Source organism: Taudactylus pleione, unplaced genomic scaffold (genome assembly GCF_031769625.1).
Source record: "Taudactylus pleione unplaced genomic scaffold, aTauple2 ptg000186l, whole genome shotgun sequence".
Taxonomy (NCBI): Eukaryota; Metazoa; Chordata; class Amphibia; order Anura; family Myobatrachidae; genus Taudactylus; species Taudactylus pleione.
This window is the reverse complement of record NW_028284588.1, coordinates 12,187,670-12,476,027: the sequence shown is the minus strand read 5'-3', so window position 1 is coordinate 12,476,027 and position 288,358 is coordinate 12,187,670. Positions and strand designations below refer to the sequence as shown.

Genomic DNA, 288,358 nt, shown 5'->3' with positions numbered 1-288,358 from the left:
TTGCAGCATCAAGTGATCAGTTAGGGTTATTGGGCATTGTGATTGAACCGCACAGCTGTGGCATATTGTAATTGTGAACTGAGTACTGGTGGATGAAATCACTGAAAAGGGTAAGTGTTATTGGAATGCTTAAATTCTAGCAGTGCAAAGTACTCAAAAGGGCTTAGGTGCGTGGAAGCAGCCTGGTTATTCTTCCATAGGTGTGTGGGCGCATACTGTTAATATCATCCACAGGTAAGTGAAAGTAGCCTTGACATACTTTCGCCGATTTAAATTTCAATTAAAAAGTTTAGTGGTATTTTCCCAAGATGGGAGTCAAGCAAACGGTAGAGATGTTAGATGATGTGCTGCTCTTGGAAGCACTGATTGGCTCGGCACGGCATATTATGCATACTAAGGGCCTGATTCAGAGCCGGACGCTATTTGCGCTCGCTCGTCCAGAAAAAGGGGCTGGCTATTTAAATTAACCGCTCTTTGCGGTCTGTTGACGCCTCTATGTCTGAACGAGCGAACAAAACATGCGGACGTTTTTTTGTAAAAAACGCCCCCTGGCCGCTCACACCATACGTCATCTCCGCTATTTATTAGATTAATCGAGTACATCGAAAGGCGAATGAACTGCTCGCAGTGCTTGTGGTTGGTTTTTCCTACCGCAATCATGCGAACAGTTCTGGCTAAGAAACAACCAAGTGACGTGGTCGATGACGCTGCTTTGTTAATTATGCACACCCTTAAAACGTCTGTTTTGACCTTTTGGCACGCCTGCGTTCGGATCTCCACTCCCCGTTTTCAAGCACCTTCCCCTGTTACCACCCACTAACGCCTCATCCTGTCACTCAAATTAGCAGGCATTCGCTATTTTGCGAGCACACGATTTTCGGCCGCACTGATTGGTTCGCGCATGCGTACTAAAACCCATACACATGCGCAGTTGTGCGAACATCGCTCGGAGCGAACGAGCGGCCACTTACGAGCGGCTCTGAATCAGTAAGGTGCATATGCAACTATGTACTGTGATATATGGTTTAAAATTACGAGAATGAGTGTAAAATCGTTTCCCAGAATTGGCAGCTTTGATAAGGAGGTATTGAACAATGTCCGAGATAGCATCTGTATGATGCACTCTCGAAAGAAAAATATAAAGTATAAAGATTGTTTAAAGTTATGGCAGCACAAGGAGGATACGTGGCTTAAGGGTGTGCACGTGACGCAAACCAGCATCGCATGCACGATGCAAGGGAGTGCGCACACAGCACTAAACAGTGTTGCGTATGCGCCGCAAAGTAGCACGCATGCACCCCAAGGTAGCGTTGCGTAAGGTAATGTCAGGGGTTCACGCACACCACCACCGCCCTATGCGGATGGGGGTGGAGGTACAGTCGATGTAAAAACCCATAAAAATGTAACATGTAATCTGTACCCTCTCTTGAGTAATTACAAGGAAAATGTTTATGATGCAGATGATGAACCTGTTGTTATGTCTGCCATTTCCCATGCCATACAAATATTAGAAGTTCCATTACAACAAGCACGGGAGGTGGCCCCATCCTCATCAGTGGTAGTACAGGAAGTATTAACATCCACTGTACCCATAGAGGAAGTTGTTAATCCTATACTTAGCAGTAATAGACTGAATCTCCAGACAGGTAACAAAGCCAAAGGTAGCAGTGTGGCCAGTCTCCTTCCCATCCGGACAATAACTGTTCCCAAAGGGAATCCTGATGCGAATGGTGTGGTGCCCACAAGGAATGTAGCAATGCATTGTCCTTGGACAAGAGCTGAGATAAATTCCATAATGACTGACTTCCCTGACCCTAAGAAGGAATTAGCAAAATGCCAAACATTTGTGAAAAATTTGGGTAATGCTCACGAGCCAACCAATAAAGATTGGCAAGTGGTGTTAACGGAGTGTCTTCCACACAATACTGATGTGAAAAAGTTTATCACGGATTGCGTATTGTAAGGAGATGGTCCCTTAATAGACGAGGATAACCAAGATAACATTACCTGCATAATAACTCAATTGGGTGTATATTTTCCGGTCGTAGTTAACTGGAGTAAAATTTTCACCATAAAACAAGAGGATTACTGTTCCTGAGCTCTTCAGGCTATCACCCAGTACACTGGGATATAAGATATTAAAGATAGCACTCATTACAGGGAAATGGTCATCACGGTACTTTATGGATGGTCTTAAAGACAATCTAAAGTCCAGATCTCTCTACCTGGCTGGAGGGGAGTCACTGTAGACACACTCAGGGAGTCCGCTATTGAGCACGATTAAAACATCCTCCAGAAGAGAGAGACCCAGAGTGAGAAGCAAATGGTTGTTAGCATCCAAGCTCTAGAAGGAATGAATATAACATCACAGCCACCAGACACATACACACCTGCACAGCTAAACGCCCTCACAAATCCTGCTCAGCCACAAACACAGCCCTACCCCACTTATCACACACAGCCACAAAACCCATACTGCACACAGCCACCATATTACCCTCAAAATCACTATCCACACTCACAATCTTTTTCTACTGCCCAACCCACACAACACGAAGGTGCTTTAACTGCAACCAAGTGGGACATGTAAGTAGGAACTGTAAGGTGAAGAAGGTAGGACACCCGAACCAGTGAGCACCTAGATTTCCACATAAGGGATATACACAGAATGCAGGAAATTTCCCACAGTCACCTGCTCCAACTGTGGCCTTAAATGCTGTATTGGAGAGTGAGAGTCAACGCTAGGGGTCAGGTCATACTTGTAGTCTAGAGCTAGTCAGGTTAACTGGAAGTACTAGGGAAGAACCGGTGATGATGGTTGATGTAGCTGGTACTAAACATCCTTTTCTTGTAGACACAGGGGCGACCAGATCAGTGATAAAATCTCCAGCAAATTTACAGGTTACCAGCGAGACAGTACCAGCAATGGGTGTAATGGGTAAAGTGCAACATTATCCTTTAACCAAATCCACAGAGGTTACTATCGGGCCATTGCATAGCAGGCATTCTTTTCTCCTGGCAGCAGCAGCTCCTACTAACCTACTGGGAAGAGATTTGTTATGTAACATGGGATGTGTCATATATTGTACCCCTGATGGTATATTCTTACATATCCCAGAGAGAGTGGCACACGAGGTGAGGGATATATTGGACACTCCCCAAAGGTTAATGTATCACTCTACCGGTTCAGGTAAAAATCCATCTCAGGTAGATCAAATCTTATCCCAAATACCAGGTTCACTTTGGACCAAGGATGGACAGAACACTGGATTGATGGCAAACGTAGTTCCCGTAATGGTAACTCTAAAAAGAGGTAGGCAAGCTCCAAAAATTCCCCAGTACCCGTTAAAACAGGAGGTAGAGAAGGGGGTTTATCCCATAATTAAGCGATTATTACAACAGGAAATTTTAGTCGGTACAGCAAGTGTAGCCAACAGTCCCAACTTTCCTGTGAAGGAAAGTGGTGGGAGGGGTTATAGGCTGGTACAAAACCTTAGAGGGGTTAATAAGGTAGTAGAGAGCCAATTTCCCATAGTGCCAAATCCAGCTGTCATTCTTAGACAGAGCCCATCAAATGCAACCCATTTTACCGTCATTGACCTCTGTTCTGCTTTCTCCTCTGTACCTCTTCATCCTGACTGTCAGTACCTATTCGCTTTTACATACAGGGGTGTACAATACACATGGACGCGATTGCCCCAGGGCTTCATAGACAGCCCCAGTATCTTCTCCCAGGCCTTAGACGACTGTTTACAATCTTTTCAACCTGCCAATGGATCTGTTCTAATACAATATGTGGACGATTTAATGTTGTGTTCTGATTTGTTTATGTCATTTTTAAATGATACTAAACTTTTATTGCTTCATGGACACAAGTTTGCTAAGGACAAACTACAGCCATGCCAGTCCAGGGTTAAATACTTGGGACATTGCCTAACCCAGAGGTTATGACATCTGACAACTGACAGAATCCAAGCCATACAGACCATGACACTGCCGCAGAACCAACAGCAAATCCATACCTTCTTGGGAATATGTGGATACTGCAGAATGTGGATCCCAGGATTTTCTATTTTGGCCTTGCCATTACAGGACTTAGTCTCTTCGTCAAAGCCCGATCGTGTCATACACACAGAGGAAACAGAGCAGGCTTTCCTTAACCTTAAGGATAGTCTGACAAGACCACCTGCATTGGGAATATCTGATTATGAAAAACCTTTTGATTTGTACTGTACGGAAGCTAATGGTTGCGCAGCAGGTGTCCTCACACAAAAACATGGTGATGCCAGTAGGCCCATAGCATACTACAGTGCACAATTGGACACTGTTGGAAGATCACTCCCAACGTGTTTAAGAAGTGTAGCAGCAACTGCTCTATTGGTCAGTAAGAGTGAGGATGTAGTATTAGGCCATGATATGATTGTCTATACTCCCCATGTTGTATCTGCTTTGCTAAATTCTGCCCAAACCAGACATGTCTCCTCAGCTAGGTTCACAAAATGGGAACTAGCCCTAATAGCACCTAGAAACATTACCATCAAATGGAGCAGTACGTTAAATCCAGCAACGTATTTACCATATGTGCAACAGGATGCACAAGTGGTGGAGAGAGGTGAGTCGCTGGTGTAAGGTGAGTTCTGCCGGTATATAGATGCACATGATTGTATGGAATATCTGAATCAGACCTTTACTGCAAGACCTAACATACGGGATACACCTTTAGAAAATGTAGATGTGACATTTTACACGGATGGGAGTTGTCATAGACAAACTGACACTGGAGAATTATGTACAGGTTATGCTGTGGTAAATGATGAAGACATCATGGAGGCCGAACCTCTAGGTCCACCTCACTCGGCCCAAGTGGCTGAGCTGGTGGCACTAAGAAGAGCGTGTGAATTAGCAGAAGGCAAATCTGCAAATATCTACACTGACTCTAGGGTGGATCATTTTTTTTGTTGCTCTATGGCGTCTGAGAAATTTTATGACAGCAGCAGGCACACCAATTGCACATTCCAGACATATAAAATGACTATTGACAGCGATCCAATTGCCAAAGGCAGTGGCGGTAATTAGATGTAAAGTCCATACATGTGAGGATTATCCGGTGTCACTGGGCAACAACAGAGCAGACGAAGCTGCCAAATGGGCAGCAGGGTTAAAAGTGAACGTGCCAATTAACCAAATGATGTTTCAACGATTGACGTGCTGAAATTAATTGAGATGCAAAATTTGTGTTCCATTCAGGAAAAGGCAGTCTGGAGGTCCAAAGGATGTGGGCAAGAGTCCTCTGGACACTGGAGAGATGGACAAGGTAAGCCAGTGGCCCCCAAGGCATACTACCAAAGCCTGGCTGAGGCAGTGCACGGTCTGACTCACTTGGGAAAGCAAGGTATGTGCAAATTGGTGAGAGCATACTGGTGTGCACCAGGTTTTTCTTCCCAAGCGGAAAAGAGAGCAATGTCCTGTCTGACCTGCTTGAGGAAAAACATTGGGAAAACAATCCCTACTGAACCATCCCACATTCCTCCAACCGACAGACCTTTTCAGGTAATACAAATTGATTTTATCCAGTTACCACCCTGCAGGAATCTGAAGTATGTATTGGTGTGCACTGATGTGTTTTCTAATTGGGTTGAGGCATACCCAGCTGCCATTAATACTGCTGCGTTTACTTATAAGAAAATAGTTCAGGCGTTTGTATGCAGATACAGTATCCATAGAATTATTGAAAGTGATAGGGGTACTCATTTCACAGGTGATGTCTTCCAAAACATGTGTAAGTTGATGGGTATTAATAGTAGACTTCACACCCCCCTACCGACCGCAAGCCAGTGCCAAGGTGGAGAGGATGAACGGGACTATTAAAAATAAATTAAGTAAAATCATGGTGGAAACTGGACTGTGGTGGCCAGAAGCACTACCACTTGTCCTTCATAGTATCAGGACAACTCCTAGACCCCCTCTCAATCTGTCCCCCTTTGAAATACTGTTTGGTAGACAACCTCATTTGATTATCAGTCCGCAGGAAGATTTGAAAAGTAACGAGGTAACTGTAAGGTATCTTATAACAATGAGTAAACAGTTACAACAGCAGAAACTGAAATTTTCAGTTGTCACATGATATGCCTGAAACAAACTGTCATGATGTTGAACCTGGAAAATTTGTTATGATCAGAAATTTCTTGTGTTCAGGTTGTCTGACAGATCAGTGGGAAGGTCCATATCAGGTGTTGTTGACGAGTACAACTTCATTGAAAGAGGCGGAGAGAGATACCTAGGTCCATTCCACTCACTGTAAGAAGGTCAACCAACCAGTGGAGAGACAAGGCAGAATTGAGGTAGATAACGTAGAACTGTCAAGTGCGAGTCTGTTCCGGGAAGGTTAAAGGTTACAGTGAGATATGTTAGCTAAAGACATTTGTAGATCATTGTTTTCAGAAATGGTTTGGTCTGCTGTGGTTATCTTTGTGTTTTCTCCCAGAGTTTGCATTATCTTGGGTTGTTTCGGGATCTCTGGTTTCTGAGACGGAGGACAGAGGACGGAGAGGGGAGCTGATTGTGACATGAATGGAGTGGAGTTGGAAGAAGGAGTGCTAAACCAACTGGGGGAGTATCTGACCAAACCCAGTACAGTAATTGTTAAGAGCTCTGCTATGTTGGAAAATCAGAGACAGCGTGAAGGTCTATTGTCTGAGGATTATTGTAATTGTGAGTTTTGTGGGTCCTTAGTTGATGAGAATTGCATCCAGCAGTGCCAACCTAAGTATAACCAGTATTGTGGTGGGTATCCTTTAGAGGATTATCATACTATGGTGGGCAAAGTTTTAAATCAAACTGACTGTTGGGTGTGTTCTCATGTGCCCCAAGGACAGCATAATGTAGGGTTAGTGCCATTCCCATTAAATGTCTGTGAGGTTTTAGAACTGCAACAAGGGAAGATGCTGGATGGAAAATTTCTAAACACCAAACCACCTCATTTTAAACTCCACCAGTGCCAAGTAGATAAATCACTTTTATGTTTGAATATCACCAACTTCAATAAACCAGGAAGTTGTGGGGTGATTGGGAATAACCAGACGATGACCTTCTCACTAAGAGCTGATTATGAGCCTATAAATTTTCAACTGTTACGCACAATTAGGCTAAATGGAAGACACTTCCGGTATCGGTATACATTAAGTAACATCAAAGAAATGGTTGGCAGAGTGCCGGAAGGGAACTGTGCCAGGGTTATACAACCAGAAACGTGTGTTAGCCAGATGGGAGAACCTGAGATAGGATCATATGTTAGGGAAATGTGTTGGATGATCATGATTCATTCTATGCATCATGATGCATTCTATTCCTTATGTTCTCCCCAATGATGTATTTTTTATATGTGGAAGGAAAGCGTACAAGTGGCTCTCTCCGAGTTTCAAAGGTTTGTGTTATCTGGGAAGAGTGCTCCCAGAGGTTATGACCCTTACACATGGTGAAATGCTTGGCATTTATAAAAACACACCATCACCATATCATCACACACAGTATGAACACAGAGACAAAAGGAATATGATACCTGGTGATGTACATAAAGCCACACAGTTAATTAGTGAGACAACTGGCTTTCAAGTTTTAGTCGCATTGGATCCCACCAGGATCACTCGGAGTACACTAAATTTCAGATATATTCAAGACCTTGCTAAATTAATAGATAATATCTCAAAGATGTATTAACAGCTGTCACTGGAGGGTACTGCGTGACCTTAGCCACCCAGTTTGGTGTAAAGTGTTGCACATACATTACAAACGATACCAGTGACCCCAAGGGTGTGATAGACCGGAAGATGGATGAAATTCTGCAGTTAAAATGGGAGTTTCGAAAGAACCTAAATGCTTCAGTGGCTGAAGTAGAGGAGAAGGTAGAGGAATGGGTTTCTTGGTTGAACCCAGTGAAATGGTTCTCCGTTCTAGGAGAGTGGGTCCAGGAAATGGTTGCTAGCATAGGTAAACTCCTGATCCTTATATTGGTTGTCATCTTAGTAATTGGCGTATGTGTCAGGTGTGTTCCTACTGTGTTGAAATGTGGAAAATGTAAAGATAAGGTAAATCGAAGGAATGAGATTATGATGATGGTTAGAAGTAACAATATGAATACCGAGGTAAATGTAGGACTGCATTACAACCCTGAACTAGAGTGTACCATCAGATGATATATAGATTTAGACATGCATGAAATGTATTATGAAATGTTAGTTTTAAACATCTTAAATAATGTAAGCCCCTTTTCCCCTTCAAGACTTCCTTTATAGGATTGGTGCATCCCCACATCTTTCCCATGATCTCCCAAGATCCGTGGTGTGCGTATAAGGGTAGTTTTATGTCCCCTCCTAGAGACACATTATTGATGGTTTAAGAACCACCTTGTGCCATCCCATAATACAACAATAAATAATATGTCATAATGTAAGCCTAAATTAATTGTAAAATCAGAGTGTGATAGCATGTTGTTTGCTATGAAAGGGTGGACTGTCGAAGCTGGATAATTGGCTGAGACAGAATCTGTTAAAATTAAAATCTGCACGATTTGCGAATGGCAACAAAACGCCATTTTAGCGAATCTACGCCATTTTAACATAAGTACATAAGAACATACAGCGATGCTATTATTTAGCGTCATGCGATTCCCATGCAATAGAACAATGCAATAGAACAATGTTAAAAGTACTCATTCTATAAATACATACATGTACTAAAACATATAATATGACCAACCCCGCAAAACACGTACCACGGTAAACTTCACAAACACATAGACGCACAACACTAACTAGCGTCCTTTCTTAATATCCCTACACTTACACACTAACACAATTACACTAAAAGGTTCCATAGCATTTAAGGTTAATATCTAAGGTTTTATTCATTATCAGTAATGTTGTGAAATACATGTTATTTGAAATCTAAGGTTTAGTACATGATAAGCAGACCGTGTTTGGTGTCATTCTAAACCACTGTGTATTTGCAGATTTCCGGTTCCATCAGCAAGGAAATCGCAACATGCATCTGCATGTTATAAATTATGGAGAATTAAGTGATAGAATGTACTTTGTATGTAGTGTCCATTCATTAATTATTCAGCGGGAAGATACACACAAAGAGCCGTTGGAGGGATGAACTACCGCTGTACAAATGGACCAATGAACTGAATCATAACAGAAGACCCACGAGGAAGAACCAATGGGATTATGCCAGCTCATGTCTATTGTATTGCCTATCTCTGTAAGGGTATATATGCAAGCTCTCTGTATATAGCTGGTCAGTCATCTTCTTCTTCTTTGTGACGGAGGTTTCATCTTTGATGCCGGGATCTGGATCCAGAGCGTATGCGTATGTAACGACTGTACCTTGTGACTGTTTGCTCTAATTGTATTTAGATCACAGCATGTAACTATCTGCTTTTATGGTGAATAATATCTTTTTGTGCATTGGAACCACAATCAATTATTTCTTGTGTGACTTATTACGCTAAATAGCAACAATTTAGAGTGTATAGATAGGTAGGAATCAATAGGGGATAGAGAGTTAAAATGATCACCTGTCTCAAAGGTGTTGTCAGGTTATGGAATTTCTGATTGCTTATTATTTCAAACCTGATTCCATTTGGGTCACATGTTCTGAACTTCCTATGGATCACAGACCTCTAGTATAAAGTCTGTTACTGTCTCAGTGTCTGTGCAACGTTACTTTCAGGTCTTTCTTGGACTCCTGCCAGATACCTGCTGTGCCTGTGGTTTGCTGTGGACTTTGCTATAACTCTGCCTGTGTTCCGGTTAAACTTCTGATACTGGTTACCAGCCACACTACAGAACTCAGCATTGCCATTTCCTAAGTATTGTTATTTTGCTCCATTGCTGTGGTTGCATCCCCTGCTGGATTATTTACTCTACCTGTTGTCTTCTACTTCTGTGGACATTGAACTCACCTTTACTACAGTTGTCAACTGCACAGTTACAGTTATCGTCGCCGGACCCTTAGTGCATCGTGGGGCTTAACCCTGCTCTGGATCCCAGTCACGCCACAGGGCTCAACCCTGCTCCGGACCCTCACTACATTGTGGGGCTCAACCCTGCTCTGGATCCTCGTCATGTTGCAGGGCTCAACCCTGCTCCAGACCTTCACTGCATCGCAGGGCTCAACCCTGTCCCTGATCTTCACTGCATCACAGGGCTCAACCCTGCTCCGACTTTTAGTACATCACAGGGCTCAACCCTATTCCAGATTTTCACCATGTCTCAGGGCTCAACCCTGTTCAGGATCTTCACTACATTGCAGGGCTCAACCTTGTTCTGGATTTTCATCATGCTACAGGGCTCAACCCTAGTAGGTCCATTATACCATCCTGAGGTCTTGCCTCATATTGGACTCGGGGTTCCCTACCACATTTGTGTCAGAGACTTTATTTACAAATAGGGGTTTACTCCTATATTGATTATTGCTTATCTGAACTTCTGTGTTGTTGAAACTTTATGTGAAATGTTGCTATAATATCCTGCCTGTGAATAAATTCTATTTACTTTTATTCCGTGTTGCTGAGATTTCATGAAAAGGTCATTCCTAAAATCACCTCAGTTTATAGTGCCCAGTAGGCCTGACTCCTTCCAGGAGTCTCAAGTGTCGGCAGCTGTGACAGGTGGAGGGTACTTTTTTTTGCAACATGCTGACTCTGTGATAATCTATTGTGTTAATTCTGATGATATATACTTTTCTTTAATAATTTAGTTTTAAGAATAACTGATTACTAGTAGAAACCCATTGAAATTGATGGTTATGAGTTTATTCTTTTAAAAAAACCCTATCAACTAATGTAAACTTTATTTGATTGACAAAAAAGTTGAAATTCATTCAAAGACTTCAGTAAAGACAATATTTTGAGTCCATCCATTTGCGGTTGGTAATCCAGGTGACTACGCAGACCCATCGCAGAGCAATTGACAGGAAGTGAGCATTTAGGGGTGGTGGTGATGAGGGAGTGGTCGGCGAAACGCAGGCGTGCCAGTGCATTTGAACAACGTTACAGGGGAGTGCAGAAATTAGCCATTGAGTTGCCATATGCAGCTTGGGCTTTCACTGCATGCGATGAGGTTAGCAATTTCTGAGTAGGGTCAGGCCCTGTGCAAGTGTGTGTAAGGCCCCGATTGTACTCGATGTTGCCGATGGTTTCGAAGACCTGCAAAGTATTATGGATTTGTGTAAGGTAAAGTGGACGTCCTTATGTTTGGCTGCGACAGCACTGCGATTGCAACCATTAGCATATTTTTGCAGTGAGACTGCGTGCGTAATCGCAGTTGCGATCGTAATAGCGATCCGTAATGAATCAAGCCCAAAGATCGCTTTTTGTTTCACATTAATTTTGGGAATCATAGTGTCAGCAATCGCTTTTTTGTTTTCTACTTCAAATACAGTTTGTGGCATGGCTTCTAGTGAGACTTGTGACAGACCTAAATCTCTGAGGCTTAATGAATGTGACAAAAGTATTGTACCAATTTCAAAAAGTGTCTTGTTGCGACTAATCTCTAGTGAAAGAGTTCTATGGAAGTCTTCAGTTAAAGTTATCTCAAATTTCAAGAAAAGTGAAAAGGTAAGCAACCATTGCTCTGAACTGTTTGGGCATCTGGTTAGAGGAAGCTTCTTCGAGCACAATTTCATATTATGTGTCAGATTCAAAATGATTTCATTCAATAGCAGCTTGCTTGAAAGTTTCATGGACTGTTCCATTAAAGGTCTTCAGGTCATCAAAAGATGTTGGACCGAGGATACTGACCAATAGAAGACGAAGTGCGAAGGTTTCCTCATGTTTCGGGCTGATGGTGTAAACACGGCTAATAGATAAATGATTCCTTTACCATCTTTTCCAACGTTTGATGTAAAATAAATACTCTATCAGGATGTCCTGGTACAAAATTGTTAGGTTTCAGGGTCATTGTGATTGAGTTCGAAATCCTGTCAAAGTTAGCTTGGCATGTTCTTGTCGGACAAAGTCAGCAAAGTCTGTGTCCTCTAAGATGTAGATATTGTAATGCCCTGGCAGATGAATAGCTAACTTCTGTACAGTGTGCAATTTTGCTTGCATTGGGAACTCAAGTAACCTCCAACATGACTCAGGTGCACTCACGTAGCGCATGTTGACAAATTTTATCATCATAATCAGCTCATTCAACATTCACAGTCATGTACTATTGTAGCCTTTGTAGATATATTTGTATAGGTACTTTACTGCTTTAACTGTCGAACATACTTCTACGTTGACATGAGTCCCACCCACTCATTTCTGATTTTGAGAAAGTGACCATTAACTTTGGTTAGAAAGGTTCTGCCATTGTATCTTCACTTGTAGATGGCATGACAGTTGTAGTTTTCCTTTGTCACAGCTGCTTAAGGTTTTGGGAAATTCTTTGTACATTTGCCATTTTTTATACATGGCGACATTTTATTGAGAGCTCCGCAAGGGCCATGGATCATGCAAGACTTCTCAACTTCAAACAGTACAGTCCTGTCAGATTGTGGAAGTTCTGCTGAGACGACTATATCATTGTGCTCAATCTCACGTATCGCATCTTCTTTTGCCAGGGTGAGAAGCATGTGACATTGAGGCAGTCCTCATTTCTGGAATTTGATGATGTATATGGGGCGTAGTAGGTATTACCGCCGGCCGCATGGTCCCGACTGCTAATTAGGTGAGTATCGCTAACCTAATTCCCCCCTAACCCTCCTTTAGGGGTGCCTAACTCTAATCTCCCCCCCAGTGCCTAACCCTAACCCCCCTCTAAGTGCCTAAACCTAACCCCCCCTTCCCCACAGCTTAAACCTAAGTCTCCAGGGGGGGTGCCTAACCCTAACCTCCCCCCAGGTGTGCCTAACCCTTCCCCTAGCATAAACCTAACCCTCCCAGGGGGTGCCCAGCCCTGAATCCCCTGGGAGCCCTAAAACCTAACCCTCCCCCCGCGACGGTCCGCACCCGGCTTACCTTCGTTTGGTATGCCGGGCGTCGGTCTCCCAGCATAGGTCTAATGACAGGCGTCGGGATTTCAATGCCTGTCATTAGTACTTTGTCGGGATTAGACAGTCGGGAAGCCGGCGGTCAGTATTTAGACCATCGGCTTCCTGACTACATCCCTGTATAGGTAATAGATCACCTTTCCAAAGACTTCTTTCTTGGTCAAATCAGAGACGAGCTCATTGTCATGCTTGTATTTGTCTATGGAATCGGGGTCTGAGATAAGTCAAAATAGGTGTCTGGAGGAATGTATGTGAAGCTGGCTGGCCTGAGGTGGCCACGTGAGAATAGGTAGTGCTCGATGTGCTCCCCTCACTGGGAATCGAACCTGGGTCGCGGCTGTGAGAGTGCCGTATCCTAAAGACTGGACCACCAGGGACACAATGTTGGTAACAGTGTGGAATAAATTGACAGAGGAGATAATGACAGTAAATTTATCTGGCTAAATACTGGGTTATACTGCAGATGATGAATGGAATACTCTTTATAGATGTCTGTGATCTGGAATACTGGAGCGACAGAACTTGGCAGTGTATTGACCAGGCTTGTACTGGGCTGTCACTGTGATCCAGGAACTGGAAACACTCAGATGGACAGCAGGAGCGGAATTGACCATATACTGGAATGGATGGTGCCAATTAGCTGTCTAGAACGGATCCACTAAGCAGGAACAAACTGGAACAGACTGTGCAGCCTAAGGTATGGTTTGCACAGGAGACAGACTGGTTCAGGAGTCTGTAGAGCAGTTAACAGCAAAATTGCACCATAAGAATATAAAAGGTAAAGCTTAGCTTCACCCAGTTGTGATTCGGCTAGACATTGTACTGGCAATTACTGAGAGAAAGTCACTGGGATTTATACCCCTGGGTCGGCTGGGATAGGCTAAGGCAATTTCTTTGAAAGTCACCTTACTTTCTATTGCGGAAGTTTAACAGATTTCAGGCTTGTATGCATGGAGCCATAAGAATCTCTGCCCATACATTTAGCACCTATAACCACAGCTGCTAATTTAGGTGTATATGGTGATCCAGATTTATATGTCACTAGTTATCATTTATTACAGTGTTTATTGGCTCTTTTTTGATGTATAGTGTTTTTAGTAGGGGTGTGCACCGGCCACTTTTCGTGTTTTGTGTTTTGGTTTTGGATCTGGATCTTTCTTCGTGTTTTGGATCTGGATTGGTTTTGCCAAAACCACCCTTCCGTGTTTTGGGTTCTGGGTTTTGTGTTTTGGATCTGTATTTTTTTGAAAAAAAGCATAAAAACAGCTAAAATCACAGAATTTGTAGGTTTTTCTGCTCCTATGCTATTATTAACCTCAATAACCTTAATTTCCACTCATTTCCAGTCTATTCTGAACACCTCACACCTCACAATAGTGTTTTTATGTCCAAAAGGTTGCACCGAGGTAGCTGGATGACTATGCTAAGCGACACGAGTGGGCGGCACAAACACGTGACCCATCTAGGAGTGACACTGCAGAGGCAGGCAGGATGGCAGTTAGAAAAACTAGGCCCCAAACTGTACATAATGCAAAGAAAAAAAGAGGTGCAAGATGGAATTGTCCTTGGGCCCTCCCACCCACCCTTATGTTGTATAAACAGGACATGCACACTTTAACAAATCAATCATTTCAGCGCCAGGGTCTGCCACACAACTGTGGCTGAAATGATTGGTTCGTTTGGGCCCCCACAAAACAAGCTGGCAATTAATGTGTCCCTGCACAAACTGGCTCTACGGAGGCAAGATGTCATCCTCATCCTCCTCATCCACCGATTCCTCACCCTCTTCAGTGTGTACATCCTCATCCTCACAAAGTATTAACTCGTCCCCACTTGAATCCACCACCACAGGTCCCTCTGTACCTTCTGGAGGCTGGTCTCCCTGGAAGAGCTGATAATTCATTTTGATGAACATCATCTTCTCCACATTCTGTGGAAGCAACCTCCTACGCCTTTCGCTGACAAGGTTCCCGGCTGCACTAAACACTCTTTCGGAGTACACACTGGAGGGGGGGCAACTCAGGTAAAATAGAGCCAGTTTGTACAGGGGCCTCCAAATTGCCTCTTTTTCCTGCCAGTACAGGTATGGACTGTCTGACATGCCTACTTGGATGCTGTCACCGATGTAATCCTCCACCATTCTGTCAATGGTGACAGTATCATATGCAGTGACAGTAGACATGTCAGAAATTGTTGCCAGGTCCTTCAGTCCGGACCAGATGTCCAAACTTGGTCCTGCCTGCCCTGCATCACCGCCAGCGGGTTGCTTAGGATACCTAAGTTTTTTCCTGGCAGCCCCAGTTGCGGGAGAAAATGAAGAAGGAGCCGTTGACGTGTCACGTTCCGCTTCAGCTGACAGTGTGTTCACCAGCAGGTCTTTGCACCTCTGCAGGCTTGTGTCGGCCGGAAAGAGAGACACCACATAGGCTTTAAACCTAGGATCGAGCACGGTGGCCAAAATGTAGTGGTCTGATTTCAACAGATTGACCACCCTGGAATCCTGGCAAAGCGAATGAAGGGCTTCATCCACAAGTCCCACATGCCGAGCGGAATCGCTCCATCTTAGCTCCTCCTTCACTTTCTCCAGCTGCTTCTGCAAAAGCCTGATGAGGGGAATGACCTGACTCAAGCTGGCAGTGTCTGAACTGACTTCACGTGTGGCAAGTTCGAAGGGCTGAAGAACCTTGCACAACACGGAAATCATTCTCCACTGCGCTTGAGTCAGGTGCATACCCCCTCCTTTGCCTATGTCATAGGTGGATGTATAGGCTTGTATGGCCTTTTGCTGCTCCTCCATCCTCTGAAGCATATAGAGGGTTGAGTTCCACCGCGTCACAACCTCTTGCTTCAGGTGATGGCGGGGCAGGTTCAAGAGTGTTTGCTGGCGCTCCAGTCTTCGGCACGCAGTCGCTGAATGGCGAAAGTGGCCAGAAATTTTTCGGGCCACCCAAAGCGTCTCCTGCACGCCCCTGTCGCTTTTCAGAAAATTCTGCACCACCAAGTTTATTGTGTGAGCAAAACATGGGACGTGCTGGAATTTGCCCAGATGTAATGCCCGCACAATATTGGTGGCGTTGTCAGATATCACAAATCCCCAGGAGAGTCTAAGTGGGGTAAGCCACTGGGCGATGATTTTCCTCAGTTTCTCTAAGAGGTTGTCGGCGTTGTGCCTCTTACTGAAACCGGTGATACACAGCGTAGCCTGCCTTGTAACGAGCTGGCGTTTCTGAGATGCTGCTACTGGTGACGCTGCTGCTGTTGCTGCGTAAGGTGATACATCTACCCAGTGGGCTGTCACAGTCATATAGTCCTTAGTCTGCCCTGTTCCACTTGTCCACATGTCCGTGGTTAAGTGGACATTGTGTACAACGGCATTTTTCAGGACACTGAGGACACTTTTTCTGACGTTTCTGTACAGTCTCGGTATCGCCTGCCTAGTGAAGTGGAATCTAGACGGGATTTGGAACCGGGGACACACTACCTCCATCAATTGTCTATATCCCACTGCACTAATGGCGGATACCGGACGCACGTCTAACACCAACATAGCAGTCAAGGCCTCAGTTATACGTTTTGCTTCAGGATGACTGCTGTCGTACTTCATCCTCCTCGCTAAGGACTGTTGGAGGGTCAATTGTTTAGTAAAAGTAGTGGTGTTCCTACTTCCTCTCTGGGATGATGAACGACTCCCAGCAGCAGCAGCAACAGCAGCAGCGGCAGCAGTAGGCGTAGCAATGCAGGATCCTACTTCCGATCCTGACTAAGGAGGAAATTGACGAGGAGGGAGTTGACGGTGTGGTTTGCAGGCGCTTGGATACAACAGGACAACGGGATTTAGGTGTCCCTGGACTGCTTACGGTCTGAGCCAAAGTTTCTGAACTTGACAGTAACTTTTTATGAACGCGCTGCAGGTGCCGTATAAGGGAGGATGTTCCTAGGTGGTTGACGTCCCTACCCCTACTTATTTCACCTTTACATATGGTACATATGGCAAGACAGTTGTTGTCCGGATTTGGATAGAAATATTGCCAGACCAAAGAGGTGGAATGTTTGGTCTTCTGCCCAGGCATGACCGTGATGGGCTTTTTCATCCCACGGACAACAACTGTCTCCCCCGGAGCCTGATTTAAACAAACCACATCACCATCAGAATCCTCCTCGCCAACTTCCTCCTCAGCGCCAGCTACACCAGTATCCTCATCCTGTTGTACTTCAACAGTGACATCTTCAATTTGCATATCAGCAAGTGGACTGTGGGTGCTCCTTTCAGCACTTGCAGGGGGCGTGCAAATGGTGGAAAGAGCCACCTCTTCCCGTCCAGTGCTGGGAAGGTCAGGCATCGCAACCACCACCACACTTGGACTCTCTTTGGGGATTTGTGATATCTTCTTAGAAAGCACAGTTCTTCGCTGTGCTTTTGCCAGCTTAACTCTTTTGATTTTTTTAGTGGGAGGAGTGCTTCCATCGTCATGTGAAGCTGAACCACTAGTCATGAACATACTAGGGATCGACCTTAGCCGTTCCTTGCCACTCCGTGTCGTAAATGGCATATTGGCAAGTTTACGTTTCTCTTCAGCTGATTTAAATGTCTTTTTCAAGGTCATTTTCCTGAACTTTGCCATTTGGGATTGTATGCGCCCTCTACTATGACATTGGGCATCGGCCTTGGCAGACGACGTTGATGGCATGTTATCGTCTATGTCATGACTAGTGGCAGCAGCTTCAGCACTAGGAGGAAGTGGTTCTTGATCTTTCTCTATTTTATTTTTATCGGAGAAAGTTTGGTCCTCCATTTATGTTATATCGATTTGATATATACGTGCGGCTAAACACAGAAAATAAATTTTTTTTTGGTTCGGACTGGAGTGTACTTTGTGGGTTACAGCACCCTTTAACGGTCAAGCCAGCCGGCCCTTTACTTATGACACAGGCGCACTCTTGGCACTACTTTGTTGATGCACGTGCGGCTACTGCGCACACAATTCACAAACACAGAAAATAATTTTTTTTTGGTTTGGACTGGAGTGTACTTTGGGGGTTACAGCACCCTTTAACGGTCAAGCCAGCCGGCCCTTTACTTATGACACAGGCGCACGCTTGGCACTACTTTGTTGATGCACGTGCGGCTACTGCGCACACAATTCACAAACACAGAAAATAATTTTTTTTTGGTTTGGACTGGAGTGTACTTTCGGGGGTTACAGCACCCTTAACGGTCAAGCCAGCCGGCCCTTTACTTATGACACAGGCGCACGCTTGGCACTACTTTGTTGATGCACGTGCGGCTACTGCGCACACAATTCACAAACACAGAAAATAATTTTTTTTTGGTTTGGACTGGAGTGTACTTTCGGGGGTTACAGCACCCTTTAACGGTCAAGCCAGCCGGCCCTTTACTTATGACACAGGCGCACGCTTGGCACTACTTTGTTGATGCACGTGCGGCTACTGCGCACACAATTCACAAACACAGAAAATAATTTTTTTTTAGGTTTGGACTGGAGTGTACTTTCGGGGGTTACAGCACCCTTAACGGTCAAGCCAGCCGGCCCTTTACTTATGACACAGGCGCACGCTTGGCACTACTTTGTTGATGCACGTGCGGCTACTGCGCACACAATTCACAAACACAGAAAATAATTTTTTTTTTGGTTTGGACTGGAGTGTACTTTCGGGGGTTACAGCACCCTTAACGGTCAAGCCAGCCGGCCCTTTACTTATGACACAGGCGCACGCTTGGCACTACTTTGTTGATGCACGTGCGGCTACTGCGCACACAATTCACAAACACAGAAAATAATTTTTTTTTTGGTTTGGACTGGAGTGTACTTTCGGGGGTTACAGCACCCTTAACGGTCAAGCCAGCCGGCCCTTTACTTATGACACAGGCGCACGCTTGACACTACTTTGTTGATGCACGTGCGGCTACTGCGCACACAATTCACAAACACAGAAAATAATTTTTTTTTGGTTTGGACTGGAGTGTACTTTCAGGGGTTACAGCACCCTTTAACGGTCAAGCCAGCCGGCCCTTTACTTATGACACAGGCGCACGCTTGGCACTACTTTGTTGATGCACGTGCGGCTACTGCGCACACAATTCACAAACACAGAAAATAATTTTTTTTTGGTTTGGACTGGAGTGTACTTTCGGGGGTTACAGCACCCTTTAACGGTCAAGCCAGCCGGCCCTTTACTTATGACACAGGGGCACTCTTGGCACTACTTTGTTGATGCACGTGCGGCTACTGCGCACACAATTCACAAACACAGAAAATAATTTTTTTTTAGGTTTGGACTGGAGTGTACTTTCGGGGGTTACAGCACCCTTAACGGTCAAGCCAGCCGGCCCTTTACTTATGACACAGGCGCACGCTTGGCACTACTTTGTTGATGCACGTGCGGCTACTGCGCACACAATTCACAAACACAGAAAATAATTTTTTTTTGGTTTGGACTGGAGTGTACTTTCGGGGGTTACAGCACCCTTTAACGGTCAAGCCAGCCGGCCCTTTACTTATGACACAGGCGCACGCTTGGCACTACTTTGTTGATGCACGTGCGGCTACTGCGCACACAATTCACAAACACAGAAAATAATTTTTTTTTAGGTTTGGACTGGAGTGTACTTTCGGGGGTTACAGCACCCTTAACGGTCAAGCCAGCCGGCCCTTTACTTATGACACAGGCGCACGCTTGGCACTACTTTGTTGATGCACGTGCGGCTACTGCGCACACAATTCACAAACACAGAAAATAATTTTTTTTTTGGTTTGGACTGGAGTGTACTTTCGGGGGTTACAGCACCCTTAACGGTCAAGCCAGCCGGCCCTTTACTTATGACACAGGCGCACGCTTGGCACTACTTTGTTGATGCACGTGCGGCTACTGCGCACACAATTCACAAACACAGAAAATAATTTTTTTTTTGGTTTGGACTGGAGTGTACTTTCGGGGGTTACAGCACCCTTAACGGTCAAGCCAGCCGGCCCTTTACTTATGACACAGGCGAACGCTTGACACTACTTTGTTGATGCACGTGCGGCTACTGCGCACACAATTCACAAACACAGAAAATAATTTTTTTTTGGTTTGGACTGGAGTGTACTTTCAGGGGTTACAGCACCCTTTAACGGTCAAGCCAGCCGGCCCTTTACTTATGACACAGGCGCACGCTTGGCACTACTTTGTTGATGCACGTGCGGCTACTGCGCACACAATTCACAAACACAGAAAATAATTTTTTTTTGGTTTGGACTGGAGTGTACTTTCGGGGGTTACAGCACCCTTTAACGGTCAAGCCAGCCGGCCCTTTACTTATGACACAGGGGCACTCTTGGCACTACTTTGTTGATGCACGTGCGGCTACTGCGCACACAATTCACAAACACAGAAAATAATTTTTTTTTAGGTTTGGACTGGAGTGTACTTTCGGGGGTTACAGCACCCTTAACGGTCAAGCCAGCCGGCCCTTTACTTATGACACAGGCGCACGCTTGGCACTACTTTGTTGATGCACGTGCGGCTACTGCGCACACAATTCACAAACACAGAAAATAATTTTTTTTTGGTTTGGACTGGAGTGTACTTTCGGGGGTTACAGCACCCTTTAACGGTCAAGCCAGCCGGCCCTTTACTTATGACACAGGCGCACGCTTGGCACTACTTTGTTGATGCACGTGCGGCTACTGCGCACACAATTCACAAACACAGAAAATAATTTTTTTTTAGGTTTGGACTGGAGTGTACTTTCGGGGGTTACAGCACCCTTAACGGTCAAGCCAGCCGGCCCTTTACTTATGACACAGGCGCACGCTTGGCACTACTTTGTTGATGCACGTGCGGCTACTGTGCACACAATTCACAAACACAGAAAATAATTTTTTTTTTGGTTTGGACTGGAGTGTACTTTCGGGGGTTACAGCACCCTTAACGGTCAAGCCAGCCGGCCCTTTACTTATGACACAGGCGCACGCTTGGCACTACTTTGTTGATGCACGTGCGGCTACTGCGCACACAATTCACAAACACAGAAAATAATTTTTTTTTTGGTTTGGACTGGAGTGTACTTTCGGGGGTTACAGCACCCTTAACGGTCAAGCCAGCCGGCCCTTTACTTATGACACAGGCGCACGCTTGGCACTACTTTGTTGATGCACGTGCGGCTACTGCGCACACAATTCACAAACACAGAAAATATATTATTTTTTTAGCACTTGGGGGGAGCACCCCTGATGGACAGAGCACCCCCTGGACAACACTACAGCACCCCTTTAGGACTGGGACACTGCACAGGACTTTGGAGTGGACACAGCCCCTATGGAGAACTGACTGCACAACACAGTCCAGCCAGCCCCTATGGACTTTGAAGTAGTGGACACAGCCCCTATTAACAACAGCAGCACAGCACAACACAGCCAGCCCCTATGGACTTTGAAGTAGTGGACAACAGCAGCACTACACTACACTACACTACACAGCACTAACTCCCACCCTCCCTCTTCACTGTCCACAGCCGAGTGAGAAAATGGCGCCGACGCGGGTACCTTATATAGGATCCAAAACCCGCGAGACTCGGAAGGCGGGATGATGACGTTTTGCCTCGATGTCAGATCCGAGTCAGGCGGGAAAAGTCGAGCCTGACTCGGATCGGACTCGGATCGGGGGGGCTCGGGGGGGTTCGGATTTCAGAAATCCGAACCCGCTCACCCCTAGTTTTTAGACACATTTTTGATATGTATATGTACATTTGTTACATTGGCCAATGATGTCTGTTTCATATTATTAAATTTGTATTTTTATTCAAGTATCTTTCATGATGTATTATTTAACATTAATATTTTTTATTTCTGGCACACTTTTTGTATTGCATTCTATTTTCCATTTTTATTTTTAATGTAGACTATAGGTGGTACACAGCGCTGTTGTTTACTGTTTTTTCATGTGACATTGTGGGCCTATCATGATGCGTCAGGTGATCTCTCCAGCCACTCATGCTCTGCTACTGGGTACCTAATGGGGTTTGGGGTCCCTGTAGTTGCCAGTGCAACCGTATGTTTCAGCATCAGCTATGAGAGAGTTCCTGCGCTCCTGCAAACCTGCACCATTCTACCCTGCCTTGCTTTCTGCTGTGGATCAAGTCCTGCTCCTTCTACCTACCCACTCCTCCCTGAACCTGAAGTTCCCAAACCTACCCAATCCTTCCTGAACCTGTTGTTCCCAATTACCTACTCCAGCCTGCACCTGAGTTTTCAGCAACTATTACAGCATTTCCGGATTACCCTGCACAGTCAACTCTCAGCATTTTTGGATTTCCCTTCAGCCATTATCACGGCATTTCCAGATTACCCTGTTTAGCCATCATCTCAGCATTACCTGCTATCTCTTTCAGCAACTATTACAGTATTTCTGGATAACCTTGTTCAGCCATCGTCTCAGCATTATCTGATTTTCCTTTCAGCTTTTATCAGAGTATTCCCGGATTCCCTACCCTGCTATTACCACTGACTTTCTGGACCTTTCCTTCAGCTCCACAGTTTCCTCAGTAATCAAGACTTTATTTTAGTTTGTCACTGATCTGGACATTCATTCATTGCATCACTATTGTTCCTTCAGTCATAGATGTTAATCAGTATTATTCTTGTGCTTGTCTACTAGTATTTACATTAAACAACCCACCTTTCAGTTTAAATCTATTCCGGTGTCTGTTCTTGTTTCCACCCCGAGTCCACAACAAACACAGATCCTAACAATTTCATTCACGAAGTGCCTAATTTTGTAAATATGGTTGACCCTTTCACCATGTCAAAGAGTTCTGTGATAAGAGGCAAAGAATATTGATTCTCTACTGTGATCTCATTGAGCCCCCTGTAGTCAATACAGGAGCGTAGTCCGCCATCTTTTTTTTTTCACAAAGAAGAATCCTGCACCAGCATGATGGATGGATGCATCCTTTCTACAGATTTTCCTGAATGTACTCTGTCATAGACTTAGTTTCAGGCTCAGATAACAGATAGGTGCATCCTCTGGGAGGTGATTTGCCAGGGACTAAATCTATGGGACAATTCCTTTCTCTGTGAGGAGGCAGAGTATCTTACTGAAAACATCAAAAAATGAGCAATACTGTACTGATATGGTAGTTTCTCGGCAATAGCAGAGTCAGATTATCGGATTGGTTATTCTTCAAACAGGTATCAGGACAGTTCATGCCCCAGGTTAGAATGTGCATAAAGACGAATCAATCTGGGGGTTATGTTTCCACGGCCTGGGAAATCAGATCACAACGAAGGATATTTCCTCTGAATGTAACATCCCTACTTGAAGTTTGACTGCTGAGGTACACAGGGTGATGGAGCCATGTGGGATAAAACTGCCATCCACAGCTGACAGAGAGACTGGATGGATTAAAGCAGGGGTGGAGAAACTTTTTTCAGCTGTGGGACATTTTGATAAATATAACATTATTTGCGGGCCTGGTGCAGGCCACGCCCCCTTCATGTGGCATCATATGGGGGCAAAGCCACAATCGCTGGTGATTACAGCAATGCCCGGAGCATCCTGAGGATGCAGAAAGGGTGTAATGTTTATCGGAAACAACAAGAGTCACAGATAACACAGAGTCAGGTTGCTTTGGAGAAAGAGGCATTACTCCTAATCTCTTCCCTCTCTGAACGAACGTTTCTCGGTCATTTCATACAGAGGGTAATCATATGCCCAGCTTCACCACAATATAAATTGGAGTGACATCACAGTATAGAGATTGGCGTGACATCGCCTCGGTTGTTCTTCTGGAGAAAGGCGTTATCTTCCGATTTGCATATGTTCTTCATCAGCTGGACATTTAATAAGTGCAGATGAAGCAACCCTATTTTTCTCATAGGAACGCTCTCAGAGACGTAAATCCATTTTATTACAAAGAGATGAGATCTACCAACTTGGAGGGATGGTCACGAGACTAAAATTCGTCTTTGCTTTTTCAGAGAGTCCATGCCAAAATTTTGCCACAAATGCTTCTTCATTTTATTGTAAATCAGATGCTAAAGTCTGGAATTGGACAACATACTGTCCCACAGTTTTGCTACCCTGGAGTACCCGGAGTATGTATATCCATGGATGATAATGTAGACCTTCTGGGTTCATCAAAAATCCTGTGGAATGTGGCAATAACATCAGTATAGACAGACAGTAGCAGATCCGATCCTGTCTGGCCATTGATCTTGACAGTATATGGGCCATGTCATAAAGATAAGAAAGCTTAATTTGCAACAAATGAACAATTCCACACCTCCACTGCTAATGCAGAACACACAGGTTTCACTCCAGCCTCCCTTGAAGGAAGCCGATTCTACCAGAATGTGGGCAATTCAGGTGAGAGACAACCCCTTTCACCACACATCCCCCCCTTTCGCTTTTCCAAGCTTGGGGAAGCGCACATATTCTTTTGCATCGGCCAACAACATTTAGCCTTCCAAACCACCTTTCCAGGCGTGTCTCCTACATGCCCCCTGAACATGGTGTTCTCTGGCAGAGAAGCAACTATCCTTCTTTTCTTGCGGACACCGGGTTCTGCTCTTTTCCGCTGCCATGCAGATAAAGTATTCCTCAAAGAGCCAGTGCGACATCCGAGCGGTCTAGCAAGAAGTACAGGAACCGGACCTTCTTCTTGCCGGATAGCTTGTCGCCGTGCCTCAGGAATGCAATACAGTCACCGCTTTACGCCCACTCCTTCAGGTGTATTTATCCCATGCTCTATTAAGGCAGTGCGCCCTGGCAGGGAAGAAAACACATCCTGATTATTGCGAACTAAGGGCCTGATTCAGACCCGCTCACAAGCACTATGCACTAGCGAGCAGGTCGATGTTAGGCCACTGCACATGGGTTCACCGGAGCCGGCTCCGGCGTGCGCATGCGCGAGACCTGGCTAGCGACGGGCGCTCCGTCACTCCGGGTCTCGCACCAAAAGGGGGCGGCTGTTGATTTTCATCAACTGCTCGCACCGTTTTGGATGCGTGGCATGGTGGTGACTTCACAAACGGAGGCGTTCCCATGCGAACGCTTGCCGTTTGCAGGCGGCCCCATTGACATCACCAGTGATGTCAGTGGGAGAGCTTCCGGCTCTATTAGAGCCAGAAGCTCTCTGGGGCTTGCAGCCACGAGACCCTACCACAAGGGTCTCGTCGCAAGCCCGATGGTCTTGACCATCGCGACCATCATCCTGGCTGTTTGCAATAGCTGTGGGTGGTCACCCACAGCTATGCGAGCGGCCAGGAGGTCACTCCAAAAAAAAAAAAAAAATGCCCTGATTCAGAGCGAGCACCCTTTCAGAGCGTCCGGCTCTGAATCAGGGCCTAAGGCTTCCACTTCTTTCCACTGTTTTGCTGACAAGTTGTCCACCAGTGGAACTTCTGTAGGTGAAAGTGAAACAGAGCGACCCCCAGGAACCCGAGGTGTGGTAGTTTCCAGCACATCCATGGCAACATTTGTATTGGGTGTGACACCTCTGCAAAGATTTTTGTCTGGTCATAACCAGGCAAAGTGTTGCGGATTTCTTTCCTCAGACATTAATTGCGCAGAGGTTCGCTCTCTAAAGAGGGCTTGCCATGCTTTTCCACTCTTCTCTCTTTTTGGAGGTGGGGCCTTGGAGACTTTACATTGGCATTGTCTCTGTGGTTCCTTTAAGGGCTCAACAAATCCTTGGAAATTATGTCCCAATATGATAGGATAGGGGAGCTTAAGATCAACTGTGGCGACCACCTCATAAGCGCGCCCCTTTATGATGAGGCTCACTCGCGAAAAGTTTTCTGTGGATCCATCAATGCAGAGTGCTTCCACTCTCTTGTGCCAGTGGTGCGTCTTGGTCCACAGTGAGCCTCATCCATTTCTCTCCAGTATATAATTCGTAGAAGTTATTCTGTGCCAATACAGAACCAGCAGGGTACAGAGTTCTCTAGTGCTTCACCCTGAAGTACATTCTCCTGGGCCTCCTCAGTGTTAAGTTCCCACATGTTTCGTATACCTGACCAAAGGGCCATGACCTGCTTGCTGGCTGCAGCTTAAACCCATATCCCACTTGGAGGGGTCACTGGTGAACACCTCTCAGCAAGTTAGACTCCGTGCCTTTGGTCAGGTCTTGTCAACATCCGGTACTCGTGGACGAGGACATACATCCAGGCCCTTTGCCTCTGATTCTTTCCTCAACCCGGAAACTCAGCTTTCAGCTCCTCAGTAGGAGCTCCTCCTGAGCAGATGGTGACAGCTTCCTTGAGGAGGGATGACAGTCGGGGATACAGGCCAATGGGGTGCCATCTTAATGGGTCGCTCATTCCCTGGTTTCTTTTCTGGCATTTTTCTCATATTTCCTGCAGTCTCATACTGCTCCAATACTGTAATTAATTCCTCTAAATTCTGAGGATCAGCATGCATGACCCAGAGCTGCATATTCCGCCCTGGGGTCCTTATACACTGGTCAACAACCACTGTCTCTACAATCTGAGCGGCAGTGCAGTCTTCTGGCTGGGGTCAACTCTGCCCCTGTCTGGCGAGATCTGCAACCTGCTTCTGATTAGGGAACCCTGGTATTAGGGCCCATTCATGGAAGCGCTGCACTTTTCCAGAAGGAAACTAGACTTGACCTAGTTCGAATGACACTTTTGACTAGGTCATATTTCTCTGCATCAGTAGAGGACAAATCAGCATAGGGTTTCTGAGCCTCACCAGTGAGATAGGGGGCAAGTCAATCAGTCTATCCTAGTGCCACCCTCTTAAATATCAGCAAATATGCCTCTGGGTCATCTGAGGCAGACATTTTCTTCAGATGTCCAGCACAGGTTGTGCCCACTGACTAGGTCAGCAACTGCAACATTTGTTCCTCTGTCTTTTGGTGAGAGGCCAACAAATTCACTACAGTGCAAAAAACTTCCTCCATTTTTATAATGGGAGGTGTATGTTTAAGTGTGGGTGCGTTTATATAAGAGCAATGACAAGCCAGTTTACACGAATAAATATATCTCTCTCTTCAGCAAAGCAATTGTAATTTAGGTTTAACCATAGAATAAATATATCTATTTTTTTCAGCAATTCAGGGGTTAAACAGAACACAGAAAAAAATGGCTTTTTCTTTTCCAGCACTGCAGTGCTTAATTAGACCTCAGTAATATGTGTGTTTTGCTCTTGTTCAGTCAACAGGTGAACTTAATAAGACAGCATACTAGCTGGTGAAGATACTAATTAACATTTGTTATATCTCAAGCACCTTAGTAAAACAAAGCAAAGTAACTTTCTTTTTTTCTCAGTACACATAAACAGCTTTTGCACAATGCATAGCAAGTTACAGTGTCCTTCACCAACCATACTCACGTATACCGAACATTCTGCCTTGTCAGTTCCTATGTCATGCTGGAAGCGGCTGGCATATGCACTGCGACAAAGCAGTGCAGAGGTCCCTGTACGGGCCACCATATGTAACATGGGTATAGAAATGAGGAATCCAGACAGGCAGGTACTCGGTAAATCAGTGGCTTTTTAATAGCAGCAAACACTGCACCTTAGCATACATGAGTTTAGGCATGCACACATACAGGCACATAACATAAAATAAACAAACATAAAAGTCCTTGTACTAATCAGTCAGCAGTGGCTTTCAGCCACAATTTGGGCATGCTCTCCCAGCATAGCCCTTGGACCCTGGCACTACAACACTGGGTCCCTACATCATGGCTGCTACTCAACATCAGGACAACAAGCATCAGGTGTGTGAGTTTTAAACCCTTCCTGTGCTCCAGTGATTATTCCAGCTGGGTCTGTGTAAATGTGAAAACCTGGAATTCCACACCTCCACTGCTAATGCAGAACATGCAGGTTTCACTCCTGCCTCCCTGCTGATTCCACAAGAATGTGGGCAATTCAGGTGAGAGACAACCCCTCTCACCACATATTGTACCATTTTATAAGGTAGTTCGTGTCTCTCTGTGATATAAGAGGCTACTGTGTATTGTAGAATAGTGCCAATACATACCTCTTGCAGGCTCTTCCAGATCTAGCACCTCTACCATAGGCCTGTGTCATATTTGTCTTTCTGTATAAAAAGTAGATGTTGTACTGTATGTGGGCCTCAATAACAATGCCAAGTTTAATGCCATGTTTAATCTGTTTAGTACCTACTGTATACTATGTATGGCACTTCAGGAGTTTGTGGAACCTTATTTTCAAATACTAATACTACTGTTGCTACTACTACTACTACTAATAACATACTTACCGCCTTTGTATAAATGCTTTCCGGGAGCAGCCAGGAGAGCTGCTGCAGGCCGGTTCGGATGGCGGGTCCAGACTGTATGAGTAATTAGGCCCCGCCCTTTCATGTAAAAGTCCATGAATCGAGGGCCCGTGAGAAGGGGCGGGGCTAAATGACGCAAATCGTGTATTTTAGCTCCGCCCCCTCATTGCGGTCCCGCAAATTCCCTATTAAATCTCCCCATCCTACCCGCTTCAAGGAAGTGGGCAAGGATGCGGAAGATCTGCCTACACTTCCTGGGAGTGTAGGCAAGTATGACTAATATTAATAATAAAAAAGTACAATACATACCATTTTCTGGTCTCTCATGAAGCATATGTTGTACTGTGTAAAAAATACACACTGTATTATTGGTGGGTCTCAACACAATTCAAAACAAAAACACTGTACCCTAGTCATCCTAAACCTCAATACCAATGTAAACAAATACTGTACAGAACTGTAACAGAGAAATAATATGAGAAACTATGGAAAATATTCTGTAAGACATGCATACTGTACCAGTATGTAAGTGACCACAAGAATTAATTTTCCACTGTTTTTACTTGTAACCTAAAATACAACAAGCCTACAGTAAATAATACAGAACACTACAAAAATGCTATTACAGAGGAATAAAAAATTATATATACAGTATACTATGCATACCATGTACATACCTCTTTGCACATTTCATTTGAGCTTCCGGAAGAGGATGGGCTCCTCCGCACCAGGTCGCTCCACACAAGGTAAAGTGAACTGATGCTCCTGTGGCTTCCCACTGTCCCAGCTATCTCATCCCAGGTAGGCCATCTACTTCTGGTGGTTGTTAGCCATGGGTCTATCCCTCCAGAGCACAAGGATGAGAAGCTAAGACTCAGAGTAAGACCTTTGTTTTGGATGTAGTTTAAATCCCAGCTTTCGGGATGCCTGTGCTCAGAATGCCGGTGCCGGTATCCCAACACCAGTCAGAATCCTAGCACCAGCATCCCGACCACCGGCATCCTGCCTGCTGGCATCCCAACGGTAATTAGTAGGGTTAGAGGATAGGATTAGGCACTAGGGGAGGATTAGGCACTAGGCACTAGGGGAGCATAAGGGTTAGGCACTGGGGGGGAGGGTTAGTCACTGTGGGGGAGGGTTAGGTTTAGGCTGCAGGGGGGAGGTTAGGCTTATGCTGTGTGGGGAGGGTTAGGTTTAGAGTCAGGATCTTGATCACCAGCATCCCGTAACCAACCCTCTGTGTTTCACCATTATAGTTGCAGATATAATGACATAATAAACTATAATGGAGCGGGTGCATGCACACATTTGCACCCTGGCCACAAGGCTGTGTCGCAAGGAATCCATTTGTTCTAGTACTGTACTTAGAGTCTGCCAGGCATACTTCAATATACCAAAATTGTAGCATACTGCTTAGAGAAAATGTTGCAGATCATTACGGAAATTGTCGCACATGCAATAAATTTATTTAGCTGTTGTACAATGTATACAGTATATAAATTAATTAATTAAAAATAAATAAGTTTAACAAGCCCGACCACTTATTGTACATGTGTCAGGATGTGGCCTGGGATTGGCCTTTACTCACCACTGTACTGGTGTCTCTAGTCTCTGAGGCGTGCAGACGCCAGTTGTAGTGGATGGTTAGGGCCGAGGATTCTCCCCGGGGTCCGCTAGGACTTCCATGTGTGCGTCTGACTCCTGTGTTAGCAGGCATGGGCGCAGGCATGTTGGTTAATCTCACCTGGTCAGTCTCCTCCAATGGCAGCCTGGCAGTCTCCCAGCTGATCTATGATCCAATGGCCAGCTGCCTAGGGCTATTTAGGTCCGACTTCTGAGACAGGAAGTTGCTGATCAACATCGCTGTATAACTGCATATTGTCAGGACTGTGACTATTCATACGTAAAGATAAACTACATTTTCCAAAGTTCCATTGTGGTCGATGGAGGAGCTATCCTGGTTGCTGGCGTTCTCCACATACAGGGGATAGAGAGTTAAAATGATCATCTGTCTCAAAGGTGTTGTCAGGTTGTGGGATTTCTGATTGCTTATTATTTCAAACCTGATTCCATTTGGGTCACATGTTCTGAACTTCCTATGGATCACAGGCTCTAGTATAAAGCCTGTTACTAACTGTCTCAGTATCTGTGCAACGTTACTTTCAGGTCTTTCTTGGACTCCTGCCAGATCCCTGCTATGCCTGTGGTTTGCTGTGGACTTTGCTATATCTCTGCCCGTGTTCCAGTTAAACTTGTGATACTGGTTACCAGCCGCACTACAGAGCTCAGCATTGCCATTGCCTAAGTATTGCTATTCTGCCCCATTGGTGTGGTTGCATCCCCTGCTGGATTATTTACTCTGCCTGTTGTCTTCTACTTCCGTGGACATTGAACTCACCTTTACTACTACTAGTTGTCAACTGCACCGTTACAGTTATCGTCGCCGGACCCTTAGTGCATTGCGGGGCTCAACTCCGCTTCGGATCCCTGTTACGCCACAGGGCTCAACCCTGTTCCGGACCCTCATTACATCACGGGGCTCAACGCTGCTTCGGCTCCTCGTCACGTTGCAGGGCTCAACCCTGCTCCGGACCTTCAACGCATCGCAGTGCTCAACCCTGTCCCGGATCTTCACTACATCACAGGGCGCAACCCTGCTCTGGATCTTCACTACATCACAGGGCTCAACCATGCTCCGGATCTTCACTGCATTGCAGGGCTCAACCCTGTCACGGATCTTTACTGCATCACAGGGCTCAACCCTGCTCCGACTTTTAGTACATCACAGGGCTCAACCCTATTCCAGATTTTCACCACGTCTCAGGGTTCAACCCTGTTCCGGATCTTCACTATATCGCAGGGCTCAATCCTGTTCCGGATTTTCATCATGCTACAGGGCTCAACCCTAGTAAGGTCCATTATACCATCCTGAGGTCTTGCCTCATATTGGACTCGGGGTTCCTTACCACATTTGTATCAGAGACTTTATTTACATATAGGGGTTTACTCCTATATTGATTATTGCCTATCTGAACTTCTGTGTTGTTGAGACTTTATGTGAAACGTTGCTATAATATTCTGCCTGTGAATAAATTCTATTTACTTTTATTCCGTGTTACTGAGATTTCATGAAAAGGTCATTCCTAAAACCACCTCAGTTTATAGTGCCCAGAAGGCCTGACTCCTTCCAGGAGTCTCAAGTGTCGGCAGCCGTGACACATATGTTTTGGTGACAACCGTCCTATGTTCCAGAGGCCGTATTGCTTTCCTCAGTGTTCCTGGTTTCCTGTGTGTCTCCAATCGCATCTCTGGGTATTCAGTCCCTGTGTTCTGTACAAGTCCCTGGCTTCCTGGGTGTCTCCAATCGCACCTCTGTGTATTCAGTCCCCGTTTTCTGTGTTCCTGGCTTCCTGTGTGTCTCCAATTGCACTTCTGTGTAATCAGTCCCCGTTTTCTGTTCAAGTTTATCCTGTATGTCTCAAGTCGCCCCACTGTGTAATCTTTAAAGTCCTCTGCCGATGCATCCGGAGCCGCACCTTTGTGTACAAAATACACACCATCGTGTAAAAAGTACACACCACCTTGTACACTTTCAAAGTCATCTACAGGTGCATCTGGAGTCGCACCTTTGTGTACAACATACACATCTTCAGGTACTATTCCAAGGTCATCTGCTGGTGCATCCGGAATCGCACCTCTGTGCACAAAATACACACCATTGAGTACAAAATACAAACCATCTAGTACAAAGTACGCACCATTGTGTACAACTTCCTATCACTTCCAGTGCATCCTAAGTGGCATCCTTGTGTACTTTGTCCCCCAGCTTCAGTACAAGTCCTGTATACACCTCCAGTGCATCCCAAGTGGCATCCTTGTGTACTTCATTCCTGTGCTTCAGTACAAGTTCCATCTACATCTCCAGTGTGCCCCAAGTGTCATCCTTGTGTACCTGGTTCCTGTGTGTCAGTACAAGTTTGGTCTACACCTCCAGTGTGCCCCAAGTGGTATCTTTATGTATTAGTTCCTGTGTCTTAATATAACTTAATTTCTGCACCTCGAGTACATCCCCGGAGCATCTTGCGTATTCTGTCCCTGTGTCTCAGTACAAACCATTCCTCTGTGCTAATTCTAGTGTTCCGGTGTTAGCCATTTCCTGTATATTTTTTCAGTCTTCTGCCACTCCCAGGTACATGTCCAGAGGGCCACAACCTGCTCACTTAGTGCGGCGAAAACCAAATCCCGTTTGGAGGGGTCACTGGAGAAAATCACCAAGTGAGTTAGACTCCGCACCTTTGGGCAGGTCTAGCCAAACCTGCTACCCCCATTATTTCCATACAATCATTCTAAACCCCCCAGTTCTTAATCTCATCAGAGGTAGTCCTAGTGCCCGGTTGCGACAGCGTGGTCCCCTCTGAGTTTTTCTTTACCAGCACAATGTTTGACCATCCTGGACTAGTGGAACCACAGGGGGGAGACCCGCAGTATGGTGGGGGTCCCCCACTATCATTCTACCAGCCCTAGCCAGGTGGCACCAGAGCTAGATACTCCAGGAGAGAGAGGCCCACAAAAAAATTGTATGCCCCCTTTCTGTGTAGTGCCAACTGCACACAGGCTCTTCTCTTAGATTAACTATTGGTCCACCAAGCTTGCCAGGGCAGGATGGCACCTGCCAAACCACAAGTACCAGCATGCCAGGGCATCAAGAGCCCGCTGGAACCTGTAAAAAATATTATACAAATGACACACACCATAGAGAAAAAAAGTTTTGGAAATAAAGACTCCTCAGACACCCTCGTTGACACCTCCACTGATTGACCAGAGCGTGATAGCTTCCGACACTGATCAATCAGCGTGTCCCATTTCATTCCCATGGAGTGTCCAACACTCAGAAATTGTCGTATACAGTTATGTAAATTGTCACAGGTCCCAAGTTCATTTCTAAAGAGAATGTTGTAGTGTGTTCAACCTTCACTCAGAAATTGTCACACACCGCTTTGAAAACTAACACATATCATTGCGCAAATTGTTGCACACGTAATACATGTATTTAGTCACTATACAGTGTACTGTACATAAGAAAGAAAATGAAATAATAATTACTAATTAAAAAAAACTAAAATAAATAATAGTAATAACTATATTATTCACAAAAAAAAAAGAGTAGGTTCCCTCCCCCTCTAAGCAACACACCGCTTTGAAAACTAACACATCATTTAGCAAACTGTTGCACACGGAATACATGTATTTAGTCACTATACAGTGTACTGTACATAAGAAAGAAAATTAAATAATAATTACTAATTAAAAAAAACTAAAATACATAATAGTAATAAGTATATTATTCACAGAAAAAAAAGAGTAGGTTCCCTCCCCCTCTAAGCAACAAAAGTAAATTGTCGCACATTGTATTGTGAGCATGTGTCACAGGACTACCGTTCATTTCTATGAAGTGTTGGTAGGGAGTACTCCACCTCTCTGAAATTGTCGGAACTACTTCAAAAATTTTTTAATATTGTGCACATTGTCAAACACACAGTATATGTATTTAGCAGGATGCGGTCAATATCCCGACCGCGGGGATTCCGGCGCTCAGAATGCCGGCACCAGGATCCCGACACTTTCTGGCATCCGAACAGTTGGAATCCCCAAAGGTAAGCAACAGGGTTAGTGTTAGGCACTAAGCGGGTAGGGTTAGGTTTAGGGTGCGGGGAAGGGTAGGTTAAGTTCAGGCACTAGGTGGGATGTTAGGTTCAGGCACCGGAGATGGAGGGTTAGGGAGAGGGTTAGGATAGCTACCGACAGGTGTCGGTATCCTAACACTGTCGGGATCCTGACTGCCAGAATTCTGGGTGCTGGCATCCCGTACCATCCCGTATTTAGCAGCTGTACACATGCTTGGACTGGGCTGCCGGGGATTCAGTGAAATCCCCAGTCGGCCCCGGTGATTTTTAGCCACTCCTTTTATCTCAGGAGAGCATGGTCTATGGCGCCATTCATTAATAGCAGACTGCAGTGCAGCTGCTTCCTGGGCAGTCAACAGGGCTGTGACTGACCCGGCCGGCAGCTACATGCAAGGGCCGGAGCACAGTGCTGTCAGATTCAGCAATGTAGTGCAGTGCACTACTGGGTAAAAAATTTGAGTAGTCACTGCAAAGGTGTCAGAGCAGCATTTGCTGGGCTCTGATTGTAGGAGCCCATCACATGCTGCTCTGACCCATGAAGATAAGAAGCAGCACAGCCTCATGGGCATGACACATTGTGAGGTTGTGACTGCTGCTATGCTGGGGCTGGTGTTGGTGTAGCATACTGGTGTATGCTATGGGACTGGTGTTGGTTCTTGTGAGTACACGGTGGGCAGTACAGTGTGGCATAATGTCTGGGCACTACAGGTGGCATAATGTGTGGGCACTACAGTGCGGCATAATGTGAATGCACAACACAGTAGCATAAAGTGTGGGCACTACAGGTGGCATAATGTGTGGGCAGAATGTGTACGCACTGGGGTGTGGCATAATGTGGAGGCACTACAGTGTGGTATAATGTGGGGTTAATGTGGATTACTACAGTGTAACTTAATGTGTGGGCACTAAAGGTGGCTTAATGTGTGGGCACTACAATGTGGCATAATGTATGGGCACTACAGTGTGGTATAATGCGGGTGTGCTATAGTGTCATAAAGTATGGGCACTACAGTGTGGTATAATGTCGATGCACTACAGTGTAGCATAATGTGTGGGCACTACATGTGGCATAATGTGTGGGCAGTGAGGTGAGGCATAATGTGGAGGGCACAACAGTGTGGTATAAAGTGGGGGCACTAGTGTGGCATAATATGTGGGCACTGGGGTGTGGCATAATGTGTGGGGCACTATAGTGTGGTACAGTGTAGGTGTACTACACTGTGGTATAATATGGGAAGCACTACAGTCTGACCCCTCCTTAACAAACACTATTACTCTGCACTACGTCCCTGACCCCTCCATATTCACCACTACCTATCTGCACTATTCCGTTGACTCTTATTACTAATAATAATAATAGCAAAAAAACTCCTCTTGTCTAAAACTTAATTGTAAATTGTCATGTACTGCATGCAGTGATCACAAATATGCGTATTTTACCCAACTTTGTGGACCAGTAAATTGTCGCACATTGTATTGTGAGCATGTGTCACAGGACTACCGTTCATTTCTATGAAGTGTTGGTAGGGAGTACTCCACCTCTCTGAAATTGTCGGAACTACTTCAAAAAATTTTTAATAATGTGCACATTGTCAAACACACAGTATATGTATTTAGCAGGATGCGGTCAATATTCCGACCGCGGGGATTCCGGCGCTCAGAATGCCGGCACCAGGATCCCGACACTTTCTGGCATCCGAACAGTTGGAATCCCCAAAGGTAAGCAACAGGGTTAGTGTTAGGCACTAAGCGGGTAGGGTTAGGTTTAGGGTGCGGGGAAGGGTAGGTTAAGTTCAGGCACTAGGTGGGATGTTAGGTTCAGGCACCGGAGATGGAGGGTTAGGGAGAGGGTTAGGATACCTACCGACAGGTGTCGGTATCCTAACACTGTCGGGATCCTGACTGCCAGAATTCTGGGTGCTGGCATCCCGTACCATCCCGTATTTAGCAGCTGTACACATGCTTGGACTGGGCTGCCGGGGATTCAGTGAAATCCCCAGTCGGCCCCGGTGATTTTTAGCCACTCCTTTTATCTCAGGAGAGCATGGTCTATGGCGCCATTCATTAATAGCAGACTGCAGTGCAGCTGCTTCCTGGGCAGTCAACAGGGCTGTGACTGACCCGGCCGGCAGCTACATGCAAGGGCCGGAGCACAGTGCTGTCAGATTCAGCAATGTAGTGCAGTGCACTACTGGGTAAAAAATTTGAGTAGTCACTGCAAAGGTGTCAGAGCAGCATTTGCTGGGCTCTGATTGTAGGAGCCCATCACATGCTGCTCTGACCCATGAAGATAAGAAGCAGCACAGCCTCATGGGCATGACACATTGTGAGGTTGTGACTGCTGCTTGCTGGGGCTGGTGTTGGTGTAGCATACTGGTGTATGCTATGGGACTGGTGTTGGTTCTTGTGAGTACACGGTGGGCAGTACAGTGTGGCATAATGTCTGGGCACTACAGGTGGCATAATGTGTGGGCACTACAGTGCGGCATAATGTGAATGCACAACACAGTAGCATAAAGTGTGGGCACTACAGGTGGCATAATGTGTGGGCAGAATGTGTACGCACTGGGGTGTGGCATAATGTGGAGGCACTACAGTGTGGTATAATGTGGGGTTAATGTGGATTACTACAGTGTAACTTAATGTGTGGGCACTAAAGGTGGCTTAATGTGTGGGCACTACAATGTGGCATAATGTATGGGCACTACAGTGTGGTATAATGCGGGTGTGCTATAGTGTGTCATAAAGTATGGGCACTACAGTGTGGTATAATGTCGATGCACTACAGTGTAGCATAATGTGTGGGCACTACATGTGGCATAATGTGTGGGCAGTGAGGTGAGGCATAATGTGGAGGGCACAACAGTGTGGTATAAAGTGGGGGCACTAGTGTGGCATAATATGTGGGCACTGGGGTGTGGCATAATGTGTGGGGCACTATAGTGTGGTACAGTGTAGGTGTACTACACTGTGGTATAATATGGGAAGCACTACAGTCTGACCCCTCCTTAACAAACACTATTACTCTGCACTACGTCCCTGACCCCTCCATATTCACCACTACCTATCTGCACTATTCCGTTGACTCTTATTACTAATAATAATAATAGCAAAAAAACTCCTCTTGTCTAAAACTTAATTGTAAATTGTCATGTACTGCATGCAGTGATCACAAATATGCGTATTTTACCCAACTTTGTGGACCAGGGACTCACTTTTCCAATACGGTTGGGTCCCGGGAATGTGCTCTGCTGCTGCGGGAGGCTGCAAAAAAATTATCTCTGGCGTGGTTGCTCTGGGGGATTCCAGTTACAGGGGGTAGCGGGTTGGGGTTTCACAACCGGGTATATAGCTTATATACCGATTCCCTGAACATTGACAGCAGTGGAGCCAATACGACAAGCCTCACCCCCATATCCTCCGCAAATTGTGCCATTACAGTGATATAAGATCACTGTAGTGAAGTATGCCCTTATGCATTCCAGCCGTGCAAGGCATTCTGGGAAAATGGGCGACGATAAGCAATTAGAGCTGTTAAAGGAGATTTAAAGTAGTAAGTTCTCTGCTCGTATTCAGGTACTTTTATATTGAAGATTAATTTGTGCATTTAATTACCCACCATTACCCTCATTAATTTGTGCACCATTACCCTCATTTATGGATCACCACCGGCCACATATATTTAAATATAAGTAATTCTATATACTATATACTAATGTAGCCATATGTAAAATACATATTGGTCTCTTTATATTATTATTATTTAAAGCATCTAAGTGCCCTAAAGACCCATTTTATACATTAGACTACGATGTCTGATAATTAATTTGGTTGGTTTAAAGATGGGCAATTTTTTAGATAACAACATTATTCTCTATATTAGGCTCCATCTGGTTCTTCTATCCGTTGGGATCATATGATGCACCTTCATAATGGAATTGTTGTAAAGGAACTTCTGTTATGTATTTTTAAAAGAAAGCATTTTAGTATATGAATAATCTAATGATATTAATTATCCAAATGAGCACCCCTAAGAGTCCAGTTACAGATATATTATTATTTTTCACATATTAGGTTCTACTGGTTTATCTACCCGGAGTATTTGATATACCTTCGTAGTTGAATTGTTAAGAAGAATCATTTGGTATGTACTTTACTTCATCTATTAAAAATCCTAAAATTCTAAAAATGTAATGTATGAAGTAGAATTAATATTCTGCATTCCGAATTAGGCCTCTAAGAGTCGATTTACAAATTCCATCTGATTAAGTAATAAACAATAGGTCTACATTGTTGACTGCATAAGCTATAATCAATAAAGTGTTGAAACAGTCTTATATGGCACAGTACACACCAAATATGCAGCAGGTTCAATTCAACATAGTGAGTAAAACACATATACTCAAATGCAATAGTAAAAAAAAAGGTAATTGATAAAACACAGCGCTCCTTGATCTTAGATGTGGATTATAAATCATTATAACCCAATAGGTTTAGCAATGAATGTGGGAGCACACAGATAAATAAATAACAATAATGTAAGCCAAAATTTAAAAAATTTATTAAAAAATGACACTCCTCATATGATCAGTGAATGGCTGCTGTTTAAAAATATGTGCTGATGTACACACACAGAAATCAAACATACATAGTGAAGTGTAAAATAAGTGCCTAAATGTGTTCGATAAATGAAAAAGAATAAATTCATGCAATACAAAGAGAAAATCGACACTACTTATCTGGCAGTATAAACTTCAGTCACATGTCCGCCATTGGAATTATGGCATGTGAAATAAAAAGAAGATAAATGCAACATAGTGTGTACCATTTTCAACAACGCAAAGGAATGGCTGTAAAAAGCCTTATTAGGAACATATCTGTCCCAAAATTAACCCACATCACAAGTAATGAAGGGTAAAAAATAAACAAATTTATTTCAGCAGGTAACGAACAATGGCTAAAAAACACACGTACAAGATGTCTAACATAAAAGAGCTTATCTGTCCATATGAGGACTACAGGTACTGTAGTTCCAAAGCGTTTCGTCTTTTATTTGTCAGACTTCATCAAGTAATCCAAAATTAAAATAATAAAAAAAAATGACATTCCTCATATGATCAGTGTGTGGCTGCTGTTTACACAATAAAAATATGTGCTGGTGTACACACAAAGAAATCAAACATACATAATCAAGGTGATGAAGTCTGACAAGTCAAAGACGAAAAGCGTTGGGCCTACAGTACCTGTACACCTCTTATGGACAGATTAGCTTTTTTATGTTATACATCTTGAACGTGTGCTTTTTAGCCATTGTTTTTTACCTGATGAATTAAATTTGTTTAATTCAAAATGACAATGTGTAAAAAGTTTTTTTGACATTTTTGCAAATTTAATTAAAAAAAAACACTAAGAAATCACATGTACATAAATATTCATGGCCTTTGCCATGAAGCTCAAAATTGAGCTCAGGTGCATCCTGTTTCCACTGATCATCCTTGAGATGTTCCTACAGCTTAATTGGAGTCCACCTATGGTAAATTCAGTTGATTGGACATGATTTTGAAAGGCATACACCTGTCTATACAGGTATAAGGTCCCACACTTGACAGTGCATGTCAGAGCACAAACCAAGCATAAAGTCCAAGGAATTGTCTGTAGACCTCCGAGACAGGATTGTCTCGAGGCACAAATCTGGGGAAGGGTACAGAAAAATATCTGCTGCTTTGAAGGTCCCAATGTGCACAGTGGCCTCCATCACCCGTAAATGGAAGAATTTCGGAACCACCAAGACGCTTCCTATAGTTGGCCCACCATCTAAACTGAGTGATCGGGGCAGAAGGGCCCTAGTCAGGGAGGTGATCAAGAACCCAATGGTCACTCTGTCAGAGCTACAGCATTCCTCTGTGGAGAGAGGAGAACCTTCCAGAAGGACAACCATCTTTGCAGCAATCCACCAATCAGGCCTGTATGGTAGAGTGGCCAGATGGAAGCCAATCCTTAATAAAAAGCACATGACAGCCCACCTGGAGACTGCCAAAATGCACCTGAAGGACTCTCAGACTATGAGAGACAAAGATTGAACTCTTTGGCGTGAATGCCAGGCATTATGTTTGGAGGAAACCAGGCACCGCTCAGCACCAGGCCAATACCATCCCTACAGTGAAGCATGGTGGTGGCAGCATCATGCTGTGGGGATATTTTTCAGCGGCAGGAACTGGGAGACTAGTCAGGATAGAGGGAAAGATGAATGCAGCAATGTACAGAGACATGGATGAAAACCTGCTCCAGAGCGCTCTTGACCTCAGACTGGGGCGACGGTTCATCTTTCAGCAGGACAACGACCCTAAGCACACAGCCAAGATATCAAAGGAGTGGCTTTAGGACAACTCTGTGGATGTCCTTGAGTGGCCCAGCCAGAGCCCAGACTTGAATCCAATTGAACATCTCTGGAGATATCTAAAATGACTGTGCACCGACGCTTCCCATCCAACCTGATGGAACTTGAGAGGTCCTGCAAAGAGGAATGGACGAAGCTGCCCAAAGATAGGTGTGCCAAGCTTGTGGCATCATATTCAAAAATACTTGAGGCTGCAATTGCAAAGGTGCATCAACAAAGTATTTAGCAAAGGTTGTGAATACTTATGTACATGTATTTCTTAGTTTTTTTTTTAATTAAATTTGCAAAAATAACTTTTTATATGTTGTCATTATGGGGTATTGTGTGTAGAATTTTGAGGACTTAAATTAATTTATTCCATTTTGGAATAAGGCGGTAACATAACAAAATGTGGAAAAAGTGAAGCTTTTTGGATGTACTGTATGCCATAATTCCAATGGTGGTCATGTACCAGATAAGTAGTGTCAATTTTCTCTTTGTATTGCACAAATTTATTCTTTTTCATTTATCGAACACGTAGAGGCGCATATTTTACACTTCACTATGTATGTTTGATAAACCAATAGGTATTCAATTTACTGAAATGAGGCCAAATGATCCATAAACTAATCACATTTATATAAAAGCACAGGCAAGCATATAAATTGGATATTACCAATTGACCATACACAAGGTCCAGAAAGGATATCAGATAGAATAAACATATATAGTGGGATCTTTCAGTTCATTCCATATTGAGCCCGTGGTGTGTGTAAACTGTTGCACAACACACCACAAAGCACTTTAGCCCTTTAAAGAATGGTAGGTCCAGAGTCCCAAATTAGAATATCATGGCAGAAGCATGATGCATTTCCGACTGGTGTCCTTCCTCAAGTGCAGATGTCATGACAGTGAAAGTGCCGCCTTATAAATGGTGCAAGGTCCCGCCAATTCCGCTAAACGGAAGTAACGTCTTAGATATCAGAAACATCGACTATATAGTATAGGGCGCAACACCTGCTGCCTCCGACCTAACACAAAAAGAGGGAGACTCACAAAATCCCAATATATACAAAATGACCAAAAAGAAAATTATTTGTGTAGCCGGATGGCGCTGGATACTCAAATATAGAACAATAAATATAGTACTTAGTCCTTATTGTAGATGGAAGATCCTGACGTGTATCCCTTTTTATACGGAATTCTCGAGGTATCCCAATGTTGTTCGTTTGATACATGAAAAAGAATAAATACAGAAAAAACTATCTTAAGAAAGCTGATATAAAGTGTCTATATGTAATGAATGTGAAGAAATAGTCTAATTCTTATTAGTTGGTCAGGTATAATGGGAGCGTACCCCGACTCACGTTCAAATAAATGAGTGTTATCCTAAAAAGGTTTCTTTATCCTTTCTATTCGTTAAGAGCTGGTTCTCTGTGTGTATATTGTATTTACAAAGAGAGGGTTGGGTCATGCGTACCCTACTCATGTGGTAGGTATCTTGTATCCTGCCTATAAAGGTTTCTTTTGGTTTTCAACAGAATTCCCTTTGTAGTTTAGCTCCATATAGTAGATCCTCAAAGAAAGAGGAATGGTGCCATATATAATATAATGTCTTTATTGATAAACAAACTGACATGAAACACATAATCCAAAAAGTATGAAAAGTAATGACCTGTTAGTTTGATAGATAATGCCAGGTCTCCCGTTTTGTTGTCCAGCAAGTTCCTTATAACCAACACGTTTCAACCTGTCACCGCAGGTCTTTTTCAAGGTATAAGGATTGGTACACACTTGGTTACTTAAATACCCAATGTGGCTAATTAATTAGACATAGGAACTTGACTGGTGTGTATTAAAAAGCATGTGCATAAAAAACCTGAATACAACTAATTACAATTCATGTTCCTGGGCTGAGGATAAGCCCGGTTGTTATCACTTAACCATTTAATTACACCGGATTTACTTCCGGGTGTGACGATGTGTGTGTTCTCATAAACACTCCCTGGCCACCCGGCTCCAGCCTCCCACGCGTGCGCCATCCAAACTTCTCCTATCCAAAGCACATGTTATCCACGCACATCGACCGGCGGTAAAACCGGAAGGCGCGTCACTATCTAGTGATGCTCTTCCGGTGACGGACAAAGATGAAGCAGAAACATAAGGGGTGAATTGGTCTCCTTTTAGCGGAGTGTCCATGTTGAAGTCCAAAGTGGTACGGGCTACAACATGTCAATTCGTTGGCAGCATCCACCTCAATCTAAGGCATGTAGTATAAAAACTAGCAGCACGCGGATAGGACATCATACAAGGAAAAAGCCTGAAATGTTTAGTATATTTAAACTACTGGTCAATATTAAAAAGGGATCCGGTTTTGGGAAAAGTCATTCCCAAGAAACCAGTACACATTTATATTCACCCCTTATGTTTCCGCTTCATCTTTGTCCGTCACCGGAAGAGCATCACTAGATAGTGACGCGCCTTCTGGTTTTACTGACGGTCCATGCGGGCGGCATTCTGTTGCTGCGCCCGCCGGTCGATGTGCGTGGATAACATGTGCTTTTTAATACACACCAGTCTAGTTCCTATGTCTAATTAATTGGCCACATTGGGTATTTAAGTAACCAAGTGTGTACCAATCCTTATACCTTGAAAAAGACCTGCGGTGACAGGTTGAAACGCGTTGGTTATAAGGAACTTGCTGGACAACAAAACGGGAGACCTGGCATTATCTATCAAACTAACAGGTCATTACTTTTCATACTTTTTGAATTATGTGTTTTGTGTCAGTTTGTTTATCAATAAAGACATTATATTATATATGGCACCATTCCTCTTTCTTTGAGGATCTACTATATGGAGCTAAACTACAAAGGGAATTCTGTTGAAAACCAAAAGAAACCTTTATAGGCAGGATACAAGATACCTACCACGTGAGTAGGGTACGCATGACCCAACCCTCTCTTTGTAAATACAATATACACACAGAGAACCAGCTCTTAACGAATAGAAAGGATAAAGAACCCTTTTTAGGATAACATTCATTTATTTGAACGTGAGTCGGGGTACGCTCCCATTATACCTGACCAACTACCAAGTGACATAATCAACAAGGGTTTGAACTTCTTTAGATTTATAATCCAAAATGATGAACAAGGAATATATACAAATAGAATCTACACCTTAGTGTATTACTTCATTCCTACACAGTCCAACCCTACCTGAAGGAAGGTGTATTATCGGCATAAAGTGCATGGTGCTTAAAATATCCCCGATTTTCAATTAAGACATGAAAGATTAAAAAAAAAAAAGCTAAAAAAAAAATCATGCATATCAAACAATATGTAATTTGGACTAAAAACTATTTTAACTCAAAATCAGCGTTAAGACCTATGGGGGTAAGACTATCTAGGGGATATATCCACTGCATTTCTTTTTTTATCTTCAATAATATTTATTGAAAATAGAATTTTATTGGGGAAGGGATACAGAAAAGAAAAAAGGAGGGGAAAGGGGGAGCAGGACAAGGGACATAGTAATAGCAATCATAAAATTGTACAATACAATATGGAACAATGCATTATACAATAACAAAAATTAATAACATATAAAGAAAAATTGAATAAAATTATGCTAAGGAGAAACAGCTTTATTTAAGCTAAATTGAAGAGGATCAGACTTAGATGATCGGAATATGAATTGTGCACCATCCCCTTCTGTCACATATTCATGCCATAACATCCATTTAATAATGGGAGAGGAAGCTGAAAGAGAGTATGGCATATATTCAGACTCCGTGGTAAAATGGAATTGAATCTTATGAAAAACCTTAAGAATAGAAGGGGGGAGAGGTTGTTTCCAAAATTGAGCTAGCACGGCACGTGCCACAATACAAATATGGCAGAGTATGTATCTTTGATTAGACTGAACCTCATCAGGGTAGATGTGTAACAAAGCCAGTGAAGGAGATGGGGTTAAAGATAAATGTAACACCTTATTAATCAATAAAAAAACTTCATTCCAGTAACCTTAGAGGACGGGACATGACCAAAAGATATGGAACATATGACCTATCTCTCCACAATTTTGCCAACAATATTTAGAACAGGAGGGCCAAAACATATGAAGTCTATCATGTGTAAGATATACCCTATGTAATAATTTGATATGCATTTCTGAGTGGTGTGAACAGCAGGACATATGATATGAAGATATAAAGATTTTCTCTCACTGAGCTTCAGAAATTGAGAGATTTAAGTCTACCTTCCACCTGGTTTGTGCATTCGATTTGGAACTAGGTAAAAGGTCTAAAAGAATTTTAAACCAAAACGAAATATCACCTGTAGTTCCACTGTTTAATAAACGGGCCACAACTACTTGAGAAATGGGAGAGGGAGTCCCATGAGGACGAGACAAACCTTTATACCAATGGCAAATCTGGAGATAATTGAATAGTTCTGTATGAGGAAGAGAAAATCTCTCCTGTAATAAGGAGAAAGGAACAAAACAGTACCATCTAAAAGGTCTCCTAGGGTCCGTAATCCACAAAGATTCCAACGAGAAAGATTAAATTTAGGGATTAATTTAGTAATAGCCGTAATGAAATCGCAGAGAATGGAGGGGAGTAAGCTGAAATTTGCAAAACTAACTTGTCCCATACATGTACAGAGGCCACAGTAGATGGAAGGAGTACTAAGGTTGTGAGGCGCATATGTTTAGGGGTCCATAAAAGAACCGTTAGTGGGTAACCCAAACAGCCTACTGATTCAATAGAGACCCAACAGGAGGTAGAAGGTACAGTAAGCCAATTTTTTAACTGAGCTAGTAAACACGCTTTGTGATATAATACTAGATTCGGGAGAGCCAAGCCACCACAAAATCATTTTATAATCATTTTAGATCTAGATATTTTCAGGGGGTGGGATTTCCACACATATTGAATGAGAACAGATCTACATTTATCCAAATATTTTTTAGGAGAACTAAAAGGGGATTGTGCAAAATAAATAGTTTAGGTAAAAGTGAAATTTTAAATACTGCTAATCTGCCGAGCCACGAAATTTCATAAGAAAGCCAAGATGTAGTCAAATCTGACAGTCGTTGAATATGAGGGGGTAGATTTACCTCAAAGATAGAGGAAGTAGAAGGAGGTATCTGAATATCCAAGTACTGGATAGAAAGAGTTACCCAATTATATGGATATAGAGATCGTAAGGTAGAAACATCGAAATCAGAAAGGTGAATAGGAAGTGCATCAGATTTAGTCGTGTTCAGTTTGCAATAAGAAACTGCACTATAGCTGTCCAATAAGTTGTGAAGGTGAGAAAGTGAGGAAATAGGATCAGTAACAAAGACAAGGATGTTGTCCGCAAATAAACAAAGCTTATGCAGTCTATCACTGCTTAAAACAGCAGAAAAATTTACATCCATACGAATCTTAGCGGCTAAAGGTTCGATAGCCAATACAAAAATCAGGGGTGAAAAAGGACATCCTTGGCGGGTGCCATTAGAGATTGAGAATGCGTCCGACAGAAAGCCATTGATGAACACCCGTGCAGCTGGAAAACTATATAAAGCTAAAATGGATGATAATATTTGGTCATGGAAACCAAATCTAGAAAGGCCTGTATGCATATACATCCAATTAAGTCTATCAAATGCTTTTTCAGCATCTAGCGAAAGAAGAAGGCCCTGGGCAGCTGGGAGAGAGTCAATTAAGTTAAAAACCCTACGGGTGTTGTTTGATGCCTGCCTGCCGGGCACAAACCCAACCTGATCAGGGTAAATAAATATTAAGATGAGTAGCAATCATTTTGGCATATAATTTAATATCTCCATTAAGCAATGCGATGGGCCAATAATTTTGACAATAAGCCGGGTCTTTCCCAGGTTTGGGCAAAGTTACAACTTGAGCTTCCAGCATTTCTTTTGGAAAAGTACCTAAATTAGTCACTTCATTAAATAAAGAATGCAGAGAAGATGTTAAATGGTCCTGAAAAACAATATAAAAATCATTAACAAAACCGTCAGGGTCTGGGGCTTTACCCTTGAGGACTTAATAGCCATTTCTACTTTTATGGAAGTCCAGGGGACATTTAATCCGACTAAATGTTCATCAGTTAAAGAGGGCAGACCCACATTGGACATGAATGATTGAATTGACGCGGTATAAGGTTGGGAAACAGAAAAATCAGATGAAAGATTATAGAGCTTGGTATAATAACTGGTGAATTGATTTGCTATATCCGATAGATTTGCAATCTTGGCACCTGTTGGGGAAATAATATATTTAACCCTATTCTTGGCCTGTTGAGTATGCAATTTACGAGCTAACATCTTTCCAGGTCTATTACCGACTAAGTACCTCTGACATAATCTCTGACATAATCTAGTAAGGGCCATTTGGGTACGAGCCATGAGTAATTTCTGCAATTGGCTTCAAATGGTGGACAGTTCTTTGTGTAGGGCCTTAGATGGATGTAATTTGTTTCTGTCTTCTGTATCTTTAAGTTGGCGTTCTAGATCAAGTTGCTGTTGTAAAGCTTGTCTTTTAAGCCTAGAACCAGCCTGTGTGGCAGAGCCTCTAACAACAGCTTTAAAGGCACGCCAAAAAGTTGTGATCGAAGTATCCGAGGGAGTTAGTGGCCATATAAGATATAATACTATCAAAAATAGATTTTTTTAAAATTGGATCTAGTAAAAGGTGAGGAGACAAATGCCAAGGGCGTGGGAGCATAAATTGTTTGAGAATATGCCAGGACCATAACATCGGAGCATGATTTGACCATATGGTAGGCAATTTATCAACCGACCCAGAATATATCAACCGACCAGAATTTCTCACATAAAATGAGATCTATACGAGAATAGGAGTTGTGTACCAGGGAATAATATGTGTAATCACGTCCAGATGGAATTTGGATACTCCATATATCATATAGGTCAAACTCCGCTAGTAAATTACGGAAGGCTTAAGATGTGCCTTTTTGAGAACTAATAATAGCCTGGCGGGTTAGATTAGATTTATCCAGTTTAGGATCTAACACCAAGTTAAAATCTACCATAATAATAAGGGAGCCTTGTCGAATTTTATGGATAGCTAAACATACTTTTTGGAGAAAGGGGACCTGATTAGAATTAGGAGCGTAAAGAGAGACAATGGTAATCAACTTATCATTAAGTAAACCAGTAAGGATAACATAACAACCATTATTGTCCATTAGTTGGGAATATAATACAAAGGTGACAGAATTTCGGAAAATAATGGCCACTCCATTGCGTTTAAAAGGGCCATTTGCAAAATAATCAATAGGATATCTTTGATCTTTCAATAAAGGGGGGGCAGAGCTGAGGAATGAGTTTCCTGGAGGGCTACTATATCTGCTCTATGTTTTTGAAAAGTGGACAAAGCTAATCTATGTTTATGGGAGCAATTTAACCCCCTTAACATTTAGTGAAAAAACATGGACTATTTAACCAAAATAGGAGCACACCACATAAATCCAAATATATGAATAATCCATAGAAATATACATAAAATCAAAACTGTATTGTATATATCAAAGAGCAACCCGAATAAGAAGGGGAAAAATTAAAAAAGAAACAAAAAAGAAACAAAACAGGGAATGTGAGAAAAGAAAACAGAAAAGAAAAACAAAATGATCCGGTATGCTGGGTCTGCATAACTACTGCAAGGGGAAGGGAGTGCAGTAGAATTAACATTAGCATATCTAAAATTTTCACTGTAAAAATAGAAACATTACAATATAAACTTATAAAGTTGAAAATGCAAAGAAAAAAAAAAGCACATGTATACATATAGAACCAACACAATAACTCACAAATCTTAACTCCTGAAGGAGATCGTTGTTATAACTAGGGACCAAACCTAATATCTAAGTTAAGTAAAGTACTGTCCAGAAAATTGTAATCCAGAATGGCCCAACAGATATACTCAGGCAGTGGACCATTCTGATTGGGGAGGAGGATGTTTCCTGGAAGAAAATGAAAACGACGACATAACTGAAATGTCCCAATCTGACAGCAGCTTAATTCCGGTATCCAAAGTGGAGACAACAAAGGAGGAACTTTCGTGATTAGTGATCAATTTCCCCTGGAATCCCCAGCAATATGAAATATCTTGAGCTCGAAGAGCTGACGTAATGGGAGCCAACGATCTACGTTTAGAAATAGTCAACGCAGAAAAGTCTGGAAAAAGTTGCAGGCCTCCAAGGACATCAGAAGGATACGCTCCTTAATTGTGAAGAAGTGAACACAAAGTAGAGTTTCTCTAGGAAGAGATGTGGAAACTGATCGTGGCCTAGGGAGACAATGGATTCGGTCTATAAGTAGGTCTTTAACCTCAGCATCAGGCAGCAGTTTCCAGAATAAAGAAATTGCGTAATCCAACAATTCGGAGTTAGCAACGGAATCAGGGATCCCCCTAATTTTAATATTATTTCACCGGGAGCGATCTTCCATATCGGCCATTTTGTCTTTGAATGACTCTAACTCATTTCTTTGGTGATCATAAGCTGAGATGAGCTCATTTTGGGATGCCACCAATTCTTCCATTTTGCATTATAAATTGTCCGTGCGGTCTCCAATAGCAATCCCCAATTGATGGGTAAGGTCTGTCTTGAAGGCTGCCAAAACTTGACATAAAGTTTTGACGCTGAGAGAATCAGCAGTTAGGGTCCACGGCAGACATAGACATCAAACCCGAAGATCCATCCGCAGCAGGACCGCTCGTAGTGGCTGAAGAGGTTGCCCCTTGAGAAGAGGATGAGGTCCGAGCCACATTCTGGCTAGGAAAAGACACTGGTGGAGGTAACGCATTTTAAAACAGGTATAGGTATAAAGAGGGCCCAAGAGGCACTTTCGTCACACTTCAATAAAGGAGTTTCTGCATAGAAAATGAATTATGTTGGTTCAAAAAATTAATTTAAGAGATATGCATATAGAGCCCGGGTGGTGGGGTATAAGGGAAAGGAATCACATCAGCATCATTGCATCACATGGTAGCACTCTGAGACCCCAAGTAGTGAGAACTCCACACTAAGGAAATTGCAGCCACAGCTCAGAACAATAGGGAAGCTTCACTATATTGTATACCAACTTGTATAAACAGTACACACAGCAGCTGACAAACTGACTGCTGCTGGAGAAAATACAAGATGGCAGCCGGATACAGTACTGGAGCTCTGTTGTCAGGTCTCACTAAGCCACTATCCCCGTTTTCTAAGGGCACCAGGTGGTAGCCGGCAGTGGCACTAGCTCTATCCAGTGGGGAGCAGCCAGTAGCGGTAACGGTAGCGGGCTGGTGGTAGCAGCCGCAGAATGTACAGCTAATTGAGGCCATGGCTTCTCTCTATGAGTAGGCCGCGACCGTGCAGAATGCTGCCGGAGCTTCCCGGAACTCACGGGTAAGTGCTGACGGGGAGAGCAGGTTGTAATGGGCACCAGTGCAGGGACTGATGGTGGGTAACCCCTGAGAGATGCTCTCATTACAAATAGCACACGGAAGCTGAGGTGAAGCGCATCTTCTCAGCTTGCCAGTCAGGCCACGCCCCCCATCCACTGCAATTCTTTACTCGCTGGTTTATTTTCTATATTTCTACACCTCCAGTTTTCTTTGATTTGGTCAATCCCCAGAAATCTATTAATGCAAGTTTCTGATTTATTATGATTACTTTTAAAATGCTTGGCTAGTGGAGGACTCATATGTCCTTTTTTAATGTTATAGATATGCTCTGATAAGTGAGTTTTTAAATTCCCTTTAGTTTTACCTACTGACATGTTCTGAAACTGTTTATATTAAACATTTTGCCTTTAACCTGAAAAGTTGTCGTTTTTAAAGAAGGAGTATTTGCTATTGTACAGCGGCACATCAAACATGTTCCGCATCTAAGGAAGCCTTTTGTTCTTCCACTTTAATTCTATTAGGCTCCTTTTTACCAACTTATCTTTCAGAGAATTCGATTTTCTATAACTTAATCTAGGTTTGGTAGGTACAGTAAGTGATCTTTAAGAATCAGAACCTCACACAAAATTCTCCAGTTCTTTTTAATACTCCTTTCTATTTTTTTATAATGGAAGCCATACTTTGTGATAAATGCCCATTCAAAGTTGGACTTATTCTGTTTGTTGGTCCTATCCTTCAAGAGTTCTTCCCTTGGGCTATTGTCCACTATTTGTTTGGCTTTCTCAAGGATATTTACAGTGAAACCTTTATTTTTGAACCTCTGTTCCATCATTTTAATTTCTGTCTCTGTGCAATTACGCTTTTAACCTTTTGTACTGGCTTACTGGGATATTTGTTAGCCATCTACTATGGTGCTCACTTGAAATTTTTATGTATGAATTGGAATCTGTATTTTTCCTATGGATTTTGGTAAAATTTTTATTGTTGGTAATGCATATAACCAAATCCAAAAAGGTCAGTTCCGATTTACTAATGTTAAATAATAATTTAATATTAAAATCATTAGTATTTAATTTAATTGTTCACACAATTGATTTATATCCTCCATTTCACCATTCCAGATAAAAAATATGTCATTTATAAAACGGTACCAGGACACCAGGTTTGACCCCGTGATCTTATATGCATCAATCGTAAGGTACTCCCAGTAGGCCATAAAAAGATTGGCATAGCTAGGCAAAAACTTGGTGTCCATTGCAGTACCTAAAATTTGCAAATAAAAACATCCATTGAAATAAAAATAATTATTGTTTAAAATGAATAAAATTGATTCAATAAAAAAATCTTTGAGTTCCTTTGCATAATCACTTTTATCCAAATGAAAAGTGATTGCTTCACGTCCAATTTTCCAGTCTATGATGGTATATAGAGTGCTAACATCTGCGGTCACTAATGTGCATTCCTAACTCCATATAATGCCCTCCAATTTTCTCAAAATGTCCCCGGTATCTTTCAGATAGGAGCTGGTTTGAACTACCAGCAGTTGAAGGTAATGGTCTATAACAGCTGATAAGTTTAACGTCATACTATTAGACCCAGAGATGATGGGTCTCCAAGGTGCTTTTCAGCATGTTTATGAACCTTCGAGAGCACATACATAGTTGGTTTGGCGGGATTTGGTATATTAATGAAATTTCTCTCATTATTACTAACACCCGATTCAAATGCTTTATCGGTCATCTCCTTTAATTCTTTCACAATCCTATTTGTTGGGTCGCTCTTTAGCTTTTTGTAGGTGGTGGTATCATTTATTTGTCTGTTGATTTCATCAATATAATCCTTTTTATCCATGATCACCACTGCCCCACCTTTGTTTACTTGTTTAATGATTATTGCCTAATTTTTTTGATAGAGATTCAATTGCTAAAAATTGTTTTTTAGTTATATTTTTCTTTTTAATTGGCTTCCGATTTTTAATATCTCTTTCAACCATTGAGCTGAAATTTTCAATATGATTGCCATTTGTATGCTTAGGAAAAAAAAATAGATTTTGGTTTCAATGGAGTATTTGAGGTAGTTTGGATGTTTCCATCTCCTCCTTCCTTAGAAAGAATGTTTTAATACATAATGTTCTAATATATTTTTGTAAGCCAATATAAGTTTCAAAACTATTAATGGTAGATGTAGGGGCAAATTTTAATCCATTTTGTAGGACTCTTAGTTCATCAGTCGTTAGTTCATATGAACTGTCGAAGCTGGATAATTGGCTAAGACAGAATCTGTTAAAATTAAAATCTGCACAACGCCATTTTGCAAAAGGCAACAAGACGCCATTTTGCAAATTGCAACAAGACGCATTTTGCGAATAGGCCGCTCAGCGCCAATTTAGCGAATCTCACACATAAGTAGATATAGCGATGCTATTATTTAGCGTCGTGCAATTCCCACGCAATAGAACATTGTTAAAAGTCCCATTATATAAATGCATACATTGATATAAACATATAATATGATCAACCCTGCAAAACACGTACCACGGTGTACTTCACAAACATGTAGACGCACAATGCTAACTAGCATCTTTTCTTAATATCCTTACACTTACACACTGCACACTTACATAAAAAGGTTCCCTAACATTAAGGTTAATATTTAAGGTTTTATTCATTATCAGTAATGTTGTGAAATACATGTTATTTGATATCTAAGGTTTAGTACATGATAAGCAGACCGTGATTGGTGTCATTCTAAATTACTGTGTATTTGCAGATTTCCGGTTCCATCGATGAGGACATTGCAACATGTGCCTGCAAATTATGGATCATGGAGAGGCATTAAAATGTACTCTGTGATGCAGCCAGTTTAGACTTGATATTCAGCGGGAAAATGGACACAAAGAGCTGTTGGAGGCTGGACTGTGATCATACGAACTGAGCTATGAACTGTACTGTAACAGTAGAACCAGGAAGAAGAACGAATGGAATTATGCCAACTTGTTCTATTGTATCGCCTATCTCTGTAAGGGTATATATGCAAGCTTTCTGAATCTAGCTAGTAGTCATCTTTTCTTTGCTGTTGACGGAGGTTTCATCTTTGATGCTGGGATCTGGATCCAGAGCGCATGCGTATGTAATGACTGAACCTTGTGACTGTATAATTTGTTTGCGCTAATTGTATTTAGATCACAGCGTGTAACTATCTGCTTTTTGGTGAATAATATTTTTTTGTGCTTTGGAATCACAATCAAAGTCTGAAAGCAATTATTTCTTGTGAGACTTATAACGCTAAATAGCAACATTTTAGAGTGTATAGATAGGCAGGAATCGATAGTTTTGGGCTCATAGAGTGAAATCATGCTACCGGTCACACGGTAACACACGGTCATCGATCTCACAGCAAAAGGGTGAAGGCGCCATACGCAGGAAAGAAAGCATCGTGCCTTCGAATACCTGCTACCTCTTTGTTGCTGAGAGGCCGCTACCCATTATTGTGTGAGTTCAAGGAGCGCTGATTAGAATTCAGGGACAAGGAAGGAAAAAGTTTGTTTTCCTTCGTTGATAGAATTTCATGTTAAAAGGGGAAGTCGCACAATAGCGTAAGGGTAATAATACGTTTTGTTTAGCGGTTGCATTATTGTGTATGTAACTAGTCACACAATAGCGTATACGTGTTTCCTGTATTGCTGCCGCATGTTTAAACAAAGCCGTTGAGATTGCATTGTGATATTGATAGCATTGTTGTAAATACCTTAGTCGGTGTTGCCATAATCTGGGAAAACGTTTATTTTTCTGTGCAGGAAAAGGGTGTGTAACAGTGAACGTGTGTTGGTAGGGGTAACATGTTCCCTAGCTAGGGGTATCGTAGGACCCTTAAATGCTAGGCGCCTGGTGTCGGCCTAGTGGCTCATTAGTAGATACCGAAGTCTATACACATAGCAGGTGTAGTTGTTGTCTTGTTGTAGGTATCGGCTCTCAGTGTGATTGCAGCATCCAGTGATCAGTTAGGGTTATTGGGCATTGTGATTGAACCGCAAAGTTGTATATCGTCCACAGGTAAGTGAAAGTAGCCTTGACATTCTTTCACCAATTGAAATCTCTATTGAAAAGTTTAGTGTTATTTTCCCAAGATGGGAGCCAAGCAAACGGTAGAGATGTTAGATGATGTGCTGCTTTTGGAAGCACCGCTTGGGTCGGCACGGCATATTATGCATACTAGGTACGGTGCTTATGCAACTAGGTACTGTGATGTATGGTTTAAAATGACGAGAAAGTTTGTGAAACCGTTTCTCAGAAATGGCAGCTTTGATAAGGAAGTATTGAACAATGTCCGTGATAGCATCTGTATGGTGCACTCTCGAATGAAAAAGATAAAGTATAATGATTGTTTAAAGTTGTGGCAGCACGAGGGGGATACGTGGCTTAAGGGTGTGCACGCGATGCAAACTAGCGTCACAAGCACGATGCAGGAGTCCACACACAGCGCTAAACAGCGTTGCATGCACGCCGCAAGGTAGCGCGCACGCACGTACAGCAAGGCAGCATTGTGGAAGGTAATGTCAGTGGTTCACACGCACCACCACCGCCCTATGCGGATGGGGCTGGAGGTACAGTCGATGTAAAAACTCATAAAAATGTAACATGTAACCTGTACCCTCTCTGAGGAATTAAAAGGAAAAATTTTTTGATACGGATGATGAACCTGTTGTTATGTCTGCCATTTCCCATGCCATACAAATATTAGATGTTCCATCACAACGAGCACGGGTGGTGGCCCCATCTTCATCAGTGGTAATACAGGAAGTGTCAACATCCACTGCACCCATAGAGGAAGTTGTTAACCCTATACGTAGCAGTAATAGACTAAATCCCCAGCCAGGTAACAAAGTCAAAGGTAACAGTGTGGCTGGTCTCCATCCCATTCGGACAATAACTGTTCTCAACGGGAATCCGGATGCGAATGGTGTGGTGCCCACAAGGGATTTAGCAATGTAGCAATGCATTGTCCTTGGACAAGAGCTGAGCTAAATTCCATAATGACTGACTTCCCTGACCCTAAGAAGGAATTAGCAAAATGCCAAAGATTTGTGAAAAATGTGGGTAATGCTCACGAGCCAACCAATAAAGATTGGCGAGTGGTGTTAAGGGCGTGTCTTCCACACAATACCGATGTGAAAAAGTTTATCACGGATTTGCATATTGGAGGGAGATGGTCCCTTAACAGACGAGGATAACCAAGATAATATTACCCGCATAATAACTCAATTGGGTGTATATTTTCCAATAGTAGTTAACTGGAGTAAAATTTTCACCATAAAACAAAAAGAGAGTGAATCTTCAGAGGATTACTGTACCTGAGCTCTGCAGGCTATCACCCATTACACTGGGATAGAAGATATTAAAGATAGCACCTATTACAGGGAAATGGTCATCACGGTACTTATGGATGGTCTTAAAGACAATCTAAAGACCCGAGTCCAGACCTCTCTACCTGGCTGGAGGGGAGTTACTGTAGACACACTCAGGGAGTCTGCTATTGAGCATGATAAAAACATCATCAAGAAGAGAGAGACCCAGAGCAAGAAGCTAATGGCTGTTAGCATTCAAGCTCTAGAAGGAATGAATATAACATCACAGCCACCAGACACATATACACCTGCACAGCTAAATGTCCTCACAAATCCTGCTCAGCCACAAACACAGCCCTACCCCACTTATCACACAGAGCCACAAAACCCATAGTATCCACAGCCACCATATTACCCTCAAAATCCCTATCCACAATCACAATCTTTCTCTACCGCCCAACCCACACAGCAACCTTTTCACCCACCCCACTCACGAAGGTGCTTTAACTGCAACCAAGTGGGACATGTAAGTAGGAACTGTAAGGTGAAGAAGGTAGGACCCCCTAACCAGGGAGTACCTAGATATCCACATAAGGGATATACACAGAATGCAGGAATTTTCCCACAGTCACCTGCTCCAATTGTGGCCTTAAATTCTGTATTGGAGAGTGAGAGTCAACGCTAGGGGTCAGGTCATACTTGTAGTCTACAGCTAGTCAGGTTAACTGGAAGTACTAGGGAAGAACCGGTGATGATGGTTGATGTAGCTGGTACTAAACATCCTTTTCTTGTAGACACAGGGGCGACCAGATCAGTGATAAAATCTCCAGCTAATTTACAGGTTACCAGCGAGACAGTACCAGCAATGGGTGTAACGGGTAAAGTGCAACATTATCCTTTAACCAAATCCACAGAGGTTACTATCGGGCCATTGCATAGCAGGCATTCTTTTCTCCTGGCAGCAGCAGCTCCTACTAACCTACTGGGAAGAGATTTGTTATGTAACATGGGATGTGTCATATATTGTACCCCTGATGGTATATTCTTACATATCCCAGAGAGAGTGGCACACGAGGTGAGGGATATATTGGACACTTCCCAAAGGTTAATGTATCACTCTACCGGTTCAGGTAAAAATCCATCTCAGGTAGATCAAATGTTATCCCAAATACCAGATTCACTTTGGACCAAGGATGGACAGGACACTGGATTAATGGCAAAAGTAGCTCCTGTAATGGTAAATCTAAAAAGCTGTAGGCAAACTTCAAAAATTCCCCAGTACCCATTAAAACAGGAGGTAGAGACAGGGGTTTATCCCATAATTGAGCAGTTATTACAACAGGGAATTTTAGTCCGTATAGCGAGTGTAACAAACAGTTCCATCTTCCCTGTGAAGAAAGTGGTGGGAGGGGTTATAGGCTGGTACAAGACCTTAGAGGGGTTAATAAGGTAGTAGAGAGACAATTTTCCGTAGTGCCAAATCCAGCTGTCATTCTTATGCAGATCCCACCAAATGAAACCCTTTTCACTGTCATTGACCTCTGTTCTGCTTTCTTCTCTGTACCTCTTCATCCTGACTGTCAGTACCTATTTGCTTTTACATACAGGAGTATACAATACACATGGACACGATTGCCCCAGGGCTTCATAGACAGCCCCAGTGTCTTCTCCCAGGCCCACATGACTGTTTACAATATTTTCAACCTGCCAATGGATCTGTTCTAATACAATATGTGGACGATTTATTGTTATGTTCTGATTCATTTATGTCATGTTTAAATGATACTAAACTTTTATTTTAACTTCATCTCTCGCAAACAAGACACAAGGTTGCTAAGGACAAACTACAGCCATGCCAGTCCAGGGTAAAATACTTGGGACATTGCCTAACCCAGGGGTTATGACATCTGACAAATGACAGAATCTAAGCCATACAGACCATGACACTGCCACAGAACCAACAGCAAATCTGTACCTTCTTGGGAATGTGTGGATACTGCAGAATGTGGATCCCAGGTTTTTCTATTCTGGCCTTGCCATTACAGGACTTAGTCTCTTCATCAAAGCCCGATCGTGTCATACACACAGAGGAAACAGAGCAGGCTTTCCTTAACCTTAAGGATAGTCTGACAAGAGCACCTGCATTAGGAATACCTGATTATGAAAAACCTTTTGATTTGTACTGTATGGAAAGCTAATGGTTGTGCCGCAGGTGTCTTCACACAAAAACATGGTGATGCCAGTAGGCCCATAGCATACTACAGTGCACAATTGGACACTGTGGCAAGATCACTCCCAACGTGTTTAAGAAGTGTAGCAGCAACTGCTCTATTGGTCAGTAAGAGTGAGGACGTAGTATTAGGCCATGATATGATTGTCTATACTCCCCATGCTGTATCTGCTTTGCTAAACTCTGCCCAAACCAGACATGTCTCCTCAGCTAGGTTAAAAAAATGGGAACTAGTCCTAATAGCACCTGCAAACATCACCATCAAACGGTGCAGTACATTAAATCCAGAAACGTATTTACCACAAAGGGAGGAGAGAGGTGAGCCGCTGGCAACAGGTGAGTTCTGCAGGTATATTGATGCACATGATTTTATGGAATATCTGAATCAGACCTTTACTGCAAGACCTGACATACGGGATACACCTTTAGAACATGCAGATGTGACATTTTACATGGATGGGAGTTGTCATAGACAAACTGACACTGGAGAGTTATGTACAGGTTATGCTGTGGTAAATGACGAAGACATCATAGAGGCCGAACCTTTAGGACCACCTTAAGCTGGTGGCATTAAGGAGAGCGTGTGAATTAGCAGAAGGTAAATCTGCTAATATCTACACTGACTCTAGGTATGCCTTCGGAGTGGTACATGATTATGGTGCTCTATGGCGTCTGAGAAATTTTATGACAGCAGCAGGCACACCAATCACACATTCCAGACATATAAAAGGACTACTGACAGCGATCCAATTGCCAAAGGCAGTGGCGGTAATTAAGTGTAAAGCCCATACATGTGAGGATGATCCGGTGTCACTGGGCAACAATAGGGCAGACGAAGCTGCCAAATGGGCAGCAGGGTTAAAAATAAACGTGCAAATTAATCAAATGATGTTTCAAACAATTGACGTGCTGAAATTAATTGAGATGCAAAATTTGTGTTCCATTCAGGAAAAGGCAGACTGGAGGTCCAAATGATGTGGGCAAGAGTCCTCTGGACTCTGGAAAGATGGACAAGGTAAGCCAGTGGCCCGCAAGGCGTACTACCCAAGCCTGCTCACTTGGGAAAGCAAGGTATGTGCAAATTGGTGAGAGTATACTGGTGTGCACCGGGTTTTTCTTCTCAAGCGGAAAAGTGAGCAATGTCCTGTCTGACCTGCTTGAGGAAAAACATTGGGAAAATGATCCCTACCGAACCATCCCACATTCCTCCGACCGACCGATACTGTTTGGTAGACAACCTCATTTGATTATAAGCCCACAGGAGGATTTGAAAAGTAACAACAAGGTAACTGTAAGGTATCTTATAACAATGAGTAAAAAGTTAAAACAGCAACAGCAGAAACTGAAATTGTTGTCACATGATATGCCTGAAACAAACTCATGATGTTGAACCTGGAGAATTTGTTATGATCAGATATTTATTGCGTTCAGGTTGTTTGACAGATCACTGTAAGAAGGTCAACCAACCAGTGGAAAGACAAGGCAGAATAGAGGCAGATAACCTAGACCTGTCAATTGCGAGTCTGTTCCGGGAAGGTCAAAGGTTACAGTGAGATACGTGAGCTAAAGAAATTTGTAGATCATTGTTTTCAGCAATGGATTGGTCTGCTGTGGTTATCTTTGTGTTTTCTCCCAGAGTTCTCATTATCTTGGGTTGTTTCGGGATCTCTGGTTTCTGTGACGGAGGACAGAGGATGGAGAGGAAAGCTGATGGTGACATCAATGGAATGGAGTTGGGAGAAGGAGTGCTAAACCAACCGGGGGAGTATCTGACCAAACCCAGTACAGTAATTGTTAAGAGATCTGCTGTGTTGGAAACTCAGGGTCTATTGTCTGAGGATTATTGTATTTGTGAGCTTTGTGGATCCTTAATTGATGAGAGATGCATCCAATGGTGCCAGCCTAAGTATAACCAGTATTGGGGTGGGTATCCTTTAGTGGATTATCATACTATGGTGGGCACAGTTTTAAACCAGACTGACTGTTGGGTGTGTTCTCATGTGCCTCAGGGACAGCATAATGTAGGGTTAGTGCCATTCCCATTAAATGTATCTGAGGTTTTAGAATTGCAAAAAGGGGATGCACTGTATGGAAAATGTCTCAAGTCCAAACCACCTCATTTAAACTCCACCAGTACCAGGTAGATAAATCACTTTTATGTTTGAACATCACCAACTCCAATAAACTAGGAAGTTGGGAGGTGGTGGGGAACAACCAGACGATGACCTTCTCACTAAGAGCTGATCATGAGCCTATAAATCTTAAACTTTTACGCACAATTAGTCTAGGTGGAAGACACTTCCGGTATAAATATACACTAAGTTCTACCAAAGAAATGGTTGGTAGGGTGCCAGAAGGGTATTGTGCCAAGGTATTACAACCAGAAACTTGTATGAGTCAAATGGGAGAACCTGAAATAGGATCACTTGCTAGGGTAATGTGTGTGATGATAATGAGGTTTACTATTCCTTATATTTTCCCCGATGATGTGTATTTTATATGTGGAAGGAAAGCGTACAAGTGGCTCTCTCCGAGTTCCGAAGGTTTGTGTTATCTGGGAAGAGTACTTCCAGAGGATATGACCCTTACACATGGTGAAATGCTTGGTATTTATAAAAACACACCATCACCATATCTTCACACACAGAATGAACACAGAGACAAAAGAAATATGATACCTGGTGACATACATAAAGCCACACAGTTAATTAGTGAGACAACTGGCTTTCAAGTTTTAGTCAAATTGGATCCCACCAGGATCGCTCGGGGTACACTAAATTTCATATATATTCAAGAGCTTGCTAAATTAATAGATAATATCACCGAGATGTATGATGACACATTTAGGTACACAGGTAAGGAGTTACAGGCCTACAAGAAAGAACTGGTGCAACACAGATTAGTTTTAAATTATTTAACAGCTGTCACTGGAGGGTACTGTGTGACCTTAGCCACCCAATTGGAGTAAAGTGTTGCACATACATTACAAAAGAAAAAGAGATAATTATTTATATATATATATATATATATATATATATATACATATATATATATTAGGGGTGAGCGGGTTCGGTTTTACTCGGATCTTTAAACTGCATTTTATTGGCTACCGCCTATCATGTGTTTTGGATAGCCAATATAATAAATCCGAATTTGCGGTAAAGTGGCGATAAGAACCGAGTAAATCCGAGTAAAACCGAACCCGCTCACCTCTAATATATATATATATATATATATATATATATAAAAAAGGTAAAAAAACAACAAATAAATGCTGTCAGAAGAATATACTGTATATATATAATATATACTGTAGAGCTGTCCTTCGGGGATACTCACCTGGAGCCGGGCCTTCTCCCTACACCTGGGAACGGTAGGATCCGTGGTGCTCCCCCCCACAATTGGAGCCTGACACGGAGACATACCCCGCAGCTTTGTGCATTAACACAGACCGGAGTCTGCCAGTGGATGCTAACGGAGTGAGTACTTTGAGCTCATGATCGCTCATATTTTCACTATTGAGCATTCCATTTCAACTACGGACTTATTTGTCAGTGTGGAGACATACATCTCCAACGGAACATCACTCATCTTACTGGCTTATATGATTTTCAGTCTCTCATGTTCAGCCATAAGGAATAACACCCTTGACTTTTAAGTCATTTTTTTGACATTTTATATATATTCTTCTGACAGCATTTATTTGTTGTTTTTTTGCCATATATATATATATATATATATATATATATATATATATATATATATAATTATCTATTTTTCTTTTTTTCTTCCTATTTTTATGACACATATGTGATTTATTTACACTCCCGGGAGCAATTGTTATTAATTCATGGTACCAATTTATGTTTAATAAATAAATATTGTGTTATTTTAAACGTGTTTGTCATTATACTCTAAGTGGTCTAGTGCCTTGCAGTATTCTTTCTATTACTGTTTTTGTATTGGAGGTAGGCATTCTCCAATTCTCCTGAGTGGCAGCAAGACCACTTGAGTTTGCTTAGATACAGGTCTATAGGGGCGCTCAGATGTTTTCTTTGTTAAGATAGACCGGAAGATGGATGAAATTCTGCAGTTAAAATAGGAATTTCGAAAGAACCATAATGCTTCAGTGGCTGAAGTAGAGGAGAAGGTAGAGGAATGGGTTTCTTGGTTGAACCCAGTGAAATGGTTCTCCGGTCTAGGAGAGTGGGTCCAGGAAATGATTGCTAGGTAAACTCCTGATCCTTATATTGGTTGTCATCTTAGTAATTGGCGTATGTGTCAGGTGTGTTGAAATGTGAAAAATGTAAAGATAAGGTAAACCGAAAGAATTAAATTTTGATGGTGGTTAGAAGTAACAATATGAATACTGAGGTAAATGTAGAACTGCATTACAACCCTGAACTAGAAGGTACCATCAGATGATGTATAAGATTTAGACATGCATGAAATGTATTATGAAATGTTAGTTTTAAACACCTTAAATAATGTAAGTCCCTATTCCCCTTCAAGACTTCCTTTATAGGATTGGTGCATCCCACGTCTCTCCCATGATCTCCCAAGATCCGCGGTGTGCGTATAAGGGTAGTTTTATGTCCTCCAGAGACACATTATTGATGGTTTAAGAACCACCTTGTGCCATCCCATAATATAACATTAAATAATATGTCATACTGTAAGCCTAAATTAAATTTTTAAAATCAGAGTGTGACAGCATGTTGTTTGCTATCAAAGGGTGGTCTGTCGAAGCTGGATAATTGGCTGAGACAGAATCTGTTAAAATTAAAATCTTGCATGATGCCATTTTGTGAATGGCAACAAAATGCCATTTTGCGAATGGCCACCAAGCGTCATTTTAGCGAATCTCACACATAAGTACATACAGCGATGCTATTATATAGCGTCGTGCGATTCCCACGCAATAGACCATTGTTAAAAGTCCCCATTATATAAATGCATACATTGATATAAACATATAATATGATCAACCCTGCAAAACACGTACCACGGTGTACTTTACAAACATGTAGACGCACAACGCTAACTAGCATCTTTTCTTAATATCCTTACACTTACACACTGCACACTTACATAAAAAGGTTCCCTAGCATTAAGGTTAATATTTAAGGTTTTATTCATTATCAGTAATGTTGTGAAATACATGTTATTTGATATCTAAGGTTTAGTACATGATAAGCAGACCGTGATTGGTGTCATTCCAAATTACTGTGTATTTGCAGATTTCTGGTTCCATCGGTGAGGAAATCGCAACATGTGTCTGCAAATTATGGATCATAGAGAGTTAGGCATTAAAATGTACTCTGTAATGCAGCCAGTTTAGACTTGTTATTCAGCGGGAAAATGGACACAGAGAGCTGTTGGAGGCTGGACTGTGATCATACAAACTGACCTATGAACTGTACTGTAACAGAAGAACCAGGAAGAAGAAACAATGGAATTATGCCAACTTGTTCTATTGTATCGCCTATCTCTGTAAGGGTATATATGTAAGCTTTCTGAATCTAGCTAGTAGTCATCTTTTCTCTGCTGTTGACGGAGGTTTCATCTTTGATGCCGGGATTTGGATCCAGAGCGCATGCGTGTGTAGCGACTGTACCTTCTGACTGTATCATTTGTTTGCGCTAATTGTATTTAGATCACAGCATTTAACTATCTGCTTTTTGGTGAATAATATCTTTTTGTGCTTTGGAATCACAATCAATGTCTGAAAGCAATTATTTCTTGTACGACTTATAACGCTAAATAGCGACATTTTAAAGTGTATAGATAGGCAGGAATCGATAGAACTTAGATTAAACACCTTTCCTACATCTTCTAAAGGAGTGGGTACGTTTATGGTTTGTGGTTTGATTTTTTTTCCTTTTGTTTGTATCCCCCGCCTTTTTACCCTGGTGGTTTTAATTAATACTTTTTTCTTCTCCTTGTCCAAAGGTCCTGTTCCAATAAAGAGGACTTATCCAGCGGACTTCTCAGGGGTTCGAATATATTTTTTAATGGTAAAGGGTTTTGTCTACAGTAATTCTTGCATAATCATGCAGATTAGATGAAATACTAAAAGCTGAATCCTTTTTCTATTTGTTTTGAGGTCTGGATTGATACTTTTGTTTGTAGGACCTGATTGGAATGGGGTTTAATTCTTTGCTAGGGTTGTACATAATGGTTTTTTTTGCCTATTTTGGCTAGAAATTATGTCCTTGTATGTCATTCTATCTGACTTACTAAAGACTAATTGATTTGATGAATAGCTATCATATACCGGGGATTTTATTGGTTCTTTCAGGGATCTAATATCTCTCTGATATTTTATTCGCTTTTAATTATTTTGTATTTATTTCTAATTTTTGTACAATTATTCTCTCCTTGTTTTCTACATCTTCCAAATCTAGGAAGGGTTCTAGTAAAATATTTAATGTGTTACTCTCTTCATTTAGGGTGATGAGGTATTTTCTGCATTCATTTAATATCAAGTTAATTAATGCATACGAACAATTATCTAAAATCTTTTGCCAGTCTGTTTTGAAATCTTGTCTGGCTGATTCAAATTAAGAATTTTTTCAAAATTTTTACTCCCTTAGGAATTAAATGGTTTGCCTGGTATTGCTCTAATGTGATGACTTCCCACCACACCGTTTTCTTTGAGCATATACTTCCCAATTTTGTTAAGAGCCGTGCTTAGGTCCTCATCACTCACGTCTGGGTTAGTGATTAAATTGATATTAAGAATATCTTTAGCTGACTCATTTCTATTGTCTCTAAATGTAAACATCTCTGCAGCCTGAAAGATATTTCTAGGTGTATATGGGTAATACAATAAGTGTTGATACAGTCTTATATGGCGCAGTTCACACCAAATATGCAGCAGGTTCAATTCAATATAGTGAGTAAAAAACATATACTCAAATGCAATAGTAAAAAAAAATGGTAACTGAATAAAACACATGGAATTGGTATGTATTACCGGCGGACTTCAGCCCAGCGGATGAAATACCGACGCCAGAAGGCCGGCAGATGAAGATCCCGACAGGGAGGTAAGTAGGCTATACCTAACCCTATCCCCCCCTAACCCTCCCTTAGGTGTGCCTAACTCTAACCTCCCACCTTAGTACCTAACCCTAACCTCCCCCCCCAGGGGTGCCTAAACCTAAACCCCCCTCTCCGCACCATAATCCTAACCCTCCCAGGGGGGGTGCCTAACCCTAACCCTCCCACCGGGGTGCCTGATCCTAACCCCCCTTCCCTTAGCCTAACTATCCTGGGGGGGTGCCTAACCCTAAATCCCCCCAGGATACACTAAACCCAACCCTCCCCCCATGGCTATTCGCTCCCGACTTACCTACGATCGGTATGCCGGTTGTAAGGGATTTCGGCATGGGGCTAATGATAGGCGTCGGCATTTTGACCGCCAGCTTCCTGACTACATACCAAACACAGCGCTCCTTGATCTTAGATGTGGATTATAAATCAATATAAACATATAGGTACTCAATTTACTGAAAATAAGACTAAATGATCCATAAAATAATCACATTTATTATAAAAGCACAGACAAGCATATAAATTGGATATTAGCAATTGACCATACACATGGCCCAGAATGTACTGTATATCAGACAGAATAAACATATGAGGCCAAATGTAATAGGGTGAGAGTTTAGAAAATGTGAGAGAACTATCACATTTTTAAACTCAACCAATGTATTAAAGTCGCAGAACATGCAAACTTGCATGTTTTCCAGACTCAAAAAACTCTCAAGATTGAAACTCTCATCCAGGTGTTTCCTGTACTGAAAATGCAACTCGATCAATGTATTAGTGTGAGAGTTTTACTGCTAAACTCTCACATTTTCTAAACTCTCACCCTATTACATTTGGCCAATATAGTGGGATCTTTCAGTTCATACCATACTGAGCCCGTGGTGTGTGTAAACTGTTGTTATGGAGCCGCCATCCCCCGTTACTACTGGCCTGCCTCTGTTACCACCCACAACGGCCTCTCCTGTCACTCACTCCACTGGGCTGTCTTTGCAGGGCGAGCGAGCACATTCCGATTGCTCGTTCTAGTTTGCGCACGCGCACTGCGAACATCGTCTGCAACGAGCGGCCGCTTGCTAGCGAGCGGGTCTGAATCAGGCCCACAATACGATGTAGTTAAGAACATCTATTGTATAATGAGGTACGGCATTTGTCTAGCACAACTCAAGTAGATCCAGCCCCCTTCTTTCCCTCAGCTTTCACTGGAAGCCCACACACAGCCTCTCCACTTCCCTAGGGGAACCGGCAATCACACAATGTGGCTCCAACCGGTTCTTCACTGTAATTTCAGCAAGAACAGTGGAGAGAAGGGAGGAATAGTTGGAAGAATAGGGAGAGATGGGAGGAAAGGGGGAAGGTGGGGGGGATGGGTGGAAAAGAGGGGAAGAACAGGGAGATATGGGAGAAACAGGTGAAGATGGGAGGAAAGGGGAAATAAGGGGGATATAGATGAAAAGGGGGAAGGAAGGGGGAGACTGGTAAAACAGGGGAAGAACAAGGAGAAAATGTGAGGAATAGACCAAGGGCACTATGAGGAGGGAGGGCGCATGTTGGTGGGGCCAGGGTCAGCCGTTGAGGAGGGCATTGTTACCCTTTGCAGCGCTGCTGTGAGGGACAAATTTCCCACTTTGCAGTGCGTCGTATAGTATTTTTAAGGGCGTGGCCACCTCTCCCTGGTTTGGACACGACCTCTCCCCAAGTAGTGAGGCCCATGTCAGATCTTGACAGCTCTGGAGATGAAAGGAAAGGGGGAGACAGAGGAACAGGTTGAAGAACAATGATAGATGGGAGGAAAAGGGAGAGATGAGAAAGGAAAAACATCTCTGCACAATAGTCGGCTAACTGGAAAAGGACGTGTGCAAATTACTAGTTTACAGATATTTCCATGTATATGGAGCCCATTTATCAAAGATCACATACTCTGGGAGCGATAATAGCACCCTTGATCACATTGCAGTATGCGATCATACCGGCTAAATGTATTAAAGAGCACCCGGCAAATATGAATAAGATGCATTTCTAATGATATTAATGGGATGCGAAAGGAACCCATCCCTGCCAAGGGTGAAGAGTGAATGTGCCAAGAGTGAAGTGATCGCGTTAGTTTTGCAATGTGTAGCATACAGGTTTCTGAGTACCCGCCGATCAGTGGTGTATCGCCGTCGGTTTCAGTAAGTGTAGTGTGGACAGCAGTGAGTGTGGTCTGCACTACACAGTAACAAACACATCGCTGCCGGCGGCAGTGTGTTTGTTTTAGCAGCCAATGAAAGTCATACAGACTCTCATTGGCTGCTGCATCCATGGAGGGAGCCGGGCTGAAGCTCACTCATAAGCTCCGGCTTCGGCCTCCCACAAGTGGGTGATGACGTCTCTCCCATAGTGCCAAGCGAGTGGACAGAGGAGCGGACGGTGGCGGGCATAGGAGAGGGGATTCGGGTAAGTATATTGTGTGTCTTGTGTTATATATGTAAGGGGCACTGCATAGGGCGGACTACTACTGGGGCCACTGTATAAGGGGTACTACTGGGGGCACTGCATAGGGAGATCACTACTGGGTGCACTGCATAGGGGAACCACTACTGGGGGCACTGTATAAGAGGCACTACAGGGGGCACTGTGTAAGGGACACTGCATAAGAGGACCACTACTAGGCGCACTGTATAAGGGGCACTACTGATTTAATACATCATGCTGGCTGTATTTATTTGCCTGCTGCATTCATGTTTATAAGTGATAGAGGTGTGTGTCTGTCTGTGTCAGTCAGTGTGTGTGTACCCCGTCATAGGCTGAGTGGTATACTTTACTGTAGTGGTCCTAAATCCTGTGTAAGCTGTTTCTATCTATCTATCTATCTATCTATCTATCTATCTATCTATCTATCTATCTATCTATTTGTGGCTAGATGTTTTTTCATTGGTTCGGTAACCAAGGATTTGGATACCCCCCTTTCAAAATCCTGCGTTTGTTACTGTGTAGCTCAGGCATGTCAAACATGTGGCCCGCGGGCCGAATGCGGCCCATATAAAAATTTTATGCGGCCTGACAATGTGGGCCCAAATACAAATATCCTGTGGCCCAAACCCCTGCCACGATCGGAGCTCAACTCTGATCGGGCAATGTTTACTGTATTTAAAACTGGGAAAGCTAAAGAAGCCTCCGATCGCTTCAGAGGCCAGCGTTCCCAGTGATGCAGATGAGAGGAGCCTGCACCTGCTGGATCTAGTTAGATCCAGTCAGCGGCAGCGTATACGCGGGAATGGTGCCAGCGGCCAGCGTGAAGCGAGATAAGTAAGAGAGAGGAACAGGTTGAAGAACAATGATAGATGGGAGGAAAAGGGAGAGATGAGAAAGGAAAAACATCTCTGCACAATAGTCGGCTAACTGGAAAAGGACGTGTGCAAATTACTAGTTTACAGATATTTCCATGTATATGGAGCCCATTTATCAAAGATCACATACTCTGGGAGCGATAATAGCACCCTTGATCACATTGCAGTATGCGATCATACCGGCTAAATGTATTAAAGAGCACCCGGCAAATATGAATAAGATGCATTTCTAATGATATTAATGGAATGCGAAAGGAACCCATCCCTGCCAAGGGTGAAGAGTGAATGTGCCAAGAGTGAAGTGATCGCGTTAGTTTTGCAATGTGTAGCATACAGGTTTCTGAGTACCCGCCGATCAGTGGTGTATCGCCGTCGGTTTCAGTAAGTGTAGTGTGGACAGCAGTGAGTGTGGTCTGCACTACACAGTAACAAACACATCGCTGCCGGCGGCAGTGTGTTTGTTTTAGCAGCCATTGAAAGTCATACAGACTCTCATTGGCTGCTGCATCCATGGAGGGAGCCGGGCTGAAGCTCACTCATAAGCTCCGGCCTCCCACAAGTGGGTGATGACGTCTCTCCCATAGTGCCAAGCGAGTGGACAGAGGAGCGGACGGTGGCGGGCATAGGAGAGGGGATTCGGGTAAGTATATTGTGTGTCTTGTGTTATATATGTAAGGGGCACTGCATAGGGCGGACCACTACTGGGGCCACTGTATAAGGGGTACTTCTGGGGGCACTGCATAGGGAGATCACTACTGGGTGCACTGCATAGGGGAACCACTACTGGGGGCACTGTATAAGAGGCACTACAGGGGGCACTGTGTAAGGGACACTGCATAAGAGGACCACTACTAGGCGCACTGTATAAGGGGCACTACTGATTTAATACATCATGCTGGCTGTATTTATTTGCCTGCTGCATTCATGTTTATAAGTGATAGAGGTGTGTGTCTGTCTGTGTCAGTCAGTGTGTGTGTACCCGTCATAGGCTGAGTGGTATATTTTACTGTAGTGGTCCTAAATCCTGTGTAAGCTGTTTCTATCTATCTATCTATCTATCTATCTATCTATCTATCTATCTATCTATCTATCTAACTATCTATTTGTGGCTAGATGTTTTTTCATTGGTTCGGTAACCAAGGATTTGGATACCCCCCTTTCAAAATCCTGCGTTTGTTACTGTGTAGCTCAGGCATGTCAAACATGTGGCCCACGGGCCGAATGCGACCCATATAAAAATTTTATGCGGCCTGACAATGTGGGCCCAAATACAAATATCCTGTGGCCCAAACCCCTGCCACGATCGGAGCTCAACTCTGATCGGGCAATGTTTACTGTATTTAAAACTGGGAAAGCTAAAGAAGCCTCCGATCGCTTCAGAGGCCAGCGTTCCCAGTGATGCAGATGAGAGGAGACTGCACCTGCTGGATCTAGTTAGATCCAGTCAGCGGCAGCGTATACGCGGGAATGGTGCCAGCGGCCAGCGTGAAGAGAGATAAGTAAGAGAGAGGTAAGTACTACAGTGGGGCCTGTTCTACACTGGGAAGAGGCACAGCATAAGGGGTACTATTATGGGCATTACTGGGGGCACAACATAGGGCACTACATAATGGGCACTACTAGGGGCATTACGGGGGACACTGCATAAGGGGCACTATTGGAGGCACTGCATAATGGGAACTACTGGAGGCACTGCATAAGGGGCTCTAATACAGGGGACATTGCATAAGGGGCTCTTATACAGGGGGCATTACATAATGGGCACAACTACAGTGGCATTGCATAAGGTGCTCTAATACAGGGGGCATTGCATAATGGGCACAACTACAGTAACATTGCAAAAGGAGCTCTAATACAGGGGGCATTGCATAATAGGCACAACTACAGTATCATTGAATAAGGGGCTCTAATACAGGGGGCATTGCATAATGGGCACAACTACAGTGGTATTGCATAAGGAGCTCTTATACAGGGGGCATTGCATAATGGGCTTTAATACAGGGGGCATTGCATAATGGGCACAACTTCTGGGAACATTGCATAAGGGGATCTAATACAGGGGGGCATTGCATAAGGGGCACTGCATTCATTTTTATTAATAAAAACAAACAAAATTGCATATAAGACTTATTTTTTTTCTTGCAGCCCACACACTCTATGACCTTGAATATACGGCCTGGTTGGTATTTTGTGTTGCACATGCCTGGTGTAGCCCATAGGTTACAGCAGCACAACATGATTGCTGGGGGCCAATCTCGAATCCGACATTTGTGGCACATGTCAGAAATTGAGAGACTACAGCAGATATCGGAGATATCTGCTTCGGCCCCTTCATATTACAACTGGGGGATACTTAGTATTCACGGCTTTTCCCTGAAAAGGGGTATATGCTACAAAAACTCCAACATGACCCGTTCCATTAGGTACAAAAAACTCTACTCCTGGACTTCCTTATTCATATATGATTGCAGCCACCTGTGGTGAAACACCTGTCTCGTCAATTAACTAGATCAACACAGGCAACTGCAATCATAAATTAGGTGGAACAGGCCCAGTGACAGGGAGTACAAGGGGTACACCTGTGCCGGGCCCCGAGGGCTATGGGGCACAAGTCGCCTCTCGGTCCGCGGCTAATAGTAAATAATAACTGCCCATTGGCCGCCCGTCCGGCTCCCCCCCCAAAGGGTATCCACGTCACCCCTGCCGGTCCCGTCACTACTCATTTGTGTGCGGCCTGGGGTCCGACAGGCGCTTTCGCATATCACGTTATGACGCTGCGACGGACCTCCTCCCTGTATCCCTGGCCTCCAGCTGCGACATCCATCCGAGGAGCATGGAGGCCAGGAAAGGTGCAACTGACTGCCGCCCGCCGCCTGGCACACAGAGTGAGGCCGCCTGTGTGCCTGCAGCTCTGCATCTCGACTGTCTGTCCCAGCGGATGTCTGTAGGGGTAAGTGAAAGTGACATCCATGACAGACCGTGTTTATTTGTTGCTTGATAGTTCACCTATTCATAATTATACATATAGGCATCTCCAGGTGTACTTACAATGTGTCCAAATTTAGTCAGTTGTATCAAATCAAGTGCAGCTGCATCCCGATCTCCAGCCACGGAGAAAAAGATTCCAGAAATATGCAAACAAAGGGAGAGCGCACTCGTAAGTAATAAGTAACAAACGTTTTACTGCACAACATATGCTCACATACATTAAGGTTTAAAAAGTTGATCTTAGCTGCAAATCAGTGTGATTCCACCATCTCTCAGGATACAGCTCCATCAGAAGCCCGCTCCGGTACACAGCGGGTAATGTTAGCACGTCCACGTCACAGGCCCCTCCCAGCGCGTTTCGTCACTATCGACTTCGTCAGGCTGACGAAGTTGATAGTGACGAAACGTGTTGGGCGTGCATCTCACGCTGTGTGCTGGACTGCTGTGAGGGGGGGAGCAGCGCCGGACCCCTCAGGATGCCCGGGTAATCTGTACCCGCTCCCCCCCCCCTCTCGGCGCCCCTGGTTATATGTATTGGGAGGAGTGTGTGTGTTGTGTGGAGGAGGGGTTGAGGGGGGTCCCAAGATTTCTGTTGCCGGCCCTGGGAGGGAAGTCCAGGAGCAGAGCATTTTGTGCCTGATGGAACGGATCATGTTGGAGAGTAGGAAATAATGATAAATGGGCCTCAATGCATTTTATTTGATAACAAGATAACAACTTGGTTTATCAAACTAGTTTATAATACACATATAGAACACAGTTGTAAACGCCACTAAATGTATAAACACAATGCAGTTTATATGCATTTGTTATTTTCGAGCATTTAAATATACATTAATAAATTACATTACAAACGACGGAGTACGTAATGTTCATTCATCCTCTAAAGGGGCATATCCATTACCAGATGTATTTCTGAGTGATGAAAGACAACAGACATCCCTTGAAAATTCTGGTGGCTGTGCTGAACGATATCTGTCATGTACATGACAGATTTTGGCAAACGACAAACGATGAACGATATCGCATGACATCATTCAGGGAGTGGATTTCTTTCTCTGCAGCGCTCTGTAGCTGCTGCTAATATCGTTCGTCATTTACTGCATATGGGGGGAGATGTACGAAGCCCAGGAACGGTATCAGCGCACGTTATGTGCGCTGATACCGCTTCTCCCCGATGTATGATCGGGAGTCTGGGCGGTAAATAACAGGGGCGCTGTGCGCCCCAATCATTATCGGCGCTGCTATCTATAAGATAGCAGCGCCGACGGCAGGGCCACGTACGAACGGTCATAACGCATGACCGTTCGGCCGGCTGTAGCTGTCGTTATCGATAGCGACAGCCTGGCATTAGCCTATCCCCACAGCAGGGACAGCGCTGTCCCTGCTGCCGGCTCCACACGGGGATCTCGCGATACTTGCGAGATCCTGCGCATGCTCAGTGGAACCGGCCCGGAGAGAGACACAGCGCATCAGCACTAGGCTGATGCGCTGCTGTCTCTAGCGGGTAGCGCCGGAGGGGGGAGTTAACCCTCCCCCTCTCCGGCCGATGAGATGTTTATACATCTCATCGGTAGTGCTTCCTGCTTCGCCTCGGTAAAGAGGCGAAGCGGGAAGTATTATAGCGGTACGTTAAGTGCCGCTATAATACATCTACCCCATTAACTGCACAATATTGCTAATATCGTACAGTTATATGCGATAATTGACCAACATGTTGGAGAGATGATAGATGCGATTTATCGGCCGTGGGAGTGCGCACCTATCATCGTTCAGGGTCTATCCATTAGCAGATATAATGAACGTTTGAACAATATATTGTTCATTTTATCTGCTAATGGATAGGCTCCTTAAATGGCACGTCAGTCATTTCTCTTTTGGTATTATTTTTATGCAAAGATCTCCTTTGCTTCCTGTATGTAACTGACAGTACCAGGGCATTGTAAAGTGTTTCGGGCAATTTGATTTGCGAATGACCTTTATTGGTCCATTTTTAAAAACTGTCCCTCAAAGTCAGGGCCGGATTGAGGGCCACATGGGCCTGGAGCTGAATTTGATTAAGGGCCTATTGTGAAAAGCAGATGAGGTGTGACCAGTGCTGTGTGGTGTGGCCAGAGCCACATGGGCATATATACCCGCTATAATCTCAACACCAATGTCTCCGTAGATATGTAAAAGAAAAAAAAATCTATTTTGTGAGGTAACTAGAAATACAATTTTACTACTTATGATTTATGGCTGACCTTGTGGACAGCAGAGGGTCAGTCAACATCATGCTGTCATGATGATGGGCCTATTTTTATTTGGAGGCCTGGAGCTGTAGCTCCATCCGCCCCGTTGTTAATCTGGCCCTGCATGTACAAATTTCTCTCACACACCGGGGACATTTTCCAAGTGACGGTGTCTGAAGCAGCAGAACACGGCGCATTGCATTATGACCAGCCGGGCACTGGATGGCAGCGCGGATAGTGAGGGGATACTGTACGGAGCAGCACAACACGGACCATCTTGTTGCAACTTGCTATTGGTGCGCTGCACAGCTACTGACGCCATTTCCGTCGGCATCATGTCAGGTTCCTGTAATTGGGGCGGTAGCAACGTCAGCTGTAAACATATCTGTAACCCGGCTGAGTTCCAGCACTAGTGCCAGGCTCATGGATGCAGCAGACAGCGCGTTTAGATCTCGCTGACATTACATGGGAAGATCGGGGACAGCCGCCCAGCTGCTAAGCGTCCTCCGCCTGCAGAGCTCCCTGTTAGCGCTGGCCGCGGTGTGCAGCCTCCGGCATGTCTGCGTTCTCAGAGGCCGTGCTGGAGAAGAAGCTGTCGGAACTGAGTAACTCCCAGCAGAGTGTGCAGACCCTGTCTCTCTGGCTCATTCACCATAGGAAGCATTCCCGGGTCATTGTCTCCGTGTGGGATAGCGAGCTGCGGAAAGGTAAGGCAGGAGGTATGGAGTAGCCACCCAGACACGCACACACACACATAGGGTAACGGAGCCGCACACTTGTACATGGGAAACCGTGTTTACTGGCTGCATTCACTACAGACATCACTGATTTACCTCAAAGGTCATCTTTGGTTACAATGTCCGAGTGCTGGGAGGTGTAACCATCATCCATCTAGTTTTGCAGCCTGACCATTCATTGTTAATAGAATGTGTCTCATAGTTCATCTTATGGACTGCTGTCACATCTCAAATATATAAAGTATTTAGGTAGGCAGTGCTGCATAGTATGTAACCTCCCCATATGTCACATTTAAAGATTTATGCTGGGTGAACACTGGGCAATATATTGTTTGTACAGCCTATAAACAATGTATCATTCAGTGCATCGGCTCACAATACACTGAAGGTTTTCCCCGTGACCAATTAGTGGCAAAAATTCCAGCGGCACGGGGAAAGGCTATTCAATTAGACTTTTTCCCGTGCAGAAAAATCGGGATTCGGGGATAGAAATCCACTGTTTCTCCATAAACTGCGGAATTAATGGGTTTTCCCCCCGCGCGCGAACCTGATTTTGTGGTTTTTCCATGGACTTTACCTCGCACCTCCATGAGCTGCAATGTTTAGTCCGATTGCGGGGGCTCACACGCTGGGTAATCCCCGCTAATTGAATTTCTTTGGTGTGGCAATTAGCAGCACAGCAGATGCAATATATCTGAAATATATGCACATGTGCTTGTGTGTACGGACAACCGACCCATATTCTGACCACAGGAACCTGCGACAATGACATCACAGCTGGTCGGATACACATAAAAGCGCTCCCACTTGTGATGTCTGGCCAGATATACAGTATCGTACTTATAATGTATATACTTACCAAAACAGTCTGTCTGTTTTGCTATAGGCCAAAGTGTGTCCCCCCACATTAGTATTATCCACTGATTGCTACAAGAAAATGCTCCTGATTATTACTTAATCAAACAACTTGCTATGTCACTTTGTAACGCGAGTTACCATGTAATGACCATAAAGATAAAAAAAAAAATTAAAATTAACCTTATTGTACCACAAAGTACACTCTCCCAGCGGTTGTCTATATACTAATCACTCAATTTCTTCCCCGTTCTCTTTAACCATTGTACACTATGTAGCCAAAAGTGATTGGACACTGACAGCAAATAGATCAACAAGATTTTGACGTCTGTTCTTTGTAGGTCCACCACGTGCAGTGATTACTCCAGACCAGGGCCGCAACTAGGGAGTGGGGCTAGAGGTGCACGTGCCGCCAGTGTCCTCCGGCGGACGCCCGCCTCCTTCCCTGCAGCACCGTGGTAGCTGGAGGCTGGAGTTCTCTCCTGAACTCCAGCTTCCGGCTCTCCCCACAGGCACTATGGGAGAGATGTCATGACTTCTCTCCCATAATTCCGAGGAGCAGCCTGGCTTAACGGACGTCGGAGCGGGGTTTAAGGTAAGTATTATTATTTTTTTTTTCTTCTGTAAGCGGCATTAACATATGAGGACACTACTACCTGGGCATTACTATAGGGGCACTGCTGCAGGGGGCATTACTATGGGGGAATTACCAGGGGGCGCCAAATTACTGTCTTGCTCCGGGTGACAAAAATCCTAGTTTTGGCCCTGCTGCAGACACCCTTCTTGGTAAACTGTCAACAAGTTCCTGGTCAACAGCAGACTGTATGTATGGCCATTCCGCCTTAAGTACAGTGGCCAACTGTGACACTGAAGAAGGTCGAGTAGGCCTAGAACGCACCAGTCGCTCCAATTCTTCCCAGAGGTTCTCAATGGGGTTAAGATCTGGACTGAGCTGGCTAGTCCATCCGAGTTACCAAATTTTCTGTATACCAGACCAGCATCGCCCTGGAAACATGACAGGTGTCATTGTTGTCCTGATAAAAACATTTGTTGTTTCCATAGAACTGCTAGTGCATGGGCCTCCCTACAAAGTGTTTTTGTTGAAACTGCCACATTAGTGTCGATTTGTAACTCGTGTTCAGTGGTATGCATTTCGCTTGCGCGGGGATGACCAATCGCTTTTGTCTAGAACGTGTAATTATATTTGCTTACCTTTAGGAATTCTTTCCTCTTTATTTACACACGATATCGTTCAACAATAAATTGTTCATTTTTATACAGTGAACTACCAACGATGCGCGTTCCCGCATGGACGATAGCGATATCTATGGTCGTCCGTACATGCAGGCCAACTTGGACGATTTAATCAAGATTTGCATGTTCAGAGATGTGGCAGGATGACTTCACTGAAAGATATCGATCATAGATCTTTCAGTGTGTACACCCAATATCGTTTGTCCTGCACTACAGAAAGTTCAAGGGAAATCGTTCAGTGATATTGTTGGTTGTATAGATCGTACCGTGTATGCAGCTTAAGTCTCCCGTCCTACTGAGTCTGCGGCTGCCTGCTCCTGGCTCCTCTTCATGACAGATGTCCTGATGCTGAGAAGTCTGCACTGCTGCGGCTGCCTGCCTGCTCCCGGCTTCTGTTTGAGGCTGCAGAAAGCCAGGGGATGGTTGGGACTTTAACAAGCCTGCACAGTATCTAGTGCAGCAGGGGGGGAGAGTGGGAAAGCACACTCTCCTCCCCTTGCTCTGTTGATTGGTTGGAGTGTGTCCTGCGATACTTTTTTTTTTTTTTTTCTCACCCCTAGAGTATGTTAGTGCAATAAATACTTACATCAGTGTTTCCCAACTCCAGTCCACAGTGTCCCCTAATAGTGTGTGTTTTGTTTTATAGATCTCCTAGTTGGTGCACAGGTGTATTCATTGTTGGCTTACACATTTTAAAAGATCTACAGGCAGAGCTAATTATTTCAAATGTGATACTGAGGAGATCTGTAAAACATGCACTGTTAAAGGTCCCTGAGAACTGGAGTTGGGGAAACACCGGGGCGATTCAAATGTTTTTTTGGGCATGATAATTAATGAGCGCCCAGTTTGCTATTCAATTGTTCTGGGCGCTCATTAATTATCGCCCTCTTCGCCGAGTATCTGATGAGGTTTAGCCGTGTAAAACGGCTAAACCAGTCTTAATTTCTGGATAGGGGGCGCTATCTGCGGTTAGCGTGCCCTAAATAGGGTGTTTCAGACACATTTCTGCTCGTACCCTCCTGAGTGCTTGCAGAAATGCCGGCGCCGGTGGCTATCGCGCCCTAACAGAGCAACAATTGAATTGCTCTTGCGGGCGTCTTAAAAAAGCCACCGGCAGAACATTTGAATATTTCCCACTGACTCAAGTGCCCCATACTTAAGACAGTCGTTTAACCTCAGATCTGGTTGGAAATGCCAACTGGCTGCCATCGGTGATTGCCGATCCATCAGAGAATCTGTGAAATTCTTCATGTTAAAAATCCCCGATATGCTGATCCCAAACTTTTTTGGTCGGAATCGGCAAATCATGCTGGATTACATTGATGCCCCAGCATCTGGATATCGGGGAATTGGCCCAATACTTTGCTGATGAATGGGTTTTTTTTTTTGTAATTCGGGGAACCTCAAAAAAGAAACATTTTAGTTTTTGGTGGAATAAGTTCCCCTTAATTAAAATAAAAATTTTTACTTAAATTTTGGTGGTCCCTTGATATGTCTAATGCTGATTACAAACTTGGCGATATATAGCTCATTCTATTGACGAGCGATCTATCTCAAGTGCATTGATGGGTGTTGACACCCGATATGTCGGTGAATTATGTAGTTTACAGACATATCAGGTCGGCCCTGCAGCACTTCTGATATATCTAAAAGATATATTGGTGTATCTGGCTGTGTGTAGGGGCGACCTGTACTTGCTGCAGGGACCGCAACACTGAAATCTCAACTGGGTGGGTAAATTTAAATGCCCGCCCAGTTGGGCTGTCAGGCCCGACACATCGGGCGGACGATTGGTAAGTTACCAATCGACCCGTCGACCTAGAATATACCCTGCATAAGGCAGTGTACACACCTTAACAATTTATTTGCAGATTGACTGATCTCACGATCTGATGATAGAACACATACACTAAATATACATCGTTGCTACCAAAATATCTGTTCTGAGAATCTTGGCCAACTAAATCTTTACTCTGTAACCCTGTTGCATGGGTGGCCGGTTGTCCATATACACTGCCAGGTGTACAAATATAGCTCTTAGATTTATTGTGATCAGCTGTGCAGCAGGGCGGATATATGTCATGTCTGTGAATGAGTCGTTCAGACATATCTTCTGTACACACTGGTAGATGCACTATGCCATATGTTATTTGTTGGCTGATTGAACGACATATCGCGTAGTGTGTACCCAGTTTAAGTGTCTGAACAGCCCCTTTGTGAACTTGCCTTTTTATATGAACATCTTCCCATATGTGAGACAGTCCCTGGGAAAGAGGAGAAAATCTCGAATGCAGAATTTTGCATACAAATAATCTGTTTCATTTTCTGTGCTTTCTCCTGAGTCAGCACCATGTAAAATAAGTATTATCTACAATGTTTCTCTTTTATGCACAAGCTACAGCTTAATAAATCTCTCTGGGTTTAATTACTTGAACCTTTATAAAATGTTTAGCATAATTATGTAATTAGTGTAATTTATGTGATTGTCATAATTGTCCAAACCACTAAGGAAAACCTGGAGTTACATAGAGATACTGGCATAACCTCAGGGAAAATGTGCAGCTTTATAATGCAGAATTCAGTTTCTGTATATTAGTATTTATAGGAAGTTCTAAAATTAGAGCACAGGTGGGGGGTACATGGCCAGTAGCAGTGGTGGGTGGGGCAAACTGTGGTGTCCTGGCATATGTTGGGTCTCTTTACTAGAACTTAATACCACAGGTATTCCCTTATTTATTTGTCCATCGAGGTCTAGCGGTCCTCTCCTAACAGGCATTTAATGTCAAATTCTTATGTGTGGTTGTGCATAGCGTTTCAACAAAGCCAGAAAATCTTGGCTGGGTTACCATTGCAGGCAATGGGGATCTTATTGGTAACCTCTTTCTGCTTCATAAATACAGATACAGTAAGGCGCCATCCCTGTATGGTATTTGGTCTGGTGGTAATTGATGGTAAGTGGGTTAAGACTATTTCTCCAGCATTAGCCTATGATAAATAGCCCAGAGCAGTGAAAAGCCTTTTTTTTCTGACAATTTCCACAAAAAATTGACTTTTTACTGCTTTATAATAGGAAAACTAATAAATTCTAGTAAACCAGCTCTTGCATTCTCCTGGTTAAATACAAAACTAAAAATGTCATGAGTAACTACTGTACTTCTTGTCTCTAGATTCTTCAGTGGAGTCAAATCTTGAATTGAATACTCACATTTGATATCCCTATCCTGATTAGTCAGTTAATTTAAAATGTGTCTATATAATATTTTGAAGACTAAATGTTTTAATCTTGTTAGATTGTATTTTCTTTTCTGAATAAATAAAATTAATAAAATGGAAATAGAATTCTAAGGTAGGTATCTGAGTCACAAAAGAAGGGGTAGTGGGGCTAGTCCTGATCATTCTATTATAGTGGATTTGCTGGTATTGGACACAACAGTTCAGAAGTAGTAATGCTCAATCTGGGTTCTTCCACTAGCAATGACAGGAATGACTGCTTTAGTGAGGTTTATTATTATTATTATTATTATTATTACTACCACCTTATTTGTAGAACGCTTACATATTATGCAACACCTAAGTGAATTTTTTCTCATTCACATCAGTACCTACTCCAATGGAACTTGAAATCTACTGTATGTTGTCTAAAATATACACACTAGCTAATTTAACCTTCAAGTACATCTTTGGAGTGTAAACCCATGCAAGCACAGGTAGAACATACAGACTTTATTCTGATAAGGTTCCTGATTAGAATCAAAACTCTTAGACAGCAGTGAGGATTCAATGAGGAGGACAGATGGAGAAGTCTATCTCCAGGACTGTAATTGTCTTTTGGATCAATTGATTGTTGTGAGGGGCTATTGAGTGATTATATACAAACTTATGGTAGATAGACATTACTCAAAAATGATTTCTGTGATTTAAGCTGTAAATCTGCAGCAAATGACTCAAAATACTACCTTTTCTCATATGCTGTACATAAAAACAGAAAGAGCTTAAAGATGCACTACCACCAAGTCACTGAACATTTATGTTTGAAACTTTTAAATAGTGTAAGAAGGAGGGTAGGTGTGAGCCAGTGAACCAATCGGAAGGCACAATCGCTGTAATAGAGGCTTCTTCCTACTCAGACACCACATCCACAGCATGAAGCCCAGGTTTCATCCTGAATTACAAGATTAATTGAAATAAAGCCTCTCTCCCAGGTAATTCCACCCATGTGTACAAAAATAACTAACTTCAGTAATTGATGGACTACTATTTGTTATTTATGGATTCCTTTATAACTTTGGCAGTGCACAAAATTGGTGGTAAGAAGATTAAAAATGGAAGCAAAACTGAGAAATAAGCAACATCTCTAATATCAGGACCTTTTTCACTTGTGATGCCACCAAAACCAATATTCATGCACTTGTCATCGCTCACCTTTAAACTTCTCTTTGACCTCCCGCTTTACACACTTGAATCTATCATGAACTCTGCCACCCATTTCTTTATTTCCTTTCTGCAATGGCCTGTCCATTCTGAACACTTCTTCACTGTCTCTGCTCTCTACTCTGGTGCTCAGTAGCTTGCCAAGTCATACTTTCTGCCAGTCTTGCCAGTTTCAAATGTTTAACTAAACTAATCTTCATCGACACTTATGATTCCTCCTCCTAAATCTTTTCTTTTTTCCTACCCTGACCTTCGCTTCATCATTGTTTGTCCACCATCTAACTATTCATCCATCCCTTCATCCCTCCTCTCGTGTTTAAGGTCTCAGGGACAGGCCTTCCTTCCACATGTCTGTCCCTAGCACTGGCCTTGCTTCCAGTGCTTCTTGTCCCCTTCAGAGACTTTGATGTGTGCTCACACAGGATCATTGAGTGCTTAACTACCTTCCCCTACCTATAACTTTCACTTGCCTGTCAAGATAGTGAGTTACACAACCTTCACCCTTTGTCTTACCCTTTGATAGTCTTACTTAGTTGGTTTATTGTTCTGTGTTCCAAAGATATGTCAACTTACATTTAATGTTTAAATGATCTGTTAAGTTTCACTATTACTTTGTATAATCCCTATACAGTGCTGCAGAGACTGTATTAAAAATAAAAGATATTATTAGCAGCAGTAAATGAGAGGAAAGCAGTGTGTCAGAATTTCTATTACTGCAGTATTATTGTTACTCTGAGAGTGGGGCCTACTTGTTTTACTGGTGATGTCACCAGCGCTCTGTGCACCCTTCTCCACATGGGGCTGGAAGACTGACTAAATGCTAAGGACATCCCCCTGACCCTCTCCTCCACCAGACAACAAATCAAGGTAAGTTATGGGGTTGGAGAACTTTTTTCCTAGCCAATCAAGATGCTACTATGGAGATACGACAACGCTACCACGTTGGAGAGTAAGACTGCCTTTGCAAGGAAACTGAGGGGTTACATCATACTTTTTTGTAAAATGAATCCCACTTCTGTGTTTCTTTCCTTTTTGTTTTCCACCACTGCCTATGTACTCATCCACTCTATTTGTTGTGTTTTCTACCAATCATACATTTATTGCAGTATATCTCAATACATTTCTTAAAACATTCCTTCATGATAGCAGTATTACCCTATACTTTGTGGGAAGGGGAGGTTTTTGGGAGGAACATTAACAAGTTGACTGCCAATTTTTTTTCTTCCAAAAACTGTGTAGAAATTGTTTTATTTAATAAAGTTTAAAAAGTATTAATACTATAAATTTTTAAAAAAAATATCTAGGGGGTATTTTGCAGCCTTATCCCCTCATGTCCGTAGGCCCATTATAAATTAACTGCCCATCCCTTTATTGGTAATAGACCTCCCCCCCCCCCCCCCCAGTGGTCATAAATCCTAATAATAGGCCCTGCCCCTGTAAAAAGCCAGTTTTTTGCACCCCTCCCCACCCCTCCTCGTACCCTGTGACCAGGGGCTTAAGAGGTTAAAAAGCGACAATAACATATGTTGTGGGTTCTCATTATTCCTCTAGCTCACACTACGGTTATGCATCCGTTTTAAATTTTAAATATAAAACTTATACTTTTCAGGTGGTAATACAACTTTAACACAACATAGAGTATTTACTTGCTACAAGTACATTTAGATAAAATCATAGCCTGTGGTTTGGAATGTAATTTTGCTGTAGTTATGCACCTAGGCCACAGATGTGTTAAATGGAATTTGTCAAAAATGGGATAGAGCAAGACTTTAAATGCTAGTTGACAAAGTAATAGCCATAATGTTCCCGCTAGACTGCTGGAAGGAGCGCAGGGTGCGGAGGATCTGAGTGGGCTGAAGGCGTGTGCTCCTGATAGTGGGCGTAGCTGAGTGGGGGAGGGTCATGTCCTTGTGATGCCCCTAAATCATCAAACTCGGGGGCGTACCCAGCACTTACAGAGCTCTCCACTCATGGTGAAAGGTCACTGCAGCTTTTCCCACCCTCCTGACACTGTGGCCCACGGGTGGAAAAGGAACAGGGCAGGCTGTTTTAACGGGGCGCATTTTGCCCCTTTAAAATTAGACTGGGCGCCGTGCCCTGCTAGAACAGCCTATTTAAAAAGGGCATATGCAGACAGAGTCCCAGGAAGTCCATAAAATCTGTTATGGCTGTAACAAGAGTCATGTAGCAGAAAACAGAATTCTGGGCAGGAGGATCACACGGTCTGCACAGTGTGAAGGTTATTAACTGCAGCAGTACTGATTAATTGTTGCTCTACTGGATGGCAGGAATAAACCGCAATCCTGGTGGTGGAAGTTGTTACAGCATCTTGAAAGTCCAGAAAAACAGAAGTTAGGACATCGTCAACAGTGTGGTCCGAAAGAATTGCTCCCTGTTAGAATAATTTGGTAACTGTCACATTCAGGGTTTATTTTGCTATCTTCTTGATCAAAACAATTATAGTTTGACATTTGGAACTTGAAAGACTTGTCTTTTTTTGCCCCCAATGATATAATGTAAATCCACATAGTGCACCCGGAAAAGGGGCGTGGTCATGAAAAGGGGCGTGTCTATAAGGTGTGTCCCCTTTTTGCCATACTTGGGGGCGTGCCCGGCACTGACGGACACGCCGGGCAGCCCCCAAGCGCTGCAGACAGTGAGAATAGATGCCGGGCGCATGCGCCCGGCGTCTATTCTCCGGCGGTGACCGGGTCACTGCACAATTCTCCACCCGTGGGACACTGTGACCCGCGGGTGAAGACGGCACCCGCAGGCTGTGAGGGCAGGGCGCTTTTTGCCCTCCTTCTGGAGGGCAGGGTGCCGCGCCCCGCTAAAACAGCCTAGCGGGAACGCTACATGTAAGAAGGTTGACAGGTACAAAAGGTCGACATGAAAATTGTTGACACACGATTTTTTTTGTTGGTTAGGGTGAAGATTAAGGCTAATAAAAAGGTGTTGACCATTGTTGTTGACATTTTGACCATGTCGACCATTTGTCTAACATCTGGTGTCTATCTAAACACTGTCAACCTTTTTACTGTCTATCTGTTAATCCACACCTGTGAAATGTGGTTTGATGACAATGGTATAAAATACTACTTTGTCAAGACGGGACTAAGCTCCTAATAAAGTTTGGGTGCTCCAAACTTCTATAGATGTGTGCTAAATTCTAATAATTAAATGCTAGATCATATTCTGTGAGCAAATCCTCCATTTACACCATCTAAAGAATATTGGTGGAATGAATGCATATAATACAACAATATCTTACACCCCTGAGCCATACTTTTGAAAACAGATTAAGTACACACAAGTTTTGGCAAGAGCATCAACCATTTGTTTACTTCAGTGAATGCTTCTTACTTTCTGTAGCAATGGAAGACGAGTGCACTCCTGCAAACTCCTCTGGATTTTGCCCACTCATCTATCACTGCTTCAATCCATCTTGAATGTTGCAGCAAGACTGATCTTCTCTTGCCGCTCAATATCTGCCACACTGCTTTGCAAATAACTATATCGTCCATTCAGCAACAACCATCATTACTATACATCTCAAATTATTCTCCCTCTTAGGCCTATCTATGTCATGTATCTCTGGTAACCACCTCTTCCTCCCTACATGATTGCTCCCATGCTGCTACCCACTTGTGGAATTTCCCACATACCGATCAGACTCTCCCACAGCCTTTAAGTCTTTAAGCATCGCAAATCCATCTCTTTTAGAGTGTACCCTACTCACACCTAAACTACCCGCACTAATACTCCTTTCACATCGAAATGCTGGGTCGTACCCGGGATTTTGTACACTAGTTCAACCTGGCTTATTGCTGGGTCGATGACGTCATCGCCATCACGTGCTGAGCCGACATTTGAAGATGACATCATGCTGTGAGTGGAACCCGGGTCGCATTAACAAGGGTTACCCGTTCACACTGCATCGTGAACCGGGTTTAACCTGTGTTTAGCCCTGCTAGTTACCAGGGTTGAAAGGCCGGGTCCCGGGTTATTTCAACCTGGCCCTTTCATACTGCACAGTATCCCAGATTGCTGCGCGTCCACGTGCAATAACCTGGGTTTGTTGCTGGCAGTGTGAAAGGCGTATAATACACCTTCATAGCTGTTCTAATCTCCACCCTGAGCCACACTCCTTTAATATCAGCTGTGCCTTTTTCTAATAAGAATGTAAGCATAAATGGCCGGTTTTCCCCACTGTCCAGCATTGTGGTGCCTAACAAATTAATACTGCTACTACTACATTGTTTTCTACAGGAACATTCCATCTCGCACCCAAGTAACTATTTAAATATTCTCTATTAACATTTCGTTATAAGTTCATTATAATTGGTACATACTGTCACACATCCGGCTTCCAAGCCCCGTTGCCTGATGTGGTGCTTTCCGTTGCCTTGGATATCTCCGTGGGCCACTGAAGACATCCCTGAGTTTGGTGCATGCCAATAAGCTGGGTGGTTGGTATATCTCCTGGATCAACTCTCACATCAACTGTGCATGGGCGTCTTCATCTTGATTCTTGTCAGGTGACTTTCTGCTCACCAATCAGGAGCCACTCTATGATCAGCTGATGTAAGGAGCCCATAAAGTCCATGGGTGCCCTTTTTAAGTAAATCCTGGTGAGCAGACCAGTGCCTGAACAAGTTCACTCCTGTGACCTTTTACTGGCTCCCGGCTGCTATTCCTGGTGTGTTCCAAGTTCTGTACCTTGATCTATTCCTGCGCTTCAGCCTGCAAAGACCAGCATTCGTTATTTTCCTGTACTTCAGTCTGCAAATATCAGCATCCATTCTACGCAGTGCACTTCATCCAGCAAGCCCAGTGTGATGCAATCCCCTCAGAAAGACTTTTATGAACTGAGCAGTGCACTCACTGCAAGTGTTTACATCCCCCTGCATTTATACACCTAAACCAGTTCCAGCATCCATCTTGGACTGTGTGCAGGCACTGTAGCACTACAACCCTCGACAGATGGCACACCTGGTCCACTGCCATCACACTCTACTTTTGGCAGCTCTCATCAATCAGCTCTGTGCTCCCTGGCTTGGCATGACGCCTACTGCTGTCAGTTCCGAACCAGCTTACTGACAAGCTAATCTAACTGTAACTGCCATTCAGTTTAACACTGCTATTCAGCTATTTTTCACATGACAAAGTAAAATACCAGCGATAGGAAATCATTAATTAAAAGATGGACGGTTTAAAATTATATTACACATTTATTAACTGTTAATATCTAACAAATAGGCTGCTTTGTCATCGGTAATGGAATTAGTACTTTCTGTGTTTTATGAGAATAAATTAAGCAGCAAGGTATTACCATACCATGGACCAGTGTATCCAAAGCAGTCTCTTTAGCATCCAATTGTGCAGTCCACCAGATGTCCTTAAATGCTGCAGATGGTTCCAGGGAGAGGTATAATGTGCCAGTACAAGTCCATAGATCACAGGAGTCCAAATTCATAAGCTCAATGCGTTTCACTGGTCTATCATCACACAGCTTCCTTTAGCATCCAATTTAATTGGATGCTAAAGGGACTGCTTTGGATACACAGGTATTGGATAATTAAGACACAAGAGGAGAGAGTCCTAATTCCATTACTGATGACACAGGAGCCTATTTGTTAGATATTATCAATATTCTTATATCTTTAAACCTGTGGGGATTGATTTATTGCAACTTTTTTTTATTTGATTATGTTTATATTAAGAATTTTAATGTGTAATTTTTTTTTTTTTAAACCGTCCTTTAAATTACGTATTTCCTAGCGCTGGTATTTTACTTTGTCTCTGGATTTTTGCAGGGGTTGAGAACCTCTTTATCAGCTGCTTTATGACAGCGTGTTTATATATATATATATATATATATATATATATATATAATGTATTTTATGTTCTGCTTTATTTACGGTTTGTGCGAGTGAGACATTCCAATGCAAAGTACAGATTTCAACTTTTTTTTACTAATCCAGAAAACTTTTTAGTTGTTTTTTTTTTTTTAAGATGTGTGTAGTAAATAAAATAAAAACAAAGTAAACTTTTTTGTTTATACTTATTTTTTGGCTGTGTAATGTTAGATTGGATCAACCATTCAGCCTTTCAATTCAATGGTGTACCTAGAGAAAAATTTTAACATTATTTATATTAAGTGAAAATTGTAAAATTGTATGTCAACATAAAAACACAAATGTAGAAATGCAACTGCACAAACTTTTTTTTTTTTTTAAGTTGTATGCATCAGAAAAAATGGCAACTATAAAAATGCAGTCTGAGCATAGATTTTCCAATCCTCCATAATTATTATGAACTTTAATTTAAAAATCACCAATATGTTACACTGCATAGTACAAATAATAAAACAAGTTAGATAAATGGTGTGACAGAAGGTAAAGATGACCATGACCAATTGATCTTATAATTGAAGATTTGGGGAACAATTGATACATATAGTAATGGAATACCAATTGTAGCTGTTGGTGGGGAAAGTGCATGTGTCTAATGGAAGAAGCATAACACTGGGGTACAGTCAATCTGTTGCCAGGGATTTAAGAATCGATTTCGATTAATTGTGTACTCCTGATCATGACTATGCCATGCTTATTTTTCAATTGGCTCTAGTTATTGAGATATGCATATGTCTTTAATATTTATGAAAAATAGTTAAAAAGGTATTTTTTTTTATTCTGATTAAATTTGATACGTTAAATGTTATAAAAAGACACAGGATAATTACATACATAAGTGTTAGGAAGCTATGAGAACTGTTTTTTGTAGGAATTTCCTTTTGTATTCTTGTTGCGTGCAGTCCCTCTGCAGACTCCAACAGTAATCGGCAATCATGTGACGATCCCACCTTCCTTGATATCTGTCTTACATTACCTGAATATCCTGGTGGAACCGATTACCCTCTTCGCTTAAATCTCCTAGATTGGACGGGAAGTGATGTAAATGGCTGTACAAAGAATGTACTTTAATACTCATGTTGGCACCTACTTTCTCGAAACATTTTAGCATGTTGTGGACTAATTCATGATAGTTGTCTGCCATGCGATTGCCTAAAAATTTTTGATTGACAGACACAACTTAGCCATGCTTCAGGTTTGGTTTCAGTCATAGATGTGGTAAAATTTGGATCCTTCACCAGTTTCCGTCTCTGTGGGCCGTCGAAATTTCCTGCCTTTAATTTTTTAATACTAAGAGATGCAATTGTTCGACAAATATACATGAAACAATCGCCTGACTTGTCCAATGCTTTTACAAATTGTTTCATTAAACCCAGTTTGATATGGAGAGGCGGCAGTATGATTTTTTTTTCCTGTCAATTAAGGGCTCATGAATGATGTTGGCTTCTCCTACAGTTATAACTTCTCTTGGAGACCATACGGTTTGCTGCCAGTGCTTTTGTTTTGCATGACTATCCCATAAGCATATGTGACGAGGATACTTAGTATTTCCACTTTGCAGCCCAAGAAGAAAGTTTACCATTTGTAAATCGACACAAACAGACCACTGATGCTGAGAATAAGCAATTTTTTATAAGGTACACACTTAACGGTTTTTTTTAACAATTTGTCATTAACGACGTTATCGTTAAATCGTTCAAAAAATCGTTCAGTTTGAGTTATAACGATGAACAATAATCATTGAAGCGCGCTCCCGTTTGTAGTAATTGTTCATTGTCCATTTTAGACTGTCCAACTTAACGATTTTCATTAAGGGAAGGAACATTTTTCGTTCATCGTTGCAAAAATCGTTCATTACGCTTCAAAAATCGTTCACTTTTTCAAGGGAAAATCTGACAGAAAATCGTTGGTTACAAAATCGTTACGTGTGTATGCACCTTAACTTGATATTTTCATACTGTTCTTTAAGTTTTGTTGAATGACCGATAGGAATCGACGCAAATGTATTCCCATAGTGCAGTAATACGCATTTTAAGATCCAAAAAGAGCCGCCAGACTTCTGCTCAATATTCTGGTAAACCCATCATCTGGAGAAGTTACGGAATATTGTTGCAATACACAAGATTGTTATCTTGGCTAAAGAACAGCAGTGTGGCTTGCTCTCTATTTCGATACGACGTTATAGTAACATCTGGCTCAAGACGGTGCTTTTCTTGAAGTCTGGATGCTAAAAGCTCAGTTCCTTTTCTTTGATAGATTCAAGTCACAAATTAAATCATTTAGTTCCTTTTGAGAAAATTTGTTTGGAGTAGAGGAACTTTCTTCAAACTCACTTTCATCTTTGTCACTTGCGCTGGATGAAATTAACATTTCCACATCATCACATTCAACTTCACACAAAGAACTGAATGACGGTACAGGTAAATCTTCGCTATGTGGCATTGGATGTTTTGTGCAGAAGTCATACTTGGGTTTGCGTTTCTTAAATCGATTCATACCCTTCACATTTACAGCACAAAAATAGCAGTCACTCAAGTGATCTTTTGGCTCACACCACATCCATAGGTATGCCGAAATTAAGTCCTTTTCGATTACCTTTAGTCCAATTGCAGAGTGATTCCATGCAGGTTTTACAAACTTTGTAAGGCACCCAAATCTTGTCTTGCTGGCTTATGTGACATCCAAAATAAGCCCGATATGCTAGTTTTATAATTAGTTATATTTTTTCCTTCTTTTGCAACACTATATATGCCACAAATATAACACAAAACATCAGGGTTGTTAGTCCACCGTTTCCGAGTAGAACTAATTTTTACGGCGAAAATGTTTTGATTCACACATTTTGATTCTAACTCCCAACAAAAGCTGAGGACGTACTGAACAAAACAAGCCCAAACGGCGGGAAATTGGTTGTGGTGGGACAGAGAGAGGGCCGAACAAAGGAACAGGAAGTGTGCTAACTGTGTCACTTGGTCCTCTCTGCTGCTCCTCTCTGTATGCTGGGAGGAGGCGTGGCTGTGGTCTGAGGATGTCCCAGCAGGCTTAGCAGTGCACTGCCACGCCTCCTCCCAGCATTCGTGAGGAGATTTGAATGTGTTATGTGTCTCAAACGTGACTACCAACTACGTTTTATCACAAATAAAACAAATATTTGTTATTGTTGAAAGAGGATAGTTGTTATAAAAGCAAAACTAAGTCGATTCTGTTAATTAAAGCAGGCCTAGACTTAGGTACTTAAAATGGAGAAAATAATTGAATTTTATAGTTTTTCATTAATTTGAAAACTGGAGCCAATTCAGCTATAGCGAAGATTTAATACGAAAATAGGACCTGCTAGTACTCTCAAAACGATCTTGAATCCTTGGCAAGAAAAAAATATATATATTTTTTTTATTCCCAAGTGTAATAAGTCACTATTGGTAACTGGCTTTTTAATTTGGTTACCAATGTAATAGATCATAATGATGACAGCTGTATTTGACATATATAATACAGATTCCCTCAACATGCTAAAATACTTATACACTAAATTAGTGTTAAATCATATATAATACAATTAATACTTTGTCTAACTGGCTGTGTCCCCAAAGATGGTCATTTGCCAGCTATGGACCAAAATACAATAAATGCTACAGGGTCCTTGGATGTGCCAGGTACTATTCCTTTATATACAGATTAGCCACACTCATCTAACCCGCAATGCGTGCGCATCGCGGCATGGATGGTACGACTAGTGTGCCCGTGTATATGGCGTACGCATGCACATGCCATAGACTTAAATGGAGAAATGCCGGCTGCGATGAGTCGCAGCCTAGTGAGTGCTGTGCTATGCCGCGATGCGTTCGCACGGGCTATGATGAGCGTGGCTACATCTGTATGTCTAATTACTTCAATAATACCTCTTTCTTAATATTCCTTTTAGTAATATACCCAATGAAGAAGATTTGTGATTAAGTCTTCTTGATTTTACACATATACCTTTTATACCAGAGTTCAACCAATTACACAATCACTATAAACTTCCTTTAAGCATTTTAATATTTTAAAACCTCAATAAAATCCATAAATAAGCCTTATAAAAAGTGAATTTGGCCTTATGCGGTTGGATCTTATAGACTTGCTATCCTCCCCTTTAGGGGTATGAGCTCATGGACACCAAGTCCTCAACCTTTGGGTCACAGTAGCCATGTCCACCCAACGTGTTTTCGTCTCTAGCAACTTCTTCAGTGATGTATTTTATAGTTGCTCCTGATTCACTACCTGACAGGAGAGCAGAGCACATGTGAAGAGGTCTATTTGAGTCTGCTCTGGTTGATTTGGGATATTATGATCAGAAGCCTGCAATAAACTCTGGAGGCATTGCTGTGAGGAAAAATGTGGAAAACACATGGAGCAAACTTAAATTAACTGATAAGCCACTATAAAATACACCGCTGCGGAAATCACTAGAGATGGTGGGACAAGGCTACTGTGACTCATAGGTTGATGACTTGGTGTCATGCTCATACCCCTAGGGGGAGGATAGCAAGTCTATAACATCCAACCGCAGAAGGCCACATTTGCTTTTTATAAGGCTGATTTATGGATTTTATTGATGTTTTAAAATATTAAAGTGTGTGTGTATAGATAGATAGATAGATATATATATATATATATATATATATATATATATATATATATATAGTTGCATGTAGACGGGCACTCAATATGGATGTAGAACGCCGTGGTGCCTGCTAAAAGTTTGCATATACCATGTCTCCTGCTCGATAGAGCAAAAATAAGCGGCACTCCTCCGGACTTAGTGAAAAAAATATAGATGGTTTTAATCCAGCATGAACCAACGTTTCAAGGCCCCAACGGCCTTTTTCTCAAGGTGTGATTAACAAACAATGCTACAGTGCTTCCTTAAGACAAGTGAACCACAAATGAAATCGCCTGTCCAGCAGCACGCCTCCGCGCGGCGAGTGTCGCCCACCATGTGACGTCATCAAGCGGCGTTGTAAGGAGAATAGAGGGAGGCAGGGTAGAAGCTGTCTCCATAGTAACAAACCAAAACAATCCAGCAGGGTGGGCGGATCCAACCGCGCACGGAGAGCCAGCGCTGAAGGACAAAGACGGAAACAACAATTAGTGACTAAAAACATGACATACTTAAACAAAAGCATGCCACAACTCAACCATATTGACATATGATGCATCTGAAAATTTTAAAAACAGCACATAGATGATCCTACAAAATATATATATATATATATATATATATATATATATATATATATATATATATATACACAGGATCCTGCATCAGGACTGCTGATCTATGCTGATCCTGCGCACCATTAACTGGTAAACGCAGGAACAACAAAGCTCATAAGAAGTCCCCATAGATGATGAGCGGGTGTACTGTATCCAATAGAGTAATCCATTTAGTTTCCAAACGAAGCAATAATTTAGCTGGGTCGCCTCCTAGTTTTAAAGGAGCCACATGATCGATGATCTTGTAAGTGGGTGACCGGCTGTTTTGAAATGATGAGCCACCGTTTGATCGGAGTCCCTTCCCTGGATAGCTAGTTTGATTGAAGAACGATGAATGGCCATTCTCTCTTTGAACATACGTATGGTTTGACCAAAGTAGTTCAAGCCGCAAGGGCTTGTGAGTATATATCTGGACGTACAGGTTAAAACATGCTGAATGAAGTACTTCTTTCCAGTATGCGGATGGCAAAAGAAATGGGAAGGGGCCATATAGCTGCAAGTTACGCAAGAAGTGCACAGATAGCAGCCAGGTTTTTTGTACGTCGTTCCACTTTGGATAAGTGTAGGGGAATGTGGGGTGATGTCTGCTTTCACCAAGATGTCCTTTAGATTTCTACCTCTCTTGTAACTAATAAGAGGGGAAGTTTTGGACAGTGTGACAAGTTCTTTGTCCGTACTGACTATCGGCCATAATGCTTTAGCAGCTTTGGAGACCACTGGACTACTTAGAGTAAACTCAGTGACAAATGGGATACTATTCTGCATAATGGGTTTGACTATAGGGTGTAGCAGTTGGTCTCTAGTCATCTTTAGAACTTCCTGCTTATTTTTTGAGAGAGTATCTTTATTGAATCCCCTAGCTAGGAACTTGTGTATGATTTTATACACTTCTATCTCCACCTGTGTGGAAGTGTTGGTGATGCTGGCCACACTCATCATCTGAGATTTGGCTAGACCATTTTTAAGTGCTGGTGGGTGAAAACTGTTGGAAACCAGAAGGGTATTTCTATCCGTTTCTTTAGAGTATACCGAAGTAACGATGTTGCCTTGGCAGAAAGTGATACATACATCAAGGAAGTGTACTGACATGGGGCTATAATTAAAGGTGAATTTGATCGGAGTGTTGTCTTGGTTAATCCTGTCAATAACATCAGTCAGCTGTTTCTCACTGCCACTCCAAATCCAAAAAAGGTCATCTATGTACCGTGTGTATGTAAAAATGTATTTTGAAATTTCAGGATCCGAGAAGAAAAATTTATGTTCTTTTTCGAACATGTAGATGTTCGCGAACGATGGCGCTATGTTCGATCCCATCACGCATCCCCTCTTCTGTCAAAAATATGATCCATTGAAATAAAAATAATTACGCGTCAGTGTCAGTTCTAGTAGTTTGTAGGGATGTGCAGGCTCGGTTCGAGTTTGCACGTGGAGCTCGGATTTTTCCCTCCAAAAAAACGGAACTCAGAACGAGGCAAAACGTCATCTTACATGGACGAACATCATCATTCCTGGACAAAAGACCAGGAATGATGATGTTCGTCCATGTAAGATGACGTTTTGCCTCGTTCTGAGTTCCGTTTTTTTGGAGGGAAAAATCCGAACTCCACGTGCAAACTCGAACCTATCCGAGCCTGCACATCCCTAGTAGTTTGATATATAAGTCAATGCTGCATTGATCAAAAGCATGTTTGAGTAAAAACCGTTCTACTGCTTGCAGACCCTCTGTTTGGGGGATGACGGTATAAAGACTCTTTACGTCTAATGTGCATAAGAGTGCATTTTGAGGTATGGCCGTAAGTTCCCTTAATTTAATCAAAAATGAAGTAGTGTCCTTGAGATAGGTCTTTTGTTGAGTCACCAGGGGCTGTATAAACCAATCTAAATATTGTGCGATAGGCTGGTATAAGGAACCGCGGGCCGAGATGATAGACCTACCCGGCGGTTTTTATTGGTCCTTGTGTAATTTTGGGACTGTATAAATTAAGGGAACCTTTGGATGATCTGTAGTCAGAGATTTGACAATTTTAGAGGTTAATATCTTGTTTAATTCCGCATCAGCTAATAGAGAGTCCAATTCCCTTTTATAATCGCTTGTAGGATCTCCCAATAATTTGTCGTATGTTGTGGGGTCCGATAATTGACCATCTAGTTCGTGGATGTAATCTGTAAGGTCCTGGACTACCACTCCCCCGCCCTTGTCTGCCGGGCGGATGGTTATATCAGTTCTTTTAGATAGGTTTTTTTAATGCCTGTTGTTCCACTGGTGTCATATTGTGAAATATTTTTTTTTGAGCAGTACTGTACTTTTGTACTGCATCGTCCATTAACCTGGAAAAAGTTTTTATAGATGCATTTGATGAATGGGGATCAAAGGTGGAAGGCGGACCAATGCGTGTTGGTAAAGACTTTATCGTCGTAGTGTCTTGCATAATAGCAGGTTGGTTTTGAAAGAACTCTTTAAGTCTTAGTGAGCGATTAAATTTATAATTGTCAAGCTTCCTTTTGAAATCCCTATGTTTGTTGGTGGGAATAAAAAATAATCCCTTGTTTAAGACAGAGGTTTCTACAGCCGTGAGTGGTTTGGAACTCAATTTAAACACTAGGTTTTCTTTCTGCTGTTCTTTGCGGATCCTTTTGTTTTGCCCACCACGTCTTGTGGGTTTAATGGAGGGAGATCTGCGCGGGCCCTGGTGGCTACTCCTAAAGGGACAGATCTGTCTAAAGAGGCATCATCCGATTCATTGATTTGAAAATCACTGTCGCTGTTAGAGGTGGATTCATTTCTGGGGGCACGATGTTTTTTGTTTCTCCATGCGGGCTGGTAAGGTCTTGAACTTGGAATATTGCGACCGTCTGATCCCCGGAGCCATCGATAGACCATGTTGTCCTCATAGTCACTGGTGACTTTTTGTAACTTATTTTTTTTGAATTTGAGAAGATCTTTCTTGTATATATCGCATTGTGATGCTAATTTGGGCCAGTATTGCTGATATGCAATATCTTGTTCATTTTATGTAGTTCAGTATAAAGGTCTATTTTCGCTCTGGTGCTATGTAGTTCCTTACCGGCTTCCTCAATTACGAGAATCATGAGATCAAGACTACATTTATTAAGAATGGCGATCCAGCGCCTGCAGAATTCTGCGTTGTTTCTCCCTATTGTGGGACAGTTTTTAACTGGAAACCCACGGGGGATCATCTTAGCTCTGAAATAGTCAGATAGCGTACTGCCATGAAGTAAGTAGTCGATCTCTTTCTTTTTTAATTTAATTAGATTATTGTAAATATCCTCAGCAGAGTTTGCACCTAAGTTGGTATCAGGTGTGTCTGAAAATAAAATAGCTGATATTTGAGCCTCTGAAAAGGACAAGGTTTCACCTTTTGGGTAAGTCCAGATTTAAAAAGACAGAGGGTCTTTCCGACTAGATCCTGGTTTCATATTGTTAAAGATTGCTCTGATTGATGATATGAAAAAATACTTGACTAAATGGATGCAAATGAAAACTAAAAATTCCATGCAAAAGAGCTACAGTAAAGTGTCCAGTGCAAATGAAGAGAAGAGTGAGTCCTAATTAGATAACACACTGATTTCTAATCCAATGCAAACAAAGTGTCTGGGACTTGTGGTGCCACGACTCTAAAGGAGTGTTTCCCGTGGTGCCTGCTAAAATTTTGTATATACCATGTCTCCTGCTCGATAGAGCAAAAATAAGCGGCACTCCTCCGGACTTAGTGAAAAAAATATAGATGGTTTTAATCCAGCATGAACCAACGTTTCAAGGCCCCAACGGCCTTTTTATCAAGGTGTGATTAACAAACAATAAAATCATACACAAGTTCCTAGCTAGGGGATACAATAAAGATACTCTCTTAAAAAATAAGCAGGAAGTTCTAAAGATGACTAGAGACCAACTGCTACACCCTATAGTCAAACCCATTATGCAGAATAGTATCCCATTTGTCACTGAGTTTACTCTCAGTAGTCCGGTGGTCTCCAAAGCTGCTAAAGCATTATGGTCGATAGTCAGTACGGACAAAGAACTTGTCACACTGTCCAAAACTTCCCTTCTCTTATTAGTTACAAGAGAGGTAGAAATCTAAAGGACATCTTGGTGAAAGCAGACATCACCCCACATTCCCCTACACTTATCCAAAGTGGAACGACGTACAAAAAACCTGGCTGCTATCTGTGCGCTTCTTGCGTAACTTGCAGCTATATGGCCCCTTCCCATTTCTTTTGCCATCCGCATACTGGAAAGAAGTACTTCATTCAGCATGTTTTAACCTGTACGTCCAGATATGTGATATACCTACTCACATGCCCTTGCGGCTTGAACTACGTTGGTCAAACCATACGTATGTTCAAAGAGAGAATGGCCATTCATCGTTCTTCAATCAAACTAGCTATCCAGGGAAGGGACTCCGATCAAACGGTGACTCGCCATTCCAAAACAGCCGGTCACCCACTTAAAAGTTTACGATACAAGATCATCGATCATGTGGCTCCTTAAAAACTAGGAGGCGACCGAGCTAAATTATTGCTTCGTTTGGAAACTAAATGGATTACTCTATTGGATACAGTACACCCGCGAGGCTTAAATGAGAAGATTTCTTGGGCATCATGTGTTTAAAGACCCCTTATAACATGTTCTATTGCCTTTTCTGTGGAACTATCATCGTCTATTTGTTTCAGGAACTATTATATTGACATCATCATGGGGACTTCTTATGAGCTGCTTTGTTCCTGCGTTTACCAGTTAATGGTGCGCAGGATCGGCATAGATCAGCAGTCCTGATGCAGGATCCTGTATGTATGTATGTATGTATGTGTATATGTGTGTGTGTGTGTGTGTGTGTGTGTGTGTGTATATGTATGTGTATATATATATATATATATATATATATTTTGTAGGATCATCTATGTGCTGTTTTTTAAATTTTCAGATGCATTATATGTCAATATGGTTGAGTTGTGGCATGCTTTTGTTTGTTTAAGTATGTCATGTTTTTATTCACTAATTGTTGTTTCCGTCTTTGTCCTTCAGCGCTGCTCTCCGTGCGCGGTTGGATCCGCCCACCCTGCTGGATTGTTTTGGTTTGTTACTATGGAGACAGCTTCTACCCTGCCTCCCTCTATTCTCCTTACGACGCCGCTTGATGTCGTCACACAGTGGGCGACACTCACCGCACGGAGGCGCGCTGCTGGGCAGGCGATTTCATTTGTGGTTCACTTGTCTTAAGGTAAGCACTGTAGCCTTATTTGTTAATCACACCTTGAGAAAAAGGCCGTTGGGGCCTTGAAACGTTGGTTCATGCTGGATTAAAACATCTATTTTTTTCACAAAGTCCGGAGGAGTGCTGCTTATTTTTGCTCTATCGAGCAGGAGACATGGTGTGTATATATATATATATATATATATATATATATATATATATATATATATATATATATATATATATATATATAATTATAGATAGATTCTGCTTTACCAAATCCACGACTAGCACCAGCCTGGGGCCTATTTTTAATTAAAGCAAGAGACAACATCCATGGGCATCCTAAAATGGTTAGCAGCACCTGGCAATCACATTTTTTAACAGGAAAACCCAGTATGGTGTGCCCCCTCCCCTGTCAAAAGTGAACTAAGCTGTGGATTATAATCCCCATTGGACTAGTTCGGGAAAGAAGATTTTTTGCTGTTTAATAAATTGGTAAAATAAGATCTTTATGATGACTTAAATAAATTCTTTATTAACACTTTGCGTATTTTATTCTTTAATACTCCTTTTGCAGCCATTGCTTCTAAGTTGGTAGATAGCCTCCCCCCCGTATAGTATATAATACAACTCATCCTTTCCCATATGTTTTTCTTGCCTTTAAGCATAGATAGGTTAGGCAGGGTTTACTTATTTCAAATACAAGGGTTTACATTCTCTTTGGAGCTGCCAATGCATCATATGATACTGTAAGCCGGATATTGGGCTGGCTACTCCGAAAACACCAGTCCACTACCTCTGTGAACATATGTGGTTGTAAAAATTTAAATAGTGCACACCTGGATGGAAGGAGGAGCTCTGTGCATGAACTTTATTATTGAAGAAATGCCAGCCAAGGATTTGGAAAAGCCCTGAACATTCCATAGCACACAATTACTTAAACATCTACATAGAGGAATGCAACTCATTCCCTTACAACACATACAATTTCTGGGTTTGCAAATAAAGAACTTCTAGCACAAGGCAATTCTGTCAGAGGAAAGGTGTCTCAGATTACAGTACTTGACACGTCCGTTGATGTACCTTTTATATGACAACAGTAGGGAAAGTATTTAAACTGTTGAGAATGGTTTCCTTCACCTAAGGGTTGGTTTCCTTGGCAATCTACAGTCTTCAGTTAAAACTACTTACCCGTTGAGATCACAACCAGACCTCTCTCACATCAGATTATCAAGAACTCTCATCTGGTTGCAAAACCCAAGATTAAAGACATATACAGTGTCACTCTTCGATTCAAAATGGGAGCATTGATGATAGATTTCAGTTTTACATTCTGAAGAGCTTACCTTCATAGAAAGGTAGCACAAGGAACATGGATAACAGAACAGTGATGGGTTCATAAATCATTAGGGAGACACCCGCTATGATGGTGAAGGCAGCAAAGCTAATATCTTGGGCAGAAAGAAACCTAAAGAAAGTTTTAGCATTCCATTGTGCAGGCACGTTTGAGTCAAGTTGCTCTACGGGAATGGTCTCTTCCTTAACTGGCGATTCTGGTAAAAAAAAACTAGAATTCCAAAGTACTGTACCAAGGTTATTTTACTAAAACAACGTTCCAGAGACAGAAGGATTGGATGCATTATCAATCCCATAGTGGTTTTGATTTAGCCAATGTCTTTCCTATTGCCACTCATTTTTCGTATGCTAAGAATGCTCCAAAAGAGATAGTAGAGGTGATAGCAGTCCTCTGAAGTTAGACACCCCCATCCCTGGTTCACAGTATGGGAGATGTTTCAGGAAGTCACCTCTACCCCTTCGCCAGACTTAATACTTCACAGTTTAGTTTTTCACCCAAATGTGTAGGAACTATGTTTAATGACAAATTGAGTGGGACCTTCTCTGAGATATAAAGACTATCAAAGTCTGCAATTAGCACACCCTTAAAAACATGGATGTTTTGTTTCAATAGTATACTGTAGTACAGACTTTAGAAGAGGTTTATTATATAGTGTGAATCTAAATTAAATTCAGTTAAAGTTACCATTTCACAAATTCTTGATTTTCTATGGCTTGGATCTTGTAAAGGTTTTGGCTTATCAACACCCAAAGTATAAGTTTCGGTATACATTTGGATAAAGAAATGCCTTCTAATTAATTGATCATTAGTTTATTTCAAGTGATGAGGGGGTTTTACGTCTATTTTGCCCTCGGTTTTCCATATGACATCAGTTTTTAGCAATTATTGTTCTGATGGATGCCTAGCTTGAACAAATACCGGAAGTCTCATTGAGATTGATGACACTGAAGACAGTGGTCTTGAAGGCAATTACTTAGGCCAGAAGGGGGTGTAGTTTTTCAGGCACTGTTTCGCAAGGAACCCTTATAAAATCTCTACAAAAATAAAGTGGTTCTCTGAACCAATCCAACTTTCTTACCAAAAAATAATAAATAGATTTAATATCAACCAGGAAGTTGTGTTATCTGTTTTCCTGGTAGAAAGACAACAGAAGAAACTATTAACTAGATCTGGTGAGAGCAATCACTATGTCATAACAGAAGCCAAAACAGGCTTCCAAACAAACCAATTCAGGAGGCTTAAAGCTGTAACTATACATGCATACAAGAAAGGTGGGCATGAAGTTACATAACTATTAAGAGCCCACTCCACGTGAGCAGTGGCAACTTCTTGGCCAAAAAGGCCTTGTTGGCAGAATTACAGGCTTGAACATCTATCCGCACCTTCTCTTCTCATTATCATTTGGATATATTCTCCTCTAATAACTTACTGCTTGTGAAACATTTACTCCACTTCAATGTTTAATATGCAGGATGTGTTGTGTTTTTTTTTTGTAGTGTCCTCTACTTTATTGCTTTAGTATAGCTCGCTGTATTGTTTGCTATAGTATATTGAAGGAGAAAACAATGAATTATTATTACTGATAATTCCTTTCTGTGTTCTCCCCAGAATTTTATTTAAAACCAAACACTACTGCAGGAAGTAAACAAAAGCCCATCGTGTACCCTCCCACCCAATCTCACTTACTGTGTTACAGGTGTGCATCGGGTAGAAGAGTGGTAGGCTCTGAGGCTGCAATGCTCGCTTCCAGTGCAGAGAGGGCTAAGACAGAGGCGGTGGCTCTGAGCAATGAGCTGCACCATGACACAGTCACGCGCTAATGCTTCTATATGAAATGTCTGCAACGTTACTTGGCCATGCCACAATTGCGGATGGCGGTGGAATTTTGCCTGGCGTACCACCCGAGAAATATGGCATGTGAAAACATTGCCTTGTCCTCTTAATGGCATAGCATGGTAGCCCAGATTTCCACCCATGTTTTGTTTGGAAAATCACACAGGGTAAAAAGGAGTAACCGCATTATGGGCCTGATTCTAAATCGCACACATTGGCGATGTTGGACGTAGTGGAGCAATGGTTTTCTACTGTGCATGCATCTAAGTCGCACCACATGTGTCTCAATTGTTTACACACATAATCACTAATGATTTGAGCACAGTGTCTGAAATTTGTTAGAAATGTATTGGATGTTTCTGCATTGTGATAAGGAGTGTATATTGGAGAAAACGCACCAAGGGATCATCTTAGCTCTTGCTCATTAGGATGCATGGCTGTACACCAGGGATGGGTTTTGTAGTGGTATTGGCTTTAAAGTTGCAGATGTTACAGCTGCAAAATCTGCACACACTGACGTCTGACTTAGGATCAGCCCCTATATACAATCTAAGGTGTTTTTTTCTGTACAGCACCCTAACTTAGAAGGGATGCTACCAATTGTAATGGCTGCAATAAAAGTATTTTGAAGAGAAGGAATAGTTGTTTCACTGTTTTATTTCTGTTAGTGTTATTTTGGAACTACATGTCCCACAATGACCACTAGCAGCCATGAGTATGCTGGTGCTTGTAGTTTATCAAGCTTTAACATGCACATTCGGCCAATAATTTGTATTGACATGTAGTGCCTCTATAGATGTTATCACTTTGTTGGCATATTTGCCACACCAATGATCCCATTTTTTTTTTTTTACATTTACCCTGGTGCCTACTGTCACATAGAGATACTGCTCTAGTGCTTTTGAGTTTAACCCAATCTCACATTTATTGCAGCCCCTCCTTAAGGTGGTTATACATCAGAATGATGTGTAGCCAGCCAATAGACACTTGCACGATGTAACCAGAAGATATCGCATGGGAGCGCGCAAATCTGGCATACACACTTAATAATATGCCCGATTTGTCATTCCGATTTGCCCGGAAATGACAAATCAGGCCGATATCGTTATGGTGTGCACCCACTTTTAGGGGCTCCAGCCTCAGGCTGAAAAGTCTTGAGTTTGTTCACATTATGACATGGGGACTGTATGCTGTGTATTTCAATGTTGCAGTATGAGGGATGTATTTAATAACCCGGCAGACGAGATGCTAGCGGCCGACATATTGCCGCCGGCAACTCTGTGCCGGGCAAAATGCAGACGCTGCTATCTCTGCACGAATCGGGGTACTGGCGCCGGAATCCCAACAGCCAGCATCTCGATCGTAAGAGACCGGAGGCAGCTAAGTATTAGCCGCGGCAGTGGGGGGTTATGTTTAGGCACGTCTTGGGGGGACTTGGGGTTAGGCCATCCCCGGGGGGGAAAGGGGGGCTTAGCGTTAGGCACCACCCCCGGGAGGGTTAGTTTTAGGGTGCAGGATGGGGGGGGTTAGGTTTAGGTGCCCCCTGGGGGGGGACTTGGGGTTAGGCACCTCCAAAGGAGCGTTAGGGGGGGGAGAGGGGAGGGTTAAGATATTTACCTTCCTTCGTCGGGATCTCATTCTGTTGGGCTTCCGCGGTCGGGATTTCAATCCCATTCCCAGTATGATCCAGTGATGCCTGGTGGCACTGGCTACTTGCTGCTTGTTCCTCTTCTTTATTGGGAACAAGCCCCTGTCTGTACCGCTGGTGTTGGTTATACATTTTGGGAATAACATTTTTTTTTTTTTTTTAGAATCTGGCAATCAAAATGGTAAGGAGAACAAAGACAGTTAATTATCATCAAATAAAAAATATATATTACTTTTGTTGTAGAAAGTACAGTACAAATGCTTTGCTTAAGGCACCTGTGTATCTTTAAAATATGGCAATTGGTAATACATCTGTGCCCAGCTTGGTGACCTGGAAAACTGGGTTCCTGAGGACCAAGTTTGAGAACCACTGAATTAAGGCAATAAAAATTGCTATAAATATGAAAGCACTTTGGGCCTGATTCAGAGATGAATGCTAATGCAATCACAGCTGTGAAAACATGCTGTTTCCAATGCTTACCCGAGCATAGAGACATCCACTGCTGCCTTCTCATGTCAGTCCAAAGACGTGCAACAGCGTAAACATCTGTATCTTCAACGCAGATTGGGCAACCATGCAGCTTGTAATTCAAGTCTGACCAGCCGTAAACATTGAAGTTCTCCTGACACGCAGAGCGCTCTCATGCTGCGGAGAATGCAGTGGTTAATGTATGTATTCCCATGAAACAGAATTTAAACTGTCAGACATACCTGCATTTTTCTACCCACCATTTCCTCCCCGTTACAACGCTGACTACCTGTCACCTACTTTGGGAGTGGTTCCTCTGTATGAGAATGATCGCATTGCAATAGCTGCACGTGCGCACTGTGGATTTCATGCATGCGCATTTGCAATCGCTCAATCTGCAAAAATATTGGCTTTGCATAAATCTGAATCAGGCACTACTTTTAAGCACTATCTGAGATTGCACCTGCTCCATGGAAGTGCAGAATCTCCATTTCAACATGGCTGCTTGTGTCAGTGCAACTGTGACCCTATGTCTGGCTAGCCACCCCCATTACTTCACAGAGATGCCTGCTAAAAACCTCAGCTCTTACGTCCAAGTTCTGCTGCTTAGCGTGGCAACCATCAGGACACATGCACAATGCTACTCGGACTGAAAGCATTGGCTGCTTCTGTGTGGCATCGACTTTATGTTCACCTCTTAATCAGGCCCTATAGCTGATTCATGCCCTTAACCCTGCGTCAGGCGCACCTCTGGGCCTCATTTTGTCCTCTTATTTTTAGGAATCAGGACAGGCGACCAGGGCTGGTTATGTCTTTTGGGGGGGACCCTATGTCAGTTTGAAGTGTTAATTAAAAAAATATATCTGTAGATGCAGAAAAATACAGTATTTTTCATCAAAACACGCACCTCAGGAGATGGTCTATTTAAAACTTCTATTTTTTTCCGAGTTTGCTACAATTACACCCGTGATTGTAATCTTGATTCTCTGTAAATTCCCAAGTTGTATACTTTTCAGTGAAGTACTTTCAGTTTGGCCAATGGCGAGTTTAATCGTGTTTGCAATCTCACCCAAGTTTTTCAGTGGAAATAGAAAAATCTCTCCTATACTCACCTGAGTTTGCCTTTAATAAATTTGCGAGTTGAAAAAAATGCCTAAACTCATCCGAGTTTGCAATCTCAACCAAACACGATTCTTATTAAATTTACCCCCTAGTGTTTGAGGCAGGTCAGACTTGACTTACAAGCTTTATGGATGACCGATCTGTGTCGATGATGCCGATGTCTATACTTTTATTTATCGGTCTGATATGAAAAGGCAGCAGTGGACATTCCTATGCTCGGGTAAGCTTTGGAAACAGCATATTTTCGCGGCTGTGTTCTGTGCAAAATTACAGCTGTTATTGCATTAGCGTAAATTTCTGAATTGGGCTCTAAGTCTGCCTCAAAATACCAATACCATTCATTTTTTTTTATCCCACTTTGAGTAAAGTATCCAAAGCAATCCCCATGAATCCTCCATGTCAGCACCCATATGTACATCATTTGATTAAAATATTGCATACTTTGTATACAGACTTACCACTGTAGTAAATTGATGGTCCATTGCAGCAAAAATACATTTTTGGCTTGGGAAATTAGGTGACCTGTCTCCATAGTTGCATGATTTTTTTTTTTAAAGTATATAGTTTTCAATCTCACCATCACCTGAAAGATTAGCACATAGATGAGGAAGAGGCACAGTAGGCATGCAGGTATATTTGTAATGTTAATGTGGGTGCAAATTAAGAATTACACAGGTCTATGATGAAAAAGCTTTTTTTAACTAATAAATGTGATACTTACAGATTTTTGGCTTCTGAACACAAAAATTACTCCCGATTTTCAATATCACATCACGTTTTTCTGCAAAACGTGTATTTATGAATAAGTAATTTTTTTCATATTCTTTAAAGTAATGTATTCTCCCTACATTTATTATAAAACATTGTCTTAAATGATTTCAGTTGGCAGTATAGAATGTTGCAATACAGTTCTCTCCATAATACCCCCCCCCCCATACACCCCCTCCTCCCGCCCAGTGCCAGATTAAGGTCCACATGGACCGGGAGCTGAAATTTACAAATGGCCTAAACCCCATACTGTGTAAGGAACATTATATATATATATATATATATATATATATATATATATATATATATATATATATATATTATACACACACACACCTACTACAAGATAAGCTGGCGAAGGTGGAACCAAATACAGCAGATTCAACACAGTTTTGCCCTGTGCCGGCTCATTTTAACCCCTGCCTACCACATACACACACTACACTACACTACAGTGAAGAACAGGGTGAACGGTTCCACCAGGACGTTAAAGATGTAGAGAGAAGATACCAGGATCGTTGGGATGTCAGCATGATGGCTGACTACTGCTGGATGATACACAGAGACGAAATGGAAAACGTTTATAAGCGAAAAGCGACAAAACAAAGTTTAAAGACAAAAAAAACAAGATAATGATTTTTTCAATAATTATGGTTTTGTTTCTATTATTATTTTGAATTTATTGTTATTTTGTTATGTAATTAAGACTAAAACACAGTGATCTCATCTACACTTCATATTTTACAATTAATATGTCAAAAACAATTAAACTTCTTGTTTTTTCTTAATAATTTATGTAATCCCCTTATAGGTAAATGTGATGTGGTAATTTTTTTTAATATACCATTTCCTGATGTACACCGGAGTATAATTAAGAATATAAAAGTATTCAAAAATACTTTCAACGTCTTATATTTCGCAGACCTGTGTAGTTGTATCAAATTAGTGATGTATAGAGTTTGCAAATAAGGGAAACCCTCAGTGTTCTGAGTATGCAACTGTACACACAATTTTCACAGTATATTCCGTTCAACTTAATTTGATCTATCCGTATTGTTACCTTGTATACACATTAACATTACAAAGTCATCTGTATGCATATTGCACTAAATCCTCATTGCTATCTATATAATATTTATTTGGTAATGCATTAGCTACAGTGTTTTTTTTTTTGTTTTTTTTTTAGCAGTAGAGGTACAATCAAAGTGATTATCACTGATGACCATGCGCCAGTACATTTCCCTTGGTCATGTAACACTAGAGCACCCAAAAATGGTCATGCATCACCAAATTGTATTAGTGTACAAAAATATATAAACATAATATACTGTATGACACTAAGTGACATGTTCAACCAATCTTATAAATGCATGGTATACTTTAACTTTCCCTGTTGTTTTTTGAAATTCCCAAGTTGTTCCTGGAAAGTATTAACAAACATTATGGGTGGTGTATTGGGCTGTCCATGAAGTACTTTAAGGAAATGTATTGAGGAAAGGTAATAATCCTCTCATTTCTCTATACACTCCATTGCAGCCATAATATATATTGCATGTCCCTATGTAATACTTGAGAGGGTGGACTCAATCATACAACATAGGTGTGTGCAGGGTGTACACCCCCAATCCTGCACTGATCATTACTAAGCACCAAGCTTGGCAGACATTGATCACTGCAGTATACCTGAAGGTGCGGCTGAGAAGCAGTGACGTTGGTGTACCAATTCAGTGCCGACATGTCACTGGTCACCCCCAGGAAGAGCAGCAGCCACATCCACCAGTGAGGAGCAGAGCAGCACTGCTGATAAAGCTGGATGGAGCAATGATCCAGGAGCCAGTAATTGTTCTACGGGAGGGTTGAGGTAAGTGGTCTGTGTCTCCGGTAAGGAAGGAGGGGTTGAAGTGAGTGGTCTATATCCAGAGGTGGAAGATAATGTTTGGTAAAGTGTGAAACTCATTGTTTCCTCGTTGAGGCCATGTGTTCACAGGAGTTTCCCACTGTCCTTGTAGAATGCACATCTCTTTTATGCCTGTACAATGACAACCATAATCTAGCTTGCAAGAATGTGTTTGGATGGAGCTGTTACAAGTCACGGTCACGACTTGTTCCTCTCCAGCAATTTACCTCCTGGCAGTATTGTTCCAGTTCTGTCGGTTGCTAGGCGATCTGGACGCCACAGGGTGTCGTGTGTTATCCTCAACACGGCATGGTTGGTTCCTTCTCTTATTTGTGCACGCTGGCCTTTTGCCTCCTCACCAACTATAGCGTTCCTTGTGGATTTCTCGGCTCTTCTGCATGGTCAGCGTTCCTGTTGTTCCAGATTGTAGTGAACCCTGTTTTCACTGGCTCCTTAGCCACTCCGTCAACTTGCAAACTGCTGCAGGCTCCCTAGCCGCTCCATCGGCCCTCCAGCCTCTCCATCTGCTTGCAAACTGCGACTGGCTCTAAGCCACACCATCCATTCTCACTACCTGCTCTAAGCCGCACCATTGGCTTTCAAAGCCGCATCACCAGCTCCCAAGCCGCACCAACAGTTCTCCAACTTGTATTACCGGCTTGAATCCGCGCCATCGGCTCTCAAGGCTGCATCACCAGCTCTCAAGTGGCACCTTCAGTTCTCCAACTTGCACTACCGCCTCTAAGCCGCATCACCAGCTCTCAAACTGCACCGCCAACTCTCCAAGTTGTACTACCGGCTCTTGCCGTACCACTGACTACCTTACTGGTATCCAGTATCTCATGCTGTTCTCTGGTTCCTATAGGTAATTTGTGTAAACCACTTCTCGAGTTTTAAGTCCAGACGGCCACTTAAGTAACGGTGAACGTTTCTAGTTCTAAGGGAACAGCGGGTGGCAGTTAGTGGCAGAAGACCTTGCTAGCCTGGGTTCTAGGAGGTTTATAAGGAGTAGCCTAGGGAACTGTAACATTATAGTCTGCCAACATAGATATTGGAACAGTTGTGACTTATGGAGCAGTCACAGAATCCTGCCCAGGTGCTTACACAGATTCAAGTTCTCAAAAGGTTCAAGAGCTTTCTCTTCGAGTCAAGGATATTCGGTCGCACGCAGCTCCAGTTGCTCTCAAAGATCCTAAGATGATCTTGCCGGACTGATTTTCTGGGGATCGCAAGCAATTCCTCAATTTCCAAGAGAGTTGTTAACTTTACTTCAGGCTACGTCTGGGTCTGAGTCTCAGCGAGTGGGACTGGTCATATCTCATCTCTTCAGGGAGACCCTCAGACTTGGGCCTTTAGGTTACCCCCAACACATGCAGCTCTACAATCTGTCAATGCCTTTACCGCTATGGGGCTATTGTATGATGACGCTGACAAAATTGTTTTGGCTGAGTCAAAATTACGGTCCCTCAGGCAAGGACAGAAGGCAGCAGAGGATTATTCGTCTGAATTTCGTAGGTGGGCAGTGGACTCTGATAGGAATGACCTGGCCTTGCAAAGCCAATTCCGTCTCGGACTCTCTGAGGCCATCAAAGATATTCTCGTCCAGCATCTTTCTTCTGAGTCGTTGGATGACCTTATACATAAGGCAGTTAGAATTGATCATCGTCTCCGTGAAAGTAGACAGGAGCAGAATCTTCCTACCAGGATGCCTCTGTCTCCCATCTGGGTTCCGTCTTTGGATCCGGAGGAACCTATGCAAATTGGTGCCTTTCGTTTACCTCCAGAAGAGAGATGCAGGAGACGTTCCTAGGGTCTCTATGTATTGCAGGGACAAGGGACATTCCTTGAGTAATTGTCCACTCAAGCCAGTAAAATGCAAGGTCTAGGTGTTCGGGAGGAATTATATTTAGGCCTGGCTCCCATTTTTTTTTTTTTTTTTAATCTCTGGGTGTTCCTGCTGTCCCTTTTTGTATCAAGACTTCCCCATCTGCGGACTGGATGGGGGACTAGTCTCCAACGGTCTTATTAAATTCAAAACTGCTCCTATCCGGTTGTCAGTAGGGTTTCTACATTCGAAGGTCATCTCGTTCTTTCTATTCCATTGTCCATTAGCACCCATCGTTCTTGGTCTCCCTTGACTCAGGGATCATAATCCTGTTATTGACCAGTCCTCTGAGGAAATCATTAGATGGAGTTGTGCTTGCCATTCTCGTTGTCTTGCTTTACCAGTTCAGGCGGTTCAACCTGCAGGTGCTGAAACTCCTCCCGCCATTCCGATCCAGTACCAGTCCTCCTCATCGCCCATATGACTGTGCTATCAATTTAGTTCCTGGTGCCAAGTTACCTAAAGGCCGATTGTATTCTTTGTCAGTTCCTGAAAACAAAGCTATGAAGGAATACACCGAGGATGCATTCGCTAAAGGATTTAGCCACCCCTCTAAATCTCAGCTCGGGGCTGGTTTCTTTTTTTGTTGAGAAGGACGGTTCCCTCCTTCCTTGCATTGACTATAGGGGTCTCAATAACATCACCGTCAAAAACTCCTACCCGCTACCTCTCATTTCGGTCCTTTTTGATCAGTTGCGTCAAGCCACTATCTTTTCAAAAATGGACCTTAGGGGAGCCTACAACCTTATCCAAATTAGGAGTGACGATGAGTGGAAGACAGCCTTCAGTATTCACTTAGGACATTGAGTATTTAGTCATGCCGTTCGGTTTAGCTAACACTCCTGCGGTCTTTCAAGACCTAATTAACGATGTCCTTCGTGAATTCCTGGGAGTCTCTATGGTTGTATACCTTGACGACATTCTCATTTACTCCCAGTCCTTGAATCAACACTATCAACATGTTCGTCAAGTTCTGCAGAAGCTGCGGGAAAACTATCTCTTCGCTAAGCTGGAAAAGTACGATTTTGACGTCAAATAGCTTTCCTAGGCTGTTGTTTCTTCCCAGGGGTTTCTATGGATCCTAATAAGGTCAAAGCGATACTGGAGTGGGTTAAACCAACTAGCCTTAAAGCTATTCAGCGCTTCCTCGACTTCGCTAACTATCGAAGGTTTATCAAGTCATTCTCTGCTATTGTGGCACCCATTGTGGTACTGTCCCAAAAAGGAGCTGACAACTTTTAATTGGGCACCCAAGTCTGTCCAAGCATTTGATGGTCTTAAGGCTGCCTTTACACTGGCTCCGGTGCTCCGTCATCCTAATCCAGATCTCCCGTTTATCCTGGAAGTCGACGCTTCTGAGATAGCAACTGGAGCCATTTTGTCCCAGAGGGATGTTGTAGACAAGTTGCACCCCTGTGCTTTTTTTTTTTTCTCCCGTAAATTCACCAATGCAGAATGTAACTACAATGTGGGTAATCGGGAGTTGCTCGCTATTAAATGGGCCTTTGAGGACTGGAGGCACTGGCTAGAGGGGGCCAAGCATCAAATCATTGTTCTTACCGACCATAAGAACTTATCGTACATTCAGTCTGCTAAAAGGTTGAATTCCAGACAGGCATGGTGGGCGTTTGTTTTTTACCCAATTCAACTTTCTCATTTCATTTTGTCCTGGGTTGAAAAAATGTTAAGGCTGATGCTCTCTCCATAAGTTTTGCACTGGTTCAACAGACCACTATCTCTGATGAATCTATTATTCCTCATTCTCGTATTCACTATGCTATCACCCGGAATTTGGCTGAACTAATTCAGGCCTGTCAGTCATAATCGCCTCCGGATAAACCTCCCAATCTTTTGTTTGTTCCAGAAATATTCAGGGAGTCAGTTTTACTGGATTTCCACTCTCAATGAGCTTTTGGTCATCCCGGCATTAGTAAGACTCTGGAGTTACTCTCTTGCTCGGTGTGGTGGCCTTCACTGACCAAAGATGTTGGTGAGTTTGTTCTGGCATGTGAGGTCTGTGCCCGAAATAAGACACCTCACACAGCCCCTTCAGATCTGCTGCTTCCTCTCTCCATACCTAAGAGACGCTGGACTAACATAGCCATGGACTTTATTGTTGATCTCCCAGTTTTTGCTCGATGCTCCGTTATCTTGACTGTGGTGGACTGTTTTAGCAAAATGGCACATTTCATTCCTTTGACTAAATTACCCTCTGCCAACGAACACTCCGCCTTGTTTCTCCAGCATATCTTTCGTTTGCGTGGTTTACCAACGGATATTGTGTCAGATCAAGGAACACAATTTGTTGCACAGTTCTGGAGATCCTTCTGTTCTTTAGGCATCCACCTCAGCCTTTCACAATCCAAACGGAGCACGTCAACCAGTCTCTGGAGCATTCATAACGATTGGGTTTCTCATCTGCCCCTTGCAGAATTTGCATTTAACAACTAATGTCATTCAGCATCTTCAATTTCTCCTTTCTTTTGTGTCATGGGTCAACATCCCAGAGCAAATTCTTTTGACTCCAGTTGGCCTGACTCACCTTCTGTCTCTCAGCTCCGTTGCATTTGGCGTAAGGTTCATCAAAGCCTTCATAAAGTCTCCGCTCCAAGCAGTCAACTGATTGGCATTGGAGGTCATCTGTGTTTAAGAAGGGTGAATTGGTTTGGCTCTCTACAAAAAACATCAAGCTTCGCCAACCTACTCAGAAATTGGGTCCTAGATTTATTTGCCCTTTTCACATCATTGCCCAGGTGAATCCGGTAGCTTTCAAGCTTCAATTACCTTAGTATCTCCGCATCAACAATACCTTTCACTGTTCCTTATTCAAACTGGTCTTCAGATCTGTCAAATTCAAGCCCAAATTTCTATCCAGGTCTACTTTTATTGTTGTCCACTGTCAACGTGAATTTCTCATTGGGAAGATCTTGGACTCCAGGGTGTTTACAGTTTTTGGTTCACTGGAAGGGCTATGGCCCAGAGGAACGCTCCTGGGTCCCTGAGAGTGCTCCACATGCTCCTAGGCTGAAGACACTTTTCTTCCCAGATTTTCCTGACAAACCGTGTTCTGGGGGTTCTTCAACCCTGCATCAAGGGGGGGTACTGTTACAAGTTGCGGTCACAACTTGTTACTCTCCAGCAATTTACCTCCTTCTCGCAGTATTGTATCAGTTCCGTCGGTTGCTAGTCGATCCGTATGATGCAGGGTGTCACGTGTTATCCACAACACGGCATGATTGGTTCCTTCTCTTATTTGTGCACGCTAGCCTTTTGCCGCCTCACAGACTCTAGCGTTCCTTGTGGATCTCTTGGCTCTGCTGCACGGTCAGCGTTCCTGTTGTTCCAGATTGTAGTGAACCCTGTACCACTGGCTCCCCAGCCACTCCGTCAGCTAGCAAACTGCTACAGGCTCCCTAGCCGCTCCATTGGCCCTCCAGCCTCTCAACCTGCTTGCAAACTGCTACAGGCTCCCTAGCCGCTCCATCTGTTTGCAAATTGCTATCGGCACTAAGCTGCATCATCGGTTCTCAAGCCGCACCATCAGTTCTCCAACTTGTATTACCGGCTCTAAGCTGTATCATCGGCTCTCAAGCTGCACCATCAGTTCTCCAACTTGTATTACCGGCTCTAAGCCTCACCATCAGTGCTTCAACTTATACTAACGGCTCTCAACCCGCGCCGCAAGCTCTCCCAAGTTGTACTACTGGTTCTTGCCGTACCACTGATTTATCTTACTGGTATCCAGTATCTCATTATCAATTCTCATGCTATTCTCTGGTTCCCATAGGTAATTTGTGTAAACCATTACTACGTTTTAAGTCCAGGTGGCCACTTAAGTACCGGTGAACATTTCTAGTTCTAAGGGAAGAGTGGGTGGCGGTTAGTGGCAGAAGACCTCGATAGTCTTGGTTCTAGGAGGTTTACATGGAGCAGCCTAGGGAACCGTAACATGAGCATGTTCTTGATGACGTCACACAAAGGAGGACAAATTGTCCATCAATTAAATTCCTTCCTTTTGAAGAAGTATACTGAAATTGCCAACATCCACTCTATGTAATCGTTTTCCTTTGTCATTAGTTGGTTGTGTGCAGAGAAATGGAAATTGTCTAATTTATATGGGAAGTGAAAACTACTTAAAAAAGTAAGATTAGGTTGTAACACCTCAACATGTAGGCATTCTGAAGCTAAAAAAAAAATATTTAATACAAGGTCAAATTAGATGTTATTTTTTATATACTGGTATATATAAAAAAAATAAGATCCCTCAGATTCTAGTCTATTATCTAGAGCAGGGGTGGGGAACCTTTTTTTCTGCTGAGGGCCATTTTGATATCTATAACATTATTCGCGGGCCTGGTGCAGGCCACACCCCCTTCGTGTAAAATCACACGGGGGCTAGGCCACAATCGCCAGTGATGACAGCAGTGCCCGGATCATCCTGAGGATGCTCCGGGGTGCTGTAAGAGCAGTGATGTTACCGTCTGAAGCGTCCTAAGAGTGCTCCAGGCAGCACTGCTGCATAGATTCTGGCTGCAGGGTGCCATTATTGGCACCCTGCTAGCCAGATGGGGTTAGCAGAAAAAAGCTCAGGAGGGCCAGATCAAATGGTTCCGGGGGCCTTATACGGCCCCCGGGCCTGAGGTTCCCCATTCCTGATCTAGAGAAACACTAAGCGTAGATACAGGAATCTTTAGAACAGTGAGGACAAGGCCCCTGTTGAATCCGTTGTGAAGAAAAATCAAGAGTGCTACGAAAACTAGGATCCTCCAATTTTAGATGGGAATCATAGAAGCTTTTTGCCAAATCCTATACAGGAGTTTTTCTTTTCTAGATTGAAGAAGCATTTAAATCACCTTGTAAGAGACTCCTGTGTGCCTCAACAAGAATGCTCAATCTCTGCACCATTTAAAGAGCGAGCATTTGGATACAGAACTGGTCCCTATGGTAAAAAATCTGAGCAGTGTATGATGCCAAATCTATTTTGTCCTCATACAACTATGAATGACTAGCTTTGTTGTTTGTGGGAAGTTTGAATATCCAATCAAGAATTTAAGAACTTCTGAATGCAGTGCTCATTTCTCTAGCTATGTCCTATTGTCTTAGATATTCTTCTACCCTGTTATTATTTCCTATGTTGTAATTTATTCTCATCTTTAGAATGTTTGCAAGCTGCCACTTTATTTCTCTGAAGCCATGTGAACATATCCATCTTGAAAATTCCTCAAGTGTCACCTTATCCAGGAAAGTCTGAGAGTGACTCCCCTTAAGTGCAATTATACAAATTACTACCACCTTGGTGAAAGTCCTCAGAGATGTAGACAGCTCAAATTGAACATAAGAAACCTGTAGATTTATGGTGGTAAGGAATTCTTGCTTCATAATGTTGAGAATATACTGCAAACATCCCAAATGATCTTGAATGGTGAATTTCCATACCTCTGCATAGTTTTAAAAGCTGCAACCCACAAAACTCATTGGAAGATGAGCTGTGAAAGAATCATTGAGAGAATTTCAACCCAGGCCTACCTTCCTAACATCTGAAAGACTGAAAAGGTTGGCTAGAAATACTGGCACCAAACCACATAGAATACTGCTTTCAAAGTGTCCATTCTTCCTTGAAGTGCTTTTGAGAGAAAGAGAAAACTCTTGTTTTCTGGTCTTGAGGTAAATGATAAAATTTGTCTCTTGTAATCTTTTGAGTAATTGAATAAAGTGTATTGCTGATTCTTTGTGGATTTGCAAATGTAAAAAGCTGCCAGAGAACTCTCTCTTAATGAACACTGCTACAGACATGTTTTTGGCAGTAAAGAATAATCATGTCTAGTGATGACCCACAGAGTTAATATCTTTTCTTATGATGGAAATATATTTTTGACTATTGACGTTGCACATTCGCTTGAAGGGTATGAGTCCATGTTTTTAGTGCCCTTGAGATTGATTCTATAGCTTCATGATTCATCAGATAGGAGTATAGTTCCTGGGGAGATCTGAAGTTTCTTGAAACCCCTTTCCAATTTTCAAAACACCACCTTGCCACCTTTTTATCCTAGAAAGGTTACATGTGATCAATTATCATGTGATGCCAAACTGACTGTTCCAAATCCATATGAATGGGTACCTTAATAACTATTTATGTGGTATAGTCTACTTCTACAGTGATGAGCCTCAAAACGGGAATGTTGGACAGAAGAATGAGAGAGTTTGTCACCATGGATCTATTTATGTTTTGAGATTTAAAATTAAAATATTCAAAACTTCAGGGTCATATGACCAGATTTCCCCTTTCAGGATTCTTGAGAGGACCCAACTGAAAGTTTCCAGAGCTTGATAAATAAAACATTTGCTAGGTCCCCATATATTCTATGGGATCAGCGGTGTGTTGTGATACGAACAGTACTGTTGGAGATATCTGCACTGTGTCCTGCATTAAAATCATAAGCTGGGTACACACTAGAGTGATTTCGGACCGATTTGCCATTTCGTAACCTCAAATTTCCTAAATCACTCAGTCTGTACCAGCAACTGGGCGCTCCTGTGGTCACTAGGTTTGAAGTGCTTCACATCAAACCTAGCGATAATGCTTGTGACCTGTGGTAAGTTAATGAAGGACAGAACAGTGATCGTTCCATCTTTCATTAGCTTATTCAAGTGTGTACGGGCAATCCCCATACCAGAGTGTTTGCTCCGATGTCGGAACAAATGCCTTAATTTAGTCATATTCATGAGGAAACTGCTGCTTCCACTTACATGCTTAATGGGACAAATTAGGTTTGATAAATAGCAGCAATAGTCCAAGTTTTGGCTTCTACTCACAGTTGACTCCTCTTTTTTGCTGCTTTTTTTGGGGGGGTAAATAAGAAGAATATAATATTTCTATAGTAGTAACTATGAGTATGCTGAGTCTGTAGTGAAAAATGGTGTTATGCAAAAAATTGTTCATTTAATGTCTCTTCCAGTGACGCAATTCCTGTTTGGTGATTTTGGGAAACAGTTTTTGCCTTGATCCATTTTCTTAAGCATGAGAACAGACAAAATCTGAACTTTCACAAAGTTAATTTTGAACTCATTTTGGTGCGCCTTCAACTAAATCTGATACTGACTTAATGCCTCTTCCAAGCTTCTGACGCACATGAACTCCAATATTCTATCTCCCCCTCTCTGTCCCTGGTTTGAGGCTGTATACAGTATTTGGTCTAGTGCCTCAGCCCCCTGCACTGGCATATGGATATCTCCTGCAGCCCCTGGACCTTTCTGAATATATCCCCTGTGCTGGCCACTGGACATCCTGTAGAGATACTGGACATTCCAGCTTCAATTCATTGACTCCATCTCGGAACAGTGAGCATTTCTGCCCTGTTCCTTGTGTTTCTGCCCTGTTCATTGTGTGCTTCCCTCGCTGCTCACCAGACTTGCTTTGCCACTTGGCACGAACTATGTCACCCATCCACTTCTTGTTCAAAAAATGGCCCTGTTACTTTTAGGCCCAACATTTTATCTTAATTTGTACATCCCTTGGGCCCTGGTCCCTACAAGGCCTTTTCCTTAAACCATAACATCAGCTTGAACCTTTGTCTGTTCCTAAGTAATCCTGATTTTATTCTTTGTAACAATGTTGTGCCACACCTTCCAGTTTTCATGTACATTTATGTAGTGTTTATCGTACCTCTAGTATGTTTCTGTCTGTATTCGGTATTTTGTTCATTGTATTCTTTCCCTAATGTGTATCACAAGAGGCTATTCCACTTATCCACTACCCTTTCTGTGAAATAATTTTACCTTATATTCCTTTGAACCTTTCTCCCCCACCAGTTTCAGTGCATGGCCTCATGTTTTAGTACTTTTGTCCATGAAAGACATCTCTACCCGTGATATATTTGGAAGTTTCTATCATGTCCCCCTTTCCCTTTCTCTGCTCAAAACTATACATATTAAGATCTTCTAGTCTTTCCTGGTAAGTTTTGTGATGTAGGCCATGCACCATTTTAGTTTCCTTCTTAGTACAGTCTGTAATGTATTTATATCCTTCTGGAGATATGGCTTCCAGAATTGAACCCAGTATTCTAGATGAGGCCGTACCAATGACCTATACCAGGGGTAGCCAACTCTGGTCCTCGAGAGCTACCAACAGTGCATGTTTTCCAGGTCTCCTTACACAATCAGTGAAAGTGAAATAATTAGCTCCATCTGTGGATCTTTTCAAATGTGATAGTGAGTATAGAATACACCTGTGCACCTGCTAGGTGGTCTGGAAAATGTGAACTGTTAGTAGCTCTCAAGGACCGAGGTTGGCTACCCCTGACCTACACAGTGGCATTATTACTTCTCTCTTTCTGCTACTGATTCCTTTCCCAATTTAACCAAGCATCTGACTTACCTTTCTCATTGCTTTGTTACATTGCTTACTTGCTATCATTTCATCTGAGAAAGTGATTCCAAAATCCCTTTCCTCCTCTGTAGTTTCCATTATAGTACCCTTGATAGTATATTCAGCCTTTGGGTTTTAGAGACCCAAGTGCATGATTTTGCATTTTTTAACATTAAATTGTAGTTGCCATGTTTTTGACCATTCCTCTAGTCTACCTAGATCCTCGATCATTTGCTTTACCCCTCCTGGTGTATCTACCCTGTTGCCTGTCTGTGTCATCTGCAAAAAGGCATACTTTCCATTAATACCATTTGCAATGCCACCAACAATATTAAAAAGCACTGGCCCAAGGACAAACCCCTGGGTTCTCCGCTGGTAACTGTTCCCTTCTGTGAATACACTCCATTTACTACCCTGCAAACAAGTTTTTATCCATTCAACCATCTTTGAATCCAATCCCACACATTTGAGTTTATTTAGCAGCTTGCGATGTGGGACTGTGTCCAAAAGCCTTACTAAAGTCTAGATAAGCTACATCTATGGCCCCCCTTTGATCTATTACTTTAGTCACCCAGTCAAAAAATCAATAAGATTTCTTTGGCATGATAATCCCCCCCCAGTAATTGCATGCTGATTGGGATCCTGTAAATTGTTGGATTTAAGATATTGCACAACTCTTTTAATAGTGTTTTCCCTACTACTGATGTAAGGCTCACTGGTTGGTAGTAGCTTGCCCCTCTTCCTTGCTTTCACTTTTGGGCAGTGGGACTACTGTACATTAGCTTTTTTCCAGTCCTCTGGAATTACTTCTGTAGCTAGCGACTGGTTGAATAATTCTATTAAAAGTGTTACAAGCACCCCTTTGAGCTCTTTTTGTATCTTTGAATGTAACCCAGTTCTGTTAGGACCTTCGCCTCTCCTTTTGGAGAAAAGCACTAGACAAATAAACATTATTATTATAATTTATTATTTTAAAATCCAAAATTGTTATTTTCCACAAAATGTTCTCCTAGTGAAGCACTAATTCAGGTGTTTTTTTTTTTTAATTTTGTATTTTTTTTAATTGAAAAGCTCAGAGTAAAAACATGGTGTAAAATTAATATTATTAAGTAGCAGAGTACAAACATTTTGAATATCCAAACACATGATAAAGTACAAAAGAAAAAGGTGAGGGATCGTGGGAGGGAAGGAGGGGGTTGGAAGGGTCGGCAAGCTTGCTTGAGTGGAGTGACCCAGAGACTAAGAAAGCAATGCATATGAGAGAAGGTAGATATGCAGGTTGACTGGAGAGAGGAGATAAAAGGATACCAGACAACAATACATCTTATTGCTTTGAAGGGAGGGTTGGGGTTAAGAGGGGATATTACATATAAAGCCAGGTGTCCCAGATTTGGTTCAATTTATCACCTTTATAGTGAAGGTGATAAATGATCTTCTCGATCTTGGCTATAAGCCATATATAGAATGTGAGAGAATTAAAAGTAGAAGGGTCAGTCTATTTTCAAGATTTGGCAAATATTCACCTTAGTTTTCCTGAGTGTGGGTCTGTGTCCGGGATGGGCTGACAAAGTAGGAGTGTCCAGAGCTCTTTTCGAATAGGGTATGGAAAGAGTAAAGAAGGTAAGGAGGATAAAATTTGACATTGGTAACATACCTTGTATTGTGCCACAGCAGCCCTGATAACCTCCTAGGTATCCTCGTCTGGTGGCGTAAAGTACCTTTTCCATTCTATATATTGCAAGCTTCTTAAGTTGAGGGTTCAATCAATAAGAATAAAGTATAGATCAGAAACAATACCTCTATGCAAGGGAGTAGAAAAGCAGAAAAAAATAATAGCCCCCACAAAATGTCTAAGCTGGAGTTATTCATAGACCCTTGTGGAGAGCAGAATATTTAGAACAAATCTCTAAAGGAGAGAATTGTCCCACGCACAATTGGTTCCCTAGCAACACATGCCATCTTCCAGAGAAGCCTGGGATTCACATGTATTTTAATGGTGTAATTGTGTACGTTTCAGTAAATAGTTGTATGAATTTAGTTTTTTTCAGGAAAATACATTGATACATTTTCCTAAATGTGGTTTATTTGAAAATAAATTATGCATACTTTTCTTTTTGTTATTTCGATAGATATATATTGACTTGATTAATACAGATGTGTCCACATACATCTGTCCTCCGCGTTACATTTAGCACAAGTGCTCTTTGACTCGGTAGCGCAGAGTGTCTTTTAGTGCATCTTATTCATGTAGTGATGTGAATAGTACACGCAAGCAGCTTCTGCCCATTAAAATGATATGCAGCTTGCCTATATTCTGTGTGCAACTGCGGGTGTATCTACATGCGAAATGCTATGGTACAGTGTCAGCGGCTGTAACACGGTAACATAGTGTTTAGCATGCAGATACACCCGCAGTTGCACACAGAATATAGGCATGCCGCATATAATTTTAATCCGCAGAAGATGCTTGTCTTATTCACATCGCTATGTGAATAAGATGCATTAGAAGGTAAAAAGTTGCACAATAAGGCGCTCGACGCTACAGAGTCACGGCATGGCGCGCCTACAAAGGTTGTTAAACGCGCAAGTAGGCTAGATGTATGTGGACACATCTGTATATACAGATATTGTGTGCACATTTGAAACGCTTAACCTTTCTCTTTTCTACTTTTAGCAAAGCCCACCAGAAAGCTGACTTTTCTATATTTGGCAAATGATGTCATCCAAAATAGCAAGAGGAAAGGACCTGAATTCACAAAAGACTTTGCACCTGTTATAGTGGATGCATTTAAACATGTTTCAAGGTACTGTTGTCTTATTCCCGCTCAGTCAGCTACAGTATACAGTACAATTAAGCTGGCCACACATCTAAAGATTATCTGTCCAACCAGCCAACTAGTTGATCGGTTGGAATGAAAATCTGGTAAGGTATGGAAGCAAATGACAATCAGCAATTTGCTCCTAAACGCCGGAAAATGGACAAAAACTGTTGTTTGAACAAATAGTTTAGATCAAACATTTGACAAACATGTCTGACGACCATTATCATCTGTTTTCTGGCACTTAGGAGCAAATTGCTGATCATCATTTACTCCCATTCCTTACCAGATTTTCATTCCAACCAATCAACAAGTTGGCTGGTTGGATGTAAGTTGGTCTAGTGTGTGGCCAGCTTTAGACTACAGGTAGGTTATGTATTATCAAATAGGTCATTGTTGAATTTACTCTCTACTGCTAGTTAGTTAATTTCTACACCATAAAGAACATCATCCTATTCTGTGTGGTGCACAGCGATAGATATAGCCGATATTTATAGGCAACATCACGTATCTATCTTTTGAGGTCTTTTCAGCTTTTTTTCCTTAATGATACAGTATGAAATTATTGTTTCAATTTAATGGCCCTGGACAGTTTTCCCATTTTTACTTCAGTACACACTGAAACTCAAAACTTTGTGGTAAAGATAAGAGGAAAATGATGTTGCGTACTTACCCTGCACTCCATTATAGAAAGGGAGGATGGTTCTAGAAATTGGAGGTTAATAATAGTTTGTTGAAAAAAAACTTACTAAATTTAAAATACTGAGTAAAAAATAAAAGATCCTAAATTAGATGGTAGCCCAGTTCGTTAGTCGAACTACAAGTCCCAGCAATCCAGCCCCATCATGACATTACATATACAGTCAGGTGCATAAATATTGGGACATTGACAGAATTTTGATATTTTGGCCTCTATTAAGTCAAGGACCTTTTTTACACCTGAGTTTACTGTGGCTGGCTTGGAAGACCTGCATCTCTTGTGAGATGAAGGGTTATCCTGCTTTGACATTTTGGGGCAGTTTGCTATATGCATGTAAGCGCAATTATGGTAGCTGATTTCTGCTTGCACCTCCATAGGCTGTGTTAAATTGTAAAAATGCAATGTCAGACAATTCAAGTCAATCTTAAACTTGCGATATAATGTGATGATCTGTTTAGTTAAGGAAAAAAAACAATAATTGTAAGGTGTGTTGATCCTGTTGGACTTGCAAGACCAGAACACATTGCAATTTGGACTCAACCTCCATCATAGAGCTGTGAGCTGGTTACAATAATTATACCAAAATTTGAAGTGAGTAAGTGCTGCTCTAGTTCTGTTTATTCAATTCTGAACTCAACTGAATTCTAGTTATTCCATCCAGGCTGGATCTCGAGCCAGGATTTTACTTTAGGTTAACTTCTAAATGAAAAGTGGTGAGCTGGGCTGGTGTTACCCTTGCATATGGACCATCACTCTAATATTCAGTTTACCATCATGTTGTATTTAGATATAGTTGATCTGTACAGTGATTGACTATAATGTACCAAGAATGTACATTAGCTTTGGCCTTAGTATACCCAGGCACTCAGGGATGTTTTAAGAAAGGAGGGGACCTTTGTGCAGCCTCCATGCTGTGCTGCCCCTGGAGGGGACCTTTGTGCAGCCTCCATGCTGTGCTGCCCCTGGAGGGGACCTTTGTGCTGCCTCCATGCTGTGCTGCCCCTCCACTCTGGCAGCACAGTAGACTCTGGCTTTGTGCCAGAATCTACTGCACATGCGCAGGTCCCCGAGAACATATGATGCCCACGCTATGCTATTATAGATATGCCAGTGCAGACACTGCAATGTAAACTATTGAATATTCTTGTTGCAGCAGTTAAGTTAGATTGTTTTATACATGGTGGTTTAATGTGTACAAAAGAGTCAGTATGACTCCATAATTAAAATTGTAATAGCAGTATTTAATGTAGTCTGTATGTAGTACAGAGTATGATATTTTAGTTGAACACCTGTGCTAGATAAAATTATATGTTTATTACATCTTAAGTGCATGTTTTGCTTATGGTAATTTTGAGATTGTTTATAAAAACAATTAAGTTTTCTGTTTATGCAGTGAAACAGATGAGAGTTGTAAGAAGCACTTGGGTAGGGTACTATCTATTTGGGAAGAAAGGGCTGTGTATGAGCATGAAATCCTGGAGCCATTGAAGATTATATTATGTAAGTAAACGTTACAAAATCTTTATTCCTTAATCCTGCTTTTCTTAGTCATAGACCTGTTTTATAGGGTTTGTATGCTTGCAAAAAAAAAATATTTATTTTAAAAAGTATATTTGTGACGCAAAAAGAGATTGGGACAATCAACTAGTTAAAAAGGACACTACTTTGGAATATTAGGGTGGTCAGTATTACAATTAAAATAGAAACATTTTATGTTTTAATCCCTTCTGTTAGACATATATTATAATGTTCAAAAGTTTTAGGCAGGTGTGGAAGAAATGCTGCAAAGTAAGAATGCTTTCAAAAATAGAAGTGTTAATAATAGTTTATTTTTATCAATTAACAAATTGCAAAGTGAATGAACTGAAGAGAAATCTAAATGAAATCAATATTTGGTGTGACCACCCTTTGCCTTCAAAACAGCATAAATTCATCTAGGTACACTTGCACAGAGTCGGGGTTTTTGTAGGAATATAGTCAAGTGTAAGATTAACCAATCATACCAAACAGGTGATAATGATTATCATTTTCAGATGTAGGTTGAAACAGCCATTATCTGAAACAGAAACAGCTGTATAGGAGGCTTAAAACTGGGTGAAGAACAACCAAACTCTGCTACAAAGGTGAGGTTGTGGAAGACAGCTTAATATGACAGGTCAAACACCATGGCAAAACTGTGCACCGCAACAAGACACAAGGTAGTTAGACTGCATCAGCAAGGTCTCTCCCAGACAACGATTTCAAAGCAAACTGGGGTTTCACGATGTGCTGTTCAAGCTCTTTGAAAGAACCACGAAGAAGTGGGCAATGTTGAGGACCGCAGACGCAGTGATCGACCAAGGAAACTTAGTGCATCAGATAAGAGACCTTATGCTTACTTTCTTCGAAATCAGATGTCCAGAAGTGCCATCAGCTCAGAACAGGCAGAAACCAGTGAGACCCTGGTACACCCATCTACTGTTTGGAGAAGTCTGGCCAGAAGTGATCTTCATGGAAGAATTGCGGCCAAAAAGCAATACCGTCAACGTGGAAACAAGGCCAAGCAACTCAACAATGCACAAAAACATAGGAACTGTGGTGCAGAAAAATAGAAGCAGGAGCTTTGGACTGATGAGTCAAAATGTGAAATTTCAACTTCAGGGTCCATAGGGTATCCACAGGATACCTTGGGGTATAGGTGATGACGTCAGTCATCGGGCACCATAGAGTTAAGCTTTCAGCCTCCCAGGATGCACTAGGGTCCCCCACCTATACCCCGCCCCTGAGCCAAGGCATCTCAGTTTCGTTTGGTGCCTGGCCGGAGTCGGATGCACCTGTTAGAGGGGGGCTAGAATTAGCCCCTGAAGTTTTCTACAAGCAGCTGTGGCTGCTCATCTGGATGTACAGCATGGACAGTCAGTACTGACGTCCATGCTGTCTTCCCTACACCCCCGCCGGTACCAGAACACCGGTACTGATCCGGGGATGCTGGTAGGCATCTGGGGTCACAGCTAGCGGTGACCCCAGATGTTTGGGACCATGGCCGGATTCAAGGGGGCAGCAGGTAAGCAGCGGGGTCCCGCGGTGGGTCCCTGCTGAGCACATGGTCCAGAGTCCCCAGGCAGGGGGCTCCCTGGGGACTGGCTGCAGGGTGGAGCCAGGTACCTAACCTGCACTTCCACTACCCCCCTGGGACAGCGGACCGCGGCTGAGCGGTAGCGCTGCGGCGTCCCAGGGGTTAATTGCATGCCAGGGGAGCGCGCCTTCCCTGTAACACAGCCGGCGCCTCCCCCGCTGCACACAGCCCTCTCCGCTCTGCTGACTGGCCCTGTGGCAGCGCTCCTCCCCCAGGCCGGCCTCCTCTCTGCTCCTCGGTGGCCATCTTTTGCTGGAAGCATGGTGAGCGCTGCTGGACGCTGAAGATCGGTGGCATCGCGGTCTGGGTACCCCGGCATACCTCTCCTCTGTTGGTTCAGGTCTGTGTATGCAGCGCTGTGTCCTACCAGGCTCTGTGTCTGTGTAGTTGAGAATCAGTGCTGATAGTGCAGGAACTGATTTCTTTGCATTGTATGTGACTTCTGCTAGCGTCTGCTGCCTGTACTTTCACTTTCTACTGTCAGCCATTTTACTGTCCCTGTTCTTCTTCTGCTAAAGCCCTTGCGGTGCGGTGCTTGCAGGGTGGTTCTCCCACTATACTAACAAGTATCAGTGAGGGGGGTCACATACTTACCATCATGTCTGAGAGTGACTTTCCTCTCCAGCTTTTGTGTACTACGTGTAAGGTACCAATAGCGGAGGGGGAGGGTAACGCGGAAGGGCTATGTCGGCAGTGTTATTTATTGGCGCGGCCAATTACTGTCACGGCTCCGGTACAGGAGCCGCCCGTGCAGGGTTTCCCGAGACAATTGATGGTACCCCACAGTCTTCCTATTTCCCCTCCTCAGGTCTCTCAGGAGCCTGCGTGGGTTAATTCGCTGACAAGCTCTGTACAAAATTTGTCAGACGTGTTACAAGGGGAGTCTGTGTTGCAGCCTCACAAGCGTCCGGTGGCGTCTCTGTCTGCTCCTTATGAGGATGACGACGGGACGTCCGATGATGGGGAGATTCTGGATCTTTCTGACCAAGAACCTCCCCGTACTAAAGAGTCGGACGCGAAGTCTAAGGTTTATATTCCTGGCCTTATTCGTGCAGTCCGCACAGCTTTAGTTATTGAGGATGATGAGCCTCCGGTATCAAAATCCAAATATGCCTTTTTCAAGGATGTTAAGGGTGACGCCACAGTGTTTCCTCTTTCGGGTCAATTAGTGGACCACTTAGAGGAGGCGTGGAAACACCCAGGCAAATGGTATCAGCCTCAAAGATGTTTAGCAGTGGCTTATCCGTTTGCGGACAATTATTTTGCTAAGTGGGAATCCCCGCCACAGGTGGATTCCCATGTGACACGCCTGGTCCGAAGTGCCACGTTGCCCATGCCCTCAATGTCCTCCTTAAAGGATGCCACGGACCGTAAGGTGGAAATCTGCCTAAAATCTGTTTATTCCCTCGCGGGGGGGGGGCAGCCAGGCTGGCTATGGCCATTTGTTGGGCAGCTAGAGCTATGGAGCGCTGGGCAGATAGTTTAGAGGCGTCTTTTGATTCCGACTGTTCGGCTGAACAGACCAATTTGATAGGCAATCTCCGGGATTCGGCCACTTACATTAATGAAGCGGCTTTGGATATCAGTACCCTGACTTCTCGGATTTCTTCGGCAGCGATGGCGGCTCGTCGCACCTTTATGGTTGCGATCTTGGAAGGCAGACGCTGATTCCAAAAAGGGCTTGGAAGCATTGCCTTTTAATGGAGAAGTCCTATTTGGTCCGGATCTGGACAAAATTGTAGGCATGCTGGCGGCAGCCAAATCGGCATGTCTTCTGTTTGCTGTAGTTCCTTCCAGTTCAGGTACCTCGTCCTTTCGGCCTTACATGGCCCAGGGTAGACCGAAGGCTCAGTCCTTTCCCCGACAGGCTGGCCCCAAGAAATTGGCCAAGCCCCGGAAGCAGGCCTGGAGTACCAGACGTCCGGCCCCTAAGTCCGATGACAAACCTGCGGCCTGACGGTCCGGGCCACCCTTTGGGGGATCCCAAAGTGGGAGGCCGCCTGCTACGGTTCGCCCAGTGTTGGTCGGTCACCACGACAGACAGTTGGGTTCACGAGGTGGCTTCTCACGGGTATGCCCTCTCCTTCCAACACAGGCCCCCATCCCGATTCTTCACCACGGGTCTTCCATCAGACCGGAACAAAGCCACGGAACTGCGGAAGGTTTTGCACACTATGCTCCAGGCTGGAGTTATAGTGCCTGTTCCTTTCTCCCAGAGGGGCCTGAGTTTCTATTCCAATCTGTTTTTGGTGCAGAAACCCACTCAACAAGTCCTTGCGGGTGCTGAGGTTTCGGATGGAGACCCTACGGTCCATCATCCTGGCGCTGGAACCTGGGGATTACATGGTGGGGATTACATGGTGGGGATTACCGGGCGTTACCTTTTGGACTGGCAACAGCACCACGTGTGTTCACCAAGGTTATGGCGGTCATGGCGGCTTCCTTGCGGCTGCAGGGAGTCCGCATGTTGCCGTACTTGGACGACCTACTGTTGGTAGCAGGATCTCCGGAGCTCCTTCTGCGCCATTTGGATCTGACTATTGCAGTACTGCAACGGCACGACTGGTTGATAAACTGGCAAAAGTCCACCCTGATCCCGTCTCAGAGGATTCTGCACCTTGGAGCCTTGTTGGACTCCAGTCAGCAGCGGATCTTTGTGACGGGGGAAAAGATCTCTGCCTTGCAGTTGAGGGTGCGCAGTTGTCTGCAGAGTCGCCGGGTGTCTCTTCACTCGGCAATGAGGTTACTGGGCTCCATGGTGTCCATATTCGACATGGTGGAATATGCCCAGTTTCACTCAGACCTCTGCAGCAATTGATCCTGTCCAAATGGAATGGACTGCCTCAGAGTCAAATCTCAGACGATGGTGCTCACTCCGGAGGTTCGCCTGTCCCTTGCCTGGTGGTTGCAGACGACCAGTCTCAACAAGGGTCGTCCGTTTTGGGTGCCGAACTGGGTCTTATTGACAATGGACGCCAGTCTTCGGGGCTGGGGAGCGGTCACGGGTCCACACTTGTTCCAGGGCAGATGGACTCAGGCGGAAAAGGAGCTTCCGATAAACATCTTGGAACTCTGCACCGTTTTCAATGCTCTCCAGCAGGCCCATCGGGTTCATCCCGTGCAGGTCCAGTCGGACAACGCCACCACCGTCGCTTACATAAATCGGCAAGGAGGAACCAGAAGTCGAGCGACACTCGTAGAGGTGTCCCGCATCCTGATCTGGGCGGAGCGCAATCTCCCGGCCATATCAGCGGTATTCATCCCGGGAGTCCTCAATTGGGAGGCCGACTTTCTCAGTCGCCAGGACGTTCATCCGGGGGAATGGTCTCTGCACCAGGACGTCTTTCAACTACTGGTGGACAGGTGGGGTCTTCCAGAGATCGACCTCATGGCGTCACGGCACAACAACAAGTTGCCGGTGTACGGGTTTCTCACAAGAGACGAAAAGGCGTCTCTGGTGGATGCTCTGTCCGTCCGGTGGACGTTCCGGTTTGCTTGTCTCTTTCCTCCGTTTTCCCTTCTTCCACGGGTAATCTGGAAATTCAAACAGGAAGGAGGGACGCTCCTGTTGATAGCTCCCGCGTGGCCCTGACGGCACTGGTTCTCAGACCTTCAGGGTCTGTCCGTGGACATTCCTCTGCGGTTGCCGCTACGACCGGACCTACTGTCGCAGGGTCCTTGTCTTCATCCGGACCTGACTCTGCTGTCTTTGACGGCGTGGCTGTTGAGAAGGCCATGTTAAGGTCCAGGGGGTTTTCCAGCTCTGTAGTACGCACTATGCTGAGAGCTCGAAAACAGTCTTCTGCAAGAATATACCATCGTGTGTGGCATACGTTCTTCCAATGGTGTCGACCGAGAGGTTATGCACCTCGGGAGTTCCGTCTGTCTAGAGTGCTAGCCTTCCTACAGGCGGGACTAGACCATGGGCTTCGCCTTGCTTCTTTTGAAGGTGCAGCTTTCTGCCCTGTCTGTCTGGTTCCATCGTAGGATTGCTACGATCCCTGATGTGCGCACCTTGATGCAAGGTGTTCTTCGAATCCAGCCGCCATTTGTTCCACCGGTGGCGCCTTGGGATTTGGCAGTGGTCCTGAGGGCTCTCCAGGGACCGCCGTTTGAACCACTGGGCTCAGTGGATCTTAAATGGCTGACAGCCAAAACCGTTTTCCTTCTGGCCATCGCTTCGGCCAGACGTGTTTCTGATTTAGGGGCTCTATCTTGTAGACCCGCTTTCTTGATTTTTCTTGGGAACAGGGCGGTGCTGCGCACACTGATTTTCTTCCCAAAGTTGTTTCCCAGTTTCATATCAACGAGGAAATCGTTGTGCCGGCTTTTAACTCACCTGACCTTTCAGTGGGTGAGGCCACTTTGGACGTTGTGCGGGCCTTAAAGATTTATGTTGACCGCACTTCTTCGTTTGGGAAGTCGGACGCCTTGTTTGTCCTCTATGGCTTCCGTAAAAAGGGTTGGCCTGCTTCAAAGCAAACTTTGGCAGCCTGGAACCGTATGGCAATTTCAGAAGCTTATCTTCATGAAGGCCTGCCGGTTCCATCTTCGGTGAGGGCTCATTCCACTAGGTCTGTGGGTCCTACGTGGGCAGCTTGACGTGGTGAATCTGCAGTCCAGATCTGCAAGGCAGCCACGTGGTCCTCTGTCCATATCTTTTGTGAGGTATTACACGTTTGACACCTTTGCCTCTCAGGATGCTTCCTTCGGGCAGCGGATTCTCCTTTCAGCACAGGAGCGTCCCCACCTTTGAAGGATACTGCTTTGGGACATCCCCAAGGTATCCTGTGGATACCCTATGGACCCTGAAGTAGAAAATATGAGATATGGTAAGAACTTACCTTTGTTATCTCTATTTCTACGAAGTCCATAGGGTTCCACAGGACTCCCGCCCTGTCGCACCTGTGCTGCAGATGGGCTTTGCTCTGGTCACCAGTTTTTCCGTCTCCCTCTGGTGAGAATGTGATTCTTGTGTGTGTCCAGATCTTTTTTCTCTCTCTTCCTTCTCCTTCTCCGGCCTATGGCTTGGTACGTAACTGAGATGCCTTGGCTCGGGGGCGGGGTATAGGAGGGGGACCCTAGTGCATCCTGGGAGGCTGAAAACTTAACTCTATGGTGCCCGATGCATGACGTCATCACCTATACCCCAAGGTATCCTGTGGAACCCTATTGACTTCGTAGAAATAGAGATAACAAAGGTAAGTTCTTACCATATCTCATATTATTTGGCTGTAACAGAAGGCAGTTTGTTCGCCGAAGGGCTAGGGAGCGGTACAAAAATGAGTGTCTGCAGGCAACAGTGACACATGGTGGAGGTTTCTTGCAAGTTTGGGGCTGCATTTCAGCAAATGAAGTTGGGGATTTGGACAGGATTAATGGTGTACGCAATACTGAGAAATACAGGCAGGTACTTATCCATCATGCAATACCATCAGTTAGGCGTCTGATTAGCTCCAAATTTATTCTGCAGCAGGACAACGACCCCAAACATATAATTAAGAACTAACTTCGAAGTAAAGAAGAACAAGGAGTCCTGGAAGTGATGACATGGCCCCCACAGAGCCCTGATCTCAACATCATTGAGTTTGTCTGGTATTACATTAAGAGACAGAAGGAATTGAGAAGGCCTAGATCCACAGAAGATCTGTGGTTCGTTCTCCAAGATGTTTGGAACAACCTCCCTGTCGAGTTCCTTCAAAAACTTTGGACAAGTCTACCTTGAAGAATTGATGCTGTTTTGAAGGCAAAGGGTGATCACACCAAGTATTGATTTGATTTAGATTTCTCTTCTGTTCACTCTCTTAGCATTTTGTTAATTGATAAAGATAAACTATTAACACTTATATTTTTTAAAGCATTTTTACTTTGCAGCATTTTTTCCACACCTGTCTAAAACTTTTGCACAGTATTGTATATTATGACTATTAGGAATAGTTAAGAAAACTGGATTTAAAAAATAGGAATTACCGTATATACTCGAGTATAAGTCGACCCGAATATAAGCCGAGGTACCTAATTTTACCCCAAAAAACTGGGAAAACTTATTGACTCGAGTATAAGCCTAGGGTGGGAAATGCAGCAGCTGGTAGTGCCCCCAGTAGTAATCCCCCCTGGTAGTGCCCCCAGAAGTAATTCCCCCTGGTAGTGCCCCCCAGAAGTAATCCTCCCCTTGTAGTGCCCCCACAAGTAATCCCCCTCTGCTAGTGCCCCCAGAAGTAATCCCCCCCTGGTAGTGCCCCCAGAAGTAATCCCCCCCTGGTAGTGCCCCCAGAAGTAATCCCCCCTGGTAGTGTCCCCAGTAGTCCTAATAAAAAAAAAATAAAACACTTACCTGAAACCCCGTTCCTGGTCCCGCCGCTGCTATCGGCTCCTCCGGCTGCTTTGCATTATGGGCGAGACGTCGTCATGACGTCTCTCCCATTACCCACTGCGGGAGCCGGAAGATGGCTCCCACAGTGGGAGCAGCAGCAGCCGATGAGAGTTTGACAGACTCTCATGGGCTGCTTATTACAACAAACACACAGCTGCCGGCTCCGTAAGAGGCCGGCGGTATTGCATACCGATTCCCTGTCATTAGACCCTTGCCAGGATTAGACAGTCGGGATGCCGACAGTCGGCATCCCGACTGCATACCGTGCTATTCTTTTAGATGACTGTTCATCCTAGGTTATTAATTTGAATTTGTTGTCACAAGCTTAATATGTAGCCAATAACTTTAGGTGGAGTAGTGAGTCATCTGCAAATGAAGTGGTAGTTTTGGATTATTTTGACAGATGAAGCATGCCTGAGCAACTTTCATACACAATCCCAGAAAAGTACATAGGCACATGCCTGTCTTTCACCCTTTTAATTCCGGCACTGTCTGTTTCCTCACATACCTAACTGATGGATACATCTATATTACAAGTACCCTTACTTATTAAACTTACAAAACACATGCTTCTGTAGAAATGTTTTTTTACCAAAGTTTTTGAGATTTCTTTACAATTAAGGTAACATTTTAACATTTCATATTACAGGTTGAGTCTCCCATATCCAAATATTCCAAAATATGGAATATTTTTAGCATGACTGAGATAGTGAAATCTTTGATTTTTGATGGTTCAATGTACACAAACATTGTTTAAGGCACAAAATTGTTAAAAAATAAAGTATAAAATGACTTATATGCTGTGTGTATAAGGTGTATATGAAAAATAAATGAATTTCATGTATGTACACAAGCTCTCTGTGAGCCATTTCTTTCTTGGGTTCTATTCCTAAGACATTTCAATATGGTATACAAATATTCCGATATCCAAAATAGCCTTGGTCCCAAGCATTTTGGATATGGGAGACTCAACCTGTATTGCATTTTGAAGAATAATAAACAACAATTTTATGCTTAAAAAGCAAAAAAAGACAAAATATGAACATATCCAAATGATTAAAATTTCATCACATTACACAAATATTCACATATTTATAAAATCATATAAAGAGAATAATTATATAAAAAAAACTACCTCTGACAGAACACAATATATCGACTAAAACACAAACAGTAATGTTAACTTCAACTTTCAAATATCAAACAAAAGTGATATTGCAATTGCCTGTGGCTACAGGAAATTTTTAACACATCCAAGGTATGTAAAAATGAGTGCTGGAATTTAATAGAAACTTCAGTGTGTGTCTAATAAGACTTTTGATGTAATCCACCACTGCGCACTCTCAAGTCAAGAAAGCAAAGAGTAATCCGTCATCTAGTCTCAATCATGGCTATTTATATACAAACAACAATATTATTATTCGTATTTGTTAGTATCGCAGGCACTTTCACTAGGGTGATGCTTTAACCAAGACAAATTTGTTGAAGATAGCCACTCTATGCATGAATGTGCAGCAGCCTCCTCATAAATGCATTACAGTTCCACTGTTGTTAAATAGTATAAATATGTAAATGCTGGTAGTAAGTTTAGAGTCAAATCAAGGAGACAAAGATAAATATATATCCTGTCACTATGCACGATACACTTAATCAGTTTAATTAAGAAGCACAGCTGCTCTAGTACTGATTATGCAGCTTTTCCCCAGTAAAGTTCTCTTCATTCAGTAGTCTCTTTACCTCCAAAATATAAATATAGGTACTGCCAACTAAAGTAGCCAAAAATAAAACAATTGTCCTGACGCATTTATCCGCCTCCAACTAGTGGAGAGATTCAAATTGTATGGTTACTAGTTTTAGGGGGTAATGGTAAAATGCTTTATTTTATCCTAAATAAATAAGAATAAGGTTGGTCATGCACCTTAAGAATTTGTCTGTCACCCAATGATCTGCTTTTAATTTGGCTATACATGATGTGGATTGTTCTTTGTGATCTAGTGTTCCCACTAGGCTGGTTTAGCATGCTCTAATCCGTTCCCACCCGCATTCCGCAATGTCCTGCGGGTGGGAAAAGTTGGGGTGACCGCATGTGCACGGAGTCTATTCACTGTGAGGGGAGAGTTTGGGGGAAGTCCAGCACCTCCGTAAGTGCCCCTAAGTGTGACGAATTGGGGCGTGTCACAAGGACACACCCCCTCTGCACCACATCTGCAGAATGGATTTCCACCTCCTGCTTCGGTGCCCTGGGAGTGATGTTGTGAATTGTGACCACTGGCATCACTCCCAAAATCACTGGCACAGTTTTTTTTTTTTTGACTGGAGGGAATACATTAAACATAAAGGATTACATATATACTATTTCTGAAGGGGGTAGGTGGGAAGTAATATAAAATAATTAAATATGTATTTTTAAAAATACTTTTTAAACTTTTTTGGGCAGTTTTGGGGCAACATAAAGTGTCAGTTAAGTGGTTAATGTGTAGTCCTTTTTTCTTGACCACATAACTGACTAAAAAAATGTTCTAACCATCTCAAAATTTTGATTTGTTTTCATTATTAAATTATGATAAATTATGAAAATGAGCATTCTGTGGGTGATCTTGTTAGGATCGCCAACCACAGTCTTGGGTGGTTGTGGACAGCCGCATGCAGCTGCTTTAAACTCCATGAGCTTGTGCTACAGGAAGATTGACCATAAGAAAGGACTTAAGAAGTGTACTAAATAAATACTGGCATAAAACCAAATGCTAATGAGGGCCCTGCTCATAACATATTTTATGCTTATTATATACTCCTCATGACATCTTCAATAGAATTACAGTATATCTAGCAATCGTTATATAAATCGTTAATAAAGAAGGGGGAAGATTAACGGAAGTGCTGTATCACATAGAAATTTGAGTTGAACTATCATTTTCACCAGGTTCACTCTTCCCATTACGGACAAGGGAAGCTTCAGCCAAACATGGGACTTCCTTTTAAGGAAATCAATGTGGGACACAAGTTTCAAAGGAACATATCCAATATTTGAACTCTGTACCCCAGTGCAGCGGGAGATTATACATAGATGGTTGGTACATGGTAGGAAGTATAGTGAACACCACAGATTTACTCCATTTACACCTGAAAAAAAATCCCAAATATGTTCACCATTGGCAAGAGAGCCGGAGTCGAAGTATCCGTATGAAACACAAATAGCATATCATCTGCATATAAGGCAATTTTTATCCTCTGAGACTGTAAGGCCAAAGATAGCAGAAGAATCATGGATTGCACATGCAATGGCAAACAGAGATGGCGATAGGGGGCAGCCCTGCTTGTTACCATGAATTAGTAATAACCCCATTTAAACAAAACCCTCACTGCTAGACAAGAATACAGAAGTTTAATCAAGCCATTGAAGTCCTTTCCTACCCCATACCTGGAAAGCACAGCCCAAACAAATCAAATGCCTTGGCAGCATCTTGAGACACCACCAAGACATCCCCCGGTCCTCAAGACGTAGTTGCAAATAAGAATAAAAGCGTCTGATATTGGTCAGTCGAATTCCCTGGCATATAGCCACTTTGGTCAGGGTGAATATTCTTCAATCCTCTTTTTTTTGCCAAACATGAATAATATGTTGCTATGAGTCTGGATAAATCTTATATTTTCAGGCATGGGGAGGCCCACTACCAAGGCCTCCACCATTAAAGGGGACAGAGAGTCAGCCTCAAACAAAGCATTAAATGTTGCCAACAATTTGGGGACTAAATAACCAATATGAGTTTTATGCAGTTCAATGGAGATTCCATCCACTCCCGGAGCTTTACTTCCAGGAAAGGACTTAATAGCATCCTCCACCTCCTCAAGGGAGGTAGGGAAGTCCAAATATTCCTGACTACTAGAGGCAAGGGTAGGCAAAGGAATCTGATCCAAATAGGTAGCTAGGTCGGATTGGACATAACAAACCTGGGAAGCATAGACACCCACAAAATAATCATGGAGCACTTCAGCAATGGATTGAATATTAGTGTAAGTATCAGCATCAATCAACGCATGCACAATCACGATGACTCTCACCAGCGAGTACATCGCGTATAATTAGATTGACCCCTAAATTTGTTTATGGACTGTGGGAGGAAACCAGAACATTTAGGAGGAAGTTACATTTATCACAAACATAGTGCCTTGACTATAATCTAAACTAGGGATGTGCAGGCTCAGATTCGTTCAGGTTTTCCCGCCAAATTCGTATTTTACCCGCCAAAAATATGGTCTCAAAAAGAGGCAAAACGTCATCTTTCATGGACAAACATCATTATTCCTGGACGAAAGTGAAAGATGATGTTTGTCCATGAAAAATTACGTTTGCCTCTTTCTGAGACCCGATTTTTTGAGGGGAAAATCGAACTAATTTGAGCCTGCACGTCCCTAATCTAAAGTAGTGCCGCAGTTGTGAGGCATCAATGCTGACAGGGGTGTATCTAGGTATCCAAACGCCCCTGGCAATGCAATAGACTGGTGCCCCCCCCCTTTGCAGTGCCCCCAGTAGTAATCCCCCTGCAGTAATGCCCCCTATGCTGCATTGCCCCCAGTAGCAGTCCCCCCTATACAGTGCCCCCAGTAGTAATCCCCCCTATGCTGCATTGCCCCCAGTAGTAGTCCCCCCTATACAGTGCCCCCAGTAGTGGCCACCCCTATACAGTGCCCCCAGTAGTGGCCACCCCCCCCCCCCCTAAATTTCCCCCAGTAGCGGGCACCCCCATAAAGTGCCCCCACTACCCCCCTTCCCTGCTGTGCAAGGCTTACACACACAAAGAAAAAAAATACAACTTACCTGAAAAAAACACTAAGAAATCACATTTACATAAGTATTCACATCCTTTGCCAAGAAGCTCAAAATTTAGCTCGGGTGCATCCTGTTTCCACTGATCATCCCTGAGATGTTCCTACAGCTTCATTGGAGTCTACCTGTGGTAATTCAGTTGATTGGACATGATTTTGAAAGGCATACACCTGTCTGTATAAGGTCCCACACTTGACAGTGCATGTCAGAGCACAAACCAAGCATGAAGTCCAAGGAATTGTCTGTAGACCTCCGAAACAGGATTGTCTCGAGGCACAAATCTGGGGAAGGGTACAGAAAAATATCTGCTGCTTTGAAGGTCCCAATGAGCACAGTGGCCTCCATCATCCATAAATGGAAGAAGTTCGGAACCACCAGGACTCTTCCTAGAGTTGGCCGGCCGTCTAAACTGAGCGATCAGGGGAGAAGGGCCCTAGTCAGGGAGGTGACCAAGAACCCGGTGATCACTCTGTCGAGCTACAGCATTCCTCTGTGGAGAGAGGAGAACCTTCCAGAAGAACAACCATCTCTGCAGCGATCCACCAATCAGGCCTATATGGTAGAGTGGCCAGACTGAAGCCATTCCTTAGTAAAAAGCACATGGCAGCCCGCCTGAAGTTTGCCAAAATGCACCTGAAGGACTCTCAGACCATAAAAGACAAAGATTGAACTCTATGGCGTGAATGCCAGGCATTATGTTTGGAGGAAACCAGGCACCGCTCATCACCAGGCCAATACCATCCCTACTGTGAAGCATGGTGGTGGCAGCATCATGCTGTGGGGATGTTTTTCAGCGGCAGGAACTGGGAGACTAGTCAGGATAGAAGGAAAGATGAATGCAGCAATGTACAGAGACATCCTGGATGAAAACCTGCTCCAGAGCACTCTTGACCTCAGACTGGTGCGACGGTTCATCTTTCAGCAGGACAATGACCCTAAGCACACAGCCAAGATATCAAAGGAGTGGCTTCAGGACAACTCTGTGAATGTCCCTGAGTGGCCCAGCCAGAGCCCAGACTTGAATCCAATTGAACATCTCTGGAGAGATCTGAAAATGGCTGTGCACCGATGCTTCCCATCAAACATGATGGAGCTTTAGAGGTGCTGCAAAGAGGAATGGACGAAGCTGCCCAAAGATAGGTGTGCCAAGCTTGTGGCATCATATTCAAAAAGACTTGAGGCTATAATTGCTGACAAAGGTGTATTGAGCAAAGGTTGTGAATACTTATGTACATGTGATTTCTTAGGTTTTTTTTTTTTTTTATATAAAATTTGCAAAAAACTTTTAACACATTGTCATTATGGGGTATTGTGTGTAGAATTTTGAGGACCAAAATGAATTTATTCCATTTTGGAATAAGGCTGTAACATAACAAAATGTGGAAAAAGTGAAGCGTTGTGAATACTTTCCGGATGCACTGTATATTTATTTTACATGCAACTCTTTCCTCATATAGTTTTGCAGGTACTCTTCATATCAAGGTGTGTTTTTATTTTAATGATGGTTGTACAAGCTGTTGAATGTATTTATTCAGAAGAGACTGTATGGGCAACATTTTTAGACGCACAAAACAACTTTTATTAACTGTCCTGCTTCCTAGTATTCAATATTTGTTCCATAGTTTTCAGTTTCTTGTCTTCACCTCCCACCTGTGACCTACAGCAGTGGAATCTTTAGTAAACACCTGCATAATTCCAGGAACACTGGCTTGTGTTTACCATTTAGATGTGTGACCATATGTTGAGAGTCCTAACCATTTGCACATTGTGTGGTGTGAAGCCACAGTTGATTCCCTTTTTTGGTACATAACAGAATAATCTCCAGTATTGTTCTATGATACCTATCTTATTCTACCACCTTGTGCAGTATTGGTCAGATGCGCTACCCACGATGGTCCTAATTCTGTTTGAGCCTGTGTGAGTTCCTAGTCATCACCCATTTTAGCACTAATTCCTGCTATGTGGTTTTGGGTTTTATACCTCTGACCTGTATATATTTGTTTAAAATTAAAACAAAGTTAATAGTGTTCACAAACACCTCAGTTAGTAAAATATTTTATTAATATAAACCTTCATACTTAGTGTGTTGTTGTTGAGTGCCCTCGAACCTCATTGATCCAGTATTGAAAAATAAAACTAAAGCTAATTTTTGATACACCCCTCAACAAGCTAGATTTCCAGTTCCCCACTAGATCGGTTATTCGGGTAGGGACCCTAGCACTTGGATGGGACAAATGTAAAGACATTAGGGTAAGTATGTCTTTGCTTCATAGATATAGTGGTCCAGGTTAGGAGCTTTGAAGTAGAGCACTCAGCACTAGGTTGAAGACTCATGTTTTTGTGGGGCTGCCACCAAATCGAGAATGGGGTATGACTATACTAAATCCCTGGCGAAACTCATTTGGATTTGGAAGAGCCCATGTCATATATATGCCAGTGAGCAGACAGTCATTCACAGGCACAATGTGGGATATCTCCTGCTTTATGTGAGCATGCGGGCACTGGTGAACATTGAATGGTGGGGGTTCTGTGGAGTTGGAGGAGCCCACAGCAAAATACAGTTATAGGAAAAGGGGGAGAGGAAATAGGGAAAAATATTATTTAAATTCTAAATCCTTTTTAAGTTGGGATAAGGATGACCATCTGTTGGTTAACCTTCGATGGTACCATTTGGTGTTTAACCACGATGGTATGAAACCATCGACGAGGAACCATCAATGGTTTCACCCACTGATGGTCATGCCTGCTCCCTTACTCACCGGAAGACAATCTGAGGTGGGGACAGGGCTTTACGGGTCACATTGGAGGGCAAAACTAGGCTCTGTGTAACGGCATGAAGTGTTAAAAAAATACATTGCGGGGTCTGTGCCATCAATGGTGAAGAAGCATTAGATCTCTGCCATTGATTGCAAAACCATTAGCCATTGGGGATTAACCGTCGAGGGTTGTTACTCATCGATGGCCAAAGGCCATCCCTATGTTAGTGTCCTACATATTGTAGTTCATTCATTTCATTTCAGCGTTAGTAGTCCTCTTTTTAGTTTTCTACATCTTTTAGTGCTAGGAATACATCACTTTGACTTTCTATTTTCCTGCACATAGTAAGAGGTTTAAACAAATGTTCGTGCTACCTGAACACTGATACAATGTGTGAATTCTATTGTCAGTGTTCGTATAGCTTACCAGGGCTATTGTAATTTAGCGTGCCTGGTAAATGTGGGTAATTAGAGCATTTATAAAGCGTAGCAAAATATGAGAGCCATCCGTGCGCATCTAGCCAAAATTTTATCATGTGATACTTATATTATAATCTGTTATTACAATATTTTATTAGTGTTACTTATTATGATTGTCATTTTATAAACCATTTTATTTTGTTTTTAAGATGGTGAGAAAAAACCCAAAAAGCGGCCATATGAAGAAATAAAGGTAGACAACGATGAAGATGAGGATGATGATTCATCGAAGAGCTCTCCAGAAGAACCTCCACAGGTATCACAACAATTAGTCTTTAACTTGTATGTTACTGTAAGTGTCTCTCCTCAACTAATATATGCAGAATGACAAACAAGACAATCATTCAATATTAGTTATCACTATTGACCAAGAGGACTAAAGTCTACTCCACTGGAAAAAATTAATTCTTCTTCAGGGTCCATAGGGATCCACAGGAATACCATGGGGATATTGTGATTGGAGAGATCCAGGCACCAAACAGTTAAATTCCTCCATATATACCCCACTCCTAGCCACAGGCATTCAGTTGTTTTGTTTGATGTGGCAGGATTAAGATGCACCTTTGTAACAGGGGAATGCCCAGGCAGTCCTAAACTTTTATTTTATGTTTTATTTTATTTCTATGTTTTTGTGTTATCAGTACTAAGCGTCTGAATTAAGACGCATATACTGCGACTCCATCTACCTCCGCCGGGCCGCAGCACCAGTAACAGGGCGGGTGATTTGAGCGGGTCTCAGCTGAGCTTGCTAGCAGTGATGCTGGGACCCGGGCTGCAACCGGATGCACGGAGATGTCCGGTAAAGCGATTCCTCGCTTACGGGGAGCGAGCGTGGCAGTCTTTGCTTCCAGCGTCGGAGATGCACCGGAATCCGCAGCAGTCAGGACCCGGGAGCGACCGCGTCCTCACTGGACCATTGGGGCCTTATTGTCTGATGCCGGGGATCAGCAGCAGATGCAATTCTGCTGCCATGAGGCCAGCATACCCGGCTGATTGATGCAGCTATGGGGAGGTAGGCTCTTCCCCCAGCAGCTCCTCCCCCAACCCAGACGCAGTCCCTACAAACTGTTTCGCGCGTCTGGGTTGCTCCGCCTACCCTCCACTTGTATGAGATGCTCACGGTCCACTATCGGTGCGCTGCTGTAGCTGTTGGTCTCAGGAGGGTTTTGGTCAGTCTCACTGTCTGCCTCTCCCTTGGTTAAAGTATATAGTGCTCTATATATCATACCATTCCTGGTGTTTGTGTAGTTGATTTAGAGTCGATTGTAATTATACTACATATGCATTGTATGTGACTGTTTGCTAGCTGTATTGATACTGTCTGTTATTTCTGTCTGTCAAATATAGCTGTCACTGTTATTTCTCTCCAACTCCTTGGGGTGGAGTTTTTTCTTAGAGTACTTCATATTCATTAAGATTTTGTGAAGGCTGTCACATAACATTGCGTTTATTGCCTTTATTTTGAACATGATAAAGGAAAACAGGAGGGGGAGCCCCCTGTGCTGTTTTCATGTACATTATGTATGACTTTTTTGTCTCCTCAGGACGTAAAGGATGGTTTGTGTGTTGTCTGTTATAAAGAGTCCAGTTTACCTGTACCTGGACAAGAGCCATCTTGGGTATAATCTTTGTCCCAGGTAATGAAGCAGTTTGTGGATCGTATGGCTGCTCCAACACTGCCTACTTGGATGAGGTGTCCACAGCATGCCATGTTATCTTTTTATCAGTCTGCTAAACATATGTATACAGACGCATCATCAGAGGAATCAGATGATGTGCAAGGTTCCTCTCCAGGGTCTAGCTCAGGGGAGGAGGACCATCCGTCCACAGTGGATGTTCCTTCTTTGGTGAGGGAGGTTAAATCAATCCTAGATATTCAGGATTATGAACCAGCTCATAGTAGAAAGGCTCCATTGTTTAATCACCACCGAAAGGTGGTTCCTGTATCTGAACAGCTCATTGAACTTTTGGAAGAGGCATGGGGTAACCCGGACAAACTGTTTTATGTGAATAAAAGAATAACATCGTTGTCTCCTTTCCCAGCTTCTGTATGTACTAAATGAGAAGATATCTCCTGGTGTGGATGCTCATGTGACGTATTTAATTAGAAATGCGACATTGCCTATTCCGTCACCATCTTCTCTGAAGGATTCCGCAGAAGCACGTCTTAAGGCAAAATTTTCATCATTTGGAGCTGTTACTCATCCAGCTATGACTGGAGTCTGGGTAGCCAAAGCTGTTGAAGAATGTATAAGGGCATTGGAAGACTCTCTACCAAATGCTTCCAGAGAACAGATGATGTATATCTCCCATATACGGGAAGCGGCTTCCTATCTGGGAGGACCTGCAGTTGATGCTGGAATTTTAGCTTTCAAGGCATCAGCAGCTTCAATAGTGGCTACAGGGCCCTTTGGTTAATATCCTGGAAAGCTGATACAGGATCAAAGAAGGCCCTGGAAGTCTTACCTTTCTATGGGAAAGTACTTTTTGGAGCAGAGTTAGAGAAAATAATAGCTCCTCCGGCGGCTTCAAAGTCAGCAGGTCTGCCATCTACGACTACAATAAAGTCTAGGCAGGTTTTTTGGTCCTTTCATCCTCAGGGACGAGCAAGGGAACAGTCTTCCTCTAAACCGGCTAGAGTTCGCAGGACTACAAGGCGACCAACTAAGAGGTCTGGGCCAGCTAGACGTCCAACTTCTAAACTGGACGACAAACCTTCGGCCTGATGGGGCGGTCCTTTTTCTGGGGGGTGGGAGGCCTTCTGCTTCAGTTTGTGGATTACTGGCGTCAGACCCAGATGCCTGGGTCCAAGAAGTGGTCTCTCAGGGGTATGCCCTCACTTTCAGGAGGCATCCTCGCCAGAAGTTTTTATGCACAGATCCTCCATCAGATGCAGTCAAGGCTTTGGCCCTTTAGGAAGCTATTCGCTCCCTGCTGCTAGCGGGGGTAATAATTCCAGTTCCTGTGTCACAACAGGGAAGGGGTTATTATTACAAACTATTCTTAGTTCAGAAACCGAATGTGGCTCATCGCCCTATTCTGAATCTAAAAACCCTCAACAGGTTTATCCATGTACCAAAGTTTCGTATGGACACTTTCCGTCATTTATTTTGGCAATGGAGCCTAGGGATTATATGGTTTACCTGGACATTCAGGATGCATATCTGCATGTTCCTATTATGCCATCCCACCAACAATTCTTATGGTTTGCTGTCCTTCATCAACATTGCCAATTTCAGGCACTACCCTTTGGCCTATCTACGGCTCACAGGGTATTTACCAAAATAATGACGTCCTGACGGCCTATCTCAGAATACTACCATATCTGGACGACTGTCTGATATTGGCACAGACTCCAGTGGTTTTACAAAACCATCTTCAATTGACCATAGCCTGCCTGCAAAAGCATGGCTGGATCATCAATTGGAAGAAATCATCGCTTTCTCCAATGCAGCAGATGGTACATCTGGGAGCTCTCCTGGATTCTCGGACTCAAAGGGTGTTTCTGCCAGAGTACAAGATTGCTGTTCTATCATTGCAAATACGCAAGCTGCTACACAAGTTAAGGGTATCCAATCTGTTAGCAATGCAGGTCCTGGGATCAATGGTATCCATCTTCAACATGGTGGGGTCTGCTCCGTTCCATTCCAGGCTTCTGCAGTGTCATCTAATAAGGTCCCAGAGGATCTTACTTACTCCAGAGGTTCGTCACTCCCTCCTGTTGTGGCTAAGAAAGGATCACCTGAACAAAGGGCGCCCATTCTGGATTCCAAATTTGGTGCTTCTCACCATGGACGCCAATCTTTGCGGATGGGGGCCAGTGACAGGTCATCACACCTTTCAGGGAAGATGGACAAATCAAGAAAGTCATCTGCCCATAAACATTCTGGAACTGCGAACAGTATACAAAGCACTTGCCAAGGTACAGGACCTGCTCCAGGACAGGCCGGTTCAAATCCAGTCCGAAAACGCGACTACTATGGCCTACCTCAATCATCAGGGAGGCACGAGAAGTTATGCAGCCATGAAGCAGGTGACAAGGATTCTGATTTGGGCAGAACATCATTTTCCGGCTTTCTCGGCAATATGCATACTGGGAGTATTCAATTGGAAAGCAGACTTCCTAATTCGCCAGCACATACACGCCAGAGAGTGGTCTCTCCATCCGGGACTGTTTCAGCTTCTAGTAAACAAATGGGGTCTATCAGAAGTAGATCTCATGGCATCACGTCACAACCACAAGGTCCCCAGGTACGGGTCCAAGTCCAGAGTACCATCAGCAGTTTTTGTGGATGCACTGGCAGTAAGATGGGACTTGAAGCTGGCGTATCTCTTTCCTCCGATTTACTTCCTCCCAAGGCAGAACCATAATACTGGTGGCATTGGCTTGGCGCAGACGTCACCGGTTAACCGACATACAGAATCTATCCATAGACAGTCCATATACTCTTCCTCTATTGCAGGATCTGCTAACACAGGGTCCCTGCCGGCATCCAGACTTAACTCGTCTGGCTTTGACGGCGTGGCTCTTGAATCTTCCATCTTAAGAGAAAAAAGTTTTTCCAGTTTTGTAATTATGACGATGCTTAGGGCACAAAAGCCTGCTTCTGCCCGCATCTATTACAGGGTTTGGCATTCTTTTGGTCAGTGGTCAGAAAGTATGATCCTAAGGTGTTTAGGATTTCCAGGGTACTGACTTTTCTCCAGGTGTTTTTAGACCGTGGTATCCGCCTGGCCGCTTTGAAAGTGCAGGTCTCTGCACTGTCAGTCTAGTTCCAGAGGAAGATTGCCTCATTACCAGATATTAAAGTTTTTTTCCAGGGAGTTCTGCAAGTTCAGCCTCCTTTTGTTCCACCTGTAGCACTGTGGGATTTGTTGTTGGTTCTTAAAGGGCTACAAGCTCCCCCATTTGAACCCCTGGACTCTGTAGATTTTAAATGGTTGACAGCAAAGACACTTTTTCTCCTCGCTATCTCTTCTGCACGCAGAGTCTCTGATTTGGCAGCGCTTTCTTGTCGCTCCCCATTTTTTATTTTTCATCAGGATAAAGCTGTTCTTTGTACAAGGGAGGGTTACCTTCCTAAGGTAGTGTCCCATTTTCATGTGAATGAAGAAATTGTAGTTCCAGCTTTTCAGGCTCCAGATCTTTCTGTAGGTGAAGCCTCCCTGGATGTAGTTCGTGCTCTCCGTACCTATGTGGAGCGTACAAACTCTGTTAGAAAATCAGATGCTCGTTTTGTATTACTGGTTTTCACAAACGAGGATGGCCAGCTAACAAGACTCTGGCGAGATGGCTACGCATGACTATCTCTCAGGTGTACACACAGGCTGATCTCCCTGTCCCAAGCACGGTGACAGCACATTCTACTCGTGGGCATTTAGACATGGTGCCTCTGCTGAACAGTTGTGTAAGGCAGCCACGTGGTCTTCTGTCTACACTTTTTTTTAGGTTCTATGCCTAGATACTTTTGCTTCTCAGGATGCTTCCTTTGGGCGACGAGTTCTCCTTTCTGCTCAAGAGCATCCCCCACCCTAGTGGAACTGCTTTAGGACATCTCCGTGGTATTCCTATGGACCCTGAAGAAGAAAATTAGAGTTATGGTAGACTTACTTAGATAACTCCTTTTCTTTGAGTTCCATAGGACGCACCTGGCTGCATGGGTAATTTTTTCTTTCGGTCACAGATTCCCTCATCTTGTGTAACAGTGTTTCTGGTGTACGATTGCTCTTTCCTTCTCCTGCCTTGAGGCTTGTTAGCAAAACTGCATGCTTGTGGCTATGGGTGGGGTATATATGGAGGAGGATCCGAGGCATCCTGGGAGCTGAAGCTTTAACGGTTTGGTGCCTGGATCTCTCCAACCACAATATCCCCATGGTATCCCTGTGGACCCTATGGACCTCGAAGAAAAGGAGTTATCTAGGTTAGTCTACCATTTTTTTTTTTCTTTTTAGATAGTTGCTTATTTGCTATTAATTGTTAGTTATATACTCTATTAGCTATACTGTATTAGAAAATAGCTCTTCTCTTTCTATTTACAATTTATTACTTTTTTTCCTGAAAACACATGGACTGCAGGCAAATATTATATTTGGCCAGTTATGTCATTCTATTGATATCAATGATGTTTCAGAAGTCAAACATGCAAGGCTGCATACCTACTGGCATTTGAGAATGCTAATGTAAGCACATATCAAAGTAAAAATTTAATTAATATTAATTTAATTCTGTTTTATTAGTGGCTTAGAGATGGTCATTTAATTGAAATGTGGAAAACACACAGAGGGCCTGATTCAGATTTGGGAATAGAGTAAGAAACAGCAAGTAACTGCATCTTGGTAAATCCATGCTGCACTGCATGTGGGGCAGATGTAAAATGTGCAGAGAAGGTGTGTCCAACCTGAAATCTAAATTGCAGTGTAAAAATAAAGCTGTCCAGCATTTGTGGGCTACATGGAAGCACAGACAGTATTTGTAAAATGTACATATTTGCACCCCTTGCATTGCAACATGGTTTGTGCAGTTACTTGCTATATCTTACTCAATTCCAAAATCTGAATCATGCCCAGAATAAGGAACAATTCGCATATTGAAAAACACTAATCAAATGCAGTTAAAAGAGCAAATGTTTATGAATTCATTTAAAATAATTTTTTGTGCTACGTCAGTAAGAACTATAATATAAAATTGTTTATGAAATATATATAAAAATGGCTTGGTTGATAGAAAGTGAAAAAACAACTTGTCTTATTATTACAAATAAAACCTGTACCATATAATATATAAATATACACTTTGAAAATAAAATAAAATTAATTCTCTCATGCAATAAATTACAACACCACGTGATTGTCCAAATTACATACTTATTCAAAGATCGTAGATAATAATCCAATTGTGCACAATTTAACTGTTAATCTGGATAAGTATCCAGCAATGGATGAATATTACTCACTTAGAAGATGGAGTCTATACAGTCTATTAGCAAAATGTCTCACAGTGTGGTAGCAGCTGACAGTTATTGCAGGCTTAAAACATGGCATCCAAAAGGAAGCATGTAGCTAAATGCTATCGGACTGTACAGACTCCAGGTTCTAAGCGCGTACTATTCATCCCATTGCTGGATACTTATCCGGGTTAACAGTTCCTGTAAATTGTGCACAATTGGAATACTATATTAGGTCCAAAGGATGGAACTTTATTGAAAATCTACTATCTTTGCTTATGTAGACAATAGAGTCCAGATATAAAGAACAAATTTGGGCACTCACCATTCAGTAGAAAAATCATTTAATTACTCACAAGTCATTTCACAAAATCGACGTTTCGATCCTAAGAGGACCTTTGTCAAGACCAAATTGCCACCGTACAGCTACCATCCAGTAGATCCCTGACCTGACTTGAAAAAATTAGGATTTGGGAGTAATCTAAAGCTCCAACTGTCACTTTTTTCTGACATTCTCAATTAGGACAACATTTCTGCAGTAGTCTATGGGGGATTTTTGGGAAGGCAAAACTCAGGGTAGGGGTGGAATTTAGACTTGGGGTTTGTTTTATTAGGTAGCTATTGTGCCAGGGTACGTGCTTTTGGGGTTCAGGTAAATTAGAAAGTTACAGTTTTTAAACTATTACCTCAAGAATGTGCCATTGTAGAGATAGAACTTTTCAATTGCCTCCAGCAGGTGTAATAACTCTGGCTTCACTTGGGTGCAGCAAGATGGCCGTCGTTTGCGGGCGGTAGTGGGGGCCAGGTCCGGGGGGAAGAAGCTGGCTTTAGCTGCAGCGGGAGCCGGCTGTAAGGGGCTGGAGGGGTAGCGGGCATCAGCTGCGGCTAGAACCCGGGGACAGTAGCGGGCTTTAGCAGCAGCGGTGCGGTCGGCAGTGGTGCAGGCGCTAGGACCCGAGGGAGGTAGCAGCACACAGAATGCAGGCTCGGATCTGGTAGATCCATGATACCTGCTTCTGTGTTTAATTTTAAAAAAAAAATGGCATGGCCCTGCCACCCAGAAAACAACCAGCCCTGGGCTTGGAGCCCCAGCTTTGGTTGTGCTAAATACAGGGGACAAACTACGTAGGAGTCCCCCATATTAAGTACAACCAGCACCAGGCTTTTCAGAACCTGTCCTGGTTGCCAAAATACGGAGACAAATGACGTAGGGTTCCCCCTTATTTAGCGCAACCAGCACAGGGCTCTGAGCCGGTCCTGGTTCTGGAAATACAGGGGGAAAAATGCATAGGGCCCCCCTGTATTTCCCAGAACCAGCAACTGACTCCGTCTAGCGGGGGGGGGGGTGATGCCACAGCCAGGGGAGCCCTTTCACCGGGCCCCCCAGCCGCAGCATCACCCCTGACCGCTAGACAGGCCAGGGATCCCTGGGGAGTTGGGGACCCCACCAATAAAGGGGACCCCCTCCTCGGTGCACCTGAGGCCCAGGCTGATAGCCCGGGGCTATCCCCAGCACCCCTGGGCGGTGGGTGCCGGGTTGATTTATTTAAAGTGTGGTGCATATGAAAATATAAATATTGGGTTTTGCTGTGGAACTACAGTTCCCAGCAAGCCTCCACTGCATGCCAGTACTTGGAGAACCACAAGTATCAGCATGCAGGGCATTAAAGGCTTGCTGGTACTTTTTAGTTCCACAGCAAAAGCAATATTAAAATTTTTTTTATATAATAATATAATTTTTTTTAAAACATACATGCACACACTATCTCACATACTCACCTAGTATCCCTGAAGCCATTCTGTCCTCTTCTCCAGTATACAATCCAATAGATTACCTGTAAAAAAAAATGTCATACTTGCCTCCTCCTGTTCCCCGTATTTTGGCAACCAGGACAGGTTCTGAAAAGCCTGGTGCTGGTTGTGCTTAACTCCATGTTAGCAGCTGCAATAGCAATTGTGTCCTCTACTGAATCAGGCCTTCAGTTTAGACCCCACAAAAATCTTATGTTTTACATTTATTTACCCCTTTTGTTTTATGTACAATACTTGACTCAGTTTTAAATTGTTTACTTTTAACACTTTCTCTATGTATTGCCTATTATGAGAAACAGTTCTCTGCAAAACCACTAATTAGCAGATATAGAAATTATGCAAAATATAATTGAAAATAATCATCCTATGTCTGCTATTTAGTGTTCTAATGTTTAAAGCCAATTCATTTGGTAGACCAAGAAATGCTGTTTAATTTCTTTCTGCATCAAAGATGTTTATCTCTTGGGTTTACATCCATTGCTGAATGTCCTCCCCTCTTTCTCCTAGACAACAGATCTCATACATGCACTGCAGGAGCTGGAGAATGCAGCTTCTGGAGATGCAGCTGTTCGTCAGAGGATAGGCTCTTTACCAGTTGAAGTACAAGATGTGTCACTTCTGGAAAAGATTACTGGTATTTGGTGTTTGTTGTACATAGATAAATCTGTGGAATGCAAATAGTTGTGACTTACTGGATTGATTTTTTCCCCCTTTTTGTCTCTAGATAAAGCTTCTGGTGATCATCTTTCAAAGATGGTTGATGATGCTTGCATGCTGCTTGCTGATTACAATGGAAGACTAGCAGCAGAGATAGATGATCGCAAACAGCTTACCCGAATGCTTTCGGACTTCTTGCGATGTCAAAAGGAGGTCCTTGATGAAAAGGAACAGCAGCTGGAAGTGCGTAAAGTTTTTAGAATTCATTTATGTATTTTTTTTTTTACGGGTAACATGCTTTGCTTGCTAGATTTTGGCTAGACTAGCTCCCAAACTTGAGATGTTTAGATATGAACCATGAAGGCAAAATACATTGTGATAAACTGAAGTGTTACCTCCCTATTGAAGCTCCTCCAGGGTTCTGATGAAATCTGATACCGTCCATAAACAATGACTTCAGTCATTTCACTTTCTGTGATATCACTGGTCCTGCCCGTGTGCATGAGCCAGACAACCCACACAGTCCGTTTCTGCATGGCAAGTCCCCCAAGCTGTCAATCACCCTATATCTTCTATGCTATAAATGGTATGCAGTCGGGATGCCGACGGTCTAAATGCCGACCGTCGGCATCCAGACTGTCTAATCCCGACGCTTGTCGTTAGACCAAAACCGCGAGCCCGACACCCGGTTTACTAATCGAAGGTAAGCCGGGCGCGTACAGCCGTGCGGGGTGGAGGGTTAGGGGCGCGGGGGGGGGGGGTTTGGGGTGGGTAGGACTGGGCAGCCCTCCGGGAGGTTAGGGTTAGGCTAGGGGATGGGGGGGTTAGGGTTAGGTACCCCCCCCGGAGACATGGGTTAGGCTGCGGGGAAGGAGGGGTTCAGTTTAGGCACTTGGGGGGAGGTTGGGATTAGGCACCCCTAAGAGAGGGTTAGGGGGGGGAGGTTAGATTAGTAAATAGAAAAAATACTTACGTGTCGTGATCTTCACTGCCGGTCCTCCGCTATCGGGATTTGAACCGCGCCCATTACGTTATAAATGCACGTCCCTCTTCACATTGCAACATACTGTAGAGAAGTAATTAACGTATTTTGATATATTATCAAATAGTGGCTTAAAATAAGCTGACATTTCACTGATACACAGGAAATTCTAAATTCAAGATTAATAATGAACCTTTTACCTATGTTCTATATTTGTTATTTGCAGTTGGTCTTTTAAATCCCCTCTCCCCTCATGCCTATACAGTACCTTGGAGAGAAGGAACCACTACTACCTAATCAGTCAACTGGGATGAGGCAGCACATGGCATCTGTTTAGATTGGCCACAGTTTGTTTAATCCAGTGCCACATATATTATAAACAATTGGTAGAAAATGTAAATTTGTTTAGTCGCATGGGTTGCATTTTAATATATGAACATTTAGGAAATTTTAAGGAAACAATATTTCATATACAGATATGTCCTTATACATCTAGCCTCATTGCACGTTAAACAGCCCTTCTAGTCGTGCTATGCCGTGGCGTGACTCTGTAGTGCCAAGCGTCTTTTCATGAATTTTTACCTTAAAATGTGTCTTATTCGCACAGCAATGCGAATAGATAGCACTAGCAGCTTCTGCTGATTAAAATAATATGCGGCATGCCTATATCCTGTGAGCGACTGCAGGTATATCTGCATGTAAAATGCGGCTGTATCACTATAACGTAGCATTTCTTTTTCGGGGTCCATGGGGTCCACAGTGAATACGTTGGTGTATGAATCCCGGTCACCAAACAGTTAAACAAACGAGCTCTCTGCTCCCAGGATGCACTGGGTCCCTCCTTCATATACCCCGCCTTCGGCCCGGGTAGCCAGTTATTTCCTGTTTGGTGGAGCAGTCCCGCAGACAAGTAATAAAAAAAATATATATATATTAAAAGAGAGAGTTTTACTCTCCATTGGAGCTGGTGGTCTGCGCTGTACTGGAAGAAGCCTCGCGTCTGACGGGAGACACACCGGCCACCTGCTACAACTACCCCCTCCGGCGCCGCAACGTTGCTAGTATTTTCGGCAGGAGCTCTGAGCCCTGGACTGCATCCGGGACAAGGGGATGACAGGTAAGAGTGGTCTCGGTGGCCGCTGACGCTGAGGCCACGCGGCGGTCCGGCCTCCGGCGCTGGAGACTGGCCAGAGGTAAGCTGCAGTCGGGAGAACATAACAGCTTGTCTCCTACACTAGACCGCTAGGATATGACGCAGCGCCTGACAAGCCGGGGTTTTTTTCTTAGTCGGCAGCCATGTCAGTTTACCGGGCAGGTCCAAGCAGCATAGGGGAGGCTCGCTTTCCCCTGCGGCCCCTTCCCCGATCCACACACTGGTTTAGCTACATGCTCAGAGCGATTGTGGGTTGCTCCTACCAGCTTCCCCTATATGAGTCAGCCAGAGACCACTCTCAGGTGCTCTCAGTTGCTGCACACTCAGGAGGCTGGATCAGTCTCCCTGTATACCTCCGCTACTGCTGGATCAGGTTATACAGAGCTCTCTATCCTACTAAGCCTAGGGCTGTTCGTAGTGACAAGAGCTTAAAATTGCATACGCTCACAAGGTGTATTTTATGCATTGCCTGTGATTTGAATTGCTGTGTGTGGTACTGCCTTTTATACCTGAATAACTGTCAGCTTGTAACCTATCACTGCTGTTTTCGCCCTATAAACCTCTGCTACAGGTATGTGGGTATTTGGGGTGAAACAAAATCACGTGTGTACTCAGAATTTGTAATTATTATGTCTAAAGAGTCTGAAAGACAGGTGGCAAAAGCCCATGTGCTTTTGTAAGCAGGCAAACCTCCCAGCTTCTGGACAGGAACTCCCTTGGGTTTCCTTTTCCCAGATTATGGACCAAAATGCCTCTGTTTAGTGGCCAGGGTACAGAGCTCAATGTCCTACTAAGCTGGTGTGCTTTTTGTAGTTGATTAAGAGCCTATGGCAAATATATTGCTTAAATGCTTTAAGTTTGCTGAGTTATGCTGCCTTTGTTTCCTGAAAGATTGCCAGTATAAAGGTACTTCACATTTACTAGATATGTGTGAAGGTGAGCACATTACATTGTTACCTTTGTAAAGGAAGTGCTCCAATTTGCCCCCAGCTGCAGGCTATAGGGGCTAAATTGTAATTCACATGTACTGGTGAGAGCTTTGCCCATCCCCCCTCTCTCCTAATTAGGAAGACTCAGCTGCAGTTGAGTACTGATGTGGGGGGGGGGGAGGGAAATTGGCCTATCCCTGATTATGCCTTATTACTAGGAAAGTGTATAACACTGGAATCCTAGCAACTTTTGTTGATTGTGATTCAGTACCTATTTGAGGCAAAAATGTACAGGTAGATCTTGCCAAACTGATTGTTTAGGCAGGGATTTTATGTGACTTATGCTACTATTGAAAGTGTTACTTTTTTCTTCCTAAAACCCCTAAACTGAGGTGTTAGGGGTTAGAGAGTGCTTCACATATTTCTGTGAAAGTGATCACTTGGCAGTTTTAACCCTACACTTGTGGGTTACTTGCAAATGTTTTCAGGAGGCTTGGTTCATCTCCCTGTATACCTCTCCTTGGATGGCCAGGTTGTACAGAGCTTGATGTCCTACTTAGCCTTGGGGCTGTTAGTAGTTGACTAAAAACGTATTGCATATGTGTATATATGGGAATATATGTAAAAGGGGAGAACCTCCCTTTATATGAGTCAGCCAGAGACCACTCTCGGATGCTTGTGGTGGCTATTTGCTCATGAGATGGGGGTGGTCCTATCTGCCTCCCCTGCGGTGATCAGGTCATACAGAGCCGGCTCTGTCGTGCGCATGCGCTCTGGGCCACCATCAACCCGGTTGTGAGCGATCAGCGCTTGCGACCGGGTCTGAATCAGGCCCAGTATTCAGGAGCGCTTGTTCAAGCTCAGGAAATGCTAAAGGGGCAGGCCGATCTATGTACAATCTAACAATGCTACCGCAGTAGATTGCCTCATCCATCAGGGAGGCAGAGGGAGCCAGGCTACTATGGTGGAAGTGGCAGACATTCTGTTTGGGCAGAATGTCATTTTCCAGCGAGATCGGCTGTGTTCATACCAGGAGTCCTCAATTTGGAAGTGGACTTCCTAAGCCAGCAGGATATACGCGCCAGAGAGTGTGGGCAGAGTTTGTGGACGCTCTGGCAGTAGGGTGGAACTTCAGACTGGCATATTGGTGTCACCCATTGTCCCTTCCAAGGGTTAACAGGAGAGTGCAACAATAATACTGATAGCCCCTGCTTGGCCCAGACACTGTTGGTTCACCAACCTTCAGAGGCTCTCCATAGACACTCCGTGGCCTCCTCTGCTAAGGTCGGACCTGTTAATACAGGGTCCCTTCCTGTATCCAGACCTTCCTCTTCTATCTTGGACGGCATGGTTCTTCAGACCTCCGTCTTAAAGGGAAAGGATTGCTGTAATTCAGAGGACAAGAAACCTACCTCTGGCTGCATTTATTACAAAACTTGGCACTCATATGTTCAGCGGGGTGAACTGAGAAAATGTGACCCTAGGGTGGTTAGGGTCTCTTGAGTGTGTTATTTTCGTCAGACTGGTTTAGACCGGGGTCTCCATCTGGCCATCCTGAGAGTTCAGGCTCCTGCACTTTCGGTTGGTTTAGCGAAGGATCGCCCATGACCTAATGTTAGAACATTTTTTTCAGGGTGTTCCGAGGGTCAGCCTCCCTTTGACCCCCCGATAGCCTGTGGGGTCTGACATTGGTTTTCAGGCTCCTTTATTTGAACTCCCGGAATCAGTAGACCTAACGTGGTTGACAGCGAAGACAGTTTTTCCTGGCTATCGCTTCGGCCGTAGGGTCTCTGATCTGGCAGCACTTTCCTTCCGCTTCCCCGTTTAATAATTCATCGGGATAGAGCGGTACTTCATACTAGGGCGGGATACCTTCCAAAAGGGGTATCCTGATTCCATATAAATGAATAAATTGTGGTCCCAGCTTTCAGACTACAAGCCTCTCGGTAGGTGAGGCTTCCATTGGATATTCATGTGGATTGCACCAACAGCATGAGGAAGTCGGATTCCCTTTCTGTACTGTATGGCTGTCATAAGCGTGGATGGCCAGCCGATAAGCAGACGCTGGACAGATGGATTCGTATGACAATTTCTCAGGCATACACACAGGCTTGTCTGGTGGTGCCGGATTCAGTAAGGTACATCCACACGGTCAGTGGGACCTTTGTGGGTGGCTTGCTGGGGCGCCTCTGCTGAACACCCTAACGCACCTGTGGTTTTGGGTATCTCTCTAATTTCCTTTCTCTATGAGAGACTGGTCTAGAGAGCATTGATTCTTCTTTCTTGTCTTTTTTTTTTTTTCTTCGCCTGCTTGAGCTTGGTAACGAACTGGCTACCTGGGGCCGGAGGCAGGGTATATGAACGAGGGACCCGGTGCATCCTGGGAGCAGAGAGCTTGTTTGTTTAACTGTTTGGTGACCGGGATTCATACCCCAACGTATTCGCTGTGGACCCTATGGACCTCGAAGAAAAAGAGTTAACGTAGGTATGTTATACCATAACTCTTATTTTCGCATGCAGATACACCCGCAGTCGCACACAGAATATAGGCATGCTGCATATCATTTTAATCGGCAGAAGCTCGCCGTGCTACCTATAATCACTGTGCGAATAAGATGCATTTGAAGGTAAACAGTCACATGAAAAGATGCTCGGCACTACCAAGTTGCACGGAGCTCCCGCGTTATGTGCAGCGCGACTTGTAGCGCACGGAGAATAGATGTATCTGGACACTTCTGTATGTGAGTGTACCACTACTATACACCTAAATTGTAGGGGAATACTTTGCTGAATACAATTAGTACTGTGAAATGCAAATGTTTTATATACTAGTTATTGCATAGATGAAGCAACAATATGTAGTTAAGTGGAATGCCTATAATAAATTGTGGAGGAAGTTTAATAAGACACATTGGGCCTTATGTAATAGCCTGAAAGCTGCAGGCACAGCTGTAAATCCAGTAAGTTAGACCGTACTTTTAAAGAGGCAATAATTTAAAAAACAATGGCAGGTTCGTTTCTCATTTTTATTATTGCTTCTTTAAAAATACAAGCCAATACGCTGGAATCGCGCCTGTGCTTGTATCTTGCAGGCTATTATATAAGGCCCATCATAACTCCACAAATGTGATCCAAAGTTGCTTTATGGGTGTTGCAAATATTGATAAGGAAAGATCTATGCTACTTAAATTTTCATAAATAGCGTGGCATTTTGTTTACATGGTTTTATTTGTGGGGTCACTTTACAGATCATGGTTTATGTCAATTTGTCTAACTTCAAACATTATTGCTTTTTTCAGTACATTTGCTTTTATATTTCTTATATGAATATTTACTTTATATAGATCTATTCAAATATACAACGGGTAAAATAAGTATTGAACACATCAACATATTTCTCAGTAAATATATTTGTAATGGGGCTATTGTAATAAAATTTTCCCCAAATGTCAGCAACAACCCATACAACCCATACAATCCACACAGGCAAAGGAATCAAACCATAGATGTCCATAAATTAAGTTATGTGTAATAATGTGAAATGACGCAGGGAAAAAAGTATTGAACACGCTTACTGAAATGTATTTAATACTTTATACAAAAGCCTTCGTTGATAATGACCGCTTCAAGACGCCTCCTGTATGGAGAAACTAGTCGCATGCATTGCTCAGGTGTGATTTTGGCCCATTCTTACACACAAACAGTCTTCAAATCTTGAAGGTTCCGTGGGCCTCTGCTATTAACGCTGATCTTTAGTTCTTTCCATGGATTTTCAATTGAATTTAAGTCAGGTGATTGGCTGAGCCATTCTAGCTGCTTTATTTTCTTTCTCTGAAACCAATTGAGAGTGTCCTTGACTGTGTGTTTGGGATCATTGTCTTGCTGAAATGTCTACCCTTGTTTCATCTTCAGCATCCTGGTAGGTGGCAGCAGATTTTTATCAAGAATGTCTTGGTACATTTTTCCATTCATCCTTCCTTCAATTATATGAAGTATGCGAGTACCGTATGCTGTAAAACAGCCCCACACCATGATGTTCCCACCTCCAAACTTCACTGTTGGTGTTTTTGGGGTGATGTGCAGTGCTATATCTCCTCCAAACATGGTTTGTATTATGGCATCCAAAGAGTTTAATTTTGGTCTCATCTGACCAGAATATGGGCCTGATTCAGAGCCGGACGCTATTTGCGCTCGCTCGTCCAGAAAAAGGGGCTGGCTATTTAAATTGAGCGCTCGCTCTTTGCGGTCTGTTGACGCCTCTATGTCTGAACGAGCGAACGAAACATGCGGACGTTTTTTTGTAAAAAACGCCCCCTGGCCGCTCGCATCATACGTCATCTCCGCTATTTATTAGATTAATCGAGTACATCGAAAGGCGAATGAACTGCTCGCTATTCTTGTGGTTGCATTTTCCTACCGCAATCATGCGAGCAGTTCTGGCTAAAAGACACCCAACTGACGTGGTCGATGACGCTGCTTTGTTAATTATGCACACCCTTAAAACGCCCGTTTTGACCGTTTGGCACGCCTGCGTTCGGATCTCCACTCCCCGTTTTCAAGCACCTTCCCCTGTTACCACCCACAAACGCCTCATCCTGTCACTCAAATTAGCAAGCACTCGCTATTTTGCGAGCACACGATTTTCGACCGCACTGATTGGTTCGCGCATGCTTACTAAAACCCATACGCATGCACAGATGTGCGAACATCGCTCGGAGCGAACGAGCGGACGCTTACGAGCGGCTCTGAATCAGGCCCTATATTCATCCAGTATTTCACAGGCTTGTCCAAATGTTGTGCAGTAAACTTTAAACGAGCTTCAACATGCTTTTTCTTCAGCAATGGAGTCTTGCATTTTGAGCGTGCATACATGCCATGCCGGTTGAGTTCATTACTTATTGTTTTCTTTGAAACAATTGTACCTGCTACTTCCAGGTCTTTCTGAAGGTCTCCACAAGTGGTCCTTGGCTCTTGGACAACTCTTCTGATAATTCTTTTCACTCATCTGTCAGAAATCTTGCGAGGAGCACCTGGTCGTGGCCAGTTTATGGTGAAAATGATGTTCTTTCCACTTCCGTATTATGATCCCAACAGTGCTCACTGTAACATTCAGAAGTTTAGAAATCCTTCTGTAACCAATGCCATCAGTGTGTTTAGCAACAATTAAGGGGCCTATCCACTAGCAGATCTTTCTGAAAGACAAAAGATTTATCTTTTGAAAATTCCTGGGGCTGCTGTGACAGATATCTGTACATGACAGATTTTTGCAAACGACAAATGATATTGCATGACATTATTCTGGGACAGGATTTTTTTTCATTAAAAAAATCGTTCGTGGGGGGGCGTGGCCACGGCAGCAATAGTGTAGGACACAGGGACTCTGAGCTCTCCGGCTGATAATCCTGCTTAACCCTCCTGAGACCCCTATATCAACGTTACTACCCTGCTGTCTCTCACATACCTTGCCAGGAACCTGCTGACTTGGTTGGAGCTGTGTGGAGTGAGGAGAGTGGCTCTTGAGGGCCTCCATTGCATTCCCTGGGCCTGCCTATCTGTGATTCCAGAGCTGCACCCAGGCCTCTCCTCTCCTGTTGGCTTCTGTATTATGCAGCCTGTCTGTGCCTGACAAGGGGGCTTTGCTGGGAGCTTCTGGTCTGCTTCTCCTGCCTGGCTTGTGTTTAGAGTCAGGGTCAGGGAGGTTATCTCTGAGTCTGATACTGACGGAGTTCTGCCAGACATCACTATTTCTCCCTGCTCTGTGTGGATAACTGTCAGCTCTGCAACTGTGGGACTCAGCAACACTTCTTTCCTTGTAAGTGATTTCTAAGTTTGGAGGAATCTCTGCCTGTTGCTGCTGCTGTGTCACTACCTGTGCATTTATATACTATAACTAGTCTCCTACATTATTCTCCTACATTATATTAATACTATGGGGAAAACAGGTCATGCTGCTGCTGCTGCAAAACTGGAACGCTTTGCCCGTTCCTCTACTCCTGTGCCCCCAGTGTGTTGTGATCCCCAGGGTACATCCAAGTCTGTGACCCCACCTCCCCCTGCTGCATCTGGGTCAGATTCATCACCAGAAGTTACGCTGCAACAAGTGCTGGAAGCAGTTACCTCCTGCGAGACTAAATTGGCAGATAAGATTGAGAAAGTTCAATCCGATATATCTTCTCTTCATCAAGGTCTCCAGCAGGTCCGCGAAAGAGTCGGGGAGGCAGAAACACGTCTATCTAATCTGGAAGATTCCCAGACCCCACTACGGGCTCAAGTGGCCTCCCTGACATCCCAAATGTCCGCAATGCAGCATAAAATTTCCGATATGGAGGGCAGACTGCGCCGCAATAACGTGCGGTTCGTTGGTCTCCCGGAAAGAGAGGAGGGGTCTTCACCTGAAACATTCCTTGAGAAGTGGTTGGGGGGGATACATATGGCAGAGACTCATTTACTAACCAATTTGCTGTGGAGAGAGCGCATCGGATCCCTACCCGTCCCCTGCCGCCTGGCGCTCCACCGCGCACATTTATAGCCAAATTTCTTCATTACCAGGACCGTGATACTGTGCTTCGATTGGCTCGAGTTAAAGGGCCACTGGAACGCAACGGTGCAAAAATTTCTATGTTTCCTGATTTCGCAATGGATGTCCAAAAAGACAGAGCTAAATTCCTTCCAATAAAACGTCGTCTCCGGGATTTAAATCTTCAGTGCGCTATGATTTTTCCATCTAAGCTGCGAGTGGTTGCGGATGGAGAGTCAAAATTTTTCTCTACACCACGGGAGGCTGCGGCATGACTGGACCGGAGATCTCCTGGGAACAGGCAAATGGCACCGGAATGACTGTACTGATTGCATTTGCTGATTATATTTGTTTATGGCCAGAAATTTGCTAGTGTCATTACGACATTAAATAGGCCTTTTTCTGATATTCCAATATTTATATTTCTATAATAATATTTATGTTGTGATATTGGTTGGATATTGTTCTATGTCCCGCTCCCCTTACTGGGTATATATATATTTTTTTCCTGGTAGGGTTTTTCTTTTTCTTTTGTTGTTTATGTTGATATTTCGGTCAAAATATGGCCGGAGAGTTCCGTTGCATTGGTGGTTATTTTTATTCCAGTACCTTTTACGCCTATAAGGATCGAGTAGTTGTATCCTGTGGGTTTTAGTGTAGTTTAGTTTAGTTTTGGGTTTAAGTATGCCTAAGTTTGGGTGGGTACACAGGGTGGGGGGTGGTTTTGGATGGGTTGTCCAGTCTTTTTTCTTACAAATGTTTATTTTTATTTTTTCTGTACCACACTATTTTTAAGGTAACTTCAATTATGCTTTATAGTTCAATGTATTACAATGGTGAAACTTTTAACATGGAATGTCCGGGGGGTTAATGATCGTTTAAAGCGCTCTTTGGTCTTTAAAATGATTAAGCAATATGGGCCTGATATTTCTTGTCTAATGGAGACGCATTTGGTTGGGAGTAAGGTACTAGCTCTAAAAAGACCATGGGTGGGATGGGCTTATCACTCCTCGCATACTTCATCATCCAGGGGTGTCTCCATTCTTATTAATAAATCTGTCCCTTTTTCTTTTACTGCGGTCCAAACTGACCCTTATGGCAGATATGTGTTTCTGGATTGTGTACTGTATTCTAAGCCCATTTTATTGTTAGCAGTGTACATCCCCCCTCCTTTTTCATATGACGTTTTAAAAAAAGCTGCTGAATTTGTGGCCCGTTCTCCAGATACGCCAGTGCTCTGTTTGGGAGACTTCAATAATATAATGGACCAGTCTATGGATAAGTGGCGTGAGTCTTCAAGTTCTCTTTCTAAAGGTGGTGAGGGCTTTGCTAAGTTTGTAACTGACTTGGGATGGGTTGATGCGTGGCGAGTTAAACACCCTGGAGTACAACAATTCTCCTGTTTTTCCTCCACGCATCACTCTTTCTCTAGATTGGATTTGGCCCTGGTGTCCCCATCTATTGTACCTAATATAACTAACATTGAATATAAAGCCAGAGGAATCTCAGATCACTCCCCACTTCTAGTAGAATTGAATATGTGTAGTCCTAGAGGTCTCCGTTTATGGAAACTACACCCCTCTTGGCTTCTTCAAATGGGTGCAGGTTCGGAGCTGGAAGTTATGTGGGATGGCTATTTCACTGACAATGTGGGATCTGCCTCTGTAGCTAATGTTTGGGACGCCTTCAAGGCCTATTTACGTGGGTCTCTGATCAAAAGGGTAGCAGAATTAAAAACCTTTTATAGGGAAAAAGAACGTGTTTTGGAGATGGCCTGTAGAAATCCTGAGTTGGATTACTTGGGGGACAGGTTGGAATCTTCACGTTTAAAATGGTTGACTGCACAGACAGAGTGGACTGATCATTTGACAGAATGAACCGTAGACTGTTATTTCGTTCTCATTTATATTATATGCAGGCTGACAGAACTGGTAGTTTTTTGGCACACTTGGTTCAAGCTGATCGTCCTTCTGCTGTTGTCTCGGAACTAATTGGGCCTGAGGGTTCTATGGTCACATCTACACAAGATATTGCAGAGGTTTTTAGTTTATTTTATAAAAACTTATATCAAACACAGTTGACTGAGGACGTGAATGCTTTGTCATTATATGTTGCTTCTGCTAGGCTTTCAAAATTGTCATCCGAGGCTCGGGCGTATTTAGATGCCCCGTTGACCTTGGAGGAGGTAGATGCTGTGATTAGTTCCTTTCCCGGTAACAAGGCACCCGGATCTGATGGGATTCCCATAGAGATATATAAAAAACATGCTCGTATCTTTGTTCCAAGACTTTTAGATCTGTTTAATGGGCTCTATGAAGATAATTTGTTCTCTCCATCTATGTCTGAAGCCATAATTGTTGTGCTCCCTAAACCCGGGAAGGACCCTAGATACCCTGATTCCTATAGGCCAATTTCTCTAATTCCCACAGATGCCAAAATTTTGGCTAAGATCCTTTCTATTCGTCTAAACACTGTTATTACTTCGATTGTTCACCCAGACCAATCAGGATTTATGCCAGGCAAGTCGACGTCGGAGAACATTAGAAGGCTGCACACTCACTTACAGGCCTCCCATGGCGAAGAATCGTCCTCTGTTATTGTGTCATTAGATGCTGCAAAAGCATTTGACTCTGTGGAGTGGCCCTTTCTGTGGGAGGTCATGTTATGTTTTGGGTTTGGGCCAGTGTTCTTGAAATGGGTAAAGCTTATGTATGCGAACCCTACTGCCAGGGTGTCAGTGAATGGGTTTATCTCCCCATCCTTCCCCCTGTCTCGGGGCACAAGACAGGGTTGCCCCTTGTCCCCAACCCTGTTTGCATTGGCTATTGAGCCGTTAGCCTGTATTATACGTTCTCACCATGATATTATAGGTCTACAATTGGGTAATAGAATGGACAAAGTTTCCTTATATGCAGATTTATTACTTTTTTTGTCTGACTATGTAACAGCTATGCCTGTGGTTCTTCAAGTCATAGAATTTGGTATTTTTTCTGGTCTTAAGATAAACTGGGACAAATCATCTATCCTTCCTCTTAGGGGGTTGTATCCGACTGTTCCCATTGTCACTCTCCCTCTCTGTTGGGTAAATAAATTTAAATATTTAGGTATCTGGATAACTAATTCCCCAAAGGACTATATAGTATTGAATGTTGAGCCCCTGTTTGTCTACTTAAAGGGCAAACTTCAGTCCTGGCGCCGGCTCCCTCTTACCGTTACTGGTAGAATTAACTTAATAAAGATGGTGGTGCAGCCAAAATTTGTGTACGTTTTGCAGCATTCTCCTGTTTTTATTACAGATACATTGTTTAGGCGTTTGAATAGTCTTCTTTCTTCATTGGTCTGGGTGAATCGTCGACCACGTATTCAATTGGCAGCTCTGACCCGATCTAGGTCTGGGGGAGGTTTGGCTCTTCCAAATTTTAAATTTTATTATTATGCGGCGCAGATGGCACATATACGGTTATGGCTTCAAGATGACTCCCCTAATGCCCTGCACGTTTTGTTGGTTTCTCAGATTTTCCCTAACTTTACACCATTGCAGGCCTTGCTTGCGGGTAGAATTATACAGAAAGGCCCTCCCCTGTTGATGCAAGATATTAAGATATGGAAATTGGTATCTAGTATTCTACAGTTTACGGGATTAGATCCAGACACTTCTCTATGTAGTTATCGTATATTACCTGAACTGGCCCATTTACAGCTTGAGGTGACATGGGGTTCTAACGGTGTAACTACATTGGGTCATTTATATGACACTTCAATTCTTAAATCATTTGCACAACTCCAAGAAGCTCATCATCTCCCTCAATCATATTTCTATAGATATTTACAATTACGGCATGCTCTCTCGGCTCAATTTTCAGATGGCCCTCCTCTAATTCAAATATCCCCATTGAAGTCATTCCTTTTATCTTTAGGTCCCCGGAAGACGCTTTCTTACTTATACTCCTATATATTGTCTTCTTATCATAAGGATAGTTTACCACATCTTAGATCAAAGTGGGAGAGAGATATTGGCCTTATAAGTGATGCGGAATGGGATAATGCTCTAGAAGCTCCTCGTATTTCCACAACTTCTATAAGATTTCAACAGATTCAACTGTTTATTTTACACCGTACCTATTTAACTCCTGTTCGTTTGCTGAGATTTGGGGGGAGAGCATCTGACATATGCCCTAAGTGTAAAATTAGTAGCGGTACTTTCTGGCACCTTCTATGGGATTGTCCGGTGGTTAGCACTTTTTGGAATAAGGTTCTGAGAGTTTTGTCCAATACAGGTATTGCTCCCACTTTAGCTACGCCATTGACGTGCTGTTTAGGCTCTATGGACGATGAGGTAGTGGACAGATATCTTAAACAATACATTGTCAATATGTGTACACTAGCTAAGGTATGTGTGGCTCGGTCGTGGATGGCTCCTACAGGACCAGATTATAATGCTTGGCTGTCCTTGGTCCGTACCACTGTTGAACATGAAAAACATGTGTTTATTTGTCGCAAAGCTGAGAAGAAGTATGAACGTATCTGGAGCAGTTGGCTTAAATCCTGTTATGCCCGTGCATTGCCTAATGATTGACCGGTATATTATTGTTAGGATAATTAGGTAGATTATTACTTTGTTGGAGGTAATTTGCTGTGTGATAAGTTGAGAATTTGTTGGGATCTAGTTGATTTTGCCAATTTTTCAGGTGTTATTTTTGACAATATTCCAATATTTGTATAGTGTGGTATTTTTTTTTATTTTTTTTTATATATGTTTTATGTGTATATATATATTTTGTTTGGTTATTTGTTAATGTATTTCTATAAACCAATAAAAATTTACTCAATTTAAAAAAAAAAAAAAATCGTTAGTCGTTTACCGCGACAGATATTTCTAATATCTGTCAGCGATAAACGATAATTGACCAACATGTTGGAGAGACAAAAGACCAAATTTGTTGGCCGCGGGAGTGCGCATTTTTATCGTTCAGAGCCTATCCATTAGCAGATAAATTGAACGATTAATCGTTCATCGTTCAAATTTATCTGCTAATGGATAGGCCCCTTAAGGTTGCGAAGGTCTTGATAGAGTAAAAGTTTTGCTTTTACCCATCATGAGATGTTTCTTGTGTGACACCTTGGTAATGAGACACCTTTTAATAGGCCATCAGTTGAGACTGAACCAGCTTATATTAATTTGCACTGACAAGGGGCAGGATTGCTTTCTAATTAATGTAGTTTAGCTGGTGTCTTGGCTTTCCATGCCTTTTTTCACCTCCCTTTCTTCATGTGTTCAATACTATTTACCTGTGTCATTTCACATTATTACACATAACTTAATTTATGGACATCTATGGTTTGATTTCTTTGTGTGGATTGCATGGGGTGTTGCTGACATTTGGTAAAAAAAATCATTACAATAGCCCCATTACATAAATGTTTACTGAGAAAAATGTTGATGTGTTCAATACTCACTTTACCCACTGTGAAGGAACTATAATATAATACGAACACTTGACAGTACACTCCATAACAGTGGCAGCTCATGCCAGATCATCCCTTTAATAAGCGACACATTTGAATTACACAGATTCTGGGGCTGGCTTCATTTAATTTGATTTTAATCAGCCACAGAATCTGTGTAATTCAAATGTGTCGCTTATTAAAGGGATGAGGTGGCTACCTTAGTTGCAGGGTACATGATATTTTCAATGGTTACTTGATTCCAAAAGTAACTCTATGAGACACTCTGTTACCTTTTTGAAGAAAATAAATGCAATATAGCATACTTTTTGATCAATGAAGCCCCATGAAGGATTCACAAAATTCAAACATTAGGTTAAACTGTATCTGACTAGACAGCCTCGTGAGGAGTTATCATAATGAAATCACAGAATAACCTATTGCACAGACAATTTTTTTAATCATTAAGTAGAAGATCAAATTGAAGAAATTCCCTTGGCCAAGAGGGCTAAATATGTCTACCACTACTTTACGGGTCACCTTTAATTATGGACCATGAGTATTAAGCAATTTATGATCAGCATATTTTTGCTCCAATGAACAGTATCTTTCTGCCCACTCCTACATCCTATTACTCACCGATAGACATGTTTGGGACATAGCCTGTCGCTTACTGTGTAGTACCCTAAAGCCATAGTACAGCTTGCTTTCTTTAACCTGCTGCTAGTACCAGTTCCTGAGTTGGATCCTACAAACTTGTGCAGTATGAACCCATAGTCTCTCCAACCACCCCTATCATGAACAACATGATGCAGTACATCATGGCTGGGCTTGACCCCAGTGTATACAAATTAATAGTATTCTGTTGAAGGCCAGACTGCATTTATATTTGCATATTTGGCCGTCAGTCTAATACGGGTTGGGTACGGAATGCCGGCGCTCGCGATCCCGGTGGTCAGAATTCTGACGCCGGCATCCAGATAGGGTTAGGATACCGACACCTGTCGTCAAGTATCCTAACCCTCCCCGCACCCTAAACTTAACTTCCTCACCTAGTGCCGAAACCTAACCCTCCCCACCTAGTGCCTAACCCTTTCACTAGTGCCTAACCATACCCCTCCCCCTAATTCCACTACTTACTGTCGGGAGGCCAGAGCTGGGAATCTGACTGGTGTTGAGATTCCGGCATTCTGAGCGCTTGTATCCCAACAGCTGGCATTTCCCATCTAATAGTGGCAAAGGTAGACATATTTCACAGTAACTCCTTTATAAAACTATGGTGTAAAAGAAGTAGAACTGTATTCAGTATTTGTTTAATTTTATATTCTCATTTTCAGTAAAATTAAGAAATTCATACAAAGTCATCACACTACAATATCATGCATAATATGTGCATTATATGTGCATAATATGCTGCATTTTGTAGTGAGATGATAATTTCAGGACAATTAGTAGCCATAAAAACTGGAATCATTAAAGCAAAGCACAAGTTTAGTATACGTGTGTACATAGGTTTAATGAAACATAAGTGTTTTTGAATAAAAATATATCATATAAAAAAAATATTTGCACTTTTTTTTAGTGCCGTTATTTCACAGTGCAGTGCTTTACTATCAGGAAGAAAGTCCATTGTCTGCCCGGGATGGGTATGGGTTGCCGGCGGTCAGAATCCCGACAGGGTTAGGATATCAACCTTGTAGGTAGGTATCCTGACCGTCCCTCTCTCCCTACCCTAACCCTCCCTGCCCAGTGCCTGTACCTAACCTGGGGGTGCCTAACCTTCCCCCTAGTGCCTAAACCCTAACTCTCCCCCTACTTACTTTCGGGATACCAGCAGTCAAGATGCCAGCACCAGGATTCTGACAGGTGTCTGGATTCCGGCGCCAGCATTCTGAGTGCCAGAATCCCTGCAGTCGGGATATTGACCACATTCCGTCTGACCGCCTGCAGTATAATGGAAACAATTAGGTGGTTAGAAACAAATCCAAGCAGTTATAAAATATTTACATCTATATTTTCTTTTTATTTTGTACAACACAAGTACAAATAGTTATGTCAAAAGCAAGCAAAAATGTATTTTAGTATCTTCAAAGAAGGGAAATTGGACTATATTGTGTCACACGTTTATACAACTTTAGCATCACGCCGACAACTGAACACGTACCAATCCGTAATGCATAATTGCCTAGCTGGTGAATAGCCTCTTCTTAGGAGTCTTAATCATCCTGGCTCGTGTTCACTTGTCAGTGTGATGTGTTTAACTTGTATAACCTTCCTACATTCAGTGCAGAAATATGAATTTTTTTGTCAACTATTTATTTTTTTACTTTTACACTGTTTTGCCTGCAGCTCTTCATCAGGCACTATATGTGTATACAATTTTACATTCTACTACTCACAAGGTAGTCATAACAACTTCTAACTGATTTATTAACTGCCACTAATTCATCACCTGTTTTTTTATTTTTTTATTTCAAAAACAATACTTAAAAGTGTGGTATACAAAAGTTGCACAGGACACTAAGGGGTATATGTACTAAGCCATGGGGAGAGATAAAGTGGATGGAGATAAAGTACCAACCAATCAGCTCCTAACTGTCACTTTACAGGCTGAGGGGAGATGTACTAAGCTCTGGAAAGGTATAAATTGGAAAGTGATAAACTACCAGCCACTCCGCTCCTAACTATCATGTTACAGGCTGTGTTTAAACAATGACAGGAGCTAATTGGTTGGTAGTTTATCACACTCCAATCTATCACTTTCCAGAGCTTAGTACATCTGCCCCAGTGTTTGAAAAATGTCAGTTAGGAGCTGATTGTTTGGTACTTTATCTCCGTCCACTTTATCTCTCTCCAAGGCTTATTCCATAGACCGCCACAAGACAGCACAGGCCCGATCTGCAAAACGTAAATATAAACAGTACTTAAAGCTCTTGCTTTATTAACCTTCTACAGCCATGGCCAAAAGTTTTGAGAATGACACAAGTATTGGTTTTCACAAAGTTTGCTGCTTCAGTGTTTAGACCTTTTTGTCAGATGTTACTATGGTATACTGAAGCAAAATTACAAGCATTTCATAAGTGTCAAAGGCTTTTATTGACAATTACATTAAGTTTATGCAAAGAGTCAATATTTGGAGTGTTGACCCTTCTTTTTCAAGACCTCTGCAATTCACCCTGGCATACTGTCACTCAACTTCTGGGCCACATACTGACTGATGGCCGTCCATTCTTGCCTAATCAATGCTTGGAGTTTGTCACAATTTGTGGGTTTTTGTTTGTCCACCCGCCGCTTGAGGATTGACCTTGAGCTCTCAATGGGATTAAGGTCTGGGGAGTTTCCTGGCCATGGACTCAAAATTTTGATGTTTTGTTCCCCTAGCCACTTAGTTATCACTTTTGCCTTATGGCAAGGTGCTCCATCATGCTGAAAAAGGCATTGTTTGTCACCAAACTGTTCTTGCATGGTTGGGAGAAGTTGCTCTTGGAGGATGTTTTGGTACCATTCTTTATTCATGGCTGTGTTCTTAGGCAAAATTGTGAGTGAGCCCTCTCCCTTGGCTGTAAAGCAACCCCACACATGAATGGTCTCAGGATGCTATACTGTGGACATGACACAGGGCTGATGGTAGCGCTCTCCTTTCCTTCTCCAGATGCCTCAAACAATCTGAAAGGGGATTCATCAGAAAAAATAACTTTACTCCAGTCCTCAGCAGTCCAATCCCTGTACCTTATGCAGAATATCAGTCTCTCCCTGATGTTTTTCCTGGAGAGAAGTGGCTTCTTTGCTGCCCTTCTTGACACCAGACCATCCTCCAAAACTCTTCGTCCTGTGTCATGCCAACAGTAAAGCATCCTGAGACCATTCATGTGTGGGGTTGCTTCTCAGCCAAGGGAGTGGGATCACTGTTAACATGTATTTCATTTTTTTTATGTTAAGCTGTCCTCTTCTCTGAGTATGCAAGTACTAGGCAATATGACATTCCAAAGACCTCTTCTATCCAGTCATTTTTCAAGAGGGAAATCCACCATTTCAATTGCATATCTATTAGTGTGGGTACTGCGACATATATTATATAATGCCCTTATTTTATTTGGCAGAGATATATTACAAATACATTTCAGGTGATGAGAAGACTGTCTATGCATATAGTCCAACAGGGTCTGTGAACTAAAAATGGTTTTAAGATAAATAGGACATATCCTGGAAAATTAAAGAATTTCATAGTCCTTAGTATGCAAATATGTAGTCAGGCTATTTCCTTGCTGTAAAAAAAATTATATATGAACATGTGTAGTAGTCCTGTGGTTCTCCTCTATACAGTACTGCATTACTAAGTGTGCCTCCTTCATCTTTACCATCTAATACGTTACCTAAGCTCTCGTACTATGTATGTACAGTGTACGTCAGAATTCTACCTTGGCTTGTTTTGGTGCTCACATGTCCATAAACCTATAATATCCTATGTATAGTGTGCAGGGGATAGCAATCCTTTAATAGACTTGATGTGGATCACTGGCAAAAGAAAGCAGGGAACCCATAGCAAAATTCGGGTTCTGAAGATACTGTTCGAGCTTCCTGGGCTCCCAGTGTACTCTCAAAAGAAATAAGAGGCTAACGCTTATGCTAATGTCGGCATTTAGACATTACATATGTCAACATTCTGGGCCAAATGTAATAGGGTGAGAGTTGAGAAAATGTGAGAGTTTAGCAGTAAACTCTCTTATTGGTTGAGTTTCATCTTCAAAATGGGAAAATATCTGATGAGAGTTTAAATCGTGAGAGTTTTCAGAGTCTAAAAACATGTGAGTTTACATGTTCTCAGGAGGCTATTTCATTTAAAAAGTGTGAGCGTTTACTGCTAAACTCTTACATTATCTAAACTCTCACTCTATTACATTGGGCTCTCTATCCGTGTCTATATTTTCCAGGTGTGGACATTTATGTTTTAACCAAGTTGACATCATAAATATTGACACTGGTGTCCATATTATGAATATTTACATTGTCACTGTGGAAAATATGATTGCATATCGTCTTGAACATAATGAGACTGTTGAACAACTTACAAAATTTTTGAAGCACTGATACACATGTTCTTACTAGCGGTATTGTATAAACATTGCTCAAATCTAAACTCCTAATAAGAATAGCATTTCCCGAATCTCCTTAACCTCTGACTAAGTTGTTCTTTTATGAGATATATATATATATATATATATATATATATATATATATATATATATATATATATTTTCTTTGTTCATATGCTGACCATACTGTCAGTGGTGTCTATATTTTCCCAGAGGCTTTGAAATGACTTTGAGAATACGAGCCTACTCCTTGATACTTATCAAACAATACTGCTGAAATACAGTACTGATACTGCTGAAATACAGTTAAGGTGGGTACACACCCGAAAGATATATCTGCAGATCGAGTGATCTGCAGATATAGCTTTAGATAATGGTCATTCATACACACTGAATGGCCGTCATCTATCCGGCAGCCGAGGGTCCCACTGGCAGGGAGACGGGTCGGGGACACCCCCCTCCCCGTGTGTGTGTGTGTGTGTGTACGGGCAGTCTGCAGACATATCTGTCCATCGGCTGTGGAGCACAGCCAATGCGATATGTCTGTGAACGACGCAGTTCACAAACATATCGTCTGTACCCACTGGCCGACGGCCAGCAGATGTGTACCCAGCATAAGAATGCCCTTTACAATATATAGGTCACTATTGATGTTTACTGAACGTCGATTGGATTTTGCTTTCTTAATGTTCTAAGCTATGCAGGCTAGAATTTCATGTCGAGAGGCATATAGCTCATATTCAAATACATATAGTATACAGTAAAGATGGGTACACACCTGATAGATATATCGGCAGATCGACTGATCTGCAGATATATCTGCAGACTGTGCAGAACATATGTTCTGCATACAGTCTGCATAATCCATTGTGACTGACGTCACAACTGGGAGGGCATTTACATGCACCCACTCAGTTGAGCTGTCAATCACCGCCAGCCTGTGCAGTGAGTGTATGGGCGGCCGGCTGACCACCCGTACACACAGCACGCTGCCTCAATATATCTGCAGATATATTGAGCATCGGCTGTGCAGCACAGCAGATGCTGCACAGCCAATGGTACACACTGGCCGACGGGCACATGTTATATCGGCCAGTGTGTACCCAGTATAAGTGATCTTAGAGATATTTGTTCCTATTCATTGCAAATCACCCCTAATGATAGGAGGAAACACTGGTAATGTGACAAAGGGGCCAAGTTAGACAAAAGAAGCAAGCGAGGGAAGACATAACCGTAAAAGGGTAGACACATTGTTGACCAGTAAGAGGCAAACAGAAGATAATGGGAGCACTTAATAGGGAAAATATAAGATAAGAGGTAGAAAAGTAGGCACAGATCAAACCATGAAAATGGAAAAACAAAATAGACAGAACCTAGTTCATGTCTTTATTGGTTTATATCACAAAAAGAGTCCAGGAGAGTTGCAATCGCATGTAGCACATATAATTAATCATCTGTATATTGCCATGCTAAGTGACATATCTAGAAAGTTTTAGACATTTCACGCTTAAAAATTTGCCTAATGTGTATTCTGTTAAACTGAACTGACTACAAAAAAAAGTCATTTCTTATCTGACCTATCCCAAATTCAAAATGTAATTTTATTGTGTATATACAATTTGCATTTTAAAATTAACTGTGCCAACTTCCAAAGCACTGCACAGACTACATGATGCACCAAAGATATTCTGACAACAGTAGGAGAGCAGCAAACAATGACTGGTCTTTGCTATTAGCAAAGAGTTTTGTGCCGTAAGTGGTGGTCTTGGCCACACTTAAATATCTTGAATTTACATCAGTGCCAGATTAAGGTCCACATGGTCCTGGAGCTGACCTTGCTGACAGTCCTATTTGTGCAGCCGCAGAAGGTGTGACCAGCACGGCAGGGGGTATGACTACTGATGTGGGGGCGGGATGACAAGTTCTGTGGGGTTGTGGTCTACACAGTGGGTGTGGCCCTTGCCGTACATTGTGGCTAGCACCATGGAGGGCATAGCTACCGCCTACTGTCAACCATCTCAACTCTCTTACCTCTTGGCTTTAAGTATGCACCACCTGTTATACAGTAATATCATGCATCGAATACAATTTTTTATTTAAAAAATATATATGTATATATATACTGTATATGTGTGTGTGTCTATATATACATATATTCCATAGACAACATTTTTTTTTTACACTCGGGGGTAGGGGGTACAGGGTGTCTCACACACACAGGGGTAGGGGATACAGGGTGTCTCACACACACACACACACACAGGGGTAGGGGGGTAGAGGGTGTCACATACACACAGGGGTAGGGGGGTACAGGGTGTCACACACACAGGGGTAGGGGGGCACAGGGTGTCACACACACACACATTGGTAGAGGGGTACAAGGTGTCACACACACGAGTAGGGGGGTACAAGGTGTCACACAAACACGGGTAGGGGGGTAGAGGGTGTCACACACACAGGGGTAGGGGGGTAGAGGGTGTCACACACAGGGGTAGGGGGGCACAGGGTGTCACACACAGGGGTAGGGGGGTACAAGGTGTCACACACACACGGGTAGGGGGGTACAAGGTGTCACACACACAGGGTTAGGGGGTACAGGGTGTCTCACACACAGGGGTAGGGGGTACAGTGTGTCACACACGGGTAGGGGGTACAGGGTGTCACACACACACAGGGGTAGGGGGGTACAGGGTGTCATACACACACGTGTTAGGGAGTACATGGTGACACACACAGGGTTAGGGGGTTTCTGTAATATAATAACCCCCAGCAACAGCAGTGTTACCCAAGGAAGAGCATTGTCCCCCTACCTGCAATACCACAGTAACCCCTATCAACGGCAGTGTCACCACAGGATGGGCATTGCCCCCCCCCCCCACGTAATACCACAGTAACCTCATAGGGGAACTACCCCTATGGCCACGCCAGTGACCCCTACACCCCCTTCATGTGCCAGCAGCATCGGTGCCCGGGTGACTCACCCCACTCGATGTAGTCGTGGATGTTCTTCTCTCGGCGGAGCAGGGACACCTCACCCGTCGTGCAAGCAGAGCAGCGAGTCCAGCAGGCTCTCCACACTCATCCCGGCCCTGCGGCCCGGCCGCTCCAGGATCAGGTGCTCCAGCTGCCGCAGGCGGACCTCGCCCGCCGGTTAGGTCTAGACTATACAAGGCTGATGGACCTGTGACGTCACACCCACGTGACCCGGCCAGAAAGGGGGAGGGGCGGGTATGCTAATGGGGGACCAAAACTGGCCCCTCGCGGGCTCGCTGCGCTCGCCACGCTTCGGGCACGGTGGCTCGCTGCGCTCGCCACAAATATTTATTCCAAAGCAGGAGCGGTCCAGCCTCCTGCAGCGGTCACGTGGTGGATACGTCACAGAGGTCCTTTAGCCACATAGGAAATAGCAGCAACCCTCGCCCGCCATCTTCTCACCCATCGCCGGGTCACCTCTGCCGCCACCCACCGGGCGCGATCAGGAACTCTGGCCGCTGTGACCTACCGGGTAACCCACGAGCCAGCCCCACCCGCCATGTCCCGAGGAGGAGGATCCGGGAGAGACATGAGGATCCTGCGGGCTCCGTCACACCTGGCTGCTAGGGGGAGGGGGGCGGCTGCTGCTGTGTGTGATCCACAGGGCCGGGGGGAGGGAGGAGGAGGCTGGGAGCCGGGGATGGAGGAGGAGGCTGGGTGCCTGGGATGGAGGAGGAGGGAGGACCGGCCGGGTACACACAGGCAGCTGTCTCTCACTGCACTGGCCGGGGAGGAAACTATTCCAGCTGGGAGCAGAGTCACCGGAGCCAGACTAGGTGCTGCCCCCGCCACTGCCGCAGGTGACAAGCCATAGCTCATGGCTTGTCACCTGTGGCGGGGGTAGTTCTAGCGGCTTGCCTTGTCTGAGGGGGTGGGTGTTGTCGGGCGCAGGCATCACCGGGTGTCCTCACATGGCTTCCATGAGGGCAATAGGCAGCCGCAGCTGCCTAAAGGAAGCGCCGGCCCTGGCGGCAACTGTATAGCCCCGTCGTCTCCACTGTCATCGTTTGGCAGCCATGTTTGTGTTCCCAATGAAGCCACAGTACATACACTCCCCTGCTGGAGGCTCTTACTGTGGTTGCGCAACAAGTTGAAAAGTCCTATCTGTATAATGGCGCATTCTTGAGGTAATAATTTAAAAACTGTAAGTTTCTAATTTATCTGAACCCCAAAAGCATGTACCCTGGCATAATAGCTACCTAATAAAACAAACCCCAAGTCTAAATTCCACCCCTACCCTGAGTTTTGCTTTCCTAAAAATCCCCCATAGACTACTGCACAAAAGGGTTCCTAATTTACAATGTCAGAAAAACTGACAGTTGGAGCATTTAGATTACTCCCAAATCCTAATTTTTTATGTTTTTGCCCTGAAATTTGGCATGCAGCACCATGCAACAGTTCTACTCGCCCCTACCAAATTTCAGATCCGTACCACCTTTAGCTTTTGAGGTGTAGCCCCTTGAACACCCTGACCCCCCTTCGGAATTCTCTATGGAGAAATCCATTTTTTTAGATGCAGCCTTAATATAATAATTATATAATTATAATATATATACACACACACACACATTACAGCGATCACTGACAAAAAAATGACAGTATGTGAGTCCCAAGGTCTCATAATGTATAAAATTTGAGGTCCTACCTCCCGGTTTCAGGGTCACATCATAATGTAGAGAAATAATGAAACAATAGTGAAAGAAATGTTCCTGTGGAGAACAATGCAGAGGCTTTTGTTTAATCAGTGCACATAATTTGATACAAACATTCCGGAGCTGTTACCCTAAAGATATTTAGTGTAGTTTAGGACACGAGAAGCAGTAAATCATACCGTGTTTCCCCGATAATAAGACCTACCCTGAAAATAAGCCCTACCCTTACTTGTGAAGCCCGGTCTAAAATAAGCCCTACCCCGAAAATAAGACCTACCTTTTTTTCTTTTTGAGCTGGGAACGCTGCAGAGACCAGCGTTCCCAGTCATGCAGTGCGCGGGTGACGTCATGACGTCACCCGCGCGCTGAGGATCCTGTGCTGCCGCGCCTGCTGGATCATATTAGATCCAGTCAGCGCGCAAGTGAAAGGGACATCCCGAACGGCGGTGACTCAGGTAAGTACCCTACTTGCACTGCAATAAGGGGGCCTGCATAAAGGACACTGCTACAGGGGGGGGCTGCATAAGGGGCACTGCTACACAAGGGAGGCTGCATAAGGGGCACTGCTACAGGGGGGGGGGCCTGCATAAGGGGCACTGCTACACAAGGGAGGCTGCATAAGGGGCACTGCTACAGGGGGGGCCTGCATAAGGGGCACTGCTACAGGGGGGGCCTGCATAAGGGGCACTGCATAAGGGGGGCCTGCATAAGGGGCTGTCAATGTTAGTTAAAATAAGACCTACCCCGAAAATAAGCCCTATGGTGTTTTTTGGAGCCAAAAAAAAAATAAGACAGAATCTTATTATCGGGGAAACACGGTATACACACACTGCATACATCACAGTTGCAGGGCAGAGGACAGAGGGGAAGATTGGATGGCCCTGGATGTGACCTAAGACATCTGTGATTCAATTTCTATTAATCTCACTTTCCAAAGGTGAAACAGATCTATGCACATACAATTGTCCTACCGCCACCAAAACTCTTATCACTTTAGCATCTTCAGTGTGCTGTGGGTTGAAAAGGGGAAAACTCCGTTTTTTAGTGGTGACCCCAATACATACAGTATTAAGTCGCATTACACATAAAGCATGGTGCCATAAGACTATGTAGCGACGATCGTCTTTTCGTGTGACTTTTTACCTTCAGATGCGTCTTATTCACATAGTGATGCGAATAGGACACAAAAGCAGCTTTTCCTGATTAAAACTATATGCAGCATGCCTTTGTGCAACTGCGGGTGTTTCTTTTAGAAACTGCACCTGCCATAGGGCTGGTGCAAGTTTTGATGGTGCAACCGATGGTGGCGTATAAGGATCCACTACTTGGTATTACAGTGTGCTGAAAGTGCATTCACAAGGGAATGCGTTTGTAGCGGCAGTTGCATAAAGTTGCAGACGGATGACCACCAATAGACGCTGCTGCGTGCGCTTCTGCATTCGATTTTAAAACCGGGGCGTATGCCACATTGTAGTGCCCCGCATCACACTATGTCACATTGTAGTTCCCCCGATACACATTATGCCACATTGTTGTGCCCCCAAACAAATTATTTTACATCCTAGTGCCCCTGATACACATTATGCCACATTAGTGCCCACCGATACACATTATGCCACATCATAGTGCATCCAAAACAAATTATGTTACACCCTGGTGCCCCCGATACACATTATGCCACATTGTGCTGCCAATACACATGACACAATGAAAGCAGAATCCACTTTATCAGGGGATTTCTATATCCGTTCAGAACCTCCACCCACACACAGTTGATGTGGAACTGAATGTCACAACAGTTCTGCAGGGCATTAGCTGGAATGCCAGCTTGTGGCACACATCTCAGCCACTAATAGCAGTGAGTGTGAGAAAATAGGGTGGTGGAGGGTACTAGTTTAAAAGTTTTCCTAAGTATGTGCCCCTGAGGGTACCACACTCCTCGTATTTACTTTAAGTCTGTCCTCCTGCTCCTTGAAGCTGCTTTTATACTGCGGTGGGGCAGCTGATGCTGATTCTCTGAACCGGCAACAGCTAAACCAGCAGAGCTCCCTAGAACGTTCAACACTGGGGAGTGAGTGAAAGGCAGAAAGGGGTGGGATAAAGCAGCACTATCTGGGCCACTTCAGAGTCTGGGGCTAGCAAGAGGGAAATCTAGAGTCTCCCATGCACACTGAATATGACAGGGGTAGGCCACTATTGGTCCAACAGGCTTGTCCCCCGCTCTGTGTCAGTGAGGTTCAACCAGCCTCTCTGCTTACAGACCTGCCAGTGCTTGTGCCTTGCGATGACTGGTGGGGGGGAGGAGGGAGCTAGGGGATGTCAAAGCAGGGCTGAACCTAGATGGAGACAGCCAAGACACGGCAACTCATCTATTGGATGGGGAGTAAAACAGCAAGATCTTATTGGCTGAAGTTGTTACGCTATTATATTGTGTAAAAGACATGCTATAGCACGTAATGGTGAACCCTGTTTATGTACACACATACATATATAATAATATACATATACAGTACCAGTCAAAAGTTTGGATACCTCATTCAATGGTTTTTGTGTATTTACATTATTTTCAACATAGTAGGTTAATACTGTAGACATCAAAACTATGAAAGAACACATATGGGATTATGTTGTAAACAAAAAAAGTGTTGCACAAATCAAAATATGTTTTATATTTTAGATTCCTCAAAGTAGCCCACTTTTGCTTTGATGACAGCTTTGCACACTCTTGGCATTCTCTCAGTCAGCTTCATGAGGTAGTCTCCTGGAATGGTATTCCAACAGTCTTGAAGGAGTTCCCAGAGGTGCTGAGCACTTGTTTGCTGCTTTTCCTTCACTCTGCGGTCCAACTCACTCCAAACCAGCTCAACTGATCTTAGGTCTGGTGATTGTGGAGGCCAGGTCATATGACGCAGCACTCCATCACTTTCCTTATTGGTCAAGTAGCCCTTACATAGCCTGGAGCTGTGTTTGGGGTCATTGTCTTGTCTTGTTAAAAAACAAATGATGGTCCCAGTAAGCGCAAACCAGATGGGATGGCATGGTACTGCAGAATGCTGTGGTAGCCATGCTGGTTAAGTGTGCCTTGAATTTTGAATAAATTGCCAACAGTGTCACCAGCAAAGCACCCCCACACCATCACACCACCTCCTCCATGCTTCACAGTGGGAACCACAAATGCAGAAACCATCCGCTCACCTTCTCTGCGTCTCACAAAGACACGGTGGTTGGAACCAAAAATCTCAAATTTGGACTCATCAGACCAAAGTTTAGATTTCCACAGGTCTAATGTCCATTCCTTGTGTTTCTTGGTCCAAACAATTCTCTTCTTCTTGTTGTTCATCTTCAGTAGTGGCTTCTTCGCAGCAATACGACCATGAAGGCCTGATTCATGCAGTCTCCTCTGAACAGTTGATGTTGAGATTTGTCTGCTACTTGAACTCTGTGGAGACTTTATGTGGTCTCTAATCTGAGGTAGCAGTTTCTGAGGCTGGTAACTCTAATGAACTTATCCTCTGCAGCAGAGGTAACTCTTGGTCTTCCTTTCCTGGGGCGGTTCTCATGAGAGCCAGTTTCATCATAGCGTTTGATGGTTTTTGCAACTGCACTTGAGGATACATTCAAAGTTCTTGACATAGGTGGCTTGGCAGTCAAACTAGTGTGTATGTGTGTGTATATGTATATATAATATACATACTGTATATACAAACACACTGTATATACACATAATAGTATCCACAGATATATGAAACAATACAAATATATAATTTCTGTCAGTGCTTGCATATGTTTTACAGAAGCACTGTCTGAGGCTCAGTGATCAGCAGCCAGCAGGACATCCCAATCATCAGTCAGCGACTTGGCTGCACTGCAAGATTGACACCTGAGAGTCAGGATCAGGAACTTGGTCAGCAGTGCCCGTCCTCTTCACAGAGATAAGTTCCTGCTTAGCTGCTTAGGCAATGATGACATAAAATAACAATTAAAATGCAGTGTTTGCAAATAATAACAGCTCCCAAATTGATACTACTGAGATTAGGACTCCCTCCTAAATGTCCACAGGATAATATTAAGCAGCACAAGAGATTACCAGTCTGTGGCGTATATTCCAAAGAGTTCCTTTTAGTATCTACTGTGCAGTCCGTAAGGTTAATAAGATGGAATCACCCAGGTCTCAACAGTTGCTGCAATCCTTTACCAGGAGGTTGGATAAATCTTATTAGACAGTACAGATGATGTCATGCTGTTAACTCTAGAAGAACTGTGGGAGGAAAATTATTTAACTGGTCTGGAGAATTGTAACCAAGAACAAGAAAGGAAACTCTTCGACATGGAAACTAGTCGTAATAGATTCAAGCTTAAATTGGAATTTTTCCCTATTGGGGCTAAAAGTAGTAGTGTCGAAGCCTTTTACAAAATCACCCTAGATGACTTCAAAACACTGTGTTTGCATAAAAAAGGGAGCGCTAAATTTAACTCTAATTTATCCAAACAGGAAAAACAAGCTCTCAGAATCCTGACACAGGACACCACCCTTGTCTTCAAAGAAGCAGACAAGGGATGTGGAATTGTGGTAATGGATAGATTATACTATATGCATGAAGCGTATAGACAATTGGGAGATACCAATTTTTATTCTGTCCTGACCAGAGACCCAACTAGTACTTTTCTGGTTGAATTAAAACAACTATTGGATCTGGCAGTTACCTTTGGGATCATATCCAGAACTGAGTTTGTTTCTATTTCCACACTTCCCGACTACACCTACTTTTTATTTTCTTCCCAATATTCATAAATCCCTCTCTTCACCCCCTAGACGTCCTATTATTTCTAGTGTTAACTCTTACTTCTAATCTTTCTTTTTATTTGGATTCTTTTTTACAACCCCGCATTAGCTCCCTGAGGTCACACCTTAGGGATACCTTGCATTTTCTCAATTTAATACAATCTATTGAATGGAAGCCATCTTTTGCATTCCTCATTCAGGATGTCACTGCGCTATATACCCATATTCCACACTCTAAGGTGTGGAGGCTATAGCCAGATGACTTACTAAGGATGATGACCTAAGGGTGGAACATAGGAATTTACTTTTACAATGCATGACCTTCATTCTTAAGCACAATTACTTTCTTTTTCTTGACACTTATTATTTACAGGTGATTGAAACGGCAATAGGGACCAGGTTTGCACCCAGCTATGCTAACCTATACATGGGGGACTTTGAAGATGCCCAAGTGTGGGGCAGCAAGTGGGCTGCGAACCTGGTCTTCTATGGCCATTATATAGATGATCTTTTTATCTTTTGGGATTGGGATTTAACTTCTGCTACTTCTTTTATCACATCCTTGAACACTAATTCTTCCATTTTACTTTCAATTTTAATTCCAACAAAACTGAGTTTCTGGATGTGAGCCTAGAGGCTCAGGGTGATAGAATTATTACATCTAACTTAAACATAAAATTGGTTAACACCAATGCCTACTTGCACTATAGGAGTGCCCAATTCGCTCCATGGAAGCGTAACATACCAAAGGGCCAACTTATACGCCTCCGGCACAACTGCACTACAGCCTATTCTTTTTGTATACAAGCTAGGGATATGCTGGATACCTTTAAACAGAGGGGGTATCCAGATAATATATTAGAAAAAGCATATACAGATGTTCTTCAGATGGATCGATCTAATGTCCTCTGCCCCAAAGTGACCTCCGAGAACAATACAGAACAAAATACTAATAGGGATATGGCATTTGTGTGCAAATTTAATAATAGCTTTCGTGAAGTTAGAGATATTGTATAGCGAAATTACAGAATCCTGAGACAGGATAACGTACTAAGATATATCTTACCACCTAGACCGATAGTCACCTTTAGAAAAAATAGGTTTCTAAAAACAATACTAGCCCCTAGTCATCTTAAGGCCAGCAAAGACAGTTGTTTAAGTCTGAAGAGCCCCAACTGGTTACCTTGAAAACCAGCAGGGTTCTAGAAATGTGGAAAGCCTTAATGTACCATGTGTTCCCACATGGCTAGGCGAACCACGGAAATTGATATACCTGGACATGAAAACAAACATTTAATAGATTAACTTATTAACTGTGACTCCAAATACATAGTGTATCTACTTACCTGTGACTGTGGACTGTTTTATGTGTGTCACACTATCAGAACACTCCGAACCCGATTTATGGAACACCGGAGATATATCCTAAATAAGAGCGTTCTCCATAGTGTCCCATGCCATTTTAATATAAAACACAATAGCGATCCTAAATGTCTCCGTGTCCACTGGTCTCTAAATTATTTCCCCTACTCCGAGGGATGGGAATATATTTAACATATTGTGTAGCAGGGAGGTTTACTGGATGTTAAAGTTTAATTTGTTACATCGGGATGGTTTAAAAGAGTCCATGGATCTTAACTCAGTCATATGCTAAGTAACTCCAGCGCCCTTTATCTAAATTTTGATGTGGATCCCTTTAGTGTGTATTAATCCTATTTTTTAATGTCATTATTTGATTTCCTAGGCTACCAAATTCTTTTTATAATGCAACCCAATATGGTTCTGAGAGATTTAAGGCTGTGTAAACTGAAACTAGCGAAGTCTGAATCCCGGAGGTGATAATACACCTCTGAATATGAATGAACAAGGATAGAGAAAAAATAATAGAGAGCAAATATCTATCTATCCAAAATGGCATTATTATTGTTATTAGATTGTGTCATTTATATGGGGGACCATTGGACAGTATATATGATCGCTATGACTATGGGACCACAAATGTATTTGACAAGTAAACAAAGATCTTGCGCTCCCAAAAAAAATTAAGCGTCTATCTATTTATTAAATCAGTATACCTGGCTAATAATTATGCAGTGTCTGGTTTGGTGATGATTAAACTGTTATAACAGTTTATTTAATCACACCAAATGACACACCATAGCTACATAATTACAAGCTCTTCTATTAATTTATTTACAGTATTATAACACAACTGATGTAGTAGTCTGGAAAATTGTATCACATTTAAGAAGGGTTATTATTTTGCTCATTATTTATCTGCTACTTCTTCCGAAAGGCATTATTATGCTTTACAGTTTCACCATTATTGGCTTATAATAAGAACCGTTATCTCTTTTGTTAGATAATATATGTACAATCACAATATATGATCGCAATACTCTCCATATTTCTGATCTCACTGATGCTGATTAAAACATGTGGTCGAAATAACAAAGTTACCATTATTGGCTACTAATACGAGTCACTACTTTCTCTACTAAAATAATACAACCACGATTAGAACCACGTGATCGGGACATTTCCTAAACCCCTGATGTCATTGGTACCAATCTAAACACTGGGTCACGTGAACCGGAATGGGCACTATGGGTGAGATCTGTTCATGTGACTGAGATACCCGCGTGATCGGGATAACAACAATGGGAGATCACAAACTACAGCTTAATGGGGTAAACTGACCAGTAAGTCTTTTTCTAAATATTAAAGTATTGGGAAATACCTATATTAATAAAGAGTAAGTAAGATTGCCAAGGTAATGTTTTGATGGACGTTTTTTTTTCTAAATGTGTACTCAGCTATTGCATGTGTTCACAATTTCTAATCAACGAGTGGGTATTTAAATCCCACGAATGACCACTCATACATCTATATTCCTGAGGAAGCTGGGGGACAATTTACCAGCGAAACGCATTGAGAGAAACTATTTCCACAACTCCCCAATTTACTGGATGTACTCTGGACTATTTATACAACATCCTGGTAAAGGATTGCAGCACCTATAGAGACCTGGGTGTTTCCATCATATTAACCTTACAGACTGCACAGTAGATGCTAAAAGGAACTCTTTGGAATATACGCCACAGACTGGTAATCTCTTGTGCTGCTTAATATTATCCTGTGGACATTTAGGAGGGAGTCCTAATCTTAGTAGTATCAAATTGGGAGCTGTTATTTGCAAATACTGCATTTTAATTGTTATTTTATGTCATCATTGAAATGTGAACATTTAAATCACGCACCGCATGTATTGTTTTTAGTCGAGTTATTATTCTGATTTATTAAATATATTTTATCTTTAGCTACAAAACCGTCCATCTTAGTTTATTTTATTATATTCTTTTTATTTATTGTGATTTTTGTGTATATTTATCTCTGGTTTTAGTATTATTGTATTTCTTCTTATTCTTGCTGGGACTGACTATCCCTTTTACCAGCTGCTTGATTGACAGCGCGTCAGTTTCATCTAGCTTAGGCAGGGTGCAGAGGTTTCCGCGGCACTTAGGATGTCACGCGGCGCGAAGGAAGCACTGTGTGATGATTAGTGATGCCTTCCACTGCGCCGCTTATCTCTGGTGTGTTTGAACAGCAGGCGGCCGGGGGGGGGGGGGTGGGCTCTGTGGGTGGAGTTTCAGACAGCTGCTAACAGGAATTATTTTCCTGCTCCAGCAGCTTGCCCTGTCTACAGCAGGGGGCCTATTTTGATTGGCGGCCTGGAGCTGTGTGGCTTCAGATGCAGTTTGATTTACAGACTTCAGGCATTTGGGACTGTGACGGGGAGGTGCAGACGAAATGCAGGTGTTCATGTTTTGGGGGCGTGCCTAAGCCAGCGACTGCGTCTTCGGGCACAGATTCACTGGTAACGGCAGCTTAGTTGCAGCTTACATTCTGCGCAACCATAAGGGTGCTCAAGTGTCCGATAGTCCAAGTGATGTTCACAATGTTCATCTGATGCTGCGTCTTTGAACACATGCAGCGGAGCTGACAAGCTCACTGTGGTTGTCTCATTACAGAAGATGGCACTTGCAACATTTGCAAAGGTTCTCAGATACGATGCTACTGAAGATGCAGCACCCACCCAGAATGTGCCCACCTCTGATTTCGGCCCAATAGCTCATCTTTGCACACAATGTAGATCTTGAAGATGGCGTGATAAAGTGTATTGTTAGTAGTTGTGGGAACTTCATGCATCTAAAAGGATTGTCCTAGCCTGTGAACCTACAGATTCAAGTGTTATTCAAGTAAAAACATGGTGCACTTGTTGGAGCAGGGGAGAAAGTGAAGGACCTGAAAGATATTGCATTATTTATTCACGAAATCCCAGCAGTTTCCTTAAGAAATAACTAGCCCCTAAATGGATTCCAACAAGAAAGTGGAGGGCCAAATGCGATGCTTAAATCAGATGCTCACCCACGGGCACCTGGAAGTCCAAATTGCCTTCTCCTTCCCATCTCAATTGCCCCGTAAAAGTGGGCCTGTTCTTGGTGTAGTTGGTGTTCTTGCTGCATTTTAAGTAGATTTGTGTTTTCATAATGTACAGGTAACCCCAAGTAAAACGAAGGGCAATGCCCCAGAAGTTTCTACTTCAGGGTCCATAGGTATCCACAGGGGTATAGGTGTGACGTCAGTCATCGGGCACCATAGAGTTAAGCTTTCAACCTCCCAGGATGCACTAGGGTCCCCCTCCTATACCTCGCCCCCGAGCCAAGGCACCCCAGTTTAGTTTGGTGCCCGGCCGGAGTCGGGTGCACCTGTTGGAGTGGGGGCTAAGAAGAGCCCCTGAAGCTTTTCTGCATGCAGCTGTGGCTGCACATCTGCTTGTACAGCATGGACAGTCAGTCCTGACGCCCATGCTGTCTTCCCTACACCCCCACCGGTACTGATCCGGGGATGCTGGTGAGCATCTGGGGTCACAGCTAGCGGTGACCCCAGATGTTCCGGACCATGGCCGGATTCAAGGGGGACAGCAAGGTAAGCAGCTGGGTCCCGCGGTGGGTCCCCGCTGTTACATGGTCCAGAGTCCCCAGGCAGGGGGTTCCCTGGGGACTGGCTGCAGCGTGGAGCCAGGTAAGAACCTGCGCTTCCACTACCCCCCTGGGACAGCGGACCGCAGCAGAGCGGTAGCGCTGCAGCGTCCCAGGGGTTAAATGCATGCCAGGGGAGCGCGCCTTCCCTGTCTCACAGCTGGCGCCTCCCCCGCTGCACACAGCCCTCTCTGCACACTGCCGACTGGCCCTGTGGCAGCGCTCCTCCCCCAGGCCAGCCTCCTCTCTGCTCCTCGGCGGCCATCTTCCTGAACGCATGGTGAACGCTGCTGAATGCCTGGAAGGAAGCCTCTTGGTCTGGGTCCCCCCGCATACCTCTCCTCCGCTTGTGGTCAGGTCTGTGTATGCAGCGCTGTGTCCTACCAGACCCTGTGTCTGCGTAGTTGAGTGATCAGCGCTGGTTAGTGCAGGAATTGATTTTCTTTGCATTGTATGTGACTGCTAGCGCTGCTGCCTGTATCTTCTATTCTGACTCTCAGCTTTATTACTGTCCCTGTTCTTTCTGCTAAGCCCTTGCGGTGCGGTGCTGCAGGGTGGTCTCTCACCTCTTTAAAATACAATTGGTGAGAGGGGTCACATACGTAGTACCATCATGTCTGAAAGTGATTTTCCTCTCCGGCTACAGTGTGCTACATGTAAAGTACCTTTAGCGGAGGGGGAGGGTAGCGCGGAGGGCCTCTGCTGGCAGTGTTTGTCGATGGCGCGGCCTATTACGGTTACAGCACCGGTACAGGAGCCGCCCTGGGCTTGTTTCGCTCAGGCGCTTACAACCTTAGTGGCCCAGTTAGCTCTGCAGCCCGCGTTTACACAGATGGGTTTGTCCCAGCAGTCAGTGGTGTCGTCACCCATGCAGGTTTTCCCAAGACAATTGGTGGTACCCCGCAGTCTCCCGATTTCCCCTCTCCCGGTTTCTCAGGAGCCGGCGTGGGTTAACTCCCTGACGAGTTCTGTACAGCACTTGTTGGATGTGTTGCAGGGGGAGACTGTGATGCGGCCGCATAAACGGCCGGTGGCGTCTCTGTCAGCTCCTTATGAGGATGACGAAGGGACGTCTGATGATGGGGAGATTCTGGATCCTTACGATCAGGAACCTCTCCATACTAAGGACGCTGACGCTAGGTCCAAGGTATATATTCCTGGACTTATTCGGGCAGTCCGCACAGCCTTGGTGATTGAGGACGAAGTTCCCCCAGCTGCTAAATCCAAGTATGCCTTTTTTAAGGATGTGAAGGGTGACGCCACAGTCTTTCCTCTTTTGGGTCAGTTAATTGACCATTTAGAGGAGGCGTGGAAACAGCCTAGCAAGCGATACCAGCCGCAGAGGCGCCTGGCAGTGGCTTATCCGTTCGCGGATAATTATTTTGCTAAGTGGGAATCCCCTCCACAGGTGGATTCTCATGTGACACGTCTTGTCCGTAGTGCCACATTGCCGATGCCATCCATGTCCTCCCTTGAGGATGCTACGGACCGCAAGGTGGAGATCTGCCTGAAGTCCGCTTATTCCCTTGCGGGGGGGGGGGCAGCGCGGCCGGCTATGGCCATTTGCTGGGTTGCCAGAGCGATGGAGCGCTGGGCGGATTCATTGGAGGCGTCCTTTGATTCCGACTGTCCGGCCGAACAAACGGAGTTGATTGGTAATCTCCGTGATTCGGCCTCATATATCAACGAGGCTGCCTTAGACATTCGTACACTAGTGTCTCGAATTTCTTCAGCAGCGGTAGCTGCTCGTCGCACCTTGTGGTTGCGATCTTGGAAGGCGGACACTGACTCGAAAAAGGGTTTGGAGGCGTTGCCCTTTAACGGAGAAGTTCTCTTCGGTCCGGATCTGGACAAGATTGTGGCCATGCTGGCGGGAACCAAGTCGGCATGTCTCCCGTCAGCCGCGACTCCTTCTGGTTCAGGACCATCGTCCTTTCGGTCTTATAGGGCCCAGGGCAGGCCGAAACCACAGTCTTTTCCCCGACAGGCTGGTCCCAAAAAATCGGCCAAGCCCCGGAAGCAGACATGGAGTACTAGACGTCCGGCCCCTAAGCCTGATGACAAGCCTGCGGCCTGACGGTCCGGGCCTCCCGTTGGGGGATCCCAAAGTGGGAGGCCGCCTGCTGCAGTTCGCCCGGTGTTGGTCGGTCGCCACGACAGACACTTGGGTTCTCGAGGTGGTCTCCCACGGGTACGCCCTATCTTTCCGGCACAGACCTCCGGCTCGATTCTTCACCACGGGTCTACCATCAGACCGGAACAAGTCCACGGAGCTGCGGAAGGTTTTGCACACTATGCTCCAGGCTGGAGTTATAGTGCCTGTTCCACTCTCCCAGAGGGGCCAGGGTTTCTATTCAAATCTTTTTTTTGGTGCAGAAACCCAATGGGTCGTATCGTCCGATTCTTAACCTCAAAGCTCTCAACAAGTCTTTGCGGGTGCCGAAGTTTCGGATGGAGACCCTGCGGTCCATCATTCTGGCGCTGGAACCTGGGGACTACATGGTGTCATTGGACATACAGGACGCTTACCTGCACGTCCCTATTCTTCTGCGCCATCAACAGTTCCTCAGGTTTGCAATCCGCAGCGACCACTTTCAGTTTCGGGCGTTACCTTTCGGCCTGGCGACAGCACCGCGTGTGTTCACCAAGGTGATGGCGGTCATGGCGGCGTCTCTGCGGCTGCAGGGAGTCCGCATGTTGCCGTACTTGGACGACCTGTTATTAGTGGCAAGATCTCCAGAGCTCCTTCTACGCCACTTGGTCCTGACCATTGCGCTGCTGCAACGGCACGGCTGGTTAATCAACTGGCAGAAGTCCACTCTAATCCCGTCTCGGCGGATTCTGCACCTCGGAGCCTTATTAGACTCGGGACAGCAAAGGATCTTTGTGATGGAGGAAAAGATCTCTGCTTTACAGTCAAGGGTGCGCAGTTGTCTGCACAGCCGCCGGGTGTCTCTACACTCGGCGATGAGGTTACTGGGCTCCATGGTGTTGGTGTTCGACATGGTGGAATATGCCCAGTTTCACTCCAGACCTCTGCAGCACCTGATCTTGTCCAAGTGGAACGGGCTGCCTCAGTCTCTGAAGTCCCAGACGATAGTGCTCACCCCAGAGGTTCGCCTGTCCCTTGCCTGGTGGTTTTTGACGACCCATCTCAGCAAGGGACGTCCGTTCTGGGTACCAAATTGGGTCCTGTTGACAACGGACGCCAGTCTTCGGAGCTGGGGAGCAGTTTCGGGTCCACACTTGTTCCAGGGCAGGTGGACGCCGACAGAAGCGGAGCTTCCAATAAATATCTTGGAGCTCCGTGCGGTCTTCAATGCTCTCCAGCAGGCACATCGGGTTCTCCAGGGTCGTCCGGTGCAGGTCCAGTCGGACAACGCTACCACCGTGGCCTACATAAACAGGCAAGGAGGAACCCGAAGTTGGGTGGCTCTCGTAGAGGTGTCTCGGATCCTGGTATGGGCGGAGCGCAATCTTCCGACCATATCAGCGGTCTTCATCCCGGGAGTGCTAAATTGGGAGGCGGACTTTCTAAGTCGCCAGGACGTTCATCCGGGGGAATGGTCCCTGCACCCGGACGTTTTTCAACTGCTGGTGGACAGGTGGGGTCTTCCAGAGATCGACCTCATGGCGTCCCGGCACAACAACAAGTTGCCGGTGTACGGGTCTCGCACAAGAGACGAAGAGGCGTCTCTGGTGGATGCTCTGTCCGTCCGGTGGACGTTCCGGTTTGCATACCTGTTTCCTCCGGTTTCCCTTCTTCCACGGGTAATCCGGAAATTCAAACAGGAAGGAGGGACGCTCCTGTTGATAGCTCCCGCGTGGCCCAGACGGCACTGGTTCTCAGACCTTCAGGGTCTGTCCGTGGACCTTCTGTCGCAGGGTCCTTGTCTTCACCCGGACCTGGCTCGGCTGTCTTTGACGGCGTGGCTGTTGAGACAGCCATGTTGAGGTCCAGGGGGTTTTCCAGCTCTGTGGTGCGTACCATGTTGCGAGCTCGGAAACCGTCGTCCGCGAGGATATACCATCGCGTGTGGCATACGTTCTTCCAATGGTGTCGACCGAGATGTTATGCACCGCGGGAGTTTCGTCTGTCTAGGATACTTGCCTTCCTACAAGCGGGACTAGATCATGGGCTTCGCCTTGCTTCTTTGAAGGTACAGGTTTCGGCCCTGTCTCTGGTTTCACCGTAGGATTGCTACAATCCCGGATGTGCGCACCTTTATGCAAGGTGTTCTCCGCATTCAGCCGCCCTTTGTTCCACTTGTGGCGCCTTGGGATTTGGCTGTGGTCCTGAGGGCTCTCCAAGGACCGCCGTTTGATCCACTGGGCTCAGTGGATCTTAAATGGCTAACAGCTAAGACTGTTTTCCTTCTGGCCATAGCTTCGGCCAGACGTGTTTCTGATTTAGGGGCTCTATCTTGTAGACCCCCTTTCTTGATTTTTCATGGGAACAGGGCAGTGCTCCGCACTCAGCCTGAATTTCTTCCCAAAGTTGTTTCCCAGTTTCATGTTCACGAGGAAATAGTTGTTCCGGCCTTTAACTCACCTGGCCTTTCAGTGAGTGAGGCCACTTTGGATGTTGTGCGGGCCTTAAGGACTTATGTTGACCGCACTTCTTCGTTTAGGAAGTCGGACGCTTTGTTTGTCCTCTATGGCTTCCGTAAAAAGGGTTGGCCTGCTTCAAAGCAAACTTTGGCAGCCTGGATCCGTATGGCTATTTCTGAAGCTTATCTTCATGAAGGTCTGCCGGTTCCTTCTTCTTCTCTGAAAGCTCATTCCACTATGTCTGTGGGTCCTTCGTGGGCAGCTCGACGTGGTGCCTCTGCAGTCCAGATCTGCAAGGCTGCTACGTGGTCCTCTGTCCATACCTTTGTGAGGTATTACAGGTTTGACACCTTCGCCTCTCAGGATGCTTCCTTCGGGCAGCGGATTCTCCTTTCAGCACAGGAGCGTCCCCATCCTTAAAGGATACTGCTTTGGGACATCCCCAAGGTATCCTGTGGATACCCTATGGACCCTGAAGTAGAAAATATAAGATATGGTAAGAACTTACCTTTGTTATCTCTATTTCTACGAAGTCCATAGGGTTCCACAGGACTCCCGCCCTGTCGCACCTGTGCTGCAGATGGGCTTTGTTCTGGTCACCGGTTTTTCCGTCTCCCTCTGGTGAGAGTGTGATTCTTGTGTGTATCCAGATCTTCTTTCTCTCTCTTCCTTCTCCTCCTCCGGCCTATGGCTTGGTAACTAACTGAGGTGCCTTGGCTCGGGGGCGGGGTATAGGAGGGGGACCCTAGTGCATCCTGGGAGGCTGAAAGCTTAACTCTATGGTGCCCGATGACTGACGTCACACCTATACCCCATGGTATCCTGTGGAACCCTATGGACTTCGTAGAAATAGAGATAACAAAGGTAAGTTCTTACCATATCTCATATTTTCTTGAATATTATGTTTTTGTGCTGTGTCTTTCGTCTGGGTTCTTACAGGGGATATCTGCAATTTGATATTTTTGTGAAACCGTATATGTGGGTAGCCGCAGCCTGGTCCTACTCCCTGGTTCCTATTCTGGGTGTGAAGATGCTAGTAGTAGTTGTGCTGTTCAGACTATATTTATTTTTTAATGAGTTGGTTAAACGGGCATCTCCTAGCCCTTCTTTGTCTGTGACCCAGTAATGGCCAAACCAGTCAGTGTTTTGGGAGGCATTTACTTATTTACTCTGGTATGGTGGGGCCCCAGGTATGTCATTACACAGCTAAGGGCCTGATTCAGCTTGGATCGTAGTTGCTAATATGCACGCAATTGGACGATTATTGCATTCTGCGTATGCAGTGCGTGAACAGGCCACTGCGGACTTTAATCGTAGTGACTACGCAGAACCATTGCAGAGTGACTGACAGGAAGTGCCATTGTGGGTGGTGACGGGGGGTGTGGTTGGGGAAACTCAGGCGTGCTAGTGCATTTGAACACTTGCATGGGCGTGCATAAATTATCCACTGCAATGTCATACGCAGTTTGAGGACTCAGCGTGCGCTGAAGTTAGCAATTTCTGAGTAACATCTGACCTTGTCCGTGTGGCTGCAATGGTCTTGTTTTCGCAGTCTTGCTAAGTATTACATATGTGAGTGAAGGGAAGTGGGCGTCCTTATGTTTTGCTAAGACTGCATTGCGATCGCAGAGATTAGCATACCTTTGCAGTTGAACTGCGTGCGTAATCGCAGCCGTGATCCAAATAGTGATCCGTAATGAATCGGGTTCAATTTATGGATTCACCCAGTGTGACTTTAGCAGTAGTGAATATTCTATCAGTGTAGCACCAATGCATTTCAACCCTTGTGGGGTCTTCTTCTGGGCAATGCATTTTTTAGTTGCATCATTGACATTGATCAGAACTACGTTTTGTCATTGTATACCATTTATCTTTGCATGTTTACTTTCAGTTTTGAATAGTTAAGATTAGTTTAAACCTTTAGATACCTTGTTTCTTTTATCATTTTCATTTGCACACCAGAACAAAATAGTTTTTTTGAGCGCATCTATACCATCATTATTTAATTTAATATCAGAAGATCAGCCACCCTTCTTCATAGACGCAGCACACCGTGCCCATTAGGACCTTGCCCTATGCGTAGTGATTTATCCAGAATTATCAAAACATGTCAGTAAAAAAAAGGTCAACACGGCACTTTTTTGTTTATCCTCATTCTTGTGGTTTAAAGCTGGTAAATGGCTATTAGTAAATATTAGAGATGTGGTTCGGTTCTCAAGAAATCCGAATCTACACAAATTTCGTGAATCCAGGTAAATCCGAGTCGCGGTTCTGATCTGCAGAGATCAGGGTAATTCCGAGTCGTGGTTCTGATCTTTTTGTGGTTTGGAATTCGTATTTTAAATCCAAATTTCGGGTTTTGAATTGCATAAATTACATGATTTTTTGAAAAGCTTTTTATCTATTTTTAAACAAAAAAAAAAAATCCAAATCGCTTGAGGGTGGTTTTGCAAAACCAAAACACGAAGATGAATCCAGATCCAAAACACGGGGGCCAGCGCACATCTCTAGTAAATAATTTTTTTATAACGTGAACTCTGTATCTTCTCAGTTCACCTGACAAAAAAAATGAGATGGAGGGAAGGATAAATAAAAACAAGGCTGATCCAAAAGTTTTTGAAATAAATAAAAGTAATGTTTAGTAGTCAATATATAGGGCCTGATTCAGAAACATCTCTGATATTTCCTAGTCTGCATCTGCGCAGAATGGGTCTTGCGAATATGCTCGCAGGCTCCCCCAAGACGCAGATTCCAGGCCTCTTATATGGCCAGCACCCGGTCAGGCAGCGGGAAGCTTCAGCAAGGAGCGATGGTAAACCCAGCCTGGTGTTGTGACGCCTCCTTCTGCATTTGCATTAGAGATGGACGGATTTGCATAGTCACTTGTGTGCGGCTCTTTATCAGGTCCATAGTCTAAGTTACAATTGAATGTGACACTACAGTATTCTTATTCAGTATATGAGGCATATTTGCTCTAAAACAGTTGTATTGCAGCCTCATGTTTTGTGGTATATACAGGGCCATAGTGAACTGTGCCGGGCCTGGGAAATTTTGGCACCCCTGTGTAAATGGCCTGCAGTTTGTTACACATAGTGGGTCTGATGAAGAGTTGAATGCAAGTCTCCCATAATTGCTCCTTCATTGCATGCACATCATTAACTGTGTATAACTGAACATATGCTGAATTGTATGCAAGTGGACTGCCTCCATCTATATGCATGGTTTCATGGCATTATCATTGCACACTGTCCTTTGAGAAAAAATAAGGCATCTGATAACACATACTTATAATAAAATGCTAATCCTAAGTACCTAGTACACTATTAGCGAAAAAAAAGAGGTCTGATACTATTCATATTCGGCATGCATTCTAAAGGTGCCCACACACACAGCGATGTGTTCCCGATCAGCCGATGTACACGATCTCCCCTGGAGCTCCCCGGCAGTCCTGCACACGATTTGGTATGAAAAAGCTGCCAATGTGACACACGATCTATCGTGCCTCCTAACTACTCCAGTGCATCCTGACTTGAGATTGTCAGATCTGCCCTACAGCACTTAAGATCTGAAGATGTGATGTATGACCTGCGGGGACGCGCATCGCATTGTGATCGTGAGTGGGGACTCACGATTTTGGCATATTTTACACGATCTGTCATTCCAATGCATCAGAATCGGCCAGATCGGGTAAAATATCGCTATGTGTGTGGGCAGCTTTAGCTTTATCTGCAACTTTATACTATATCCTTGCGGCAAAAAAGTAGTCTTAAGTACCTACTACACCATTCGCATACTATAAAGCAAAACTGAGGAAAAAGTATGCAGTATGCTAATCATGCCAAGTTTCTTGCACCATATAGTGGAAAAGTGATAGATGTATGGGAACACATCTGTAACAAAATAAGACATTTGCATGCAACAAATAGTGCTGTTATACTCAGGGGCTGGCTGGCAACTTTTAGCCTGGGGGGCAAGCACACGACACTGGCCCATGAGCAGCCTACCACCCTCAGTGCCCAGATGCAGTGCTATCTGTCGCCCCCCCCCCCATCCACACAGTGACTTCATCCACCCCCTACCCACTGCTACACTCACTGTCATGCTGTCAGTCCAAACTTCATCCCCAGACTAAGCGATGCACTGGTGATTGGAGAGCTGATAGTGCCAGATACTGTACACCCACAATTTGGGCCTATCAGGAACCTGCATAGTAATAGCCTACACTATCTACTGCATAAATATTATGTTATTCAACACATTAGGGTATGCGGGACTACAGGTGGGACATGTTGTATGGAGGGGAAGGTCCCCCACAGTGGTGTGGTGCGGAGTTGGACATACCCAGAACAGCGTAGCTGAACTCAGGAAACCTTTACACAACACAGGCACCACCAGGCGCAGGCATCTAACAATTGCTCTGCTGCTTTCAGAATAGGTTGCACTGCTGCTGGCTATCTGCACCCACACTCCAGCCATACAGAAGCTGGAGGTGGGGACACAGGGAAATTTGAAGAAAGGTACAATTCCCGAGTAAAGTGTGCAGCGGTACTACATGTTATGCCAAGTTGCCTCCAGCCTGCCTTATCAACTGCGCTAGGAGGGGACTCAGGGGAGTATGTTTTGTTCCTCCCAGACTACTTTCTCGGGCACCCACACTGGTTCCTCCCCTCCACAGTTGGAGCCTGGATGCACACTCTTATGATGCCTCAGTATACTATACACTGTAATACATCAAAAAAATAGTTCACAAGACACAAGGCATTTGATCTGTCCTCCTAGCTAGCTATGGGCGAGAGGTATGAAGCCCAGAAGCGGTATAAGCGCACTTTAGGTGCGCTGATACCGCTTCACGATGTATGATCGGGGGTCTGGGCGGTAAATGACAGAGGCGCTATGCCCCCCTGTCATTATCGGCGCTGCTATCTACAAGATAGCAGCGCCGATAGCCTGGGCCATGTACGAACGGTCAGATCGCCTGACCATTTGTCCCGCTGTAGCTGTCATTATCGACAGCTACAGCCTAGCGCTGTCCTATCCCCACAGCAGGGACAGCGCTGCGGCTGCCGGCTGCACGCGGGGATCTCGCGTTACTTGTGAGATTCTGCGCATGCTCAGTGGAGCCGGCCGGGACTGAGACAGAGCGCATCGGCACTAGGCTGATGCGCTGTGGTCTCTTGCGGGTAGCGCCGGAGGGGGGAGTTAACGCTCCCCCTCTCCGGCCGATGAGATGTTCTTACATCTCATCGGTAGTGCTTCCTGCTTCGCCTCGGTAAAGAGGCGAAGCGGGAAGCGTTATAGCGGCACGTTAAGTGCCGCTATCATACATCTACCCCTATGTGTGGTGCTTTCATTGTGAGACTGAGGCTTTTAAAGACCAGAGTCTACAGTCACATGTACAGTAGCTGCAGCATACATACTCTGACACACACACTCTCTGCAGTCCAGTCACACACACTGACCTTACGGACACTCTTTCTGCAGTCCTGTCACACCACACATACACACTGACCTTACTGACACACTTCCTGCAGCCCAGTCACACCACACACACACACACACACTGACCTTACAGAAACGTTTTGCAATCCTGTCACACCACACACACAATGACTTTACTGACACTCTTTCTGCAATACTGTCACACCACACACACACTTACCTTACACTCCTGCAGTCTGTTTTCCCTCACATTCGGAGAGAACAGTCTCCCATTGGTCCAATCTCCTGTGCTTCTGATCTTCGGGTTAAGCAGCTGCAGGGTCCTACCTCCTGCACTGTTTGGTGATCGACAGCTTCTGCCTGCCTGCGTGCTTTCAAGCTTTCCTGACAGTGAATGTGGCCACTGATGCCGGCCCAAATCATTCAATAGTGCATCGGCCCGGGGGGCATATGGCCCCCGGCCCAGCCCGCCTCTGGTTATACTGAATGTGTAGGTCCATATAGTGCTCGTAGAGGTAGGGCAATAGTCATAACTAATATTTTAGATGTTTTTGTTATGTCCATGTAAAGTACAACTAACTTAGAAACAGGCTTATGGTATTGTTAGGAGCCCTTTATTTAAATGAACATGACAGAGTTTTCAAAGATGTATATTCTGTCATTCTGATGCACATTACTTCTAAAGTTTTAGCCATGTTCTTGGAAAATCAAACTAGACATTGTTCTTTCCTTTTCAAATAGTTGTAAATGGGTAAGAACTGAATGTTCAGCCAAAATACTTGCTATGGGCCTTATTTAGAGTTAGTCTGAAACTTAATCGCAATTAGCAATTTGCATCTCAGCCACCTATTCACTGTTGCATCTGCAAAACTCGAAGTGCAACTCCTCCCCTTGTACCTGGCTGAGATGGTACTGGATTGTGACTGAAGGTTTGGCCCCAAGGACAGTACACAGAATTTTAAAAATCACAGCACACAATATAAATAGAAGTACATATATCGATAATGTAGGTAATAAGCACCTAAGTGGATTGATGCAAATAATATTTTTTTTTTCCTTTCTCCATTTGTATGCAAATCAGTTTTTATTCCTGAAAAATGTGGATTACTTGCAGTGTAAAAGGACTTTTTAAACATTGCTCCTGCTGCTTTCTTACATTTGAATAAATGTTACCAACCGTGCACAGTCATCATTAATAGCTTTGCTGTTATCACTAGGAACTTTTACACTTATACCAGGGTCAAGCTGACACAAATAAGGCCCTTTATTGGGCTGCATCTGAGAATTTTCTGTAGCCATGTTAGTCTCATTACACACTTTGTCCTTTAGTGTACTTTTGTTGTGACTGGACATTACAGTCATACCCGTTTTCTGTGATTCCACACCCATTCCAGCCCTGGTCTCCGCTCCCTGTTCGCAGTGAGTTTTGTTTAATAGAACAGAGCATGTCTACTGTACCTGTGCAGCATTCTCAGTGTGTTGTAGAGATGAGCGGGTCCGATTTCTTGGAGACTGGACCCACCCAAGCCTACCTGTTCCAAGTAGATCCGTGCCCCGACTCTGTTCTTCTCGCGTGCTCCAGATCCAAAAACGGGGCAAAACACCATCCACGTGGTGTTTGATCTCCCGCATATTTGATTCGAAGTGCAAACTGTCGGATCCAACCAGCGGCTGCTACCATGGTAACATGCCTCTTGTTGGCTGAGAATAGCTGTCTCAGCCAATCAACACATCCCCATAGACTTCCATGGGCCTATTGAAGTCTATGGGGAAGCACTGGCTGAGTTACAGCCATTCTCAGCCAAGTGTAAAGAAAAAAAAAAAAACAGCGTAGGTCCCCCACACAAAGCTTAACCAGGCTTTTTTGAGGTAGTCTAGATTGTGAAAATACGGGGAGAAAAAAAGGTAGGGGTCCCCTGTATTTTATATAACCAGCACCGGGCTCCTGAGATGGTCCTAGTTGTGAACATACGGGCAAAAAATTACGTAGAGGTCCCCCATATTTTACACAACAAGCATCGGGCTCTTTCTAGCGGTGATGTAATGCCATTTGTACTCCCGGCCAAAGCATTCAGCAACCTTTGCTAGTCAGCGGAGGTTGGGGATTCCTCCAATAAAAGGGTACCTCCTCCCGGGGACACTCCAGGCTGATAGCTCGGGACTATGCTCAACACTCTTGGTGGCTATGGGTGCCAGGTTCCTCTTATAAAAGATAGAAAAAATACTATTGTACCTTAAACGGGGACTATAGGTCCCAGCAAGCCTGCCCCGCTTGCTGGTACTTGGAGAACCACAAGTACCAGCATGTGGGGCTTGGTTGAGCTTTGGGGGAACCCCATGCATTTTATTACCAATTTTTAACCCTTTATTTACTTTTACACATACAGATGGGCTGCACAGATCACACTGATCTGTGCAGGCTTCTCTAAAAATTCTGTGAGGTGGTCACAATTGACTAGAAATTAATGTTATTGAGGAAATTAATATTGCAGGAACACAAACAGGCCCAAATTATGTGATTTTTAGTTGTTTTTATCAATTTTGGAAAAAAAAAAAACAGATCCAAAACATGTTGGGGCGATTTTGGCAAAACCCGACGATGAATTAGAACCAAAATACGGGGTCGGCACACATCTCTAGTTAGTTGCAGCCCTCAGGGATATGTGGAAAGTAGAGATTAGTGGTTGAGTTTACTTGGTTGCGTTCGGATTTAAAAAACAGAATCTTTTTGGCTATCCGGTTTTCATGTTTTGGAAAGCTATTAAGATAAATCCGAATTTGCGCTAATAAATGAAAAGAAACTAGTAGAACCGAAACGCTCACTTGTAGTGGAAGCTTCTGAATTCCTTCCTTCCTCATTTGAAAATAGTAAAGTGGTATAACCCCAAGCGCAATGACTCCTGTCAGGGAAACACAATAGTATGGCTCTAAAATATTTGTGTAAAAATAATGTTTATTAAAAATATAGAACAATTACATAGCAGAGAGTCTCTTGTTTTGGATGCAGAAAGGAAAAAATAAATATAAAGTGATAAATGACAGTTCAGCTTGATCAGAATTCACATGAAGAATAACTGTCTTATGCAAAGCAGCAATAATTAAATTACCATCAGTTCATACATTAATACAGTGAATACAAAAATTCAGAATTGCCACTAAGGGGGGGATTCAATTAGCCGCGACAATGCTCGCTAAGTTTTCGCACCCTTTGTGTGTGAATTTCGCTTATCATGTCTATGCACACATTCGCGCAATTCTGTTACAAAAGTCGCAAAGCGGTATTTGCGCAAAAAAAATTCCAGGGTTTACCTGCAATAAGCATAGATGAAAATGGGGAAATCTGCCTGTACCCCATAAAAAGGCAAAGTGATATAGTATAACAATATAGAAGTGTAATAGCGGCCCTAATAAAAGTATTTGGGGTTCTTAAATTGTATGAAATGGCTGTTTTATGCATGTGAATCTAACGAGTTCGCTTTTTATAAGCTGCTAATAGGACCACCTTCGTGCAGTAGTGTCACCTTACACACCAAAACAAATAATGAAGCAATATTACCAATTCGGTCCTGCGGCGCTGAAAGAGTTTCACAAATAAGTTGATGTTCCTCCCAAATCGACCCCAACTAGATTATTGATCTAATGTGAGCTCAGACAAATTAGAACATTTTCATAGCGTAATCCAGTGATTTACATATATAGTATCCGCTATCAAATATAAGTACTGGCTCGCCTACCAAATGAAGTGGTCTACATATACTGTAGGATTTAGCAACATATAGGTCCAATTATACGAAGTACAGAGTATAAATTGCACACAAGATATAAATAATAAAAGTTCCCAATCCTCTGATTGGTGTGAATAAAGTTCAATATTGTAGGGGAGATCAGTTACAGGATCTGCTGATCATAAATGGAAAAAAAAAACGCTAAGTCAATATAATGTATATGTGAATTCCTGGAATAAATCACAAGGAGACTTGTCTTGATAGGTGAATGAATGGGGAATGATGGGGAAAGATCCGGTATGTAGAGTGGTGATGGTACCAGCGGCATCCCGCTGATACTTAAGAGTAAGTCCTGGTGTTTTGTACAGAGATGCCCGGGGTAGACTTCTTTGAGGAGGGAGTACGGATTAGTCGGCAAGTGAGGGGTGTATCTCGACCAGTATTGCACTCCTATGGCGACTGCCGGCAGAACGTCTGGTCCCAGGCGTTCGCTAGCACCGCCCCACGGAGTGACTAATACGTTAGTGGGGAGGGATATTATGGCTCGTGCTAAGCAAAGCCGGTGACCATATATCCCCTCCGCACTTGGAGACTTACTTTCCTGTCTCTCGCCGTTGTCCGCTCCTTCCTCCGGCCGGTACTTGCTTGCAATCTCGCGTCCTCACGTGGCAGCGCTGGCTGGGGTGCGCGCGTATACAATCTTCTCCGTCTTCTTCCGGGTTGTGGTCACGTGATGGTGTTCAAGCCGCGGCTTACTGGATCTTAATGCAGCAGTCTTGTGTAACAGATCTCCAATGATATTGACAGAATCACAATGTGTCAGTGTCTCCAACTCCAACGATCTTGATGAGAAAATCTGGAATAAGGAATTTGGGATATGGACCTTGGTACTTTGGTCTGACAAGTATGGACCATAGAAATAGATGAAATACAGATTCATACAGCATGCAGAGAATGAAAATTTTCATAAGGAAATCCATCAATAAGAGACATAACGATGCTAATTACGGCTCGATATTTATCAATACTCACTACAGATAATGAAGATGGATAGGTCTACATTTCCACAAGACATCCTTTACTACTCTGGTAGTGATCATGACAATATTTTTCATCATCTATTTATTAATATATTTATTTTTATTTATTTTTTATTTAATATCATTATTTTATTTGACACATATTTCCTTATGAAAATTTTCATTCTCTGCTTGCTGTATGAATCTGTATTTCAACTATTTCTATGGTCCATACTTTGTCAGACCAAAGTACCAAGGTCCATATCCCAAAGTCCTTATTCCAGATTTTCTCATCAAGATCGTTAAGACCCTCCCACTGGGCTATGACCTATCACAAGAGGACCTTCCCCTATTTAAACACAGGATTAATGACACCATTTACTCCTTGAAAAAGGCCTGAAAGGCAGAAACACGTTGGAGACACTGACACATTGTGATTCTGTCAATATCATTGGAGATCTGTTACACAAGACTGCTGCATTAAGATCCAGTAAGCCGCGGCTTGAACACTATCACGTGACCACAACCCAGAAGTAAGAAGACGGAGAAGAAGATTGTATACGCGCGCACCCCAGCCAGCGCTGCCACGTGAGGAGAAGGACGCGAGACTGCAAGCAAGTACCGGCCGGAGGAAGGAGCGGACAACGGCGAGAGACAGGAAGGTAAGTCTCCAAGTGCGGAGGGGATATATGGTCATCGGCTTTGCTTAGCACGAGCCATAATATCCCTCCCCACTAACGTATTAGTCACTCTGTGGGGCGGTGCTAGCGAATGCCTGGGACCAGACGTTCTGCCGGCAGTCGCCATAGGAGTGCAATACTGGTCGAGATACACCCCTCACTTGCCGACTAGTCCGTACTCCCTCCTCAAAAAAGTCTACCCCGGGCATCTCTGTACAAAACACCAGGACTTACTCTTAAGTATCAGCGGGACGCCGCTGGTACCATCACCACTCTACATACCGGATCTTTCCCCATCATTCCCCATTCATTCACCTACCAGGACAAGTCTCCTTGTGATTTATTCCAGGAATTGACATATACATTATATTGACTTACCGGGTTTTTTTTTTCCATTTATGATCAGCAGATCCTGTAACTGATCTCCCCTACAATATTGAACTTTATTCACACCAATCAGAGGATTGGGAACTTTTATTATTTATATCTTGTGTGCAATTTATACTCTGTACTTCGTATAATTGGACCTATATGTTGCTAAATCCTATATGCTACAGTTAGTTCTGATCTATTTTATTAATATATTATTTATTTTCCATTAAAAGATTTATTCATGTACCAGCATACTCAGTGATTTTTAGCAGCATAAACAGATCAGTATCAGTATATTGTGGTAGGTTTTTTCTGCATTCTTTGGTCCCTGAACTATTCCACTATCACAGAGATTAATAATTTGTGTAGTATCACTTTTTTAGATACTGACCTGTATAATTTATGTATAAGCATCATTTACGTTCCATAACCATGTCTAGTTTAGCGCAGTTTATTCTTCATTTGTGCTTATCTGTTCAGGGTTCGAGTCAGGTACCCGAAACTGCAGCTCGCTTAACTTGGAAAGTCCCCAGTGTTTCAGTGCGCTAGTATTCCCTCATTTGTTGTACACGTACTGTAGACACATAGGCACATATGGGAGTGGATACCGTTGATATTTTCTCCTTTGCTCTTCCACTCCTTTATCCATTTAGTATATATGGAAAATAAATTCAGAGAATAACTCCCATAGAATAATACTGCATTTATTAAAATATATCACAGTACACACCAGATCAAGTAATTTCAATAAAAGAGAAGGGAAAAAGGTGGCCTCTCACCAAATATGATTGCCTACCAGATGAAAAAGTAGATACATAGAACAAGAAAGGGAAAAGTACTCCAGGCGTCCTGGGTGCACTCGTCCAGCTCATAGTTGAGGTCCCACAGCTTCCCAACAATAGATTTCTCTAGGTTAACGTGTTTGGTTACTTGTAAGTGTGTATCTTTATCAAGGCATCTAACACCCACCTGCAATCTTAAAAACACCTGTCCCATTCATGCAGCACCCCCATATACCTGTCATCAATTAACCCATTTTCCTACACTTTGCACTTTTTCACTCCAAAAATGTAATTATTGGCCAAATTAAGCTAATTAAAAAAAATTTATTTGCCAAATTAGTCATTAAGGAGGGTGTCATACTGGTTCTGAACCGAGTCCTGGTGTTGTTACCTTACAATAGGGATTTTCCACAACTTTTCACCTGCTTAGAAGGTGGTGAAAACGTTCTGCGACTGTATCGTATGAAGAATTTGCACCCTCGAAAAACCTCAGCTAATAGGATAGTACGATAAGTGTAAATTATTGTCACTAATTCAAGTGTCCACATACAGTATATCTAGTTTAAATTCCCACTGGATATCGTAAAGTGTATAGAGTAATTAGAAAATAATTACTTATCTCCTTTCCAAAAGAAGTTTCTTAAACAGCTGTATAGGTTCCACACAAAATCTAATCTAACAAGAAATGCCACCAGTAAAAGTAACTTCACTACCTTAACAAAGTCACAGATCATCCAGCTCTAATGTGGTTCTTCAAAATGTCAATAATGTAAACTAACAGATCACTTAAGCGGTGTCTCACAGTGAGTGTTAAAGAATACATGATGGCCTTACCAGTAAAGTGATGTGAATATGGTTGAATCTGTACCCCATTGTCCTGCAAGGACATGAGCAGGAGATCATGCCAGGAGCTATGAGTCCTTCCTTGCTATTGCCGAATTCATGTGCTTGAGGAGGGCTTCTCAAAGAAATAGATTCCCCCAATAGAAGTGTGTTCTAGCGTGGTGGGGAGGGGGCTTCCTCAGGGATCTATTTTGGTGTGTTTGATAACAGTAGATTGGACAACTTCCTGTATTTATCGGTAGCGAATTGAAATTCACTTTAACTACTTAAGCTGATTGATAAGCTGTTTAACCACAAAAAGCAAGAAAGTGATCAAAGAAAAGTTGCAAGGTGGGAATTCAATTCGTGCTGCTTGTAGCCTACACGCTATCTACCAGAGGCAGGATTTTTCCGCACAGCTTCAGGAGCTGCATGAAAAATGTAAGTTAAGATTCTGTATTTTGACATGCAGGGAACCCATTGACCCCTGGTTAAGCGTGCTGTGAAAAGGCTAATTAATTGAATTCTCCCCACAGTGCGATCAATTAGTTACAGGGTATGTCCCGCGGGTAATTGAATTCCCCCCCAAGATCAAAATCTTTATTCAATCTTTAGGGGAGAAATGCATGAAGATCATATATCCACCTGGCATTTTCTTTAGTTATAGTGGAAATACTGTATAATCTCTCCATGGTTTCTCCACTTTCTTGATTCATAGAAATCGTAATTTTCATGGGCCGCCGTTGTGTATCTTCGCAAAATTATCAAACACAGTTTCTGCCTTTTATATTTTTAATGTGTTCCGACAGCCTTACTTTGAGGCCCCCATAGTGCGCCCTATGTTTTGGAGCCTGCACGACATGTAGACCACACCAGGAGTATCACAGAAGATTTTGTCTTTTATTTCATATACCATACTGTACCTCTGTTGTTGGATTTGAATCTAGAAGTAAGTTTTGTGCTACTTTGGTTTGTGATTTTACAATTGAGTAATTCTGAGGCTACTTACAATCCTTTTAATATTTGGCAACACCAGTCTTCTTAATTAGAATCATACTTTATTTTTTTTAAAACGGCATACAGGTAGTCCACATGTCAGCCTTAGTATAGACCTTTGTGAAGACATTATCACAACAAAATAATTCCATGAGGAATGGATAAAAAAAAAAAAAAAATCTGTAAACTCAGCCACAGTATATACCATGGCCATTAGGTAATGCAGCCACGCCTGGGAAGTGAGTCTCGTAAACCGCAAAACTCACACCAAAATGCATATAAGTGGTACATGTAGACTATAAAATTGGTAGAAATGTTATCCCCTCAACAGTATCCACAAGATCTTTATATATAAATACTTCAAACTAGAAGTTACTATACATCACTCCAATTTATACAAACTCTTGAGTCCACTGTGTATTATACCAATCCGCTATTCACAACAATTCACCAGTCCTGATGGTGCCAACCAAAATATTAAATCCTAGATCCAGTTTAACTAATTGGCTTGCATTCCATAGTAAGTTTAATTTATTTGGTATTTCCTGATTTCCAAGATAAGCAAAACTGCTTATATAATTAACCATAGGTAAAGTAGATATAATTATCAACTACATACACAGACAAGACACAATTCAAATGTAGATATCAGTACATTGGTGAATTCATCCATATCACCTTATATATTTATCTCATATAAATACATTGAGGATTTATTGCCGTAAGACCTTTCAGTGAAATCATGTCCAACCTATGGATCCATTGATTGAATTGACGTCTTAACAACACTTTGCTCCTATTACTCCCATGTTTATGTAGCGGGACCCAGTCTGTTACCATACAACTTAGACTTGAGTTGGTGGTACGGTGATAGAAAGTGCCTGGCAAATGGTTAGAGGTGAGTGCTTGTGGGATGTTCTGTGGTTGGCCATCCCGGTTTAAAATTTTGCCTCTGCCAATGTAAACCAGGGCACACGGGCACAATAAACCATACAGTGTTAGACGCCTGAAGCAACTGAGATGCACCAAAACAAGTAGCATGCCGTATTTTTTGTAAAACGCTTTGTCGCTTCGCAGATGCAACAGAATGCTGCTCACAGTGTAACAGAGACAACTTTAATCACACAGGAATTGCTATAACACACATACAAAGTTGCAGACAAAGCACAACGGAACATGGCGTGAGGAAAAGCTGCGGATGCAGCCCTCTTTAAACAGATTCAGACTCGGTCGCATTCAATTAGCGGCGAAAATGGATGTTTATTTCGCCGTTTTTTATTTTGTTCACCCAAAATTATGCGGTCGTTTTTTCCCCAAAATGCGCAACTTACACATTTTTGGGGGGGTAATTTATCATTAGGGGGGGTGTCCAAAGGGTTCTGAAAGAAATCCCCACATTTTTAGCCAAAAATAGGGATTTTGCATTTTTTTTTCGCCTGGTCTGGGATGGAGAAAACTTATCTACAGTTTTTTTTTCGCCAATTGCATTTTTGCCTGTTTTTTTTGCGAAAATAATTGCTGTATTTTGGCGAAAAACGATCGTTTTTGCCTATGGCAAAAAAAACAGCCGTTTTTGCCGCTAATTCAATACGGCCCTCAGTTACAGACAGATGTACAAGTGCCACAATGGTCAGTGTACGCTAGGAATTTAGTTTTGTCATTTCAAGTTTTAATTATGCAAATGAGATGCACATTTTTTAGTGAATAAGACTCTCGGCAGGCAGGCCAGGCGAACCAAGAGGGGCTATTTGGCCTGACTTGAGCCACAGTGTATGAGGACACATCTGTAAATCACAAAGTGTGAGGTACAGGTTATTCCGTACCCAATCTTGTTCTTATTACCTCTGTGTGGATGTGAGATACAGATGTGTCCTCATACATCTAGCCTCCTTGCACATTAAACAGCCCTTCTAATGGCGCCATGCCGTAACTCTGTAGCACCAAGCGTCTTTTTGTGTGACTTTTTATTTTCAAGTGTCTTATTCTCACAGTGATGTGAATAGCTAGCACAAGCAGATTCTGCTGATTAAAATGATATGCAGCATGCCTTTGTTCTCTGTGCGCCTGCGGGTGTATCTGCATGTGAAACTCTATGTTACAGTGTTAGAGCCGCTGACACTGTAACATAGCATTTCACATGCAGATGCACACATAATATAGGCATGCTGCATATCATTTTAATCAGCAGAAGCTGCTTGGGCTAGCTATTCGCTGTGTGAATAAGTCACATTTAAAGGTAAAAAGTTGCACGAAAGACGCTTGGTGCTACCGAGGCACATGGAGCTCCTACATTATTTGTGGTGCGACTTGTAGCGCATAGAGGATAGATGTGGACACATCTGTATATGAACCCCCAGTTATTCCATGACAGGTTGTATAATTAGGGCAGTGGTAGCATCCTAGCGTAGCATTACCCAGTCACATGTTTTTTATCTGCATATATCTGCCCACATCAGATCTTATTAGGAGCTGTTTCAAATTTGCCCTTGTCCAGTGGGTTATCTGTGTTTTATTTAACCACCACAATGCCCAATCACTGGTTCTGTGGCTATTACTGGTCAATGTTTCAGAAGCGCTTTTAAAAACATGTCTGTTCCTGTGTCAAATCTGGTGTTTATCGTTATCCTATTTGGATAAAACAAAACTTTGCCCTCGGTGCAGGAGGTTCATAGGAGGCTATATTATGTATTGTTGTTTCAATATGCTGTTTTAATAAATTCTGTCATTTACATATCATTTGAGTCATATTTAATTTAGCACAGGTTTGCAATTTATTTTTTTGTCATTATTGTATTTGGCTTGAATTTCTTCCCCACCTGTATGCTTTTAGATGCATGATTTTTGTGTGCCTTCTCAAGAAAGCTATACATTGTGTCAATATTGTTGCACCTTCCCAAGAAACTTTTGATCATCTGTTTAAGTTGACTTTTAGTCAATTTAACTTTCAAATTTATCCTAAGGATCCTCAAGAATTGAGAGATGGGCAATGATTCTCTCAGTTGCTTAGGATGATGGCTAGATGCATAAAGCAAACTTTTCCTTTCTGAGGGTTTCCTATAAAGTGTGGTACCCAGTTTGCCAGCTACAATATACAGTAATGTCCACGAAATTCAGGGACTCTGCATCAATCTCATATATAAACAATACTGGTGAGTCCAATTTATTAAAGGATTTAATAAATTCTGTTCTGGTACCTACCCACAAAAAAAATATCATCAATGAAGCCATGGTAGTACAGAATGCAGGCACCAGAGATGGACATTAAATCATTATGAGAAATAATAAAATGTGGTCCTCCTTATGATTAAATAAATATAGTGCCACCATATTCATATAATTAAAAGTAATGCCCTCATTTGTAAATAATAAAAAGATATCTAACTTATAAACTCACCTATTCCCATGCTCCTGTTTTAATTTGACGTGGTCCAGCAGGATTTGAAAAAAAAAAAAATCCACATAGCCCAAATACGAAGAGACATGCTCACACAATTATTTCAAATCAGACAATCTGGCTTGTTAGTAGCCAGACAGCCTATAAGGGGCTTTAACTTCTCTGGATACCCTGATGAGCTGTGTGTTAACTTAAAGATAAGACAAATCCCCTGACTGGCATTCAGTCCCCAAGAGGACCAGATTGTGGAAGGCCATTGATCAATAATGGTTATAGCTTTGCCATTATTGGGTATTGACTGATGGTGAACATCGGTGGCAGAGGACTGATGGTTAATGTGGTCTGAGCATGTGCAACTGTGGACCATCAATGGTTGTCAATGATGGTTTAATCGATGAATTACACATTGATGGACATCTCTACACCAGACACAGCACTAAACAGTAAGGGCTTTTAGTAGAAAGGGGGTAGATGTCACAATTCTTACCCTTTTCGGCGGTGCTTTACCAAGGTGGGCCATTCTGTCCCAGTGTGCTTTCAATCCATTCATGGGTGCAGGCATGATGTCTGTGATCAGGTGAGCCCGTGTCCAGTCTCTATCAGTCTTCTGCGCTAACATGACCACCTCATCCTATCCCTGACAAAAGTGCCCTATTTTAAGCCTGCACCTGACACTAGCACCTTGTCAAAACAGTGTGGTTCTTTACCTTCTAGTGATCTTACCACACAGTGAGTAAGTGCTACCTCTTATCCACTGCCTTAACTTGCACTGCTGTCTCTGAGACTGCTCCATCCACTCTGTATCACTACACTGTATTCTACTTCCAGGCTGCATCTACAAGCCTGTGGTCAAGCACCAGTTCCAGCCTGGCTTAGCTACTGTTACTCTCACCGGTCCTACTTTGGTCAAGCCTGCATTCCCACTCTGACTGGCTTCTCTTCTCCAGTCCAAGCCTGCAGGCCTTCTCCGGCTGGCTGCTGCTATCTCCAGTCCCATTCTGGCTGGCAGCTATCTCCGGTCCCACTCCAGTTCAAACCTGCGGGCCCACTCCGGCTGTCTGCTGCTACTCCCACAAGTTCCACTCTGGTCCAATCCAGCGGTTCCACTACGGCTGACTGCTTTTCTCACCGGTTCCACTCCGGTCCAAGCCTGCAGTTCCACTCTGTGGGCTGCTACTCTCCACAGTTCCACTCCGGCTGGCTGCTACTCTCCACAGTTCCACTCCGGCAGTCTGCTATTCTCACCGGTTCCACTCCCGTCTAAGCCTCTGGTTCCATTCTGGCTATTCAGCTATCACCTTCGGTTCCATTTCGGTTTAAGTCTCTGGTTCCACGTGTGCAACCCCCGGTCCTTATCCAGTTCATCTACCATCCAAGTCTGTGAGTTATTCTGTGATTCCAACCTGCTTGTACTCTGAAGCATTACAAATACTTTCCTAGAGATTCCCGTGCCAAATCTTCTGCCACAGTGACCTCATCTACTAGCAAGTCCCCTCAATACATAGGTTCAAGTGGACTTTATCCTCACTGTACTTCAGTTTACTACTGTGCATTATATTGCTTACACTCAGCATTGCAGCTCCTGATCTACTTTGGGATACACTACTCACTATAACATTGGTGCCTCTATCGAGGGTGGTTTTTGCTCTGTGGGTCCTCTCCTAGAGTGTTTGGGTTCAAGCTGAGTTTCTGCTACAGCACTCATTTTAGTTGTTGGGGAGTGGGTGCTGGACCCAAACTCCACCTTTGAGGATTTAGGCTCCAGTGACCCAGCTCTGATAATTGGTCTGCAGCATCTGTTAGCAGATTCCAGGCGGGCTACACATTACCTGAAGTTCTCAAACACTGGTTCTAGACCCTTATCCTTACATTTAGGGTAAGCAGTTGAGCTCCACCCAGTTGGTTCCAGGAGCAGACAAGGAGCCTTGCAGGTATCACTGACCTCTCTGTCAACCCAGTCCACAGATCTAAAGAAATGACAGTAGCCATGCATTTTCATAAACAACTTGCCGTGATAGTGTAGCTGTTGGCTATGTGTGAGTAATACATCTGGTAATTTGAAGGGCCAAATTGCAGGAAATTTGTTGTTAAATTCATACTCCATTACATTCCCTCAATAGTCAGTACTTTTAACAACACTTGTGCCTGAATGTTCTTAAATTTCAGCATGGAACACTAGAACATTTAAGAGGTCAGATAGTGGCCCTAATTTCTAATTTTGTAACTGGGCAATTCAAATTATCTAGTTCAGTCTTTGGGATTGTAAGGAGGTTCAATGATTGTAAATAATATTATGTGCTTTACTAAACTGATTACTTATCTGCAAAGTATTTGCTAGATTTATAAGTTGTAGAATTATTTTATCAATAGTAAGTGCACCTAAAAGCAATTTGACAGGTCAATGCAAGCAATGAGGAAAATCAAGCCATATGCCTACTTATTTGACTGCAGTTTTTACTAAAGATCTAGGTATTCATTTATACTATATGTGTGATCTTAGGCCCTCGTTCAGAGCCGTACGCTCTGAGCAGAGCGCACGCTCTGAGCAGAGCGCACGCTCTGAATGAGGGCCGCCCTCCATAATTATGGAGCGTCCTCCTGGACGCTCGTATAGCTGTGGGTCACCACCCACAGCCTATACGAGCGTGCAGTTTGATGGCCGCGATGGTCGTGACCATCGCGACCATCGAAACTGCGAGCCGGAGCCTGCGGTTGAGGTTTTCAACCGCAAGGCCCGGAGTGATTTTGGCTCTATCAGAGCCAAAATCACTCCCACTGACATCACTAGTGATGTCAGTGGGCCGGCTTCTGACGGTAGGCGTTCCCTTGGGAATGCCCCCGTCAGGGAGGCATGCCCCCGGCACGCCCACCAAAGGGGGCGTGCTGTCAATCAACATCGACAGCACGCCCCCTTTGATCAGACACAACGAGCGAAGGACTTTCCTTCGCTCGTTGCGTCTGGCGCATGCGCACGACGGAGCTCCCTCCGTCGTGCGCATGCTCAGTGCAGACCATCGACCCAGCTCGCGAGTGGGTCTGAATCAGGCCCTTATATTCATGATAAATTGTGTCAAGACTATTTTTATTTTATTAAGCATGTATAGCTGTTGAGGGAGTAGATGTATCTTAAGTGTGTCTGTGCATATGTGTGGTGTGTTTTATATTGCAAATTATTGTATTGTTTTTTTCTTTAATTCTCATAATGCTGCTCATCTTAAAAAAATAGATTAATTCTATAAAATCCTATTTATTTAGGACCCAACATACTCGATGCTTGTCATAATTTAATATGTTTAGTAGAGAACCATCCAAAAATAAATAAACACAGTTTTAGATTAAAAAGCAGCATTATTTTCCAGTATTACTTCAATCACAGCAAGGCTTCAGTCAGAGCCGTAACTAAACTTTTTGGTGCCCTGTGCCAGAAAGAGCATTAGCGCCCCCCTCATTTTTCAAAGGGACATAATTCACCCAAAAAAGGGCCATGGCTTCATGAGGAAGGGCCAGGGAAGAGATAGAAGAGGCCAGGAGATGCTGGGGATGAAATAAGAGGAAGCTACAAGCAAGAATGATAATAAACAGAAATTTGACAGGCCCAAACAGTGCCCCCTGACCTGTGGTGCCCTACCCTAGCTACAGCCCTGGCTTCAGTGCCCTTATAACAGTGATTCCCAACCTTGGTCCTCAAGACACACTGACAGTCATGGTTTTAGTGATATCCATGATTGTGCACAGATGGTTAAATCAATATAACTGAGGTGTCAGTTAAGTAAGTCAAGTATGGCTATCCCTAAAACCTGGACTGTTAATGTGCCTTGTGGACCGTGGTTGGGAACCCCTGCCTTATAACATCAAAAAGGTAGAAATAGAAAAATACATTTAATCCATAAAAAAAAGAAAAAAACACAATGTACATGAAAAGAGTTGTGGTAAAAAAAAAATCCAACTAAGGCAAAAATTGTAACCAAGTATTCTGTATCTCTGTATGTTCTAGAGTCTCATTGAGTTGTTCAGTTTGAACATTAGTCTATAGGTCTATAGGTGATATGGATAGATAAATAGGACAGAAATTAAGTTACCACAAAATTCCTTTCAAAGCTTAGAAATAAATGGAGACCTGTATCTGATGCAATATTTCCAGAAATGCCATTTAGCCAACTATATGCTGAACAGAGTCATTCCAGGGTCTTGGTAGAAGGTGGTCTTAAGAGGGGCATGAATTGAGACATCTTCCTGAACCCACTCACTATTGTCCAAATTGTGTTAATACCCTTATATACAGTCAGGTGCATAAATATTGGGACATTGACAGAATTTTCATATTTTGGCCTCTATTCACCACCACAATGGCTTTGAAATGAAACAAACAAGATGTGGTTTAACTTCAGAGTTTCAGATTTAATTTGAGGGTAATTACATCCAAATCAGGTGAACGGTGTAGGAATTACAACGGTTTCTATATGTGCCTCCCCCTTTTTAAGGGGCCAAAAGTAATGGGACTATTGACTCCAAAAGCTATTTCATGGACAGGTGTGGGCTATTCCCTCGTTATTTCATTATCAATTAAGCAGGTAAAAAGTCTGGAGTTGATTCTAGGTGTGACATTTGCATTTGGAATCAGTTGCTGTCAACTCTCAATATGAGATCCAAAGAGCTGTCTCTATCAGTGAAGCAAGCCATCATTAGGCTGAAAAATCAAAACAAACCCATCAGAGAGATAGCAAAAACATTAGGTGTGGCCAAATCAAATATGAAAATTCTGTCAATGTCCCAATATTATGCACCTGACTGTATGTAGGTAACTCAACAATTGAATACAGTGAAAGGTGTGACCAGGGTTTACTGGGTTCAGGTAATCGCAAAAATTGGCCAAATTAAAGGGTTCTAAGATCCGTATTCTGGGCACAGTCTTCACAGGCTAGATCAAACTTTCTGATATTGTTTTTAAAAGAAGACTAATATACAGTTTGAGAAAACACTTATAAAGAAATCTAGATTTATTTTTAAATTGAATGATTTTTACTTGGACCATACTTTTTCATTTTAGCATTTATTTCCTGTTGTCATGTGCTACTATACAATTGACTAGATTAATCCATTCAGAAAGAGATGGTGGGGGTCCATCAAATATCTAGCGATACATACTTTGGCCAGCATATATAAGTTATTAACATACAATTGAAATGCAGTAGGCAGAAAATCTATCATGTATATGATCCAAACCTGCAAGTTCCATTGTTAAGCAAGGGAAGCTGTGTACCTGTATGGATTATACAGTTGGCGACAGCAGACCAAAAGGAAAAGAGAATTGGGCAGACCTACAACAGATGTCCAAAATGGGTTGGGTATGGGGAAGCAGCATCTCGATGCTCAGAATCCTAACAGGGGCTAGGTAAGTATCATAACCCTCCCTTCCTGCATCCTAACCCACCCCACACCTTAACCCTCCCAGTTAGTTCTTATACCTAACCCCTTCGTGCCTAACCCTAACACCCCACTGGTGGTGTATAACCCACCCCCGGAAGTGCCTAACTCTAGAAACTTACAGCTGCCAGAAGGAGAAATTGAGGCTTTCAAATTGATCAGCTCAGCAGGTAAAGAATAGAGCTGTACATAGTTTTAAGCCTATCATTTCAAACCAAAAAGGAAATGTACTGATTATTGATACAAAACAGATTAAATAACAACACTGTAGAATGCTGAAGAACATGCATTAAGAAACTGAATCAAGGGAAGAGCATTGAACTCTACATAATCAGCAGAATTATGGGAGATATGGACCTTGGATAGAAGGGTCAGTCAAAACAATACAGGCCAGAGGGGCAATAGTCATTGAAAGCAGGAAAGGGACTTGTAAAAAACCCATAAGCACAGGATCTAGCTGCAAGGATCAAGTACAGCAGTTTAATCCACTATATGTGACCCTAACACCAGACTATTGCAACACTTCTAAAGTAAGGTTAATTCAAGGGAGACGACTGCTGCAGCATCAGTAGATGAGTGCTCTAGCTGCAAACACACATATAAACCCCTCAAATTTATACAAGTGAAATTCCACAAGCCTGAACCCAGTTTGGTCAAGAAGATATCTGGAGGTTTTAAAGATATCAAGATGCTCCAAAAGTTTTCTTTAATGACCTTTGGACATCCTGCTGAAGAGTTTAATTAACAAAAAGTATGTGTGTTCTTGGGTCCCTTTCGTTAGTTTGCAAAATCTGACTAGACAGATCATAAGTTAGCACATTACGAAAATGTATAGCCTGAAGACTGCAGCCATAGATATAAAAGACACAGCCTTGAAAAAACGCAACCACTCGAAACTGGTCAGCGCTTATGCAAACTATCTATAAACCAGTTTCCAGTAAGGACTACATATGTTAGCGACACAGAGTAAAGATCCGGTGGCCCATAGTAAGGAGCCTGTTTAAAAACAATGTATATTTTATTTTTTTGTTTACCAGTATCTCAATTAGGAGCCAATTACATATTTGTTTAATAAAATAATTGCTGTTTAATCATATCTCAGTTGCTATATTTTAAATCAAGTGCGTTACCACTTACAGGATTACACTATTTTGTGTGTTTTTTCTATCTTTTCTATGTTGAGAAACACTCCATTACTTATAAGAAAATTACATCTGAATATAAGTATACTGTTTATTTTCCCATTTGTGTCTCTCATCCCTCTGTCCTAGTGCCCAGTGTTCTATACTATCGTTTTCTTACTGTATATTTATTTAGGAGATTCGGGGATAGCCCCAGTATATTAGCTCCAAGCTGCTGTGTTGTTGCGCAGGGTTTGGCATACTTATTCTTCATCACATGGTGATAAAGCAGCTTTCCAATGCATGGTGTTTGCCGGCGCTGATTATGCTAACCATCTGGTGGTTTTGAGGTTAAGAAATTGAATTATGTTGAATCAACAACACATACTGTATTTGAAGTAGAATCTTCAATTCATCAATAAATGGATACAATGTTTATCATGGAGTATGAGAATCTCCTATCGCAGACAGAATTAAAACCAAAGTGCAGTTATCAGACCCTCCAACATATCGCAAACAGAATTAAAACCAAAGTGCAGTTATCAGACCCTCCAACATGACCCCTTCCATCAGGTACAAAATGCTCTGCTCCTGGACTGCTCACCTAATTTATGATTGCAGCCACCTGTGCTGAAATATCCTTTTTCGTCAATTAACTAGTAAAAAAGGTAGCTGCAATCATAACTTAGGTGGGAAGTCCAGGAGCAGAGCATTTTGTACCTGATGGAAGGGGTCATGTTGGAGGGTCTGCAAGTATACAGTTTTATTTCATATTATCAGACATCATTTAAAAAAAAATATTATTGGCAATAATACACTAATATATATATTAAATATAAAACAAAAAGCATAAAAGAATGTCAGTTCAAATATTCAATGAATCATTTAGGCAGTCTGCAGTAGTGAGTAAAATTGACCTTTTCTTCACAATAAAAGCACTGACCAAAGGGTGTTGCCTTCATTTTGTCTAAGCAGTCAGTATTGCTCAAACTGAGTTTCATATACAGTACCTAAGACCTTAGAAAAATCACCCACACATGTAAGAGCAGGGTTATGGTGTTTTTTGTTTGCATTTCACTCTGTAACAAGAACATTATGTTCCGTACCCTCTGTTGCTTTGTACCTGAGGAACTGGGCTTCGATTTAAAATATAATTTTCAGCTATACCAAAAAAGTGACTTAGGTTCTGCTGAGGAAGCAAGAAGAGCTTGAGGTGTTTGATGGCATGTTTTTGGGTATATACTCTGGTAGAAAGCCATTGAGAACTGAAAAGGGAGCCTCTTACTGCGCATCTGCTAACCCGACGCAGTAGATGATTATACAGTATAATAGATCTGTGATTTGTCAGGTGCTTTTTCTTAACAGTGTTCTCAACCAACAAATTTTTATTCGTTCATTTTTCTCACCAGTGTGATAACTTTGAGGGTTAATCCCTTGTTTCTTGTTGGGATTGCGGTGCCATGAATTATGCACTGAATTTTCTCAATTAGGCGCGCTCCTCTCTCCAATTATCAGGTTGCTCTTTTAACTATTGGCTTTTCTCAAATACAGCTTTGCGTACCTAAGCTGTAATGTTTCCAGAATAATGTAATCCTAATGTAAATCAAAAGTAAAAGTGACCTATAAAAATTAACACATATATACAATCAATAAGAAAAGTACACCGTTCTTTGCATCAGTGAGAAAGAAACTGACCTAAACTTATGTAACAGAAATATGCAATGAAAATTCTTAGATAAAAGGAATCTAATTCTTAAAATAGAAGATTTCCAGATATTCCTCAGACACAAAAAATCTCAGCATAATGTGATACATGAAAAACTCTCACAGTGTGTTTTGGATTGCAGGTATCAAACAAATATTTGTTTATACGTACATCTTGCATTAAGAATCAAAGCCAGTGGAATAATCAACTGGTATCCTTCTTCATGTTGCATAGAGAATGTGTAACTTGGGAAATCTCAAAAAAATAAAAATAATTAAAACATGTCTCCATATTGTAAAATGTGCCACCAAGATATATTGAACCCCCTTTTCTGCAATTGCACTCACGTTTGTATATTCAGTGTACTGTACTTACACTTAAAATTAATCTGTAAGGGGATATCCACAATAATAAATTGGCAGGTTCGTCTCAAGGAAAAAAAGTCAATGCTTGTATAAAAACAAATTTATTACAAAACAGCAACACTAACATAAAACTGATTTATAATCATTTAAAGCCCCCCCAGAATTACATAGAGGATCAGCATTGAAAGAAGTATGTAGATCTAAAGACCCAGGTTTACTTGAAGACAGATGGAAATCAAATCCTATGAATGTGTTTCAGCAATCGCCTTTTTCAAAATGATGGACCATGGGCATGTTCTAGTCTCTGATGTTTCATATTGAGGCCAGTGCTCAGTGCAGGAATGTAATAATGCTATAAATCATAATTGCCAATTTTCCCTCATTGTCAGGGAGACTCTCTGAAATATTAGCAATCTCCCTGCTTGCACCTTATCCCCATTATGACACTGTTCTATGAAAAAAAAACAGTTATACACATAAGATCTACATTGGTTTATTGCTTTTACACCATAACACCTTTATTAGCTTACCTAACTACACATAAAGACACAGACACCAAAGCTTGGCTAAAAAGGTCACAGCTTTTTATTTATTAATCAACCTAACCAGGGTGGCAAAGAGACGCTGCAAGCCCAGTTCTAGCTTTCACCTCACTCAAAATACTCGGGGGATGACTAAAACGTCCCCCCTCTAGACGCACTAATGATGTGAGAATCTCACTTCTCTCCTTGGCCAATCCAAGGCGCTTACGCACAAAAAAGCGTCTGGGTCCCCCCGCATGGAGAAGGACAAATTAGCCAGAGGCATCGAGGGCAAGTGCCCCCACAAAGTTATCTTGCACCACCGAAAGCCACTGAGCTGCAGCATAGTTGGGAAAAGAAGGTTAGTGTGACACAACAACATAACGGGTTGGATGATGGGTTGCGAAGATCCAGCAAAAGAGGCTGGTTAGTTAACGAACAGGCCAATATATACTGGCATTCAAACTCCTCCTTCCATCAATATCATTGTGCTCATCACACCAGCTGACCACAGAAACTTACCCAGCAACAAGGCTGTCATAACCACAACATTCAGCAAAAAAACAGCAATTTTATTTATCCTCAATCCTATTCAGCTTTCGTCTACCTTAAGTACATTGGAATATTGCTTTTACACCATAACACCTCTATTAGCTTACTTAACTACAAATAAAGACACAGACACCAAAGCTTGGCTAAAAAGGTGACAGCTTTTTATTATAATTAGAATTAATCAACCTAACCAGGGTGGCAAAGAGACACTGCAAGCCCAGTTCTAGCTTTCACCTCGCTCAAAATACTCGTCCCCCCTCTAGATGCACTAACGATGTGAGAGTCTCATTTCCCTCCTGTGCCAATCCGAGGCGCTTACGCACAGAAAAGCGCCCGGGTCCCCCCGCACAGAGAAGGACAAATTAGCCGGGAGCATCACAGGTAAGTGCCCCACAAAGTTATCTTGCGCCACCTAAAGCCTCTGAGCTGCAGCGTACTCCCGCCAAAACTAGGCCCTAAAAGAGACTGGCCCGCCACCCAAATAAACTAGCCCAAAAAGAAAGCAACTCCTTCACAAACAAACCCGTACCTAGAGAATTTAAATGCAAACCATCATGCCGGAAAAACCTCAAGATCACCCACCAAAAAGCCATGACTCACAACCAAGCCACCAATGGACTCAACATGCATATCCACCGCAACATTCGCCTTCTTCCGCGCCCTGTCTAATGCACCATACTTAAGCACTCCTCTCCAAGTCAACCGAGGCATCATCTCAGACCATACAATCTTGACAGACGGCCATCGTAAACGAACCTCCTCACAAACCTCGCGCAAGTGAACAATCAGTTCAACACCCTTCATTTTACCTAAATCATTTCCACGTGCAAAACCATAAATTCGGGCACTCCCCATTTCGCCACAGAAGAAACAACACCAAAACAGACTCGACACGTAAACCTCTCACCCCAATCCAGCGCATTGTACGGCCGTCAAGTGACAAACCAGCACGCTGAGCCAACACATACTTTTCTGCCCAAAAAATATAAGAGTGGCTCACAAGCCACATCTGGCCATCTTCTGCTGCCATTGCTGTGGAAAAAGAAAAAACCCTGACCATGAGTCAAAACAACACAACTTATGAAATCACAGAAACTAAATAGCAGGGATGCATAACGGGAAACAGGAACCCAAGTGAAGAAGGAAAACTAAAACACCTGCCCGTGAACCAAAGTGGGCCAGATCATGGCTCCCGGGAGGAAAAATTTAAAAAATCCCTTCACACCCCCAATTGCCGTTCAACGATTGGCGGGTAAACAACGTTTTTGGTTTGGCGCCAGGAGCGCACCTACAACTTATCGTAACACACAGATTTCATATACGCATCTGACTTCCAGCGCCCTACCATCCGAATGGCCGCAGTAGATGCCCCCGCCATAGCTGCGCTAGTAGCAGCCTGAATACAGAACGAATGTGTACCATAGTCTTTAGGATTTACACCCAACTCCACTAAACCCTGTTTAAAGACAGCGGCAAACTGAAATTTAGTGAGGGGCTTAAGATCTGCATGCAGCAACCATTGTGACCCCCCAGCTGGGTGTAAAGCCATGTAATTAGAAGCTAAGTGTACCGGACAAATAGTCAAATCCTGATGCTGAGCTAAAGTAACCCATTTACCCCTAACGGTTTGGTCTGTTTTAGAGAATCGGAGTTTACAAAGGACCGCCGAATCTCTAAAAACAATGTCCTTACATAAAAGCCCAGAGGAAGTGGATGTTTTATTTACTACCACCAATTCACTAACCCTAAAAGCCCCAAAAAATGCAGCAGAAAAAGCCAGATGAAAAAAGGAGACCTCAAAACTGTCAGAAGCCACTTTCCCCATAACGAGAAGCTGCATGTCAACCGGCCGACGGGAGTCGGCGCGAGCGGAGGACCCCCTTCGTCCGCCCTTTAAGAGCCTTCACAAGTAGAAAAGACATGGTGGGATCATGCAAACCTTTCAATTTACAAAAGAAGGAGACACCCGCCACCGCAGACCCCATAAAGGCCCTGGGTCTACCCTGCTGGTATCTTTTCCAAACAAAGGAGGAAAGCAACTCCTTCTCAGACTTACCCTCCATATTCGGGAGCGCACAATGAGTGCACCAATTCCGCAAGGCGGCAGAGTACATTCGTAGCGTGGAAGGCGCCAGCGATAGCAGCGCCAAACTTTCTAAGCTGGCCTGATGATCTGCCACACAAACGAGGGGCCCACCAAACCAACATCAGAAGCTGACGGTACAAGAGCTCGAAATCGCACAAATTGAAAACAAGAGAGAGCATGAGCAATCTTGTTAACAACCCCTGGTACATGTCTAGCCCTAAATCTGATATTCCTCTCCAAGCAGCGCAAAATTAAATGACAGAGTAAACGTAACACAAAAGGTGAAGATGAGCGCTGGTTGTTGATGGCGTGAACCACACCCAAAGTGTCGCACCAAAAAATGACATGACGGTTACTCAGTTGCACGGACCAGAGATCTACTGCTACGACAATTATGAACAGCTCCAACAACAACAAATTACACGTCAAACCCTCTTCGCGCCAATCTAGAGGCCACGGAGCAGCACACCATTCTACATTGAAAAAGGCCCCAAAGCCAGATTATCCAGCCACATCAGTAAAAAGTTGTAACAGACTGTTCGCTACTGGAGGAGAGGGCCATATACGCATATACGTTCTCCATTGAAATGGACCAAAAACCTGGCCCAAACACGAAGATCATCTTTTATCTCCGTTGACAAGTGTACATGATGATGCGGCTTGAGCGATCCGGCTGTGGACCTCTCCAATTTCCTGCAAAACACTCGACCCATGGGAATTATCCGCCAAGCAAAGTTAAAGGAACCTAGTAACGACTGAATCCTACTTAATCTGACCGAGTTCACCGCTAAGCAGCCTGCAATTTGTGCCAGCAACTTCTCTACTTTGTCTCGAGGCAACCTACAACAACCTGCAACTGTATCTATTTAAATTCCCAAATAAGATAGGCAAGCAACAGGACGCTCCGTCTTCTCATGAGCAACAGGGACTCCTAAAACCTGAAATAGAGCCTCAGCAGAAAAGAGGAGGTCAGAACAGACGTCACTCTCCCCTGGACCTATAAAGAGAAAATCATCCAAATAGTGAGCCACGCCCATTTGCCCTGTCCCGGCATGGACACACCATTGTCAAAAGGAACTGAATTTCTCAAAATAGGCACAGGAAACTGCACAACCCATGGGCAAACTTATCTACAAAATAACCTGAATCTAATTGGAAACCCATAAACTTCATAGCTTTCGGGTGCATTGGCAATAAATGCAAGGCCGACTCTATAACCAATTTTGCCATCAAAGCGCCAGGACCGAAACTACACACCAAACCCAAAGTCTCATCAAATTATTGATAGACTGCTCTACAGAAACTCTCAGGGATAGCATCATTGACAGAACTGCCAGGCGGATACGACAGATGCTGTATTAACCTAAATTTTCCTGGCACCTTCTTGGGAACAAGCCCCACTGGGGATATACAGAGATCCTGCAAGGAAGGACAGGGAAAAGGACCCTCCATTCGCCCCTGCAGCACCTCCGCTCTTATTTTATTCTTTAACGCCTCAGGAAAATCTCTGGCAGAGCGCAAGTTACTGGACGCGTATACTAGCAAAGGCCCGTCTATAGGCAATTGAAAACCAAATGAAAAACCGTTCAACAGGAACAAGGAATCTTCCTTAAGAGGATATAACCGGAGCCATCTGGTAAGAGAAGCCTTGGAGCCGTCTCCCTGATCTTGTGAAGCACCTCCCGCCCCACGTCAACAGTCCTTGGCCAGATGCCTTCCCCCGCAGAGACGACAGGAGTGGCAAAAATGACAGCCCGACCCCTGCATACATCGGGAGTCATTGTAGGCAAAACATTTACCTCTCAACCCTCCTGTCGTCCCCGACCTACTGGCTGTAAAGCTCCTACGTGACTGCATCGAATCCAAGGGGGGTCAACGTTGCTGCGACACCTGTAACCAAACCTCTACGTCTTTTACCCCAAATGGTATGATCAGATTGCCGTCATGTTTTCTCCTAAACTGCAAATCATATTCCCGCCATGCCAAATTTCGAGACCGAACGAACATGTCCAATACCAAAAATAAATATCTAATAATGTTCACATGTTCCTCCGCCCGAGTCTCCAGATAGCATGCTGCGAATATGAGCATGCCCTTCAACCAGTTATTAAAACTGCAAAATGCGTCTTCCCCTATGCCCCCGGTCTTTTTTTAACCTGAGCAAGACTTCTTCATCTTGTCAGTGAGGGAGAAAAAGTCAACAAATGTACCCCTACGAATCCTGCCTCGCACACTTTTGCGCAAACCGCGCAGTACCGCGGTATTTGCACAATGGACTGTCAGTACCGACCTCCTGTTCTTTATTCCCTATCTCTGCATCCTTCCTAGTGGCGTTACCTGACTTTTTAGCCAAACGACGTGGAGTCCTCCCTGACTCGACTGTCGGGTTCGTCTCAACTGGACCTGGAATGGGAACCACCTGCAACATTGACCTCTCTCCGTTACTGCCTCCTGCGACTTTGGCACCTGAAACTGGAGGGGACGGGTGAGGCACTGACAAAGGGTGAGACACAACAAGAGGGAGAGAGGTGCAGACGGAATGGGCATGACCTAGTGGACCTGGACACTGCAGGGTCCAAGGTATGAGTGTGACCCATGTGGGAAGGCAGTGGGGGCTGAGTAGGAGGCGGAACGGGTGTGGGGGTGTAACCCTGCTAGGGTGTAAAGTATGGGTAGGGAAATTGGGGCTGCTGAAAATATGGAGAAAATGAGTAGGGGGAGGATGAAAGAGGAGGGGCATAAAAGGGGGCGGAAGGAATTACGGCAGCGGAAGAGAAAAACCAGGGGTGCCAAACCCGAGCTCCACGATAGCTGGCCCCAGGAAGGACCAACCATGGAAAGGGGTACCTGTGAGTTGTATGGGGCAGACTGATTGCTAGCGGCCGTGTACCAACGGCGCTGTGAGGGAGCAGACGTTATAAAGCTTACTGGAACCCCTACCCCCTGTGTAGTGTGCCAACCAGCAGGTGGAGATAAAACGTTTAAATTATGGATGCTGACATTTGCAACATAAGGGGAAGATGTACCTAAGATGGCCGCCGCCCACCACGCAAGCAAAGCCGGCAGGACCACCAGGAGACCGCAAGGCAGAGGACGCGAGGTGCGGCAAAACCACGGTGCCGCCCGACCCTGCGATAGGCCATGAGACGGCAGGAGGAAGGGAGAGCGAACCCGCGAAGGAGCCAGTCACCGGCGCGACACCGAAAGGAGCAGTGCTGAATAGGTAAGGAGAAGGGGGGAGGGTTAGCGGAGGGACGAAGTGACAGAAGAGGATTAGTGAGTGTTAAAGTATTGGGTGGGGTGTTGACTGAGGAGGGCGTGGGGCTGGTGTCGGGGCGTTGAAAGTGCCGCTGGAGACACCGCGGCCGGGGTAGCCGGAGAATGCCTGGGAGAGGGGACCATGGCAGCGGAGGCAGCGTTAAGAGCAGAAGCTACCGCTGAGGAGACACTGGATACAGTGGCTTCTGTGGGACGGTGAGGGGAGAGGACCTGGCTGTCCGGGGACAACAATATTAGGGAGGTAGAGGGGATGGGAGATACAGGACGGGCGGGAGACACTAATAAAGGGCATGAAAACTCAGCTAGCCGGCTGGGTGGGGGAGCTGCGCGTCGCAGACGTGTCATGGTAAGAAGGAACTTTAGAAAGGAGGAATGAATAGCAAAACAGACAGTGCAGATCAAACAAACCACAAAATCAACAGATACTCAGCTATTTGTGAAGATCCAGCAAAGGAGGCTGGTTAGTTAACGAACAGGCCAATATATACTAGCATTCAAACTCCTCCTTCCATCAATATCATTGGCTCATCACACCAGCTGACCACAGAAACTTACCCAGCAAAAAGGCTGTCATAACCACAACATTCAGCAAAAAACAGCAATCTTATTTATCCTCAATCCTATTCAGATTTCGTCTACCTTTCAAATGGGATCATTAGTATCATTTCCCTGCATTGGTTAGAAGGCACAATGAACCCTTTGGCTACATGCATTTTCTGAAAAGTATTAGTGTGTTTTCATCAACAAATAGATCTTCTGCTTTTGGGCTCATTTTCATTTGCTGAAAGTCAATTTTATGACACACCTCTCAGATGTAGCAGTACACGTCCACTTTACTGTAGCGCTCAGTGTCGGACTGGGGCATGAAGGGCCCACCAGGGGAATGCAACCACAGAGGCCCACTAAGGGCCATGGCCAGTAGCTGAAAGGGGTGTGGACATCCAACCAGAGAGGAGTAAACCTACTTGACAGCTAGGAGGAAGGGGGTTGTGGGCATAATCAATTTAATTGGCGGGGCCCCCACAACCTAGTTGCCACACAAAAGCCTTAATCCGGCCCTGTCTATGCTTGTAACACAAACTATTGAATTTATTTACTGTATTGTTAATACTTTGTTGTATTATGTTTTGGAGAGACAGTGTATGTACCTAAAATATAATACTAAGGATTAACAAAACAGCAATTAAATTCAATAATTTGTGTCAGCTGGATGTAGTTGGTATCCATGTATTCAGAATCCTGACAGGTCAAAATGCAGACAACTACTAATGGGAAGTATGAGGGTTAGGCTGCAGGAGGGGAGGGTTAGGATTACGCTGCGCGGAGGGAGGGGGGATTAGTGTTAGGCTGCAGGAGGGGTGAATTAGGTTTAAGATGTGGGAGGTGTGGGTTAGGATTAGGGTAAGGGTTAGCCTAAAAATACTTACTGAAATTTGCCAGCATTTTCACTGTCGGGATCCCGCTGCTGGCATTCTGACCACCGGAAATCTGAATGCCGGGATGCCGTAACCAACACGTGTCAGCAAGTTTAGACACTGCACAGTGCAGCAGTATGCTCCAACCAGGGGTCCCCGAGAGAGCAGGACACTGGTGGCCTGCATCGTGTTCACGCTACAAAGTTCAAAAGTGAACTTTTTCTTATGTGTGCAAAGTATGGTGTGCATACATTTCTAGTCACACATTACCTTGCATTCTGGGCCTGATTCAGACCCGCTCGCAAGCGGGTTGAAGGTGGCCCAGTGCGCATGCGCACGACGGAGCCGGCTCCGTCGTGCGCATGCGCGAGCCCCGGATAGCGACGGGCAAACCATCGCTCCTGGTCTCCTACCAAAGGGGGCGTGCTGTTGATGTTGAGTGACAGCACGCCCCCTTTGGTGGGCGGGCCGGGGAAGTGGCTACCCAAACGAGGCGTTCCCATGTGAACGCCTCCGTTTGGGGCGGCCCCACTGACATCACGGCAACGAGACCCTACCACAAGGGTCTCGTCGCAAGCCCGATGACCGCTCGCTCTGTCAAGAGCGTCCGGCTCTGAATCAGGCCCTCTGCCCCTTAGCAGCCAGTATACAGCATGACTAAAGCCATTACGTGTGTATTCTCCAGCACCTGTCCTGTACTTACTGCCTCCTTGTCACTGCTCCCTGCTAAATGACTGCCTTCTGCTCACTTTCCCTTTTTTTATTTTGTTCCTTTTTTTCAGTGCAGTTCTCTATTTATCTATGTACTGTCTTGTCTGTCTATCTATGTTGTACACTCACCAGTGTCATTGGCACCTAGCAGCAGCCAGCCTGTAAACGAGTGCTTCCATCTTGGGCTGCAAGAGTTGAGCAGGTCCGTGTACTGGGGGCGTGGTCAAAAAAATAAATACTGAGACCGGGGATATTTAGTGAGTTGTTCCTGGTGGGGTGGGGTGGAGGAGACTGACAGATGGGGTCCCTATGTTCCTCCTTATTCTGGCTCTGCCCCTGATCCCTCCCAGTGGGATCAGCAGAACTTCTAATGATGACTGCCTGCTGTGCCCGGCAAAAAGAGAGCTCCCGTCCTGCAGCAACAAGTGCTTAGCCCCTCCCCCCGTGATGTCACTGATTCCTGAAAATCGAATGGAATCAGTGTGGTGCTAGATGGAGTCGGCGGCTCACTGCCCATCTCCCGCAGATTGCAACAGCCACCGGGTCAGTCAACAGCATGACAGCCCAGCAAACAGCTGCAAAGTCCCTGTAAACAGAGCCGGTGACATGCGCTATATCACAGAGGTCCACCGGGGAATTTCCCGAATCCCCGCCAGCCCAGTCAGAGCCTGGTCGTGCTCATAAGTGTTGCTTTCACAATCTCCCTGAAATGCTTTTCAAAAGTAGGCAAGTATGCTATAAATATGAAATATAACATTACTGAAATGTCATAGCCAAGAAATAAGTGCAGAATTCCTGCTTATCATGGTAAATGGACTACTAGCAACACTATTCAGTTGAAGTCTATGGATGATCTCAATTTAGCAGAGCAATAATTTTAACATCTTCAGTTAATAAAATGTAGCTCAAACACAATCATATAATGTTTTTGTGTGATAAATAACTTACACATTATAAAGATATTGTAAAATAATGATGTAGTGAATGTAAACTCTACATTCTTTTCTTCAAAATTGTATGAGCGAATTTCTCCTTTTGCCAAAGGCCCTGAAAATTATATTATACAGGTTGAGTCTCCCATATCCAAATATTCCGAAATACGGAATTTTAGCATGACTGAGAAAGTGAAATGTTTGCTTTCTGAAGGTTCAATGTACACAAACTTTGTTTACAGCACAAAATTATTAAAATACAGTATAAAATAACCTTCGGGCTTTGTGTATAAGGTGTATATGAAACAAATTAATTCATGAATGTACACAAACTTTTTTTGATGCACAAAATTATTAAAAATATTGTATAAAATTACCTGCAGGCTGTGTGTATATGGTGTATATAACACATAAAAGCATTCTGTGTGTATATTTGGGTCCCATTCCCAAGATATTTCATTATGGTATGTAAATATTCAAAAATACGGAATATTCCGTTATCCAAAATACCCCTGGTCCCAAGCATTTTGGATATAGGAGACTCAACCTGTATGTACATTACAATCAGTTGCACAGTACTATCTTGATCTATTGTTTACATTTTTGGCTTTTAGGAATACAAGCGCAAACTAGCAAGAGTATCCCAGGTCCGAAAAGAGCTGCGACTACGAATCCAAAATCTGCCAGATCTGTCCCGTCTTCCAAATGTTACAGGGAGCAGAGTCCATTTGCCATATGCTGGGGATCTCTACGATGACTGACAGCAAGCTAAAGGTTTCTGGCTTTGAATAGGTGAATCTTGTTAGTATTCTTTTTGTATATTGTTTAAAGTGTGGCTTAACATTGTGTAACAATAATGTTATCTACTGTATAATACTGTCAAAGCCACGCAAACTGTATGATGGAGTAACAGAAATTGTACCATGCCGTGAATAGTATATATGTAATAGGTTTGAATTGCTTTAGTTGACATTGTACAGTATATTTTTGCAGTTTAATTTAAATTATTTAACTGAATTTCTGCATTGACATAGTTATAACTTCCCTTTGAAAGGGAAAATATGCATATTATAACTTGGTCAAGGAGAATTTTGGGGTAGGGACATTTTATTCAACCACAGATTTTCTCACATAGCATACTGTACTTTAATAAAATAACTTTGTTCAAATACTTTCTGCTCTAGCCAGCTTGTCCTGAATACAGTTATACTCCGCAAGACAAACATCTATAAAACATTATGTTATATGCAACACTAGAGAAAAAATTCAGTTGGATACGGGGGTTTACTGAGAGGCTGCAGCTCTTCCCTGGGCTATTCAATTACTGCCACTATCCCTCATAGTAAGCCCCAGGTGCACTTATCACAGCTTTTTTCCTCACAGCCTCAGGAGCTGCAAGAACAAATCTGTGTTAAGTGCACTCTCTGGGGCTTAGGACCTGTTTCAGACCCTCTCGCTAGCAAGTGGCCGCTCTTTGCAGACGATGTTCGCTCACCCTGCCATGACAGCCCAGTGGAATGAATGACAGGAGAGGCCATTTGTGGGTGGTAACAGGGGCAGGGTAGTACTAACGGGGGAGTGGAGTTGCGGACGCAGGCGTGCCCGAGTGTTTCAACGCCGTTTCAGAGGCGTGCATAATAGGCTACGTCATAGTACACGTCACCTGGTTGTTTTTTACACTGAACTGCTCGCAGTGCTTGCAGTATAGTCAACCGCAATCGCTGCGGTCTAATCCGATGGTTCCCAATGTTCCGATGGTTGTATATACTTCCTGGAGATGACGTACGCTAGTGGGCAGCTAAAGACAGGCTGGTGGGCATCTATAGACACAAAGTTAGAAGTAAAAAATAAAAAAGGTGTGTTGCGCTTGTATTTCCGCAGCTCAATAAATAGTGGTCAGATTAAAAATATGGGTATATGAGCGCTGGTATGGATTAGAATTGGTGGACCGCACAAATAAAAATATATGAATGTAATGAATAATCAGTAATCAATAATAAAACAAAACAAACAAAAAAACAAAAATAAATAAATAAAAAAATAATAATTAATAAAAAACAAAGATGAAAATAGAAAGAAAAAACAGCAAAGGAGAGAAAAGGCATAAACAGTATTATGGAATTAATGTTTATAGTCTTTATAGACTAGTTGGGGGTGTGCCAGTTCTGCATGTACCCCAACCTGTTGGAGATTGGAAGGAGTGCCCAGGAAAAGAACAACTGCCGCTGCCGCTACAAGCCCACTGAACATCCCCCGACGCCCTCTGTCATCAAGCGGCGCCAGCCCGGCGGGACATGTGATCGCGGCTCAGATGGGAATCTGCAGCTGAAGTCAGCAGTCAACGCCGAGCTAGTTAGGGTGAGTTAGGTGGCAATAGCACAGCGGACCCCTCGTGGGGTACATGCAGAACTGGCACACCCCCAACTAGTCTATAAAGACTATAAACATTAATTCCATAATACTGTTTATGCCTTTTCTCTCCTTTGCTGTTTTTTCTTTCTATTTTCATCTTTGTTTTTTATTAATTATTATTTTTTTTATTTATTTATTTTTTGTTTGTTTTGTTTTATTATTGATTACTGATTATACATTACATTCATATATTTTTATTTGTGCGGTCCACCAATTCTAATCCATACCAGCGCTCATATACCCATATTTATAAACACAAAGTGATCGCTCACCAAGACATAGTGAGTGTGCTTATGCCTTGCTGTGCAAGCGGCTGCCTTGACGTCACTTAGCTGAATTACCATACGCTGGGAGCGAGCGGCCGCATTTAGTGAGCGGGTCTGAATCAGGTCCTTAGCGCGCAGGGTAACTCCATAGCTCCAGGCAATTAACCCAGAATCTATGGGTTAACGTGCATTGAAATGGTCTTGTACAGTAATTGAATAGCTCCAGGCATTAAAGTCTGGAGCTACAAGCCTCGCAGCTAATTAACTCTGCCCCTAGTAGTTATAGACTTGACATCTACCAGGTCACATAGAAACATAGATTAACCTTAGCCGCCCCGTCTTACAAGCCCGCTCTCATCCCTCTCCCTCCGTTTCTCCACCCTCTTTACATCCCGATCCCTGCTCCCTCCCATCCTGTTACTAATGCTTAACCTGCTCCGTTCCAGGGGCTTTTCCTGGCCATCTTAATATGCACGGTGTGCACGTTAGGTCATCATGCCTGCACACGCAAGTGTGACCTAACTTTATTAAAATCAGGGAAGGACTTTATATAAATTATTATTATTAAACTCATGAAGCTGCTTAACTTGCATTAAGGGACACTTACACTAAAAAAATAATAAATAAATAAAAGCATTTCCAATCCATGTTTAAAGCTGCACCATACACACCAAAATACAGGAACTGGTCTGTGTTCCAGGTGCATTCAATGTGTGCTCTAATGGTAAAATAAAACAGTTTTCACCAGCAATAAAAGTATTGCAGTCAAAAAGTGTGCTTGTGCTGTAGTAGTATCTTAGGATACTCTTTCCCCTGAAATTGTTTTCCATAGCAAAGTAGGAGCCACAAACTATAGTAGGGAATATGGAAACAAGCACCAGATACATAATTCTCTTATGCAAATTACTTTTAGGATAAAAAAATATTTTTTATCTATATAGGTTTGTAAATTGAGTTAGCTATCAAGATTTTTTTCTAAGGTAGAATCTTTTTCTAGATATCTGTTCTAAAACGTGTCTTTCCTGTTGAAATGTTTACTTTTATATAAAAACAGTGACATAAAAGTAAAGACTTCAACACTAGGCAAACAATACAGACGTGCATGGAAATACATTCTAATGCTGCCCTGTAGTGTTGGACAATGGAGTACTAGAGGTAGATTTCTTCTACAATGTTTACTACACCATTTAAGCATACCCACTCTCAGTGCAAACTGAGTGTTCTCTGTTAGCATGCGTCTGGCGTTTTGGACAATTGCTGTTTGGTTACGAGTCTTGGCTTCATCTTAAACCAGGTCTAGATGTCTAGGATATTATGAACAGTCACAAACCACATTTTTAGCAACTTACATATCCTTTTTTGTTTGTTTGCCCGTTATTATGTTGCTTGTAGAAGAAGCATTAATTAAAAAAAAAAAATCAGTTTATATATTAAACAGTCCAGGCCCATTTACTATTACTATTTCACTGTTTATAAACAATTTGTGCATATGTATGACAAAAAAAATCTTTAAAAATACTATTTTCTTATATGTACATTGCAGTATAATTCGTTATTTAAAGGATGTAAAAAATGAATTTGGCACCTACCATATGATACAACTGTGCAAGATATACTTCATTCATGTTTCCAGAATATGCTGCTTAGAAGTCAATTGTATAAGCTTTGAATCTATATTAGTAACATGTAGCTGTGAAACTGATTACATAACCAATTACATTACTTCAGCAAGGTCAAAACACATCATGATAGATTTATATTTTTATAACTTTCTCGTTGTCTAAAATTAAGTTTTTTTAAATTTATGTAATTTAGTTTTCTGTAAATGCTGATTACACAAAGAGCTTGTGTATGTCGCAGTTAGAGGTACAGTTGATTTACAGTAATATTTCATCTGTCTATTCATTTTGTTTTATATACAACTTCCACAATGTTGGATGTGAAAGTAATATCAATAAATGACCCATCTTTACAATCATTTGTTGTCAGATGCTAGAAAACAATTTGCACGAAATATTCATAAATTTTGAAGATTACAGAGAGATATATAGAAGGAATGTGTAGTAACCATGTAGCAAATCATTGGAATTACCTGGTGTTTACTTCTATTGTACACAGAAGGGTAAATACATATTTTTCTCACACCAATCATGATTCAGGATTAACATAAATAATACGTTTGTTGTTTGGCAACAAGCACTTTTTTTTGTCAGAAAGTAATAATTTATAAAATAATGTTTTATTCAAATTAGCATTGATAGTTTAGTTCTTTGTTCATGTTTTCATAATAAAAACAACCGTATTCCAAATGGACATGTCAATCATTCAGTGCAAACAGTTATGTGCGTACTAAACCCCTATTTTACTGTGTCAGTGAATCCATGTCATATTCACTTGCTCCTGTGTACCCATCTTTTACAACAGATTACTAATCTGTTAAATTTTGGAAATAATGATTTGTATGTTTCCTAATCGTTGTAGAGTCAGGAATAAAAAGCATGTGAGCGTCTATTAAATAAAGTTCCCCAAAATAAACAATACTCTGTTTCTTTGTGCACCAGTTTCATGCGCACAAACACATGTATTTTAGTGTGGCTAGAATCTTTGTGAGAATGTATTTGTAATACAAGAAAACTTTTAGTGTACAAAAGCACATTACAAAAACAAATTCTAAAGGGTAAATTTACTAAAGTGAGTGTTTTTAGAAGTGGAGACGTTGCCCATAGCAACCGATCAGATTCTAGCTATTATCCTCTAGAAGACGATTGTTAAATGTTAAGTGGAATCTGATTGGTTGCTATGGGCAACATCTCCACTTTAGTAAATATACCCCTAAGTGTGTAAAAGTAGAATCATATTCATCATCAGAAGACAACTGAAATCTATGGGCCTGATTCTGAGTTGCAAGCATAGTGGTCACTAATGATGATGGCCATGGCAGGCAGACTTACCTTATGCTAGTGCAAGTATCCATACTGCTTCAGGAGTATAATCACACCACCCACTGTTTTATTGTCGACAGTCGAAACTTACCCCATGCCGGGTGAAAAAGATGCATCAGCAACATGTGTCTAACAGCATAAGTAAAACAGCACAACCTAATCTCTTAAAGTGTGTACACACACACACAACGATTTTTTGAACGATTCAACTATAACGACGTCGTTATCGTTCAAAAAAATCGTTCAGTGTAAAATGAAAAACGATGAACGTTTATCATTCATGCGCGTTCACGTTTTTCGATTGTAGTTCAGTCAGACTGGCCAACTGAACGATTTTCAATAGAAGTTGCAACATTTTTCCTTCAACACACAGAACATAGTTTATTATGTAAAGTAAAGCCAACTACTTTGTAAAACAATTTTCGTTCACTGTTTCAAGGGAAAAACTGAATGAAAATCGTCCATTACTTACATCGTTGTGTGTGTATGCACCTTTACAGATATTCAGATGGTAGTCATCCAGTTTCTACCCAAAGGCCCATTTCACAGAGAACGTTCCTCTTGGTGCGGTGCATGCACAATTTGCTAGAAACTGGTAAATGCGGGAACTTTTGGATTTGTGTGTAACTCAGAATCAAGTCCTATATGTCAAGGTAAACTGACATAATTCATATATTAGGCAAATTAACAGGAGCAGTACAAATTTAGTAATCCTCTCAATGTCAGCTTTAGTATATAAGCAAAGATCCAATCTACAACTGAAGTGTATTTTGCTGCACAAAAACTAGTTTATAGCTTTTTCTGGTAATGTATTTTACAAGCATCATGTTATGTATTTTATCATAAAACTGTCTATTAAACACTCAAATAAAGCAACGGATTACTACTAGCCGATTTAATAATAATTATTTATATAAATATAGAGCTTTTTTCCCCAATAGGACTTAAGGTGCTTTGGTAAAATCTATTGTAGCTGTACAATGATGAACACTCCCAGGGATGGTACATTTGTACGCCTCTTTACCCCCAAGGTTTTACTCTGCCAGAGGTTACTTCTGGAACCAGTGTCTATGGACAAATTTTCATAATTATTTCCATATATGTACAACATAAAGAAAATGTATAGGACAATTTATAATAAAGACAAGAGCAGTTGAATAGTCAAAATTAAACTGTGCTTGTATGTATTCAGTGGTTTTTCCATTATTTTTAGATAAGGCGCACAAGCATGTCCTGTTGCATTCCATCTAAAGTTGGTGATGTCCAGAACGCTCAGATTTTTGAATTTTTTTTTTAACTGTTCAAGGACATGTGTTTATGATTCATTCAACAACGAACAGTATCCTCCTACTCAGTGTGTCATAAATTACACAAGAAAAGTGCACCAAAATTACATGTGTTTTCCCAGCCGTCTCATATGCAATCAGCAGAATCCTTTATTAAAACAAGTGCTGGTCTCCACTGTGCCGCTATATGCAATCAAGTTCAAAGCACTCACTTATATGAAACATACTTCCAACCAGCGTTTACATTTGGCTTTTTTATAGAAGCAATACCTATGGAAAGAATTCCTCTAAATTTGCCACATTTTATTTGCATTTCAGAGCTTGGGAAATCTGACATCACAGCAGCCCCCATAGAAATGGGGGCTGATGATGCTGTCAGAAATGGAGGCACTGTGGCAGCTAACAGAGATATCTGCTGCAGTACCTCCTTGTTAAGTGATATTTAAGATTTGCGCTTACCCCCCAAAAAAGGGTGTTTCTGGGGATAAGCCGAAAATATACTTTAATAAATAGGTCCCATAATCAGAACTACAATATCTCTACACAGTGGATGTCTTAATAGATAGTAAAATGGATCTTGCAACAGTTGGAGGAAAACCTTCTGCATGATACCTAGAAATTTGCTGTTTACCAAAGGTTAATCAGCCAGCCTTAGGGAGCTCAAGATATATTACAAAGAAGAGTCAGATGAAATTGCAGTGTCCATATGTGCAATAGTCAGCAAATACATTTTACAGCCACTGTACACCCCAGTATAGCTTGCTTGCCATACTGAATGAGGACTGAACACCCAGATGTTAAACTATATTACATCAAAACATGTAGCCATTTTGGTTTATCTTAAAATATTAACTTTATTATATGGACAAAATATAATAGAATGCAGTGCAACTGGATGCCAATAAGACAGTAATAGTTACCCTGGAGGTAAAAAACCTTACTAAGTGACCTGAATTTATTCAGAGTATATTTTCTAGTAAATTCACAATTATCTGAAAATAGCGTGAGACATGTAAATTTCCCCCATGTTCTAGAGTAATGGTTATGTTTATAGACAAAAAATAAGAAACCATTGTTGTGCATATTGTGTGCTTCTCCAAAAAAACTGGCACAGTTCGCAAACAATGAAGTAAAAAAAAAATCTTAATTTTTGTTTATTTTGATTCAGCTTTATAGTCCATTGGGAAGCAGATTAGGTAGCACAGTAGGCAATTCTTGCCTTTGCCAAAATACGCTTTAGAAGGTGCAAAACACTGTTATGTAAAAGTCTTCCATAAAAAAAGTGTATTCTGATCAAAATGCAAACAATAATTCAGAATTGTACATCATGTGTTCACAACAATAATTCTATTAATGATGCACTGGTTAATGGGTACATAAATTATTAGTAAATTCAAACAATCCTGCAACATAAAAAAGCTATTTATTTACTGTATATATATATCCATCAAGAAAGAGATGTTAGGAAATTCTGCAAATCTCCCTTTTTATTTGGTTCCTTCTTCTCTTGACTAAGGAGGATTTTCAATCTTGAAAATTGAAATTTGCCCTTCTTTGCAGACTTTGCTGCTGCTGCTGCTGGTGAGGAATGGGCAGAAGCGCATGACCTACAAAATATATAGGCAGTGTTAAAGGAAAAAAAAAAATAGCTTGTGCCATAATATATAACTGCATTCAACAAGCACTTACAAAATAATGTAGGACATATCAAGCTGAGAAGACAAAGCCATTTTGCATCTTGCTAATGTTGTACAGATGATACATATAATGGGGCTTCATGGTATTATATTGCAATGCTGATGTAAATGAAGGCACTTGATTGTATAGTAAGTGTGCCTAAAGCCGTCCATACACGGTGCGATATGCACCTTACAAAGAGACGGGGGTTGACCTAACACACAAGCAGCCTACAGTCTAATAATATATTAAGACATATGCCATTTACTTGTATTACCAAAAGGCTACAAAGTTTAAAAATGAAATGTTCCTAATCTATCAGAAATCAATAAAGACCACATTATTCACGATAAATGGAATAAATTATTCATTGCCATTAAATACAGCTTGAATTAAAATAAATAAATAAATCTTTCTGTGATGACCAAATATTCCTTTGTGGTAAACCAGTACCGATAATTGCTCCATTCTAAACGCCATAAATACAGTAGCAGTACATCAGCATAAACCCAATTCACAATGATGCTTCATAGCAAGTTCTAATATTACCCATCAACTCATAGCAGTTAATATAAATCATTTAAGAAAATTAAAAAATGTGTAATTTCTATATCAGTATACATACACACATATTATATATATATATATATATTTAAATATATATACACACACACACACACACACACATACACACACACATTTCAGAAATAATTGGAGCGCACACAGCCAATATGTAAAAAGAAGGTGCCAGGTCAGAAATAATGAATAGCAGCAACAGGTCCCAAACATACTGGAATGAACCAGACCTGCACTCTGTTCATATTCATCACCAAAAAGACATTTTAATATGCCAAAAGAGACAATATAGCAGCCTGCTACATTGTCTCTTTTGGCATATTAAAATGTTTTTTTTGGTCTGGTTCCTTCCAGTACGTTTGGGACCTGTTGCTGATTTTATATATATATATATATATATATATACACACACTAACATTTTTTTTTTTAATAAAGCATGCTATATACCTGGGTGTTAGTACAGGGCTCTTTCCTTTGGAGCTGAGCTTTTCCTCACTGTATGAAAGGTTCACTTTCCTACTTGATCCAGATGTTCTCAAGTCAGGAGAACCAAAACTTCGCTTTGTCTTGGGCGTGCCAGGACCATTTGAGAGAATAGCTCTGCTTTCACCAGGATACTTGGAAACCATTTTGCATGTATTGCATGTAACCACCTAAAACAAAATATGTAGTACATAAGACTATAAAAACATACAGTAATGGGAAGGAAGAAAGTACTCTAAAATTACAATCCCAAACCATGTGGGAAGATGTACTAAAGTTCACTCAAACATTAGAGCACTTTTTTAAAAACTTGTTACTGACAACATGTGACAACTCGGAGGAAGTCTGCAGTAGAAATACTGAAAGGTCATGCTACTTTGACCAACAACCCTACTTCCACATATTCTACAGTTATATACACACACATTATTTAAAAAATAAACATAAAATGATCAACACAACTTGGAGGGGGAAAAACAAATACCGAAGTAAAAGTTGCCATTCTATGGAGAGATAACAAGGAGCACCAGTTCAGCCTGCAGCTCTGTCTGGTTTTCATACAAGAGTCACTGATTTATATAGAAGTATTGATGGAAACCCTAATGTGTCAATATTAAGCGAGGGAAAACCATATGTACGGATGTTCCACTGTAATAACAATTAGTACAGTTAATTCTATCAAATGTAGTCATAGTAAAAATTACACTAATTTTACAGTATCAGTTAAATACATAGAGCATACTTCGTAGATATAAGCCTGATTTAGTGGCAATTGTAAATAATTAAAATGATCATTAAAATATGCAATATAAGCAGGGGTACTTTATCAGATTGTTGAAATTAAAAAGGGCTCAATCTGAAAATACTGCATTTTACAAGAACTTTACTTTTCTTAAGTATATTATATTTTAATCAAATACAGATTGAGTCTTCTATATCCAAAATGCTTGGGACCAGGGGTATTTTGGAAAACGGAATATTCCGTATTTTGGAATATTTGCATATAATGAAATATCTTGGGAATGGGACCCAAATATACACACAGAATGCATTTATGTGTTATATACACCTTATTCACATAGCCTGCAGGTAATTTTACACAATATTTTCAATAATTTTGTGGTTCAAACAAAGTTTGTGTACATACATGAAATTAATTTGTTTCATATACACCTTAAACGCACAGCCTGAAGGTAATTTAATATATTTTTAATCATTTGCGCCTTAGACAAAGTTTATGTACATTGAACCATTAAAAATCAAAGGTTTCATTATCTCAGTCATGCCAAAATGATTCCGTATTTCGGAATATTTGGATATGGGAGACTCAACCTGCATAACAGTTAGGAAATGATGTCCTTCTATAGATATTGACATGTGATTAATAAGTAGTTTTTTGTTTTTTTAATCTTCCAAGTCAGTTCCAGAAACATGATATAATGTTTTACTTTGAGTTTTATTATATCACTTGCCAGTTCCATCAAAGCATGCACACTAACATATAGTCAGGCCAAAATTGGTATGTATGGAAGACTTTTCCCCTATATAATTCCCATTCATGATGGAAGGAAGTGGTATTCTTTAGTTTTGGGTGGAGCTATATTTTAATATGCTAGAACTCTATAAGATTAAGAGGATCATAAGTATAGAGCATAGTAACAAAGTCATGACTCATAAGTTACAGATATGTCCTCATAAATCTAGCCTCCTTGCGAATTAAACAGCCCATCTAATCGCGCCATGAGGTGAACTGACTCGGCAGCACCGAACGTCTTTTTGCGCTATGTTACAGTGTTACAGCGGCAGACACTGTACCATAGCATTTCACATGCAGATACACCTGCAGTCGCTCACAGAACATAGTCATGCTGCATATCATTTTAATCAGCAGAAGCTGCGTGTGCTAGCTATTTGCATCAATGTGTGAATTAGACGCATTTGAATGTAAAAAGTCAAATGAAAAATGGAAGATGCTTCTAAGGACACATCTGTAAGACTGTACAAAAGGTCAGTTTATTAGGTAAGCGGTTTTGAAAGCAGAATCCTAACGCAGCACCAAATGTGGTGGCATATATGAATGAGGAATAACTGCTAGGATTTTCATGCAAAAGGCATATCACAAATAGGCTAACTCTGAAATGACAATCCTGGAAGTGGATACAAACTGAAAGAAAAGCTAGGCAATCTGCTTCTAATGGAATAGAACAGTGCTGAAAAAAGAGGCATGCCAGAGTGCAAAACTCAGTGTACCTAGTCACGGATATGGCAGAGATCAATTTCCACTATTGTCAGGGAAAAACTAGGTACAGTAGCACTGAACTAAGGTAATCAAACACTAGACACCAGATTACTGAAACAACATTCCCAAGTCATATTCCTGCAGTTTCTAACTCCAGTGTAGAGCAGTGGTTGAATGTCACAAGATAATGTAACATCCTATCTGATTAGGTGCATCCAGTGTGTACATTTTTCTAAGGGTGATGCATCTAAGAAGCTAGTAAACCAGTCACTCTATGGACTATAAGTCACCTACAGGGCATGGAAATGCAAGTCAACAGATGTCACCCATAATAACTTACAATGGGTGTTATAATGCAACTAATGTTATCAAAAGTTGCTCAATATCTCCAATTACAGATATTTGGAGAAGTTCACACATACAGGATTTACTTTCCAGAATACAGGAGATTAAGGTTTGCCAGATGAGGGGTAATTCCATACTTTGGAGCATTATTCATAATACTTATTGGATCAAATTTGAAATTTAGACTTTTTTTTCACAATCCTACTGGCATTACCCTGTATCAGTGACTCTAGGAGGCACATATTGACAGCTTCTGTGTGCATGACATCATCATTGAGGAGCAGTAATTTGTTTACGGTTTTAAATGTGTTTAAAAAAAAAAATCTGGATTTTGGAACACTTTAGATTTCTAGTTCAACACACACACACACACACACACACACACACACACACACACACACACACACACTTGCTACAGCTTCATATATTAAATCAGTAGTTTTAAAATTAAGTACTTTGAAAACCTTTTGTCACCATCATGTGGAAATCAATGTGTCCTTCTAGGTAATTGCTGCATATGCAATTCAGGATCGTTTCTAGACCAACTGGAGCCCATGGTGAGAATTTCCTTTGGTGCCCCCCTCACAAACTCACTGCCCCACATAGCCTCTCGCACACTCACTGCCCCCATACCACCCCCCCATACTGGGCACATCTGGTACCCCCCCTTACTAGGCACACCTAGCATCCCCATGCCAGGCAGACTTCGCACCACCTCTTCCCTTACTGGGCACACTCTGCGCCAACAACTTCTCCCTCATTTCTGGGTACAAGTGTGCCATTTCTTTTACTGTCAACCAGTCAGAGAGCCACCAGCTGCTGGTCACATTTGTCCTGGGGTCCCGCTACCAACTGCTACACAGCACGGACCATGGTGCAGACCAGTGAGAGGAACAAAAATAAATAAATCAAAAGACAGGAGTAGGAATGAATGGAAACAGTTAGAAGACCCACTAGGTCCCTTCAACTCGTCTCTCTTTCTGGGTATAGCTGTGTCCTGAGGGTCTCCTGCTGTCAGGCCTGTGTCGGCCCCTGCGCCCAGCATGGGAAATGTCAAGTATCCTCGCCTTGAAGCTGTTGCATCTCAGTAGCTATGGCACCCTGGAGAGAAGGCCTGGTGCCCACTAAAGACCTTCAATGTCCTGCAAATGCACCCGGCCAAACCCTTGCTCCTCCAGGATGCTATATATAATACGGAGGCTGCAGAGAAAACCCCGGGAAGGATAAGGAAGAGAAGAGGAATTGGGGGCATGTGCACCAGGGGAAAAGGGGCCAACAGTGGGACAGGAAGGGCTAGGGCCACAAAAGGAAGATGTTCGGCCAGAAACTAGCAATGTGTTCATAGTGATCTAAAAATCTCTCTTAAATACATGCAACTACAGCCTCAGCCTATACACCTATTGCATAAGTATAAGAGTTCATGACAGATGTAACAGACACCACAGAGTACATTGGAATCTGTCCTCTTCACTGCAGAGGACATATTCTAATGTGCTCCTGCAGTCACCACCACTCCGACTCCTGTTGTTGCCTGTGGCTTCGCCCCCAGCCTCTGCATAGTGCCTGGCGTCAGGCGAAGGAATCAACATTTTCTGACAACCGTTCAGCCGCTGGTTGGCGGTTTCAGACTACGATGCTAAAGGAGACGGCCCTCTCAACCTGTGCCTTGCACCTCTCCTGCAAATAAACAAGAAAAGAAAAAAAGTGTAGTTTATTTAAACACATTCCACCCTTCAAGTGAATGAAAGAAAATCTTGTGTCCTTTAACCCCTTAATTTCAGATGACGAGTCCCACTTTTCATCCACATGTATACTAAAATTTCAGATGACGAGCGGAACTCATATACTTTTCATGAGGTAAAAAAAGAAAAACAAAAAACTAAAACTTCCCCGCCGACTGGCAAGATTTCCAGGAAGAGCAGTCGGTGTGCCCGCCGACATCTGTGATTGTTTAGAAAATAAAAATAATGAATGAATGGAAAAAGGTGTGGAAGAGACTTTAAGACCTTCTATCTCCCCCACAACATAAGATACCAATTTGGGGGCACCCTTGTTAGAAAGAGGAGAGTCCACTCTTTCAAACAATATGCCCCCATAGAAACTTATGCCTGGCGATCAGTGATCACCAAGAATTAATTACTGCACTACTGAAAAATGTTGGATCCCAGGGATGGGGGAAGATCAAGGACACTCATAGGAAAACCATATTTAAAAGAGGGGTTGTCTGGTTATCACTGGACATGGTTACTCTACGGAAGGCCATCATATTTGAGTACAGCAAATTGGTAAGTAAAAACATAAAATTACACATCTCTGGCTGATGTCTCACTATGGTCGGCTACTAGAATGACCGGTATAAGGAGCGTAGAAAGGGGCTCTAGACTGCACACCCAAATAGTAATGAAAAGTGCCGCCATGCTGAGATTTTAAAGTAACATACACAAAAAACAAAGTTGCAGATGCACTATGCGATCATTACTGTTCACATTTAAATTTATTAAATATAATTTCAGAGGTAGTTAGCATATCAATGGCCAATGATACGGGACTGCCCACAAGCGTCAAGGTCACCTCATTGAGCAGGTCTCTAACACTCTGGGGTTCACATCTGTAACGCAGGGAACCCCAGAAGACATCTCAGCCAAAGACCTCCCCAGAGCATCACACAAAAAAAGGGTGACAGTGAAGTGTTAAAGTATCAGGTGTGTAAAACTATCTAATAAGGAATAATAAAGGTAAAATATGTGTGAAAAAAATACATGAATAACAAACAAAGGTAATATACAAATTGTCTGTGTATTAAATGGTGATGCCCTGAAGAGGTCCAGCCAGAACAGCTCAGGGGGTCCCACGCCCAAACGCTCACCTCAAATAAACTGACACTAACAATATAAGTAGGGCTTACTTTAGATTATGCCTGTTGCAGTCAATACTAGGTCCCTGCTTAAAAACATATATGAGGGGTTGGGGAAAGGGTGCAAATCTAGACTGGAGCAATCTCAAGCTTCAGATGTGTGTATAAATACACATAATATAGAGTATAGGGAGGGGCTCTAGACTGCACACCCTAATAGTAATGAAAGGTGCCATCATGCTGAGATATTACCTTTATGTTTGCTCAATGAAGTGACCTTGACGCTGGTGGGCAGGCCCGTATCATTGGCCATTGATATGCTAACTACCTCTGAAATTATATTTAATAAATTTAAATGTGAACAGTAGTGATCGCATAGTGCATCTGCAACTCTGTTTTTTGTGTACGGTATAAGGAGCATGTCATATAGTGAAGTCCAACGGGAAAAAACAGGATGAGTGTGTTAGCTATGTGCAGGTATGATAAGCAAGACTACACCAGGGATAGTCCACGGGGAGATGTTAACCCCTAGATGAGTACAATAGAATAAGGTAGCAGTGGGAGGTAGAAAAAAAATGGCATTTGTTTGTGTGCTTCTTTTTGCCAGAGTTATGCAAACCACAATTAAAATACAGTGCAATAAAGCAATGGTGAGCTCAAAAGATACAGTAGGTAACAGGGTTGCATAACAATTGGATTTAAAAAAAAAAAAAAAAAAATCGGATTTATTTGATTTAAATCAGATTTTTGGATTTAAATCAGTTTTTTTTTTTTTAAAGTAAACTGTTTAATTTTAGATGTTTACACCTTGCTTTAGTAATACAGTAACAAAATGAACACAGTAATAGAATAAATACACACTAAACAGTTGCACCAAGAAGTACAATTAGGCTTTGAAATTCACACAGTTGTTTGAGTCGGAGTCAAACATGTACGTCTTTGTCCACGTCCTCACGTCTGTCCTCAACAGAAAAGGCTCTGTAGCATGCAACCATCTTAGCTGCTTTTTCATTTTTCAATCTGAAGCGCGTTTTGGATTGTACAAAACCGTACGTTAAAAAGATCCTTTCAATTTGAAACTACGGTAAACATCTGCTTCAAAAGATTTACTACAGAAGTGTCTAACTGAAGTTGAGCTGCGTAGGACATCCACCAGGCTAGAGGAGATACTTGGCGTAAAGTGTCCACTTCAAACATGTATGGTGCAAATGGTTTCATGGATGCACGAAAGTTGATGATGACGACCGGCATTATTTGACGATTATTGGCATGAGCAAACTCTATAGCAGTCTCAATTTCAGCAGGACTAAGCTTTTTTCCCCTGTACTTAGGATCAAGTAGATTAGTCAGCAAGTGGGCATCTGTGAGTGCAAATTTAAGTCTTGCCTTTGCCATCTTTACTACATTTCTGTGGTGTCCAATCTCTTCAAGATCATCTAACAGCTTTTTCCACACTTGTACGACCTCACTGATTGTGCAGTTGCGTCTTTGTGCACGATCCAGGGCTACAGCTACATCATTTGATTTAAATCGTTTGACGTACCAAGTAAGAGCTGATGGAGAAAATGTCCAGGGGATGGAGCAGGGGGTAGCCAGATTTTCTAGGTACAGATCAAAGTAGGAAAGAGTTTAGGCATCCCCATGTGGCAGCAAGTACATATCACTGCAGGCAGCAGACTGAAGAAGGGAGGGGTGGACAACAAGTAGCAGGTTGCTGGGGAACATCAGGATAACAAGGCCAAGACCACTGCCTCACATGCCAAAAGCAGCGCAGAGTAGAAATCAGATGATCACAGTAGTCAACAAAGGAACCATAGGAGGCAGTATCAGGTGGAGAACATTGATCAGGAAGACCTGGCCAGAGCTGCAGCCTCAATGAGCACCAGAGGTCCTTGGTGAGATCCTGAGATGAGCAGAGCAGGAGACCAAAAAAGTGGAGGGAGGAATTCCAGAGGGAACATAGGCAGATGGAAGCTGTGGAGGGTACAGAGCGGTGTACATATGGCTGACATCACAAACTGGAGTAATTGCGGTAGGCAAGATGGACGAGGTCCGGAGTGATGTGGGTAAACCAAGGTAAGTAGAAAGGCTGCTAATCGGGAAGAGGTAGGCAGAGCAGAACATAGTTGTTGCCAAAAAATAATGGAATCCAGGGATTGTTTAAAACTGGGTCCCAGGAAAGAGCACTGCTCAGGATCTCGAAGTGGAACTTAGACCTAAGGACATGAAGAATCTGGAGATGTTCTGCATGGAGGGATATCAAAGATCCCACCAAATGCGTTTTCAAGTCTTTTAAAATATAATAGGCAAAGCTCTGTGCTGTCATCCATGCCAGAAGAAGTTACAACAAGAACTTGAAACAGAATGTCCTATAATTGTAAAGCTGATGTTTTAGCAGAAATAATTACTAATACCATTTGTTTTTAAAGACAGTTTTTTACATTTTATAGGCAGAGGAGACAAAACACATCACTGGATCTCTTTGAACTTGTATTCCCTGAAACCAGGAGGTTTACAGAACTTCCTACAAGCGGGTTGTTTGTGAGAAGTTCACTACTGAGCCCTAAAGAAGCGGCCCCAGAAGGGTAGGATTGGCAAACTACTAAATGCATATGTGTGCGCTTAATTGGACTGACCGAGGTAGATGCGTTTCTCTGGTTTGTGACTGCATTTTTATCCGGAATGATATTGAATTACAGATGTGCTGAAGACTAATTTATGTGAAGAATAAGTGCTGCTTATTGATCTATATACAATTCAAGATACATATCCAGGGTTATTCATTTTATATTTAGCATGACTACCTAAAATACTTGAATTCAGTCATCATTTCCAAATACAGGTTTAAAGTCCAGGATCTGTTGCTGCATATTAACCCCGATTTCAATTTACGATCGATCTTCACAAGATAAGTTGACTTGAACTGCCTTAAGATTTTTTTATTTTTTTTTACACTGTAGTTAAACTTCTAAATATAGGTTCACAGTCCCAGATAATGTACTGTATAGAAACAGCACATTCTGGTATGTTATACTAATATCCATGTTTTTTTTGTGAGAATACATTTTGTATGTAATAAAAGTCACCCAGTGCAATTTAATTTTTATTTGTATACAGGTTAGAGGATTATTGTGATAAATAAGAGTGAAGCGGATTTTGGATGTTCAGCTGAATGTCCTCTTAACATAAAAGATGGTATTCAATCTAAATTGACAATGTTGTCACCTTTATGCCATTCATTATTATGTGTGATTTTTAATTTCTAATGCTTGCTGTTGCAGTGCTATTATGTTGAAATACCTTCTCATTCAATCTTTTCCTGTGCTAGCTAGCTATATATTTTTTTTAACTGCTACTATATGCTATTTTATTGTATGAATTGTTTTTAATAAATTTGATGTTATATTATTTTTTAACCACTGTTCTCAGTCATATTTTAATGTTGTTTGGAAACCTATGGTCGCTCTATTACCCTATTCTTACTTAATCACTTGTGTGCAAAGGCGACTTACCATCGCCTATTTTACTTAGGGGTGAGCCGACGCCCTTTTGTTACATATAGGAAGTGTCAATAAGGCCGGAGTTTCCTATTTATTGTGTGTTATAAAAGCCTATATATACATATATATAAGTCTCCGTTCTTTGTAACCGGAATCCATGAAAAGAAAAATAATCTAATGCCACAACATACACCATACTGTAGTATTTTTAAAACTAAATTATTCCAGAAAAACTTAAAATTATGTGCTCAAAATATAGAAGGTTGAAAAGGCTTATTTGATCAACCAGAAGATTTTCTGCTCACCATAACCAGACTCCGACAAGGTTCACAGTGACGTGGTAGGACATCCAACGTATTTCATTGCCAGGACTTCATGGTGCCGAGGGAAGCTGGTATTGTGGTTTCCAAGTACCAATAGGCCATTGCAGCCATTTTGACAACAGGTCCATGCATTCTTAAACTTAACATGTCAAAGACTGAGCTGATCATTTATTTATTTACTACCAGTTATTTATATAGTGCACACATATTCCGAATCTTCATCATCTTCCCACCCTCCTGCATAACCACATAACCCCTCCCTCTTCTTCAAACCACACATTCAGAACATCTCACAGTCCTGCCATCTCCATCTCAAAACTATTTTCCAGAATGAGACCCTTTCTCACACTGGATGCTACTAAGACCTTCATCCACTCACTGGTCATCTCCATATTGGACTACTGTAATCCCCTCCTATCTGCCCTTCTTGACTCCCACCTCTCTCCACGCCAATCTGTCCTCGAAGCTGCTGCCTGGCTCAACTTCCTCTCCAAGCGTACTACATTTGCCTACCATCTCCTACAGGCCCTACACTGGCTCTCCTACCCCTTCAGAACCAAACTCAAGCTTCTTACACTCACTTACAAAGCCCTCACCCATTCCTCTCCCATTTACATCTCTGATATAATCATCCTTCACACTTTAGCCTGCCCTCTTCGTTCCTCAAATGAATGCCACTTCTCCTGCCAATTGATTACTTCCTCCCACTCCCGCCTCCAAGATTGGGCATGTGCTACTCCCTACCTCTGGAATTCTCTCTCTCTCTCTAACTCTTCACCTCTCTACAAAACTTCAAACGTGCTGACCCAATTTTTCACCAAAGCTATCCTGCTCTCATCCTAACCCACGCCCCCATGGTCAATGTCACCTGTCTGCCCCTCTCACTTAAAATAACCCAATGGAAGGGGGAAGCAAGGGAGACCCAAGCACTGGTGTGTATACTGTATATGATGTTAGCTAAGAAATCCATCAGCGGGCAAAATATCATGCCTCTTAGGGCCAATTGTTGATAGATCCCTGGAGGTGCACCTATGAGAGTAAAATACAAGCAAGGAGAAAGAAAGGTACTGTCTTTGTTTGGGACACTCACCTTATTAGAGATCATTTAAAACATAACGTTTATTAATGCAATATAAAATACATCACATCAAGTGAGGCGAATAAAAACAAACAAAAAAAATAATACCATTTTGGTTAACAGGTCTGGATTATCAATAACTCGGAAAACAAAAATTGTGTAAGGGTATCCCTCACTATAAAGTAGTTATGTAGATCCCAAAGACAGTGTGTCAGTAAGTGTAATGGCTTAATTCAATGTGATCTAGATGTAGATCTTTAAAAGAGCCGAACGACTGTAGGAAAAGGATAATGATAATACCTGTAGTTTACCAAAGACAAATTGTTTATTTTTTGTATTTCATTATCTATTTAATTATCCACTGTCCTGAGGTACAGGGAAAAAGCCCTGGCATCAAGTGGCATGGGGCTAGTTGAAGGCATGGTGGGGGAACCCATGCTGCAAGGACCCCCTCTATATTTCCAGCAGCCAGTGTCTATGTGTGTACATACATACAGAAAAAAAAAAAAAGAAAATGGGGGCGTCCGTAGTATATTACAGGATGTTTAATTATTGCAGTTAAAAAAAAAAATCTCAATCCTGTGGCTTCTCACATAAAATCACAGGAATCTGAGGATACACTACACACACACATTTTTAGACCATTACTATGTATTGTCATGATTGGGAGGCAAACAAGAATGTTTCCTCTGGTTATATACGTCCTTGAAATCTTTATATGTTACACACTGACACACAGGAGACTGGAGATCCCATTGTCTGCCTGTCAAACTAATGAAAATTGATCTGGCAGGAAAACCCTGTTGGTATAATCTGTCATCTCACAAGTTACATAAATGTAGAACATAAAAGGATGTTATATAGATAAGCACCAAGCAAATGGATTTACTACATATAGGAAGGTCAAAGAAAAATGTGAGCCATCACACTTTTTAATTTCACAAAAACATAGAAGGTTAAACTAGCAATCTATCCGATTGGAAGTATACAGTACTATAACTGAACAGTAAAACTACCAAAATACGAAAAACTACTTAAATACAACAAAAAAAATAATTTTCACAATATAAGTAAACAAATATTATGAATTAAAATACTGCATGGCAGAGCTTTTAAATCCATCTGACAAATTTTATAGCTGCAAATCCTGGCATTTAATCAAAACAATGTTATATGTATGACAAAGATCCTGCTTTTTACAGATATATTGTCTCTTCTAATTCTCCAAGACATTAAACTGTTGAGAGGCTTGTAACACAGCTATGAATTATCACTCTGGTCGATTCTGGAGGGCTGCTCTCCAGGACGACGGTGGTGCCGTAAATTGTGTCATCACTGTTCATCCCCACAGCATTTTGAAGCAAATCCCTGCATTACAAGGCTGTGAGAGGCTATTAATGACGTGATTTGTATTGACTCACGTCATAACAGCCTCTTGCCTTACCCACCTCACCCAGGGGCGTATCTATTATGACTGCAGGGTGTGTGGTGCACACGGGCTCCTGGGTCCAGGAGGTCCACACCGCACACCCTGCACCTATTTAGTAAATACGTACCACTCTGGAGTCCCGCGTCGGCAGTACCATTCTTCTACAAATCGCCTGGAAAATGCCCGCCACAGCCAATTTTCCCGCGGTCTTGCGCAGTGAGGTGATCACCGGGACCTGCGCTTGCACAGTAGAATTCGGCATAGCACTAGAGTATACTCTAGTGCCCGAAGTCTGCTGCGTTTAGTGCGCTGCCAGCAGCCGGGCGGAGAGGAGGGGGCCCCAGAAGGAGACTGCTTTCTTCATACGCCCCTGACCTCACCCAAGAAGTTACAGCAGGGTTGTCCAGTCTCCTAGGGGCCAAAATACTCTCACCCACATTCCAGGAGAGTGGGCAAATATTTATGAGATTAGTGCTACAGGAACTTCAGCTCACTTCATTTAAATAATGCCCAAGGCGTTATAGTAGCAAGTACAAGATTGTTTTGTAGCTGTTATATTTTTTCAAGAATCATGTGTTTATTAACTATACATTGTTTATTATTATTATTATTGCAGCGTTGAAAGATGTAGTAATAATAATAATAAACTGACTGGTATTATTTAAAAGGGAGTAATGGGTGTATAAGAGGAATTGACAGATAAAGGGGGAAATGTATACAACATTCTACTGTGCAGACGCTGCTTATAGCAACCAATCAGCTTCTACTTATCCTTTTATAGAATGCACTTTATACATGCTAGCTAGAAGCTGGAGTGATTGCTGTGGGGAACTTCCCCACTCTTTAGAAGGTTTGATACCTAGAAATATGTCTCTACTATATGTACAAATGTAACAATGAATGGTTTCATGAAATTATTACCAATACACTGCTTGCAAGTTTGTATTTCCTAAGCAGCTTTGTTTGCTTCAGGTTTAGTCTGTGGCTTTTTGCTTCTTTTCTTAATAGACTTTCAATACGTGGTGTTATTTTCATTTTGGGCTTGAGACGAACTTTGTGGTTACCAGGCATAAGGATTTGGAAACAGAACGTGCAAATCCCTTTTTCTTTACTCTTCACATCTATGATACAAAATACATAGAACTAATAGGTAAAACATAATATACAATGGCAAAGTCTGCCAACCCTGAAACAAGGTGTCTTGATGAAGATCTTTATACAGATTGAAACAAACATTGATATTACACTATATATGTAACACCAAAAATAATGGGCCTGATTCAGATTTGGGAATAGAGTAGGATATTGCAAGTAACTGTGAACCTGGACAAACCATGTTGCAATGCAAAGGGTGCAAATACATTATTTTTTTTAGCATGTGGGGTAAATACTGGCTGCTTTTGCATGTAGCCCACAAATACTGGACAGCCTTATTTTTACACTGCTATTTAGATTTCAGTTTGGATACACCCCTCCCATACCTACATTTCTCTGCACATTTTACATCTGCCCCACCTGCAATGCAACATGGATTCACCAAGATACACAGTTTCTTACTCTTTCTTGCTCTATTCCCAAATCTGAATTATGCCCAATGTGTCCCTACAGTCCAAAACAAAAAAATATTAGAACCAAGAATCTCAATAGTAATGTTCACCAAGCATTTCAAAATAAACATGGCTGCTTGATTCTTTTGTACCAATAATAAACTCCTTGTTTATTCCGGAAGTATTATCTGGACTTATGCATATCTCCACTATTCTGAAAATATTAGGGAGCTCATACATAAAGAGAAAAAAAAGAACAGCTTACTACACAAACATAAAATGGACTCGTACAATGTAGAAAAAGAGTATATGCTTATCTGCCTCAATGACTGATGTACCACAGGATCAATTCCAATGCGTTTCGACCTTCTATTGTCTCTAGGGCAGTGGTTCCCAAACTTTTTTGAACCGTGGCAACCTAGAGTATCAGCATTGTTTTTACGGCACCCCCTAAGTCAAAAGTTTGTTATTGAGAAATTCAGGTTGCCACGGCGCACAGTTTGGGAACCACTGCTCTAGGGATTTCACCATCTGGTTTATTATTATTTTCAATTTTTTATTCATATATTTAATCACTATATTGATTTTGCATGGGAGCACTTTCACAGATATCTTTCAGAATTACACTATTTATCCCCTTTTATGGTCCACATATAAGATGACAACAAATCAAGGACAGAGGAATGAAGGAAACTAACAGTGCTGAGAAATAAACACACATACATGACACCTTTCTATGCTACAGTAGCTCTTCTGCGGGATATGGCGCAACGTGCTAGCTTTCGCTCCCATCAAGAAGTCTTGGGCGTCCATACCCTGTCACCAGTTGTCCTTTCTTGGGCCACATGTTTCCTTATTCACACAACTTCAAGAACGGTGTTCACTTTCTGCCTAATATATCCCATCCCTTGACAGGTGTCATTGTAACAAGATAATCTGCTCCTTATATGCCATCAGACCCCTCCACATGTCCCGTATAATCCATATATGACCATCGGAATTCCTCCCCCATTCACCTTTGAGGCTGGTGCCCATGCAGAGAGGTGGCACAGGCCACTTTCCTTCTCCGCTGCCAACATAGACTCAGATTGTGATCTACTCACGTTCTCCTGCAGGTTCTCCTCCAGCCACTGGCACAACCCTGCTTCTATCTTGGAGCCAGATGCTGTGCCACCTAAATACTATGGATTGGTGACCCCTGTCTAGACCAATATGGGCAGAATAAACTTCTATGCTACTAATAATTTACATACTGGACTCCTAGAATACTGCTTTTTCAATTACACATACATACATACATACATACGGGATGTAGTTTATATCCCAGCTGTCGGGATGCCGGCTTTCAGAATGCCGGCACCGGAATCCCAACGGTAAGTATTGGGGTTAGGGGAGGGTTAGGATACTTACCAACAGGTGTTGGCATCCTAACCCTGTTGGGATGCCAGCGTCGGGATTCTGATCGCCGGAATCCCGTACCCAATCCATACATACATACATATGTAAGATATACTCACTTTTGAAAGATGGGCAAAGGGACCTGAAAAACAGCAAAGCATACAAATAAACACACTGTTTTTTTCTTTCAATAAGGTTTTTCTAAATGATATTGTTAAATATTAGATTAAAAAAATAGAATGAAACCAAGGTATTCTGTGCACTGGATATAGATGGACTAGGTAGACAGGAGGAGTGACAGGGGTATTATATCTAGAGATGAGCGGGTTCGGATCTCAGAGATCTGAACCCACCCAAATTTCGGGGATCCGGGGCGGTCCGAGCACAGCTCGGATCTCCCTGCCTGCCCTGGATCCCTGACCTGAGGCAAAACCTTGCGACCCCTCTATCGAGTCGCGAGGTTTTGTTTTGAGCGGGCTTAACGCTGATTGGCTGAGAGAGCCGTCTGTCATGGTTCTCAGCGTTAAGCCCATTGAAAACAGCACAAAGGATAAAAAGAAGATGGCGCCTGCCATCCCCCGCCGCCTGACACCGCCGGAAGCCCCCGCTGCCGACACCTCCACTGGTAGCACCACCGCTGCAAACGCTCCTGCTCTGCTGCCCAACGTACTGAGGACACAGTCAGCGACCTGCCGACACTCCCACACTGAGGACACCACTAGCACCCCTGCACTGCAGACACAGTCAGCAAACCTGCACTGAGGACACCGCTGGCACCCCCGCTCTGCCAACACCCTGCATTGAGAACACCCCTGAACTGCCGATACAGTCAGCAAACCTGCACTGAGGACACCGCCAGCACCCTACATTGAGAACACCCCTGCACTACCAACACAGCCAGCAAACCTGTATTAAAGACACCGCTGACAGCCCCGCACTGCCGACATCACCGGTACCCTTTACTGAGAACACTGCCATTCCATGCACTGAGGACACTGCCAGCAACCCCCGACTGCCGACACAGTCAGCAAACCTGCAATGAGGACACCGCTGGCACCCCCACATTGCCGACACAGTCAGCAAACCTGCACTAAAAACACCTCTGGTACCCTCGCAATGCCGACACAGCCAGCAAACCTGCACTAAAGACACCGCTGGCAGCCCCGCACTGCCGACACAGCCAGCAAACTTGCACTAAAGACACCGCTGGCACCCCCGCACTGCCGTCATCACCGGTACAGTTCAGCGAGGACACTGCCAGCACCGCAGCACTGCCATTCCATGTACTGAGGACACAGTCAGCAACCCCGCTCTGCCGACAATGCTGTCACAGTAAGTGCACTATTGGTGTATCCAACCCACACTGTATAACACACTGTATCCGTGTTGGAAATTAGAAGCTGAACTGCCACATGTTAGTGCCGCCCATTGTGTCACTTAGCTTAGTCAGCCAGCTAGCTGGATGCAACCTTTTGGACTTAACTAGATGAAGCAAATAATATTGTGAGGTGGTCAAAATTGATTGGAAATAAATGTTATTGAGGTTAATTATACTGTAGGAACAAAAACACTCATTTTATGTGAATTTAGCTGTTTTTATGGGTTTTTTAAGAAAAAAATCCAGATCCAAAACAAAAACACGAAAACAAAACACCAATGAAAAAAATCCAAAACCAGGGGAGATCCAGATCCGAAACCAAAACACAAGGGTCGGCGCACATCTCTAATTATATCCTATCTACCTAGTCCATCTATGGCAAGTGCACGTAATACCCAGGTTCCATTCTACTGCCAGGAAACTTAATGTGACTTAATTGACATCTGGTAAGGATATATTCCCCATTTTTATGTGCTTTTATTAAATAAAAGAACTTTTGAGTTATTATTCACACCATGAGTTTTCTTTTCCTATATACCGGGATGCTGATATCTACTCTATGATTTGAGCTGGTCGGACAAAGAAACCTTTATGTGCAGATACATCACTGTACTCATGTTAGCATTACATTTGTGTATATAATCTGGCTACACGATTGGGTGTGTGACTATTCCATTCTGGTGGTACACTGTCATCAGGAAGCTATCGGGATTATGTGAGAATTTCACTATCAACTTTTGGCACTTGACGTGGTTCCTTTTTTAATAGATATTTTATAACTTTTGGGTTTTTCCCATTTTTTTCTATTTTGGTATTTGAGCATCGGTGGAATCATTTATCGAAAAGATGTATTTGAGAAAACAAAGGACTGTCCTATCCCATTTCACATTGCTGTTGGACAATTTGAAGCGCATGTATGTTCTTTCTTTTGCACATATTTTCAATATTATACGAGTTGGTGATTCATTGTGTTTGAACTATTGCTGCTTCAGAGTGTGGCGGTTATAGATATTGTTTCATTTATTTGTAGTAAGAAAATATAATATAACAACAACTTTTGTTAGGTCTTACATTTTAAAAATTCAGTAAAGTATTATTGAACAATAATATAAAGAAAAATATATATAAAAGACACGAGATGGCAATGGTTATTTATTGATCATCAAGGCGACCACACAAACAGGAGATGTGGTGGCAACTATAAATACATAACATTTAAAGCTATACTGATCACCAACCACATTTTTAATGTGGATGTGAGGTAATATTAAGCCCCATTTCGCAATGTGAAAATATTTCTAAGTAATGTACAGTAAGGGCGAGTTTACGTAAATGTCTCCCATGCAGATTGTGGAAATATGGGTAATATTTGAGGGGTTAATGTCACTTCAGCCTGTACCTCATTTCTCACAGCAATAGAGTTGTTGGTATTATGATATAATACTTTACGCTTAGACCAAATGAACAGTATGTACCAGATATGCTAGGTTTTATTGTTGTAACCAATTACAGCTTCCATATAACTACTGCACCCAGCCATGCTCTTATTTAACAGTGACTCCACCATTTATCAGGAAAACACTGTAACGTAGCATTTCACATGCAGATACACCCGAAGTCACACACAGAACATAGGCATGCTGCATTAAAATTAGCAGAAGCTGCTTATGTTGCCTATTCGCATCGCTGTTTGAAGACGCATTTTAAGGTAAATAGATGCACGAAAAGACGCTCTACGCTACCAAGTCAGTTGTAGCGTAACGAGTATAGATGTATGTGGACACATCTGTAATTGTTACTTGTACTCCGTTTATGTTTCATTTACTGTATTGTAATATAATGTTCCGTAGACCCTCTACTGTCCTACTGTTGACGTATGTATGGCACTGCGGACCACCTGTGGCGCTATTAAATAAATTGTAATAATAATATAGAAGTGAACCAAGCATCCATGTTCATCCAAGGGCCTGCACCACTAGGTAACTAACCCTCTAAGAGTAACAATGTATATATAATTCAAGTGCACAGTCTGTCCCTTAAGGTGGCCATACATGGTCAGATTCAAAAGTTGGTCAGATCAGTTGTATTATTACCCTTGAAAATTCTTCCCTTCAGATACAGGACGATTTGTATTTAAAATGCAACTATTTCACATAAGACCATACAATTTGATCAATCACATCACATAAAGTGTGTCAATTCCTACACGATCAACTAGACGACGGCGGGGAAGCGCATCGGGGGTCGCAGAAATGATTGGTCTGTCCAACCTGTAGAAACTGAAATCGTGTGATCAATCGTCCCGTGTATGGCCAGCATTAGAGGATGGGGCGAACCGTCAGGCAGTGAGGCCCAACAGGGTTTTATCCTGTACACTGTGGGCCAGTCCGACCCTATGTGGACTGTTGTCTCTTATCAGACAAGTAGGTTACGAAATGCTACAGTCAGAGAAGTCAAGGCATTGGGAGTTTTATGCTCCTGAAGGACTAAGCAGCTCAGTCACGCTTTTACAAATGTTACACCAGAGTTTTGTCCTTTGTATGGCCTGCTGGAGCAGGGAGGATTGTACAGGAAACCAAGCCATATGGCTGAGACTCCAGGATCCAGGCGATGAAAGATGCTAGGAAGTTTCAAAAATGTGTTGGTTTGTGCATACACACAGTGTCAGTTGCTGGAGCCAGAAGGAAGCTGCAGAAGAGGGATCCTAATCGAACATGCCTCCAAGGTATAAAGAGGATGGCATAATCTAACAGGGGCCAAACTTGGAAAAAGCTTTGCTTTTCGTAGTTCGGTACATAGGTGTCAGACTGTAATCCCCATTAATAATAGGGGCTGCAGTCTGCAGTGTTAATTAGTATTTTGCAGATTTTTGTGAAATCTTTTGCATTAGGCAACAATTCATAAAATCATGCAGAAACTGTAGTGTCTACATAATTTCAAGAAACAAAAAACATTGATGAATAGCAAATGAAGCATGTTAAGACACGTATCCACTACACGACTAATGAACGACATTGTTATCGTTCATTATACTGTGCAGTGGATATTGTGCCCACACTGAATGATATGTCGTTCAGTGGCGGCACGCTCCCTTATCCCTGAACAACCTGCCGATATTGTCAGGTTGGAGAGCAAGTTCAGGCGATGACAGATGCCGACAACGACCAGCGAGAGCGCGCATCGCTGGTCATTGCCGGCATATCCACTGCACAATTAATGAGCGATAACGATGTCTTTATCGTTCATTTATATTGTGTAGCGGATACGCGGCTATAGTTTTTCATATATAAGAAACCAGACTTTTTATAGTTTGTGAAACATTCATTCATTCCTTAGGACTCTTACCAGTGCTAAAGGGTTGACGAGAAACTGGACCTGAGAGAGCTACTTCGATTGGATGCAATGGATGCATGGATCTGAGAGAGCACTGCACATGGGGGGGGGGGGGGGGGGAAATGTATGAAGCCCAGAAGCGGTATCAGCGCTGATATCGCTTCTCCCCGATGTGTGATCGGGGGTCTGGGCGGTAAATGACAGGGGCTCTATGCGCCCCGTCATTATCGGCGCTGCTATCTATAAGATAGCAGCGCCGATAGCCTGGGCCATGTACGAACGGTCATATCACCTGACTGTTCGGCCCGCTGTAGCTGTCGTTATCGACAGCTACAGCCTGGCACTAGCCTATCCCCACAGCAGGGACAGCGCTGTCCCTGCTGCCGGCTCCGCGCGGGGATCTCGCGATACTTGCAAGATCCTGCGCATGCTCAGTGGAGCCAGCCGGGACAGAGACACAGGGACCAGCACTAGGCTGATGCGCTGTGGTCTCTATTGGGTAGCACCAGAGGGGGGAGGAAGTTAACGCTCCCCCTCTCCGACCGATGAGATGTTCTTACATCTCATCGGTAGTGCTTCCTGCTTCGCCTCAGTAAAGAGGAGAAGCAGGAAGCGTTATAGCGGCACGTTAATTGCCGCTATCATACATCTACCCAAATGTCTGATAGATGGTTGGTAAATCTCTGAATTAGGCCACAATCGGGTTTCCATGGAACTGCACTCTGCTGTAGAGATGAACATCGGAAGCCTGTCATCCAGGGGCCGGGATTCAGTTACCAAATTTTGTGGTGCGATGGCAGCTATAGCATTAAAAGCATTCAATGGTAAACTATTTAGACGGCTCACGCAGTGTTACAGATATCCATATTTGCACATGCGCAATGACCTCAGAGCACTGCCGAAGGCAGAGCGGACTGTCACTGGAGGAGGTGAAGCAGGACACTACAGCCAGCCAGGACATGCCAGCAGCAACCAGGGGCACCACAGCAGTAAAGATTTTTTTTTTTTTTAAATATAACAATCAGAAGACCATTGCTTTATTAGCATTTGATTATGACAAACATCAGAACGCCGCCATCAAATGGTAAAAATTACTACATGTGAAAGAAAAACATCACCACCTATGTTCATACCTACTCTAATGGGGAGATCCCAAAGTGGCATATTAGCCATAATCTGCCATCAGCGTGCTAGAAACAGCATTACATTGGGTCCCCAGGCTACCACTGACAGCGCCATCAGGAGAGCACCATTTCTACCTGCAGTAGTAATAGGCAGCTCAGATTTAAAATTTTCTTTTTTATTTATTTTATTTTTATTTAGAAAACAAATGAGTCAGCTGTTATATCATATTACTGTTGTCTGTCTGGTTGCGGATAGATCCCCTTCAGTAGATGTACCCTGACGTCACCAATTACTATCCACGTGAAAATAGTGGGAATAGTAACCTGTGGCGTCTGCACCGGCACATGCGGCTGCCATGCCGCTCAGTGTGCCTATTATTTATTACACAGTACACACTACTTGAGGGACGCAGCAGCCGGGGCACTCACAGAGTGAGCGCACGAGCCGCGATACAAGGGAACGGAAGCCAATCAGAACAAAGGAAGCCTCACACGTAACACAGTGGGCGGTATAAACTGCAGCCAGCGAGTTGCTACTGGCTCACTTCTGCAAATTATTGAGCCAAAATATGTATAACTACAAGTACTACAGCCGCCAATCACACACACAGAGCCAGCGCTGCTGTACTCACATGAGGTGCCGCGAGAGGCCGGGACACGTGTCTCTCATAGCAACAGCCGCTCCCCGCAGGAAAGTTTCCGTCATCGCGTCCCGATATTACCTGAGTAATGCAAGGCAGCCTACATCACGTGGTACGCACTGCACTTCCGGCTCAGACTATAGCCGCGGAATTGGAAAGATCCCCTTCAGGTTTTGTACCCTGACGTCAGCAGGCACTGTCTAACGTCATTCCTTACCATCCAAACGTGGGTAATGTCTAAATCCCCTTCATGGCGAGGACCTTGACATCATCAGTTACTGTCCAATGTTACTCTCTACCATCCACGTGGGCATAGATGGGGAATATAATTTTGTGGTGAGCGTAGCGAGGCAAGCCTGCGAGGGGACAACCTTCTTCTATTGATTGACTGTATGGGCATGGAACCGCACTTCAGCCCTCACTGACGTCACTTCCAGGTCCTTAGCACAAAGGGGAAATAAGCTCTACCCATCCAAGTGGTCATAGAGGGGGAATACAATCTTGTGGCGAGCCACCAAGCCCGAAGTGTGGCGGGCAAACAACTTTATTTTAGGGCTGAGCGGGTTCGGATTTACTCGGATCTTTAAACGGCATTTTATTGGCTATCGCCTATCATGTGTTTTGGGTAGCCAATATAATAAATCCGAATTTGCGGTAAAATGGCGATAAGAACCGAGTAAAACCGAGCCTGCACATCCCTACTTTATTTATTTTACAACTTTATTATTTGGTGGACTATATGGGCAGGGAACCGCACATCCGTTCTAACTTCGTGTCACTTCCAAGTACAGAAACTGAAGGGGACATATACCTCTTTCCCTATAGCTATGCGTGTTATTTGCGTCTCTGTCTGCGAATCTCATCTCGGCTGGAAAAATTTACAATATTTGAAGTTGGTGAGGAACAAATTGGGCGCTTCCTTAGTTATTAGCAGGCCTACCTTGACAGAAGGGCAACCCTCAATATAGATATAAGGGCTTAATTCAGACCTGGACGCTATTGCGGACGCTCGTTCTTAAAAAGGGGCCAGATATTTAAATTGAGCGCTCGCTCTTTGCAGTGTGTTGACGCCTCTATGTCTGAGCGAACGTCCGAAAAATGCCCTCGCTATTTTGTAAAGACGCCACTTTGCCGTTCGCATCACACGTCATTTCCGTTATTTATTAGATTAAATGGGAACATTGAAAGGCATCTGAACTGCTCGCAGTGCTTGTGGTAGGATTTACTTCCCGCTATCACTGCAAGCAGTTTAGACTAAAAGACAACCAAGCGACGTGGTCGATGACGCTCCTTTACTAATTATGGACTCCCATTAAACGCCGTCTTGACCGTTAGACACGCCTGCGTTCGGATCTCCACTCCCCCGTTTTCAAGCACCTTCCCCTGTTACCACCCACAAACGGTACATTCTGTCAATCAAATTAGCAGCCCCTCGTTGTTTTACGAGTGCACGATTTCCGACCGCAATGACTGGTATGCGCATTGCGAACCATACGCATGTGCAGTTGTGCGAACATCGCTCAGTGCGAGCGAGCGGCCGCTTACGAACGGCTCTGAATTAGGCCCTAAGAACCAAGTTAATGTGTCAGTATTGGCGCTACCTAGTAAGAACCATATGTCAAATGTAAATATAAATATGTAGCATACTTGCCGACATCCAGGGCCAGCATTACAGTAGGGAGAAGCCAGTCTTTTTCGGCGGGGGGCGTGGTGAGGGAGATGATGTGGGGGCGGGGCAAGGGAGTGACTGCACATTTGTGTCATTGTAGCACCACCCCCTCTTTACAATGCCGAGATTAACGACATTGCGAAGCAGGGGGTGGGGCCATGATGATGCGATTCATCAAGAATCGCTTCATTGGCTCCTCCCACTGCGGGGGGCATATATGGAGTTGCGGGGCGGGGGTCTGCAGCGGGGCAGGGGGACTCAAGGGGGTGGCGGCTGGACGGGAGATTTATCTACCATTCCGGGCGGCTGGGCGCACAAGCCGATTTTTGGGAGGCTCCTGGTCAAATCAGTAGGTAAGTATGATATGTAGACCTCCTGGGTATAGATATAATAAGGGGCGGAGTGGGACTGTGTAGTCCCCCTGTGCGTGCGCCTGCAATAGGGGTGTGGTTAAGTTTCACTGGGGCGTACCGGGAGTCAGCAGGGCCTGGCATCGCAGCATGCCCCCCCTCTCTTAGTAACCCGGTCGAGCAGATCGCCGGGAGTTGTTGTTGGTCGGCAAGCATTTAAGACCAGACCGGCCCATCATGTGCGCCATGTGCCGCACAGCCACCACCCCTTCCCTCCCCCTGAGCTCATACCGTGAGCTTCAGCAGGAGGGCGGGGAAACCTTCGGAGTCAGGCTGGTGATTTCTGCCCTGTACAGCGGCAGCCGCACTCTTCGAGCCGGCCCTGAGGCCATCACCCCTTCCGTCATTGACCAGTCTGGCCCGCGATATACCACAACCTAGGGTTGGACATCCGAAGCCCGGCATCGAATGGTTGCCGGGCTTCCGACATCAAATCATGTAAATTCCGAAATCAATAGTGTAACTATCGCGATGGTTATACCACCGCCAGGAAAGGGGGCGGAGCCTCGCGGCACCCCTGTCCACGTCACTGTGAGGGTGTGCCCAGCACTCTCTGAGATTCTGGGCTGCTTCCAGGCTCCCCCTACACTGAAAATAGCTGCCGTGCACATGTGCCCTGCATCTATTCTCCTGCTGCACACCCCACAGCCAACCATTGGATGGGCATCGGAAAGCTGCATTCGCTGGAAAAAGTACTTCCATCGAATTGGAAACATTGCTGGTTGCTAAGCTTCGGTTTCCTATGTCCATCCTTACCACAACCACGTAATCTGAATTTCAATAAAGGAATTTGAGGCTGATTCAGTACAAGACAGAATTGCAAAGCCGCACACAAGCAGCTTTGCAATTATGTCTTTGCAATTATGCAAATGCAGCAAGAGATGTCTGACACTTCCTGCTGCATTTGCAATCCTAGCACTGTGACCGAGGTTGCAGGCTGAGATAACCATCGTGACCATCGGTTGCGATGGTGGATATCGCCAGCCAGCTAAGTAAGCCTCAGCTTACGCAGGCTGGCTGGAGAGGCCAGGAAACTGTGGAACTCATTCAGAGGCGGTCGTTAGCTGCAAGCGGTCACACTGAATCAGGGCGGCCGCTTGCATCCTGAACGACCGTCTCCTTGTCGATCTCTAAGCTGTGGGTTAACACCCACAGCTCTAGCGACCGACATGGGTGATGGTCGCGATGATCAAGACCATCGCGACCATCGGGGCTTAAGACCAGAACCTAAGGTTGGGTCTGGGCACTCGTAAGCCCCAGGGAGCTTCCTGCTCTGATCGAGCAGGAAGCTCCCCATTGACATCAGCAATGATGTCAGTGGGGCCGCCCCCAAATGGCAAGCGTTCCGGCGAGAACGCCTCCGTTTGGGCAGGCACGCCCCCTGCCCGCCTCCCAAACGGGGCGAGCTGTCACTCACCATCGACAGCTCGCCCCCTTTGGTGCGAGACCCCTAGCGACGGAGCGTCTGTCGCTAGCCGGGTCTCGCGCATGCGCACAACGGAGCCGGCTCCGTCGTGCACATGCCCAGTGGGGCAATATCAACTTGGTTGCGAGCGCTCAGCGCTTGCGACCGACTCTGAATAACCCCCTGTGTCCGTTAATCAGGAATCTGCGTGTAATGCTGAATCAGCTCCTTAGTGCCATCAAATGAAGGCACTATGGGCCTGATTCAGCAAGGAATGCAGCCGCGAATTCGCACGCACCCGGTCGATGTTTTCGCTCTGCGCATGCGTATAAGACGCAGTGCGCGAACTGGCTGGTGCGATCAGGGAAGCGATTGCAGGCCCAGGGAAAAGTGATTGGCAGGAAGTGTCATTTGTGGGTGGTGCTAGGGATTGGTCAGGAGAACGCAGGTGTTCTGTGCGTCTGAACGGCGTTTCAGGGCGTGTATAAATAAGCCTCTGCGTTGGCAGACGCAGCCTTACGTCTAGTTACACACAGGAATTTTAGCTATGTCTGCGGGAGGGTCAGGTCAGCCACTATTGTGCGTATGGGTGCGATGGTCCTCGATGGTACCAATGTTTTTGCTGTCTTGTGAGGTATAGAGGATGTATGTAAAGGGAAGTGGGCAGCATTATATAGTGATGCGTGTCTGCTTAATCTGCTGCGGTTGCATTGAGTATGGATTCATTAGCATATTTTCACAGCGGCCGAGTGCGTGTGGGTGTAGACCTGCATTCCTTGCTGAATCAGGCCGTGATTACACATGTCATTAAGAAATATTCATGAAAACATGTATGTTACCACTCCATTAATGGGTGGATAAGAGAAAAGCACAAGTTTTAAAATGAAATATAATTTATTCTAAAATTGCACAAAGATAAAACCAGTTGGATAGACAGAAAAGATGGTTGGGCGCTGGTCTAACCAATGACAAAAGATTATCTGTACTGCTGCACTCAAAAAAAGGAATTGTCAGCCTTCAATAGAACAGAAAAGTAGTATGAAGGTTTTGAGACCTTCAACCATGTAGAGAGCGCTGTACAGATAACAGGAAAAGACAATTATTACATTTATTTAAAATATACACAAACACAGTAAATTATTAAAAACAATGTTAAGGAAAAATCCTTCAACCTAATGGTATTCTTGATGGTCACACTAGTGATGCTCCTTAAATCCAGATCAATATCTGGTATGCATAGGAGGTTAAATATGCTCTCAAACCCTCTTATTTGTGTTGTCCGGTAGTGACTCTAAAATCGCAGGTGTGCAAGGGTGTTTGAACGCCGTTGCAGGGGTGTGCATAAATGAGGCACTGCGATGCCATACGCAACTCGAGTACTCAGTGCATGCGATGAGGTTAGCAATTCCTGAGTAAGGTCAGAGCTTGTGCAAGTGTGTGTGAGGCTCCAATTGTACTCAATGTTACCGATGGTTTTGCAGTCCTACCTGGTAAGACAGCGGAAACATCGTGAACCATCGGAACCATACGCACAATAGTGGTTGACTTGACCCTCCCGCAGACATAGCGAGACTTCCTGTGCGCAACTAGACATCCGGCTGTGTCCGCTGGCGCAAGGGCTTAATTATGCACGCCCCTAAAACGCAGTCCAAATACACAGGCACGCCTGCGTTTGCCCGACCACTCCCCTGTTACTACCCACAAACGCCACTTCCTGTCAATCACTGTGCTCTGGGTCTGCGTTGCCTCTGCAAATGCAGTTCCCATTGCAATATTGGTTCCCGCACTGCGATGCATGCGCAGTGCAAAATAATCGACCGATTGCGTAAATCTGCATTCGTGCGTTCTTTGCTGAATCAGGCCCTATGTCTGGAAGAACAGTAACACCTAAACCTATTACAGATATAAATTTAACTGCAATCCCGAGACATGCTATAGTTTCTTTTGTAAATCATGTATCATATTACATGTTTAGCAGGACTTTCACAGTATAGAAAAATAGTAGTGGGATTCCGCACAGATAATCAATTTTGTGGAGTATATATCTAATGATTACCAACATATAAACTATTACATCAAAAATGTGATCTAGTAACTCTGGTTGGTGGTGCTCCCTAGAGTCTGAGATAGACGTGTATATTGGAAGAGAGAAAGATGGACTCTTTTGTTGGGCACTCTTGTCAAATTAATTAATGAATATTTTAAAACATAACTTTTATTATGTCAACTTAAAATATATATCATATACAAGTAATAAAAGGATTTCTCCTGATCATCACAAGCCGCCGCACTGCTAATTCTGTGCAAAGCGAAAGCCGGGCCAACGTTCGCTGAAACTCCGCCTACCTCCTGTCCATCATTCTGGGATTAGCCCGGATTGGCTCCTGCGTCAATGACCTTCTCCTGTGAATGCTGCTCCGATGCCGGTGATAGCGTTTCACGTGTTTCCAGTTCTAAGTGTGGTCTCCTGTATCCAGTCGAGTTCCTGTATCCATCAGCTTTATTCTTCTTGCTGTTGGTGTTATTTAGGCGGCACGGTCCGCATTTGTACTACCTGCTGCTCATGTCATCTTGGTGGCACGGTCTGCGTTCCTGCCCCCTACTGTTTGTGTCATCCAGGCGGCATAGACCGTACTCTGTCCGGAGTGCGCAACCCAGTGTCCAGCGGCTTGTGTCAACTAGGTGGCACAGGTCGCATACCAGAGTATGTGATTCTGTGTACTGCCGCTAGTGTCATCCTGGCAGCATTAAGCACACCTCAGCGTCCTGTGTATGCAATCTTGTGTACTACTGCTAGTGTCATCCCGGCAGCACTAAGCGCATCTCAGTGTCCTGTGTAAGCAACCTGGTGTACTGCCGCTAGTCAGAAAGACAAAGGAAAGAGTACAACTGCACACATCACATATAATTATGAAGGGAACCCCATATTCAATATTGTGAATCACATTCAGACTGGGGGTGCTGCCATTTGACAGATATATAGCAATTATTGGATTTCTAAGAGGAGAAAAAGAAAAAAGCTCTGTCCTATTGTGTGACGCCCATTGTTTGATTCAAATAAAATGATAAATCTTTATTAGGTATACATTAAAAGAAATGAGCTATATAATATTGGTTCAGCGAAATAAGGGTTAAGGGAGTGACTAAGTGAAAAATAACTTGAATAAATGGTGAATTGGTAATAAAGAAATATTAATAAAATCTGAATAAAAACTCGTCGTGTGTCTTTGTTCTGCCCCTCACAAAGTGTCTGACAAATTTGGAGCAGACAGCATAACCAATACTTTATCTTCCAATAATCCAGCCAGATGTGGTCTGAAGAACGTAATTTATTATTCAACAGAGGAACTTGTATGAATGTACACAGGTACGTGCATATAAGCGAGTGTGGTAAACTGTAAATGTAAACAATAAAGGGCAATTACAATATGCACATGGAAATGCAAGGCAAACATACATAACATGGAATATGTAAACAGCATGAAGTTATACAGTATGCAAAGTATAGGCTGCAGTGTGACATAGTACAGCTAATATACATAACTGGCTAAGTAGATCTATGTGTCACGGCTACAGACTCTTGAGACTCCTGAGGAGAAACAGGCTTAACAGGTGGTACAAACTTAGGGGGTTTAAGGAATGACCTTCTCATGAAATAGCACCAGCACGCAATGTTAAAAGTAAACAAGATTTATTCAAAGACAAGACTGCTGAAAAGTTCTAGATACTTAAGCATAAAGTCTCCATAAAGCAAAGTTCAGATTATCACAACAAGCAGGTGTCAGGATAGCCATGCAAGAACTAAAGTTCATATAGCACAAAGTTCATATCATACCAACTAACACGTGCGGAGTTGAACTCCGTGAGGTGACGAAGATCTGGTATGGGGCTGAACCCCAAGATGTGACAAAGATCCGGTATGAAGTGCTGCAAGGTTGAGCCCCGAGACATAACTGAAAATCCAGTATGGAGCGGTGCAGGGTTGAGCCCCGGGAAGTGAATGAAATCTGGTATGGAGTTCAGCCCCAAGGTGCAAAGGAGATCCGGTATGAGGAAGTGCTTGGGTTGAGCCCCAAAACGTGATGGAGGTCCGGTGTGGAGAGGTGCAGGGTTGAGCCCTGAAGTGCAGTGAAGATCCGATATGGGGTTGAGCCCCAAGACGTGACGGAGGTCCTGTGTGAAGAGGTGCAGGATGGATTGAGCCCTGAGATAAGTCAGAGGTCCGGAGTGAAGAAACTTTTGCGATGCAGTTGACAGCTGTTAGTTGAAGGTAAACATGAAGAGACCATGATACGGCAGCAAAGCTAGGCTAATAGTACAGCGGAGACTACCAGCAGAGTTAGGTTTAGTATTGCAGCAGAGAGTTCAGTAGCAGCGCTGAGATCTGTAGTGCCGTCAAGCATCTGTAGCGGAACCGGGCAAAGAGAGTCCACAGCATATATCAAGTACAGCGAGGATCTGGCAGGAGTCCAAGGAAGAACCTGAAGGTAACATTGCACAGACAACAATGCTCAGTTAGTAACAGACTTTTGTACCAGATGCATGAAATCCATTGGAAGTGTTAAAGCATGTGACCCAGACTGAACTAGGTTTAGAAAACCAAGTAATCACAGACCAAAGCAAGCAGATGACACCCAAGGAATAGAGGATCACTTTAACTCTCTGTATACTCCATGCGATACATGCCAGCAGCCCGGAAAGATACTCCAGCGACCACAATGACACCTTGGCAAGTGTAGTTTATCTTTATACAGGGATACAATTCGGGTTCTGACAGTACCCCCCCTTTTTGGGTGGTCTCTGAACACCCACCAGGCTTAAGAGGAAATTTAGAATGAAAATGATATATCAGTCTAGGAGCATGGACATTAGAAGCTTTTATCCATGACCTCTCCTCTGGACCATAACCTTTCCAGTCTACCAGATATTGCAATTGATTTTGATGCTTACATGAATCCAGAATCTTATCAATTTCAAATTCCACTCCTCGAGCAGTTGATACAGGAGGTATTTTAGGTAAGCTGTCATGAAATCGATTAAGAATCAATGGTCTAAGCAGAGAAACATGAATAGAATTAGGCATACATATGGTAGGTGGTAACTATAACTTACATGCCACTGGATTTATAATTTTCTCGATACGGAAAGGTCCAATGTACTGAGGAGCAAACTTCATGGTAGGTACTTTAAATCGCAAATTTCTAGTAGATAACCAGACACGATCACCAACAGAATACTTAGGAACGGCTGAACATCTGTCAGCAAAAATTTTGTATCTATGAGACACCTTTTTAAGTTATTTATGTACCTGTTTCCAAATTTCAGAAAAGTGCTGGAGAGTAGCTGCTGGAACATCCACAGTGGGAACAGATCGAAGTTGAGAAATCCGAGGGTGCAGACCGTAGTTGGCATAGAATGGACTTATACCTGTGCAGTAGAATAATGAAAATTATGAGCAACTTCTGCCCAGGATAGCAGATCTATCCAGTCATCTTGAGATGAAGAAAGATACATCCTCAAGAAAGTCTCCAAATCCTGGTTCACCCTTTGTCCATTTGACTGAGGATGATATGGAGGAGAAAATTCAAGTTTAATTTGTAATGATGAACACAGAGCCCTCCAAAAGCAAGCGACAAACTGAACACCTCGATCAGAAACTATTTCAGAGGGAAGTCCGTGAAGTCGCAATATTTCTTTGACAAAGATTTGTGCCAACTTAGTGGCTGATGAAATTCATGCTAAAGGACAAAAATGGGCCATTTTGGTAAACCGATCCACCACTATCCAGATAACTGTACATCCCTTGGACTCAGGGAGGTTGGTAATAAAATCCATAGAGAGATGGGTCCATGGTTTAGTGGGACTGGGTAATGGATGGAGATGACCCACTGGAGCATTACGAGGAGATTTATGTTGTACACACTTGGAGCAAGAACGTATAAACTCTTGAATATCTTTTTTCATAGAAGGCCACCAATATGACCGTTGAAGGAAAGTGTACATTTTATGGACCCCTGGGTGACCTGAGAACTGTGAATTATGAGCCCAAGAGAGTTAACTCAGTAACTTGTAACTCAGGCGCCACCAATGTCAACCCGGGAGGTGGATCCGGAGAAATGGAAGTTGAAGAAAAGGCCAGAGGATTTATTATAGGATACCTTTGATCTTCAATTTGTTCTTTCTTCAACATTGAGCGGTAAAGCGCATCAGCCTTCTTATTCAGTGAGCCAGGGCAATACCTGAGAACAAAATCAAAGCGAGTGAAAAAAAGTGCCCAACGAGCTTGTCGACGGGTTTAACCAATGTGCTGATTTTAAGTATAATAGATTGTTATGATGTGTAAAAATGGTGAGTGGATGTTTTGCACCTTCCAGCAAATATTCCATTCTTCTAAAGCCAATTTAATGGCTAAAAGCTCCTGATCCCCAATGGAATAATTACTCTCTGCACTAGGAAATTTTCGTGAAAAAAAAACACTTGCTACTTTTTTCCCATCAGTAGCCACTCGGGACAATATAGCTCCTACTCCATAAGCTGATGCATCCACCTCCAATATAAATGGTTTCTCAACAACCGGCTGAACCAAAATTGGAGCTGCTGAAAATGCATCTTTAAGAGTCTGAAAGGCAATAAGAGCCTCTGGGGACCACACTGCAGCATTAGCCCCTTTTTTAGTCATGGCTGTAATTGGGGCCACAATCGTAGAAAATGCTCTAATAAACTTCCTATAATAGTTAGCAAAACCTAAGGATCTCTGAATAGACTTTAAGGAAGTGGGCAAAACCCAGCCTTGTATGGCCTTAAGTTTTTCAGGGTCCATCTGAAGTTCGGTACCAGAGATAATATACCCCAAAAAGGGTATGACCGGGACCTCAAAAACACATTTGGAGATCTTACCATAAAGTTTATTGGCACAGAGATGACTTAGCACTTCCTTAACATGGACGCGATGGTCAGAGAGACTCCTGGAAAAAAATTAAAATGTCATCAAGATAAATAATAACAAACTGGTAAAGTATATCTTGGAAAATCTCTTTCACAAACTCCTGGAAAACTGCAGGGACATTACATAAGCCGAAAGGTTTTCATAATGACCACCTCGCGTATTAAATGCAGTTTTCCACTCATCACCTTCTTTTTTCCTGATCAAATTATAGGCCCCCCTTAAGTCGAGCTTGGTAAACAGTCGTGATCCCTTGACCCTATCAAAAAGCTCGGTGTGAAGAATTATAGATTATAGATTTTCTATGATTGGGTTTGTTCCGTAATAATTTGTTGTTGAGCTCTGGCCCCTCACTGATCAATAACATGCTAATGTCATGACTCACGTGATAATTATTCTTTGAAGTTTACAAGTCAGGAAACCTTTTTGTTAGAGTTTTGCCCAGGTAATGAAATTAACAGATATAGGCCAAGTCCCACTAGCCTGTTATTGAAATTAGGAAATACAACACAGATTTGTCTAGTTTAGAGCCTATCTGTGTTTCCTTTCAATTGTGATAACGTTGTCACCAGGACATGTGAATTGCTCATCCCTTTGTGTTTGTGGCTATAGGAAGTAAGCACCATAGGGGGTGTACAACAAAGAGTAACAGGTTGACATTCAGGTGTGATGAGATATAGCAGATGAAACAAATTCATATTTGGATGGTTTATGTGATAAAATTGATGTATCAGTGATAGCTGGAAGCTTGGGAAATTATATACATATAACTGGACTCCACATCCAGGTTGTGTTGCGATTCCCAGATCACTGAGACATACAGTTTTGAAGATATGAGATATCTCAGGAATGCACTATGACAACCACATCTTATTTACACTTGTATAACAGATAAAATATGGACCAGTATGAAGAAAACCCCATATTGTAGGTAGTCCATCCACAGGGGAAGTTATTAGGTTTATTCTGTTATAAGTTTAAAGGGATTTAAACATAGCTGGGAGGTTCCTGCCCTCCAATTATCTAATCCGCCAATCAGAGCGGACTGATGACATCACCTGAGTGTGATGCTCTTCTGATAATAGGGATTGAAGCCCTGTGCTCTGTGTTCAAACTGGGGGATCAATTTGTCACATTGAAGTTTAACCGGCAGTCTCTGTATTTCTTACCATTCCTCCTGGGCAGAGCACTATGTGTTTTCTAACGTGGCGTATTATCCGTAAGTCTACCTCTCTCATTTTATTTTATATTGCTGTATGTACCTTTGTAACCATTCTTTTTTCTGTAACATTCTTTTTTAAGCATTGTACTACCTTTTGTGTAAATAAAGTATTCTTTATTAGTTGATTTCATATATGCTCCAAACCCTAGTCTTTGAAGAGATTATTAGTGACGCTACACATATTGTTAAGTACAGGAAGCAGAGGGTTGGTCTCAGCGAACTGTGTGTCATCTGGGGCGCTGAGTCTGTGCAATTGTGGAGAGGTTAAGCAGCAGATTAACTGCGTGGGCATCTTGTTGCTGAGCCTGTGTAATTATTGGGATAATAGAGGACCGGTGGCCTCTTTAAATTGTTTCCATTGGTGGTGGCAGTTTCGTAAGTAAGGTATTTGTATTACTGTGCTCTGTCTACAGCAGAGGTGCACCCCCATGTCAGTGATACTGGGTATGGGTCCCTGACACTCAGTGATAAGGGGCAAAGGATATTTGTTCTTTACCGTAATCTCATTTAGACCTTGAAAGTCAATAGAAGGATGGAGTCCTCCATCTTTTTTTTTTTTACAAAAAAGAACCCTGCTCCAGCAGGAGACGAAGAGGGCTTAATAAACCCCTTATGCAGATTCTCTTGGACATATTCCGTCATGGCTTGATTCTCCGGAATGGAGAGAGAATATACTCCGCCTCTGGGTGGTGTTTTACCCAGAATCAATTCTATAGGACAATCCCAGGGACGATGTGGCAGGAGTACATCTGCAGCCTGCTCAGAAAAAAATGTCCGCAAACTCGTGATAGGGCTGTGGAAGAGAAGGTGGAATATCAAGTTTAACTTCAGCTCGTCGGACAACAGGAGTCAAACAATTCAATTTACATTTTGGACCCCAGGAAAGAATTTGAGATCCAGTCCAATCAATATGCGGGTTATGAAGAGTTAATCGTGGTAACCCAAGGACTGCATCATACGCAGAAGCAGGGAGTACCAAAAACTCTAAGGTTTCCTCATGAAGAACTCCAATCCTCAACTTTAACAACATAATTTGATGTGTCACACTTCCATTAGTAATCTTAGGGGTCTATTTACTAAGCAGTGTTAGGAGAAGTGATAAGGTGCCAGACAATCAGCTCCTAACTGCCATCTCACAGGCTGTGTTTGAAAAATGACAGTTGGGAGCTGATTGGCTGGCACCTTATCACTTTTCACTTCTCCTAAAACTGCTTAGTAAATATACCCCTTAGTCCCATTCACTGCAGAGACGGATAGAGGACGAGGCAGCTTGGTAGCAGGAATCTGCAATTGTTGAACAAAAGATGACGAAATAAAATTACCAGCTGCTCCAGAATCTATTAAAGCAGAAAACACTTGACACGGCGAACAGAAATCACCGATAATAACAGGTATTAAACAATCTTGTTTGGAGGGAATTTTAGTGAGCACCCCTAGTTTGACTTCCCCTCCATCACCTAGGGGTGACCGTTTCCCGGCCTTACTGGACATTTAATCAGAAAGTGCTCAGGAGACACAGTACAAACACAAATTAGAACGTCTTCTACGTTGTTTCTCTACCTCAGATAACCTGGACTTATTAATTTGCATAGGTTCATCAGTTATACCATGAGATGAGCGAATCTGTGGAAAAGCAGTCTTAGAGTGATCACTACAACCTCTTTGCACCCCTCGTTCATGCATCCGCAAGTCAATTTTAATAGTTAGAGAAATCAACTCATCAAGTTTCTCAGGGAGATGCAGAGTTACTAACTCATCTTTTAGTCTCTCAGAAAGACCATTCCAATGCGCAGCTCTTAATGCCTCATTATTCCACTTAAGTTCTGCAGCCATAGTCTGAAAGTGAACCACATACTGACCAACTGGAGACATCCCTTGTTTAACCCGTAGGATATCCACAGATGCGGCCATCAATCTTCCGGGTTCATCAAATATCCTTTTAAGGCCACAAATAAAGGCTTGATAAACAGACAATAAGGCATCATTCCTCTCCCACAATGGGGAGACCCATTCAAGAGCAGTACCAGACAACAATGAAATAATATAAGCCACCTTAGTACAAGGTGTAGAAAAATTTTGTGGCAATAACTCAAAATGGATTTCACATTGATTTAGAAATCCTCTGCAGACTTTAGGATTACCATCGAAATGAGTTGGAGTGGGAAGCCGCAGATGGGAGGCGGAAGCCAAAGAGGTAACCACAGATGCATTTGTATCAGGAATTTGGGAGTTTATCCAAACGAGTAGAAAGATCTTGTAAACATTGCAAAACTTGAGTTTGATTATTTTCCTGTATTTCAAGATGAGTGGTCAAACCCTGAAGCATATGTACCCTAGAAGCCTGTTCCAGAATCAAGTTCATTTTATGGTCTGTGCAAACTATCATGGCTACAGGCTCTTGAGACTCTTGAGGAGAAACAGGCTTAACAGGTGGTACAAACTGAGGCGGTTTAAGGAATGACCTCATGAAATAGCACCAGCACGCAATGTTAAAAGTAAACAAGATTTATTCAAAGACAAGACTGTGCTTTAAAGTTCTAGATACTTAAGCATAAAGTCTCCATAAAGCAAAGTTCAGATTATCACAACAAGCAGGTGTCAGGATAGCTACGCAAGAACTAAAATTCATATAGCACAAAGTTCATATCATACCAACTAACAGGTGTGGAGTTGAACTCTGTGAGGTGACGAAGATCCGGTATGGGGCTGAGCCCCAAGACGTGACAAAGATCTGGTATGAAGTGGTGCGGGGTTGAGCCCCAAGATGTAAGTGAAGATCCCGTATGGAGTGGTGTGGGGTTGAGTCCCGGGACGTGACTGAAATCCGGTATGGAGCTCAGTCCCAAGGTGCAAAGGAGATCTGGTATGAGGAGGTGCTGGGGTTCAGACACAAAACGTGATGGAGGTCCGGTGTGGAGAGGTGCAGGGTTGAGCTCTGAAGTGCAGTGAAGATCCGGTATGGGGTTTAGCCCCAAGATGTGACAGAGGTCCGGTTTGAAGAGGTGCAGGGTTGAGCCCTGAGATGAGGCAGAGGTCCTGTGTGAAGAGGTGCAGGGTTGAGCCCTGAGATGAGTCAGAGGTCCGAAGTGAAGAAACTTTTATGATGCAGTTGACAACTGTTAGTTGAAGGTAAACATGAAGAGACCATGAAACGGCAGCAAAGCTAGGCTAATAGTACAGCGGAGACTACCAGCAGAGTTAGGTTTAGTATTGCAGCAGAGAGTTCAGTAGCAGCGCTGGGATCTGTAGTGCCATCAAGCATCTGTAGAAGAACCGGGCAAAGAGAGTCCACAGCATATATCAAGTACAGCGAGGATCTGGCAGGAGTCCAAGGAAGAACCTGAAGGTAACATTGCACAGACAACAATGCTCAGTAACAGACTTTTATACCAGATTCATGAAATCCATTGGAAGTGTTAAAGCATGTGACCCAGACAGAACCAGGTTTAGAAATCCAAGTAATCACAGACCCCAGCATGCAGACAATGCCCAAGGAATAGAGGAACACTTTAACTCTCTGTATACTCCATGCGATACATGCCAGCAGCCTGGAAAGATACTCCAGCGACCCACAACGGAACTTGGCAAGTGTAGTTTATCTTTAAACAGGGATACAGTTCGGGTTCTGACACTATGATGGCACAGTTAAAGCTTAGAAACTCACCATTGGATGCTATACCAGGTTGAGCTCATGAGGTGATGTCTGCCTGGGACCATGTGAGAATAAGAAATGGCTGCTTACAGCTCCTTTAGCCCAGAATGCATTTCTAGACTGCTAAGGCATCTTATGAAGGACAAAATAGATCAGATTTAAGATGCTACTGTCCTGACCACTAGATGGGGCTGCTAATATGAATTAGTGTAACAGAAGTGAGATGGATTAACAAATTCTATGCTGAAGGCATGACACTCCCCATCTGGTATCACTGATACCACAAATTGAAACTCTATATGTAGGTAACAGAACAGTTCAGACACTGGTCTGAGAAACAACTTAGTCTCTCCTTGCTTACAGATCTTGACCATATGAACTTTCCCATCCTTGCTCGGGAATGTTTTGGTGACAAGACTTAAAGGCCACTTGTTACGTTGTGGCTGGCAATCTCTGATAAGCACAATGTCACCAGGTTTTAGGTTGGGTTTGGCAACTTGCCACTTGGTCCTTGGCTGCAGGGTAGATATATATTGTCTTTTCCACCTGTCCCAAAAGGTGTTTGCTAGACTTTGAACTTGTCTCCTTTGTCGTTTGAATAAGTCCTTGTTTCTGAACTCTCCGTAAAGAGCATATATAGTCCTGGTCTTCTGAGTAAGAAGAGTAGTAGGAGTAAGCAGAAGTGGATATTCTGGGTCATTAGAAACTGAAGTCAGAGGTCTGGCATTGACAATAGCTGAGGCTTCAGACAAGAAAGTTGTTAATCTCTCGTGATTAAGTCTTGCAGTACCTACTTGTAGGAATATGGAATCAAGGATTCTGCGTATGATGCCAATCATCCTTTCCACTGTACCTCCCATATGAAAAGAATGAGGTGGGTTGAAAGTCCATGTACAACCTTGCTCACTGAGGTATCTCCACACCTTTAGTGTCGATGTTTGAGCGAATTTGTAGTTCCTTGGTTGCGTAGATATTTTGAAAGTGATGCCAACCTTTACATTCAGTCAGTCTTAGAAATGTGGCACATTTAAATGAACGGGCTATATGAGTTAGGCAGGTAATTGCTCTAAGAAGTGATTTACAAGTTGAGAATCTTTGGAATCTGTGTGGCTCAAGTTGACAATGTGAGAGCATGGTATGGATAGTCACTTGTGGATGGATTTTCACATCTGTGGCTGCGTCTACTAGCGCAAACGTGTCACCTACAGGATTGTTCCCATCTGTTTTGAACAAGAACTCTGGTCCTCTGAGCCATGAAGTGTCTTTAAGGAGACTGGCTGAGACGGCTCTAGTAACATGTTCTGCAGGATTGTGAGCAGTAGATACATAGTGCCACTGTTTTGGATTGGTGGACCTCCTGATCCATAGCATGCAGTTGCTGACATAAACATGGAATCTCCTTGTCATTGCAGATGTATCCTAACACTACTTTACTGTCTGTGTAGAATTCTGCTCCTGAGAGTTCAATTGGCAAGATGAAATGAGCTCAGCTAATTCTACAGCTAGCACTGCAGCACAAAGTTCTAGCCTGGTATGGTATGCTCTGGAAGTGGTGCTAACTTCGCTTTGCCCATGACAAACCAGTATGACACTGACCTCTAATATCCACAGTTTTAAAATACACAACAGAGGCAATTGCTTGGATTGAAGCATCAGAAAATACACATAGTCTCTGGTTTTGTACTTCTGTAGAAGGCACAGGAGCATATGAACATGTAATATAAAGGTTGGTTAAGGTGGACAGAGAACTTTTCCACTCCTCCCACAAATCTCTTTTCTAAGGAGACAGTGGCACATCCCAGTCAGATGACTCGCAGGTTAGGTCTCTGAGCAAGGCTTTACCTTGGATAGTGACAGGAGCAGCAAATCCTAAGGGGTCATACAAGCTGTTTATAACAGACAAGACACCTCTGCGGGTGTAGGGTCTTTCCTCACTGTTCACTTGGAAGGTAATGGAGTCAGATTTTAAGTCCCATAAGAGTCCGAGACTACATTGAGCTGGTGGAGAATCGGTTCCTAAATCTAAATCCCTTAAGTCACTGGTATGATCTTGAGAAGGGAAGGCTTCCATCACTCTTTTGCTGTTGGATGCTATTTTGTGAAGCCTGAGATTAGAGCAGGCAAGCATTTCCTGAGCTCTCTTGAGGAGGCTGATTGCTGTCTCATCCATTGGCATAGATTTTAAACAGTCATCTACATAGAAATCTTTTTCCACAAGTTGTCTAACATCAGAACCATACTCTAGCTCGCCCTCTTGAGCTGAACATCTGAATCCATAGATTGCAACTGCAGGGGAAGGGCTGTTACCAAAGATGTGTACCCTCATGCGGTACTCTGCAATATCTTTAGAGGGGTCGTTGTCTCTGAACCAAAGGAATCTTAGGAAATTCCTGTCACTTTCCCTCACGAGGAAGCAATGAAACATTTGTTGAATGTCAGCTGTGAAGGCAACAGAGTCCTTACAAAAACGTATGAGTACTCCAAGGAGTTTGTTGTTAAGGTCTGGTCCTGTCAGGAGAACATCATTTAAGCAGATGCCTTCGAGCTTGGCACTGGAATCAAACACGACTCTGATCTGACCTGGTTTCTTTGGGTGGTATACTCCAAACATTGGAAAGTACCAATAAACTGTAAAAGATAGGATAGTCACCTAAGCGCAATCCAAATTAAGTTGAGTGATTACCATACATTAAGTCTTAAATAGATACAGTATAGAAGAGTTCCAGAAAAAAGAGTACCAAAATGAAACAATTAGTCCAATATATGGTAAAAGGTCCTTCTGGAAAGGTAGGATAAAATTATTTATCCAATAATGGGCAGAGTCTGATATCAGAAGAGATGAATTTCCTCTGGTTCTGCTAGGTAGGTCTACCAATCTTCACACTCCCATTGGTCACATCAAACATAAAAGAGAAAGAGAGGGACATGGACTAACATAGTGTAGTACCTTCTAATAAATGTTAAAACAGGTGTTCAATAAACATATAAATCCACCATTAAATAAAAATCAAGGCGTACCGGATGGTGTGGGTGTAAAGAAATACACCTTAAGTCGCTTAGTATACACTTCTTGGGAACAGGACTCCGTAGTATATCAGCAAATTCCAGTGTCTCTGAACAATCCACACCGCCTGATGGTCTGCCTTTTGGAAATAGCACCAACGCGTTTCGATTCCAAGCATGAGTCTTTTTCAAGGTGTAAAAACTTGGTGGACTAAGCTCCTTCTTATACCCTCCCTAAGGACCTGATTGGTCCATAACAAACCACGTATACAATCATGCATTTATCCTTTTGAATAGTATAAAAGCAATTACTTATACTGGGAATTAACATATATTGATAGCAGTAATTAAAACAAATTCAATCTTAGTTAAAACTTATATAAATAAATAACCACATTCCAATGGAATGCAAACAGGTTCTATTTCCAGTCCGGTGGTGACACGCACCGTCACTTCCGGCTCCGGAGAGAAAACAATCCTATTCAATGTAGCGGACTTAGCCTTTCAAAGGGGGTGGACCCAGTATGCCCCACAGCCTCCTCCGTGCTAAGGTGGAACGCATGTAAGTGAACTTCCTGTCCGGAGGGTGACAGGCAGACGTCATTTCCAGACTCGGAAGAAGAGAACATATATTATGACTTATAAAACTCCTCACACTGGGATATATGTAATAATATTTATAAGATCACATCCATATATTAAAAAGATAAAACAGAATACAAAAGGGGATAAAAAACGGAGGAGGTTGTGTGTCACTTCCATTACACAGACAGAGGTTGTAATTGCCATATTTAAAAAGGGAACTGATGTAAAATATCCAGACCAATCTGTTTAAAAGCAGCTAAGATATGTAAAATGGTTCAATAAAACCACCATTATTAAAAATGGTTAGCTAAAACAAATAAAGCAGGAGCTAAAAGCTAAAAATGGACCCTCTAAAATTATAAAAAATACTTTAATTCAAAATCGATATTTAGACCATTGGGTATAAGTGTTTTGAGATCGAAAATGAATTTAATTTCAGTTCAGGCCAAATTAGTTTCAATATCTTTATTCTTCCTCCAATGGCTCCCTACTTGTTCAATTCCAATCATTTGTGTTATACCGTTGGTGGAATTAAGGTGGCTCTCTTTAAAATGGCATGGTAAGGAGTGCTTTTCACCTTTTTTTAATATTTCTCAGATGTTCCGACCATCTATCCTTCAGACACCTAGTGGTTCGTCCTATATATTGTAAACCGCATGTGCATTCTATTAAATAAATACAGTTTTTACTATTACAAGTAATACATTCTAATATAGGGTAAGAGTGTCCAGTTTTAGACAATTTTGACATTTTCTACCTTTGTGGTTTATTTAGTAAATGTCCTACAAACAATGCAGGTTCCACAATGGTGGAAACGCTTAGTTCTAATTCTACCCTCCTTTTTGGAGGAATTGCACTTCTCACAATTTTATTCTTAATATTGGGTGCCTTCCTATAGACAAATTTGGGTTTACATGGAATTATGGATTTTAGGACAGGGTCTCTAGTTAGTAAATTCCAATGTCTTTTGACAATTTTCTCAACTTTTTTGTGATTTGTATTGAAAGATGTAATAAAAGGGAGTGAAAAAGAGTCAGAAGTATTTTTTGGACAGGGAGTAGGTTTCAACAAATCTTCTCTATTTTGACTGATCATTCCTTGTATATGATCATCAATCACTCTATCTTGATATCCCTTTGATTTGAACCGTTTTTATATATTTTTACTTGTTCTTCAAAATCCTTTAAATCCGAACAATTTCTCCTGATTCTTCTAACCTGGCCCTTAGGGATGTTTTTTAACCATTAACTGCCTCTAGACCTTTAGTGTGTTCAATAATAGTGTATAAACTCTTCACGTCGGCCGTAACTAAGATAAAATCATCTTCCCATTTTAAACCATTAGTTTTATTTAATATGTCTGAGGTATCTTTAATATAGGATTCTAATTTTAGAACCTCTGGTTGTAGATGATGGTCTACAAAATGTGACAGATTGGCCGTAATTGAATTAGTGCCTGCCACAATTGGTCGTCCAGGCAGATTACACAGATTCTTATGTACCTTGGGGAGAATGTAGAAGACTGGTATTATGGGTGAAGGATTATTCATATATTCCATTTCATTTTCAGAGAGTTCCCAATTTATGATATTTAGATAATAAAATTTTGAGATTCTTTTCAATATTCTCACTCGGATTATTTTTAAGAGCTTTACAGGTATCGATATCATTCAACTGTCTCATTATTTCTAGGTCGTAGTTGGTGGTATCCATAATAACAATACCATCACCTTTGTCTGCAGGTTTAATAGTAATCTCTAAATTATTGCTCAAATCTTTCAGGGCCTTTCTTTCTTTGAAGGATAGGTTGTTCTTATGAGGAACTTTCTTATTAATTTCTACTTCATCCAAATCTGCACTAACTGCTTTTAAAAAACTTTCAATAAAACATCCGTGATTAAAAATGGGATTAAAAGTCGATTTTGGTCTAAAAATTTCTCTATTGTTCATCCCTTCTGTTTTATTACTCAGAAAATATTTTTTAAGCGACACCTTCCGTACAAACTTCTGCAGATCTAGGTAGGTGTCGAATTGATTAAATTTATTGGTAGGAGCAAATTTTAGTCCTTTAGTAAGGACTGAGTTTTCTTCCTTTGTAAGGATGTGTTTGCTTAAATTGAAAATCTGAATATCTTTCTCTTTTACCTTTTCTTTTGGAACCTCAACTGTATTCTGACTATTTGATTTTCTTTTTCCTCCCCTACAGCCCCTAGTGGGTCTTCTCTTGATGTTCTTATTATGTGCTTTCTTTAATTCCAATAATTTCTTCTTCTGTTCATCTCTAAAAAAATCCTATCATTCATTGGTTGGAACCTATTCTCAGTTGGTAAGGGGCTTCTTCTATCATCGTTAATATGCCATTCATTCTTTACATAGAATGATTCTCTGGACGGACTTCTAAAACGATGTCTATTGAAATTATGGGATCTAAAAAAAAATTTTCTGTTGGTTTGTACTCTTTTTTGGCTATTATAGTGTGTCCACGGTCTTTTAGAGTTCTCCCGGTCATTCTCTCTAAAACTTACTCTCCTCGGTCGATACCTTTCTGACTGGTCTCTCCTATGGTTTCTCCTTATTCACCACTCTATTCTCCATAATTTTTACTCTTCTAATGTATTCTTCTTCCTCCCTAAATGGGGTTAATTGTGTGGTTAAGTGTTTAATCTGTTCCTCTATTTTAATTAAATCTGCTTTTCTTTTCTGTATGATTAATTCCATTAATGCTATCGATCATTTATCTAAGATTGTGTTCCATCTTTCATCAAAATCTTGGTCATTTTCTTTAGATGAAGACATTTTTTCAATTTGTACCATCCGGTCCGCCTTGATTTTATTTAATGGTGGATGTATATGTTTATTGAACACCTGTTTTAACATTTATTAAAAGGTACTACACTATGTTAGTCCTTTTCCCTCTCTTTCTTTTTTATGTTTGATGTGAACAAAGGGAGTGTGAAGATTGGTAGACCTACCTAGTGGAACCAGAGGAAATTCATCTCTTCTGATATCAGACTCTGCCCATTATTGGATAAATAATTTTATCCTACCTTTCCAGAAGGACCTTTTACCATATATTTAAACTAATTATTTAATTTTGGTACTCTTTTTTCTGGAACTCTTCTATACCGTATATATTTAAGACTTACTGTATGGTAATCACTCAACCTAATTTGGATTGTGCTTAGGTGACTATCCTATATTTTACAGTTTATTGTTTTTTGGTATTTTAGGGAATAACTTTTGTCACCTTTAAGCTGCATTCAGTGAAGCGCAGGTTTTATCAAATTCTGACCTATCATCCATTTTCCTTATAGAAAAAACCTGCTGCATCATGTTAGGTTATAGAGATCAACGACAATTATTAATTGATTCAGTATTTGTCATTAATGACCCCCTAGAGGGAAGTGTAGACCTCACGGAGGAAGACATAGGTCACACCATGAGGGAGTTAGAAAATGTTCTATTAAGAGAAAGTAAAACCTGGTGGGAGGTGGTTACTCTTGAAAAATACATCTCCCAAAATATTATACCCAGAGGGCTACAAATTGAAAAAATGTCTTCATCTAAAGAAAATGACTAAGATTTTGATGAAATATGGAACACAATCTTAGATAAATGCTTGGTAGCATTAATGGAATTAATCATACAGAAAAGAAAAGCAGATTTAATTAAAATAGAGGAACAGATGAAACACAACCACACAATTAACCCCATTTAGTGAGGAAGAAGAATACATTAGAAGAGTAAAAGATATGGAGAATAGAGTGGTGAATAAGGGGAAAGATATCATCCTTCGCAAGCAAAGGAAATTTAGGAGAGATCTTAAAGAGTATGATGAGAATTCTAGAACCTCCATTTATAAAAAACACACACCCTCTAAAGAGGAAAAAATAAAGAAGATCCATAATAAGAGATTAGATTAACATGAAGAAGAGTGTTCCTGTGAGTGGGATGAGACAGAAAAAGAGGAAAGAAAATACATTCAGAAAAGAGAAAGAAACCATAGGAGAGACCAGTCAGAAAGGTATCGACCGAGGAGAGTAAGTTTTAGAGAGAATGACTGGGAGAACTCTAAAAGACTGTGGACACACTATAAAAGCCAAAAATGAGAACAAACCAACAGAAAAAAATTTTTTAGATCCCATAATTTCAATATACGTCGTTTTAGAAGTCCATCCAGAGAATCATTCTATGTAAAGGATGAATGGCATATTAACGATGATAGAAGAAGCCCCTTACCAACTGAGAATAGGTTCCAACCAATGAATGATGGATTTTTTTTAGAGATGAACAGAAGAAGAAATTATTTGAATTAAAGAAAGCACATAATAAGAACATCAAGAGAAGACCCACAAGGGGCTGTAGGGGAGGAAAAAGAAAATCAAATAGTCAGAATACAGTTGAGGTTCCAAAAGAAAAGGAAAAAAAAAAAGATATTCAGATTTTCAATTTTAGCAAACACATCCTTACAAAGGAAGAAAACTCAGTCCTTACTAAAGGACTAAAATTTGCTCCTACCAATAAATTGAATCAATTCGACACCTACCTAGATCTGCAGAAGTTTGCACAGAAGGTGTCGCTTAAAAAATATTTTCTGAGTAATAAAACAGAAGGGATGAACAATAGAGAAATTTTTAGACCGAAATCGACTTTTAATCCCATTTTTAATCACGGATGTTTTATTGAAAGTTTTTTAAAAGCAGTTAGTGCAGATTTGGATGAAGTAGAAATTAATAAGAAAGTTCCTCATAAGAACAACCTATCCTTCATAGAAAGAAAGGCCCTGAAAGATTTGAGCAATAATTTAGAGATTACTATTAAACCTGCAGACAAAGGTGGTGGTATTGTTATTATAGATACCACCAACTATGATCTAGAAATCATGAGACAGTTGAATGATATCGATACCTATAAGGCTCTTAAAAATAATCCGAGTGAGAATATTGAAAAGAATCTCAAAATTTTATTATCTAAATATCATAAATTGGGAACTCTCTCTGAAAATGAAATGGAATATATGAATAATCCTTCACCCGTAATACCAGTCTTCTACATTCTCCCCAAGGTACATAAGGATCTGTGTAATCCACCTGGACAACCAATTGTGGCAGGCACTAATTCGATTACGGCTAATCTGTCACATTTTGTAGACCATCATCTACAACCAGAGGTTCTAAAATTAGAATCCTATATTAAAGATACCTCAGACATATTAAATAAAACTAATGGTTTAAAATGGGAAGATGATTTTATCTTAGTTATGGCCGACGTGAAGAGTTCATACACTATTATTGAACACACTAAAGGTCTAGAGGCAGTTAATCATTTCTTACAAGGTGGAGAAATCCTTGAAGAAAAAATTAGGTTTCTGGTGGAAGGTATAGAATTTATTCTTAATAACAACTTTTTTTGGTATTCAGGGAAGTATTATATGCAAATAAGAGGAACGGCTATGGGCACGCGTTTTGCGCCCTCCTACGCTAATCTGTTTATGGGCCTGTGGGGATGACATCTATTTGGAACAATAATCTTTATCAAAAGAATATTATTCATTGGTATCGTTTTATTGACGACATTTGGTTTATATGGAAGGGAGAGGAGACCCTATTGAAGCTATTTCAACAAACCCTTATTAACAATGCATTTAATATAGAATTGACCTATCACTCCAGTAAAACTGAGGTCAATTTTTTGGACCTCACTTTTTATGTAGAAGAAGGAATATTGAAAACACGAAATTTCTGCAAATCTACTGATTGTAATGCATACATCAATATTGACAGTAACCACCATCCTACATGGTTTAAAAACATCCCCAAGGGCCAGGTTAGAAGCATCAGGAGAAATTGTTCTGATGTAAAGGTTTTTGAAGAACAAGTAAAAATATATAAAAACGGTTCAAATCAAAGGGATATCAAGATAGAGTGATTGATGATCATATACAAGGAATGATCAGTCAAAATAGAGAAGATTTGTTGAAACCTACTCCCTGTCCAAAAAATACTTCTGACTCTTTTTCACTCCCTTTTATTACGTCTTTCAATACAAATCACAAAGAAGTTGAGAAAATTGTCAAAAGAGATTGGAATTTACTAACTAGAGACCCTGTCCTAAAATCCATAATTCCATGTAAACCCAAATTTGTCTATAGGAAGGCACCCAATATTAAGAATAAAATTGTGAGAAGTGCAATTCCTCCAAAAAGGACAGGTAGAATTAGAACTAAGGGTTTCCACCATTGTGGAACCTGCATTGTTTGTAGGACATTTACTAAACAAACCACTAAGGTAGAAAATTTAAAATCGTCTAAAACTGGACACTCTTACCCTATATCAGAATTTATTACTTGTAATAGTAAAAACTATTTATTTAATAGAATGCACATGCGGTTTACAATATATAGGACGAACCACTAGGTGTCTGAAGGACAGATGGTCGTAACATCTGAGAAATATTAAAAAAGGTTATGAAAAGCACTCCTTACCATGCCATTTTAAAGAGAGCCACCTTAATTCCACCAACAGTATAACACAAATGATTGGAATTAAACAAGTAGGGAGCCATTGTGGGAAGAATAAAGATATTGAAACTAATTTGGCCTGAACTGAAATGAAATTAATTTTTGATCTGAAAACACTTATACCCTATGGTCTAAATATTGATTTTGAATTAAAGTATTTTTTATAATTTTAGAGGGTCCATTTTTAGCTTTTAGCTCCTGCTTTATTTGTTTTAGCTATCCATTTTTAATAAGGGTGTTTTTATTGAACCATTTTAGATATTTAAGCTGCTTTTAAACAGATTGGTCTGGTTATTTTACATCAGTTCCCTTTTTAAATATGGCAATTACAACCTCTGTCTGTGTAACGGAAGTGACACACAACATCCTCTGTTTTCTATCGCCTTTTGTATTCTGTTTTATCTTTTTAATACATGGATGTGATCCTATAAATATTATTACATATATCCCAGTGTGAGGAGTTTTATAAGTCATAATATATGTTCCCTTCTTCCGAGTCTGGAAATGACGTCTGCCTGTCACCCTCCGGACAGGAAGTTCACTTACATGCGTTCCACCTTACCACGGACGAGGCTGTGGAGCATACTGGGTCCATCCCCTTTGGGAGGCTAAGTCCGCTACATTGAATAGGATTGTTTTCTCTCTGGAGCCGGAAGTGACGGTGCGTGTCACCACCGGACCAGAAATAGAACCTGTCTGCTTTCCATTGGAACGTGGTTATTTAATTATATAAGTTTTAACTAAGATTGAATTTGTTTTAATTACTGCTATCAATATATGTTAATTCCCAGTATAAGTAATTGCTTTTATACTATGCAAAAGGATAAATCCATGATTGTATACATGGTTTGTTATGGACCAATCAGGTCCTTAGGGAGGGTATAAGAAGGAGCTTAGTCCACCAAGTTTTTACACCTTGAAAAAGACTCATGCTTGGAGTCGAAACGTGTTGGTGCTATTTCCAAAAGGCAGACCATCAGGTGGTGCGGATTGTTCAGAGACACTGGAATTTGCTGATATACTACAGAGTCCTGTTCCCAGGAAGTGTATACCAAGCGACTTACGGTGTATTTCTTTACACCCACACCATCCGGTATGCCTTGATTTTATTTAATGGTGGATTTATATGTTTATTGAACACCTGTTTTATCATTTATTAAAAGGTACTACACTATGTTAGTCCTTTTCCCTCTCTTTCTTTTTTATGTTTGATGTGACCAATGGGAGTGTGAAGATTGGTAGACCTACCTAGTGTAACCAGAGGAAATTAATCTCTTCTGATATCAGACTCTGCCCATTATTGTATAAATAATTTTATCCTACCTTTCCAGAAAGACCTTTTACCATATATTGGACTAATTATTTCATTTTGGTACTCTTTTTTCTGGAACTCTTCTATACCGTATCTATTTAAGTCTTGATGTATGGTAATCTTTCAAACTAATTTGGATTGCACTTAGGTGACTATCCTATCTTTTACAGTTTATTGTTTTTTGGTATTTTAGGGAATCCCTTTTGTCACCTTTAAGCTGCATTCAGTGAAGCACTTGTTTTGTCAAATTCTGACCTAACATTGGAAAGTACCAGCATTCATCTGTGTCTTTAAGAATGGGAGCTATCTTAGCATGACCATTCTAAAAATTTTGTCCATGAAAGAGAATAAGTGATCTTTCATTTCTGGTTTCCTGTGAAAGTTGCGTTTTAGTGAAGAGGAGCATTTAAGTACTTGTTCTCTGTTGTTAGGTAGGCACCATCTGTGTGTTTTAAAGGGTAGAGGTGCAACCCAGCTGTTGGCATCATCTTTGACTAGTCCTTTTTTCATTATTACCAGGAATAGATTGTCCTCTATGGACATTGCGACTTGGTCATCCCTTTTTGTTCTTTGGAACACTGTGCACCCCAAGCTGCATCTGATGTAGGGATTTCAGATCTATTATCAAGGATCTCATTGCATTCAGTGATAGTGGGTAAGGGAAGGCATGTCTTTCTGTTTATGGACTCGACTTGATAGCCGATTGCTCTCCTCCCAATTGTCTCAAAACTCCCTGCACAAGTCCTTAAGGAGTATGGAGTGCTGGGTCCTTTGATATTAAAGGTCTCAAAGAAGGTTGATCTGGCTTAACCACAGAAAAAAAGAGATTCCCTCCAGCACTGCAGCAATATTAGCAAAAATACTTGAATCCTATGTGATAATAGCTATTCAGAGGTATTGGTTGCATACATTTGCAAATATATGATTAAGCGCCGGGCCAGCATCAAGGCTCCTCTATAATGGCGTCCCTAACATTAAGGGGTTCACGGTCGAGGCACAGGGCAGCCCAAAAGAATCCAGCCAAGGACCAGTCCCAGGGCATCACGCAAAAAATGGAAGAGAGGTGATAGTGAAGTGTAAAGTATAAATGTGTCAAATTCATCAATAAATGTTAATATAAGAAAGAATTAAAATTACATAAATAAACAAACAAATAGGTGATGAAAAAATATCTATGTGAATTAAGTGGTGATGCCCTGAAAAAGGCCCTGCCAGAGCAACTCCTGGGGCCCCACACCCAAACGCTCACCCCAAAGTAATTATTGCTACAAAATAGTAGCACCCACTCTGGGTCATATAATTACAATTAATGTGCTGCATAATAACAGCACACGTGTAAGCTGAGAGCTGACTCACCTAGGAGGTACCCAAAAACCTCCAAATGGCACTATGTGGACCAGCACATCCTCCTAATGCTGGCTCCCTTCATGCCTCTCAGAACAGCAAATAGAAAGTATGGTGGTCGCTCACATCAGCAATATCTTTAAGCTGATGCGAGCAACCACCATACTTTGTATTTGCTGATCTGGCTTGAGACTTGTTACTTTGGTTATCTAGGATTGCATAAAGTTTGACAGCTTTCTCTGGTTGGCCGTTGGGGTAGACTCTGACTAAACAGATTTTGGAGCAAGATCTGCCACTAATAGTGTCTTTGCAGACTTGAGTACATTGTGAAGTTATTTCTGGTATGACTGCAATAGTGTCTCTTTATTCCACACTGAGCTCCCTGCCATGCTCTGTGTCACCATAATTGTGTTGTAAAGTCAATGGGGAAGGTCCAGGGTGTAGAGCTGTGTTGTGTCCTATGCTGTGACATTCTATGCAGTTAGCACTAACCTTACAATCCTTGGCAAGGTGGGTTGTAGAAGAGCAGCACTTGTAGCAGATGCCATTTTCTCTTAGGAATGCTTTGCAGTTCTCCAGGGACTTTTCTCTGAAGGCTCTGCATTTCAGGAGAGGATGCGGTTTGCTATGCAGAGGACACAGCTTGGCAGGATCTTTATCTCTGTTCTGTTGGTGAGTAAAATGTGTAGACCTGTGGGAAGAATCTGTATAATGCACATTAGTCTTGTGAACTGCGACTGACATTTTGTGGGGGTTAGGTAGAATAGGGGTTGAGCTCATCAGGGTTAAGGCAAAACTAGGATCATTCCTGGTCTTAGCTTGTTGGCGCACGAAGAACCGAGAATGGTGGAAATGGCACGTTGTGCCGCTGCTTATATTTGGAACCATGGATGACCCATTGCTCCTGCAGATTGTAAGGTAGCTTTTGCACTATAGGGTTAATGCCTCTGGCTGTGTCAAGGAAGGCAAGTCCTGGTAAGTCTCCCTCACACTTGGCTACTTGAAGCTCCATTAGTAGGTCACTTAATTCTCTCAGTCTTTGATAGCTTTTGTTAGGTAACCTAGTGAAATCATTAATTCTTTTGAATAGCGCATTTTCTATTATCTCTGGTGAGCCGTAGCACTCATTTAATCTATCCCAGATCATTGTAAGGCCATTCTAAAGGTGCCCACACACATACCGACTTTTTATCCAATTTGGCCGATTTCGACGAATCGGGTAATAAAAGTACAAATCGTGAGTTAATACTCATGAGCACGATGCCAATGCGCGTCCCTGCCCATCATTCCTCGCATTCTCTGATCTGCCGTGCTGTAGGGCAGATTAGCCAACCTGGAACACAATGGAATCCGATCGTGAGGGTTTTTTCCCTCATGACGAATCGTATAATTCATCGCACAATGCGGAATTTGATTGACAGCTTCCTGTGCATGCCCCATCGCCATCTTGTGCAGCATCGTGTATGGAGGATGATAGATGCACTTTGGTAGCCTGCACACTGGAAGTGTTGTTTTGTTGGAAGTTTGGTGAGTATTTGTACAGTTTAAATGCAACCACACTGACCACCAATATGTGCTCCCCAACTGCCCACCAATGTGTGCCCCCAGCTAATAATTGCATGACCCAGCCACCGCCCGCCGTATTGAGGTGGTCGGTGGCTGGGTCATGCATTAAGCTCCCACTGCCCACCAATGTGTGCCCCCTGGTAATAAATGCATGACCCAGTGTACATCAAGAAAAAAAGAAGGTGGATGACTCCAAAAAATCAGGACTGGGCTCAAATGAAATATATATTCCTGCGCTGTGGTACTACCATATGATGTCATTCATCAGTGATCAAGAGCCTCAAAAGGAATCTATCATCTTGATGGCTGACCGTGAGGGAGAAGAGGAGGTTGCAGAAGTCTTGGTAAGTAGTGACACAGTTTAAACCAAAATCCTTAATGTTGGTGTTGTTAAATCCCAAATGTCCAATTTAGTCAGTAGTTCACAGATAGTCTTCCTGCCATGGTACAGCACCTGATCCATTGAAATAGGTCATGTACTCCTCCCTCACTTCTTTGGTACGTGCAGTGGATGTTGTTGTAATTGGTGCTGCAGACACAGAAGTCAATTGTTCAATGTCCTCCAGGGGTTCTACATCTTCTGGTCTAGCTGGGACTGGTCCCCGTTGAGTAGATTTTCTTCGCATAAAGTTGTGCAGCACACAGCATGCCATCATGACCCAGTCTATCTTCTCCACACATAGATTGATGGTGGTGTGGAAAATGTGGAAGCGGTTGCTCATTATTCCAAACACATTTTCCACAATTCGCCGTACCCGGGATAGACGGTAGTTGTAGAGCCTCTTCTCTCTGATCAGGCCCATCTGTGCAAATGGCTTCATCACATGTTCATGTAATGCAAAAGCCTCGTCTGTGACGAAAACATAATTTAGGCCGTGCTTTGTCTGGTCCAGTGAGGGCAAGTTGTGGGTTTTGTTGGCGAGTCTCTGGTAGAAAGCCGTCTTTTTGAAGGACCCACCATCTGAAGCATGGCCATTCTTGCTGACATCCACAAATAGAAATTTGTAGTTGGCATTCACCACTGCCATGAGAATGATGCTGAAGAATCCTTTGTAGTTGTAGTAATATGATCCGGTGTTGGCAGGTGGATTGATGCGGATGTGTTTCCCATTGATGGCTCCTCCGCAGTTAGGGAAATTCCAACGTTGTTCAAAATCTTCCGCGATGCTGGTCCACTCCTCCACGATGTTAGGAAACTGTAAAAATAGTAAAAAAGGGGTTAAAACATGACTATAATATATTTTTTTATTTTTTTCCTATATAGACTCCCACCCAAGACCCTGATTTAGCATCCACACCGGACCTCATTCTGCTCGGTGGTGACAGTGAGCCGGAGAATACCACACAAGTGGAAACTCCACTTCCACCTGGACCCTCATCTTCACAACAACCGCAAAAAAAAAAAAAACAGGGGAGAAAGGAGAACCTTACTGAACGTGAGGACAATTTTTTCCAAAATGCAGAACGGCTGCTGCAGAAACCCCCTGATGCAATAGATGATTTCACAGCTCATGTGAACAGCACATTGAGAAATATGGATACAGATATCCAAAGAAATTTTCTCAGGTTAAACTATGACCTTTGAGTCGCTGTATGAGCAAAAATATCTAAAATTCTACATAAATAGCTGACCCAATGCTATTTTCCCCTGCCCCAAATAGGTATGTCCATCCCCCCCCTGCCCAGTTAGATATTACTCCCCCACCAAGCACCCAAAGTACCAGCACGACCTTGTATAATGCTCTGCTGGATGCAGCAGATGAGTTGCCCCAATATACAGAGATGTAAAATTTGTCTTGCTGTTAATTTCAATAGTTGCTTGTTGCATGGGATAGGGTGTTGATGACTCCATTTTGGACAAGGTCACTACGCACAAGTACACATTGCTGGAAGCCAGGGCCACAATGTATGCTTGTGCCATGTGTGTATTGGCCTGTTTAAACTGGCATCTGACCCACCCTATCACATACAGCTGGCTACCTATTGGGATTCATAAAATTTGGTGATAATGTTCTTTTGTAAAATTGTTATAAGGAAAGGATATTGCACACAGTTTAGTACACACTTTCAGTTGCCTGCATGTCAGTGCACATTGTACTAAATGAAGGCTATTTTTTGCTTTATGTTGAGTAAAAAAAAAATTATTTTCTTTACACAAGAAACCAGTGTGTGGTGTGTTTTTTTTACTTACCTCGCAATACTGGTACTGTAGCACTTTAACGATGGCTTTGCAGGTCTCTGGAATGATGACGCCCAAGGACTGAGGTGAGATGAGTGTACCAAACTTCAGGTCTTCAAATGACCTTCCTGTAGCCAGGTACCTCAGGGTAGCCACCAATCTCTCTTCAGCAGGGATTGCCCTCCGCCATCTTGTGTCCTGTCTCTGGATGTGGGGGGTCACCAGATGCAGCAATTCTTGGAAGGTGGCGTCATCCATGAGTAGGTAGTTCCGATAGTCATCCGGGCTGTTCTTCTTGATCTCCATCAGCAAGGACATGTGAGAGCGGGTATCCCTTTGTAGAAGCCACTCCTTGGTCCAACATGCTCTCGTCCTTCTTCGCTGGGCCATCCTAATCTCCCGGACACCGGCTTCAGCGACCAACACTCTATACCGATAGGGATGCATCAGTACAGAATTCAGGAACAGGATAGAATGCAGGTAGGTAGCACACACTTGCAGGTAGAATAAACTTTGTAAAAGGCAAGCCAAATGCAAAGAGCACAGTAGCAATGTACAGGATTCAGCAGGAATACACCTAGCCTCATCTAGTAGCAGAGCATAATGTACACAGATTTTAAAGGGTGCCTGCTTTTCATACTCCCTAGATAGCCCCTTCCATTGTTATAGCTATTTAAATTTCCCACCAATGGTGAATAGCCTGTTTTTTTTTTTAACTCACGATTTGTTATGGCCAATCTCGCGATGCATATGATCTGGTAGATCATGAGATCATAAAACAGATTGGGTGTCTTTTTTCCAAAATCATGATCATGACGGCAAGGGAGCTTCCATGAAAGTTCATGAGGAAATTGGACAATAAATCGGATCGTGAGCACATCGGTATGTGTGTGGGCACCTTTAGGGTGGTTAATATTGATCACTCTTATCCTTCTAGCATGTTCAGTGGATTTATTCCCAAGCCATTTAATTAAAAGGTCTATCTCTTTGCTATGTGAAAGGCCTAACCCTCTGATTACATTTTGTAAAGAGGATTGCCAAGCTCTCAGGGCGATCATTGAACTTTGAGAGTCCTTTTGTGATCAGCTCACGGCGAGCAAGAAACTTGACAAAGTCTAATGTGTGTTGATTGGCTCTAGGAGATGCTGTTTGTGCATTAACATGGTGGGTAAATGGTGCGTGGTCATACCTGTTAGGATTGTATGTTTCCTGTTGGCTTGTATCATACCACTTTTGAGTACAGGTAGTTGTGCCTTTGTTGTAGTTTGCAGATTCAGACACCTGGTGTGGTGGCGAGTTGTCCCTCATGGGTTCCCTGCATCTAGAATTCTCTTCTCAAGTTTGCAGTTCACTGTTGACTAGTGGGGGCACCGCATAGTGTGTTTGGCTTATTTCACTGACGAAGTCTGAGTGCATGCTTTGTACTGTTGAGGTTTGATACCCATTTTGGATGTTTGACATATTCTGATGTGTGTTGCAATGAATTCTGTGATCCAAGCTCTGCATCAAGCACATTGATCCTCCTTATATCAGGGAGTTATACATACTCTAAGAACACTGCTTCAGCTATGGCAGCTGCTGCTTCCTTCTTTGCAGTGAGCTTCTCACTAATTGCATCTAGGCGTTTGTTATCCATATCCCTTTCTGCATCCAGATGTGATCTCTCTATTCCTTTCTCTGCTTCTAAATGTGATTTTTCTATTTTCAATTGCATCTCTTGTTCAGCAAAGTTGGCCCGCACTTTTGCAGCTACCGCTTTTGTGCGTGCAATTATTGCTGCATTGCTGACAGATAAAGATTTGGAGGAACTATAGACTTGGGATGTTGCTTTGTATGAAGATGTCATTTTCTGTGACATGATGATGGAATGGAAATGCTCGAGTGTGTAAAGGCTGCTGTATTGCAATGTGCAGGTAACTGAGCTGACACTGTAGCGGGTCTCTGAGTAGTCAGGGTCTTGGGACTGTTGTTAGGCTGTTTGACTGTGCAGGGACTGTTGTCTTGCCATATGCAGGTGGTTGTACTGACAGTGTGAAATTCCTGTGGAGTCAATGGCGGTACTCCTATTGCTGAGCTGCCATGGTTAGACTGTATAGAAACTCTTGTGCTGTCATATACAAATAGCTCTGGCTGGCAGTGTAACAGATCTGTGAGTCAGTATGTGTCCCGCTTGCTGACAGACAATATTGCTGACCAAGTCAGATATATGCATCAAACGCTGACAGCCCAATGTTTTACTGTTCTTATCCTCACTAAGTGTCTGACAAATTTGGAGCAGACAGCATAAAAAATACTCTGTCTTCCAATAATCCAGTCAGATGTGGTCTGAAGAACGGAATTTATTATTCAATAGAGGAACTTGTACACACGTACATGCATATAAGTGAGTGTGGTAAACTGTGAATGTAAACAATAAAGGGAAATTACAATATGCACATGGAAATGCAAGGCAAACATACATAACATGGAATATGCAAACAGTATGAAGTTATACAGTATGCAAAGTATAAGCTGCAGTGTGACATAGTACAGCTAACATACATAACTGGCTAAGCAGATCTGTGATGGCACAGTTAAAGCTTAGAAACTCACCATCGCATGCTATACCAGGTTGAGCACATGAGGCGATGTCTGCCTGGGACCATGTGAGAATAAGAAATGGCTGCTGAAGCTTATGTAGCCCAGAATGCATTGCTAGACTGCTAAGGCATCTTAGGAAGGACAAAATAGATCAGATTTAAATATTTCAGACATATGAGGCACACGGCGGCGTGCCGACACGCGTTTCGCTGTGTGCTTTTTCAAGGCAAAAAATAAAGCTTTGAAAAAGAACACAGCAAAACGTGCGTCGTGTGTCTCATATGTCTGAAATATTCAATATGTTGTGATACGAATTTATATGCAAGCAATTTAATCATATGAAGAAACCTGTTATGAGACAGGATGCCGCAGCATGACAGAGCTCATCTATTGAGCAAACAGTTGTGGCTGGCAACACTGTTGCCTAATATGTAAGTGTTACACTAGTACTACAAAGGAAGGAGCAGTAGTGTCCAAGTGGGCACATTAACTAAATAATATTTAACACTGCCTTCTCAAACAGCCTTTCACTCCAGCAGTGGCTGGCAACATTGTCGCAAAATATGTATGTATTAAGGGTCTTATCAATTAGCAGATAAATTTGAATGATGAATGATATATCATTCAGTCTACGGGTGAGCGGGATCGGATTTCTGAAATCCGAACCCCCCGAACCCCCCGATCCGAGGCCGATCCGAGTCAGGCTCGACTTTTCCCGCCTGACTCAGATCTGAAATCGAGGCAAAACATTTCACAGGTTTTGGATCCTATATAAGGTACCCGTGTCGGTGCCATTTTCTCACTCGGCTGTGGACAGTGAAGAGGGAGGGTGGGAGTTAGGGCTGGCTGGGCTGTGTAGTGTTGTGCTGCTATTGTCCATAGGGGCTGTGTCCACTCCTCCAAAGTCCATAGGGGCTGGCTGTGTTGTGCTGTGCTGCTGTTGTCCATAGGGGCTGTGTCCACTCCTCCAAAGTCCATAGGGGCTGGCTGGACTGTGTTGTGCAGTCAGTTGTCCATAGGGGCTGTGTCCACTCCAAAGTCCTGTGCAGTGTCCCAGTCCTAAAGGGGTACTGTAGTGTTGTCCAGGGGGTGCTCTGTCCATCAGGGGTGCTCCCCCCAAGTGCAGAAAAAATAAATATTTTTTCTGTGTTTGTGAATTGTGTGCGCAGTAGCCGCACGTGCATCAACAAAGTAGTGCCAAGCGTGCGCCTGTGTCATAAGTAAAGGGCCGGCTGGCTTGACCGTTAAAGGGTGCTGTAACCCCCAAAGTGCACTTCAAACAAAAAAAATATATATTTTCTGTGTTTGTTAATTTGGTGCACTGTGACTGCACGTGCATCAACAAAGGAGCAGCGCCAAGCGTGCGCCTGTGTCCCATAAGTAAAGGTCCGGCTGGCTTGTCCGTTAAAGGGTGCTGTAACCCCCAAAGGGCACTCCAAACAAAATAAAAAAATATATTTTTTTGTGTTTGTGAATTGTGTGCGCAGTAGCCGCATGTGCATCAACAAAGTAGCACCAAGCGTGTGCCTGTGTCATAGGTAAAGGGCCGGCTGGCTTGACCGTTAAAGGGTGCTGTAACCCCCGAAGTGCACTCCAAAAAAAATTAAAAAATATATTTTTTTGTGTTTGTGAATTGTGTGCGCAGTAGCCGCATGTGCATCAACAAAGTAGTGCCAAGCGTACGCCTGTGTCATAAGTAAATGGCCAGCTGGCTTGACCGTTAAAGGGTGCTGTAACCCCCAAAGTGCACTACAAACAAAATAAAAAAATATTTTCTGTGTTTGTGAATTGTGTGCACTGTAGCTGCACGTGCATCAACAAAGGAGCAGCGCCAAGCGTGCGCCTGTGTCCCATAAGTAAAGGACCAGCTGGCTTGTCTGTTAAAGGGTGCTGTAACCCCCAAAGGGCACTCCAAACAAAATAAAAAAATATTTTCTGTGTTTGTGAATTGTGTGCACTGTGGCTGCATGTGCATCAACAAAGGAGCAGCGCCAAGCGTGTGCCTGTGTCCTATAAGTAAAGGGCCGGCTGGCTTGTCCGTTAAAGGGTGCAGTAAATCCCCAAAGGGCACTCCAAACAAAATAAAAAATATTTTCTGTGTTTGTGCATTGTGTGCACTGTGGCTGCACGTGCATCAACAAAGGAGCAGCGCCAAGTGT

General features: G+C 42.8%; 2 protein-coding genes across 5 annotated transcripts; one reads left to right on the top strand and one right to left on the bottom strand.

The window, feature by feature from the left end:
* The first annotated feature begins 73,313 nt into the window (after positions 1-73,313).
* RPRD1A (regulation of nuclear pre-mRNA domain containing 1A) lies at positions 73,314-222,920 on the top strand. 4 transcript variants are annotated; one of them, XM_088476342.1, is made up of 7 exons: positions 73,314-73,678; positions 118,653-118,782; positions 120,891-120,997; positions 137,196-137,302; positions 146,310-146,436; positions 146,527-146,702; positions 221,594-222,920. In XM_088476342.1, exons 1-7 carry the CDS (start codon positions 73,528-73,530, stop codon positions 221,738-221,740), a joined length of 945 nt encoding a protein of 314 aa, XP_088332468.1. In that variant the 5' UTR covers positions 73,314-73,527; the 3' UTR covers positions 221,741-222,920. The 4 variants fall into 4 exon arrangements, with proteins under 4 accessions (XP_088332468.1, XP_088332469.1, XP_088332470.1 ...); XM_088476343.1 differs by lacking the exon at positions 221,594-222,920 and adding an exon at positions 180,078-180,631; XM_088476344.1 differs by lacking the exon at positions 221,594-222,920 and adding an exon at positions 173,941-173,992.
* A 5,805-nt stretch (positions 222,921-228,725) lies between these two features.
* RMP24 (ribonuclease MRP subunit p24) lies at positions 228,726-251,942 on the bottom strand. Its single transcript, XM_088476341.1, has 5 exons — positions 251,802-251,942; positions 245,454-245,476; positions 243,311-243,510; positions 230,586-230,791; positions 228,726-229,492 (listed from the first exon to the last, which is right to left on the bottom strand). The coding sequence occupies exons 1-5, from the start codon at positions 251,873-251,875 to the stop codon at positions 229,333-229,335; spliced, it is 663 nt and encodes a 220-aa protein (XP_088332467.1). The 5' UTR covers positions 251,876-251,942; the 3' UTR covers positions 228,726-229,332.
* Between the last annotated feature and the right edge of the window lie 36,416 nt (positions 251,943-288,358).

Coding starts and splice junctions, on each gene's coding strand:
- RMP24 (XM_088476341.1), bottom strand. CDS start 251,875: ATGACGGAAACTTTCCTGCGGGGAGCGGCTGTTGCTATGAGAGACACG. Junction 245,477..251,801: donor GGCCTCTCGCGGCACCTCAT/GTGAGTACAGCA, acceptor GCTGTTTTTCAG/GTCCCTTTGCCCATCTTTCA. Junction 243,511..245,453: donor CCTTTGCCCATCTTTCAAAA/GTGAGTATATCT, acceptor TTTGTATCATAG/ATGTGAAGAGTAAAGAAAAA.
- RPRD1A (XM_088476342.1), top strand. CDS start 73,528: ATGTCTGCGTTCTCAGAGGCCGTGCTGGAGAAGAAGCTGTCGGAACTG. Junction 137,303..146,309: donor CTCCAGAAGAACCTCCACAG/GTATCACAACAA, acceptor TCTTTCTCCTAG/ACAACAGATCTCATACATGC. Junction 146,437..146,526: donor ACTTCTGGAAAAGATTACTG/GTATTTGGTGTT, acceptor TTTTGTCTCTAG/ATAAAGCTTCTGGTGATCAT.